Source organism: Pomacea canaliculata, linkage group LG5 (assembly GCF_003073045.1).
Source record: "Pomacea canaliculata isolate SZHN2017 linkage group LG5, ASM307304v1, whole genome shotgun sequence".
In the NCBI taxonomy this organism is placed as follows: Eukaryota; Metazoa; Mollusca; class Gastropoda; order Architaenioglossa; family Ampullariidae; genus Pomacea; species Pomacea canaliculata.
In genome coordinates this window covers 5,923,136-6,198,106 of record NC_037594.1, presented here as the reverse complement: position 1 = coordinate 6,198,106, position 274,971 = coordinate 5,923,136, and the positions used below count along the sequence as shown (strand labels likewise).

The following is a 274,971-nucleotide window of genomic DNA, read 5'->3' as shown; positions in this document are numbered from 1 at the left end:
ACGCTTTTCAAGTGTGGAATACACACGAGCGTCATCTTCAGACAGAATTTTTTAAAATTGCTAAATGTTAACCCATCACAATCCCAAAAACCATGGTTTGTAGCGAAGTCTTTGTTTTTTTATTATATGTGCATGCTAAGTCTTGCCAGTATTACTACATAGACATGTCACAGTATAATGTTCTGGGCAGAATTTTAGTATTTGTTTGCTTTTTGTCTCCATCTAGGAATGTTTTTGGCATTCTGTCTCTTGTTTTATAAAAATAATAGCTAAATAATAATGCACGAAGAGGTTTTAAAAGCAAATTCGTTAAACAAAGTTTGATTTAAATATGTTTCCAACTTTAATGTGTAGAGTGCCACGTCATTCGCTAATTTTAGGCCGAATAGTTTCTGATTCATTCAAGTCACAACAAGGTCTGGATTTACAAATAAAGACTATATAATGTAAGCAGTTTTATGGCTTTGTCCTTTTCTGTTGCGTGGTTTACAAAAAAATTGCATTTTCCAGTGTTTTCAGTTTACAACTTTGCACCACGAAACTGTTGAAATTCTCTTCTGTAGTCAACGAAAATTGAGATTCAGAGCTATAGATAGGTACTGACGTCAAAGTCTCCACAATTTCCGGTTCTAAAATTAGGATTCAAGGCGTTTCTGGATTCCTTTGATTCAAGCAAATCACATTCCATGATACTTTTGATTATTTCTTTATTCGTCTTTCCCAAACCGGTCATTCTTTGACGAATGAAACAACTGATGATTAAAATGCCTATTAGAACGTCGATCAATAACGGGGAAGACAGGACACACACGAGTACTTGACGGGACAGACACGTATGCCGCGGCCCTTGTGGATGATTCTGGAGAATAACATTCATGTGACCTTTCCCAAGCCTAGGTAGACCACTTCCAGTTTGATGTCGGGTGTTGATACGCCGAGCCTTCTTTGACCATAAAGACGGATTGTGGTCACTCAGAGGACAATGGTGCCAGGGATTGAAGGTGTTCCAAAAATGGCAACATGTTCTGGCAAAACTACTGCTTGACCACATAGAGCAAGCTAAGTTTGAAGTAATTTTGTATGCCCCCCTCCCACAATTGATGTTTTAAATATAAAAATTGCTCTTGGAGGAAAAAACCTTCCCCACCCCTGTTGTAGACTGACTTATTAATAATATTGCTTGAAGCTATTCACCGCACACACATACGCACACACATATATATCAATTGCAGTCTACATGTAAAGTTCAACTGTACTAACTTCACACAACATTCGTTGAATCCGATACGACAGTAACTTTAAGGTAGTAATTATATATATACATAAATATTACAACTAGTAAATAACGTTGACATATTTAGAGACCATTTTGATCTCAAATTTCATTTATTTTTTGTTAATGTGGTGGCTGCCTGGCAAAATTCTATCTCTCTTGTCACATGTTTGCCCGCCTACGTTCTCCGTGAAATATATCTTATTTCTTATCTCATTCGGAGAATCTCTCACATAATAGCTGCCTCTGCTCTGGTGTCATGGCTTCTGATAGCGGAAAAGCGTGCCTCCCACGCCGTCCACCAGTGTTGGAAAGATCGTGGACAGGACAGCTCAAAGAAAAATTCGTCTACGACCTTACAGGTTTTTAAAAATGCTGAAAACATGTTGAATTGTTTATATCCCTTGAATAAAGCTGCTTACAAAACTCGAGGTTTTTGGTGTCTGAAAGCAATGGCAAGACGCTCAACAAACTCATCCACAAAGTATTTGTGTTATGAAGGCAGTTGCAAGATCACATGACCAAATAAACAGTCTAGAAAACTGGCGTGTATGTGTTTTCTCACTCTCTCCATCTTTTCTTATCGTGGTTAATCATCTTTACGTGGACAAAAGTACAGGGAAAAGAGCATAAAGCCTCTCCACCCTGCCTCTTTACGATCAGCCCGCAAGAGACAGCAATCAAAATGTCTGATCTTGGAAAATATTTCTTCCTCTCCACATTCGTCCTCATCATTTCGGCACCTAAACTGAGCCGTCAGCGTCGAGGTATGTTTTTTTTTTTATAGTCTGTTTGTTTTTAGATAAATATACACACTGATAAACAGTTTCCAGTATACAACGGTAACTTTAAAAAAAATGATCCTGCTAAAACATCTTGCCTGATAAGATATTTCGATGGAAAGTCGTGAAGAGAATAACATAAACAGACAACAAAGTTATTCATAACCTGCTTATATTTGCAGCCTTAGTGAAGCGAGTTGAGAGAAGACCACGTTCAAACCATGCTGGAGGAAGTGGAGAGCATTTAATTCCACGAAATAGAAGTCATGTCGGTGCCTTCCCCATATTCATTAGCTTGTCACACTGAAACCGCTCAGTAATATCAGATAATTGCGAATTGATGCCAAGAGTCAACCAGCAAGGTCTCCTCATTCCAGTCGTGCGATTGATGTATTTTCTACTCGTTTCTTTCGCAATTAATCAAAGGGTCGTTGTCGGCAGAGAGACACTTGTACGCGCGACTGCCTCCTTCGTGTCTAGGACCTTTAACCTTCGTCAGGTCCGCGAGCATCGAGGGTTTGCTCTGTCAACGTGGGTCCGCTGCTAAGGCAACTGTGTCAGGAAACCCACTCAATAAAACAAGCAAGTCAATCGCTCCTGACCTCCTGGAGCTCGCACCGCCATCAGATTCTGTCCTCTCTCCCATCACTCGTTTTGGCCTGTGCAAAAGCCAGGTCAAGTCTTCTAAAAATGCATGAACACTTCTTCATGTTTGTATTTACTACCTAGCTTCGTATTTTCGTTTCTTTCATTCCTTTCTGATACTGATGCCAAGTCAGTTTGTCTGCAGCCGAACAGTCATCGGGAGGGAACTGCGTGGTCTGCTCTAACCTTGGCCGTTTGATCTCCCCATCCCCACCCGTTATTTTATGTCATTCCGATGGTGGAAGCTAAAGTGCTCTAGAGAGAAGTGGCAGCACGGACGTGTATGCAAGTCCGTGGTGTCTGTGCCGCTGACTTGTGCGGCGCCTCCCCTCCTTCCCAGTCCCCCGATGTTTCCCACAGGCCCTCAGACATGCCCCTCCAGCCACTGCCCCCAGAGCCTGATGTTGTCTACGGGTCTACAGGCCTGTTCGCCGTCACGTGCATCATTTACTCACACTGCAGCAAAAGCTGAGCCGTGAAGTAGACTTCTTATCCTGTCCGCTGGTGAAGTACCATCTATGTCTCCGCCAATTTTTAACCACCCACATCTGTTCCCTCCACACACACGCACAGGTTCATTCATGCACGCGCGCGTCAAAACACACAGACAACAGACAGCAATATTCCATCGCGATATTTCATCCAGTCTTCATCAATCCCCAGCTATGTTCAAAGTCAAGATCCCCTTAGCACGGGTCGAAGGTCATCTACTGGCGCCCACACATGGAGAGTGAGTCTTGCTGTTCGCCGAAGACTTTGTCCACCCAGCCACCGCCACTACCTGTACCACCACCACCAGTACCACTGCCATCACCGGCACCAACAGCATCAGCACCACCCTCCCGCCCCTCGCGATGCCATCCCGTATCTTGTCTCTGAACACGTGCTCACTCGGTCATAATGCAGGTCACGTGGTATACTAGGCCGCTTATTAAAGGGTCCATCTGAGGAGGAGCAAGGAAACGAGGCAGACAGAAGCAGAGTTGAACTTGAGGCAAGGGGATCGGAGCCGACATCTGGATAAGAGACCCGAGATATTCTTTGCCCAAACTTCGGAGCCTGGGCACAGTTTTGAGGTCTGTAGTTGTTTATTCTTTACCTGTTGATGTGGATGATCTGACCAAACAATTTTCGAAATGCAGATCCTTCCCTGATGATGACAGAATGTCAGCTAGTCACAATTTTGTTTTGGTTGTTTATTTAAACTGTTCTTAATTGGATGGGTATGCAGTACGTTTCTTTCTTTCCATAAAGCAGAAATTTGTTTTTCAGTCTTACTATCAACGGGTTAAGACCGCTGTTCTGTGGTGACGTCGGCCACGGTTTTGTGACGTGTCCGCCAACTACGCCCACGACAATGCACTCGATCACAGTGAGCAAGACATACCTGTGTGCAATTCTCAGTGTAGGTCTTTTTCTACTTGCTGTCTGTGGTAAGTAACACCTTTTAAAGTGTTATTCATTTCTTCTGTTGGAAATCACTTGTCTGAATGACATCCTTTATAAGATTCACAGATAATTAAAAAGATTCAAAGATAATTTTTATTCCAAGAGGTGAGATTTGAGCACATTAAGGGAATATATGCTTCTGCAAACTTTGCCATATCCCTTTCCATTGGACTCTGTGTTTTAGTTTGTCAACAATACAACATAACTTTCATTTTCAAAGACCGTTTTAGACCCCTCTCCCTTCCTCTCACCCATCCACCCATGCGATCTCCCATTTCTCAAATTGACGAACTTAATGTGCAAAATAAGACATTTTTGCGGTCCCCCTCCTACCACTTAAATCCAAAACACTAATTTCTCTCGTGCCATTTGTATTCTCCGTGAACTGACGAGGGAAGAACGCAGAGGATTTATGTTGGTCGCATGAGAAACAGAGACGATCCGTCATTGCGTGGAACTAAATGAATGAAAACGAGCTTGAGCTTGAATGCCACGTGTTTTACGAGGATCGGTGCATGTTGGGAATAACAGGATGAGTTCTACATTAATTCTGCACTTTCAATTTTCCCAGCAGTCTTGGGAGAGGGTATTTTTCATCATCATCCATCCATCAATCATCAATCAATCATCATCAATCATCATCATCATCATCATCATTACAGCTGTTCAAACATGTCAGTTCCATTCACAGTAAAACTTTCATTGCACAGATTTTAGCAAGTCATTTAAACACAAATTTCCTGTCTCCCTTGGGTATGATATTCTATGTGATTTGCACCCGTAAATCTGAAGCAGATCGAAAGTCAGTGTCGTTAGGTGAACACAGCTTGTCGCAGGAGAGTGAGGGAGACACTGCTATTGCATAAATAACATTTTGCATCAGCACACACATCGCATAAATACGAGAACGAGACAGGAATAAGTAAACACAGTTGTCAGCGACTTTGTTTATTATGTCGTGGAGGATGCTCGCGCGCGCGCACACACACACCCGATCTCTCTCACAATGAAATAACGGGAAGAGTGATCATGGGTAAATAGAGTTCTTTTATCTAAACTCAACAGATGGACGATGAAGCCAGCAAACTATGGCTATCCTATTGTTTGAATGACTGTCATGGCCGGAATGGTAGGATGTTGGTCGTGTTGTATTGATGATGTGCGTAGCTAAATGACTGCTTCCACAACCTCTACAACAGGCACCTTGCAAATTCGATGATGATGATTGTTATTTAGCATTCTTCCTTCTACTACTATGATGGTGACTGGAATCTGAAAATCTTTATGTTTTGTTCAAGTGTTTCATAGAAGTGTCTAGCATTAATTGTTTCCTTATTGGCTTCTTAATTTATTTTTTCTCAAAAATTACTAGTAGCCTATTCATTTCCAAAGAACTGACACAGGGTTTTCGATTGCATGAGCGTTCATTTACAAATTGACTAATTATGTCACTTTTCTTCTGTAAACAAAGCACCTTGAAAGAAAACACTCGTGCTCTCTGTTTCCTGATCGCATGAGATCAAATTACGATGAATGCTTTGATCAGACATCGGAACTTTTGTAGCCTGTAATTAGCTGTAATTAACTTCCAGCTTTACTGCCTGTTTCCTGGAGTGAGTGCGAGAGAGGCAAAGTGAATCAGCTAATTCGTTGAGCACTATCATCAGTGATTAACGACAATCATCTCATATTCCAGCAGTCTGATCGTTCACTGATCACAGCTCACTACGCAGTGATGAAGTGAAGAAGTACATATAGTGTTACCACTACTCTCAGCTACTACTACTACTAATAATTACTAATACTACTACTAATAATATAATTTTATACGCACATGCCTTCCATAACGGATGGAGGTAATGGCATTTACAGAAAAAAACTCTTTGCACATTAATTACAATTCATACAATTAATTTTCATATTTTCCTAACAAATCTCTTATTTCTATCTCATATCTTTTATTTTTTTAAATTAACAGAACTACTTCGTCTTCGTATTCTACAAAATGAGCAAGTAGCTGTAACTGATGGTGACCAGGTCTCATTTTGCTTTGTTTCCTTACCGCCAAACCCCCACGAAACACTATCATCAGATAAAACTTGCAAACAGCCATCAATTTAAAATAAAGTAAATCGGTCATTCATACTGTTTGAATAAATGTAAATAGTCAATGTGGATTAGGTATGTACAAAGTTAAAGGCAGTACAGAACCTTCGGTCGCTGGGGAGGAAGATGTTAAGAGGCCGCACCAGCTTTTTGTAAGGACGGTGACCATCTCTCCCTCCGTGCCTTGTCATACCCAACCCTGTAATTAGTAAGGTATCATACTTTTCTTTATTTCATTACATAATGAGTTAGCCACATAATTCAGTTACTGTTACAGCTGTAGTTCCCAAATGTATATTAGAATGAAGGGATTTTAGCAGTGCTGCATGATAAAGATACATATAGTACAAAAATAAAAGTTGATGGAATAATCATCTATACAAAGATAACTTTGATATTTTACTTTGAGATACGCAGTTCAAGGTCTTTCTGCAGCATGCATTGGCCATGACAGCAGGCTTCTTCCTTCTTCCTCCAACCTTCCAGAGGTAGTAAGAAAATTCGAGGGAAAGTGAAAAAACAAACAACAAAAAAGAGCAAGCCAAGGTTGACATCAAAATCATCCCGAAGGGGACATAAAAACACCCGGAAAACACTTCTGGTTTAATTTTCTTAACGCATGTCAGCTAACCAATTTCTTTGGTCTTTCTCACTCACTCAGTCACTCACTCACTCACTCACTCAGTCACTCTCCGTAACCGCATGTACTTATGGCAATTTTTGTCTTCCAAAGACTAAAAATTCTCGCGCATGTCAAAAAAAAAATAACTTCTTGCTAATTTTGTTTCCTTTTTTTTTCTGTTTTCCTTTTAACATAAAACAACAACAAGCAGAACAAAGAGAGAGAGAGAGAAAAATAGTTTCAGCCACAGACAATATAAACTGTCAACATCTTTACAAACGTAGCCCTGTAACTTCTTACCAAAACTTGTAGGAACGAAAGAAGTACTGGAATGTCCCAGGCAAGATTCTATCTTAGAAAGACTCTAGAGTATCGAAGGCTGCCTACACACACAAGTTGCAGTCTACCAGTGTGTATGTGTGACTAAGAGAGACAGACACTGAGACACGCAGACGGTAGACTGAAGGCGGAACCGCGACGGATAAAGGGAAGAAAGAACGGGAGACACCTGATGCTAAAGACAAAGGATCATCTTAAGCGATGGTTATTAAAATATAAATTATTTTGTCAACGTCGTCATCGTTGCAAGTGGTTTAATTTAATTTTTGTTTTCAAGTACTTCTTGACAAACTGATCCCTAAAGAGACTTACTGTCACCTCGCAGACAGTCCAGGAGGACTTTGTGAAATGTTCTGGCAATCGAGGAGAGGGGTGTGTTTCCATGGAAATCCTACCAGAAACAGAGGCATGCCTTCTGAGAGGGGAAGACGGCAAAAAGTAACTAACTCACATTCGCTGGGGACATGCTTTTTCTTTTAGCAGCAACAACAAAACGATTGCCTTTTTTCGGTTGTCAAGGTCGTGATGTATTAATGGATGAAGAACTTGGACAGAACTACATGAAACATAGTCCCTCAGCAGAATTCAACTTCCACCTAGGTTCAAAGTCGTACAGTAAACACAGAAAGAGATTAAATCCGCCACATCTTGATGTTCACGGGTATATTAATCATACATAGCAGTTGGTTACAACTATACCGTGAGCACCGTTGCCTTGACAACGAAAGCATTTCCATGTTTGAGGATGTGAGAGAATATTAAAATGTCTTGAAGCACTGTCGTCGCATTTGTTACTTTAAATATAGGTGGTGGGCAAACTAGTGTGCTTGAAATGCAGGATGAAACTGTCAAGAACTGTGGATAATTATGCATTTATTCGTGAGAGATACTCAATGTTCCTAAGAACAAACTGACAACGCCTCCTTGAATCAGCATAAATGTTTTTGTGTCCCTGGTGTCTTTCGACACCAACAAGCTTTCAAACGACAATGAAAAAAGGAGAAAAAAAAGTTAAGGTTGAGAAAAGACACTGCTGCAGACATGCCATGAATGGGTCATCCCCTCGTTCTTTTAATATTTTAAATATTATTTTGTAAAGAAGGAATATGGTTTTGTCATAACATATAAAAAAATTGGTTGCGTGTGGTGGAAAACAGAATAATGAGAATGGCACCTCTGTGCTTCTTTAATGCGTGTTCAGGAAGACTGTAAGCAGTTTCTTATCTTCTGTTTCACGGACTACTTGTCTGTTTTGTTTTGCTGTCCCGTTTACACTGACTCGCATTCTGTTTTTGTTGTTGCTATTATCAATATCATTAATCATATCATGACGATGATGTTGTTATAAAAAAGAGAAATATAAAGACTTATCTGATTTCGCAAGCAGACCAATTAAGAGTTTTTTTGGGGTATTTTTTAGTGAGAATGGTATCAGCAGCATACCTCACAGGAGTGTTTCTCTTGTAAATGAAATGCTTGTGTGGTGGAAGGTTTTGACATAAATGTTTAGTGTAAGTCAATCGTCTGTTCGCCATCTGACGCCATTAGCTTCAAGGTTTGCGCATGAAGTTCATGGTTCATGTACAGTTCATGGTTTATGCAACTGTAATTATTAGTTGGGTTCACATGCAGGATGTGGCCGCATCAAGCTGTATCCCGGTGTAATGTAGTTCCGTCCACTGACTGGCATATATCCTTTGATAGACAAAAAGAAAGATCATGTTTCTGTGTGTGTGTGTGTGTGTTTGAGATTTGTGCGTGATACATATCGGATCACAAACATAATTTAAATAAATTTAAGTGAATCGATTTTTAAAAGCTAATCAGGATAATTGTCTAGATACGCATGGCAAATCTTTATCTGAAACATGTTTTACTGATGGTAAAACTCCTGTGTATGTGTGTAAAGTGACTGAACGCTCACTGTTTCTGTTCCACCAGCACAACAGTCGCAAGCAGACGACAGTCTAACGGCGCTCCAAGCGACAGGACCTGTCTGTAGGGATGTCTGGGGAAGACTACCCTCTCGACGACCGAGAGTTGCTTCAGCAGATCTTCAGGACACCCATCAAGCGGCAGTGGTGTCGGACGGGAATGGCTTACAACCCCGTGCTTGGCACCTGCATTCCTTCTCTTGCGGTACATTTCTGTGTGTGTGTGTGTGTGTGTGTGTTTGCGTGTGTGTGTGTGTGTGTGTGCGCGCGTGTGTACATCTACACTTACATCAGCTTTAAAAAAGGAGTTCAGAGAAGGTCTGTGAAGCTGGTTTCCAGACAGCGTACACGGGGACTGAACCCTGCCCCCCGGGACCTGCTGTCATATTTAATGTAGGAGCGCATTCAGTAACACGATGTTGATAAAACTGAATTATTGGGCCGGTCAGGTTCGTGGCCACATTTTCGCTGATATGTACATAAGTGGCAGCGGCCAACATCCGAACGAGGAATCATTCCATTTTCAGGGAAATTCTTCCCTTCATGTCGATCTGTCTGACTTGTTATTCTCTTTTTTTTCTTCTCGTTTTTGTCCCTTTTTTGGAGGAGGAGGGGTCGGCTTTTGATTCCTGTTCTCTTCTTGTATTCCCCCCTAGCCCTTGTCTAACTGCTGCTCTTCCTCCCACTTCCCTGTCCTCTCTTTACTTGAGGCTACATCAGTTATGTAGCTGCTGGCTACTGAAGGTAATTACAGGCCTGAAACCACGATGTCGCCTCTGCAGACAGATTTCTGGAATGTAATTCTCCGAGCTGTCAAAGTTCTTGAGATTTAATCTTTTGTAGGTATTGTGTGTTCAATGTGGCTACTGGTAAGACCATGTTTTTTCCACGCAGATGATTTACGACTTGCAAAAAAAAAAAAACCCGAAGTAATAAGGATTTCTTAATCTTCCAGCTTTTCTCACTTCCAATCGGCTTCCTTTCCCCAAAAAACCGTGTTTCCGATCATGTCGGGATCACCACTCACTCAAATTGGAATATCATCCTACCATCGTAATAACCCAGGGGCAAGATCCAAGAGTATTTTTTTATTATTATTTAGAATACCCTGACTGGCTTGGAGTGCAGAGGTCATAGCAGGTGACTGATGAGGCTGCGCGCTAGTGACATCACGCGGCTCCATCCTATGGAATGTTCTAGTGGGGTAGCCTCGGTCCTTGTTGATCAAAATATTATACATAGGAAAAAAAAACACACAAAAAACACCAAAAAAACAAAAAAAAAAACCTTTAATATAAACTTTTTGAGCTTGAATTTTTTTAAGGGGTCTCTCTTTCGTTCCCTCTATCTGAAATAAAAGTATTTTTGGCAGTTTTGGTATGTATGTAGATATGTGTGTTAGAAAAAGCAGCGTCACTACATGTTATCTAACTCCTGTGGTGTCCTCAGTTACCTTCTAGGAGTCACACTAGGGACAGGGAAGTGGTCTGTTTTCTCGGCCGCGTGCTCGAAATAGCATGAGTCCAGACGATGGAAGAAAGATCGATCTCCAATTGAATGTCAAAACAAGTTCATTTGTCACGCCTCACTACCTTGCGCGCGCACACACTCTGTATGTGTGTGTGTGGACCTTTTTTTTTTTTTTTTTTTTTTTTTTGACTTTTGTTTGCTCAACACCTCAGTGTTAATCAAACGCTTATTCCTTCCTCTGCTCAATTATCAGTTCAGCGGTGAACACTGTCTACGATCACCAAGCAAACTCCACACTCAGAATTATTTCAAGATACAGTTACACAGCCGAGGTTCAGGAATTATAAATAAATTAGAAACAACAAAACTGAGAAATAAAAAAGGAGTAGCTTTCAGTCCGATTAATCAGTATTGATAGCAGGTTAAAAGTTAAATGATCTAAAAAGTTCTTCCGCAGCTGAAAAAAGCATTTCGACACCATGTCGACCTCAAGGGGAAAAGAAAGATAACTCTTCGTCAGCTGACAAGATTGCTTCTCTCCCTTTTAGAGGCTGCGACTAGCGAAGCATATTTGTGTGAAGAAGCAATTTTTTTTCTCCCCAGTATTGCAAAAAAAAAATAAATAAATAAATAAAAAAATAAAACACATTTTCCGTGGTCACGTGCAAACCGTCCTCGTTATCGTACATGTTCCACGTCCTTTGCTTCAAGAACAGTTGTCGATGAAAGGTGACGATAAGTTCAGCAATTAACGAGACAAAGAATGTGATTGGCAATTTGTTCTGAAATAAATTATTTTTCTCTTTTGTGCAGACAATACGCGGGAGAGACCGCGACTTCAGGGTTTGAATCTGCCGGACACCGACAGGGAGTGAAGTACAGGACAGGCGCCATCGGTTCATCAATAACTATTCAGCGAAATCTTTATTCGCATAAAAATGAATAAATTGTTTTATCTTACATTTCTGAGTTTTCTTTTTTTAAAGTGAGTGTACCGTTGACTTAGTAGACGACGATGACGACGACGACAACAACAACAACAATAACGACAACAACAACAACAAAAATGTGGGGTTGGAGAAGGAGACTGGAAGGTGGTGGAGGGAGAATCATAGGATAAAGACAAAGCATATCAAAGTGTATTGGTTAGGATTTTCTAATGGCAGGTCATTTGTGTATATGTGTGAGTGTATGCATTCACATTCATACATCCATAAATATACATGTGTACACAGACATGCGCGTATTTATGTACGCACGCACGCACGCACGCACGCAAACTCGCTCACGAGCTTCTCCAGCCACGTGACTGAAGGAATCCACGGGGCAACGGCGTCGTATCCCATGTCCTCACTGTCGCTGTCCTCCACTGCTGTAGTCCACAAGCTTCATCTGTACCAAACACTAACCCCTTTCTCCACTTCCTTTCGTCAACCATGCCCGTCCCACCCACATTATATATATTCACACACACACCAGGTTCTAAAAGATTTAAGATTCAAGATACTTTATTAATTTCACCATCTAAGGGATATTGAGATCTTCAAAATATAAATACTCACATATTCACACATTCTTATCTATCTTTATATACATTGTCTGCCACTCACATGCAGTGATAACGGAGTTAAACCACGTTTATTCATCTGTCTGTCCTCCTACTCTCTTTCTCGCTATTTCTCTTAAATCAAGCATCTAGTACCAGTGGGTTGTATATAGAGGGATTTATACATTTACCAGGGTGAATTTTTGTTTTGTTGTTTATTTGACAACCCTGTAGTATAAGCCGATGGCCATGGGATAAAGCTTTTGTTCAAAAAGTCACTCTCTTTCACAAACTCACTTTCTCTCTCGCTCTCTCTTGTAACTAAGGGTGTACCACGCCGGCCACAGACCACAACATATCGAACTGCTTTGCTTTGTGGACTTAACTGCAAACATGAATGAGAAATCAAGCTTCGAATGTCATCAAGACTAGAAGACAACACAGCAGGCGAGCGTGCCTTTTCTATTTTACATAGTGGAGCATAATAAAAGCAAAAGTCAGCAAAGTTTGCATTTCGAAAAGCAAAGAAATAAAACCCTCAAATGTAAATAATTTTCTAAAGCTTAGACTGTGGTTATTACTCGTCAATACAGCTCAGGGTCAGGTTCAGCCGCTGTATTGATGAACGGACAAAGTTTAAAATAAAGCCTCATACATTTTTCATTCTTTCTTTTTTCCATTGAAGACGGAGAACAGGTTCTGAAAAAGTTTCACTCTGCGTGTGTATTCAAGGAGTTTGGCTTAATGCCAGGCTATCTACAGAAAATATTGAATAAAATTGATTCGATCATATTTTATATTTCACCACACTCTCACACTTTTTGCCTTTTCTCGTCGGTGTAGGACACAGCTTCACGTTCATTGGTCTTCATGGTGATTAAATGTTAAACCGAGCACCAGATTATTACTATAGATGAGTTTAGTCCACCTGCATACATTATACATAGTATTTTGTAAGTAACAGGATATAATCAATACTTTAGCAGTATATTTGTGAGTTGTACGCCAAATAAAATCAGTCTTCTTTGAAGAAATTAAAATTTTAGAGAAATGTTCATCATCTGACCAAGACTTTGCAGATCTTGCCAGAATGCAATACTGGCTTTCAATGAGACACAACATTTTGAACACTTAAAAATCTTTGTTAGAAATAAAAACTTGTTAGTAGGAAATATTCTATAAATATAATATTCTTTGAAACTAATGTAACTGATGTTTAAAAAGCACTCAGTAAGGACAAGTTTCCATGTTATGCTTTGAAAGTAAGTATTCTACTAAGCAACTACTGCTAACAGAAGATCCACCCATTGCAGACTGAACAGATTTTTCCACCTGACAAAGTATCCCACATATCTTTTTCTCTCTTGATGATTGTGATCTTGTAGTTTGAAAGTGCTTAATTGGTATGATTACTGCTTTAAACTGTAGAAATAATAGTGTTAGGGTCCTGAACTAATGTCACTGAAGTATATGTTTATTCTTGTAAATCCCTGTTTTGAGCAGCTTTAAACTTAATTTCATGTTTGACTCGTGTTGGTCTTTAAAAAGCTCTTTTTGCACTGCTGTATGACATATCGGGGTAGAGTTTGGGTGGGTTGACCTGCTTCCGTCAGCCTGTATAGACGGCAACCTTTGACCCGAGAAAATCACCTCGGAGTCAGTGGCGTCCCTGTGGAGACCGCGAGCCCTTATCAGCAGCTGAAGATGATGTGCACTGGTGGGCTGATGACGAGGGGAGGGGACTCATCGTCGGACGCCGGTAGGGGAACAAGCAAGGGGATTGGGGCAGGGGGAATGGTGGAATGTCCTGCAGTTGATGATGATGATGATGATGCCCTTAACTTTGTATTTTAAATTTAAGTTGTCGAGGGATGGGAGAGGGAGGGTCAACCGCGGTATCCGGTTCCTGTGACCCTGAGCACGTGCGCGTTACGTGGAATGAAGAGAATACTTTGTCTATGATCGATGTGCTGCCGGGACGAGCAGTGACCGAATCTCGTGCGGTGCGCCATGCTGTCCCCGTGGAGACCAGAGTTCGATGGGAGAGACAGTCGCCGCGATTGGTTGAAAGACTCACACAGGCCCATCGCGTGCACATGCACATTAGCTCCCCCTGCAGCTCTCCCACCACTGCCTGCTGTTACTTAGTCTTGTAGCATCACTTAACTCAATCATGGTAGTACTCCAAAGTAGCAACCGAGAGACCAGACATTAGACTTTTAGTGAATTCGGCCAACTGCAAACACTCCGGGGAACATTGACAAGAAGGTTGGGGGAGAGGGGAGGGCAGGCGTACTTTGGGTGGCAGCCAGCCTGGAATTGTATTCTGAAGTCACATCCTCTGGGCGCCACGCCATTATCGTTCTTGATGTAGGTCACATGCTGCATGCACGTGAGTGCGTTCGAGATGGGGGATGAAATGGAGATCATCGATCACTGCAACGATTAACTAGGAATAGTAGAATGCACTGACATGTTCTATTTTTGTTGAATAAAGGTATCGCATGTTGACAAGTATGCAAACACAAACAGAGAGCAATACACACACAAGAATTCAATCCACACACACAATCTCTCTGCAAGACAATGCACAACAAGCCGATAGGAAATATTTTAAGGAAATGTCAGAAGAGAGAATAAATTTTTAGCTGAGATTTTAAACTGACGAACATAGACAATCAGAACAGCAAAACTAAAGGAAGGGTGCAGAAAGATGTGAGGTTAGTTTGTTCCTCCTACTTAAGAGAAGTCTCAATAAGGCAAATAATAAAAAACAAGAAGTAATTCACAGAACACATTAAGATCCAGAACAAAGCAGATCAGCAAACAAGTGGACAGAGATATCAACAGCAATAAACACAAGAAAAAAAAAACTTCACTCGAAGCATGCCGGGACAGCCCAGCATAAACATAGACTGGCAGAGTGGGAGAGGAATTATGGACGGAGTTAGTGCGTGGATCCCTCTGTAAAGACAGAGCAGAATAGTACACACGAACTCGCCAAGCGGTCATGCACATTCCAAGGCCGACTGAGATGTGAGCACGTGGCGGTCAGATAGTGATCTCACCACAATGAATGGAATTAGAGTTGCATTGACAAACGAGAAAGTTCTTGGAACAATTGAAGAAATGCATTCAGCGAGTTCAGTCGATGGTGCTTGCACACTGAGTCACTGAGCCACAGCTCACAACAACGGCTCAGAAGAACGGACCACGAACTTGTATAACTGGACTGCTGGCAGACGATTTTTTTTTCAGTTGACTACTAAAACGAGGCAGCTGTGTACAAAGCTTCCGGTTTAGTCACATTCATTGTTTAGGCTCTCTGAGACTAACAGCGGAGAACTTCGCAAGAGGCTAAGCGTTGGTCTCGGCAGACAGACAGCAGTCCACCTACACGTCCGCGATAGGACCTTGTCTGTCTGTATTTATTCTTGCATACATTTATGCTGTAGTTCCATTGCTGGTGTGTAAAGCAGAACTAATGAAGTTCAAGCGTTTAAAGGGTTAATTATTGACCTCGTTCTCAAGTGCAGGTACTAGGAGGGGGAAGAGTGCAGCAGGGAAGGGTAGCGACCAGCCGTAGAGAGCACGTGACATCAACGTGAAAATAACTTTGTGCGATTGAATAATTGATCGGAGGAGTGTCGTTTGGTGTGAGTGAGAGAGGAAAATAGTCCTGCAAGAGTGTAGTCTACGTTGGTTGCATGTTTGTGTTCTTTTGTCGAGCTGGTATGTTTTTTTAATAGAACAACTACTTCTATCTGTGCCTGTAAAGTTTATTGAAGGAGACTAATATTGCTAAAGGAAACAGTTTATACTCATAAGAGGAGTTTTTTCAGAGTTTGTTATTTGAGTGTTGTTTAGCAGTACAGGTGCAATGAAAACATATAAAATTGAGCTACAAAGGGTATAGGATGGAATATTGTCCTCACAGAGCTCGTGCACTATCAAGGTGTGGCTAATGACATGCAGTCGACCTCCTTTTCACAGTCGGAAATTTAACTTTAAAGCAAAGTGTACAGAAGGTTAATCAAGCGATTCGTCTCTCAGAATTATCGCATGACAATTTAATGAGACTTGCAGTCCAGGTATGATGTTAAGACATCTGGCAAGTTTGCTTGGTCTTCGCAATTATGACATCTGGCTAATATTTGCCTACTGTACCCATTATGACAGTTGTGTTTCTTGAATTGTGGAAATTAAAAATATCCAAGCATAATGTAATTATAAAAAGAACGTGCCAATGCTTCCCGTGATCCTGTTATTTTATATTTGTTTATTTAGGACACTTTTTTTCCTTCAGGAAAAAAAGAAAAGAAATTGAAGCGGAGACCTTTGTGCATCCACGTGTAGATGTCAGTGACCTCCTAGAGTCATAAAAGCTTCCATCTCGCATTCACACTTTTGTCCAAACAAGGTGGACTATTTCCTCCATTCAGTTTTCCAGCTAACAGCATCTTGTGTTCATTATTTACATCTCCCGACCCAGGTGCGCTCCCTGCGGGACAGTGCCCTTTGACCCGAAGTAGAATGTCGCCGCCGCTGCAGCTCTTATCAGGCGCCATGATGTGTGGCAACAGGCACAGGCATGGTGGTCTGCGATGCTCCACTTATTATTCATGTCTCCTTTCATTTTCTTCACTGTCACCCCCTTTCACCCCATCTCTCTCTCTCTGTAAAGTTAAAGAGAATGGGCAAAACAAGAAAAGTATAGGTTTGTTGCTATTGGGGATGAGGTTGGAGGTATGATTAGGATGTGGTCAGAGTTGTGTGTGTGTGCGCGTGTGCGTGTGTGTGTGTTACACTCCCCAAGCGAGTTTCTGCACACGGCAAAAGTATTTGTCATGGCCGTAGTCAGACACCACCCTACTTCGCGCTTAATTCCTGCGCGTGACACTTCATAATCTACCAGGCAATTTTATCATCTAGGGTATAGAATAGAGTTTATATTAATATCAGAAGACAAACTACAAAACTATCCGGTTTATTGTACACAAAATAACTCTCATGCGCTGGTATCTGATGTGAAGGAAGGCGCGGCCATGGCATCCAATGATGAGGATCAATGGAGAGGTTTTGTTAGGACCTTTCTCCATGTATTATTTAGGAACTTCTGGTTGGAAACTATTGTTGGTTAGTTTACACATTTTTTCATGTTTTGCAGTTCATTGAGTGTGAAAAATGTTGTTAGCTTGTTAGGAGGTTAAACTGACTACACGCAAGTGGTCATCGTTGGCGTGGCACCATAGAGAACACAGGATAGAGCTGCTGTAAAACTTTCTGAAATTTTCCATGGTTTAGTTGACAGGCTTGAATTAAAAAATTGCACCATGACCATAAGTTTGAATTCGGTTGATAACATACCGGTTATAAATAAATGTTCAGGTTCTGCGGTCAAATGACTTCAACCTTTATGCCGAAGCTTGGACAAGAACAACTGTTGGTTTATGGAAATGAATGGTAAAATAGGAGAATTATGTGTTACTCTCTTTCTTCAGTGACCTTATGCATATGACATTTTGTGTGCACAAGACTAACTTTCTTTCTTCCTTCATTCTTTTCAGTTACTTACTTTGCCTTCCTGCGTGTTTGTCACTGAATTCAACCATAAATTTCCTGAGGTCGTGTAGTTGAGACCGAGGTTGGGTGTTTCTGATTCTGAACTCTAATGAAATCCGTGTCTGTCTGTATGTGCCAAGCTGGCTTTGCACCGGAGTCTGGCTATGGGAGATGTATTTTTTTTTTTTCATTCCCTTTCCCTCCCACTCGTCCAGCTATCAAAAGAAAAGTCAACAAGCAGCACAAGTCCCAGAGGAAACGTTTATCTTAAACTCATCCCGAAAGGGACACACTACTCCACGAAATCAATTTTGGTTTTATATTTGTAACAGCAGACATTGCTTTTCCTTATATCTCTCCTTTTTTTGTGCAACTCATTCACTCATGCATGCTGAATAATACCTTTACTCTCCTCAAAACAACGGAAAGGTCGGTTGTTTAGTCAATCACTGTTAAGTGCCAATAAACACAGACAATAACATTGAATCAACTTCTTTATTCATTAAATGAAACTTTACCAGCCAGATTCATTGAAATAAATTATTTTAACAACAAAAATTCGAGCTTGAACTGACATAACAAATGCTTTCAAAATTCAGAAAGGGATTGGTTGGCTGTGTTTACGCCATGCCAGAAAGTGATAGCAGAGAAAAAGAAAGTCAACATCGTGTGTGTCCACCATTGGCTTCAATACATGCAAGGTACCGTTGTCTAATGGATTAAACCAATGTTCTTAGAGTCCTTTGAGGAGTTGTCTGCCTTTCTTGCTGAAGCTGGTACAACTGACTGAGGTCAACTGCTAGGAGTGGGGATGAGTGGCTGTAAGTCGCTGGCCCAGGACATCCCACAGATGCTCAATGGGATTCAGATATTGGCAACAGGCCGGCCAGTCCATGTGGTTGACTTGGTGCTGATGTAGAAAGTCATCAAGCATGTAACCTAAAAAATGATGACATACCGTTGTGAGTTCATCTGTACTCGTCAGGAAAAAATAAATGTTTAGAGAATTATTGTTTCCAATACCTTAAAAAAAAATGGATAAGAATATGGACTTTTTTGCATTAGGTTAATTTTACTAAGCGCTTTTAGGTGTATTTCCATTTTAAAATTCCTAAAAAAATACAGAAAGGTAAAAACAAAACAAAAGAACAGATTAAAAGTAGAAAAAAAAAGAAAAAGAAAAATCCATCTACTCATTAGGTAGGCACAGGCCAGCCCCGTCTCCTGGTATATTTAAATGGTAATGTGGATGTCTCGGAGGACCCAAGACGGCCCCTGGATGGTGATCTCCTGAATGATGTCCGAGCGAGGGATGTGTAGATGTAGATGTTGTCGCTCACTTGGCATTGTCCAACAGTGCCAACAGATGGCCTCAAAGATGTTCCAACAGCTCCCTTGCGCCGTCCTTCAGACCGCTTCATAAATAAAACATGTGAGAATGAAATGCTGAAATCTCATTCCATTGTTAACTGTCAAATTGCTAGAAAGCTAAATTCTCGAATTTTTCCCTTGAGACTTTTGAGAAAATGTCTCTGATTCCGATCAGAGGCAAAGTGTCTGACACGTGTCCCCGTTGTGGACACCCGACAGGCCAAGCAGCAGAATGGCAAGGATTTAAAAAAAACCCGAATTAAACCAAAAAGTTTTTAAAAAACCTCAAACAGATCTCTAACACCAGAAAGGAAGGCAGAGATAAATGTTGTCGTCAAAGGATTTCTGTATTTCCAAAAAAATTAAAGGTATCAGTTTCATTTTTTAAGTGCATAACCGTCAAAAAATATACAATTTTCCATTTCTGCACAGTTTACTTTATATTTAAGATTACCTACTGGATATGTGTATGCATTCTGCAGGAATTAAACTAAAAGATATGGTCCGAAATAATCTTTAAGCAACGGGTTCTAGTTTCCTACCTCCAGCAGTAATTGTAAACTCCTCATTGCTTACTACCCTGACCTCTCCTTGACCCATCACGTGGTGCACACATGTTCTACTTGCTGTAACATTAGCAGTAGGAAGGTACAAGAGTTGTGATGATGCTGTCTGAAAATATTTAAATAGAACACAGCAGCAGAAAAACCTTTCTTTTATGTAGCATGCGATGAATTTCATCCATTTTTAAGAAATTCTCCATAACACCTATTGAAGACAAACTCAGAAAAATCCTATGAATCATTTTTGTTTGAAGAGGTGAAAACCAATAACAAATACAGAAATACAAGTACTTCTACATTTTAAATAGCATTACTTTTAATTGACTATTGCAGTGACACATTCATGGATCAGTTAAGGCAAAAATTACCATATGCAAATGTAGATTAGGAGCATCTGTGCCTTGTATTTATGTATCCAAATGGAGCTCTGTGGAAAGACATAAGATATCACCATTATTTAACCACCAGCGGCAGTTAGACATCCAATGACCTTTGATAATACATGCCAGTATATTATAATTGTGAGAGAAATATTATAAACTTTCAAAATAAATGTGAAAATAAGCTGGAGGTTGGAATGAGTTGGTGTGTACATTCACAAACAAACAAACAAACAAACAAAAAATAAATGCAAAAAAGTTTTTTCACATTCTCTTTTCCGTGCGTGTGTGTGTGAGAGAGAGAGAGAAGAGGCACGACCTAATTGCCTAAATAACAGCTTAGTTGGTCATTTAACAGCTGGTGTCTAGCCTTCTGGTATGGGTTGGAGTATTGTCTAGGCCCCTAGGGCTCTAAGCATTCGAAGCTTAGAAACACCAACAAAAGAGAACGGGCCACTGCCAAAAAAAACCAAAAAACACCAAAACAAAAACAAACAAACAAACAAACTAAATCAAAACAAAACCCACAAAAAACAAAACAAAAAACAAAAACAAACAAACAATAACAACAGTAAGAACAACAAGAAAAACCCCGAAAATTCCGTCAGCAGCCAAGTCCTCTTGCCAACAGCCTGCCGATGAAAAAAAGTACTTTGCTCTTGAGAGCAAATATTCGTCTGCAACACATTGTTCTTCGATGCTATTTTTCTAAGTAGGCCAACACTATTCTGGCATCTTCGTCAAAGCTGTCAGACATTTGTTCTGCAAATGGTTGCTAGGAGAACAACAAAGAAACTCGGTGAGACCGAAGTCCCGCGAGCGTCTGGAACACCTCAAGCTAGGTGTTGAGAAGAAAACAACTGACATACATGTCATCACATCGGTGATAAACTTCATTTCAGAACAGTCACGTGTGCGAGCTAATTGAATAGAAACTTTGAACAAATCTGTTAGTCCTTGAAAGATGGAACAGAAATATTTATAGGTTGAAAACAAAAACTCTCTGGAGATATTGTTGAGGCTTTTTCTTTATTTTTCCGTCTTTTCTCTATTATTTCTATATTTCTTACTATGTGTCTTTGGTTTATTACAATACTAGTCACAGGTTTTTTAAAATAAAAACACACACAAAAACAGTAATATAAAAAAACATATTCACAATCCGGAGACAACTCCACATTTTTATGATTCTGATCCAGTAAGCAATTCTGTTATCACCACCAAGTTGTAGGTTCTTTCAAATTACCTTTATTACACAAAAGTGGAGTTATCCTGTGTGTTATCTGAGCCTTATTCAGTGACTGTAACATGAAGCAAGCCATGACATGCGCAAAGGGTCTTTAACCTTTGCCCTTTGTTATCTCGACAGGCCGGTGGGTCGAGGAGGACATGAGCGCTTTGCTGTGCTTATCGTTGATTACAGTTGCAGTGGAGGCAAGTCTCAGAAAGATGTCTCCAGTTATTTAAATTACAGCGAGAACAGTTTTGTCTCAGAGGTTAACAACTGGGGCACAGCTCGGTGCACTTGCGCTCGACAAAAGCAACGAGGGGAGCTCAATACAGACTCTGGCAGACAGGAGCTCATAAGGCTACTTGCAACAGGTAGGTAACTATTCAGTATGTAACAATAAGTTCATCTTGTTCTTTCATGAGTCGACCAATGCAAGCGCACGTATCAGTATGCATAACTCTAAAGATAAGAAATGAGCAGTGTGCATGGTAATGTATGTAATGGCCCCCGGTAATGGAGTGGTAAGAAGAAGGTCCTGGTTCAGATCTCGTCTCGGGACGTTCTCTGTATGTCTGTATTTCTCAGGGCTGGACAGGTATTCCAGTTTCCTTTTCCCTCAGTACGGAATCAACTCTAGATGGAAGCACTTTCCTGCCAAAAGCAACCAATCAACAGCATGGTTTGCGGCACTCGGTAGTGCAGTGGTTAAAGTCTTTACTTGTCACCACTGCAGACAGAAGAAAAACTGGAATTTATCCGGGTACTGCAGTTTGATTATTCCCGCGCAGAGAGGACACAAGAAAAAGTACACCCCTCAGTTAAGCTCTTAAAACTTCATCATTATCATACTCTGTGAAGAGTTGACTGAACAGTTGCTATTATCAAAAAAACAAAAACAAAAACCACGCTGCACGTAAAGAATACTTTGTGTGTCCCAGTGTAAACAAAGATGTTTATCTTATTGTGCAGCTGACAATAATATCTGAGTTCTGAATTTCAAGCACATCTTTGTGCCAGGCCCGTGTCCTTACTCCTTACAAATTATTTTTGCTTTTGTGTCCATGGCGATAAGACACGCACAGACTGACCATGAACATGCGCGCGCACACACACATACACACACGTGCGCACGCAAGCACGCGCGCATCTAATTCGACTTCCGGTGTCAGCCCCTCGGTGAATGTCAGAGCATTAATTGTTTCTGTTCTGTCGCTCGCTTCTCTAAAGCCAGTAGAGCTTTCTCGATGAGAAAGCAGGACATTTTCCACATGGTGATATAAGCTAGCAGCCAGTCAGACAGCCAACCAGAGAACTTTATTCGTCCAAAAATGCTTTCTGGGTCGACGGCTGTCACGATGAGTAACAGAGCAGCTACAGCTACGTGCTACGTGCCAGGTGCGGGACGTAGTTATGCTCTGGAAGTATTTATTTATATTTCATTCCTCTCAGATTCTGAGATTATTTTACTCGTGTCTTGCCTCCCTAATGGCTGTAAGAACATATTTTTAGAAAGACGTAGCTTTCAAGTTTGAACCTCACAATGTTTCCAGGCGCCAGCTTCATTACGTCACACCAGCTGCCGCATGTAACACGTCACGCCACTCCATACATCACGTCTTGCAGCTGTAACATCCCACAGTCCCTCGCGACACCAGCTGCAGTGAGTGCGTCAGCATCATGTGTGACGTGGCGTCTGACGCTGGCGTCACGCCCACCACGGACCTGCGGTTGCGGCGGAGTCTGGGCCTGCTGTCCGCCGTCAGCTACGTCACCGGCATCATCGGGGCCGGCATCTTCCTCAGCCCTCAGACAGTTCTGCTCAACGTGGGCCGCTCGGTGGGCGTCGCCCTGTGCGTGTGGGCCTTCTGCGCTGTCCTGACCTTCTGCGGCGCCCTCACCTTCGCCGAGTTTGGTAGGAGCAGAAAAAACCACGTGTCGATTCCAAAATGTTTGTCACAAGTTTAACCAGTTAATAACGACTGGAATTGCAAAGTTGTAAAGGTGGTATATGCACGCTGATTGATTGATTGATTGATTGGCTGTTATCTTGAAACTCCAACAACTTATTTCTTTTACTCCTGTGAAAATTAAAATTAAATAACTATAACGGGGAGGCTCCCACGGTATCGGAATTAGCCCCCGAGATACCCACTGTCCAAAATATCTGGACACCGCTCGACCTCTCGCATCTGGAGAACGTACATCAGGTAGAGAATAGAAGGAAGGAAGAGAGAACAACAACAAAAAAAAAAGAGTAACTGGGCAAACCCTTAAATGGATAGAAGTACACCCCATGATATGACAAAGAAGCTCATGCAAGTTTCGAAAGTTAAATACAGGTTTGGCGCTATTTCAACGAGTGTCCTTTGCGAAGTTTGACAAAAGTTTTTAAAAAAATGTTCACAAGTTTCGACAGATTTAGGTTAGAAAGTGTTTGAATATGTCTGATAAGTTCGAAGCGCTCGAAATGTGGAGCTGGATGTTGCCGTGGGCCCATTCAGCAGACGTGTAACGGATTTATTGAAGAAGGTGAAAAACGAAGAAAAAGAATGTTGGGCTTCGCCATTTTCTTGCTAATTCATCGTTCATTTTTTGAGGCGATTTCTCTCCGGCAAGTCTATGTGGAACTTTCTTTGAGCTTCTTTTAAAGTTTCGGAAATAAGACTTGTTCTTGAGTTTCTCATTTTTTTCTGAGGAAACGACTTACTCTCGCTTCATAATTACAGCCCCAGGAGTAGACAGTCGCATGCAAAACCGGCGACAAAGAGTCACAGGAGGAATATTGTCATCAACACATTCATTTCTACCCAGTAATCTTGAACAAGCGGGGTTTAGGGATGGGGTGAGGAGGGGTGGGAGTGGGGTGGGTCTGTCACAAGCGAGCTAACCAGATGACTAGTTGGTCCACTCTTCCCCTCTGCTGTCCTTTTCACCCTTTTCTCACTCACTCATGTGCTTCCACTATCCTAGGTACCCGCATTCCAAGTCAGGATCAACATACACGTACATCAAAGAGGCATGGGGGAAGGCGATAGCCTTTGTGTACCTGTGGTCACACCTGATTACTGGTCCGACCCATGGGCACAGCGCTGGGTGCCATGACAGCAGCGGAATATATTCTGCGCCCGGTGTTCCAGGACTGCCCCGAGATGGCCCCCAGACCAGCCAAGGTCCTCATCGCTCTGTGTATCATTTGTGAGTGTGATAGTAGCCTCTGTTGTTTCTGTTCTTTGAGCAAAATCTTGTTTACACTCACCAGGTAGTCAGGGGCTGCTGGACGAGGACAACTCGTGTGGTGGGTGTGACTACCCATCGTCTCGCATCGCTGGTGTGGGTTAATGTGATCTCAATATTGTTTCAGTACTTCTCGTGTTGGCTAACTGCTATGACACGAGGCTGGGGAGCGCCCTTCAAGTTGCTTCCACCGTGTGCAAGCTTAGTGCGCTCGCTGTCATCATCATCGTCGGCATCGGCTTCATCGCAAGGGGAGGTAATTATCAGACACCATAACAAGAAACTGTTGTTGCTTTGTTTAGTTTTTGTTTGTTTTAGCTTGAAAATAGGAAAACATTAAAATCTTTCTCTGGGAGTGTGATTCATCACAGTTTCTGATACCTTTTTTGGTTCACAATGAACTTCATACACGATTCCATACGTTGCCCTATCATCACCCCATCCCAAGATTCAAAATCCATTAGTGGCTCAGGGTTCGAACGACCAACAAAACCGTTTAAAGATGGTTAGAAAACTCCTCTTCCCACCCACACCTCTCCCGATCAGCAAACTCCAATAAGCACTGCCCTCGACTCACTGTCGGCCCTCAAAGATTATAGATGTTGAAAAATAATTTATCGAGGGGGAAAAGATGCCAAAATTGTGGCGGAATAAGAAAAAATGGCTTTTAGCCAAAATATTTACAACTCCTGCCGATGATATTGAATCAGTAAGGGAAAGGTGGATGAAAACTATCTCAGTTGTTGAGAGAATACTGTAGAAGCCTGTTTTATATTTCAGTTGTATGTTTGTCATTTTTGGAAAATGACGCGGAAAATGAAAAAGTGGAGAACAGTTCAGCTTATGGTCCTGATTTTTCAGACACTGAAAATCTGCAAAATCCATTTTCTTTTGAGGAGGAGCCCAGGCTGGACAGAGTCATCTTTGCTGTGTATGCCTGCACATATGCCTATGTCGGATGGTAAGTCCCACCTCCCACATGTTGATTACTTGATTACTTGCACTCCCATGCCACAGTGAGCCCACAATGCATGTTCACTTGTTTACAACACATCCATATCCCCCACCTACCCACCACCGACTTTTGTCAGCGTGTACTAAACCACATCTGTTCTATGAGCATTACTGCCACCAACAATCCACAGAATGCTGGTCCCTCTTCTAATCATTTTTTTATACATTTCTTCGTCTATTGACTAGTCCCCCTGTTCCTCTTTGTATATTCGCTAAAATCTCAATCTCTTCTCTTTGTCCTCTGATTCTTCTTTTCGTCGTCTATGTTTGTCTTTGATTACTTGTCTGTATGCTTGTTTATCCTTCCGTCCATGGTGTCCAAACTGTCTATGTCTCGCTCTTGTCTCAAGCGCTAAGAGCTCGCTCCTTTTGAGTGTAATTATGCAAAATATAAATCACACCTTGTTTTTTTTTTTTATTATTATTATATTAATTGTTAGACAGCAATCACCTTTTTAAAGTCTTGAAGAAAAACTGTTTCTGTATTATTTTATAAGCTGTGATTGTCATTGCGAATGATTGTTGCCCACCTATTGTGTGTTCTGATCTTTGTCCAGGGACAGCCTGTGCATGGCCGTGGAGGAAATCAAGAACCCCAACAGGTAATGGCTTCAATTGAGCTCTTCCTGTCTTAGTCTAATGTCAATCACACTGGTTATGTCAGGGTCACAAACTGTCAGCACAGTCTTGTGTGAGAAAGTAGCAGTCATGTGACCATAGTACAGGATGATCCTCATAAGCAGTGCATGGTGTCTAATGTCAATGACAAATAAAAGAATGCAGGAAAGATAAATATTAAATAAAAACTAGAGGTGGAATAGGAATTACATTTCTTTGTAAATAAATATTTTTTCTTAGCGCTACATGCACAATGTAAGCAGTTTTATACAACCAATGACGTAGCGTTGCCTTGGTGAAGTAATGAGGCTAAAATATTTAGTGATAAATAACAACTCCGATAGGTCAAAAGTTCTTGGGCCTAGTGTGGGAGGAATTCCCCATAAGCCATACGGAGCTTAACAGATCTTCGCCGGACACACGCTACAACAGATATCGAGGGAATATATAAAAGATTAATTCCTCGAAACGATTTGTGCTCAGGAAATCTCTTTAAAAAGTAAATCGGAGAGCTGGTCACTGTTGTTGTTGTTGCTGTTGTTATTATTATTATTTATTATTATTATTCAGGAACATTCCACTGGCCATCCTGCTGGGCATCCTGGTGGTCATGGTGTGCTACCTGTTGGCTAACCTGGCCTACGTGACCGTCCTGACAACCGGCCAGATCGTATCCAGTGTGGCTGTTGCCGTTGTGAGTTTATTTTTTTTTTTTTTTAAAGATTAAGAGCCTTTGTGGAAATTCTAAAAAGGATTAGACTCTTTGTCTGGGTAGGTAAGAGCTCGGGGAAACGCAGAACATATGACGGGGAACTTTCATAAACTAGTCGGGTAGTCAGTGCGTGTCGATGACCTTTTCAACTCTTACATGAGAACACATTTAAAAATAGCTTTGTGCAGATGGCGCGTGCATGCAAAGAAAATGGCAAAGAGAATCAACACAATGTCGACATTCTTGATGAGGATGGAAAAATAGTTCTTGTGGTGGTGGTGTGGTGCTGCAGCTTTGTATAGTTTTGCGTGAAATGCGATTATTGTTAATTGTCCTCTCATTCTTTGTATTTGGAATATACAAGTTGACGCATTTCAAACAATAACCAGATAATATCTCTTTGTGCAGGGGTTCTGTAAAATGTCCATACCGTCTCTGGTGTGGTTCATCGTGCCCTGTATTGGGATCTCTGCCACCGGGGTCGTCAATGTTATGATATTTTCCTCGAGCAGGTAAGGCTTTCGACCTATGATGTTTGTTAATTACTCGAATACAAAACATTACATTCTAACGATGATGAGGAGGAAGAGGAGGAGGAAGGTGTATATTATTCTTTTATTGAAACTTTTATTCACGAAAATCGTTAGTCGATGCACTGTTTAAAATAGCAAAACCAAACCCTGGAAGCTTTTGTGATTGGGTATTCAATATAAGGTAATGTAAGTGTCGTTTCAAATATGTATCATGTCATGTAAATGTATTTCAGAATAAACTTTGTGGGAGGCCGGGACAATCTCTTTCCAGAAGTACTGAGTATGGTCAGCGTATCTCGCCGGACCCCACTAGTGTCTTACCTCGTCCTCGTAAGTCTCTCTTTGTTTCTCTCTTTCTTTGCTCTCTCACTCCGCTTTTCTCTCGCTCACTTACTTCCATACCTTCTCGCACTACATAATAATCCAAGTACACTATCTGAAGCAACACAATCTCTCTGGTACAATTTATTTGCTGCACTCCTCCTCTCTGACCACTCTTATTCCGGGGAGCTGTTAAGGACAAGACTAGTGTGATGCAAGAGCACTTTAAAAAAAAGGGGAGGGAATAAAATATCCATCATCTCTAGTGAAGAGAAAATTAATAAAACAAGAAAGAAAAACAATTTTTCAGCAGGCTATAGACAGTGCACCGTGGGACACCATCAGTTCCCTTCTCCATAACAACACAAGTCACTGTTTCCTGTCACTGCTTCCCCTCTCCTATGCTTCCACCTATTGTTCTGTTCTTGTCAGGTGTTCGCACACACTCTAGCATTCCGGCAGGCAATAATTCAAGATTCTTATTCATTATTTTTCTATGTTCTTATTGCTTCTCAAGAATGATGGCTGCTGGAGTAACATAAAGTTTAAGACACCTATTGAGCGCCAGTGTACCACTCTCACAGCCATGGCTACCGCGTGCATTGATTTGCTTCATTGTGTTGGGATGTGGAGTGTTGTTGTTGTTGTAAAGGACATAAGTTCTTCACCACTTACCCCTTTGTTACTGATAAAACCCTTTGTTAACGCTTCTTGGTATAAATATTTTTTCAGGGACTGCTGGCTGGAGTGGTTGTTCTTGTAGGGGATATATCCTCTGTACTCGGCGCTTACTCCCTCATCCGGGCCTCGGGGGAAACAGTGGCTATTCTCGGCATCTTCCGCCTCCGCAAAAAGTTCCCTGCTACAGCTACAACTTACGTGGTAGGTGACTAGCGCTCAGCCCCACGTCCTGTTCATAGTCACTTCGAGGTCTGAGGGGATCGGGTCTGGGGTTGACAGGTGAGGAAGGAGAGGGGAAATAAATATGTTTTTTATTTAGTTCATGTTTCAAGCTCCTGGTTACCCACGGTTTGTTGTTTGGAAATATGACAATAGTTTTACTAGGATATGTTGTCACCATTATTGGTCATCGTCATTTGTCACTCAGACGATGGTCTGTAGATAGTCGTCGTCGTCGTCGTCGTCCGTTTTGAAAATGTTCAGTTATTCGGAGGAGGGTTGGGGTTGTATTGCAGGTTCCGACCATAGCGCCAGTGACGTACCTGATCCTGCACTTGACGCTATTGGCTGTCTCCCTAACACGTGACCTGCCACGCTATGCAGTGGCGCTGCCGCTGTGCCTGCTGGGTCTACCCGTGTACTACATGTCTTCCACCCCTATCTTCAGGGTTGGCCCTCTGAAGGCTTTTAACGGTGAGCTTGTTAGCATCAGATGTCTGTCGGTGTGTTGCTCCACATCATCCTTATTATCCTGTCCTTACGAGTGTGACCTTTTGACCCATACAGCAATTTTTCTTTCTTTCTCTTTCTTTCTCTCTTTCTTTCTCTGTCTCGAAAGGCCTGGACATATAAGACTGATACTATGACTTCATCATCAGAACAAGTGCTTTATAAAAGTTCTAGAAAAGCCTAACTTAGTGTCTTGCGTGCATTGTCATGTTTGTGAAAACATTCCTGGGTGAGAAGAACCTAAACGATAATTTTTACAGTCATGATAATAATATCATTTCTTTTCCATACTTCATTACAATAAATTACAATAAATGTCATTTCTTCTGTACAGATGTTGCCGTGAAACTGAGCAGACGACTGTTGCTGTGTGACTTTGCCTCCAAAAATTACGAAAATTAGATGAAATTATTCTGCTCCGTGTTACAGCTAGTGCTTGAAGTGAGACCACGTGCCTTGTTAACTGAGTGTTTTTATAACGAACTAAATACAAAAATAAATAGAAAAACTAGTCCAAGACTATTTTTCAACACATCTTGAGCGTGAACTTGTCGTTAAAAGACAGAAAGATTGGGAATCTCTCTGCTACCTAGCTGTCTGTCATCTTTTGTCTGCCTGCTGTCTGTTGCTATTGTCTGACAGGCGGTGGCTGTTTCTCCTCAACTCTCTTTATGTGCTAAACAAATATTTTTTTTTTACTTCATTGTTTCATACTGCTGATGTGTTAAGATTGCCGTCTGGTTCCTCTATCCTTTGCTCCTTGTGCTTGTTTGTGTGTGCATGTGTTCCGTGTGCATTCCGTGTGTTTTATTTATTTATTTCTTCTTTTCTTACTATCTTCCTGCGCGTTTTTCTCACAAAGTATTCTGTTCACTTAGTCCAGCACCGGTTCAGCTAAATTAAATTTTCATCGGAAACACTTTTCGCCTTTGGGCAATCAGCCGAGATGAAAAGATGCCGAGTGTGACAAGCCTGCCGAGCTTGAAGTCTGCAGCTAGCATCCATTGTGTTCACATACACATTGCTGGGTGTGCCTAACCGCACAGGTGGATCAATGGGTGGCTTTGTCCCGGTCACACTGATACCAATGTTGTCAGGACACGCCGTGGTCTTCACTTCGTCGTCACGGCCCATTGCCCACTGGCGAAACATCAGCAACAATGAAAACAGGATGCTGGTCTGAAACTGTATTTTGCTGATGTGTGAAAAGCTTTATTAATTGTCCCCAGCGACCTGCTGTGTGTTCATGTGCTTTGTGTTGTGTGGTGGCTTGCATGGTGTGTGGGTTTGTGGGTATAAACTGTACATGTGTAGCAGTGGCTGTATCTGTCTGTCAAAAGCTTAACTACAAAATCTGGTGTGTAGTCCTGAATTTTCCCAAAGAGTTTTAAAACTTTGAATTATCCCTACTTTTGCTCTTGTTGTCAGGTCTTTGAAAGTAGACGAAAGATGAGCACTAAAACTCGCACTAAAACAATAAATCAAGGTATTTATAGGAGTTGACTACATGTTATCATTGTATCTCCATTTTTCCTTGCCCGCTACCTACCCACCCTTTCTAAACACAATTATGTCAAACCTTTTAAAGGTTAACTGTAAGGTCTAGTGCTTTGAACTTTTAATGAGCACATTTAATTGGTTTTGTCGATCATTAGAATGTCAGACAACAGAACGATATTGTCGGCAAACAATAATTAAGATAACAATTTCTAGGAGATGAACCTGAATGCCAGGTGGTGTGTAGTTATGAAATGTGTTGAATAGGAAGGTAGTGCAGACCCATTGAGACACTTGAAACAGGCGTTGACTTTGAGTAGAAAATGTTTAGAAACTAGTAGCCAATGGCAACGAGAGCAGTTAATCAGTCATTCAATCAGTTTAACTATTTGTGGACCGGTTCAGCAGGCTCCACTCAGAACACACCAACCGCTGACAAGTCTTCAGATTTGTTCGTGTCGAGCACAAAAGCCATGAAAGAGAAGAAATTGTTTGACATGCCATTCAATCCGAAATGTAGCTTGGCCAGTCTCCCATGTTGTTATAACGACGATCAAGCCATTGATGACAGGGACAACAACATGTGCAGCACTCAAGTTCCAGTTCTGGTGCTTGTGAGAAACATTATTTAGTGGCGTGGGTGGTGGGCAGGTCATTAACTGTCAGAATCACTCTTCCTTCCTTCTCTCTCTCTCCCTTGTCACTTGATCTTTTTTCGAATCCTTAATCCTCAAATGCACTTTACTCTCCCTGCTTGCACATCGAAGCTCCCCAACAGACTTCAAGAAACGGTCAAAACAATAACTAACGATACTCTTCATAAGATGAAAGGGGAGATTTTATGGACATCATCGCATTTCCGCCAATGCATACCAACAAGCAAGGGAAACTACTTCAGCCTCATCGAGCTGCCACCTCGAAGGCAGCGCGTGCAAGGTAAAACACATTATCATCAAAGGGATATAAATTAATATTGAGTAATGGCTTTTCCTTGTAGGGTTGTAGGGAATGAGGGCCCTGTGTGAGTCCAGCTTCGCGTTAACTGCTTTGAAGATCATTTTAGTGTTTTTCGTTGTCATCCAGAGCGGTTCAAGTCCACCATCGACAAGACTAAAAACAAGATTATATCCAGGCACAAACATAGGCAGAGACCATAATCTACACACACCTAGCCCCGCATACAGGTGGCGGGGTGGAGAAGAAAGTTCGAATTATCTCCCAGTCCCATGCTGATGAGTCATTGGATGTTGTTGTCCTCGTCCTGCCTGCCATCAGGCGCGGACCATCGAGCCAGGATCCTGTCCTAGACGATGTTCCTACATCTCCTGGCGGGCTGCTGTCCACACTTGGCTCTTACTCTGGCCACTAAAGTCCGTCTGCCTTACAGAAGTGCTTCTCTAAAAGCCTCTACAATTAATTATTCAAGTGGTCTTTGGTGGTCGACAATTTTAGTCTAGACTTTAATTGTGTTAAATTTCCTTGTCTTCACTTAACTTACCCCACGGCAATCAGGGATTTTATGCAAGACACCAACAAAGAATTGAGAGACACCACCAACAGACTGACAGAGCAAGTGCAAGGTTAGGGTCCAGGTAGAATCCAGTGAAGTTGACAGTGAAATGGTGGCGCGGGACATTGTTGTCCACATAATACAGGTTCGACCAGATTTACATGGCGATGTGTGGCATTGGATGTATTAACTTCCACTAATGTCTGTGTAGCAACAGTTAGAACAGAGTTCTTCTACAGGGATTCGAAACAGTGAAGACAGTAACGCACCCAGGTCCACCCTGCTACCATCCGTTACCGGAAGTGCGCAAAATTGAGCAGTTGGACCATTTGAACACCACCGGTATTCTTCCTAGCTGGTGTATCCAGGGATCCAATCCTGTGACCTCAGCATCAGTCTTTCTAACCGATAATTATCGTTAATATTCTTTGCATTTGTTGAAATATTTCCTTGTCAGAGACCGTGTCCAGGGAGCTTTGCTTATCTAGTATATTTGCTAGTAACTCAAGTATATAAATGTAAAATGTTGTCTTTCTGTGTAAAGCACTTCAGATTAGAGAGAGCTCATAATTACAATGTTAGTGATTTCTCCGTTGATAACAATATTTATTTTGGCACTTTCAATGCACGTTGTAAATTTAATTCAGTTGTGGTATCATGCCATTTCTTTCTGTACCATAGTGTTTTTAATCACTAATTGATTCCCCACCTCCCCAACCCAATATCAGTTATGGGCACGAGCTGCCCTAATAAAGCAATCCTCTCTGTCATTGTCACACACCAGCTCCGACAAGAAAAATAATCTTTAATAAAAAAGGAAACATAAATACCTGGGGATCGGTGGAGTGCTGGATTCGTTCTCAGACTATAATGTCAACTGAACAAACCGTTGATTGGTATGAGGCGGAAAAGCTTACTATTGATTACCACGACCTGAATACCAACCTGCGCCATGTATCCAGACACAAATAAAACACTATGAAGTCAGCAAACAGAATGCGATACAGTCAACAAACTGAAAGCTATGAGGTAAACAAACAGAAAGCCATAAAATTATTAATCGGAAAGCCATGAAAAACATTCCGATAACCCTGTACTCAATGACCAGAAACTACATAAAATTATACAACTTGAATAACTATGGCAACGACGATGATTTTTTAAAATCTGTTCTAAAACGAGAGGCAGGTCATGAACTTGTGACAGGGCTGTTGACTTCCCTACACGTTTGAACTCCACTCACCCAGTAATTTACTGACTTCGGCAAACAATTAGGAAGCAGTTTCATGTTCTGGACGATTATTAACTAAATGACCACAGAAAGGCCTGGGGCCAGCTGCACAACACATTTCTTATTTTAAACACAGGCCTTATATCTTTCTAGATAGCAAGTTCAGAACACAATTTTAAGCATCTAAACTAAAATTATTTTAAGTAAGATAAGACTGCAGAAGCCAGATTTGGCTCCCATAGAAATTTTTTTCCGATTTAACGCATCTAATGTGAAATGGGAGTGATTTCTGAAAGCTGTTTCTAAATTTACATTTTTGGAACAGTTTTAAGTTTTTTTAGAAGGATGTGGAATTGGCCCCAGAGATGTTTATGGGCATTTCAGTGCCAAACAGACAATAAAATACAATGTTTTAGTATAAATAAACTGGAAACATGCTTGTTCCTTACAAAGCATGTTCTGGACGCACTACAGAGATAAAGAACAGTGAGACGTGTTCACTCCTGACACTTAGCAGCTCACAAATAAATTGACAAAAATATCAAACTACTTACTAAGGTAAAGGAAGCAGGCCAGGAAGATAAGTGTGACAGACAGACAGACAGACAGACAGACGAAAAAAAAAAAACAACAGAAAGTAGAAAGGGTTCAAGAGTTGTCACTTATAACAGAATTACAGGTATTCAAGTACAAAGGTGTCTTCATGGATGCCTAGGATGTTGTCATGTTTTAAACTGCCTGAAGCGAGGAGTTCCAGACGACTAAACAGTAAGAGAATGAGAAAGAGAAGGAATAAAGAACAGCATGTTGAGCGAACTGGAGAGGCAAGAGTAGTGTGATCGATGCTCCGCATGCAGTAGAGGAATATCACTAATAGCCGCGTGTTGTCAGGGAGCTGGTGGACTCGCTAACAGGAGAGTGTATATAGGAGAGTGTCAGGAGACTTACTCACAGACCGCCTTTCCTCTTGCCTGCATCTTTGTTTTCTTCCCTTTTCTTGTGTAGACATCGACATCCGGTCTGGGCTTCGGGATTTTGGACGAAGGTGAGAACAGTCATACAGAGACCAGGTATGTCATCTCCAAGATGATGATTGTGTGTGAGAGAGAGAGAGAACTATACTGTATCACTATAATTAAAATCCTTGCACTTGCACCTGAAATACCACCAGGCGCCTTAAGATGTAAGATGGGACAGGAACTGCCCGGCCTGCAGCTTGAAAATTGAAAATTTTTATTCTCTTTTTACTTTATTGTTTTTCTGCCCCCCAGCAGGAAGCCCCAAAGTGTGTCAAGAAAAATGTTCTTACAACTAATGGTGCCCCTACTGGCATGCATTTCTGGCTGTGGGCTTGTCCTCGGCGCCATCACCCAGGGTACACTTTATCAGGTGAGACGACTGCTTCTCTCAAACATTTTTAAGATGTGGACATCTTTCCTCTGTCACACACAACACCTTCTCTGACTGACATACTGCTGTCTCGTCTTCCTCGTCCTCTGGGGGCCGTTGTCACTGAGGACGAGTCGCAGCTCGGGACAACAGGAGGCAACTCGAGGGCAAAGGTCTTCGCAGTTTTAAAGGAGCGATTTCATGATTTATAGCTTTGCTTGCATTCCACCATGAGTCTCTTGAAGATAAGAAAAAGAAAGCCAAGATGTATTTTTTCATTGTTTCCTTGCGTGTTGTTGAGCAGGTATGGGTGACCAACCCCACTGCCGCAGCTGCCTCTCCTGTACCTGTCAGCGTCTGTAGCATCACCTACTGCGCCAGTTCCTGCATGCAGCTGGGTTCCACCTGCTCGACTTTCGCCTACAAGGCCTCCACTTCGACGACTGCCCCCTGCGACCGACCTGGACTCTGTCAGCTGCGCAGCACCAACGTCACCAGTGCTCCAGATACTTCCTACATCATCTACAAGAAAATGTGATGGCAGCATCGTCTTCTGTGCTTCGTGCAGTTAAGCTTATTCACAAGGGGTTATTGCCGACAACTTTTGGTTCCAGCACTCCAAGCGGACTGACTGAGCGCAAGGTCGAAAATTTCACCATACACAAGAGAATTCAAGTCCACTTTTCGTGCAAACATGTTTCAAGTGAATAAATTTGGTTCAAGATACTAACTCGTTCCCGAAATCTGATCCAAAAACCTCCTTTCGTGGGATACAAGCCTTTGAAAATCGACATACACAGAAAAATAGGTGGATCGTGCCATTTTTTTTTTTTTTTTGGACGGCGGGTACGTTTCCTTAAAAAAAAAGTTGGCGACGATGACCCCCCTACACTACACTCGACACCGTCCTCCTAGTAAGAAACTTTTTGCACGTACATGAACGTTTCATGTGACTAACTGTTCGCATTTCACTTTGACACAGAAGCTAACTTGCACTGAACATTTACGCGCTGTTAAATTACCTGCCCCCGCCCTTTCAGCCTGATATACATGATCTGGGCCAATTCCTTTTTGAGCAATTCAACCTTCACAGTTTTTGTTTTATAATCTGCGAAAAATGCTCAACTTTGGCGCTAAAAGCCATTTATTGAGTGTAGTCGTCGTTTCTTGCTTTTTGTGGCATGGAGACTGTGGAATGCATGTCTATCGATGGTCAGAAGCTATCAGCCCAGAAATAACGAATATTAACATCAAAGATATACTGAAAGCCACTCTTCTGCAGCAGTGGTGGTATTCGGTAAAACTGGCTCTGTTCTGCCTGCCCAAGAAACGCCTTTTCAACAGTTGCCTAGCTGCTGAGTGGGAAAACAGGTTCTGTGCCCAGATCACTAACATCATTTCCATCATTAAATCCACAGAACATGCGATTATACAGTAGGTTTTTATAGTTAAGTAGAAACCTACAAGTCTATAAATCCTACAAACACTTTTTACTAATTTCAGCATGCCTGAAAAAAGATATACACAATGCTAGTATTTCTCTCTTGCAAGATGCTTGCATTTCTATATTTTTATCAGAACACTTCGAGAAGAAATTGTAGCATTACTAGTTCTCTTTATAAATGAAAGCATGGAAATGTGGTTATTTTGGAAGAGAATTTAATCTCCTCCTAACCCTAATGTAACCTTAACTGACCTGTGAGATATGATCTGGCTCATTTCCTTTGAGAAATTTTTCTTAATAAATTGTTATATTGCATTGATTTTTTTTTTCATTCATGCATCACTGCATTTTTTTTTGTTTGATTATTTCTTGAATATGAGTCCACTTTCCCTCGTGTATTTTCAGTATTTTACCTCCAAGAAAAACGTCAATGTTTTGGAAATACCTACTCTTTTTTGCAAGCAGGTCCCCAAGGCTGCACACACGAACACATCTACCCTCCCCACTCACACAAAGGCCTCCCCAACACACACCCTTCCTCTTAAAACTGTTAATATCAAGTCTTTCCAATCACTCCTTAATTTCAGTCAAGAACCTGTCTTTAAATCCAGCAAACATTTCTTCTCTTGTTTATGTACAATGAACAGTCTGTTGACAAAGTACACATTCAAACATTGCCTCAGGCTAATACTTAAAACTCGTTAGTGGTTTTGTCATAATGAAAATAAAGCAAACACAAAAGCCAATTCTTGGCATTAGCTGATTTGTGATGATGGAAGCTTGTAAGTCTGTAAAAATAATATCCTTTCCAAATCTCTAGTTTTCATACACCTCCGGGACAAATTAAATATTTTCAAACAACTATTTCACTTATGCTAAAGTGATTCACTCATTTGCCCCAGTGGAGAATAGAATCTTCAGAAAATTACATTAAAATTAAAACCTATGATAGTTTGTCCATTTTTTAACAGGTCTCTGCGGCAGAAGCAGCCTGCACACACTTAGCCATGGTAGGAGAGGCACGGCTGATTGCATCAGTCATGTAGAAATCCTTTAAAAATCTTTGGGGTGGAATCAATGGCCTTGGTGTTGATGTTCCTTTGATGAACTGAAATTAAACAAACAAATTCTTAATACTTAAAGAAATAAAAACCTTCATTTGATTATCAGCAGGAACAGTCAAAGGTATATTCAATTTCAAATCAACATTTGTTCTCATCACAAAGAATTTTTCATTACTGCTTTATATTTAATATGTTACCTACAGGTTTGGAAGAAAATATGCAACCATTTATCATAAATTCTATTCGTATGACAGTCTCAAGACATTTAAAAAGTTTCAATCTGTTTAAACTATGATAAAGGCATGATTACAGAGCACAGATTATACCACAAGTCAGGTGTGTTCATGGAACTGATATAATTGTGGGATCCCGAGACAAAAATACAGCAATGGTCAGGAAAAAAAAAGAAAAAAGGAAAGAAACAAACAAAAAAAAAACAAGAAAAGAAAAAGAAAAAGAAAAAAAAAAAGAAACTACCTACATCAGTGGTTCTCACCTTGCCAATTTCAACTGACTGCTGGAAAAAATTTGCTTCTTCCACTTGTCCGCAGCGAACCAGTGTTGGAGAAATGTCCGCCTTCGCTGTCGGATCTCTTGCAGATTATCGTATGGCAAAGTAATACCTGCAATCTGTTGATTAACAAAACCCATCATTTTACCAATTCATAAATTTATGTCTCATGTTACAAACAGGCAGGTTCGAGGTCATTCACACTTGATCAAACCATATTTAAACCCTGGATAGTTCAATCTTGATGTGTTATGCCCATCCACCAATAAAGGTTATATCAGAGAAAAGCAACTGGACTATTGTATTCAATGCATAAAAGAAGGAAAAAAAGAAATCCATCATGCACGAGACAAGAACCAAACTAAGGAAATCTTCACTATATTAGATGTGATAATGAGATCGTGAGATAGCCCAAAAAATACATCAACATGAATACATGATTAATTAAACTTTATCAAATACATGAACAAATCTATCAACAATATAATAAATAAGAGATGAAAGAGTTCAAAGCATTCATGTAATCTCTTCCCTCTCCTGTTTACCTCTGATAAAGCACGGATGATCTTCCAATCATTGCGGGCCATGCCAGGTGGGGTAACAGCTTGCCGGGTCAGCTGAGCACGACCCTCTGTGTTGACATAAGTGGCATCCTTTTCTGTGTATGCTGATCCTGGTAGAATGACATCTGCCATCAAGGCACCTTGGTCACCGTGGTGACCTGCAGAACAAAAGTCAACAGTCTGAAAATTGTATTAACAAAAATGAGCTTATTCCATCGACCACAAGACCTTGACAGTCACAATGACACCCAAATAGTCCCGAGTTTCAAACATTTAAACAAAAATCCTATAAACAAAAATAAATACAACAGGAAAAAAAAAATAATTGAAGTTCAACAAGCAGAAACAAACTGCTCTATCTCAATCCCTTAATAAAGCAGTACTTTCAAAGAAAATTAGACACCATTTCCAAGAAACAATTTTTTGGCAACAAGATTACACAAAATGATCACTACAATGTCTAATCCTGTAGGCAGTACATTCTAATGAATTAACATAACACATGCTGATGTAAGAACAGCTTTAAGGTATGAAAAAGTCTTAAAAATGTTGGAAAACAGCACCAGTCAACTCGAGGTTTGCTCTCATATTGTCATCATCATTAACAATAATGGTACAAGAAGAAAAATTTTAAATCATTCTCTTACTATTCTCCTGTTATAGCTTCCTTCAAAAAAAATAAAGGTTTGTGTACTTAAATAATGTTCTTCCCTTCTTTTGGTTTTATAGTTTTGGAGGAGGTTATTAAATATGGCATTAATGCATATTGCTGAATTTGAACACTATATAGGATTGGTCAGTAAAGGCTACTCTTCATTATATATTTAATCAAATAATGCAATCTTTATGCCAATTTTTGGATCATTATTGGATAGTTTATTGCTTACTGCTTTAGTGCAAATGAGCTAACTCAAAACTCCCATATAAAAAGAATTTACAAAATACAGCTTTAAAATTGTGAGCCATAGTCTCGTTATACATGTTGCACAAACCTGTTTTACTGACCTTAGAAAGGGTTTAATACCAGAGAGCATCTCAAAAATGTAACTGAAGAAAAGCATGAAAAATCAGTACACGGCACACATAGGCAAGCTGTTGCTCACTTTATTAAAACTATGTGCTTTAAAGAACATACCTTGGTAGATGACAAAAGTATCAGGTCTAAGGTCATCACGTTTGACACGGCCTTCATCAGCACCGAGCAGGTACAACACTTGAGGTTTGTTCTTTAAGATACGACTCACACCTGCCTTATACCCAAGATCCAAGGCTGCGACCTGACTAGCAACCTGGAAAGAAGTGAATAACACACCCCTTAACGAAACTCTTTGAACTGAAAATACTGCTAAGCAATTATGAAAAAAATCTCAACAGAATTTTACATGAAAGTTACAACATAAGATAGAGAATTCAAAGTAGCTTATTCAGAAAGAAACATTTTCAGAGAAGGAAAGAAAATAAGATGGGGGGGGGGGAAATAAAAAGATAAGTATATATATAAACCTTGCACAAACAGGTCTTGGATAATCTGTGACAAATCTCTTACCCTGTGCAGAACATTCAGCACTTTCCAGCTCTTCTCTACTCTAGTAGTAGCCTGCAGTCTGTTTGCCAGCGAGACGGCAGCTTTGAGGAGTGCACTGCCATCTTCCTTTTGAAGAGCACTGCTGCCCACTACTATCATTGGTTTCTTTGCCGATCCAATAACCTTTTAGGATATTACAGAGATAGATAACACACCAGATAACCCAATACTCAGCATCTTGATACAAGAAGAATGAAAATATATAATGGATGATGAAATGCATTTTGAAACAATGTAGCTACAGCTCCAGGCCGCAAATAGGACAGAAGTGTAATATCTGCTTCAGAGTAACAGTTTGACTACACATTCAGACTGTAGGCAACAATCCTGGAAAACTGATGACCAAGTTGATAAAGCATCTTATATTAGATGCCTCAAGTCTTCCTGGATGGCATTCCTACTATATTTTAAACAGTAAGACCAAATGTAATGAAATAAACACAAGCAAACAATCACATGACAAGTAAACATCTAATGTCACCACACTAAAACTCACCTCACTAAATGGGTGACATCCACTTAATAATTCCTCTAGAACTTGTGCTGTGTCGCCCAAATGCTGCACAAATGTCCACGACAGTGCGGTCAATATCCCACAGCATATGGGCATTCACAATCATAAAGTGAGCAAGAACACATCCATGTGCACATGTATATATGCATACATGGTAGCATGTACTTACTGTCTCTTACACGCACACACACACAAAATATTTACTGGAAAAAGGACTAACTTTAATAACCTGTCAAAAACCTTAAGTTTCTAATTTGTTTTAAAAACATTTGAGATGCTCGCAAGGAATCACTGGAAAAGATGCTGCAGTACCACTAGAGCGAAATAAAGAAAGGGTTTACAATTTTATTCACATCACAGGTACATCAGAATTTTTGACTGTTTTTCTCTTTTTGAAGATCTGAGATTAAATTTAGAGAATGAATGTGAAGGTAATTTCTAGAGTCCACCAATCAAAACAGAATCAACAGAGTCAATGACTGCATCTACTGCTATAACAACAACAGCAGATGCATAAACTTACACTGTATGTGTAGGTAAGGTCAACAGGACTTCCAACCAGTCCGACTTTTAATTCATTGTGGATCCAACTGTGGTCCATTTGAAAAAAAAAGTTTACATCCAGTTAATTAAACTTTATATTTACACATAACTAAAGAAAAGTATTGTACAAATTTACAGAAGAACTAATTGCCCATTCTAGTATTCAACAGTTCACGTTTGACTAACATTTCTCATGTATTTAACACTTCTCAAGGGGTAATAATACTCATCCTGAAAACAAAAAATATCTAGCACACTAATCTTATGGAAACGATACCATAAGATCTTACGCAAATACTTGCAAAACAATACAGAAGGAGGTACCTACAACATTCAAGCTTAACGAACTCTTGCTGATTGAAAAAATGATGGATGATGATGATTAATGTTGATGATGATGGCAATGTATATTCAAGCTATCTTGAAAAATGCTCGTCTGCAGATAACAGCTGACAATACCTCTTACGAATTCTGGCATTTAAAACTGGGGCTTCATAGCGTGGGTTGGTTCCTACAAGTAGCAAAACATCAGCCTCTTCAACTCCCTGAATTGTTGAATTCATCAAGTAGTTGACGCGTAGGTCGGTCCTAGAAACAATCAAATTCAAGATCCTGTCATATCTGTATGTGCTAATAAATGCTTAAAATAAAAAAAAATAACATGAAATTTTTTTTGCTGTAAACGGACATTTGTACAAAATGTCTTTTTCAAGAAATTGTTGCACATACATTTTTTTAAATCAACTGAGTTGTGTGCATAATTTTAATTTAAAAAAAAATCTGATTGTCATATACCAACATCTCTTCCGAACAAACAAGCCTTGACAAAAAAAAAAAAAAAACCATCTTACCCAGTACCATCCATAGGGAAGACTTCTTCAGTGCACAGATTTTCAGAGCCTAGACGGTTCATTAAGTCCTTCAGAGCAGTCAGTGCCTCTGCATCTACTAGTCCACCAGCAACTGCTGCAATCTGGTCTCCATCGATGCCTTTCAGCTGTGAAGAGTCAATATTTCTTTCAACAGACTCAAAAGTACCATCAAGCTATGGCAGCTTTATACAATTTCATAAAGTTTTATTCTTGACTGTAAGATGTTTGCACATATACATGTATTCTTGTCATGCCAGTATTCAAATATTGCCTAAAATGGAAGATTTTTTAATGCTCAATAATATGATCTGCTTTTCCGATGATTGTCTATCACTTTTGCCTGAAAACCTTCCAGATTCTCTTTCTTTACCTTGTTGTTGATGGTGAAGAAGGCATTCTCCCAGTCTGTAGCAACAAGTTCTCCTTTCTCATTCTTCACAAATGGTGTGGTAATGCGCTGGCGTTTAAGACCATCATATGCAAAGCGTGTTTTGTCAGAGATCCATTCTTCATTTATTGCCTAGAAACAAAAACTGGAAGGACTAACCTCCATCTCCCTCTAGTCCCTGAATTCATCTCAACATACTGTGATTTGACTTGTATGATTCTTTTACCTTTATAGATTTTTTTTTAATATTTAAAAAAAGAATGCCATCATTATGTATATAAATGTGATGAAAATGCAGTGATTTGACATAAAACATTATGTAGTTTCACACAGATTTCAACAAGATGCTGGCCCTATTTAACCTTGTAGTTGTAACATGCTTAGTAAGAATCTTGCATCTAAAAAGTATATCATCGTTAATTATATAAGTTTATGATGAAAAGCATATTTTCAAAGTATTCTCTGTAATATAATAAAAGCATTTAGATGAAAGGATGGGCACCCTCTTTTTCCAGAGGCAGATACACATACCCACTCACCAGCATATTGACACCCATCTCCACAGTCTACAGTCAATTACCTCGTTCATCCTAGGCAGTATCCTCATGACTTCGTTAGTGCGCATGCTGACTACAATGTTGCTCCCCAAAGCATCCATCACGTCCACGCTCTCTATTTTACTACAACATTCAAATGAAGTGATGCATCACATACAAATCTCACCATCCCCATACTAAAACTTCAATTATAATTACTGCAATTACAGTGTGCTGCTATGTTAACTGGTCAAGAAGAAATTCAAAGATTTGGTTGAAAAAAATTAGCATCAACTGTATGCTGGAGAAAAATTTAATCCATGTTGTTAAACAGGTTTTGTGAGATTTACTCACCGTGTCTCCCATGGCCGAGCAGAGAAAGCATAGGGCTTTGATGTCAGTGCCCCTACAGGGCAAAGATCAATGATGTTGCCTGACAACTCTGACTTGAACATTTTCTCCACATATGTTCCCACTTGCATCTCATTACCTCGCCCTGTTGTTCCAAGATCATCAACACCAGCAACTTCACTTGCAAATCTATTCCAATATAAAAAGAAAAAAGTAAGCTTTTTTTTTTAATAGTCACCAGTTCATGAAGCCCATCAAATCAGTTCCCATTTTTTAATGCTGTGCACTCTGTCACTACCCAAAACATCTTATATTTGTCAATATTTTTATGTTATTAGGATAAAAATGTCTCTGTACCCTATGTGCTCAGCCATTGTGCTCTCTGCCAACTGTTATCCTTTCTAATGCACAGATCCCTTTATTTCTACTATTGAATGAAATGTTATATTTTTATGCTCAACTTATTTCCTCCACCTTTTCTAGTTTCAGTCAGTGTCATCTGACACGTTTACAAGATGTGACCAGCCCAACGTCTTCCATTCACACAATATGTCAAAGACCACAAGCAGTCAAAGGTTTCTCATGCACAAAACAAATTACGCACCTGATACAGCGAGTACAATGGATGCAACGAGTCATTATTGTCTTTATGAGGGGACCAACATTTTTGTCCTCTACTGCCCTGAAATGTTCATGTAAGCAATTTACAAACTATTCAGTGACTGAACATTTTCAAAATAGATTTCTTTTCAGTTATAGTGCAAGAAAACTATGTGCATTTTTCTTGCAGTTACAAAGGCGAGTTAATTTGCAACCATAATACGCAAAAAGCAGTGGTAACCAGCAAGGTGCCTTTCAATAATTCTGTGAATAAAGAAACTAACACACTGCATAAAACAAAGTGCAACAAAGGGGAATGGGAACTTTCTGCAGCTTAAGAGGATGTTATTTCTCCTACTTCTCCTATTTTCTTTTTTTTTTTTATTTCTCCAGAACTTCACTAAATTTCATGGGAAGCCAAACATGCAGCCTAATGCCTTACCTCTTGCCACTGAAATCCATATCTGTAAAACGGCTTCTGTCGCTGCCAAATGCCATTGACTGATCCTGGAAGAAAAATCACAAGACATTTTAATAATAATAAGCAGATTTATACAGCATATTTCTCACACTATAGAGCACACTCAAATCCATACTACTTAGAGAACAATCCTGTTCATTCATGCAGTAGTTCTTAAACCCACTGTTTACAATTTTCACTTGCCTTTATACCACATTATTTCCATTCACCCAAGCATTTCTAACTACTGATTGCTATTGTCACATACCTGAAGGTCACACTCTCCTCCCTGGTCACAGATAGGACAATCTAAGGGATGATTCATCAGTAGAAATTCCATCACACCCTCTCTGAAAGTTATCAGAATGCATGTTTGTTACATAGGCCATAATAAGACTGCTCCAACTCCCCCTCAAAAAAAAAAAACCCCAAAACCTAGAGCGTAATGTAAGAATCACCCAAAGTCCTTCAAAGTAATTTCAATCAACCTGTACATGTACAATAAAATGCAGTTTGCATCACTGTAATACCCTCCTCAGTTCCTGCCTGCTGTCCGGGAACCCTCTTTATGGATCATTTTTAAACAATCTTTTTTTGCATTTCTGCAGTTGTTTTAGAACTGTTCCTCCTCTCCCACCGATATCTGTATTATGCTCCAAGATCAATCTTCAGTTACCGAAGAAAGATTCCATTCAAGCCCATCTTCCTAATGTTCATTTTCATGCCTCTTAGCTCGATAACCTTACCACTTAGAAAATGCCTCTTTAAAGTTTTCTGTCACTTCCCAGAACATTCACACTTCCTTCTCCCATTTAGCAAACTATGTCGCCACAAGACTTGGATCTTTTCCTACCTGGCTTTTTTTGTCATTGGTGAGTCTGTCTTCACCCTCATTCCTTTCATCACAGGCATTAGCACAGGATGCAATTGGCTGTAAAAAAATTTATGTCATTAATTTATACTGTCATTGAACCTTTTACAAATCTTCTGCAGCCTTTTTAACATGTTCATATTACTAAAGAAAAATACAACACAGCATTCTGCAATCAACATATCAAATACATACAGTCCTGTTTAAGCAAATCACCTTGGTGATTATCATCACCAACTTTTAGATAAAGCCAACATAAAATAATGAATGCTATGAAAAAATAGTTGGCTTTTCATAATGTCATCAATGCAGCTTTGCCATATAGTAGTGACCTTGATCTACAAATGAGATAATTAACTATTATGATGGTAAACAATTCTGAGTACCACATGAGTAATACCAATAATAAAGTGAACTTATATAGTGCCATATCCCTGCCCTATGGCCAGGTTCATGGCGTTTTAACAAAGAACACATGATAAGTAACAGAATGACAGACAGACATTCTGTTCTATTGATGGTACAGATAGTACAATCACTTACCAAATGGAATAAAATCAATCAATAATCAAGAAGGTGGCTACAATCATCAGGAGATTGCTGGTATCGATATGATTGCATCTCATCAAAGAGAATATGGATTAAAATGTTAAAACATATGGCTGTTTAGCGATGATGCACCATAACGAGGAGAGACAAAAAAAAACTGTCATGGCGTGTTAGTTCAAAAAGACTGAGCAAAGAAAGTGAAATTAGAAGATGAAAAACAAAAGTCCACAGCCAAATAAACAGTCCAACACAATGCCAAGGATGCCATCAAAACGTGTACAATGGTACTGGATGCACAAGTTGTTGGTGTGAATGTTACAAATCACAGACTGCAAAGGAAGTGGAAGGACATGGAGACTGTTAGACAGCAAAAAAGTCGATCTTATCTATCCATTGAAAAGCATAAAAAGCCACAGGCAATCCACCACACAAAGGGACTTAAAGGAGGATGTTCACTCCATTTGGAGGATACAATACAACTTTATTGATTCCCAGGGGCAATTCAAAATAGCGCTTGTACTAGCAATCTTTATACATATACATGATATAAAAAAGATAATATAAATGTACATGTTGAAATAGTGTCTCTTTCACACACACTTTCTCTCTCCCACACACACCCACATTTCCAACAACAGCAGATACAGTTGGTGACCTCGAGCAGAAGCCTAATACAAAATCATGGCCAGTAGAGTTTATCAAGTGAATGGCACGTGGAATGAATGAGTTGCGATGACGATTGGTTCTGCATACAGGCATCACATACCTACAGCAAGACCGCAAGAGTGAAAACTCATATGCCAACACATGATCTGAAATAGAGAGGATGCACAATGCCTTCCTGAGCATTTGCTGATGACAAAAGGCTGCCAAATCCCTCTGCCTGGTTCCAATGATCTTGAACAGATATTAACAAGGGAGACAAGGTTGTTCTGTTCCCTAGGGAGATGTTGTGGAACCAAGAGATGAAAGAAAAAGTGATTAGACTTTCAATGACTTGACTGATAGAACCGAGTGAGGATGATAGAGCTGACAGAGAAATATCTGAGTTTCCATAGGAGGTACAGGCATTGTTGACTCCTTCTGGAGGATCATGTCAGTGTTGATGATAAAACTAAAACAATCGTCAACACATTGAAAAACAGAGCTGCTCTTAGGTGAGGGAATATCGCTCTTCACATTCATTCTAGTGGTTAACTGGAACATTCAACCAGTCTTTAAGAAATGCCAGTCATTCCTGTTCTTAAATTATGTCACCAATCAGCAAACAGCATATTTAAAAAAAAAGAAGGTATTTTAGATGAACTTGCCTTAGGAGACTTTTCCACCTCCACAAGACACATTCGACAGTTGCCCGCAACTGCAAGTCGTTCATGGTAACAAAAGCGTGGGATCTCAACACCTGCTGCAGCACATGCCTGACAAAACATTCAAATCAGTTTAACCTGTGTGACAATAACTCTAGATGGAGTCTGCTGCTTCAAATATCTCACATTATGCAACTCCATTGACTGTTCCTTCTCTCTTCAAATATATCTTTGCATTCTTTAATACTCTTGTTATTCTGAAATTTTGTGTGTGTGAGTATATTTACTTGTATTTTAATGACCATCCCTGTTACATCCCTATATGATAGCGGTCCGGTGGCGCAACGGTTAGCGCTGTCACCAATACTGTGGAAGGTTGGCTGCCTGAGTTCATTTCTCGTCTCGGGCATTGGCATCTGTTTACAGGCTTGCCGTAATATAGCCTTAGTTGCTACACGGAGCTATATGATGTAAAGCACATCAAGCTTATCTGTGTGGGGAAATGTACTGTATAAATCCCAAACCCATTACTACTATTAAAACATTTCAAATACATGCAGAAAGTGTTTAAAAAGTTACAAAAAATATTAAAATAATCTTTGCATAAATACTGGGATGTTGTGTTCACTATTTTTAACAGTACAATTGCAAAGATTATTAGAAAAAAAACAAACAATTTTAATCCACTGCAGGGGTGGGGAACCTTTTATAACATTATTTGCAGGCCATGAAAAATTATCAAGTCCCAAGTGTAGTTGCCTTGACAAGGCCAGACCAAATGATTTCACAAGCCTTATATGGCTAGATGTTTCCTAACCTGATCCACAGGAATAGTCAAAAGAAAATTTTTTTAACAACTTTAACACAACCCTGAAACCAAAACTATATATTTAACCAAACTTCTTTCATGAACATTTCCTATAAGTGGGGGCAAATGAGTAAATGAGTAGTTAATGGACTGGTTTCAGAACTTGGAGGCATGCTGGATTTGATACCCATGTAGCACAGTAAACTTCCCCTAGACATGCAAATGGGACTCTGCAAAAGGTTGGAAAAAGTACAATAACGAGGGATAGGAGATGGGCACTGTCCTTACACAATTGTAGCTCTGAAGAAAAGGGTAATCTCACCTCACTCCTCATTGAATGTTTACGAAACTATCTTTCTGTTAGCACTAGCATAATAATAAGTTGATGAAGTCTACCTGTAAAACAGTTGTTCCTGGCTCCACAAAGACTTGCTTGTCATTGACATATACTTCTACCAGCTGTGGAGCAGGCTGAGCTGCTGTTGATTTCTTATTCGTTAGACATGCTGTTGGAACATACCCAGTCATAATGAGTTCACAATAATTCTTCACAGTCATTGTAATATCTTTTATCTTAAGTGAGACTTGAAACTGCCAAAAAGATGCTAACACATCAATTTGTATCGTGAGCTATATTCAATATGTACCTTTCTTTTTCATTAATCCTTGTACGTCCGACAGAAAAATCAAATGCAAATACAAATGCACCACACAACGCTTTTTGCTTACTTGGTGCCAGTCGCAGACTTCCCGTAGTTGTCAACGCCTGCCTCAAAGGCCACAGCCGCAGCATGACTGAAGCTACCTGATAAAACAAGACTCCTAGCCTTAACTTTATATGTTATGAACAATATGAACGACGCTACTGTGATGATCTTGTATAGCAGTGACAAATGTGCTACTGGTTGAGTATGACATGTAAGTAAACCACTAATTTCGTAATCTTATCCACTCAATGTATATCGCAATGATTATAATAACACTTATATTTGAATAAAGTACAAGATAAAGTATTTATTCATTTACATGCACTTCACACATTGAATTTCTTGACTTACTAACGTAACCAAATACTCCGACCTTTCCGAAAACCTTGCAGACAGTCAACTTCCGGTCTCGGCTGTATCATGGTACTCAGTGATAAAAAATAAAACGAACTTTAATAACAAAATATAACACTTTTAAAGTTGTTAAATAGTTGATACAATAATAATTTGTCGTTAAATGAAAGTAATATTTTTTATAATTTCGTCGATGTTTAATTATATATTTTTTTAAACTGATTTTAGTCTCAACACTAAAAAATTATCTTTACCTATTTATTAACATGTTTATTGTTGAGTAAATTTTTTTTTTAATAATTTTTAATTTTACCCGGTGTACCCTTCTTTCCGGTTGTGTGGCGGTGTTGGACCACGTTTTGTGCTGTCGCAGCTTAACACCTTTTAACAAACACCATGGGATTTGGAGATCTAAAAAGTGAAAGCGGTCTTGCAGCTCTGAACGAGTTTCTCGCTGATAAAAGCTACATTGAGGGGTTAGTGCTTTATCATCTTTTAGTATTTTCCTGCTTGTGTTCATTCTACTAGTACGAGTAATGGCCAAGTGTTAACTATAGTAATTGTGTGAGATCGGTTGTATAAAGCAGTAAGCCTCGTATTGTTGAGTGAATAATTTATCACTTATGCTGTTGCTGATTAAGTTACTTTAAACAAGTGTAAATGTAACATTTTAATGCTCTTTGTTTATATTTGAAAAAAATTTGATAATGGAAAAGTGAATGATAATAGTTCACGATTTATCTGACAACCTTACCTTTTATTTGTTGAAAGGTACACCGCATCCCAGGCCGACAATGTGGTGTTTAGTGCTCTCAGTGGAGCACCGGCAGCCAAATTTCCTCATGCACTTCGCTGGTACAAGCACATTCAGGCTCAAAATAGGAACGCGTACGTCACTTGATTGAAACTTATCATTGTTTGAATGGTAGTTCAAGCAGTTCACTACTTATTTAGTTCATTAGTTGTAAGAGGAGGTAATTAATTCTCTTCACTGTGGATATTTATACTTTTATCATTTATTATTTTAGACATCACTGCATTAGCAAAAATTTCCAATATATCAAAAATTATTGAAAGACATCAAATGCACAATATGGACGTCAAGTGAACTAAAGTGGTTGAAAGATCAACTGTTTATATGAGTTTTACAACTGTTTGCAGATTGCCTGGTGTTAAAAAGCCTTTGAATCAGTATGGAGGAGGAGATGCAGGAGCAGCTGATGAGGATGATGATGGAGATGTTGATGATTTGTTTGGCTCTGATAATGAAGAAGATGTAGAAGCAATTCGTCAACAAAGGCTCAAGGAGTATGCTGCCAAAAAATCCGCCAGTATGTTGTGCTATATTATGTTTAAGTGTGTGTCATCTGTGTACAGTTGTTAGCAAGTAACTTTTTATACACATGCTCACATTCTGGCCTAGAATTATTTTGTACAGGTGGTTGTTAGATGTAAGAGATTACTAAGTCATGGTTGAATACACAATTCTGTAGATTGAAATAAGGAATTAATTTTAAAGTCTTTAATAATGATGAAGGTAATATCCTAATGTTTGTTGAATGGGACAAATAACCATGAGCACTCATAGTATCAAGTTTACATCAGATATTACATCATGCCTAAAGCATCAGTGATGTGTGTTTTTCAGAGCCAGCTGTGATCGCTAAAAGCACCATCATCCTGGAAGTAAAGCCTTGGGATGATGAAACTGACATGAAGGAGATGGAGAAGAATGTGCGCAGTGTAGCTACAGATGGGCTTGTGTGGGGAGCTTGTAAGTAGACAAACCTTTCAGATTTCTTTGCCATTGTGCAAATGTGTTTCCTTTTATGTAACTGAAATTGAGGTTTGGATGAATTTGACAGGAGTTGCCTGCTTTTTTATGATTTTTAAACCAAACATTTCAAAGGCTTCGGGGCTTCTGCTTACGCAAAAAAATTGCGTACAGTACGCATTAAAAGTTCGGAGGACCCCTTCAATTTTCGTCAATGGGGTCCCCTTCAAATTTTGGCGAAGAACAGGGACCCCTTAAAAATCTGAATAAGGGGTCCCTGGGACCCCAAAGAATTTAGCCTTAGCAGAAGCCCTGGGCTTATTAAAGGCACAGAATTGTGTACAGTGTGGGATTTTTCAGTGTATTTACTCTTTTTCAGCAAAACTGGTTCCAGTCGGCTATGGTATCAACAAGCTGCAAATAAACTGTGTTGTAGAAGATGATAAGGTATGAGGTTTTCCTGTCATTTTGCCAGTTGCACAAATTAGACTTGGCAATTTTTCCCTTTGATTTGGTAGTAAGCTTGGAGAAGGCATCATGTTTATTGTTTGGCAGAATAGCTGTCATTGACAGCCTGTTGTCTAGCCAGTGATGACCTTCTAACAGCAGCATGGGGATATCTGAGGACTTTGCTTGATAACCGCATAGCTCTTCGTTCCACCCCATACATAATTTTCCATAGATTTAAAATAAAAGATTTTTCTGCACTGTTCTTTATCCCACTCTAGACATAATAAAGGCTGCTCTAATAGTTTAAAGCATTCACTCATCAAAATGTATGCATTTTTATATTTATTGTGGTAGATATTATATGATTCTAGATCAGACTTCAGACTGTCTGCAAAGTATTTTGTAATCTTGTGGTGGATTATTATTAAATTACTGCAGTTATTTGTTGCTTTAACATTATGCTTATATCACTTGTCTGTAGACACCTTTATGCTTTTGTATGTTAAAAGATACTCCTCCCCCCCCTGCCCCTTTAAATGGCAGCAGTAGGGTGGCACAAACTGCTTCTTCTATTGCTCAGCCACTTTTTTCAAAAAAGAACATGCTTCATTAAATTGTGAAAATTAAGAAGGATTCGAAGTATAGTTTGTCCAGTCCAAACAACATTTTTGGCTTCCTTGCTGTACCATGTTTTTATATACAATCATGTTTGGATGGCTATTATTGCATGGCTAACTGACTATCAATGTCGTTAGCCGACAATTGCCACTCCAACAGCATAAAGGGGAATTCTGGGAGACATGTTGGATGACTGCATGGCTCTTCGTTCCCCCCCATACACATTATTTGATGTTTAAAAAAAATTTTTTTTTTTTTTTACACTGTTCTTTATTCCACCCTAGACATGAATGATAAAGGTTGCTGTGATAGGACATTCGCTATTGTAGGATCCAGGATCAGATTTCAGACTGTTTGCAACATATTTGGAATCTCTGGGAAGATTCGTAGGGGGGGGAAATGCAGCTGGGATAATATAAGGCTTTGAGTAAAAGGAAAAAGATGAACATGTATCATAGTTGTCAAAGTTCATCTCCAAGGATTGGTGGAATGTTACTAAAGTGCTGCAGTTATTTGCTTTAATGTTGGGCTTATATTTCAGGTCTGTAGACACCTTTATGCTTTGTGTTGAAAAAAAACTTTTTTTTCTCCTCTTTGTGGACGGATTAGGGTGGCAAAACTGCTTCTAAGCAGATAAATATTGCTGTGCCATGTTTTGTTTATGGTCGTGTTTGGATGGCTATTATTGCATGGCTAGCTAACTGTCAGTGTTAGCTAAACAATTGCCACTCCAACAGCATAAAAGGGAATTCTGTGAGGCATGTTGGATGACTGCATGTCTCTTCGTTCCACCCTGTACATAATTTTTGCCAGATGAGAAAAATACCAAAGATATTTTAAATTATTAACACTCATGAAATAGGTCTGATATTTAGAATCTGTTAAAATCTAACAGCATTTGGATGACTCGCCAAAGAGTGGAAATACAATTCTTACCGAAACTAGGAAATTTTATGCTTGACTTTATCTTTGAAACATACTTTTTTTCCATTTGCCTGTATAAGCAAAACACAAATAATTTGTGGATATCGCTTCTCAAGGCTGCCCAAGTAAACTATCTTTAAGAGACAAAAAGGCAACTAGAGGAAGTCTTTAAACTGTGCTACATTGCCCTTTCTTTCACCGAGAACATGTTCACATCTTCCACTACACAGTTCTCATCATCATAAATACTTTTGGTTTTGCTTTGTATTGATGTTCGTTCTCTTGATAATAGTGTCCTTCTTGTGCTTCAGGTGGGCACAGATTTCTTAGAAGAGGAGATCACAAAGTTTGAAGATTTGGTGCAGTCTGTGGACATTGTGGCTTTCAACAAAATATAAGAACTATTTGTAAATAACTGGCATATTCCAAGTAAAGGATTAAATAAATTTATTTCAACTGGACTTCATTCTGTTGTTTTTTTGTTTTTGTTTTGTATCTATTGATTTATGTGTTTTACAGGGGAGTAGAGATGTTTAAAAAAAGCTAACATGCATAAGAAATGTTTAATCATTACAAATGTTTCATAGTGTATGGCTAGGAATGTAAGCCTTTCCAAAAGGAACAATACAAAATGTAATTAACTGGTCAACTTTGTGAATTGGTGTGATCAATGATAACATTAATTTTGTCATACTAAGTCTTTGGTGATTATACTCAGAGTATTTCCATGGAATTCTAGCTGTCGGTGGATCAGTTTGTTGGGGAACTGCAATGTATTTTGGGAAGACAATATATCCTAGTGGTTTGTAAGCTTGACTGCTTTGACTTGTGCTGATGACAACTGATTTGGTTGGCATAATTTCTGTAGGTAGGCTTCCAGGAGTGAGAAACTTTCCCTGCTTGACTTGTATGGAAATAAAGCATTTGTACTTTTATAACATTAAATAAAATCCTCCGTAATAAATTTGAATTTGGCAAACAATGCTGACACTAACATTTAAATAGACTGGACTAAAAGAAATGCAGTATAGACCAAACTTTGAGTTTTATCATCGTCTGCCCGTTCTTTTGCTGCTAGCACTGTCGTCACTGACCGTGAACAAGTATCTCAAGACGCATTAAATGTACCTACAGAGCATTACTTCGCCATCTTACTGAACATAAAACTCGATAACTTACCACTTTGGAAGCAAATGTTTGAAGTGACACGAACATACTGCCACCCTGTGAGGATTGAGGGAGTCCACTGCTTGCTTTCACCCATGCTGCTCTATATTTAACTATTTTTCAAGTTTTGGAAGGCGATGAAAAGAAAGACTTCCAATCTGGGTCTCACAACCAAGCATTGCACAATTTCACTACCGGGTATCTTAATTTTAATGAATATTGGAAGCTCTGGCTAAAAGCCTGTAAAATCCACGACGTAGTAAAGTCCAAATAGCATGCACACTAGCACATGGGCTGGTTAGAGATTTGGTCGGTCCTGCTACATAGGCATGTACAGCAGTACCTGATGACTTCTGGTGTTGGTAGAGCAGTAAATAATTGTCTTGCTTCTACTTTATCTAAATGAAGCAAAAGTACACGACTTCGATGCTTCGTCGCATTCTTTCCCATCTTTTGAAAAAAAAACCCCTAGCAAAATCTCTCATTTCAATGCCTAGGAATTCCTTTTAGAAATCTAAATAATAATGAACAGCTACATCACAAAACTGCTTTTTCTAGTATTAATAATACTGTGAGAAAGTAGATGAACATAAATTTTAAAACGGTTGCTCTGAAGACTCTTTTACCAACAAAAAGTTGCGACCATTAATTAAATGAAGCCTACTACCACCATTTGCATATCAGATGCATCTGTGTAGCATGACCATCAAGAAAGTACTTTGATATGATGCACACTATCAGACCTGTCACTCCCTTACCTGCCGCTGAGCCCTGTGAGATAACTGCGAGGACTAAATCGAGCTTCATCAGGTCGCACATATGTTTCGGTGGTTACCCTGGTAAAAACTATACTCTTATCAAACATCACAGAAGATTTCAATACAGCCACAACATGCTGCAACTCCCATAATGCTCAATTTGTACCTGACAAGAAAGCGATCTCTGGAGTTCAGGAGATAAGGGTATGTTCAAAGGACACACTGTACGAACACTGTATTAAAAAGGTCGCATGTTAGAGCGAAGAATATTTTTGTGTAGTCCAAAGATGAGGCGTTGAGTACAAGTCACTGACTGTCCCATTCACTCAATTTAAATTGTACAAACGTGAGCTGACCATTGGGGCTGAGTGATGTGAGTGGTTGGATGTTCTGGAGATAACAAAGTTGGTCGCAACTTGCCGATTTTTTTTTTTTTTAACAACTGTATTTGCAGCTTAATTCGTGCTTCGGTTGTCAATTAGTCGTATTTATTCGTGGCAGTTTACAACGATTGACAAAGGCTTTGAGATTCCACTATTATTATGCTTTCTGTAGGTAATTAAAATTAATTACTATGCATTGCGCCCAGAACCATTAAGATTCAATGTAAACGCTCACTTTAGTGAATTAAAAATATGTCAGCTGCTTTAGTTTATCATCAAAAGGAAAAGGAATTAAGTTATTTATGAGTGTATCATCAGGGAACACACATACAAGGCACAAAGAGGAGAGACACGTTCCTAAATATGAAATAAATATTGTCATACTACATGCCAGCAGAAGAAACGCGGGTGTACGGGAAAATTCGGTGAGATTCTTGGCGTACTACTCACTCCACCTCCCACACACACTTCCTCTCTCTGTATTTCTAACCCCACACACATGCTTTAAAAAATGGTTAATTTTGTAATAAAAACCGATATAAGAAGTACGTCAATAGCTACGCTAACTACACATTTATTTATTTTCGAGCTGTTATCCTGTGACTTTTAATGACGGTCTATGTTTCATAATGCCTGAAAGGCAACCTACTTTATATCTTTGTTAGTCCCTAATCTTCTGTTACAAATTGATGATTTTTAACACTTCTTGTTCCCAACCCATAAAGTTAAGTTCTATGTATCTATGTCCTTCCATCCTCTTAACACACCACGCTTGTCCCAGTCTGGCAGCATGCATTTACACTTTTTTCAGTGTCCACGACGTCCACGAGTCCGGAGGGACGAGCAGCCGGAAGTCATGGGCAGCGACAGTCGGTGGCGCTGTGTCCTGGTGGTGTGGACACTTCTAGGATCCATTGAAGCTGGCTGGATAAGTGGAGTCTGTAACAATGAAACGGCTTCACCGAATCGTAAGTCATTCTTCCCTTTCCTGTCTTAGTAGCTAGCGCCCTCTGACCTTCCGGAAGTGTGCAGTTCGCATGCGCACAATAGTTCAGGACGTTGGTCCACTGCTCTAATCTTTCACAATGTACATCTGGGTTTTGAAGAAGGCTGATGAAAAGCTTGGTCTTTGTGCAGAGCCACGGCATCCAGACCTACCTGCGCAGTTTGAAGCGTTTGTGCAGTGCAACATGGTGGACATGAACCTGACGTACCTGGTGCACGAGTATTTTGATTATCCTCCAACATGGGGCGCCTGACACAGATGGGCAACGGCGCTAAAGGTGACCTCTACTACGACTACGGCAACAACGAGCTGCTCAACTTTGACAGAATAAATGGTAAAAGACCTTTGCTCTCCGCCTAGCCTGTTAATATCGTCTTGGATGTCCTTCCGTTGTCGTTATATTCCGCATAACTTTGACCTGTTCATGTGTCAATAATAACAAAAATAACATATTTGTACAAAATTAAGATTTTGATTGGACACAACTCACTTCGTGTACCCAAATCTCCAGGTGGTTGCGTGGTAACGAACATCACCACCGACGACAACAGATTTCTTTTCGGGGTAAAGTCGAAGGGCAGCGAGAATCACATCTTCTCCGCGGCGGGTGCGCTGCACTTTGAGCAGGGTACGGAGAGGTACCTGGGTACCGACGTGGTACGCGGAATCCGGGTGGAGAAGTGGCACTCGTGCCAGTACATGCCCGTCCTGGACGCAACGGTGAACGTCACGTGGTACTTTTCGGGTGTGTAGACGACCACAAAGAGATCACATCCACACGAAATACATTATCTCTGGACGACAATTTAGTGAATAGCTGAGGTGGAAGGGTGTTGGAAGTTCATTTAAATTTCAATTAAAACAACAAAAACATATTAACGAAGATCTTTTAATGTAGCGTTTTCCTAATCGTGGGTGCACTTTCACCCGACTAAATGATAAATCAAATAAGTTTTACCTCGAAGTGTGATGTGTTTGACAAGATGTTAGCTACAATTAAAATGGTTTCTTCTCCAGACAAGTCCGCATGGGACACAGACATCGGCAAAAGGTCAGTGCCCGTCCGTGCCGTGGTGGTGGGGAAGATCAACGATGGCAACAATGTTCGCAGTTTCAACCACATCTACGATTTCTTCCACTTCAGGGCCGCCATCAATCCGATGGACTTACAAGTGAGATGGCATTTCACAATGTAGTGAAGTAAGAACTATAAAATGTAAGAACTCGAGAAGTCACTGATGTAGCTAGCTATAGATGTAATGAAGACATGCAACTTTGAAGTGTGGAAGAGGATATTTTAAAAAATACATGTTTTCATTCTATTAATAGTTTTGTTTTATTTAGTATATTCTGTACATTTAAATAGGTGTGGCATTGTGGTATATAATAAAACCAGAGAGAGAATGCTAGATATTCGCTTTGTAGAGAGGAATTCATGATCTGCCATCTGGGTGACGTATGGTGAAAGCCTCGCACTTCGCTTTGTCGTCCTCGCTGATACACCTGCTTAACACCTGTCACCCCTTTACTGTTGCCATGGCAGCTGGAGAGTGGCGACTACTGTCAGAACCGAATAAAGCAAGTTCCGTTCCCCAAACTGCCTGATGTGTTCTCCATCACCGGGGAGATGATAAATTTTTCCGAGGAGGCGACCCTGACGATCGAGGTGAGTTGTCTCGTTATGTGTGACGTCACTATGTGTGTGAGTGTCGTGACTGACGTCAGCAGTTTGTTAGGGGATCGATCGTGCGCGAGAAGCGTGTGACAGTGCAAGAGTATTGCGTGATGTCACTCAGTCCCGACCGAAGCTGTGTGACGCCACTCAGTCTATGCAGACGATGGGGACTCAATGTGACGTCATTCCACTGCGACTGTTGGTAAACAAACCACGAAAGACGTTATTCCGTCTATGCTGATGATGTAGGAGTCACGTGGGACGTCATTCTGTTCTGATGACGGTGTGACGTTACTGGTGACAGTACACAGTGACATTACTAGTGCTCGAGGACTGTGTGACATTGTCCATGTCGAGCTGATTTTCGTGTCTGACTGGTGTAGGAACACTATGACCAGAAAAATAAGCTGAACGTTTACCGGTACCTGCCACCCGACAAAGCGGGAACACTGGAGAGCGTTAATGACGTCACCGAAATCCACGACTTCAACTCGGGTCAGTTCTCGTTAAACTTTTTTTTTTTCGGTTGATTGATTGATTGATTGATTGATTTCATTGTCGACCAGTTGTCAGTGTAAAGAGCTACAGATTTATTACTTAATTTCGACACGACCTTAGTGGAAAGTTGTTTTAACAGCCCGACACACAGGTGGACACACAGACTGGCAGACATGGAATGGTGGTTGAATTCTTAGTTGCTTTATTTCTCGTGGACGATCCCAGTTTCTTTTCATCTGACATTGTTCCACAAGGTATTGCCTACATCATCAACACCGCCACTGGAGTGTGTCAGATGCGGAACATGACTCAGGGGCTTGTCCAGTTCCCCTCCATCCCTGGGGAAAGTGATTCTGTGAGGCAGCAGACGTACACCAGGTTCTTCCTCCTCAATGGCACTACCTCATACTCGTATGGAGGCGTGGTCAGTGAGGTTTTATTTCCTATTCCATAGCATCATTCTCAGAAAGATTTTGTCTAACTTACTTGACATGCCTTATTTATTCCGGATGACGACTGCACCCTCTGACATTGTCATGGACGCTGGTGTGCAGCCATCAGACCAACATTTAAATAAAGATTTGTGGTGCGGCTCGTGCACTACTATAGTCATGTGCTGCTGGTAGTTTCGTGGTCTGGTATACCTGTCTGCTTGCAGAAAACCCACCGAGGGATCAGGTGTGATACCTGGATCGGAGGGACAGTCGACCCAAACGATGGCAGCGTCGTCAGAGATGAATGGTGCTTTGCCACTGTACGATGCCAGTTTCTTGCAATAATCACACTTTGCTGTTGAGTAAATAAGGTTTTCTTGAACCGTAACGGCTATGCAAACATGTGTCTCACCTAAGTTGCTAAAAATCTAAAATATCTCAAAAATCCAAAATCAAAAGTAAAAGAAACCAACAGAAGTGAGTGAGTGAGTGTGTGAATGAGAAAGACATGAATGCAGTAAGTAGGTATGAGCGAGCAAATGTACCCAGGGTCATAAAAATCACACCAGCCACTAGGTTATTTGTATGAACACAGACTGACTACCAAAACTGGGAATTGTCTGGAGCAGGACAGGGCAGCTCGTATCAAATCCCCATCCTGTACAGGCGGTGGGATGACCAAGTAAGTTCATCATATTCTCTAGAGTCTAGACCAAAACGACCGTCCTGTTTGTACAACTTTTTGTATTTCAATGACTGTCGAACCACAATCCTTTCATCTTTCTTTCGGCCATACCCGATGCCTGACATATTTATATCAATGTTAGTCATTTGGTCCCATAGTGTAGAAAGTGAGGACAGATACACCTTCAAGGCTTACCTTGGCTGGAACAGTTGCCAGGAGCAGGTGAGACAAACAAGATAACTTATGTTTTTATAAAGATACTATTGATACATTTTACTGGTTTCTTTTTCTTACTTTATAGTTGTGGTTAGAGTGTTTGCCGAAGGATGCTGAGGTTTTATTTACAGCACAGAAGGAGCCATGGCGCTACTGTTTGGTTTCTGTATTAGTCTGTAGGTAAGATTACTCACACCACTCACCAGTCTCCTACATTTGTCTCACACCAGGACGACGACCAGCCCACGTACCTGTACAATGGCTTCTCCTTTGACCTGGACCGGCCACTCACATCCAAACTTGATGTCGGCGCTTGTTTCCATGGAGCTCAGAGAATAAACGTACGTTTCGCTGTTGATGGTGAGTTGCCCGCAAGGAGATTATTAGCATTGGGTCTTTACAGGTGGAGCCAGATATGTATGTGTCTATTGTGTGTGACAACAGAGACTGATGTGCGATTTCTCCGTGCAGGTGGGTACAAGTCAGCCGTGACCTACAACATTGAAAACTTCAAAGCGGCCCTCCGGAGTGCCGTCTCCCTCTTCCTGGGTGTGTCCCAGTTACAAGTTGCGGACATCGAGGTACTTAAGCACCTCCAGAAAATACCACACCAATGTCGTCATACCCATCATTAAAAAAAAAACCCTGTAAACTTTCAGAAAGAATATCTTTAAAGCTCATGCATAACGTTTCTTAATTTTGTTTGTGCTTGACATGGTTATGTACAGGTGTACACTGGTGATCCAAGCATCACGGTGACCTTTGACTTGCTGGACGCGCCTCCCACAGCTCAGGACAACAACTCACCAACAGTGTTCAACTCCCTGAACAACGCTCTCTCCTTGCTCACTTCTCCCTCCACGACCACCTACTTTGAGATTTCTGTCCTCAATGGTCAGACAGTGACCGTGAGTTATGTGTATTTGCAAATAAACCTCTGGTCGCATTTTTGTTTTATTTCATCATGATGGAAACTGTGTTGTTTTTTTTTTGATACTCTTATTGTTCTTTCGAAATTGTTTTCTCGTAAATCGAATGGGTTTTTTTTTACATTACATTACAACAATATCTCCTTAAACGAAAGGGCTTATTTCTCACATATAACTCACGATATCTCATAGTGAAATTAATCCAATCATTGAAAAACTTGCGTGTGAAGTTTTTTGAAATCTATATATCCTCCTTGTCTCTCAATTTCTTTCCCTCTTATTCTGTCCCCACCTACTTTCTCTCTTTCTCTCTTCTCTCTCTCTCTGGCAATCTGACTTTCTAACCGGAGTTCAGCAGGCACTACTTTGTCAATTAGTTTTAGAGACACTTGCACAGAGATGATGTTCTCTGTCCAGACAGTTCCACTACTCAACAACTCCGGACGCATTTTCTTTTCGAATGGAACCTGCCTAGGCTGTGATTTGCTGTACTCACCTACATTTGCTGCTACTAGCTCTGGATATTCTGCAGGTGGATATTATTCTTCGTTTTTAATTTGCTGTCAGCAGTATGGGTTACGAACCGAAAGATTTGTCATCTCTGTGTATCGTCAAATAGCTTCGGGGATTTTTTCTTGAAAATATTTGTGCTTCTGGTGAGAACACAACGCTGATCGACTAAAACCATACATTTCAGTTCAGACAGTTGGCTACTAAAGTTCATTTCTGGCACACTTGGGGTCAAAGTTTAAAGCCATCGGTACCCAAGAGTTTTATTTACCCTCCACTCAATACCGGTCTGTGTTAAAGCTATGGACCGGACTCGTGAAGTGGATAATTAGCCAAAAGAGAATCTGAAAGTCATTTTCTAGTTTTTATTGTTCGTTTCCGTCTCTTGATCATTGCAGTCCACTCTACTACACAACATTGGAGTAATGATGCAGCTAGTTATCACAATAAGCATTGTATTGTCTCCAACATGGTGAACATGCCAATAAAGGCTTTGCATGTGATGTCATCGTTGTTGTACTTGTTTCCAGAGTGACACACCAATTGTTTTCTTCTGTGACAGGAGCACTGGGCGGCCTGGCGGTTGCCATGATCATCCTGGGAGGAGCTTTCGGTGTAGTTGGGGGATACTTCATGTTTGGTCGACAAGGTCCACAAAGTGGCATCGTCACACTTCGAGACATGAAACCAGGATCTTAACTCATCCCTTGTGTGTAATCGCCAAGTTCCATCACTCACACCCTTGTGAAATGATGCTGATCACCGGGCATAGAGGCCAGTCACCATTGTGACGTCACGTTTGTACACAGATGCACCTACTGTACATAGTAGTCCCATCTCTCCGTCTGGTGGAGGCTTCCCAGGGTAGACGTACTCACCTGTGCTTCTGGTTCGTTGGTCTCTTTCTGTGCATGTTGATTCGTGCAGGTGCATATCGCGAGAACGGGTATATTTGCCCACATGAATTGCGATGTACCAATTTTGGAAGCTACTTATCTTTATCTTTACCACAGAACAGCATCACTTAGTAATTTCCGGCTTAAAAAAAAGGTTTGAAAATCTTGGGCTCTAACAGCCTGAATAGCTTTCTGGTGCCGGTGTTTATGTAGATGATAGTGTTGAGATTAGGTGATTAGGATAGGATACACATTGTGTTATGTAAAGTTTATTCTATAAATAAATCCATTTGAAAGTTGTACACATCTTTGCTTGCAAGACAGAAGGAATGTTTGAGGTGGTGCATTTGTCCTTGTCTAGATGACTGAACATTGTATCTTGAGTGAATGAAGCTTGTGAACTCATCAAACCGGGTACACATGGATTGAAACTTTCACTGAAAAAAACCTACCACCCTCATTCGTGTCGATATGAGATGTATGTGTAGCTGAAGCAATATCGGATGAAAAGGCTTTGTGTGACCATCGAGAAACTGTTCATGACATGACTGATACACACTACTCCAGTTGTCACCAGCCCTTACAGTCCCCACCCCCTCGCCACCCGCCACCCGCCACCCGCCCTGTGAGATAATTGCCAGGACTGAATCAAGGTTTGCCAGGTCACATACACGAGGTGGTTGCTGTTCGTTTGATGCTGATATAGAGCATCACATGAAGATTTCAACACAGCCACGACATACTGTAACTCCTTGTATACTCACCTTGTACCTGGCGTTCAAGAGCTGACAACAAGCGATCTTTGGAGTTTAAGTACAAGATAAAGGTGAGTCTTTTCGATTGAAAGATCCAAGCACCTCCCTTCTCCCCCACCCCAATACACTTTCCTCACAGTTGAGAGACAGGGAAAGGAACTCATGCCCTGTTAGCTGATGTCCAGTATCACACGAAGAGTTCATCAAAGCGCAAATAGTCTTGTTGACCTCCTACAAGGTGTGTAAAGCTGACAAGAAAGTGATCCTGGAGTTTTAGTGTGAGATAATGGTGAGTGTTTTCTCTTAAATCATTCAACACCCGTACTGTATACACAGATATGATATTGAAAGGAGGCAAATATTATAGGAAAATAAGTTTTCCTGCAAATATACACTCATTTGTTTGGATATTCCAAAGGCACAACATCGGGTGCAGGGCACTGGGTGTCCCATTCTGTTAATTTAAATTGTATGAATGTGAACTGGCCAGTAGAATCAAGTGATGTAGGTTGGTGGGTGTGTTTTGGAGGCAAGTTGATCGCGAAAGATGTCCTGAGTTTGTACATGTTTCAGCTGCTCAGTTGTCATTTTTATTGGTGACAGTATATAATGACAGAATAGTTGTGAGATTGTCCTACTATCATGCTTTTCCGAGAATAATGAGTGTGTTGTGCATTTAGCTCAGTGGGGATGAATGGGGACACTCGTTTTAATAAATTAAAAAACAAATGCTCAATGCTTTAGGTTTCGAACATTTTTTTTTTATTTTCATGACAAAAGAATTTAGATGTTAGGCTATCATTGTTATATCTGTAATGTGGCAGACAAGATGGTATAAATAGGAAAACACACACACACTGGTATGCGGACATACCAAACACAAACACACATGCCAACAAGAGGGATTCTTGGAGTAACTAAGCCTGTTCTCACTCCTCTACATCACAATTATATCTTTAATATTCATGTAGCTCATGTCTAATGATTATACCACTTTAATCAGCGGCCTCTCTAGATATTTTTTCATGTACAACACTTGATATCAAAGATATGTCTTGTGAAACATTAACACCACAGTACTTATGTTCCAGTCCTTTACTCGTGAGTTGTGAGTCGTGACTGAGTCCGACTGTGAAGGTTAGTCACCTGATTATGTATCTAACTTATTTCTGCCTTCATCCTGGCTGACATGCAACACGGTTTATCTGTTTATAGATTGATTTGCTATCATTTAGCAGCGAAGTTTTTCCACCTTGTATATGGCCGCATACTTGACCTCCTTAATAAATCACCTCTAGACTGCAGTTTAGTGAAATTAGTTTTCCTCTGTCTCTTCCTGTCTGTCTGTCTCTCTGGCTGTCTTTCGTGTGTCTGTCTGGTTCTTTCTGATTATTCTGCTTGTAAGGCAACATATTGTGTTTATGCCATAATTTGCTGTTACATGCTTATGGCGTTGTATGTAGACTATTTCTACACTTCTTTTTACATTTACATGTCACTGAAACAATAATATTTTGTTCTATATTTCTATCTTCCCATCTTTCTCTTAAACACACCACGCTTGTCCCAGTCTGGCAGCAAGCATTTACACTGTGTTCAGTGTCCACGAGTCCGGAGGGACGAGCAGCCGGAAGTCATGGGCAGCGACAGTCGGTGGCGCTGTGTCCTGGTGTTGTGGACACTTCTAGGATCCACTGAAGCTGGCTGGATAAGTGGAGTCTGTAACAATGAAACGGCTTCACCGAATCGTAAGTCATTCTTCCCTTTCCTGTCTTAGTAGCTGGCACCCTCTGTCCCAGGTCTCAGCTTTGACCTCCGGAAGTGTGCACTTCGCATGCGCACAATATTTGAGGACGTTGGTACACTGCTCTAACCTTTCACAATGTACATCTGAGTTTTGAAGAAGGCTGATGAATGGTTTGGTCTTTGTGCAGAGCCACCGCATCCAGACCTACCTGCGCAGTTTGAAGCGTTTGTGCAGTGCAACATGGTGGACCTGAACCTGACGTACCTGGTGCACGAGTATTTTGATTATCCCTCCAACATGGGGCGCCTGACACAGATGGGCAACGGTGCTAAAGGTGACCTCTACTACGACTACGGCAACAACGAGCTGCTCAACTTTGACAGAATAAATGGTAAGAGACCTTTCCTCTCCGCCTAGCCTGTTAATATCGTCTTAGATGTCCTTCCTTTGCTGTTATCTTCCTCACTGTTACAATATGTTTTTCTAGTTTCTTGCTTGAAGAATTGTCAAAGGCAAAAAGCACAGTTTTCAATATTGTGTCTTGTATCTACTCGCACTTATGACTAGAAAACTCTTCCAGTTCCCCCAGCAGCTGCCTTGAAGGAATGGGTATCTTTTAAAAGGAGTTAATGACTGCTGAAAGGGAGGGTTAGGCTTCGTATTGGCATGCCTTGACTTAGGATAACTTATTTTCATTGTCCATACAGCATCTGCCATAGAGACTTTACCACTTTAACTCTTTAAATAATAAAAGTAGCATCTAACATGTTAGCACTTTGAGTCCGGGCATTGACCTTTAATTCTGATACCCAGGTAAGCAATAATTTGAAGAGTTAAAGTCTAACAACAATGTCTAATAATATCTTTGTGCAACATTTAGATCTTAATTTCACATTTCGTTTACTTCAACTCCAGGCGGCTGCATGGTAACGAACATCACCAGCGACGACAACAGATTTCTTTTCGGGGTGAAGACGAAAGGCAGCGAGAATCACATCTTCTCCGCGGCGGGTGCGCTGCACTTTGAGCAGGGTACGGAGAGGTACCTGGGTACCGACGTGGTACGCGGAATCCGGGTGGAGAAGTGGCACTCTTGCCAGTACATGCCTGTCCTGGACGCAACGGTGAACGTCACGTGGTACTTTTCGGGTGTGTAGACGATTACAAAGACTTACCTCCACAAAATACATTGTCTTTGAACGACAAGGCTACAAATTGCTGACAGTGGGTGATAATGGAAGTTCACAAAGTTAACTGAGCACATGGATCTTACAAAAGTATTTTCGTTATGTAATATTTCAATTTAAACAAAAAATATTGACAAAGATCTTACAACTAATATTGTTTTCCTGATTCTGTTTTTCACTCGATTGTTCGATACATTAGCTACATAACTTGAAGTGTGATGTCTTTGACAAGGTGTTTGCTGCGATTAAAATGGTTTCTTCTCCAGACAAGTCCGCATGGGACACGGCCATCGGCAAAAGGTCAGTGCCCGTCCGTGCCGTGGTGGTGGGGAAGATCAACGATGGCAACAATGTTCGCAGTTTTAACCACATCTACGATTTCTTCCACTTCAGGGACGCCATCAATCCGATGGACTTACAAGTGAGATGGCATTTCACAATGTAGTGAAGTAAGAAGTAAAATGTAAGAACTCGAGAAGTCACTGATGTTATACATGTAAAATCTTGTTTTCATCCTATGAATAGTTGTCTCCAATGTTTTGTGTATTTAAATATAGGTGTTTTCTTCGTAATGTATATGAATTATTTCTTCACTGATACTACTGGACATCTGTCATTTTTTATGCCCGTTGCCATGGTAGCTGCAGAGTGGCGACTACTGTCAGAACCGAGTAAAGCAAGTTCCATTCCCCAAGCTGCCTAAAGTGTTCTCCATCACCGGCGAGAAGATAACATTTTCCGACGAGTCAGTGAAGACGGTTGAGGTGGGTTGTGTGGTGGTGGGTGACGGGACTGTGTATCGTGTCTAATGGGGTTCTAACACTGTGACTTCTTTTCTTGGTGACTGTGGTCTAGCAGAGCGTGACATTTTTTCGTCTCGAATGAACGAGCAGTGAAGCTGCTGGAGGTGTGACATGATTCCATGAATACCGTTATTCCGACTTTTCTGATGATGAAGATATCACGTGTCACGTAATTTTGTTCTGGCTGACGGCGTAGGAGGACAGTGTGACGTGACTCGTGTATTACTGGTGCTTGAGGATTGTGGAAAATCGTCCATGTCTAACTGATTTATGATCACCATGTTATTATTCGTGTCTTACTGTTGTAGGAGCACTATGACCAGGACAATAAGTTGAACGTTTACCGTTATCAGTCCCCCGACAACGCGGGCACACTACAGGGCGTCTTGGATGTCACCGAAATCAACGACTTCAACTCGGGTCAGTTCTCGCCAAACAGTTCTTCGACTGATTGTTTGATTGATTGTTTGAGTGATTGATTATCTTTTAGTTGTTAGTGCGACACATTTATTACTTAATTTTGATACCCTCTTAACAGCCCGACAGACAGACCGATGCCACAGGTAGATATAGAATGGAAGTTGAATTCTTGATTGCTTGAGCTGCCGTGGACGATTCAGTTTTGTTTTCACATCACATTGTTCCATAAGGTATTGCCTACATCATCAACACCGCCACTGGAGTGTGTCAGATGAAGAACATCACCGATGGGAGTTTCAAGTTTTCCTACGTGTCTGGGTCCAGTGGTTCCGTGAGGCAGCAGACGCCCACCGAGTTCTTCCTCCTCAACGGCACTATTTCATACTCATATGGAGGCGTGGTCAGTGGTCTTCCTCACATGCCATATAATTATTATCCTCGGAATGATCTTGACGGATTTGTCTGACATGCCTACAACATGCGTCTATCACTCGCGAGTGACCCTCTGACACTCTCGTGTTCATTCTGTTTCCTGATGTCTACTTGCAGAAGACCCACCGAGGCATCAATTGTGACACCTGGATCGGAGGGAGCGTCAATCCAGACAATGGACACATCATCAGACAGGAATGGTGCTTTGCCACTGTACGTTGCCAGGTTTTTTGTAATAATTTGTGCAGCAACCTGTAAACTCCTGTCATATTACAGACTTTTCTTGAATGGATTGTACAGCGCCGTGAGTCTGGAGGAGGCAGGTAAAGGTGACAAGGGTGTAGGGGAGTACCCTTGACGGAGGTCCACTGTCACGTGATAGAAAGCTTCTATTTGGTCATTTAGCTCATGTACGGATTTTCGAGGACTCGAACATGACTCTCTTCGATGCTGAAATTTGACATCAAATGCCACAACCCCTTGTGCCAGACTCTGCCAAATGATGAAGTTGGAGTATGTGCGCGTGCATGGGTGGGTAGATGGGTGATGTGTGTGTGGTGAAATGTGAGCAAGCAATCTGTTGTCTCTCAAGGCACATTAACCACAAAGTCTGTTTGTATGAACACAGACTGACTACCAAAACTGGGAGTTGCCATCATTAGGACTGGACACCTCATATCAAATTCCCATCCTCTTCACACAGTGGGAGGAACAAGTAAGTTCATTATATTCTCTATACCAAACCGACTGCCCCATCTACACACCTTTTGTTTCAATGAAATATTGAACCAGTCATTTATTTTTGTTTTCGCCGTGAACAAAGAATGTGACTAAACCGGAAGCTTTGTACACAACTGCCTCGTTTTGGTAAACTGGAAAAAAATCGTCTGCTAGTTATACAAGTTCGTGATAGAGCTAGTATTCGGTCCCCTTAAGGTAGCATTATGCACACCACTCACACGCTCCTACATTTGTCTCACACTAGGACGACTCTCAGCCCACCTCACAGTTCAATGGCTTCTCCTTTGACCTGGACCGGCCACTCATATCCAAACTTGATGTCAGCGCTTGTTTCCATGGAGCTCAGAGAATAAACGTACGTTTCAATGTTGATGGTGAGTTGCAAGCAACTATATATTTTTCTCTCTTTGAATTAAGTAAATATAAACTCATCTAAGCTGCCCAAAATATCAGTGGTAAACAGAGGTGTTTTCAAAATAGTTAATCATCTGTTAGACTTGTGTATCAAGCTTCATACTTTCCATTCCACAAACTGAATTGTCAAATTTGAAATATCATGGCAGAGTCACTTTTCTGACGTTCAAACAACTTAAAAAGTGTTTTAAAAGAAAACAAATTACTGAAATGATTATGCAGGCCTGTTATCACAACCACAGACGCCTACACCCACCATGGATACACCAACCAGGAGGACCAAATGGCCCTATACAACAAAACTTGAAAAGGCATTAACTTTTGTCAAATACTTGATGATTCTGTGTACATTTCATAAAACTCATACATAGTCTAATTACTGCAGCTTTATTTTAACCTTCCCTCTCGGTGTCTGGGCCCCTAAGGGTCTATTTGTGCCTGTGTGTGGATGTCGACCTATGCAGTTTGTTTGCAGGGGGGTACAAGTCAGCCGTGACCTACAACATTGAAAACTTCAAAGCGGCCCTCCGGAGTGCGGTCTCCCTCTTCCTGGGTGTGTCCCAGCTACAAATTGCCGACATCGAGGTACTCCAGTATCTACAAACAATGCTTGACACAAATCTCTGTAGGCTCAATAACAACAAATTCAGCTAATTGATAAACTGTCAGTAAGAGTTTTTATAATGTAGTCCTTGCACACACACTTTAATTATCTTTGATGTTTCAAAAAAATCCCTACTTAAACTAAGTCGTTATGTACAGGTGTACACTGGTGGCCAAAACATCACGGTGACCTTTGACTTGCTGGACACGCCTCCCACAGCTCAGGACATCAACTCACCAACAGTGTTCAACTCCCTGAACAATGCTCTCTCCTTGCTCACCTCTCCCTCCACGGCAAACAACTTTGAGATTTCTGTCGTCAATGGTGTGACAGTGACCGTAAGTTGTTTGTATTATGGGAAATGAAGCTTTGACCATATTTTTATTTCTTGGTGATGGAATCTGATACTGTATCTCATACTCTTATTTTGCATTTTGAAAAGGATGAATACTTGGTCAGAATAGAGGAACTAATATCTCATAATGAAAGAAACAATCATTCTGGATGATAAAAGTATGATTGATGAAATTTTTAAAGGTTCAATGTGTGCCGTTGCCCTATTCAGATTTGTTTCAACTTCTGTAGCATAAGTAACTATGTTTGTGATTATTATGTCTACATCTACAACTATGTGTTTACTCATTATTTGTAATTGACTGTCATTTGTCTAAATGTCCCTCCCTCTTTGCCCTCCTGTTTCCCTTTCTAGAAATTTCTTCGATTTCTTTTTTCCCCACATGCATTAATTAGACTTAATTAATATTTCGTCTAATTTTTGGAGATGACTGCTTTAATAAAAATTAGTTTTATGTCCCCAGTCCATGAGACCACTCAACAACACGGGCCGCTTATTTTTTTCAAATGGAACCTGCCTGGGCTGCGACTTGTTAAATGCACCCATTACCGGCTCTGCGATTAGCAGCTCACAGAGCTCTGGATATTCTGGAGGTGGATGATCTGTTTATCCTTAGTTTATTGTATTAAGTTCAGAAGTAATTAGCATAGATCATGAAGCAGAAAGCTGTTAATTTGTGTGTGGCAAACAGCTACAGGATTTTCATGCTGGATGGTATTGTCTGCTTCTAGCATGGAGATCATGCTGAATTCAAGCTATACATTTTATGTTCACTTGTTTTTATGTAACTGTATTGAGGTCACCAGACTAACAATCAAATCATTTTGTTTTGTGACAGGAGCACTAGGTGGACTAGCGTTTGCCATGGTCGTGGTGGGAGGAGCTTTTGGTACAGTTGGAGGGTATTTCTTGTTTGGCCGACGAGGCCCACAGAGCGGAATAGTCACTTTTCAAGAAATGATGAAACAATGATCTTATCTCTTGTACTTGTCAAGTTCCATTACCTCACCCTTTTGAAATGCTCATGATGTACTACAGAATAAGTAAATTAAGTTCTCTAAGTGGAAGGTACAACAGTTTGTTCTTAATTAAAATTAAATGTGTTTGAATGCAAAGTATCATGTAAAATTCATTTGATCGCAAGAATTCATTGACATTTGTAAAGCTATAGGGATCTCTGTAAAATAATATTTTCTCTGTTTCCCACATTATTATAAATACGCATAAGGGAATTAGCATCATGTTCTTAGAGTAAAGCTGTAAATAATGCATGTTTTATTTCTACTTTTACTAAATAAGATATCTCAAGCAGTGCTCTACACTTCTGGTCCATCACCTCACCTCCTCCCTTGTTTGTTCAGCAGTGAAAAGGTCTATTCATCAATGTTAAAACAAAATATCTTGGCAGAATCAACCAAAGATAGCATAAAAGTGTGCGCAGAAAGATTCACAGATAAACTGCTAAGAACAAAAATTATTTATTCCTTTACACTGAAGGCTGTTTATGTTGATTGAAGTGGCTGCTAGGTTTACCAAGTAAAACATAAGAAAGCTTTTTAACCTAGTAAGCTTTTTTGCTTGTGGTCACTATGCCTCATGCAAATTTGAACTAGAAACATGTGTAAAACTATCTGATTGACTAGAAATTTTGCATGCTCATGTTTCTTAATTAAGAGAAAAATAATAGAACTGAACAGGCTAAAATTAACCTTAAGATTTTTGTTTAAATATACTGTTATTATGAAATATTGTACAAGAAACTGTGTAAGACTCAGTGCTGCACACCCTTTAATACAATAGTACACATGATGATCTTCAACAACACACTAAAAACCACCGACGGTAAATAAGCATTACCACTGTTGCATTATTATGGGATTGCACAGCAACCAGTCTTAGTTTAAACTATGTGTCCCTACCTTTACACTGTTAAGTTACAGAATATTTCATCACTGTTTCAGTTTCTTATACAGGTGTCTTATAACAGATCACAATAAAAACAGATTCCTTAACATTCACAAGTACTTGTATTCCATCTCTGAAATGAATGCTTCTGATGAGACAGCTAAATCAGATCTTTAAAATGAATCTTTAAACATCGCATCAGTTCTAAATGATTAAAATCTTCAGTTAAAAGCTTTGTTTGGGGTTAAAAGAGGGTGGCATGGGAGATGAAGCAGCTAACAGATTTCTGTCCTCTGTTGGATGAAAAAGGGCCGGGGTATAGACGTTTTGTATCATTAGCTTATCACAGCTGTAGAGTTAGAAGAGCAATGCCTTCTCCACACACTCCCACATGGACAATGTTCCTGCAATGCATAATGACAAAAGTCTGTACTTGCTTTTCTATTTAAGCACAGACATATCATTTTCATAAACACAGCAACAACTTATTTTTATTAGGTTGATTTTTAAGGTGAAATCTACGAATGTACCAAACTACTCAATGAAGTATTTTGAGACTGAAAATCTTGTTAATTAAAATACCAACATATGAAAAATGTTATAATATAATAATGTAATAATAATTATAATATAAAAAAGCACTCAAGATGAGCATTATGTGTAGAAAATATTTTCAAATTACTGGTTTAGTTCATTATAAGCTAATAGTCGCAAGTTCTGAAGCAGTCTAACATCATGCCACAAAACATTATCTCCAAGACGATGAGAATCCTGGATTCTGAGTTCAGAATGGCTCTGATATACACAGTTTCTAAATGGATCTAGCACCTATTCCATGTAATTGCTGCAGTATGTCAGCATCAATACTAAGCTTCTTGCATCACAAAAAAAAATTCCTTATATCAATGCATATGCACAATTTATTCCATGCACATATTCCATCACATATGACTGACATGAGTGTCACAAACTTCAAGCATTAAAAGAACTGTTTTGTAAGACACATCCTTAGTTCTGACTCAGCTTAAGTACAACCACAAAGTGCACAAGAAAATTTCTCACCCGTGCTGCCACACATCAATGTTGGACAGGTCAGCAATATCAACAAACTGACTGTCTTTCATGGCAATCTGAAACACCATGTCCATATGAATAAAGACAAATGTCACAGAATCTGCACTAAATGTGCGCTGCAATGATTGCTTGATTACTATGATTTTGTTTCAAAAAAGGTTTCCATAAGGATTATGAAGCAACAGACTGAGAGAAGATATAACACTTTTGGTAGTAAAACTTCTTTCTGTGAATGACATGACTGTATGAAGATATCACCCTCTAGTTACCGTAATTCCAGCTGTCCACTTCTGATTGATCAGTGATGAACAAAGAGAACACAAAATCCACCAACTCACATTCCACCACCATTCCATCCTGCCTGGCTAGTGAGTACACCTCTCTAGTTATCTTGCTGAAACTAAGAAAGGGACCTACAAAGGGGAGGCAGGAGGAAACTAGTTGTCATGGTACTTAATTAAGTACTCAAAGAAAGGAATTTACTATCGAAAATGGTGTTTCTTCTTTGCATTCTACCATTTTGCATGATCATATGGAGAATAAATAACAGATGGAGGGAATGGTTGCATACACACAAGTAACAAAAACAAAATAAGATGTACCTCAATTCCAGCCAGGCTGAAGAATAGGACATGCTGAGACATAAGCGAGTCCAGAGAATAAGAACAAACTGCAAGGACTCTCACACAGAACTTGGTGAATGTAGAGTTGGACTGCCAACCTACAGCCTGAATGTCTTTAAGGGCTACATTTCTATGAAAGGCTATGCTAGTAGCTACAGCTTAAAACCTTACATGCTCAACCAGAGAATCTGCATATAAAAGTAGGTCAGTGTATGCTGTCCTCATGACAATTTTTATCCAGCAGAAATTGTCTGTGCTGTAATGTCAGCCTTGCATTCCTGCAAGCTTATGAAGATATGAACAGATATGATCGATGCCTTCTGCGACAGGCCAAACTAATAAGGTAAATGTGTAAAACGCCGAGCGTGTCTTAGACATGGAAGGCACTGGCACATCAAAATAGTCCAAGTGTAGGGATTGGAGTGTGTATAATGTGATGGGTAGCAGCTGAGTGTGTATGTTGTGGAAGCACTGATCGCAAAGGAACAAGAAGGCACTTCATCAACTGGTTAACGTTTGAAGCACCAGGTCCCTCATCGAGCTTTAGCGATTCATTGGTCATCCCTGACCAATTAAGAATGGAACAGAGGAAGCCAGAGGGTGATTTTTCCATTTGGTCACATTATCAGTAGAATACAAAGAAGAAACAGTTTTTTATTTACCTTTAAAATATTTTCCTTTTCAGTCAAATGCCAGAGACTGACACGCTGGTCTAAAGAAGCTGTTAACACAAGTCTCTCTGACAAAATCCAGACACCTGGGTAAGAAAATGGTGACAAAACAATCAGAATATTATGGACAGATGACAACATAACAACAAATTAGAAACTGTATGTGTAATGCGTTGAATTTTGTCATTACATTTGGGTGCAATTATATGGGCAATGACATAGTTCAAGTGTCACAAGGGCAAAAGGTGAGTTAAGCAGCTTTGCAAGAAAAGTAATGTTTGGAGAAATCAGTTTTTTGGTGAGAGGAAATGTTGACAAAAATAGGCTTGATTGTATGCACTTACAGATACATATGCTGTTACACAAATAGTTACACAACCTGTGATCTGACCAGCATGGGCATCACTCCTAGCAACTGTAGATTCCACCTGGAACAGCTGGTGTTCCATGTCAGAAGTGCAGGGTGTCTCAAATCTCAGATAATGGACCGTCAGTGAATTGTCATCTCCTCCACTTGCAAGGAGAACTTGTCGCTCTGAGCAGCATCATTTACATTTCAATTATGTGGCCAGCAGAAGTGTCATTGAAGAGATGGGAAAGAAGGAGACAAAGTCAGTGATATAATGACATGGGAAAGAAAACATTTTAATCAAGCAGCATCAAAATTGCTGGGTTACATGTAACTTTATAGCATCCCTAAACTTTACCTCCAAAAGATTTCATGTGAAGACTGTTGATTCCAGACTGGTGACTTTTGACTTCTTTATTTGGGATCCATTCACAAGCAGAATTTACTAGGAGGAACCCTTGAAGTGAGGTTTGCTGACTTTCAGTCAAGTCTTGAGCCTTGGTCTTGCTCAAATCATTTGCATTCTCTTCAGTTACCAACCCACCACTAGACAACTCTTCTTCATTCTCCTCCTCTTCAGCATCCTCAGAATCATATTTGGCTGTGTCTGTACTATCAGCAAAGTTACGATAGAAGAAAGTCTGATTATTTATATTACTTCCCTCAGAAATGTTGCTCCTTAACTTTCTTTGATCAGAGTCTGTCTGACAGCCAGTCTCTTTGTCCGTGGCTGTCTGAATTTTGTGATTGCTGCAACCATGACCTGCATAACTTTCTCTGTTCTTGCTTTCTTGGCAAGTATGGCTGTCTTCATCATCACTGCTATCTTCAGAGATAGTTTCTGGCTCCTGGAAGAAATGTTGCAGGAGCCAGACACACACCGGCTGCAGGTCCCATAATGCTATCTTTCCATCTGTGGCAGCGGACAGTAAAACAGGTCTGCTGTAGTTATCATCAGGAAGTAAATGCATGTAAACTTTGAGAAGACAGCCACTGTGGTATGAGGACTGACAGAGAAGAAAGAAAAGACAACTCTTTTCTTCAAACAGGAACAACCTGCAAAATACATATTGACAGTCAGATGTTAGTAAAACATGCATACTTCTGTATTTGCACACATTCACATGCAGGTGCACAACCCCTTGGCCTTCATCATCATCATCTGTCACATGATCCAAGATTTTTACTAATCCCATTGACTTTTTCTCGGATGTGGCTGTATTTTCCACATCCCCCTTCCCCAAGTAAGATTACTTAATACCAGATAATAAGTAAAACTGACCTAAGAACACCATCAGAGCCTGCAGCAGCCAGCAGGTATGTGCCAGCAGGTAATCTGGAGTCCACACTCTGTGTTGCTATTGCAGCTAGGTCCATGATGCGCGTTTCTGGGTCTAGCTTCAAGTAACGAGTCTTCCATGGCTTTGCAGATCGTTTGTGCCGTGCTTCTCCGAGGAAACAACTTCCAAGATGTTTGTAACTTGATTGCACAGAGCTCTGTACTGCAGAACTTCCAGCATGCAGTATTGGAGGAATTATTGGTTTTTGATCTTGAGTTAGTTGTGCTGAAGATCTGAACAATTTACAGTCCTGTGCACCGCTCAGTTCTCCTTGCTTTAAGTATGCCCTTGTGTTGGGTTCAAGAAGAACTCTCCAAGCTTGAATCTGAGCACGCCCACCACCAGAAAACACAATCTTTGTCTGTGAATGAAGCCATTCTTTAGTATTTTCTTGATTTGCTGTACAGCTCCTATCTTCTCCCAGGGCACTTGACAATTTGTCATAAGCCTCATTCAGTGATAAAGTCCCAGTGTCTTGTGATATAGCCAAGATATCTCCACTACACTGTTCAGTCCAAGAAGTACAACCTTGATGATTTCCTTGACTCATGCATTGTTTCTGTCCATGTTTCTTAGTTGTTTTGTAGATATAAGGTACTGGATACATAGTCTCATCCACAACAGCTAAAGCTCGAACACTTGATAGATGACTATGAATGGTGTGCTGTGGCAACCAGTGCAAGCTTCCATTTTCAGCTGTTCAAAGGCTAAGAAAACTTTTTGTTACTTAAATCACTCATATTTGATGAACTTATAGTGAAATTGATTATTGTACTGGACAGCAGTGAAAATCTTTTTATGTAGCAATCTTCACAGTAGATAAAAGGGCTTATGACCTTGACCAAAAAATCCTCTGCTGAAAGTATATTTTAATAAGGAGGCAGTCAATAGATGGTGATAATCTTGGTAAACAGTAGGCAAAAGGCAGTTAAATAAACAAGTATAACATAAAACCATGAGTCAAAAAGTAAAACTAAGACTGTAACACTACCTGTCATATTCAGCGCCTTTTGTTCACGAACACGGTAACAAAGAAGTTTTGTTTGTTCACTGCTGTAGCACTAATGGCTGCATTTTTAAAAATTTCAACCAAACCCCTAGAAAATTATTTCTTATCATTCCGACCAAAGGCGACCAAAGGATACCCCAAAGTGTTCCAATGCTGACTGTTGTATCTTCACTTGCCATACATACCACATGAACTGGTCTACCTAAGAAAACAAAAAAATTAACAATGAAAAAATCCTATTTTTATTTGTTACAAATATGAGAGGAAAAGGAAGGAAACAGGGAAAAAACAGAATTAATTTTAAAAATCCAGTAATATTGATAATGCTGGTAATAGTATAATGAAGCTAGATGTTTACTGATAAATAATGTAACATTTATGATAATAATAGCCAAAACGATGATGCAAAGCTGTGACCCTTCCAGCAGGCATTACAAATGACTGGATCATTTGGACAACTTTTAGGTATGGCAATATACCATGCAGTTTGTGCAAAAGTACAGTGTTCAAGCAACACACTGATAAGAGATAACAATAACTAATTAAAATAAAAGGGAATTTTTTCAAATGCAACATTTCTAAGAAGAATTTGTCTTTATCTTTTTTTTGCAGTAAATCTAAGGATAAAATAACAAAGTAAGAAAGAGTTGTTTGCAGATATTTAAGACTAAAAGAAGTTACAGTAAAAGTATAAGGGCCTAACCTGGAAAGCATTCACGTGTATACAAGTGCTTCATGGCCCACACTTTTTGTCCATGCAGGGAAGGCTACAACAAGAAAAATAAAAAACCTACACCAGGAAATTTCAGATTGCAGCTGTAGATACAAAACTACTCAATATCCTCAAAATTGTAATCAGCATTAGATGAGATATAATGTGAACAGCTCGTAAAAGTATATGGACATTTAAAATAATTCTGCTACAATAAAATGCATCATACCTTGATGATGACCTGTCATAACAGTGTTACTGTAATGATGAAACAGCAATATACCTTGATGATCACCTGTCTGTTTTTCTGATTAGAGGTAACCAGGGTAACCTGCTGTGCTTTGAGGAAAAGGAAATGGCAGATGCAACCTTGATACACACAGTCCCATGCACGATGACCACCACCACATTCTACTTCTAACAGTTGCTCTCCCTTGGTTACACTCCACACTATGAACTTGGACTGATGATCAAACAAAATAAGTTACTATTCTCCTTTATTTTAAAAATATGAACCTCTTTGAAAACTTTACAAAAAATTGCATTTTACTGAAAGGTTTCATTAAAAGATTTTCTTTCAATAAAACTTCTAAATCTTGTTTAAAAAATGTAGCAGTTAAATCTTTAACAATACTTTTTTAAATATTCAAGACCAACCATATGCCACTTATACAAAAATACCCTCTTGTTCCTACCTAAAGTTGACAGGATTTTACCCTAATAGTTCAATTGTCTTAGCTAGTCTGTTGACATTTTATGTTTCAAGCTTAACCATGAGTTTCAAGTTTTCACTCTGTATGCTGAAACTCACTGAGTAAAATCCCATGACTTGAAATTCGTTTTCCTGAAAGACCAGTCTGTCAATCCAGTCAAACCCCTTGAATACCTGTCAAAAACATCACAACTACTAAAACAGTCTTTAGAAGCATAGAGAAATGTGTCTTTATATCTTTTCTCATATTTTCTAGCAACCTCAGTAGAATCTCTGACAAAGCAAGTTTCTGCATATTATTCTACATGCTTATCATTGTTATTACTGCTACTATGGTACTGCTTACTGATTATAACAACTGTGCAAGATCATTTAAAAATGTGTTCTATCACATTTGCAACTTGTAAATCGAAACACATCCAAGCATGACACCTTGGTGTGAAACTAATTATCATTCTGTGTACTCTTATGCTAAATTCAATAATAGAAGGACTCAGTAACTTTTACAACAAACTATATAGACAGACATGGAAATTTGTTTTGGTAGTGCAGATGTACATGAATTATACCTTATAGATCAGATTTAAAAGTCTGTCATAACTCACACAATTTTTTAATGTCTCATGAATGAATAAGCCAACAAAATTAAACTATTACCCTAGAGGTATTGAGTAGCTCAAGGTCACCCTTCTTTATGGTCCATTGTCTGTATTGCCCATCTCTGCCTGCAGTAAAGATGGTGCTGTCATGGTAACAGATGCATGTGACCCCAGCACTGCCATGAATTTTTTTGAAGATTTGTGTAGGCCTGCACATGTGTGTCTCCTGGAATAATGCCAAAAATATCACATATAGTGCAAGCAGATGTTTATAAAATCACACTGGTTATACACTTTCTGTGCACTAATAATGAGAAATAATATCAGCAACATTTTGCATTTTCTGCTAATAATTCATTACACATAACAAAAATATATTGATATCCACTACAAACCAAAATAAAAATATAACTTATTAAACTAGTTTGCAAATTATAAAAACAACTGTTTTAACAAGCAACAATAAATTTTGAGAACTCACATCTGCTGATAATGAGAGACCATACTTGTATATGGAGCCACATCTATCACCACAGACCAGCAAAGAAGACAAAAGGCAGCCTGCAGTAACCCAGCGATGCTGGCTCTCTGGTAGCTCTAGCTGTGTCATTGGCTCCAGACTGATAGCCTTGTTTTCTTCCACATCAAGATCAACTCTTGTCATAACCTAAAATTTAGCAATTAGCCGGAATGTTTTTAATGGAATGCCAATGACACAATATAGGCTTGTACCTCCAATAAACGATGGGAATCTTAAACTATATTTTTTTAACTACTGAAGCAAGAATATATTTGATCACACATTTACACAAACACTAAAAGATGTCCAAAATACTCATCAGGCATATACATGACAATGCACATATTCACTTATTTGTGAAACTATTTGTATAAACCAAGATGGAGGTGATGATGATCATGATGATAATAATAATATAAAACCTGTAATTTATAGAATGCAGAATCATGCCCATATAAGAGTGTGCAATCAGCGCTTGAACACGCAGAACATGGACAGTACATGAGGGAATGGAAATATGGGCAACAATGAGAACCAAGTCCTAAAGACAGTGAAGGCATAGAGACAGTAGGAAGGTCAGGGTAACAACAAGCAGTTAGGTAAAAAAGTAATCTACAGAGGGATATTGGCAGACTATCAAGAGATCTAAAAGAAGAGAAAGAATGGGTTAGTAACATCAAGTGGATTGTTTTAGGAGAAATACTTGAGATAGGAAATTAAAAAAAGAAGAAAGCTTTAATACTAGATCTGCCATTTAATGTAAATCTACAATTTCAAGATTTTAAACATTAGAAATAACTTACACAGTGACCATGGAGTCCTGTTGTGACAAAATGACGCTCATCCACCCAAGTCAAACCACAAACCTTTCCCTTATGTGGCTGGATCATGCCTTGGAGCAAAATGCTCAGACCTGCAGCTACATGGTAAAAAACATCCAACCTATATAAGTCTTTTCAAAATTTTCACAAAGTTCTGTTGGATAGATTGAGTTACTTGGACATAATGAAAAAGATCCGTTATGAAAATTCATTTTTCAAGTACCATCATTGATACCAAGCAACATTCTAAAACTGACAAATTTCAAATGTCTGCAGTAATGAATTTTTATAGATTTTGTACAAAAAGATGCCTTTTACCCCTGCAGTCACCTATTCTGAAACTATTTGTAATCTATTGTGATTCCACTACCTTAATACATCACTGTGTGACAGAAATTTAAAACTCAAATTATCTGTCTTAGGATGTTTGATGGGAGATGTATCATACCACGTTGTCTTAATTTCCATCACTCCATGGTAATTTCAGACATGGTTTAGGTTGCCTTTTTTGGAATCTGTGTAATACAGTTTTATGTGCTCTTGCATGAAAACAATAAAACTCCGAGTGTTGCAAAGAAACAAACTTGCCTTCATGTCTTTTGAAAACTGCGACAAGACCAGTTACATTACCAATGGCAAGGAAAGTTCTAGATGGAGAAAAAGCTAAAGTGACATATGATGAGAAATCTGTATCATGCCAAAGCTTTTTCCAGGAACCATCACTAATATTGTGAGCCAGCAATATCCTGAAATTGATAAAAATTCAGTTCAGAAGATTGCAGTGATGACTGTGTCAAAGATGGTGTATCAAAAGAACCATTCTCTGAATTAGAACCCCTTTTCCTGCAGACTTCTGACAAGTAAAAATCAGTTTCATGCCACTACTTCTAACACAAGGCACATCAAAGGCATTTTTATCAGATCAATACTTATTCAGATTTCTATAGTCAGAAAATACAAGTAAAGGATGTCTATCAAATGATTGGCCTAAGTACTAACAAGAATTCTTGCAGGATAAAAATAAAGATACAGCTTATCATCATAGTCTGTCTCTGTAGCTTATGTAGGTAGTCTAATAAATAAAGCAGAGCGTGGGTGTGTATGAGTATTGTTGTGTTGCTGTTTGAGTATGGATCATTTCAGATTACTTACATGCCATTTTCTCCATACCCCACCAGATCTGGCAGAAATATTTGCACCAATTTGGGGAATGTATTAGCTTATGTTTTATATTTTTAGATTTGTTTGGAATGCCAGAGGGTGGCCAATATCAATATCAAGAAATTCTCAAGAGAATTCAAACTTAGACTGGCACAGTAAAATAGTAGTAGCTATTGATATTCATTTTAAATCATTCCATTAGTCACCTTCGAAAAACGTTTCATAGCACACAAGAGGACTCTCTCAATGATGTTGTTATCAACACAGACTCCACATCTAAGATCCACACAAAAGAATGTATATCTATGCATATAGAGGAGTGTGTATAATACAAAAAATATATCCTACCCTTGATTTGTAGCAAGCACCACAGTGTCAAAGTTCCATAATGTCAGTGTCCTAATAAAGTCCTCTGATATCTGTAGAAGTATTAAAAGATTAGTCACCACAGTAAAATCAAAGTCTATCACCCAAGTCTAAGAGGATCACTTAAATGATACTTTAGCAGTCTATGACCATCCACCTAGTTTCCATGACATTAACTTCACTCTGCACACAATGATAGTACTTCATTGATATTTGTGGAAATTTAAGAATAATAATATTATTTTTAGGGCAGTTTTCCCCAACCTTGTATTGGAAAGCAGAATCCATACTTGGGCACATATCTCCAAATGGAAAAGGGGTTTCACCCAGTTCAAACAGCTCTAATATGGTGATGCCACTACTACGTGCTGTTGATGCTGGATTGACCATAATATTTATCTTCCAAAATGAGATACAGAACAGTGCTCACCTTGATATCATCAGGGATAGGAAGCACGACATGCGAAAGTTCAACAGCAGCTGCATCTTTCAGGTGCCACTGGCGTAAACTTGCATCTCCTCCACCTGTTACCTGCAATACAAAGAACAAAACAGCACTGTAAATCTTCTGATGTTTCCATTTTATTGTTGCTGTTGTATGCAAGCCGTAATTTAGAGCAAAAAGTTAAGAAACCATTTTAGTTTGCTCATTCTCTCAAACAGCTCTCTTTCATTATTTTAGAAAACAAAAAACTAAGCATCATGCATTATGTTAGCAATATCTATCCATTTTCTTCAATTTTTCTCACTCACATATCGTTATGCAACTTGCAGCCTTTCTTAGACAGCGACAGAACAAAAGAAATCTGACTTACCACAAACGATTCATCTTCACTAGCTGCTACACTCCATATACTGCGACCCTTCATTTAAGAAAATTCTAGAGATATTTAATATTAAAACTTGTCTTCTTTTTGTCATAAGTAAAAGGAGCATATCACACAAATTTTAAAGTAAAGATTTGTAAAATCATCTGTATGTTCTATTGTATTTCTGACATTCAAATGAGTGAATAGCAACAACAAAAACTACTGAACCATTATTTCTTTCTTGAAAGTAAAATTAATTTTAAAAGTATGTTCTTGAAAAGATGTGTGAAAATTGTACATGATCAAGCAATATCTACAGCTAGTTTAATGAATATACACATTTCTTTTTAAGAAGTCAAGTGGCACACACTCTATTTTTTGTAAAATAGCGATCTTTCCTACCATTGAGCACATGAAAAGAGAAATTACAATACATGTAACTGTTCTCACCTTGTGACCTCTGAACTGTTGCATGATTTCCCCACGATAGTTCCAAACTAAACAACATGCATCCTGCACATTTATGAACATTTAAGCTCTTAGTAGATGTTTATCTGTTTACCTCTATATTATTTAAAATCATGCGTGCTATAAAGAGAGATTGAAGTTTATAATCACTGTTGCAGTCATGAAAAAGTAAGGATGATCTCATAGCCTAGAGGCTGTAAGGGTAATGAACATAAGTGGTTCACAGCATCTAGGATATGGCATGCAAAAAATGAGCTCAAGCTCTCTCTGCTGTCTTTACCTTCCTTGATAAATCAGTTACCATTTTCATAGGGCAGGTTATGGGTGGACTAGAGTATTTTCAGTCACAAAGCAAGCCTAAGTAGACTTAGAACCATCGCCTTTTAACTCCTCAGTCAAATGCACAAACCACTAGGTTATAGTGCTCCATTTTGCAAACTATGTACTTAACCAATGCAAGTTTTAAATTACATTTCTGTCTTAGAACTGTTATTTCTAAAGAAAGAATAGAAACACGACATAATATTTACATATTTAACACAAACCCATCATTTAGTATTTAGTAACTCGTTATAAATCTTTATTTAGTAAATATTTATTATGTCATCCTTAGTTGTTAATGAATTGTAAATTTTCCTTCTCTTAGACAATTCAGCTTCATTTGACACAGCTGATCATACTGTTTTGCTTGAGATTGTATCTGGTATTTGCTCCACAGACTGAGTACTGCTTTTCATGCCGGGACAGTTTTTTGTTCATCATGCTTTCCAATGGTGTACATGACTAGTATCAGTTGTGCAAATTTATTATTATTATTATTCTCTTTGGTAATTTAGTATTCTGTTTGTATTACTGCAGATTACAATTAATCTCTTTATAATGTAAAAGAAACCAGAAGTAAAAGGGTGGATTAAAAAGTGTTTAACAAAAGTGAATAATAAAAATGTTCATGAAGATATCAAAATGACGGTCAGAAGGTATATTTTCATCATTTCATTTTAAAAAGATGCTCACCTCACCAACACTGATAATTTTTTCTGAGAGAAGAACAGCATCCCAGACACGTGCAGAGTGTCCATATAAGGTCAGCAATGGTTCTATGTGGACATAATTCCAGTCCAAAGAAGACAATGGAATGCATTCAGTATTCGAAGATGCAGAATGTATTTGCCACACACGAATGCTGCGGTCATCAGATACTGAGCACAGTCTCTGTAGCTTTGGTTGGTAGTTAATAGAAAAGATCACACCCTGTCAACCAAAAAAAAAAAAAAAATTAAACCAAACTGGCAAACAGCACTGGCAGGATTTAGTCACAGCATGGTAATATAACTGAATACACCTTGATTAGAGAATTTCTTTGCAATAACTGGAAGAAAACACCCGTTATGCTTTCTTTCACTCTATAGTGTGTGTTGTTTGTTTGTTTTTAACCCCGTGCCAGCAACTAAGGCTATATCACGGCAACTCTATAGTGTGTGCCTATCAGGGGTCCCATATTGCCTGCGATGTCAACATCTTTTTGGAGATCATAAAAAATAATAATGATTTACATAGCGCCTTTCCAAAGATTTACATAAATTATAGACTAAACCATGACCCCATATTCACATAAACAGGCGCACACTTCTACATAAAAAGAGTTACTTCCCTGCTATCTTATTCTAAAGGACAATAAGAACATGACAAAATACATTCCTGCATAATCACACATCTCACCTCATGTCCAGTAAGGCGACACAGTACCTGCCGAGACTGATGACGATCATCAGGTTCTACAAAAAAGCCATCAGACATTGACTGATTATGCCTATCACCAACTGACCACAGTACCACATTGTTGAAGACTGTACCTACAGCCAGGAGCAGCTCACTCCAGTTACTACCAATGAACCGAGCACAGTATCTTCATTGACAGAAGTTAAGACATCAATCAAAAACTTTTTCAGCATCACAAAGCTCACATGCTTCTAAATACTACTGGATGCAAGCTATTTACAAGTTTACAGTACAATTTCAACACTGGATTGATCCAATTCCATAAGAAAATGAAAGATTATGAAAAAACTGGACATGTGCTCCGCCAGCAGACAGCAGACCTCTCCAGAGTCGCCCTACGATGGACTCCAGACGGCCGAAGAAAACGAGGCCGCCCAAAGGAAACTTGGAGAAGAACAGTGGAAAGGGAGATGAAAGGAAAGGGCTGGACATGGGGTCACCTAGAGCGGGTTTCAGCCAATCGACATCGGTGGCGGACTCTGGTTGAGGCCTTATTCATGAAGCGGAATAGATGGATGAAAAAATTATGGCTGGCAGAGTGCAACCTTTTCTTTTAAAAAAATATCAAATCCTGAGCCAACAGGTGATACTAAGAAACTACATCAGTTTTCATAGTAAACCAGAAAAAAAATTAAGAAGACAGAAAGACAAACTCCTGAGTGGGAGTTATAAGTTTCAGTTAATAGTCCCAGGTGACAATCTAAGAAAATGTGCTGACATCAATCTGAAGTCATTAGGATTTTCAACAAGTGAGTGTTGGCTAATGTATGAAATCTCACATACAGGACAAACTTTCATTTAAGGAATACTCACTCCATTCACTAAATGAATGACCAAATATTGCTTATGAAAAATCAGTCCATCTTTATATTTTTAAAGGATACAGTAAGCAGTTTTCTGTACATGTGACTCTTTGTAAAATTTTGCTATTCCTCCAGTCCCAGTGCAGCACAATGTTATGTGCCAGAGCAAAACCTATAGTCCACCAGTCTTGCTTCTGCAATAGTCAAAATAGTCATTTTATAAAAATGTCTGATTTTACAAAGATCCACAGGAAAGTGTACTAACAGAATGGTGTGAATAAAAAGCGTAAACTAATATGTGATTATTATATAGTAAATATGAATTAATATGAATTAAGGAATTCTTCGGTGAATAATGTTCCAATAAATACACCACAGACATCAACTCTATCTCCCCACACACACACACAAAAAATATTAATCCTTGCAACTGTTGATGCTACCAATGAACCTGCATATTCAATTTCAAAATAATCATTTAAAATAAACAAAGCAGCATTCCCAACAAAATAGCTATTCTTGCCCTTTGTCTTCCCCTTATTGTGCATGCCTTCACATGTAATCATTCTCTCATCTCCATTATACTATAATTTATAGGGTAAAATACCGCTATTAGCTTTTTTTCAATAAATCATGCCTGTTGTACAATTTCTTCACTTCTGAAAACTAGAGTCTGAACAAAGAATTTACCTGAAGCCAAACTGCATCCCATAGCCAGTCTTCAAAATCTCCTTCAGATGAGCATCTAAATTGTAAATTTATAGCTGTTACAAAACAAATATAGTTACCCTGCTACTGTTAGGTGAAAAGAAGTTACTGCCATAACTGTGTTAAAACTGATGTAAAAAATGGTAACGTATGTCATATTAATATACTAATTTTTGAACTGTAGAATAGTTGAAGAAGCACATTTATTTTATACATACAACCTGCTGAGATCAACTCTTTCTCTCCACATACACATTATGAATCCTTCCAAAAGGTTTGAGCAAGTAACCCTCCTGCCTGTGCATGCATTTCTTTAACTTTCGATCACTGGCTTATTGTCTTCATGTAGAATTTGGAGGCTTATGGAATGATCAGCCACCATGGTAAAAGTGTCAAATTGTAAATCTTCTTGTCAATCATTTTAAAAACTTCTAATGACCATAAGGAGAACAATGCACTGTGTTTAAGTACATCTGTCGTAAGCGACATTTATAAGTATGATACACACCAGGCCTTATTTAAATTCAACTTGATATACCACAAGTAATGTGCTTCAGAAACACTGCATGCTTCCAGAGCATGAAGTACTTTTAAAAAAAAATTATATTTCTATTCTAGGTCTGCATATATTATACTGTATGTTTGAAAAAAGGGGGAAATGTATCATACTCATCAACCATGCATTCTGAAGACTTGGATTTTATGGCCAAAACTCTGCTCTGTTTGCCACCAAACAGACACAGATGCGTTGCACCCGCAATGAAAGGTCCTAAAACAAAATACACAGCCAACAGCTCTAAAAGAGTAGAGTTTTAAGAACAATGGATTTGTCTTTATAGACATTATATGGACATGAATTATTTGTCATTCTCACTGTAAACTGTTCTATGAAGAATTGCTATCATATCTTCTCTTGTCTTTCACGACATCTTTCCTTCCCCTCTGCCTCTCAAAATGCCCTCTAATACTCTCACTATCTCTCACATGCACACGCAGGCTCTCCTCTTTTAACCTCATAACCTTCATCCATCTTCACCGTGATACTACCCTAGCCCTAACCCTCACCCAGCTAGGTCCTTGATTCCCCATAGAGATGTACATAAATGTGCGCACACACACACACACATACACATCCTCTCTCACTACAACCTTGTCAGAAATATATTATTCAACCAAAATATTGGTATTAATGAAACTTAAATGCTTCAGCCAATAACACTGATTGGGTGGTGGGGGAGTAAAAGAATACATTTGTATTTTCTTCACTTTGTATTAAAAATAACTGAGGAATATAATTTTGACTTTTAAATTGCCTCATTATTGTTTGTTTGGGAATTGTACAGATTGCATTAGCTACCAAGACTCATGCTATTGTCAAAGTGATCTGCTTTACCTGGTCGAATACCATGGATGTTTGAGTGTGACAGGCCCTGAAAAGATAATTCTAAAAGGCCATTTTCCAAACTGTAAACTTGAATTAATTGTCCACATCCTGCAAAGAAATCACAACCTGGTCCTCATTATCCAAAAAGTGAACAGATATTTAGATTATTAAATTTTCTTTCTCAGAAATTACTAGATGTAAATCTTCTATACATACTTTAGAAAAAAAAAAACACCCAAACACAAACTTCGTTTTCCCTTAATACTTTAAAGATGCCAAATCCCTAACCAGTTCTGTTGTCATATGATGGTATCAGTTATATTGATATTATAGACATAGACATAGTTACATGACATTTTTTTAAAAATCACTCTTACCTGCCAGTAGTTTATCTCCACATATACTTAGTGCTGTAACCGGGCCAAGTGTACCACTTTGTTTTACTATTAGACCCATTGAGCTGTGGAGTACTAAAATTGTTTTTAAAAATTAAAATCTGAAGTGCTATATGTTTGCAGTCTGGATTAAGAACCTATAGATGGTGTGCTTTTCAAACAAAAACAAAAAAAAAAAAAATGCATGAAGTGCAAGAACTTTTCAATCTAATTAAATGATGCTGTGGATTGCACTACATGTTTCAGAATGTCATAGACAAACACGATCTCTCACACACACGTCCACTTCGTGTGACACACATGCTGATGTACGTTATGTTTAACTGCAACACGCTCTGCAGTGTGTACAGAATCAAGCACTGCCCACTCTGTAACATTTCAGAATCAACAATCGCTGAGTTCATAGTGACTGCTCAGGTATGCGTGCGTAAAAAAAGGCACCTGCAGTCTTCGTTTGAAAGTCTACTCCTTAGACGTATTATTATTATTGACATGTGTCTCGATGTTAACTCTTTTAACGAAAGGATAAAATTGTACAACAATAAATTAGTGGGCCACCGATCTTCAGAACATGTAAATGACGTACAAAGCTCAGCAGTCTCACTTAAACTAAGAGTGTAAAAGAAAAAAAAATGTGTTAATCACATCACTGTTATATTTTTCTTTTAAATATTAACCCTGTATTAGTGCAGTTGCATGCAATTAGTAAGAGCTCTCCTATGATGGAGGTTCGTTTTGCTGTCAATGTAAACTGCATACATAAATTGAGACTAATCTCAGAATATCTGAAATTGGGAACTGTTTTTTGGAAGTCGCAGTTTGGGAGAAACTCAGGTCTGATTTTTTTTTTAAATTAGAAAGGTATTTCGCAGATGTTGGGATATATACATCAAGCCATTGTTATTTATGAAGTAGCACCTTGATACATGATGATTGATGGTTCATTCTTCCGTATTACTTACGTAGACTTACAACTTAAAACGCTATTCTGAAAGGGTGAATGTCAATTGCTGCATGCAGTAAACATATTCATTTATATTTTACAGGGTACTAGAACAGTTTATCGGAACATGTTGATGCGAACATAGCGAGATTACTGATTAGATAGTACTAGTAGCCCAGTAGATTTATTGAATGTTAGTTGTATCAGGTATCACACAACACATTATTATTGGTTTTTAACAGGTATAGACTCGAGTAATTTTGAAATTGTACTGTTTCAGAATCAGAGAAGCTCCAATTGCGAATGATGCCAGATACACGATTAACGCAGGTCTGCATTTAAAGAAAAACGATGGATACAAACACTGCTGCAAAATTCATATCTTCTCTCACCAAATCTTTGCAGTCTTTGATCCATGGCTGCCTTGACTTTGAAAGTGACATTGAACTTGGTGGATATATCTACCTTCGAGTGGATAATGCTCAAAAAGTTGATTATGTGCTTAATGAAAAGATGCAAAAGAATGCTGTCAATTCACTAACATTTTTCAGCAACAGTTTTCATGCAGTTCCTTTAGGGTTAGCTCCAGAAACTAAATCTTATTCAGACACAACATCTGGACTTAAGGATCAGACTCAATCACCTAGTCATGATAACTTTCTTGGTCTGCACAAACAAAAAGACTTAGGAGTACCCAGGCAATCACAGAGCACATCTAGTGCCAAAATAAAACATTTCAAGACGAGCGAAATACATGATAATCATATGAATACAGATAACAATATTCAGTTATCAGGGAATTCAAAGTTAACAGACGTTTCTTCCAAAAGAGATGGAAGACAAGATTTAGTTGGCAATACTCAAGCAAACACACACACATCTTCATCAACTGAAGCACAGCCACAGCCTTTAGCTGATTTCCAGACAGCATTCCATTCTTCTGGAAATGTTGCTATGAAAATGAACCAAAATCAGGACTGCAAATCAAAGCAAAGCAGAGTATCATTACATCAACAGCATGATCAAAAGACAGGACTGTTGCCAGAATCAGGAGAAATGGAGGTGGTGTACATAAAAGCTGAAGAAGAAGATGAAGTGTTCAGCATCCCTCTGCATCCACCAGGGTCTGAAGCAGCAGCAGGTTGGTGTGTGTAATTGTACTTTCTACAAGAGTATGTTTTTGTATATGTGTTTGTGAGAGAAAGAAATCTGTTGTTCATGAAGTTAATACCGCCTTATTGCAAAATAATAATAATAGTTTGCATCAGTGAACATCAGATATGCACACCAAAGATCAAAAATGACAATGATTATCCAGAGGAGACTGCATTGATGTTTATGTGTCTTTTTCATAAGTGATGTCTACTGAAGTCTTTAATAAGTCTGAAGTCTTTAATAAAAGTTACCTTTATGATATTAAATGTAACTGCATTAACATTTTAGATTTCTTCACATTGCTACAATGCAACAAACCAATTTACTCTTGTAGCAACTGCACTCTTAGTAGTATGAAAAATACTAAAACATTCTTCAGCATCATATTGCAACCAATTAAACAATTGAAGAGGGCTACATATGCTAAAACAATTTAAAACTTGTTATTAAGCTGATATGTTTGTTTTCAGCCATTTGAATGCATATTTGTAGTGGTTAAATACATCCAAAATGTATACTTGGTGGATGATTTTTTTTTAGGATGTTCTTTATTTTTGTTTTTGTAGTGACATTGTCAGCTTGAATTGTCAAGCTGGTAAAGCTTAAATGATATGTTGATACTTTATTTGGAAACGAAGGAATGAAAATTGACATTAACCTTTTGACCCCACCCCTCCCAAAGTCGAAGTATTTGCTTTTATAAATTTTATTTCCCATAGTCACTGTTTCATTCCTTCTTTTCCAGATAACCTTACTGTGAGAGGCAAGCCTCCTTGGCTATCCATGGGATTCAGGCAACCTTACTTCTTTCCTTACACGCGCCTTGCCCGCTCTCAGAGCTGGGACAGAGGAATGGCCCAACATCCTTTAAGACCTCCTCACTCATCAGAAGAAAGCTCTCTTACATGTAAAATCTGTGGAAAAAGCTATCGGTCACGACAGGGTCTCATCTTTCATGAGCGTGTCAAACATCAAAATGTGTATAATGTACACTGTCCTGTGTGTGGCAAGGGGTTCCAGCAGACAACTCACATGTATGGTCACATGGCCACTCACACTAACGTAAAAAACTTTCAGTGTCCCACTTGCGGAACAAAATATGCACATAAAACATCACTGCAGCAACATCTTCGCTCTAGTCATGCTTGTCAGCTCATGGCTACATCACATCAAGACAAAGACCTACCAGGCCAGTCTCAGACTGCAGAATGCCTCATCAGTTCAAACAACCAAACACAAACTGCTCCCCAAGCTCTTTGTAAACCTCAGAGTCATGGACAGGCACAAAATGTGCCAGGAAACAGTGACTCTTTGATTGGAAACAAGGGAGCAGACAAGGGTCCTTCTGAAACTGTAAGTGCTAGTGACATACAGGTGCAACAAGAGGACAAAGAGGGTGAAGGGGAAACTTCAGTGTCTTCTCTGTGTGCAGACAGTTCTGAGTGAAGCAGTCATGTCTAAGCATTCATCAGCTCTGAAGTAAGGAAATGTAGCAGTGCACCAGCAGCATTTCTGTGCATTGATTGTTATTATCATTTCTGTTAATATTGGCTGTATATTGATTGAAGACATACTATGAATATCAAATTTAACTTTCATGTAATTTTCTTACAGATTCACAAAGTAAAGACAGCAGTCTCCCATTACTCGGCTCAAGCCAGCTACCATCATCAGTTCAACTGTCAGATCTCTTGCATCAACTGCCTCTTCCCAGTGGTTCACAGCAGAACAATAACAACCAGCTTGGCTGGGTGGGAAATTCGTTTCCACAACTAAACCTCCCGGAAACATTTCAGCTTCCACAGTCTTTGACAGCAAGTGAAACCTTTCAGCAGGGTCAGGTCACTCAAAGAGGAATCAAACCTCTTGTCCCAGCCTCTGTCCTTAACAAATATAGTAGGATATCTTGCCAGTTGTGTGGCTATGTGTCATTTACTGCAAAAGCCCATGCACGCCATACCACCATGAAACATTCTAAACGTGGAAGCTTTGTTTGTAATCAGTGTGGTAAAAGCTTTCACACCAACCTAGGCTTGACACAACATATGCAGAGCCATGGTGGACGTCGGTTTGAATGTGAAATTTGTGGAAAACGATTCCTTTACAAACATCATCTTCCTCGACATCAGCAGGCAGTTCATGGCAAAGTGACTTACTCTAGCCCTTCACTGCAGTATATTGCACAATGCTGATGATTTTTTCCTTTCTACCATTTCCACACACTGCGCAAACTAGCTGACACCATTGCAAATCAGGCACGACTGGAACCCTCAGGGGAAGAGGAGAGTTGGGAGACCAAAGCAGACTTGGAAAAGAACATTAGAGAGTGAGCCAAAGGACATCAGAACCACATGTGCCCAACTGAATGGGGCTGCCCAAAACCGGGTCCGCTGGCGAGGTGTTGTTGTGGCCCTACGCTCCTCGAGGAGTAACAAGGACTAAACTAACTAAACTAACCATTGCTTTAGGAAGTTGGTCATTCTTGTCCATACCGTTAGCTTAATGTGGTGTCAGCCAGTTAGGACATCTGTTATATTTTAGATTGATGTCTTTTCAATGACAGTTTTAAAAAGTCAGAGTCTGTGTAAAACTGTTTATGTACTATTGTGTTTACCAGCCATCCCACCATCACCATAACACACCATGTTCTTCATTTAAAATATACCTTGGAGGGTTTTTTTCTGTCTTAAATCAGGCAGAGTCTATGCAAAGTGTTACTCAAAACAATAAAACTGTAGTCTTTGTTCTATCTTACAAATAGTTTCAAACCACCTGATACCACAAGAGCAGTGTTCATTGTTAGCTGCATTTCAACGTCCCTCTTAAACTTTAAACTGCATTAAAATGCTTGATTTTCAGTCACATGTTAAGGGTGTTGCATTTTTCAATTTTCTGCCCATTTAAGACAAATCTCAATGCTATTTCATGGTGGGGTTAATGCATGATTATCATCTGTTGTCTAACTGCTACAGCCATAGTAAAATATACTGATCTCTCAGTCTCTGAAAGATGGATGACCCTTGTAACCCTACTCTCTAGTGTACCAAATAAAGGTGCATATTTATATGGAAGAAGTCCTTTGTAACATTTTTCCTTTTTGCCATGGCTATTTCTAGGCAAATACTGTACTCATCACTGTATGCCCTTTTCCTATCGTCGTTATTGCAAAACTCAAAAGTTGAAAGAAATGTTTAAGTACAAATAATGTCAGAAATAATTGTTTAGGACATGTTCCATTATGCTGCTTTCATCTGTTTTCACTCATGCTCTTTGTGGTGATTCCTCTGTTAATCTACTGAAAATTTTCTGAACAGAAATCCCAGTTGTAACTGCTGATGTGCAAATGATTCATGCATGGGGTTGTGTGAATGGGCTGTTAGTAAGATAATGGTCAGTAGTCATTAGTGCATAGTTTGTGTCATGTAGGATAAATATCCATGCTTTGTAAATAGGTGATTGTGCATGCTTACACATGTGTGTGTGTACGCCCATATGCAGTCATGCACCTTGTAATATCATTTTGGTCAATTATGGACCGCATATATATGACAAAGGCCCCATAAGATTTTAATTGAGCTGAAAATTCCTATTGCCTTGAAACATCATAGACTTTGTAATGTCAAAAAGCACAAGACATTACTTACATATTTGTGGAGATGCTGGTGTAAACAAGATCACTATGCTGCCAGTCATGTAAAAGTATAGCTCAGACATAATGAATGATGATGATGATGCTGAACTACTGTTTTTGTAAGTATGCTATGATGTACTATGTTAAAAATACCTAACATTTCTCAGAACATATTTTCGATGTTTAGTGATGCATGAGTATATACATATAGATACATGGTGTTTACATAGCACATACTTGCACATGTGTAGGTTCATGCATATGCCTTATGATGCAAACATGCATGCTGCCTCAGGATCATAAATGTTTGTGATTGCATGCTTGCACTCACAGATACAGTAGAGAGATTGGGTGTGTGTGTACACACACACGTGTGATCCAGACATGCTCAGGCTTATATAAATATGTTTTTGTGTTCACACATATGTACAATTGTGTTTCTGTAAGAATGTGTATTCAGTGGGTATAAATATACATGTATCTGTAACACTACACTTTCAGAACTTGTACCTGATCACATTAGTACTTTAAAATTTTTTTTTTTTTTAGATGCCAAAGATATTAATTTTATTTTCATATAGAAACAAATGACAGATGTGAACAATATCTACTGAACAGCTCTGTACTATTATATCTGTCCAACGGCCAGGTGCTGCTGGTAGGTCTATGGAATGTTTGCATGAACACTATTAGGATAGATTTCCATGAAAGGGCACGTGAAAGCCTTAATGCATTCTCACAGAAAGATATGAAATAATAATAATGTAAACTTATAATTCACAACATCACAACCAAGATAGATCACTCTCTCACGTGCATTTTATTTTTACTGTTTTATCTATAAGCTAGCAACACCATGTTTTGTTAAATTTTTTCTCAGAAGTTAAAGCAATGGCCTTTTTCTCGAACCTGGATTGGGATTAGGCTGGAAAGAGCCTGCTTTTATTCCACACCCAGACAATGACATGGACACGTCATACTTTGACCGTAAGCTCTGATGGCGTTAGGAGTCACAAGGAGATTGCAAAGTCAATTTTTTTAGCATCAAGAGAAACCTTAAGAATTATGAACAATTGAACACACTTTAGAGATGTGGCATGACAGCGAACTGACGCTTCTTGTTTTCCTTTGCTCGCACTGGATCAAAAGTAATTGTCTTTAACTTGAAGGTCTTTGGTTGAAAAAGTTTTTTATGTGCTCATGTAATTCGAAGTTGAGCTGCCTCCTGTCTGGCTCTGTCAATTTGGATGCCACGTAGGCAAAATACTGGTACAACGATTCAGAAGCAAACATTCCGGCATCTGTCACCCTTGCCTCTCTGGAAACTCGATAAGAATTTAAATTTACTTCGTCTGTCCCATTTCGGGAATCCTCCAGAGTATTCGAATCTTCAGTGCTTGTTGAGACACTTTTATTCTGGGTATTTGGTCGACTTTTCTTCTCCTTGGTTTCTGAAGTGGACGTTGATGCCCTCTTCTGAGTCTCTTTGCTTTCCATGCCTTAAAAAACTGCAGCGATGTTGAATTTTGCGAGAAGAAATAGTGTCAACGACTGTTTTTAGGTGTTTGATGATCTAGTACTTTAAAATTTAGTTAATATTTAAATTATGATTGACATTATTTCAACATCTAAAAACACATAGCATCTTATCAATTTTGGCCATAGGATGTAGATAAAAGCCTAGACATTGATCTAGTTTGTAAAAATATGTCCAAACATACTATAATACATTGAATTAAAAATTAAAAATAGTATTTATAGGCAAGACACCATGGTAAGTAACAGTGTAGTTGCTGCTGGCAGCAGAAGACAACCATGCATACATTTTGCTCATGAAAAGAACTATGGAAGAAAATCCCTCAATGAACAATTTCCATTAATGTTGCATAGTTGAATTGTAATTTCTAGAATTACTATCATTTGCTACTGTCCTTCCAAAAATAAATCATTAAATGTTGCATAAGTCAGTTCTGTATACATCAGTCTAATTATACACTTTTGGAAAATACTTGAAGCTGTGACCTTTTTTCAGTATGTGCTGTTATTTATTGTAATCACCATCCATTTTCATTTTTGTTGTGCTATGTTGGATCAGGACTTAAAAAGCAGATATTCCTGTCCATTTTTTGTATGAACAACACCAATAGCTGTGCTCCCTTTTCGTGACCAGAAACATTGTATCAATCACAGATAAGCACTGCAGTGCCACTGTGGAACTGACTACTAGCAGATGATGTTCCATTTGCTTAAGTTGTTTTTCATTTTTTACCTGTTTTTAGTGATCCACACAACTGTATCTATGCATTTGAAGTGTGTGTACATGTGCATGCATGTCTTCCATAATAACTTTTTAAAAGCTAAAACACTTACAAATAAAAAAAAATAATGAAAAGATTGTGCTCCATTAGCCTCAAAATCCCTCCAAAAGTTCAGCAGTAAGTGTTAACACTTTCCCACTTAAGAATCAAGTTCCACATGGTGCTGTTTCTTTCTATCTGCTAGTAATATGCTTAATGGTGTGTTAATATGTTATACAGTTAGGAGAGGCATTTAACCATTAGAGCATGGTGAGCCACAATTGTGGCTTTGCGAGGTAATCATGGGGAAGGCAGATTTTCATTACTTTTTATTGCAAAGTTTAAGCTTTCTCCTTTCCAAAAATGTATAGTTTTCTTGGTCTAATTTTTACCTGAGAGCAGCAATAATAAAAACAAACTTCACTCACAGTCTTCAGTTATTAGCCAGTCTTTGTAATACTTATACTTTTATGTCTTGCTCAGAGGGTTAAGTAGATAATAAGTAATGTGATGTGCTACAGACATAAAGATATTTTGTTGTAGTATTTAATTTATGTTGTTGAGTGATATGTCTAAAAAATAAAGCCTGTGGAATAAAGGAATAAATAATAATAAGGGATTTATATAGCCCATGATCATGCTTATGAAGGACCATGCGCTCAGTGCTTGAGTTGAGAGAATAAAGTGATGAAGTGAAGCATAAGCCAAAAATGAAAGCAGCAGAGTATTACCTGCAATCAATTTAATTTCTTCAACTGACATGCTTCAAATTGCAAAACAGTTAAGGGAGAAATAAATCTATCGTGCACAAGCATTTGGATAGCAGAAAACTTAATCTCAGGAATCGTTTAAAACAGGTTCTTATCATTTAAAAGCTATGTTCCATTAAAATTTATCTTACTCAATCGGCAGTTACGCTTGTTTTGAAACCCATTTAAAAGAATTGCCATTACTGTGTGTGTGTGTGTGTGTGCACTATCTTTAAAAGACCAAAATTCTATGGACAAAGTAGGCTTTTTTTCTTTTTTTTTTTTTTTTTTTTAGAGTCAAGGCTACATTAAGATAAACACTTCAGGTTGTGTTAATTTGAATTTTGAGTGATGTACCTATTTCATGACAAATGTTGTGGTTTTGTATAAATGTGTTTTACATGTTTTACATGTATTTGGCTTCAAAGTAATTTTGTCACTGATCTTGCAGTTTTCTTTCATTTCCCCACTGAAAACTTTTTTTTTTCACTTCAATTTCTGTACTTTTTGACATTATGTACCTCGGAACAAAAAAAGCATGGTGCATAGAGATAATTTGGTGGTGAAATGGGCTACATCAGAAAGATCTTTACTTTGTTTTACATAACTTTGTTAGCCCTTTAATCATGTCATTGAGCACCATTTCCTTGTGCATGTGTGTGGGGGTTAAGATGGAGAAAGAGCTTTCTCAAACAAATCTTTATGTCATCTCTAACTTAGCATCAAATATTGAATTTTTCTTTGACAGTGTTTTACACTTTGGAAACTTAACAGTTTCAAAGGCAGGTTAAACATGTATAAAATAAATGTGTACAATAATCTTTATTATTGATTTATTAGTTTGGCTGCAACAATTCATGTTGTAAAAATAAAACTCTTGACAACCCGGTTTTGGTTTTTTTTTTTTTTGGCAGTTGCCCCTTGACCGAGTTGATAACACCCTTGTCAATCTTTTCTAATATTTTGGGTGTGTAGTTCCAACAAGAAAACTTAATTTAACCTCATGCATACAATGCAAAAGTAGGGTGTGTGGTGTGTGAAACAAAAGCTGGCCACATAGCATGCATTTAATAGATCCAAGAGGTACTTTTGTCCTCCACTGTCGTTTTATGTTCTATTCTTTAATGGATATAGGGAGACATTTTAAGATTGTACAAAGCACGTTTGGAATATGCTAATGTAATTTGCTCTCTCTTACGAAGAAGATAAATCATTACTAGTGGTGTTCAGTGATGTGCTACAAAATTGATGGGAAAATGTTGGGAAATGACACACCCCATAGGGAAAGAGGATCAAGGGAGTGGGGAGGACTTTATATAGTATTAAAAATATTCGATGGCATGTAGAGACTGTGCTGAGGAGAATAAATTCATATCAATGTGTTTAAAGTATTTCATGACTCACCACAAACTAACGTTACTAGAAATTCAGAAGGAAAAGTCTTTATTAAAAATTGTAACACTAAAACATTTTATATTTCAGAGTTGCAATTGGAACTCATTCTCAGCTAACATTAAATATGCATCGCATTTAAAAAGTTTAAGAACTCTATAGAAGACATTAAAAAATTCATAGATCTGTTTAATAGCTTTGATGAAAAATATAGCATGAGGCCTAGACAAAAGCCAGTCCCTACTGCTACTCTCCCAGACACGAAAATCGGTGACACGTGATCAGTTCAGCCAATGCTATGGTTCTGCATATTCACATGCATACATGTATGTTTTTGTATATTCGACTTTTGGACATTTCGATAGAGCTGAACAGGCGTTATAACAAGTTTAGAATAGTTTAATTAGAAGGGTAACCTAGACTTGCAATTAAGCCGTATTGTTTATTGGTTTGCATGATAAACATATTCAAAGACCTTGGCGTGATGTCCTTGACCTCTACAGCAGTTGCTTTCTTGGGAGCATTCTGGGATACTTTGACAATAAACTGTGTTAGCGTGCGAGCTTTGTGCTGCATTTTTGCATTATTCTAAATATCGTTTGGTACGTAGTCGACATATTCGTGCATCGGCGTAAATTCAAGGGTAAGAGCAAATTAAAGTTATCGATTTCGTTTGATCTTAAGTTCAGTGACCTAGCATGTTTTAAAAACCAGGCATGCGTTTGATGGCAGCCATTTTGAAACGATATGTGTAAAAAGATTGAGATTTAAGATTATGAGATGCATATTTATTTCTGATGCAGATATCGCCGGAAAGAGTCTGAATTGATGTCATCTATTTGTAACATCATGATATCAATATTTATCAGAAATATCTAACAGTGGCATTAAAACCCACCAAAAGTCGACTTACTCTCTGGCTTCGGCTATTTTAGGGTCAAAAAGATGCTTCGCTGCCTTGGGGGGGTAGGGGAGGGAATAAAAGGCTTGCGAATGTATTTAATTTTGAATTCCGAGATCGTAATTTTGCGAGTAGGGAAAAGTAAACGAACGTAAACTATTGCCAGTGCATAGTGATGTATCATTGTTTATTCTGTAGCGTGCTGCATTCGGCTGTCAAGCACTTCTTTTAATGTTAAAAAGCTAAAACTATTATTCAAACGAACAGAAAAGCAGCCATGGCTGACAAATCGAACACAAAACATTAAATGCCCCGAATGTCTTTCCGAGACGCTAAACGCGTGCTAACTAGCTAATCACAACATATTTAAATATTTCCACACTTTCCGCAAACTGTATTGGCAAAGCAAAACAAAATCGCTTTGCAGGTTACCAAGTGCAACATTTTATACTATAAATATTAAACAGCATTTCTCACTACAATAACAGCCCATGTTAAGTTTATAAAGTCCACTTTCATGGCCGAAAAAAATATGAAAAAAAATTGAGGCACTGTGCCAGAAAGCAAAACAGACTGAACATACTTTTCACTGATACTATAGAGTTATGCCCACAACACTCCATTATTATTTTTTTTTTTCAAAACAAAAACAGTTACCTATTGCTGTACACATGGGTTTATTGTATTGTTATATTGATGCTTCTGAAATGGTAATCCGGCACTGCACATCATAAATATTGTATGTTGCTTAAATATTTGATTTTTTTTTTTTCAGTACATGCGCACATCTGAAATGGATGTAGACTCTTCTTCCAAATTTATTGCTTCTTTGACAAAGTTTCTCCAGTCGCTGTGCAATGGTTACGTAGACTTTGAGAATGGAGTGGAACTAGTTGGTCATATCTATTTAAGTGTGGACACTGGCAAGAAAATAGACTATATACTTCATGAAAAAGTCTGTAAAAATGATGAAAATTCGGTGACGTTTATCAGCAACAGTTTCCATGCTCAGCCGTTTGATAAGACTAAGTCACAGACCAAACAGCAAGTGGATACATTTAAAGGGAAAACACGATCAGATAAAGTACGAGATGTAGATAAGGAAGAGACAGTTGGAAGGAAAGATGATGATGAGGATGTTGTTATTGTTAATGCTACAAAAGGTGCATTAGAGAACAGTGATGGTGCTAGCATGGGCACCAGGGGTCGCAAGCGACCTGCATCACCCTCTTCTGAGCAACAGTTTCAAAGACCATTTAGAAGAAATGCAGAGGGTTCACTCTCTTCACCATCATCTTCAGCACAGCAAAGTGGGCAAAGTGGCAGTGGTGTTTTAGGATCTAATGGTTTACGTAGAAAAGCTCAGCCAAGTGCTACAATAACTAGTCAAGAAGATCAAACAGACAGCTTTAGCTCATCGGACTTAAAATTAGAGCATATGACAACAGATGAACTGTTGTCATTGGCTTCTCAAGTGAGTGACTCTTCCTGTTCAGCCAGCATTATACCTCCAGCCACAGGATCAGGCAGCAGAAGTACAGGTGGAGAGCCATCTAATCAACAAGTCTGGGTAAAACAGGAAGCACCTGATGATGATGATAGCTGTTTGGCAAGTGGAAGCGGGGACTCTGCGCATGGTATGCATACAGCTCTATAATTTTGGCTGATCATTGATGTAGATTGCAGTTAGGTTGCAAAAGAAAAATATAGTTGACATTCCGGTAGACACTTGTGCTCGGCAAACATGACTCAATTTTTGTTTCTTTTTAAAGAAGGATGTTTTATGTACATTTGTGAAAGATTGTAAAAAGTTTCTATTCAAAGTGCCATGTGAATGATAATAGTTTTATAGCCTGCTTATACAGTTTAGTAAACGTCATAATGCTAACTTGTGTTGGGACTCGTTAGGAACAGCATATAATGCCTAATGCAGATTGGTTGGTGTCAGCAGTCTGTCACCACACTCCTACCCCTTCTTCCTATTTTTAATATGTTAAGGTTTGTGCTATCTTTGCAGGTCAGAGTTGGCCGCTTGGCAGGGATCCTCAGAATGACACAAATAGTGGATCTGGTGGTCTCTATCCTGTTATGCTACATCAGAACACAGCTGCTTTCCCAGGGCCTGGTGGTCCATTTCCAGCTGGCTTTCCACCTCTGTCGGGTGGTCCATCATCATCACAACACCCAGCATTTACACAGCAGTCATCCTCACAAGCTGCTGCAAACTTGTTTGCCAGTCCTGTTCCTGGCACATCACAAGGTGGAGGTGCTGTTGATTCGGCAGGTTGGTGACTTTGCTTTTTTGTTTGATAATCTTGTTCTTTCCTGTTTTATTTTGTGCTCCAGTAAAGTGTCTCAGGGAACTAACATTGCTGTAGGAATTCCTGACAAAAGGTGCTTATGACTGACATCCTTAATATCTTTTAAAAAACAAACTTCCAGGATTTAAAAAAATTGGCCATCAGGCACCACTGCATATTATGGTGGTTTCAGTTTTTTTTTGTTTTGTTTTTTTTAATGTTTCATTTTTGCTTTTCAAGTTCAACGGTTCCCCAACCACCACTGTGGACAAGAACATTACAACACTATATGGTCACCTACAATATAACTTTATTTTTTTAACAAAATGTAAATGAACCCTGAAAACACATCATTGACATCATTTCATTTTTATCTGTTAATAAAAATTATGTACATAGGCATCTTTCATAGAATTATTGTTTGTTTAGCTCTCTGTGTCTAGTGGTTAGCCTCTGCTAAGCCATTCATGGCACACATACTCATTCCAGGCTAACATTTTGGGCTATATAGATTTTTTTAAAATTAAGCTATCATCATTCTCTGCTTTTTTTAGATAGTGATACTATGACACTTTGCTTTACCCATAATGTAGAGGGTCATTAGAGTTTAGCAGCAGCTGAAGATGCTTTGTTCTGTGTTCTTTTTGATTGTAGTATATACTTGGTTGTTTTGATAATGCAGAATTTTGTTATGTTTTTTTATGATCTCAGTGTGTTACTTTTTGTAAAGCACTGTGAGCCATGAAGGAACGACATTCTATAAGTAATCTTCGTTACTAGTGGTGACTGCATCCACGCCGACCAAATATTTTCGCCCTCATCAGAGGGCAGAATGGGCATCTGATTTATTGTAGAAAATTTTTTTTGTAATGTCTTATAAAGGATATATGTTAAGACATTATCATAGCTGGTGGTAAATGCCCACCAAGAAAAGTTCCTTGAGACATTTTACATTCTTTCTTTTCACTTGTTTTATATTTTGAAGTGCATTACTTTATACTTCAGGCAGTGGCAATGCATCAGGGATGTTAGATAAAAGAACAGCAGCTCATGTGAGTGTTAAATCCTTGAGAACAGTACGTGTAGGTGGCATTATCAGTGCTTATTTAATAATCGGTCACTTTATCTGAACAGGAATACCTCTTATAGCTTAAGTGTAAATTAGTCTTTGCTTAATTTGTGCTATAAGAGTAACTCATTGGGAACATTAAAGCATTTTAGCATTTCTGTTGGTCTTCATCATGGTTTTTTTAGGGTGCTTGGTTCTTACTCTTTTGGTAATTATTTTGATGCATTAGTTATAAAAGACAAGGATCTATAATAGGCAGTAGAAGACTAGTTATTTAGTTCTCTGCTAAGTCATCAACCTTTTTTTATTTTTATGCTTGCATACCTTTATCTTATATCCAGCAGATGTGACCTAGAGATGTAATTTTTAGTTTAAATTTGTGTGCAAAATGTTTTTATCAGAGTGTGATGGCGCTTCCATAAATGAATGGTAGGTTAAGAATATGTGGAAAATAATCTGGAAAATGCCTTCACTCAAAAAGGATGATTCCTTTTTTTAAAATTGACTTTAGATAATGTCCTGAGGCACTTTGCAACTGTGATGCACTTATCAGCCCAGATATTGTAGAACTCTATGACATCCTGCAAGTGAAGATTCTGATGAAACTGTACATATACACTGATGTTTTCTGACTATTTTTAAGACTTCAGTTGGGAAAGACTGCAATAAATAAATCTCAGACTGGTGAAAATAACTAGACAGGGAAGCAGAAGACATTTGAGTAAAACATTTCATCAACTTTCAGCCTCTTGTCACCAGAAGCACTAAATCTGAATACAGAAAAGAACAAAACTGGGTCTTCTGCTCAGCCTGGACCTCTAAAAATTGTTTATAATTGAAATCTCTTGAAAACATTGGAAACAATTTATGCAGAAATTCATCAGACAACAAAAAAAGTAGTCCAGGCATTTCTGTCAGTGAGCATGTTTCTGGTTGCTTTGATCTACTTAAGAAGGAAATAAAAACTATGGGTCAGAAGTAAAAAAAAAAAAAGGTTTCTGAAATTATGCCAGAAAAATGCTTTATCCAAATAATCATAAATTATTCCTAAAGATCAGCTGTAGCATTTAAAAGCTCAGATCTCTGAATATCCCCAAGAGGTAATTATTTTTGTCCTTTTTAATCATACATTTAAATGCATATTTTACTATGTAGTTGGATTCACCATATCCCCTTTGTAGCAGTGTGTGAGTACTGCGGAAGTGGAGTGCAAGTATGGTATGGGTGTATGGGTTATGTACGTGTTATGGTGGGGTTTTTTTTTCCCAGTATGTAGACACTTATTTAATAGGGGTAAACATTCAAATGATAAACATACTGATATCTGTAACATGCGGAAAATCCACCAACTGGACTAAATAGCTTTAAATTTTGGCTAGTTCGTGGGTATTATTCTTCCAAAGCTACCTTGTCTTCAAGTGGTGGGGTAGTGTGAAACTGTACCAAGACTTTTATATGCATTGTGTCGGACCCTGAGATGGAGGTGTAATATGGGAGGAGAGGAAGAACCTTCAGTGTTAAAGTGATTCAAAATCTGTCACTCTGTTAAACACTGGCTTAAGGACTGAACATGTGGCCTAAGCAGGAAGGAATGGTTCAGTCACAGGGAGGGAGGCTGAGGGTTCTTGTCAGGCCAGATGGAAGCATTCTTATGTTGGATTCCTGTCACATTTTGGAACCTTTATGAAATACTTGATGAGAAAATGAACTTGTATATTTCTGTTTCAGAATGAAGAAATTAAAGGGGGGTGGGGGTAACTACACTTTGTAAGGTTTTAGAAAGGTAACCAAAAGAAATTCTAAGAAATAAAGACAAGTCACCCTTCTGATGTCAGGTGTTGGTAGTGCCAACTATAAAATGATTTCAAATAAGACCTGTGTACCACTATATGCGCTGGCAAATTTTGCAGTACTCAGATGTAAATTAGTTTCTGAAGTAAATTACCTATTTCCTATGCAGTTGATTCCCTTCACTATTTTACTATTGTTGAAATGTGTGTACTCTGAATAAAAAAAACTGATAGAATATTTGACTGATGATCATTTTATTCCTATTGTGTGAATGTTCACAGATGTTGTTTACAAGCATGATCTCCTTTCCATTGGTTTGAACCAGTTTTGCTAAAGGACCATTTAACACAGCATTCGGGTTTTTATTGTTTAATTAGCAAACATAAGTAGACTGATAATTAGGGTTATACTGTTAATATAGAACCTGGAATTGTGCAGTCACAAGGTTGAATTCGAGACTGGTCTTGTCTATCACAAAGGTACTTTTTAAAAATAAGTATATGTACTGTTTTAATTTGGGAACATATATGTGCACAAAAGATTTTTGGATCATAATCTCAAGTACAAAATTTAGTCATAAATCTATTAAACCTAAGTATCTACTTTTTTTAATCTTATTGTGCGTCCAGATATACTTTATAGTTTTTGCTTATTGGAAAACTTTGTGTTCTGTTAATTTTTATCTTGAGCCTGTGGTCTCACATTAAATTTGAAAAGGTCTGCCATGTTTGAACCTTCATTTTATATTTATATTATATTTCCATATTTTCTTTTATTAAAATTCTTGTAAACTTATAAATTTCTTGTTAATTTTTGCGCATGACTGAGGAAGTCCATGGCCTTGAGATTTTAGGGTATTGCACATGTTGAGCCTTAAGTAAATATGGTAAAACTGGTTTTTGTTAATGTTGAAGTGTTATTAATGTGCTGAGGAGTTTACCAACATAGTTCCCAAGAACATAATTTTTTAAACGACAAAAGTTATAATGGAGATATATGCAGTAAAAAAATTTTTAGCAACATAAACTTTAAAATACTCATTTTGGGAAAATAATTTTCAGGGGTTATAATGGTAAAATAATAATTAGCGATGGATGTCTACCAATCTGATTAATTATAAAATATAGCAGTTAGCTACATTCCTTGACAACCCCATTGTGACATCTGTAAATGTATTTTCGGTCTTCACAGTTTGCAGAATGGAAGTCACAGTAGGAAAGTGTGTAGATGGAAAGATCTTAATGATAATAGCGCTCAGGCATAAGCGCTTTCATTCTTTAGGCATTTAGTTTTAAACATTAGCATGATGTTTATCAGTCAGAATGCCATCAACATGGGCACGTTACCGTGAGCAGCTCAAGAATCACCCTGAGAAGTATGAGGTAATGCTGCAAAAGGCAAGGGAAAGGAGTAAACGTAACAGGGATGCCAGGAAGAGAAAGTGGGAATCTGCACCTAAGACACATGCATTACTTCAAGAGATTAAAATCTTCAAGGAGAAGCAAAGGTAGTTTTATTTATATTTATAGGATTTTTGCGTGTGTACGAGTCTAGGTTGATTTGAAAGTCAGCCCTGAATAATAATCATAAAATAAATAAATTATAAATAAAATATTTTCTGTAAAACAAATCTAAAACGGGAATTATTCTCTCTCTCACCTACCACTACCACCAAAATACTTTTAAAATGTGCAGTGCGGCATATGAAAAATATATATTAGTAGTTTTTCAGCATTGAAACACAGTGTAAGCTCCCACCATGTCTTGGTCTTGTAGCTGGCCCAGAATATTGATTTTCAATAAAACTGACCATCTTAATGTACATTTCAGGATACGTTGTCAATACTACAAGAAAAAAAAACACCAAAGATTACAAGAAATGCCAAGAACAGCAGTATAGAAATCTGACAGTAAATACTGCTTATAAAGTGCTTAGGCTTTTGTTCTAACTTTTCAGATGTTAAATTGTTTAAAGGGTGTAATTTTGTGTAAATGGACTGTTTATTAGTCTGAAGTATTTTTATTTTATTTTTATAGTTTTTTTTTTTAATTGTCATGCTGGTTCAGAGTGAGATAGACACTAATAAAGGCTTTGTGAAATCCTATTGAAAACATGATGAAAGAAAAGAATTTTATGGAAGAAAAGGGATTGATTTTTTGTTTTGTTTTTGTGTAAGCTACGCGAAGAAAGTGCCATAGGCTGATGAAATTGCTGTCAGTTTCCAATTGCTTACACTGTCATTTAAAAATAAAAATTAAAAGATAACACATTTTGATTATTTTCTTATTAGATAGTATGTAAATGCTGTGTTAAAAAGTGAAATAAAACAGATCAAAGATTATAACTTGCAAAATAGTATGAATTTTGCTGGTCATGAAAATTGTGTAGTGTATGGTAGTTAATAGCTTTTTAGTGTTTATAGTATTTTTTTCTTCATGGTTCATTGTAGAGTGTTAACCAAAAAACCCGAAAGCTGTGTCTGATTGTGATCCTGTAGATTTACTTTGAATGTAGACAAAATGAGGGTAATCCTACTAGTTAATGTTTGCCAGCATCCACTGAAACATTAGCAAAGTTTTTGTCAAATTTTTATTCAGAATACACACAAATTTTGCTACAATAACTTATTGCCCCAGATACTTGTTGGCTGATGAGACCTTTGCTTCATTGTTGGACAAAACAACAAGGCAACTTGTGGAAGGTGACATAAATATTCCTCAGACAGAAGTTTGATTTTCAGTGTAAACTCTTAATCCTGCATTTTTGCACTATTAATGTAGTCTTTGTGCGTTAGTAAAATAGAAACAGCATGCCAAGACTTTTCCATGGTGAAAATAGCTTGGAAATAGAATACAGAATGTTGCAAAGAAGCATACTGGCATCATTATTTAAACTTCAAGTTAAAGAGGAGTGACTGCTGAAAAGCTACATAAAATAATGACGCACAAACTAGACATCTTCGAAGACAAGTGTTTGAGGGTAGTCGTGTGGGTATCCTGGCTAAACATCTTTATAATACAGAAGGGTGTATAAAAGCTTTTGGAACCAACAAATTACAGAAGTTTGTGAGAAACAATAGTTTCTGTGGCAGAGCTATATCTAGGAGCACCATTTGACAAACTGCAAAGGGAGATGTGTCAGCTTTAAAACTCCTGATGTAAAAATGTTTTGCAATACTAACTACTCTGCAAAAGCTTCTGTTCCAAAGATTTTATAACAAATAAGAGTTTCGTGGTGCAGAGTTAATATTAACCACTGGGTTGATAGAACAGAATGTCACGTAGTCAGTTTGTCCCTTCCAGTTTTTATCTGAAGCAACTTGCGTACTATTGTAACATATTAATCTTTTGACATTCTGTATGTGTTATTTGATTCTTCACCTTCACGTGAGCTGCTGTTCTTAATTACTTCAAGTATGCTTGGTTAGATGATCTTTTTTTAATCCGGTGTAACAAAACACCCCCACCTCTTTTTTTTTTCAACTACAGAATTTAAATGGAATAACTTGCTTAGCATGACTGGTGCCTATATTGCATTTGGGGTTGTAAATCCCATTTCAGCAGAAATCAGAGAAATTTACTTCAAAAATGAAATTGAAGCGTGTTCTTTTACCATAATGCATGAGAGAAAAGTGGGTGTTTTGTTCTACCAGAATTTTCTCAGTGAGAATCTGAATTATTCAGAGACCAATTTCTGAGGCTACAACAGGTAAGTGGGTATTTAAAAACAAAGGGAAGCTAACACTTCACTTACAAATTTCATATATATATACACATAAAAAGTACAGAGGAAGAAGATGGCTTTTGCGAGACAGGATGATAATGTATTTTGAAAATCAGCTGTGTGGCATGTTACAATAGTTTCAAAAATTATGGCCAGGGACCTGCATTTTCATGCATGCACGCATTTGTTTTCATACCACCCACCTATTCACCAGTATATGCATTAAGACCAGGTCTTTATTTGTAACACTAATCCACAAATTTTATTTAGATCCATAGATCTTAGAGGCATAAGAATGATGGTAGAGGTTTTCATAATAAATCCATGTATTGATGAAAGTGAATGAGACAAGTCTGAAGGTATTTTTTAATTTGGTTAGCTTTATACAAGTGCATGGTAGAAAACAGTTACTTTCTTCAAAAATGATTTAGGAGATCAGATTTTAGGAACTACGTCACATAGGATATTTTTCAATGGCTGTATTTATTTTTGCCCAGTTATTGGAGACAAAGATTTCTTTGACATAATATTCCTTGAAAGAAAAGCGCCACAACGGGCTTTGTGGCCACATAACAGAGATACTGGAGATCTTGTGAAATTATAGCCATTTTGTTGTAATACCACATCTTCGTGCCAGAAGGAATCATCAGCCTCATGGCAAAAATGTGGTTTAGTACTTTTATCTACAAACTTGTGTGTAGGGCATGAGAGTTGATATGACTCTTTATGGTCTGTTCTTCACTTAATGCAGTAGGGTTATTTAGATGGGTCTTTTAAAATATGTGGTATGTACATAATATTGAATTTGGCAAATACTGACAAAACTTTACCACTCAAATGTAAGTTGACATCGAGCAGGTCGAATGCTCCTGGTTCTTGCATCTTGTGGTGTCCTGATTCTGTATAGTAGACGCCAGTGCCGATGGTTTCTGCCAGCTTTTGCAGGTGCATTATCCCATTTGCATTATTTTGATCACTCCTTTATTGCTTGTGATGCCATAGTGCATAACATAGCTCTGTGTGTCGGTAATATGTAGTGTAAGCCTTGTTAAAAGCAAGTTCACATTTTCATCAAGTTCTAGAGTATGCACTGATTTTACATAAGTCATACACAGTTGCTTTATGAAAGTTTATTTTGAAGGGAAAGGGATCTAACATAACATATAGTATAGCATTAAAACTGGTTCGCAACTGTATCTGAGAAATAATACTTTGAGAAAAGTATGCAAAACAGCACACTGCAATTTTCCTACAATGTACTTGTGGGTCCAACAGATTCCTGCACATATGCTTTACCATCTTCACCTGGGTTTCAATTTTTTTTTTTTTTTTTTTTTACTTTTCCACTTTTTCTCCACCAATTTGTTTTTCTATAAATTTGTTCACATTTGCTCAGAGAACCTTGTGGGTTTCCAAAAAGAATTGCAACTCTAGTTTTTGGTCATTTTGAGGGCACACTTCTATCTTTTCTTTTTACAACACTGTCCATGTATTTTCCGTCTAGGTTGCTCTGTTCTACAGAAAAGCTCCTGGGCATCCCTAGGATTAACTTAGCCTTTTGGTGGCTGTATGTTGCACCAGCTTCCCTGTCAGCTGAGACATGCGTCATTGTCAGCATTTAAGTCGTGGCTGAAGACACACTTGTGTTGTGCTTTTGACTGAGAGTATGTTTGGGTAATGAAAATCTTGTTATTCTGTTTTTCTTATCATAGTGTGTGCTTTTGTTTTTAAAAGCTTTGTGGGTGATCAGGGAATGGTGCTCTATAAGTAATCCTTATTATTATTATTCATACAGAAAGCTTGTAACTTAAAAAATTTACATTTGGATCAAAAGCTTGACCTTATAGGGCCATTATGTGTTTAGATGGATTTTGAACGACAATAACATATCCATTATTTGACCTTAAAAGTTGTCAATCTCAGTTTGTCTGCTGCATTCTCACCTTCTCTGTTGTGTAAATATGCTTAGGTGTGTGATTATAAGCCATTATTTAGTACTTTGATTTTGAATATGAAGTGTTTTTGCACTTATAGTGATAGCAAGATTTTCTTGCACGGTATAATTAGGTTAACTGGTCAGATGGATTACTTTGGGCATGGTTTGCCTGTTGTTGTTTTATTAACAGACATTGTTTATGACCCCTTTAATTTGTTATGAGAGGAGTAACTAATTTTAGAGTCCTTTTTGAAGATTGCAATAGAGGACTTGGCTTTTGCAGGTGGATTGCAAAGGTTGGACCCACCCGAACACCTTCATGTCTGTACGCGTATCCCTGCAACAAAGAACAAGTTACGGCCAACACGTATTTGCTTAGTTTGCAGCATTCGTGGGCCTGACAAAAACTTGGTTCGAAAATATGTAAAACGAAAAGAAACAAGGTACGAATGTGTGCCTTGTGGAAGGGCAATGTGCCCCAACCCATGTTTTTATATATACCATAACAAAGGAATTAGTTTAAGAAAATAAAGCTATTTTTGTTTTTTGTTGTTTTTTTTTTGGGGGGGGGGGTGTTTTCTTGTGGGAAAGGTAGTGGTAAATGAGTGACATATTACTTTGTTTTATTGTGGTGACGGTCTTGAAGAAAATTGCTGTCCAGTACTATGACAAAAGTGTAATCTAAAAGGATACTTAAAGGGATGTGCTTAAAAACTCTTTATACTTTTTTATTATTGGATTCTGTCATTTCACAACTTACAGTTATCTGATTGGACCTTGTGGCCCCTGAGTCGAGTATCTTAAAAGTCTTGAAGACGGCACTCTTGGTTTTTATAACTAGAGGCTGACAACTTTCACAATAAGTAAAAAAACTGAAAGTAAAAGCGAATCTTCAGTGTCTGCAGCTATTTACAAGAGCATCTTTAGAATTGGTGTATAGGTCTTTGATATTACATCTTGCTTCTCTGCAGTCTTGTGGTCAGAGAGTATGAGTGGGTGTGACAGGTTCAGATCTTGCATGATCATTAGTGGCTGTGCACATCAGTTGTTGGAAGCATGATGATGTGGTGAGAGTGAGTTCACCAACTTGATTTCCTTCTATACTTCGATAGACAAACCTGGTCCTTCGGTCTCACAGGCAGCCTCTTGTGCTTTTTTCTATCATAAGGGTAATGAACTTTGGATCAAAGACAACCTTCATTTTTCATCTGTAGGAACCCATGTGATTGATGTACACAAAATTTTTTTTTGGAATGAGAACTGCAAAAAAAAAACAACCCTACAGTATGGGCTTGATAATAATCAGGTAACTTTTTTTTATCATAGTTTGTCATGAAAAAAGGATTTTAAAGTATTTTTTGGAAAAGCAGACATAGTGACCAAACACTTGGCATAAGATCTGTGCCACATCATGTTTCACAGTTGGAAAGTACAGTGGAACCTCGGTTAACGAACTTAATCCATTCTGGAAAGCTGTTCGTTATCCGAAATGTTCGTTATCCGAAACAATTTTTTCCATAAGAAATAAAGGAAATAGATTTAATTGGTTCCCAGCCCCTGTTGACTCGCTAATATTTGAAAGTTAGAGGCTATATAGGTAGGTTTTAATGAGAACAGTTATAATGCAATATAAATGGAATTAAATAAACATAAAAACATTAATGAAAGCATTTAAACATCAGAAAACTTGCCGTTTTGATGGCGTGGTTGGAAGCAGGTGTGGGGAGGAAGGGGTGGAATTACTGCTTTGATTCCCCCTCCATGAGCACACGTGACATTATAAAATCGGGGATAACTTCATTTTTCTGTTGCTTTGAGGTTAAAGGAAAAAACTTGTCCAGTGTCTGTTGCTTCTGCCTTTTTGTATAACTCTTCGGTAATACAACATCACATATCCGACAGACGCATGCCACCTTCATACTTTGAAATCATTTTCTTTTTCAATTCAATTGTTGGCCGCTTCCTTGTCATTACCTCACTACTATTGCTCTTAATCTTCTTTGGAGCCATTACTGGGGATTATCTTATTAAAATAAAGCACAAAAATCACTAAATAAGAAAGATGCACATAGATAAGGAACGACAGATCGTAACTGTGTCTTGAGCGCGTATGATGACATGCTGGTCGGTCATGTGTGATTCACGTGGCTGTTCGTTATTCGAAATTTTGTTCGCTTATCCGAGACAAATTTTTGACGAAATTTTTTGTTCGTTATCCGAAAAATTCGCTATCCGAGGCGTTCGCTAACCGATGTTCCACTGTAGTAAGGAATTGTCTTGACTGCTGGCATATATCTGATGTAAAAGCTTGTTTTAATTCTTGTTCAAGTCAATTAAATGTGGCTGTTTCAAAGCTTGTGAAGTGAACAAAATAATTCTTTAATTTTGAGACTTGGAAACTAAATCCAGTCACTAGATAATATATTTATACTCTGGTAGCCTTAATTAGAGACTTGATATCATTGGATTCATATTACCTGGACAACTTGTGGAACTATATGTATGTTCTTGGTTGGCATGGATTCATCAAGAACTCATTGAAATTTTCAAGCATGCCTGTTTGTCACTTTTCCAGTCAGTCTGCAGAAAATTCATCTTCGTTCCTTTAAATCGCTGATGCACTGTTCTTAGTAATGAATAGGGGCTAATGACTTTCACAGAATAACAGCTTTCTTCCAGCTGTTGGGCTTTCAGTTGCTAAGGCTTTGAATACTGTTGCCATTTTACTTGGGGTTCTTTTTAAGATGATTGGATTGAGCTAGCTGAAAAACATATGCAGACTCACAAATAGTTATCTTGAGACTAGTGAGAAATGCACTTTTTTCCTGCATGAAAGGTGACTTCCTAGGAGAAGACTGGTTTTGAGATGGGTGTTCTGAGTGATGGCATATTTGCCCTCATCATCAATATTTGGACTAATAAATGCAAAATAGTAAGCCCAGTATTAAAGTGGAGAGTAGTTGACAATGCTGTTTGTGAAAAAGGAGATTGGTGCAGATGTACACGTTCCTGTTGCTGTAACAGTCTCAACTCACAGTCCTATGTAATTGTGGTTTGATGTGCAGTTTCTCATTGCTGTTCATAATCAAAGCACTCGCACGGTGGGAATATATGTGATTCATCTTTATCACACAGAACTTGCAGAACACTTTCAAATAGAAATCTTATCAGGTTTAAAAGCTGGATCTTTTGTTTCCTCTGGCAGGGAAGCCTCAAAGCAACCAGAAGGGTCAGTTGTTACCCAAAAAGCGGAAGAGAACGCGAGCAACATACAGTAATGCTTTCAGAATGAAGGCGCTGGCCCTATCCATGCAAAGAGGAAACAGGGCTGCAGCCAGTGAACTTGGAATCAATGAATCTGTGATACGACACTGGAAGCAACAGGATCGAATTCTGGGGCTTTGGACAAAACGATAAAAGTTTCTTAATTGTGCTTGTAGTGCTTCTGTGGACAGGAAAATTCTGATGCCTGTTTGTTATGCCATGTGTTAATATGATCAGTAAACTGATCGTTGCTTGTATTCAACAAACACCTCTGAAGTTTAAGACTGGTGTTATAGTGGGGTATGGTAAACAGCAGAGTGATTTAATTATTATAATTGTATTGACCACTTCTCCATTCACAAGGTGACCTAAGAAAGCAATGTTGTGAATATATGTTAAATTTCAACTGGTACCATTGCTTGTTGAAAATCTTACAGAGACCACTATAGTTTGAGGCTTGGGTATTTAAACCATGTTGAAAAATGTTGATGAGAGACCAGTCTATAGACAAATCTAAAATCAGCTTTTGACTGGTCTTTTAGAACGCTTGATGCAAACACATCTGTTTATGCTTGGCTGGCGCCATTTCAGTGTTTGGGTGGGAGTAGAAAATGTATGCAGAAAATATGGCAACCATGTTCTTTAAGGAGTCATGGTAGAATTTTCAGAACTTTTGCAAGTGTAGTTTCTTGTCTTCAAGGCATGGACGTTCAAATTTCTTATTTTATTATGTCAGAGGCTGTCTTCAATTTTTTCTTGCATTGTGGATTCTTTGATTCAATTGTGGTTTATGACGGCATCCATGGACTTGTGCAAAACAAGTTAAAGACAATGGAAAAAGTAAAGTATCCATAAGTTTATAAAACCAGACAGCTGTTTTCAATCCTTGAGACTTATATTTAATGTGAGTGTTTTCAGACTTTATCCTGGCACACCACTTTGTAGAAAACGAAGACAATTATTCAAATATATACAGATTAATAATTTGATGTTGCTTACATCATTGTTAGTAGCCAATTTTTCTTTTAGAATAACTTTACTCGTGTTCGGTGGCACTTTTCAAACGTTCTTGTGGGTGATAGATCTTCAGCTATAACAATGCTTAATGAATTCTCAAAACCCATGCACATGACAACCTTTACACACTCTTCTGATTTCCTTTTTCTGTTGCATACCTGCCATGTTATGTTATGCTATTGTTAACTATCTGGCAATACTGTCTTGCTAACCATCTTGTAACGACTCCATCTTACACTGTTTCTCGTATCTACATCTCTTCAATTTTTTATTTTCTACTCTTGTACCTCATCTTTATGTTGTTATGTAGCTCGCTGTCCACTGGCTGTTATCTTTCTTTTGTTATTATTGGTCTGCACAGAGAGTGCGATCCATCTTGGTTGTGATGCTGTGCATTATTATTGTTGTTAGCTTTTTGTGGGCAGTGATCACAGTGGCTTGGTAAAGCACTTTCAAGTAAATATGTATATTCTTTTGTGGGCAAAGAGAGGTGTGTTTGAGAGAGAGAAAGGGGGAGCACATATCATGAGTGAGATTACTGACAGAGGGCTTTTTCCAAAAATTCCCCTAATTATGACCGAAGTTACTGCCAGAGTAATGCTGATTTTTAGCTGTTTGTGACAGGTTTTACTGATCAAGTCATGTGCCTTTGAAAAGTCTCTCTATCAATATCATCTGGTGCAGACAAAATCCTTCTCTTAGTTTGTGTCTGTCTTCAAATCTGTTATTTGTGCAGTTATCCCAGATTTCACTTTTGTATCGAAAAGTATTTTAAAAACCTGAAACAATAATTTAAATCGATATAAAAGGAGGACAAAAATCTTTTGATAAAGTGATGGGAGTGAGAACTGTTTCAGAATTTGTTTCTGCAACAAAGTGCTATGTGGTAAAGGTAATACTGTTACATTTTTGGTCTGGATTAAAAAGATTATGTTCCTGGTAGGTAAACATTATTCAGGGTGTGTCAGTGAGGCAGCTAATTATGTAATTTTTATGGAGTTGCTTGCAGTTCAACATTTGAGTAATGCAATGAGAAAACCACGCTAAACAGTTTGCATACATTAGAAATAGCAGGAATATTGTAGGAGGTATTGAAATCCCAGGAGGAAGGTGATTTGTCAGGTTGAAAAACAGTAGATAACCATGAGCAATATCAAAGTACAGTCCTATACTCTTTTGTAGAAATTATATCATTTTCTTTACTGGTTCTTTTGAAGAAGGGCTTTGATAAGCATCCTTCCTCCAGAGTAGCAGTTTCTTCATTTTCATTGTAGCATTTAAAAGTGAGTTCCCAGGTAGGCATACTTTACCATGCTTTTATTAAAGAGTAAAACAAATGATCTAATTTTGGCAGTGCTATTGTACTGGTAAAGTGCTGTTGGTGTACCTCTGTTTTATGTGTGTGTGTTTTTTTTGCAAGGTTTTGCAAAATTGTACTATGTGTGCTGAGGTGTTTATGATGATATTATTGCTATGTGTGAGAGGATCAGGGTGCAAATGGGAAAAGCATTCATTTACTGCACTATGAAACATGAATAGAATTTTTATATTTTGTTCAAAGCATAGTAGTCTGAAAATATTAAGCATTGGAAAAGGAACGAGTTGTAAAAAGTAAAGTTGCCTTTCTTTTCATTTGGGGTTTTCTTAACATTTCTTCTGCAGCTGGAAAATAGAAATCTTGGTCTTAGTATCTAATTGATATTGATGAAAACTTTTTTCAAGTTATTTCAAAGATATTTTTATATCAAAACAGGTTTTTATTAATTGTGGTGGCTTATACTAACACACACATGCTCTTAAACATCCAATGGTCACAGAATATAAAAGTAAAAAGCAAAACGCATAAGAATCCACAAATCTTGTATTGTCCCTTTAAATATAGAGACATGGCATGTTCACATGAGTAGTCATATGAGAAGCCATAGGGAACCTGTAGTTCATGGATCCACTGTCAGTTGCTGTTGCAGTTTGTGTTTTCCTGAAGAAGGAGACGAGGTAACTGCCTTTCTTATTATGTTAGTTGTGCAACTGCACTTGACCTGTAGTATTGTTGGTTGATCCTAAAGTACTATTCAGCAGTTTTATTGACAATTTAGACACCTGCCATTACTTGCTATTCTTCAAATTCTCTTCACAGTGTAGCAGTTTGATATTTTACCATCTCCAATAATTTTTTTGGTCTTTGTCAGGCTGGCAAGACCAAGGTTCCTCCCTTAATGAATGTGGCTCACAGCATGAAGCAGGTGAACGGGTGATGTCAAAGATGGCTCATCTGACAGCAGATTCACCAGTTTACCATTCACCAAACCTGACTAAACCTGCACACAAATTGCCCTCATCCCCATATGGCCGGCAGAGGCCAATTAAAAAACGTGACCCATGGATAATCTTGGAAGCTGCCAGTCGAGTGAAAGCCAGAGAACTTACTTTGCGAAAGGCATCAGAACTGTATAACATACCACGCAGCACAATTTCAGACTATGTCACAGGAAAAATAAAGAAGATGGCCTTTTGTGCATTGTAGTGTGACTTCTAGGGTTTTTTTCAAAATGGAAATAGTGTTAAGAGCATTGTCGAGGTTTTCAAAATTCTGAACTATTACCTTTCTTCTCTTATTTGTTTTAGCCCTTTTTGTGTATTTTGTGTATGGTAATTAACTGTTTTTTTGCTGATTATCTACTACTTTCTTCACTTTACCCTCTCTCACCTAAAGAGGTTACATAATTTTGCATAAATAATAAACGTCTTTATCTTCCCCCACCCACCCCATAAGTGGCAGGTGAATGAATGTATTTCTTCCCTCTTTCAGCCACTGTCTTCTTTAGAAACATGCACGTAAGGATGAGGATGGCGGCCCCATTTGACTCATTCAAGGGTTTCAACTACTCAAGTATGTCTTCGCGTTTCTCCAGTGTTCTGGGAATGGAAGAGTTGAGGAAACTGAGACACAGGGAGGCACAGAGACGCTACATGGCACGCAAAAAGATTGCGGCCAAAAAGCTGCAACTGGCCAGGCAGTTGTATGAAAGGCAGGGACAGTCATAGCTGAACCTTGGTCATTGCCAAGTGTTGGATATATTCCTGGTGAAAGCCTTCACTTGTGAAGTTCAGGGCACTCTTTATTTGTATGGAGAAGTCTTTGTCATGTTACATGCTGTTCAGACTTGAATTCACACGCATTTCATACCTTCGTGCTCTGCTTAAGTTCATGTTTATATTACAGAGACACATACTGATGAGTATGCAGCCATCTTTTATAACTGAGATTATACACTTAGTAGGAATGCATGCACCCAGTTACATGTTTTGAAGTTAGGATCAGATGTGAAGATTTTATGGCAGAAAGATGTGCTACCCATGTGTTGATGTATTAAATGCAAAGGATTAAGTGTTATAGGTTTAGCTGTTGAAGTATAAATATAACAGAAGTCCATAGATTTCTAACCCAGGTTCTTTTGGAGACTTCCATATCTTTACAGATCTGAGGCATTGTCTGTTATAGGATGAGTGTAGGTCTGAGCGTGTACTTTGAGAGTGAAATGTTTTCTTACGCTTGAGTGTGGAACATTTTTTGATAAAGTACAAGTTTAGCATTTACAAAAAAATTACTGTTACTTTTAAAAGTCTCAAAATAAACTCAAAGGATGCAAACTACGGAAGACTGCTGTTAGAAATTGCTTTGGTGTGTTGATGTGACGTTGAATGTTTAGAATGAGTGCATGGTTGGTTGCCCATGCAGTTTGTGTGTTTGCTTCTTATGTGCATAAAGAGTCTGTGATGTGCTTATTAACTCTAATGCACGTTAAACGGATAGTCATCCCATAAAATACTGTTGCAACCAAAGGATGTGTGGGTGGGTGGATTTTTTTTCTCTCTTTTTCACATAGGAATAATAGAGCAAGCTTATTCAGAAGAAGAGCTTATTAGCATGAATCAGTTGATTCCCCCAGAACTGGATTCTATCCTGTTGACAACTTAACACCTTGTATAATTAAGGTTTATTTTTGTGAGCTGAGAGTAGCTTTATCATTGTTTCAGTTATCAATCACGCTTTAGAATTTTGCATTTAAAATTTTTACTAGTAGCTTAGGAAAAGACTATATCAGAGTAAATCCCTTATAAACTTAATGCTTATTTATTTTATTAAGTGTTTATTGTGCATTGATCAATAGTTTCTCCCTGCATTATAACCTTTTTGGTCAGAGATACTCCCAGCATGTATTGTTATCGGTCATTTTGCTTGACCTTTAGTTTAGTATTAAAGCACTCTATCCACAGTTACTTTTTTAAGTTCCTGCTAAATCACTTTAAAGCGTGTCTTTCTTAGTTATTATGTTGGTTTTAAAATTCATATAAAATTGGCACAAAGGAATATTGATATTTGCACCATCTACACATTAAGGATTTTAAAAATTTTCTGATCATCATTAATTTTGAAAGATTTCAGTTGACAATATCCATCACCAAATCCATGCTCTTATCCATTGCTCTTCTAGTGAACAGTAGTCAAGGTTGTTGGGCTGAAACATTTATATTGTTTACCATTTGGACATGTGAATGTGGCTTATTGATTCCTGTCTTGTTAACTTTTAAATATAGTGAACACCTCCCCTCATGCTTTCATATTTCATTTTCACAACTCAAGAATACCTAATCGCATATGGACTTTCACTTCATATTCTATTCATGTTTCTCATGGTCACAGTTGCTGAGAACAAATGCTACAGAATTTCAAAGACATATGTGAACATATACATGCACTAAGTAGTGTAGAGGTAGGTAGCTTCATGCACATAAAGCATCCTACAAAATCAATCGCTGTACTTCTCTGAAACCTTTTCTTTAGTTGCAATCGAGAAACAGATGGGTATTTCAGTGGCAGATGTCTCTGGTATGTTTGTTCCTTAGGGTTCAGGGGCAGAGAAGCCTTGCAACGCAGGCTCACACTTTCTGAGACTGAGAGGAGAAATGAATACCAGCGGCGCTACAGGGAACGCCTGAAGCAGAATCCAGAACTTTGGCGATGGTACATCAAGAGACAAGTTGAATATAACCGAAGGCACTTGAACAAGAAGAAAGAGGATTCTGTTGGACGATCTCGATATCTTCAGTAAAAATGAAAATAAAAATTGGGTCAGTGTGAACGACCTAGATGACACTGCAAAGTGTGCTTTATTTATCAAAAGCTGTAAGAGTTTCCCAGAGTTTTCATGTCCTAGGTGGAGGAGCTTCCAGTTCATTACATTTTTGAGGCAGAGAGAAAGAAACCAAAGAGGACTTGAACAGTTTTGTTTTCCTGTTTTATTTCAGTAATCAACACCCAGTCATTATGGCATTGGAGACCTCACTTAAGAGATACTTCTGGCCAACCAAGAAGAGAAGCAGCACAGAGCGGGGCCGTCGATATTTAGCACGAATAAAAAGTGACCCAAACCTTTATGCAAAGTACTGTGCGCGGAAAAGAAGAGATGCACGTCGCCGTCGCGAAAAGAAGAAGATGGACCAGGAACCACCAGCAAACAACTCCCAGTACTGTTCACCACCACATGAAGACTTTGCTTGGACAGGAAAAAAGACTTTTTGAGTTTGGGACATACAAAAACTGCTCTTCCATCAGGGGATAGAAGATGTTTCTTTGAAGTGAAGGAGTTAGCTAGTAAATTTTTTTATATACATTTTGCCGTACTCACTAGTCTGTACAGTTCCTAATGGCTACCATGTTAAGAATTACTGTAACCAGTGATAAAAGGATGAGTTAATTATTTAAGTATTTTCTGATACACGGCTTGCTATTGTGGACCCATTCCTTTTATATCTTGCCAATCAAATAATTTAAACATAAATAACCTGATAAGACTAAAAAATAAAGTATTATTATGTCATGCGATCCTTTCCTGTTGTCACAAAATTTAAATAAAATAAAAAATTGTATCTTGAAGGTCAAGATGAATGATTTTGAAGGTTGACACAGTAGGAAGATCTTTTAAATGTCAGCTATTGTTACAAGGGGGTTTTTGCTTGAAGAATGAGCAAATAGGAAGGTTGAGAATTGTTCTCACCTTCATAGTTTGATCTCATTCCATGTTTCTTTCATTTCAGTACGTGCTTCCTACTTCCAAGCATGTTGGTATGAAAGACGCTCTTCAAACAGTCCCCATTCCTTGTCAGAAAGAGAGAAGACACGCGAGCGAAATCGTCAGTATTATAAACGTATACGAGGAAATCCTGTGCTGTATGAAATGTATTTGGCTCGAAAAAGAAGGAATCAGCGAAAATGTGATGAAAAAAGAGGCTAGGTTTGACATGAATTATACGGTGACAAAAATGCATGTGACCCATAGCCTCATGCTTTTGGAAACTAATCGTGCAAACAGATCCCTTATGAAAACTTGAGTCTTTTGGCTTGTAAGAGCAGAGAACCAAATGTTCATGAAGGGATAAGATATTTTGTGTTTCCATATGTGTGTGTGAAGGAGAGAAACTTCAGAGGTCTGATCTAAACCGATTTTATTTTTGTAGCAGTCAATGAAAAGCATTGAGTAGCCATGTTCTGCCATTTACCATGCAGATAATGTTGTTGAACTACAGACATATTTTGGCAGTTGAACATTTTGCAGTGTGGCCAGTGTACTGCTTTGTGTGTTTATGTAACTGTTGGTAGAGCATTAAATTAAGCATGAAGTACCTGCAGAGTTGTGAAATGGGTTTTATGGCTCTCCCTGCTCACCCTTATTCCTGCAAGAAGTATTATAAAATCTAGAAAAAATGTAAAACAACATTTGGAAGTATGACTTATTTAAAATGACATTTACTCTGAAGTTTACACATTTTTCATTGTTAGCAGAACTTAAATGTTTTAGAAAGGATTCTTCACATTGCCTTAACAGATTGTTATACTGTTAAAAGAAACATTATAGAGTGATGATATGCCTTCACACCTTCATGTTTCCTCCAAAACTTGGTTAACATGATCTTGTGTGAACCAGTCTTTTTGTATAGATGTTAATACTGTTGTGTATCTAAATGGCTATGTTACAACAGTTAAAAGATATTAAGAAAGATATTAAGATCATAAGAAATAGGTGATTAAGTCATTCTTTGATATGGGGTTTTTTGTACACCCCTTGAAATCAAAAGCAATGTTTGCTTTCATGTAAACGGTTTGCAAGACATTTTTTTTTATAAGGGTGGATATACCTTTGTTTAAATGTCACTTGACAGTAAAAATATTATATCTGTTTTCTGTGCTCTTGTGGATTCTTTTTTTGTGAGTTGGTATAGTTACTGGAGCTTGAATAATTGTTTGCGCAAGGGATTTCAAAGCTTCTGTTGAAAAACACCGAATGTGGTGTTTTATGTGTTTGCTAGTAATCGCGTTCTCGTTGACCCATTCAGTAGTGGGTTTCTCATCAGTTTTCTCTTTAAGAGGTATTGAGCCATGTGATACCATCGCTCATTTCAAAATAATGGAACGATAAAACGTTTAGGTGTTTTGTCAAAGACGTGCATGCACCAGCACAAATGAGAGGAGCAAAAATGATTTCATTCCGTATTTCTTTCATTTCAGTATTTGCTTCACAATCATTTTGGCATGAAAAGCACCCATCGAGGCTTATGCACTCAATGTTGGACGAGGAGAAAAGAATGCAACAGAATCGCCAGTATCAAAAACGTTACATTGAACGAGTTCGAGGGGATCCTGTGCTTTATGAACGGTACTTGGCCAGGAGAAGGAGAAATGACCAGAGATACCGAGAAAGGAGGAAAGAATATATGAACTAAATTCCGCATTTTGGAGAGTGACAAGCGGGGATAAGAGAGATGATAAGGCTTCTCTTGCCTGCTGATGTAGACAGCTGCAATGATGCACAATTCTCGCCCTTTAGAGCTTGTGCAACCCAGCTTGAAATATGCTGCTGTGGCTTTGGAACAACACTAGTTCAAAGGTTAACCTCGATATACTCAAGAGTTCACGATCAGACAGGTGGATAGCAGAGGCTTTTTATAAGTGTTGTAATGTGAAATGAGTCCACAGAGAAGTGCTTTTTGGTTGGTGCTTGGTCAGATCGGGAGTTGGAGTGATTGTGGGGTTGAGTGGCGTCCTTGAAGGGATGTGATTAAATAAAATACTGAAAGTGTTTGACGCAGACATTTCAGAGAGCAGTTGATGCTAAAGTAGTTAAATTCATCACATGTTAAAAAAAATTAATATAAGGATGCTTTTAATGCAGTAAGTTATTGAGGCATGCAGCATGCTACCTCTGCCTGTAATACAGTTCATTTGATCTGGTCTCTGTATCTGCTGGGTCTGGTCACTGTGAACATGCACATTTTGGATTGGCTGTGACTTGCAACGATTAAAAGGCCATAATATAGTCTGACTTCTGACACTTGCTTTCCTCAATAGGTAGGTAGGCTTTTTTTGGAATAATACTCAGCTGTTCAGTTCCTAAACCACATAGTTTGTATGGGAGAAGGTTATTTTCTCTCCAACGCCCAGAGGAGGTGAAATATATTTGCCCTTGTTTCTTTTATTTCAGTCTTTGCTTCCCAATCATTTCGGTATGAAAGACGCCCGTCAAATGTTGCACCTTCATTGTCACAAAGGGAGAAGAGCTGGCAGCGACAGCGTCGATATGTTGAGCGAGTTCGAGGCGATCCAGTGCTGTATGAGATGTATTTGGCAAGAAAGCGGAGAAACAATCGCAAATACCAGTTAAAGAAAAAGGGAATGTTTTGACCCATCTGCTAAACGTTAGGGTTTGTAACGGCTCTTATAGGTTTGTAGACTTGGGGATATGGAAACCAAGGCCTTAAAACTGTCTATTTTTTCAACGAATAGGTCTTTATAAATTGGGCTCAGGACCTTATTTTTTTTAAAAAAAAATGCTTATTAGTGATTTTGCATGATTAGTTCCAGTTTCAAAACACATCAAAAATAGCCCTGTCCAAATCAAAGACACTATCGGTTTTTAAAAGCCATGCTTCCACCGGTCCCGCATAAAAGAATGGGCTTGACTCGTGGGGAGGAATGAGAGGCCAGATCTTAGCAAGACCACTAAGGTAACCATTACTTCCTTCTCTCACCCCACCTAACCCCGAATAAATCATTTTGCCTTCTGCCACAAACATGCTGGGAGTTCGTCATGAGAAAAATTCTCAACAGACGGATGTGGAAGGGACAATAAAGTAATGAATGATATTTGAAGGTTTTTGTTTTTTTTTTTTTTAATCAGTGATAAATATAAGTTCCAGATAACCTGTAGCTGGTCAGCAATTATAAGAAAAACGTCCTATAAAAGGTTTCAGCTTCTTAGGAATGTGGTTAGACCTGTGTGAACCTTGTTAGAGGAAATGTTCTTGTGAACAAGTGAATGTCTTTCCCTGTCGGGGAATGATCATTTGCAAAGCAGTCCGTGTGCTGTAATGTATCTTTTGCATGAAGAATGCAAAGAAAGGAACAGTTAAGATGTATTTTGTGGTGTGTGATGAACGTTCGAGTGTATTTGAACCAAAAAGAGGCATAGTAATGCCATAGTAATAGTAACTTCTCAGTTAATAATTAAAAAAAACCCTTATTATTTCGAAAATACGACAGACCATTTCTTTTACCAGTTGCGAAATACTGCGGCCCCAAAACTTTGTGGGAATTTTTACCAACGTCGAAAAGAGACAAGTTGAATTACAGCATTAGTGTAAACAACCTAGTATTTCAGTGTTCTGATGTTACTTAGTACAGTCTAGTAGAGGGACAGTTTGTGCACTTATTTTACAGGTCTTAAAACACAGATTGCGTGCTGTGGTCTTGTCCATCATATTTCTCTCTTTCTCTTCTCTCTCACACACACAAACACCCTTAATTTTGGAACAATGAAATAACCAAAAATAAACCTTAAAATTAGGACTGATATTAAATGTTTGTTTCTAGGAGACCCATTCTGTGAGAGCTAGCTTGTTTCAGCCTGAACAACGCGTCTTGGTGTAGCTGCTACATGGTAGAGTTTTCTGTTCTCGTAGCTATAATACCACAGGGCAGAATAATACAGATGTGGGGTTTATTTTCTGTTTTGCAATTTCTTGCTCAGTTCCATGAAACGTGACTTTAAAATGTGACTGGCAAAGCGGAAATAATAAAAAAAAGAAAACAGACTAGAAAAGGACACCATTTCTTTTGTCTTTTCAGTGTCTTCGTGGGGGCTGCCCATCTCCCGGTCAAACCCTAACACGTCTCTGCTCTCGAAGTCCGAAAATGCGCAAAGACTTCGTCGCTACAGACAGTTGTTGAAGCAGAATCCAGAACTTTACGAACTGTACTTGGAGAAGCAACGGCAGCATAACAGAAAGTACCGAGCAAAAACCAGACAAAAAAAGTTCTCGGCGAGAAGCCACTTCTTCACGTACTGACGACGTTAGGCAACTAGTCGAGTCCCGCACATACCTCCTTGTTACACTGTAGTGACAGAGGCTAGTCGTTCTTGTCCATCGCCTTTCCCTTTGTTACAGAACCTCATGTTAGCAGTCGTTCTTTTTATTCAGAAGATGACAGGAGAACAGGGAATTCAAAAACGTTTCTTTTCTGTCTCTATTTCAGTTACAATGTCGATGCCCCCGTGCTATGGCAACCCTTACGCGGCCAGACCTAGTCCCGCCCGAGCGGTGAGTACGGAGCGGTGTCGGCGCTACAGGGAGCGCCTTAGACACAATCCGTACCAGTACTTCGCGTTCCTTCAGAGACAGAGGCTGGCCTGCAAGAGATACAGAGAAAAGAAAAAGCAGCTGAAGGACAGAGCTGATCAGGCATGAACAAAGTTTACACTGAGATGGTCTGTTTGGGAACGAGTTGGAAACGTTTTGTGAAGGCAAAGAAGCACAAGGTTGGGTAGTGGTTAGGGGAGAGGGAAGTAAGCGGAGAACGCCAGAGGCCTGTATGCGAATATCGTTCACGTTGTGAAGAAATCACAGCAGAAGTTGGTGGTAGAGTTTGAAGTGAGCTTGCCAAGGATATCAGTGTGTAGTTGTTGAGCATACAGTACAGCAGACATCTATAGCTTAGTTGCGTCTTTACCCGTGTTGGATGAATCATTTCCGTCATTCAGACGCGCGTGCATGTAAGGGTTGTAAATCACAGTATGCTGCGGGTAGGCTGATTTTGTCTAGTGAGAGGAGTCATAGATACATGAAAAGAAAAGGGATGGGGTTATTTATTATTGTTTTAAATAGTATCTGTTTCATTTCATTCTATGATAGTAGCTTGACGATACTCGGTTTATTTTACTACCTAGTCAAGGCCTGGACTACTAATACATCCATCTAACCTCGTGTATGGGGTTGCTCTCGTGATTGACACGGGTTAAGTTGGGGATACCTAACCTGGCACAACGGGAGCACGTGAAGCTGTCGGTTTCTAAAGCTTGGATACAAGACAGCGCAGGGGAGCGGGAAAAAATAGGAGCTTGCATGGGAGTGAGAGTTATTAAGTCTACAGTTTACTACTTAGTGTTATATTTCTTGATAAGATGATCTTAGGAGAACTACAACGCGTTGTTGTTAAACGTTATTTTTATCAGCATCATTCGCCAAACTTCCTCCGCTTCGGTTGGCATGTTTCAGAAGTGTTAGCCCAGCACTAACACGCCATCTTGTTTCGCTGACGTGTTCGTGCAGCCCTTGTATGCGCAGTCACAGGTGACAATGAAAAGTTCGTTCGTCGTGCGTGAAGTTTGTCAAGCTAAACAGCTCATCACATTCAGTAGGAAAGCGGGACGTGCAAACCTATCATGTCGTTAACGAATTCCTCTGGATTGTGTGAGAATCTTTCGCTTTTGGTGGGGAAGGTCATCGGGTCGTATGACATGGCATCTGTGAATGAATGAGGCGAAAACTGCGAGGTATTGATAGCTGTATGGTCAGTAACTTTGGTAAAATATTAGTTGTGTGAGTACAAATTACTTTTGTGATATTTGTTTAGCCTCGGATCGATGCACGAACCATTCGGAAACTTCCGTTCAGGGAAGTAAACGCATCCTTCTTGTTTTCTTTCCAGCAATGGCGGCAGCACCATTCTTATGGCACCAGCGGAGAGGCATTGTGGGCAGAAGTAGAACGCCCATGTCGAGAAACGCGGAAAGTTGTCGTCGATACAGAGAGCGCCTTAGACTTGACCCAGAAAAATGGAGATTAGCCAAACTGAAAGATCGCTTGCGAAAAAGCAGATGCAGGGCTAAAGGGCTCAGTGGCTACTCTCAGGCCCAGACCTCCTTTAAGTGACTCAGAGACTGGAGGAGGGTGAGGGGTTGGGGAGAAAAAGGTGCCTATGAGGATGACGGAAATTTAGAGGGATTGTTACAGGAAGAATGGTGTAGTTGTGCGCATTTTGTGGAAACAAATGCTGAATTGAAAAAAAAAACTGCATTATTCTTGATTCGATAACCTGTTTGAATACGTACACGAAGTTAGCTAAAAGAGAGCAGCGACGTTTTACCTTTTATTTTTTAACTCCTTTCATGCAGATTAAACTTGAAGCAGGTCTCTCGCTTGTTTATTCAAAGTTCCTGAAGCCTGTTCTTGCGTGCACTTGAAACGTCCTTGTCTGTCGACAACATCAAGAGACACTACTTAACTTTCTTTGCTTTTTAGTTATTCTTCTTTCTCTCTCTCACATAGTGTAAGTCGGATTACCCGCTAAAGACAAGAGAACAAGGAAACTGTGATATCGCAAGAAAGTGTTAAAAAGAAGGGGTATTAAACTTACAGCAAGTAGGTGCCTGTTGATCAAGAGAGAAATAAACGAGAACTAGTCTTTTTTTTTTTTTCTTTCTTTAAGGAATCGAAATGTGTTGGTTGGCGTTGAGTAACAAATCGGTAAACTGCCATGTACCAGATGCCCACGACGACTTTATTGTCGAAAATGTTTTGTTTAGCGACTCGATCGGGGTTGTGGGGGAGAGACAAAAGTTGAGAGCATTCTGGTGACGTGCACAGTTCGCTGCTAACGCGCTAAGCTTGTAAACTATGAGTTTAGCGACTGCTGGATGATATCCAGGTAGCTAGAACTGTGCATCTGGCCACTGTGACCCCTCAACTTTGTGGCCTCGCGATACAAAAACTCTTTGATGTAGTGGATGGGAGAGGAACGATGCTTTATAGGTCCGTTTGGTGTTGGGGGCCTCTGGCAATGTGATGTGTCTTATATCATTCCTTGGTATCGAGAAGCCTAAAGTGATGCATAGTAATCAACACCATTCATCTTGGCATGGTTGTTTAAGGCTGCCAGGAGGGTGTGTGAACCAGATTCACCACATTTTTGTGCCCGGTGCTCTACATATTTGACTAGAATCAATGGCCTCTCTCACGCACACAGAAAGAGAGCGAAGTGCGTTGGATGCTGACCACCGGCAGAGGTGTGTGTGTGTGTCAGACAGCGTGTGGTTGTGTTTCCAATGTTTCAATTCAGGGTGGCGCTACGTTGGAATTTATACACTGGGATCTCGGTATCGGAATGTACCCCATTCCAAAACATTGCTTTGATAATGATATCCGTACTTATTTTTATCTCGTTTTTTAATTATTATTATTTCATAACTGAATCCTTCATATCCGCTTTCTATAAATAAAGTGTAATCTTGCGTACTTGTCACAATAGGTCAGTAATATAAGGTCAATGGCAACCTTTTAGTCAGGTAGATACTGCGATTTTAGGGAATATAGATGTACTAGTGCATCCCTTTTATTTCAGTATTCGATTTTTTAACATAGTTCATATTTTTGGATCCTCATTTCTCACAGCAGGGATCTAGTGGTTCCATTAGTGGAGTAGGATATGAAAAAGAAACCCTCGATTTCATCAAGCGGAAATATATTAATATGTATAAACTGAGATTCGACTGTAATCGTTTTCGTTTGCTAATATTTAGAGTTGAATTTCTTTTTAATGTCGCTACTGGCTCAGATTACAAGAGCATAAATACATTTTGTAAATAGAAAATTATTTGATGTTAACTTTGACAGGTGCAGCACGGTCAGTTTTGTTTCTTCTTTACTTTTCTTTCCACCTTCATCTCATGATCTTTCGCAGCATTTTCTCCATCCCCAACGTTATTATGTTATCAGAAACATGAGAGGTGTTAATAAACTTATCAGAAACCTCGTGGATCTTATATTTTATTTTAAAACGAGCAATAGATTGCGCGAGTTTGATTGTGAGATGTGATAAAACATATCGTAATAACTTGTAGTTTGTATCGAGTCTTTTATTAGGCTTTATACATGACCAACACTTAAGCAGTCTCTCTCTCTCTCACACACACGCACACTCGCGGCTTATTTTTTATTTTATTTTTATTATTATTATTTTTTTTTACATTTTAACTTTTCCACAAATATAAAATTTCCGAATGAGCATGGAAATCAGTCTCCACGAATTTACACTTAAGTGAAATCTAGAAAACACGATTTAGTTTGGATAGAGACAGATATTTCTATCGGCTTACACTGAAACTCGGATCCCCTTGTTTCATTTCAGTGTCAATGATGGGAGCACTGATTAACCCCATGGCATTCGGTAGGCTGGCATCTGCCGGCGGGGGAAGGCCTTTTCTTTACCCGGAGGCAGGCAAAAGGCCTCTGACCAAGTCAGAGGCTAACCGTCGGTACTACCAGCGCCTGAAACAGAACCCAGAAAAGTACCGGCAGTTCCGACAGCGAATCGAGCAGAGAAGAGAGAAACTGAGGGCTGTGCAGATGCAGGAGGCTAAAACTCCGCCTTAATTACTACGGGACTGTTTGTTCTTTCAGTGTCTTCGTCATAGAGGAAAAACTGCCTGTGGATGGGTGCGAGCAGGTTTGGAGAGAGGAACGAAACATGAGGCAGCCATTTTCCATCGTCTATGTTTGGAGGTGGTTAGGTCATGACATGTTCATACTCTGTGAGGGTTCATTGTTCTCGCGTCTTAATGAATCTTGTTCATAGGCGTTTCCGTGTCTCTCACTCACAGACTTGTGGAACTAGTTATAAGTCGCATTGCGGGCACTACAGTAGGAGTGTTTGTCACAGGTGATTGCTTAGTAAGCCCGTGTTATTGCAGGGAGCAAGTGAACTTTGTCTTTTCTATATTCAGTTCCAGACGTGTCATCCAATGTTTCGAAAGACGACAAAACACTCGGCGCATTGTATCTTCCTGTCGTTTTTCTAGTCTCTTTCTCATTTCTTGTGCAACATGCATGTGTCGCCCAACCTCCTTCAGATCTTTGTGACACGAAACATACTGTTGGGCAGTTGTTTGCTGGAGAGACGCAAGCTGATAATGACATTTTTATTTTTATTATTTGAAAATAATCGCCTTGCTGCGTTTTGTTTATAACAGGGCTGGGAATTTTGTTTGTATCGTTTACTTTCGAAGGTGTGCTGTAAAAGTTGTTTGAAGTACAGCTTAGTAAGTACCAGTCGGAGCAGTTAAGTTCTCAGACAACAAGAATTCACTAATAAAGAAAATTGATTAAGATATCGATAAATGTTTTATCGTCTTAACTTGAACTTGAACAGAAAAAATTGTGAAAACTACAGAGAAGCCACACTAATACATGAATTTATGTCCGCGAGCACCGACATCTTACAGTAATACCTTTCATAGAAAACACGATACGAAACGGTTTTTTTTTTTTTTTTTTTATCGATTCAATGTATGGTTTGGAGCCACCTGAGTACACTTGAAATACAACATTCTTCTTCACGTTTATGGATTATCATAGTTTTTCTAACCTCGAGTGTGTTGGTGTTTTTTTCCTCTGAATTTTCTAGAAATTTGATATGCAAAACAACCGGTCGAGAACAAAGTTACATGAATATATGGCTATGTATTTCTGTGCGTTTGTGTGCGCGCGCGTGCATGGGTTGGTTGACGCTATGCTAATAGCTGTTGGTGCTATTTACATTTCTCTCACTTGTAACCTTCTCTAAAATAGCGTGGGTGGGTCAGTGGGTGAGTAGAGTGTGACCTGGTGTTTTAAGATACCGTGTAAGGCTGAAGTACACGTATAGTTAGACCACATTTTGCAACCAGTGCCTCGCTCATGCATGCCCTCAGCTGCAACACGTGCTTTGCATCGCCGCAGGAAACGAGGGATCGGTAGCCCGCAGCCAGTCGTCGACGTTGGGGCCCAAGCTGGTGTCCACCATCAGAGACCATAAGCTGCTGCAGATCAGCGGGCGCAAGCGGTCCTGCCGCCAGTGCATTAGACTGGGTCACAAGACACGCACCGGACTGTACGTGCAGACCTCCTGCTTCTGCTCCGTCTGCCACGTGGCGCTGTGCCACTCCAAGTGCTTCTTTGATTACCACAAAGAGATCGGCGAGGTGGAGTGGCAGTAAAGGGGACCGTCGGCATCTGCCTGTGAGGGATGGCACGAGCTCCCGGGGACACAGAAACTTGCCGTGCCCTTGCACAACAGCTGATCACTGTTGCCACCGAGTATTGCAGGCTCACCTGTGGAGCAAGGTGGTCGAGGACATGTATGTGGCGGTAGACCCTTTTCTCGAAGACAGAACTGGAATCTTAGGACTTCAGCTCTCGGAAGAGTGTGGAGGAACTTTTTCTTGCCAAACATAACCTGGTGAACATGTAATGGGGCCTTTAAGAAATGTTTTGTGCTGTGACTGCAGTCACTAATACACCAAGGCGAACTTCGGTCTTGGGACAGTCTAAATTTAGACTCTAAATGATCTAGTCCAGCCGTCATGTGCGCTAGTGTTTTCGTCTTTATATATAAGCTTTATTAAATAGATGCAGTATGCAGAAATGGAAACATGAATAGTTTTTAAAGGTTGGAGGGCAAGATACGCTGGCCTACTCTAATGTTTCACTGAAAAGTTAACCAAAGCCGCGACATAACTGTAGACTGAGTTAACGTGGGAAAATTGATAGAAGACCCTGTACCTGCTATAAGTGACCATCGTGTTTATTTTGCGAGCAGTTAAATAAGGATAAAAAGTTTTCGGTCTGTGCTATGTAATTAGAGTTTATTTAAAACTTTGTATGTCGTATGTTCTTTCAAAGAAAAAATTCAATTTTGTATTTCTCTGTTCTTTTTTGTTTTTGTTTTTGTTTTTTTTTTCTTGTTCTTCTCCCTATATCATTCCTAAAGAGAAATGGAAGAGATGGAGAGAATTTACATCTCTGATCGAAACAAGTGTGTTCTCTTTTCCCAACATTCATCACCTCCGTCCCTTTTCCTTTCTCCCTCCCTCTTACACGTCCCCCCACCCTGCTTTCACATGCATATAGAACTAGTGTGACGCTTGAACTTTAAAGACAGACCTTGTTAAGTTTAATGTATGATTTTCTATTAAGGATAGTGGCAATTTCTTTATTATCACTGTAGAAATTTCGATATGGTGCTCGACATATTTCTTCACCTCATAAGGCAAAGACGTATATACCGCTCAGTCTGCTCTCACACATTCCCTTATATTACCGACTCGAGCATCAGCCCCTTGAACGACTATTCAGGAGTGTAACAGACCTGACTACGAAAGCGTTTTGTGATCTTACAGAGCATACACTATTATCAGCAGTCCTGTAGACATTGTAGACATGATTTTTATCAGCAGACGCCGTGTCACAATCAAAACCTAGCAAGAGACAGCTTTGCTTCTGTGTGCATTGTTTATGTAAGGAGTAATTGTAAGAAAGAGAAGACTTGATAGAAAGAGTGAAACAGCATTTTAGATACGCCATCCTTTGTCTATTTCAGCTGCTATGATGGCACCCGGTGTCCGACTGCCAGCGTTCTATGATAGCCGCGCCCGCGAGACATTTGATAAGGAGTTAACTAAAGGGAGGCAATATCGAGAACACCTCAAGCGAAACAATCCCGAGCAATACATTCTGCTCAAACAGAGGCAGCGGGAAGCCACGAGGAGATATCGCGAGAGAAGACGGGAAGTCCTGGCGAGGTTGCGAGGGTACTCCCCGAGAACTCGCCAGCCGAACGATGAGAACAGGGAGGATTACTCCCCGGAGGAGTTGCCGTTCTTTGCAGGAGCAAGAGTGGCGGGCCTTCACCAGGGTGCCAGGAAGAGTTCAGATTTGGACATGTTTCACGTGGACGGCGAGCGCGCCAGCGGTGTACTGTGCAAGGTGGTCAGCGACACACCGGATTGTGAGAAATCGGGCTGAGTTGGACTGTTGTTCCAACGGACTGTGAAGACAGTTGTGTGTTGTCACCGCCCATTAGCCTCTCGCACTCATTTATATCTTACAACCTTCTCCCCCGCCCCTAACAGGAAATAACGCTAAACTTGACATCTCTTTTGGTCGCTCTCTGTATGTATATCTACATAGCAAAGGTTATTTATTTATATACGCACACCGTCTGCTGCTGATGCGTTAACTGTCAGAAAGGACTAAATTTTTTGTCTAAGAAAAACTTTTCGTTGCTTTGTATGTTTTTTTCTCTTTTAAATTCGTAATTGAGGTCTGGCATGCAACCTGAAGAAGTAATCACTGTAGACATTGTCCATATTCTATGGATGCCAAGATGTGGTGGTTTATTTTCGGTTCTTGACAGTGGCAACATTGTGTATAAAATAAGACATGTTTCATTGAGGGTATAAGAAAATCTGAATAATGATCCTACGTCACTGTGTCGTATGTGTCTAGCTACAACTTGCTGATGTTACCATTTTGTAATAAACGGAGTGTGAAAACTCGCTGGTCTCCACTCGTTGGACGTTTTAGTGATCGTGTATCTGTGAGGTCATTCTCCGCGTGCGAACACGAGAGCCTCAGTAGCAGAGTGTACAGCGTCCTTTGTCTGTTTTCCTTTTTCAGCCGGAATGTTGGAGCAGGCGTACGCAAGTTCCAGTCTCTTGAGCGATAGCATGCGCTTAAGCCCCAACCTGCTGGCCCGGGAACAAAGACGGCTATACAGGGAACGGAGGAAGATGCAGGACCCAGAGCTGTTCAGGCTGAAGCATCGCGATGCGATGAGAAGGTACCGCGCCAAGAAGAGGCTGCAGACGAGGCTAACCAAGCAACCATAGACAGGGTGCGAAACACCGTACCCGAGACGCAGAGCAGACAGGTGGCTTTGCTAGGTGCTGATGTCGTCGTCAGAGGACGGTGGCGCACCCAGTGGATATGTGTTCAAACAGGATCTGTAGCATAGCTCGGAAACAAAACGAATAAAAAATTCAGTGACGACGTTTGGAAGTCCTTCGGAAGAGGGAGAAGTGCCAATCTGTTAAGAAAACTTGGGCTGCTTGATTTTCACCATTTCCTGTCCCTGTGTCGATGTGGTTGACAGGAATGCTCTGAAGTTTCGTGCACTCAGACATACCCTCTAGCCCAAAAGGAATCGAATAGCTTTGCAACGACAAGGACTTGATTAGCTCACACCTTGGTATCAGGAGGAGGAGGAGTTGTTCCTTAGCCTTAAAAAGCCAGTGAATGCTCCCTGGAAGTAAAGCCCTCTCCTTCATGTTCTGTCTTCCCACTCGAGCACTGGTCTGAGAGAGTCTACGTTTTTTTTTTTTCTGACTTTCCACTCTTGAATGTTACGGTCCTTGTAGTGTCTGCTGCATATGGTAGCCACTGTGTATTCATTTAGCCATCACGTATTACAATATCTTTTACAAACTTTCATTTCACTGATTGAATGGTTGCGGGCAGAATGGAGGAATCTCGCATAAATCTGTGCTGGTAGTAACATTTATTTTCCCTTTTGTTTTGTGTGGGGTTTTTTTGTTTGTTTGTTTGTTTGTTTGTTTGCTATGTTTTGTTCTGTAGTAGTCTGTGAACAAGTCGGTAACACTGTTTGATTTTGTAGAATGGACTTAATTCCACTTAACAAATGTTAGCGAATGCAGTTAAGCCTTTTGTTTATTTTAGCTCATGCACAATTCTCGGTGGAGTTAACAGGACAAGCCTCTTAAAAGCCAAGACCAAGAGCTAAATAATCACTGCGAATTCTGCAGTGACGACTTCGTCATGGGCACATAAACATTTATTCAAACGTCTGTCAGTGACACGAAGTTAGGAGATTAACTTGTCACGTTTGAACTCTGACATTGTCTTGAACAAAGAAAAAAAAATTGTAAAGGCGCCCTCGTCACACAGGGACCACATGAACTCTCGCCTGACAGTCACGCTGGGACCCATCCTTTATGTTGCAGCCGCCAGACTGAATCTCTTCCTCCTGCGCGGGCCCATGTACCCGCTGCTTAAGCCGTCGTGGTTACCTGCCCGCCAGAGCCCGTCCGCAGCGACGCACAGCAAGGCGGAGCAGATGCGGCGCTACCGGGAGCGCATTCGCTTGACCAACCCCGAGCTGTACTTGCATCACAAGCTCAAGCAGCGCGAGGCCATGCGCAAGCTGCGGGCGCGGAAGAAGATGGAGAACGCCCGTCTGCTGGAGAGCCTGCTGCCCGCCTGGGAGCCGCCGGCCACGGCATCGGATGTAACAGTCACGTCTGGGAGTCCAGGTGCGAAAGACGAACCTGTAGGTAGGGTCACTCGGGAGCCGTCGCCACGACAGGCGGACGACGACCAGCCAGCCATGAAGGATTTCGTCGCTGGCAGTAGTGCTAGCTGGAGCGAACGGAGTACACCTTGAGAAGCCGTTTTGTGAATAAGGCTACATATCGTACAGCTTCTAAGGTATCTTTTTGTACACATCCAGGTACCATGCACCTGATGGAGAATATTTCAGCGAGGCTTGTCCGAGTGGCTTTGATGTGGATCAAACAGTCACTTCATGGAAGTCAATACTGATTATTATACTTGGCTGTAAAATCAGAGCGTCACCATCAGTGGCACCTACTATAGCTTTGGTCCTACCCAGCAGGCAATGCAGCGGAAGAAACTTTTTTTTATATTATTTGGAGAAATTGATTGTGAGGCCTTCGTGCGGTATGTCACAAATAATGTGACTAGTATACTGCGCTAATATTGTTTTCACTTATTTCTTTTTATATGTGCTTGCTCTTGTAAGGATTCAAATATATGATTTGTTTATTTTTATTATTGTAGTGAATACTGAACATCTGCCGAGTTATAGTAAGGTTTACTTTAAAAAGTTATTCGTGGAACAAAAAGATTGCAACAGAATTACATTTGTCAAATAAGACAACAATTCTATGGAAATTTCTGTAGAAAATTGTCAGAGATGAATCATTTTAGAACTGTTAATTAAAGTTCTTTTAGTGTTAACTGTTTGAATTTATAAAATATGTGTTACTGGATGTGAGTGTGCATTGATGTAGTTGGTAAAAATAATACTGTACAGACATTAAGATATGTGCATATCCAGAGACGATAGAGAGATATGGACAGCAGCCTACACGCGCTGGCAGGTCTCTCGTCTGCTGTGGAAGTTTTTAGTGTTGCTGCCGCTTTCTTTCTTGTGCAGTGTGGAAGCATAAAAATCTTTGACATCGAAGAAATTAACAAATAAAGGTTCAAATTAACCTCTACATGCAGTCAAAGTGTAGTCTCGTAATATTGTATGTGTAATAGAGAAGTGCCTTATCAGTAATCTAAGCTGAAGATTCGAAGTGTATACGACAACCTGTAGTCATTTCACTAGCATCGTTTCTTAGTTCAGATAAAGCTTTCTTAAAATGTCTTCTTGCTTTGCATCTCGTCATTTAGAGAAAATTATACGCGATTCGATCTTGTACAGATTATTTTATAAGCAAGGCATTTCTAACCAATTTTAAGACCGGAAAAAATTCATTAAATAATTGAATAAATCCCACAACTTATACTCATTTTACAGGGAAATACTTTTATCTGTGTCGACCTTTGTGCCTCTAAAAAGCTCGTATTTTGCCTCTGGCAAAAGGTCAAAATTACAACTGTAGCTGTAAAACCCGCTGTGTCAAGGAAAACCGGAAAAGGCGAGTGCACAAAGTAATCCTGCACATGCGCGTCGCAAGTTATGTATTCCTGCGCACGAGTCCTCTCTATCGTCTCTAGCATATCCTCCTTGATTTTGTTATTTCAAAGGAAACGAAAACTGTTATGTATGGCTAGGGCAGTGCAAAGAACGTCAGGTGGCGGGGAATGTCGGAGTAATCAGTGTTTGGATATTCTGTCATCGTCAGTCCTGGCTTGAAAATAAACTGTGTTTTTCATAGTTATAAACAGTTTTGTTCTTCGCATTGCTGGCTTCAGTTTACCACAGTCTCAAGCGAACAGGCGCAATAAAGGGGTTGCTGGCGATTACACTTTCCAGACAAAAAACAAACCAACCCGCAAACACACACAGTATTTAGAAACATGCGTGGTGGAGGAGGAGGTTGTATCACAAGGACCAAATTACTCCAGAGTTACTTTGTTGTTTTTGTGTTTTTATGGTTTTGTTTTTGTTCTTTTTTTGTTTTTTTGTTTTTTTTGTTTTTGGTGGGGAGGGGCAACTGAAATGTGGCACACGGCCTGCCATCGATATATCTTCAGCCAGGCACATACAATCTCACTTTTACTTTCAGCCAGGTACATAACAGGCAATCTTACTACTTAGCCAAGGACATACAGGCAGTCTCACTGTTGTCTTCAGTCACACATCTCCCTCCATCTCTTTCTGTCTCTCCTCTGCCTTCATTTCTGTGTGAAAGTCAATCAGAAGGAAAGAATAATTAAGCGGTGCAAGGAAAACACCTGTAACGGACAACCATACACTGACTAGAAAAGGAATGAGCTGTTGTTATGTGGGCCTATCACATACAGTCATAGATCATCGTAGATTGGTGCATTCTTGTTTCAATCCATTCCAGTCGATGTTGTGTGTATTCCTCAGATGTCTTTCCGAAGTCGGAATTTAACAATCAAGTGCAGACACCACCTGCAACTGTTTCGTCTTACCGCCTTCAGGTAAATATGCATCCAGCGTTACTTGCCATACTTTCTGAGCCGATGAAGGGTCCTCATATTAGTGACTGTCTGCCAGAATGCAAATCCTTTGATGCTTAGCACCGAGAGGTAGTTGTATGACATCAACTGGAGATCGGGTAAATTTCCTACACAGAAGTAGTAATGTTCCCATTTAAAACTCTCGGGGCACTAAGACAAACCTCGTCGCTTATTTGCATATCGAGTCACGAGACGCAGCTGTAGACGAGGAGGGCGAAGGTTTAGCGATGAGTGGTGACTGACACGTTGTAATCAAACAGCACTGCGTCCTTCTCTTCCACGTCCTTCGCTCTTTCTCTCGCACACGTGTAAATATATAAATAAAGGAAGCAGTGTGCTTCGCTGTAGTAAAACTGTAGCTTGTCACGTGTGAGAATGCTGGGGTATTGATGCCGTATGCAATCTCTGAACATTCAATACAACTTTGATAATCCAGAAGGGCAATTACAGGGCATTGCTTACATGCAAACGTTTTGCTGCGATCGTGCAGTGTAAACTTTGACGAGAGGATGCTGTCAGGGTTTATGTGAGTTGTGTTCAGTGCATGCGTGCACACCACCATGCAAGTGTGAATGTAAGAGAGGCGGAGGTTTGTGGGTTTTTGTGTTTTATGCCTTACCGTGATCAGAATTTTGATATTTCCGCCTACATTCTCTTGTGTACGATCATGTTTAACAAACTCAATATTCGTGCATTCTTTGATGTCTTTTTACCCTAGGAGGGGCGGGGTGTGGGTAATTGGAAGCTTGGGGTTTGAATCATAGAGGATCGGGAAACAGAAATATGGTATCAGCATCAGCGCTGATTTATACGATAAAAAAAAAAACCAAAAGGAGACTAACAAAACTAACTACGCAGGAGCTAAAATGATTTTGAGTGATACTTTTTTGTTAGCTCAACTGTACTGATTACAAAGAAAATTGTTTACTGTACGTCGCGTGACTCGAGATGCAGTAAGAAGGGTTTCCGTGATTATGAATATTATATGGTGACAGAAACAACTAGTCTTGACTGCTTTTGTTTGCTGAACATAGGCTGTAGACTTCTCCGTTGTATACTTCCATGGACTGTTTGTTTTCCAACAGCAATCGACAGCAGCAGCATCACAGTCGGGCACTGTACGTGCAAACACTCAAAGCGATCCTCTTCCCCTCAGAGAACAGGTTAACGCCCACGCTCAGTCCCAACGACCTGCTGCTGTTTCCGGCAGAGATTTGAACTCTTGGGGAAGCGCGGCCTGCGCTGACGACCCTCTTCCGGTCCGCAGTTACCGCTGCGCCACCTGCAGGATCGCCTTCGCCAGCAAGTACGACCTCTTTCGCCATGGCAAAAATTGCCGCAACCGCCGGCCCGTGGTGTGCCGCGAGTGCGACGAGGCTTTCTCCAGCATCAGCAGCCTCAAGGACCACGTGCAGGCGAAGCACAGCGGCCAGGTGTACGCCTGCCTGTGTGGAAGGGTCTTCAACTGGCGCCCTTCTTACTACCGCCACCGGAGGACATGCAGCAAACACCTGTCGTGAGAGCCGGCATGTGCATGTGGCACGCGTGGCGAAAAGACTTCACACACGCGCGAGTGCTTTCTCGCCTGTCTAGGCTAGATTGGCCAACCGGGAGATAGCGGTTCCAGATAGGGACTCGGGGTATGTGGGGTGCTGATCCGCACGACAGAGTGGCACATTAGCAGGACAGGAGATGCTTTGCTGAAGCCGGATTCTCGAGAGTCCTGTGTGTGTTTTCGTGCAGTTTAATTCATTTGCATTAATCAGTCATTTCATTCCGTTGGCTACAACCGAACCGTTTTATTTTTAGTTTTTCTGTTTCTTTTTTCTAACATTAATCTCACAGGAATCGTGATATATTCTGTCGTGTGTGTGTGTGTGCGCGCGCGCGCGTGTGTTCATTTGTGTGTGATGCACGCGCGCCTTGTGGCCTAGAAACCTTTATTGTAAGTTTGAGTTTTTAGGTGTGTGGGGGATGGGTTGCTTTATATGTTTGTGTGTGTGTGTTGTGGGAGAGGGGTTGGTTCATGTCTTAAAATGATTTCGGCGCGGGAGGCGTCGGCTTGAAACCTATTTTGCGGTTTTTAAAAATAAAATTCATTTTTAAAAAAAACTGCTGGCTGCTTGTTATATGAAGGGAGATAAAAGGCAGCGAAACGCAGGCTTGAGCTCCGCCTTCCATGTGATGTGCCCCACACACCGCCACTAAATTATGGAGCCATTACATCCACCTTAGTGGTTTTACGAAACAAGTTCAAATTGTTGTGAGAAAGGGCTTTCTTTTTTGAGGGGTGCCGGTGGGTACTGCGTAGATAGAATGAAAAGAAGCCTGTAAGGACGTTCTTTTTGCCATATTATTGGGGAAGAGTTGGTAACTACTGTCAATAGTCGGAAACTAGAGAAGCTGTATGAAATAAAAACAATAGGAATATTACTGGGCAGAGTAAGAGCCATGTGGATAGCATGGAATTACATTTCTGTGTCATAGTAGAACCTAGAAATATGAGCTATAATAAGTAAATAGATGCTGGTACATGTGCTGATCTTTGTCGGGTCAGCTAAAAAGTGTAAAATATCAAGTAAAATGTTTCTACCAAGAGATTCTTAACCATGTTGTGTCTGGTGGGTTGTCTTGTTGACTTGTTAGCATGAGTCTGCAGCCGCTCCCCTCTCAGTATCGCTCTGGTACAAAGTATTTTGGGGAGCCGAGTGTCAGCTATGTGTATTTGCAACTATCTTCCACGTTAACCACGCCAAGCATAACAATAGCTGTCAGCTTGCTGATAGACATGATGAAAGCCAGTATTGACATAAATGTCTGTATTCAGACTGCCATTTTGGCAGTCCTCCAGTCAGTACACTTTTGAGGCTTTATACCTCGCCATCTGGCTGTTTCACGGAGGACCAATCCTAGTTTTGTTGTTCTTTCAGTTTCCCCTTTGGACTGCTCTGCCACAGCAGCCATTGCGCCGCTAGTGACGATGAGGATGACAGCAGAGGCGAGGCGGCTTTGTCAGGCGTGGGGCAGAAGCGCATCCTCAGGCAACGTTCCTCCGGGCTGCGGCTGAACACGGTGGACAACCGGCGGGTGCTGCAGTGCCCCGAGTGTCACTACGTCACCAAGAAGCGCTATCACATGAACCGGCATATGCGGATGCACACCTCAGAGTTCTTCCAGTGCCAGCTGTGCAGTCGCAAATATAGCGAGCAGTGTAAACTGGCAGCGCATTACCGAACCCACCACCCCTGAGCCGCACCAACTTCGACTGGGGGAGTAAAACAGCTAAAAAGAACATGACATGGGGAGGGTTGGTTATGTATTTAAGGCTTGTGTTAAAGGATCACAAAAGATCTTTCATTGCACCATCTCTTTTCAAGACAACAATGACCCTTCGATGCTAGTACTGTATTTCAGGAAGAGGAGGCAGACAAACTAAGAAAGAAGCAGGTAACATCCATAGTAGCCTGGCCTCTCATTGGGTGTTTCCAGAAAAGTGGGGTAGTGTCTAGAAAAAGTGAGTTGATAGCGATATCATTAGGTATCCCGACGGCCAGTCAGAGCAATGGGAGTGATGAGGATGATGATGTATGCTTTGTTCACTATAACATTTCCACTTTCGACAAAACGAATTTCTCCCTACACCTTACATGACTAACGCATGATTTGCCTCCATCCCCCATCCATTTTCTGTGGCATGATTATGGAGGTCATTGAATCATTTTCGATCTCCCCCATTATAGTTTTGACAGCTTCCCATAAATACTTTGCATTTCTTCATATCCTTTTCGGTCTTTGTCGTTTTATCTACTTGCAGTTCTATAATTCGCCCACTGTGGTCTCCATACATGCTGATGTAAGCCTTAAAATAAAGATGCTGTTGGAAATCACTTCAGTGTTTCTGTGAGCTAAGAAAAGAATAAACTATTTGTGCAAGATGTTTATGACAGTGGGAAACGCCTTTTTGCTGTGTTTTAAATTTATTTTAAATCGTAAGGCTGGACGAGTGGAGTAGGTGCAGGGAAGCCAGGTAACAGTGAGCAGATTCATTGCGATATCTTTTGTGTACTTCCTAGTGCACAGACGGGCAGGTGGTCTCCTGAACAGCTGTAAACACACTGGAGCTGATTTTGTAACACTGAATCCAAGCCCCATATGCTTTTTCTCTCTCTACACACACACAAACAAACATACACCAGGAGTCAGTTTATGAGACCACATTCCGCCGGGTAATTATTGAAAATTGTAATTAAAAATGCATAGTAGTTTGAACAGTTCAAATTTCTCGTCTTTCATCTGTATCTGTATTTGTCACAACATGTAAAGAACACATTAACAGGAAGTGAGTTCAGAAGTCCCAGCTGCGAATTAATAAAAACAGTTGTGTAAGTTTATGCGAAACAACATTTCATTGGTTTTAGTTTTGTACTGTGTTTGGGTGTTTCATTCCGCCTCTTGACTATGCCGCCAGTCAGGTCTGGCTATCGCTCGGGTATATATATATATCTCGGGCACCTGAATATCAGTTTTGTACGTTGCAAAATTTAATTTTCAGCTTCAGAACTTTTCTTTTTAACAGGGAAATCGGCGGTTAACTATTCCTCCCTCTCCCAAAGCATTTCCTGTAGCCGTTACTGGTTCTGAATGTGAGACTAAACCTGTTTGATATATGTACACACATTTCATGTCCATGTCTATATTTTACTGCCAGTTGAGCAGGTCGCCAATAAGTACACCGTTGAGGCTTTATACCTCGCCATCTGGCTGTGTCACGGAGGACCAATCCTCGTTTTGTTGTTCTTTCAGTTTCCGCTTTGGTGTGCTCTGCCACAGCAGCCATTGCCGCCGCTAGTGACGATGAGGGTGACAGCAGAGGCGAGGCGGCTTTGTCAGGCGTGGGGTGGAATCGCATCCCCAGGCAACGCTCCTCCGAGCTGCGGATGAACACGGTGGACAACCGGCGGGTGCTGCAGTGCCCCGAGTGTTACTACGTCACCAAGAAGCGCTATCACATGACCCGGCATATGCGGGTGCACACCTCAGAGTTCTTCCAGTGCCAACTGTGCAAATGCAGATTTTACGAGCAGTGCAGGTTGACTGCTCATTATCGATCCCATCATCGTGAAGATGCTCTATAAAGGATGCTACAACTCCTTTCATAGAAAAAAAAACCCAAGTCTGTTTAAAGCCTTCCACATTTTTAGTTTGTGTTGTAACGTTGAGCTGTGATCGCTAATGATACTTTGTTTATCCCCGAGCACATCAGTACTTTTTTGGGATATAAGATACTGCTTTCGGCAGTCATTTTGCCATGCGAGAATGACATAGTATCATCACTTTACTGATTCTTTGCATTCTGCGTTTATCTCATGTTCACCCGAGTTTCTCTCGTTCTCTCTCTTGGCGTTCTCTGTTGCCAACTTGTATTAATTTACAGAATGTACTCATTGCCACATTACGGTGACGGACGACGTGGTGCCCAGTGTCATCTCCTGCTGTATAATTTAATGAAACTCTTAGGTTATTTGTTACTTTCCAGTCTTTGGTGGTGTCCGTATAGGTCATCTGATATTCTAAGTCCTTTGATCCGCAGACACTGAAACAGGACAGTCAGCTTTGAAAAACAGAAACCAGTACGCTTGCAACCCATTTTCCAGTATATCAGATTATAACAATAAGATCAATTTACAACAAATGATAATATTAATTACAACAATATTAATTCCAGTTATTGATCCACTGCATTTTCCCACTTTGCTGCAGACTGTGCACTTTTCGAAAAAGCTAAAAATGACAATTCTTTTACTCTCTGAACTCAGCTGTGCACTTGACAATCACACCCAGTATGCGCAGACAGTAAAAAGCAGACAAATGACATGAATGGAGGAGATAACCTGATCAAGCTAATCTCATGCAGGCCAATGGAGTTATGTGAGATCAGCTTGTGTCGTTTACCCTCACTCGTTCAAAATTGCAGGCTTACTACGGAATGGTGGGGGAAGTGGGCAATTTTGAGGGCTTTTGGTCACGTGTACTCCATAAGTCAGTTGTTTTTCGTGTACTTATCTGCAGGCTCCAAGATTTATCTCCCATGTTCCTCTTCTGAGATGAAGAGCACTTTCAGTCTGCCAGTGAACGTTCTACGTTCTCAAAGCCACTTTAGGGCAAAAGGATAAAGTACAGTAATCCCTCGTTTATCGCGGGAGATGCGTTCCAGAACCATCCGCGATAACCGAAAATCTGCGAAAAAGAAACAATATATTTATTTATGTATTTATGCACTATATTAAGGCTTTATAAACCCTCCCCCCATACTTTTACGCTACATAAACCTTTCCCATTTCTTAATAACCATTCCCACATTGATCTGCGAGTGTATTGTAGATTTGCAGTAAATAAAAGAACAAACACATAATATGTACTGTGCGGCGATTAATACAATACCTGTAATACAACGGAAAATAAAAAAGTACACAACGCGCCACTGTACTGAGCCAGTCTGGGGCTGGGATACAACGCACTCTCTGGTTGGTCGCTTCTCTAGCAACCAGCCAATCGTGTGTTGTTTACAATAGTGAGAAGGCGCGTATCGTTTCAGGCAAGCGATGCTGGTCCTCGTCTCAGAGTAAATACATGCAGTATTTACTGTAATTCATATTAATTTTATTATTTATAATATGTCTTTATTGTTAGAATTAACATTAAGTAATATATGTTTATACCCTTTGGGCTTTTTTCATCTAAAAATTTATAAAATATATTTTTCCTCTGATCGAATTTCGCAGAAGCGTAGATCCTTGTATACACGTCCATGGTAGATCCGCGAATCATTGTTCACATTAATTATAAAAAAACCCGCGAAAGGTGAGGTGCGAAGTGGCGAGGGATTACTGTATCTTGATATCGAAACTAGCTCTTTCTTGCTTAGTCTCACTGTTTAAACCGGACTTTGCATAATGATTCGTCTGATTTATTTTAATGTCTTTTGTTTTAAATGTGGAGATTTGTGAGTAAACTTTTTATTGTTTGTATGCACACTGATGCCAACAAAGTGTGGTGTGTTGTATTTGGAACTTAATAAAACGGTTTGGCAATGTCTTAAATTGGTTTCATAGTTTTTAATTAGTACGATTTACAGGGGGAAAAAAAATCAGTAAAAAGGGGAAAAACTCTTGTAGGTTCCGACGGTGTTTCGTATTCTGTATGAACTGTTCTTACATACATTTATGGGTGTTCCAAAAACTGTTGCTGAGTTATTGTCGAAATAAATTATTTGAGTACAAATTTGAGACAACTGAAACTGTGATGTAGTTGAAAGTCTTGTTTCCACGTAACTTGAGAGAACTCAGATTTGTAAAAAAATAAATAAATACAGAATGTTGTCCTCATTCAGGTTTTGTTTGGGCATGTTCTCATGATCTAATTGTAATAGTTGTATTCGTTTTTAGACAATGCTTTATATCGGTTGCCTTCTGATCGTACTTGAATAAAACTGCTGTTTTGGTTGGATTACCATGAAGAAGATTTGCTCAACTGCAGTCAGTGACTAAACATTATTACGTACACTTGAGACTAAATCCACCACCACTCCCATCATCATCATTGCGCCTGGTTCTAGCTAGGGGCCACTACCCGTGCACAACACACAGACACGCACGCACAGACACGCCACTCGCAAGGGAGTCAGTCTGTTAAATCTTTTAGGAAGATGTGCTTTATAGCAAATTCTGAGTATCTTTGTATTAGTAGATGCACAGGCAGGGTATTCCAACCTGTGGGTTCAAATGCCACCCTAAAAGTCAAAAAATGTGTCGCGCTAAAGCGTCAAAAAAAAAAAAAGAATGCCTGCAAAAATTGGAAGAATAAGGAACGTTAAGCAGAAGTCATCTTACCCACCTGTCAGTGTTTCATCTGTCTTTGTGTCCCAGAATCCACCATGCCTTTGGAGCTTGCCGTCCAAGCAGTCATGATGCAAGGCGTGAGTTTCAGGAAGGCAGCGAAGCTGTTTGGCGTGGGTATCTCGCAGCTCTTCAGCTCAGTGAGCAAGCGGCGCGGCAAAGTCAGTGCTCCGCGAACAGGTCTGCTGCGGAAAGATGATGAGCAGCTGCTGGTGCGCCGCGGCCTCGAGGTGGCGCACTTGGGCGTGAAGGCCACGCGGGTGGCAGTGACGACGCTGGCGGCCAAGCTGGCTGAGAAGAACCGCCAGCCTTTTAAGAACTACATGCCGTGCTACGTGTGGTGGCACAAGTTCAGGCGCACTCATGCCGCTCTGGATGAGGCCCTGGCGAGGGCGTCCACCTCGGCTGCTGAGGACGATAAGTTTGAGCCAGACAGGACGTAGGAGCAATAGGTTTGATCCAGATAGGACGTAGGAGCTATAGGTTTGAGCCAGACAGGACATAGGAGCGATAGGCGTGAGTCAGACAGGACGTAAGAGCGATAGGTGTGAGTCAGACAGGACGTAGGAGCAATAGGTTTGAGTCAGAAAGGATGTAAAGTCCTGTACCTCACGAGAAGGGACAAGAACAATAAACGGATGGGAAGGACTTCTTGTAATTTTGTGTATTAAAATAAATTTTCAGTGCTTCAACATATAAGTATGCAATCTAGAATCTAACCGCGAGAGTAGTACATGTCTAATCTTAAATTCGAAAGTTCAGCAGTCCATTTTCCTTCTTTGGTCATTCAAGGATGTTAGCTGAGGTGGTGTCACGTGCTTCTGAGACAGCTTGCGCATGTAATGAGGTCCTCCCTACTCTTCTCCGTCTCATTATTCTTGCCGCTGTGTTGGAAATTCAGAGTGTGACCCAAAACTAAAGCGGATTTTCAATTTAAACAAAATAAAAGTCGTTTTGAAATCTTTTCTGCGTATCTGTGGTTTGTATCGCAATGAAAAATGATAAACAACTGGGAAAAGCTACATCAGTTATATATCATTAATTCAGAGACGCCTGGGCGCACATACACACACACACTCGCATTCAGTAATGTGTAAAGAAGCATTTTTGTTATTATTACCTGCTTTTCTTTCATTTTATATCTCTATATTTTTATCTCTTTCTTTCAGTCTTTCTCTTCGCGTTTTATGTGTTATTGATTATTCGCAAACACACGATTCGCTAATATGCTAAGTAGTATTTTATTCTTGCTATTGCACAACACGCTTCCTATTTTCATTTACTTTGTATCTCTCTCATTTCTCTATATCTCTTGGTGCCTTTTCCGTAATATTATTTGAACACACACTAGAACGCTGAATGATGTGTTAATCGACAATTTCTTTGGTTAAACAGGATGTTTACCTTTCTCTCTCTCGCCTTTTCCTATTATGTCGCACACACGCGAAGAAAGTACAGGTTCTCGACTTAGTCACAGATGCTAGATAGCTCATAGCCTCGATTTTTCTTAAAAGAATACCCTTGCGAAACATTCAGACACATTGTCATTATTTTGTTGTTCTCGTCACTGTTTTAGATGACACAAACCGAGCAGACACACTGAGTGGCATGCCTGTAGCGCACGTGCTGTTGACGAGGGCAAGTAACCACATCGAAGCTGAGCCATCAGAAGGGTGTATCACCACCTTCACGGTCTCGTCCGTCAAAAGCGAGCCGCTGGAGATGAGTCCGGAAGCCGGTGAGGATCAGCATCAGCCAGAGGAGACACCCGAGATCACCAAGCGCAGCAAGATGGGGCGAACTACGCCACGGCGGGAGGCGGTGCAGTACAACTTTGATCTCAGCCATCCTCCACGCCGCAAGAGGCGGGGCTCACGACCCAAGAAAGAGTACCTGTCGGAGAGCGACGAGGCATCTCTGGTAAAATTTGTGCGCAAGAAGATGAAGGTGAGCATCGGCTGCACGCGGCAGGAGCTCTTCGACATGGCGGTGAAACTGGCGGAAAGGCGGGGCACGCCCTTCCCGGACGGCCGCCCCACGGTGTACTGGCTGCACTCGTTCCGCAAGAAGAATCCTGGCATCGCTCTGCGTCACAGCAAAGAGACCAAATGGTATTCGGACCGCACGGCCCGCTCCACCGAACCCTTTCTGACTCGCTTCACCAAGCTGCTGACCGCCACGGGACTTGCGCAGCCAGCCGGCCAAGGTGTGGACCATGGACGACCGTGGCCTGCAGCTCAGCGTCGGCGCGCAGAAGATCACCACCATCGTCTGCGGCAGCGCTGACGGCGCCATCCTACCACCTTTCGTCATCTTTCCTTTGCTGTCCGACTCGGACAGCGCTCTCAGTAACTACGACACCGAGCGCGCCCCCGAGGGCACGCAAATCTCCATGTCGGACAGCAGTTGGACCGGGAATGACATCATCCGCGCCTGGTTCGAGACCAGCTTCCTGCCCAAGATCGGGCCCGAGCGCCCGCAGATCCTCATTTACGGCGGCTACGAGGACGGCTCCCATTCGGCCATCCCGCAGCTGGCGCAGGAGCACGGGCTGCACAGCGTGGCCCTGCCGGCTCAGACCTCCAACTGGACACAGCCCCTGGTCCGGTCCGTCTTCCGGACCTTCACCAGCGCACTATTTGCAGAGTGCGACCGCCTGACCGCCACCCGCGGCCAGGAGCTGACCAACGGCGAGTTCTTCCGGGTGTTCTCAGCCGCGTGGCGCCAGATGACCCCGGCAGACCTCCGAAAGGGTTTCTCGGACTGCGGTATCGAGTTGCCATTCTTTAGCTGCACTTGAGGACACGTTAGACTTTTTTTTTTTAAAGTAAGGGCTTACATTTTAATATTCCTAGTTTGCGAAGAATATAGTTGTGCAAACATTGAATGCAAATATATATTGTTAAAATAGTCTGCTATACCAAACGCCAGAGCATATCCTTCAGAAATGACCCCTACTGAAGGCAGAGAAAGTTGTGACATGGCCAGCAGGCCGTCCACCCATAAGAAAAGTATGGAGACAAAAGTGACATGTAGGACAATGGTCTTCTGCCCAGAAGGCTGGGCTGAAAATATAGCTTAACGAAGAAAAAGAAGAATAAATTCTGTTTCACGGGACTTCAAAGTGCTTGCTTAAGACAGTGTTGTAAGGACTATTATGATCCATCAGATAACTTGACACTGAATTTGTTAACAACAAAGGTTGTCCATAAATATATCATTATACAGTAGAACGTAGTAGCACAAGTTTCGGGGTCTGCCTCTCTGGATGTGATTGAGACTTCGATCAGTGGGGAAGTCACTAAAGCCTTTCACTGTTTGTCACAGACACTCGCACTCACTCAGTCGCCTGGACATTTTTAGCGTTCTTTTCTTCAGTTGTAAACTACTTCTTTGCATTTAATTGTATTAAATAGATATGGTAAAGTATTTATTACAATTATAGATAATTGTTGAAGAAAACCTTATTCTTAATACACATCCCAGAAATTACTAATTATTCAACAACTCTAATTATCAAATATTCTAATAGAAAGTTTCTTTTTCTCAGCTTGATTGTTAACTAAAAAATATTAGAGTTTATAGTTTTACACTTTTTTACCGCTCACGCTTGATAATATTCTTTTACAAAACTGTTAATGATAGTCACTTAGGCCTAATGTTACACTAATTTTAAGTATGTATGTATGTGTGTGTATTCCACTAATTATCAAAAAAAAAAAAAAAATAAAATCACTGAAGCCTTCACCAGGGGAACAGTCGTTAAAGAAACGAGTACGTTGAGCGACCACAAGTTTCCGGGGGCAAATACTCCAGGATGAACAAACTGCACCTATGACAGTTACAAAGAAAACATTAATTGTACATATCTATATACAAATCCAACAGAAAATTCAAATCTTACAAAAAATCCAAAAGTACAAAAAAGAAATGTAATTTCCACACCCTGAAAGACGCAGACTCCACTTTCCAACACGCAGTGGTCTCTGCACCTGTCGCGTGTCCCTGTGAAGTGAAACGCTGGCCGGCGATAGTTAATTAAATTGTTTCCCAGAATATATATATATGTATGTAAACTATTTCTCATTCAGCTGGTGCGGCTTGGCCACCCGCGCTGTGCTAACTAGTTAACCTTATGTGACACTCTCAGGACTAACATTTAAACAGCGAAATCTATAATACTGGTTATTCATCATTAAAGAAATACTTAATACTTCTCATATACAGTTATTAACTATTGCTGCATGTGATACAGTGATTGATGACAGAAAGGGAACTTGTACGTTTGACTTTTCACTTTTTTTTTAAAGAAAGGTGGAGGGTTTTATTGTTTAAACAGAAGCTTGATTTAGCTGCTATCTTGTTTTTATTTTTCCGATGTGCGTTTTTGCAATGCTTCTTCTGTTTATGCCTATACCTTTTATGCATCAGGTATCAGGTTTGTTCGACAATTGTGATTTAATAAACTACTTTGAACTGTTTCATCGTTTCTTGTGAGTTTTGGCCGCTTTTTCCCCAGGTACTTAATAAGTAAATACCTTTTGGCAATTGGTTGTTTGTGAGGGTTGTTGTTATTTTAACGTTCGGGACTTCTGACCATGCGAAGAATCGAGAACGAAGCTCAGTCTTCTTAACCCCGCAAGCATATTCGTTTCTTTGCCCTCGTGCACACGCCTCCAGCTTTGCTACCCTGTGTTGTACTGTCCTGTGTCCTCTCATCCCTGCAGATTGCCATGGCAACCTTTGGGCAAGTTCATTGATTTCTGTTCCAGTTGGAGCCCCGCTGTTGCAATGGGTTGTCGGGTCTCGACGTGCAGTAAAACTTGATGGACAAGATGAAGGTAGAAGAACCGTGCATAAGTCCTTTGCCAGGGATTCGCAGGAGCGGTTTGATGGCTGGAGAAACACCTGGTGAACAATTCCACAAAGAGTGATAGCAAGACAATATGACTCAAGTGGCTTGACAGTCGTTTGCTGTACACTATGACCACCTGACTAGAGTCACACGAACGTCCGTTTCTCACATACATTGGGACCTAGGGAGCCTTGACCGGGACCCTGGGCCCGCTGCTTGACGTGCTGCTTGGAGGATCAGCGCTGAGCAGGCTGATAAACTGATATAAAATTGCATGAAACTGAACTGTTTAAGTTATGTGCTGGGCATAAACCACCTAGCTTACGAGAAACGTTTGTTCACATGGGTTCTGAAGACATGATTTTGACAGGGGTGGTCGGAGCAAATTCAATTCCTTACACACACACAGACGAGTAATGGCGGTCCTAGCACGCAATGGCAATACCAAGACGGCGAGGATCGTGCTTTCTGGGTTCATTACTCAGACGGTTCCGACACGTGTAAGTTCTCTCTAAATGTGGGACCTGTTTACAAGGTTGTACCTGCATTAATCAGCAAGTCAACCTACACACATATACACATCCTTCCCACCCACCACTCACCCTGTTAATCAGGAACACTTTGAACAGTCTTCACTCTGTCAGTCGTCGTTGACAAAATATGTCTCTCGTAGCTTGACATGCAGTTTTCTGGCATGGATTGAATCAATTCCCTAAAGTCCAGTCATCGCCAACCTCTGTCAGAACATATGTTCGCTTAACATGGTATTCAAGGAGACTCAAGTTCTTTCTCTTGACCGCAATTCTCAACTTGACCTTTTGTTTGAAGCGCTCTGCAGGACTCACAGTAAAAGTTGACAGGGAACCTTGTTGTTACAGCAAACCATCTTCATTGTTATTGTGGAAGAAAACATCTCGGTAGTGAATGAATAGGAATGAATTATTATCCAGAGCACCATCTGTCAAGAGCGGAGAACGGGAAATGATAATTGAATTATTGGCCCACGAGGATTCATCTATAGTACAGTACTCATGCCAACGCTACAGAATATTACTTACCCGAAGGACACAAAAGTAGCATAACAATGTAACAGTGCTTACATCAATTATATATTTAGTCAATGGTTATTAATAATAAAAAAAGGGAGAGCAACAGAAAATAAAAGAATCTGTAGAATGCCGCACAAATAACACATATGTGTTTAAAAAAGTTGTTTATCTGTACATTGACATCTATTCTTCTCGCTCCCTTTTTTTTTTTAATTAGAAAACCGCTATAAAGTTTTTTAACTGCATTATTTGGAAAAAAATGTTTTCACTATTTTTCAGCTGACACCCCGATCGATACAAGGCAACAAAGAAATCTCCTCCGATGGGATTACCTGCAGGTCAGAGCTGTGAGCGTGCAGCAGGTGTGCGCCCATTGTGTTCCATACTCTATTATTGCGTGTGACCTCCGTGTGACATCAACCACCGCTGTTTGGTGTGTGACAGGTGTGGCAGGCATGTTATTAGCTGCTGGCAGTAGCTTGTTTCCATCAGTTCATGCAGGCTTGTTTCATTTCTTTTGTCGTACCTGTGTGCATGCGTGTGTATGAGAGAGAGAGTTGCAATGCAGACGCAGATTTAAAAGGTAAAAGTTCCATTGTCTGGTAGCTGAACCGGCTAAAAGACAAAAAGTCTGAACACACTCTTCAAAAAGTTTCCCTTCTCAAGACAGAGAGAGATGCAACGGGCCAACAAACACTCCGAAGAAAGTGTTGTGGGAACGAAAGAAACTTGGAGGACACTGCATGATATAGCCTGAGATTTAGCCTAGTGAACGACAATAAAAAGTGGAATGACAGTGATGATTTCATTACAGAGCAGCCTCTCTTGAGACATTTTGTGGCAATGAATGAATGATCAACTTTATAGCCCTAATGAGCAATTATAAACATGGGAAATAATCCAGTTATAATGTATATTCATAAAAGTTCTAGTTACAAGGAGAAAAAAAATTCAATGGAATGGTTTTGACCCCGACGTGATTCGAACACGCAACCTTCTGATCTGGAGTCAGACGCGCTACCGTTGCGCCACGAGGTCCGATAAGAATCGGGGAAGAATAAGTAACTAAACTGGCAATGACTGTATTTCATTAAAGAAAATGAGATTAAAGTCGCTGAGAAATTATAAACATGGGCAATGATCCCAGTTATATATACATACACATAAGTTCCAATTAGAAGGATTAAAAAATTACAAATAATAATGTGATGACCCCGACGTGATTCGAACACGCAACCTTCTGATCTGGAGTCAGACGCGCTACCGTTGCGCCACGAGGTCCTATAGATGTCTCAGAAGAATAAGTAACTAAACTGGCAATGACTGTATTTCATTTGTGAGATTAAGCTAGCAAGTGGCTTCAGTACATCTAAATCCATTTCCTCGCCCCCAGCAGTCTTTGACTACGATCAAAAGAAAGCAAACCTCAGTGAACACCAGCTGACCAAATTGAAGTGACACAAGTGGTCAGCCAGAAGAGCACCAAGCTTTGACACCTCATTCAACCCCTAAAAAGCCATCCAAAATCTTTTCAGTTAATATTCAGAGCTGGTTCGATGCATAATAAGACTTTTTTGCCGTCCTAAGACAAGAAGGTATATTGGGTTTATTGTATATTATATTATTTGTCAAATTGACATACTTTACGCATTTTGTAAATCTGGCCCTTTCACCACCGACGCCTGAATAGTACATACAAGCGTGACGTCATCATGCAAAAGTAGTTCCGGATACGATTGCAGTTTCGTGCAATGGCTTTATCTCACTATTATTTCTACTCTGTGACCACCGGGTAAAGCTAGAGTCCAACACTTTCTTTTCTCAATGTACGGAATAAGAGAGGGCAAAAATCTTGTGACCATATGTTGTTGTTCTGGTGACAGGAATAGCAAAGAGACGGTCGTCAGGCGAAGAGCGGAGTTGTCTAGCTGGGCAGAGAGGGAAGAGAAATTCAAATAAATATGGCAGGAACCAGCAAGAAAAATTAAAACATTAGACGGACAGTTTGCACTGAATAGATGGGTAGCCAGTCCAGATAACCGATAGGAGGAGTGACAAAGTCCCATTTCCTAGCTCTAAGCACCAGACGTGCAGCAGAGTTCTGATCTTTCTGGAGTTTGTGAAGAAGGTATTCAGGGTAGCCGGAAAGCAAGGAGTTGCAATAATCAAAGCGATAAAGAACAAACACACAGACAAGAGTGTTGGTAGCGCGCGTAGAAAGAATGTGACTGATGGCGCTGATCTTACGGAGCTCATAATAGACAAACAGCTGTAACTTGTTTATGAATAGTCATGTCTGCAGTGACAATGAATCCCAGGTTCCTGACCATGGGGTAAAAAACAAAGCGTGCTTTTATCACAAAATTATAGAATCGTCCCATGAGCTCCTTTATTGTTAAAAAGTCAATTTACAGATTGTTTCAATCCCTGACTTACAGACCTTTTGGAGCCATTCGTTGTTTCATTGTTATACTGATCCGTTACATGTACAGACGCTACAGGTGACGTGTCTTGGTGTGACAAATGGATGCATCACTTTACCGCTTAATACAACACCACACACACGTACAACCAGGAAGGGGAAGGAATTTGTGTTTTACGCTGTTAGCACCTATAGTTCAAATCCTAAACCTGACTAACTTCAGCGAACTGTCATGTAATGGCTACAGCTAAAAATATATCGAGATCAAGAAAACAAACAAAAATCAAGTAAAAAAAAAGCGGAAAAGAAAACTGAATTAAGCTCACCTACCCCTTCTCTCAATAATTGAACCGAGAACTCCATATAACAACCCCCGCTCTTACTATACTACAACAAGGACACCAATGCTTTACCTAAAGCGACACTAAGTCTACTTGGTTTTTTTTCCCCCTCCGTCTTTGTTTGCTTTTTGGTGGGCTGAAGTTTTCTTGCTTTATTTGTAGTGGTAAAAACAATTTCGCCCACCGGACCGCGCCATGCACATACAGATGGGCGAGAACATCTTGTATTCGATCTGTCGATCTTGTTTACGGCTGCCACTTACTCGACAAATAACAAGCACGCACACACAAGCAGAAGCTACTACACCCCTCACTATTTGTGCACCTTGATAATTAAGATGCCATTAAATTTTGTTTTCGATGCTCTTTCGTCGTGAGCGTGATTATGGGCTGTATATTATATTCTGCGTTCATTATTTGTACACTTACAAGGTCACTAAAAAGTCGTTACATTACTGTCACTACACCAGATATCAATTTTAGATATAAACACTGTTTTCCCAGTGAATAACTTTCATAATAATATCCATATTTTGTGTTTCTCTGATGCTAATATACAATTTTCTGATTTTCATTATCGTTAGATGACAAGCAGCACACGGCTGCATGATCGCGCGTGCGAATGACTTTTAGGCGAAGAGTGTTGCGAGAGTCTCTAACAAAATAATTGTTTCATTAGTGAAGACAGTACGAAATAACGGTGATGGTATACTAGAAAAATTGGTTCTTTTTCATTAATTATTACAGTTAGTTACTTGCTTTTGATACTAACTGATGTTACTTTATTTCTTTTAAAAATCTAGTTTGGTACCTAGTACTGTGGTTGGCCTTATTTGTTAAATTAGAGCTGCGCGCGCAGGCTATCCGGGAGCGTCTGATTCCGCCATATTGAAATTTTTGTCCCTTTGTGTTTGTGCGATCGAAGGTAAGATGACTTTTAGCATTTCAGGTCATGTTATTAACGTGTATCACCTTGTGCAAGACACAGTAGAAAACTCAGCTTCGTTTTATGTGTTATAGCAGCTGTTAAAACTTTGCAGTAAGTAATTAAAATAAGTCGTCTGCAACAACAAACTTATTTCACTAGTAGTACTTGCCAAAATCCACCAGGCCACAGACATTTTTAATTAGTAGTAGCAGAAGTGTTTTTATTTTTAAAAGATATGTCGGCTGCTAGTAGTAGTGTAGAAAAACAGTTTAGAAGTCGATGAAGGTTCTGGGAAATGAAGAAAAGACGCACTGTGTTATATTGGTAGTCTTTGGAAACAACGCTTTGTTTAGCCATCGTGAAAATGTCTCATTTTGTGGAGAATACAACTGACTCTTTGGGTTTTTTCATCAGTTGGAGGTAACACCAGAAAGTGAAATCAGCGACGTGCTGGTCGCGAAGATTTTTGGAGTTTTAATGGCAATGAGGAGTAAATACCAACTGTCAAGTTTCCACAATTTTCCGAGTTTGATGCGAACGTAATCGGTTAATTTCACATCATCCCATGGAAGAGCATCAGTTCATAAAAGCATAGATGTTACGATTACCAGTAATAGTGAATACGAGATTAAGTAGTAGTCTGTTCATAAATTGATTATAGCAATGGTAAATTATTATTATGGTAAAAGACGCAATAAAATTCATTTTGAAGAGCATTTGACTTAACATTTGCATACCTTTATTTTTGAAGGTGTGGTTCCTAGCATTTAAAACTTTTTTTTTTTCAAAAGTTGATTCAGATTTTCCCAATCGTTGACAGTGACATGTATTGGCTAACACATATGGGTTTTTTAGTAGTATTTATCAGTTATCAGGTATTTACATGTTGACGATACACCTTTTTTTGTAAGGCCATTGCGGTCATACACCTATTGCAGATTGAATTTGAAAACTATAACCAGTACCTGCATGTGAATTTTTTTTTAAATTTCAGATGCAGCCTTGTTGAGCAATAATGGATCAAGAATCTTCATCAAAGTTTATTGGTTCCTTGACCAAGTTTTTACAGTCTCTTTGCAATGGCTATGTTGACTTTGAAGATGGTGTTGAACTTATTGGGCACATTTATCTGAGTGTTGATACAGGAAAAAAGATTGATTATATTTTGAATGAAAAAGTGTGTAAAAGTGATAATTCAGTGACTTTCATTAGCAATAGCTTTCATGCTCAGCCAGCTGATAAGGTAAAAACTGCATTAGGTAAGAAGTCTGAAGACAAATCGGATGGAGGTATTAGGAAAGATGACGATATTTTATCTGAGTCAGCTGATTCCTTGCCACGCACTTCAAACGTTGGCCCCAACCCTGGAAGAAGTGTCAGTTCGTTGAGACCAGGTATTACATCGCAAAATCGAGGTTTAAAACGTCCAGGTTCACCACTGATTTCGAGAAAAGCATCCAGCCCACCCCAGCGTCGACCTCTGACTCCTCCTTCACAGAGACGCTCACATTTACAACCTGCTAAAGTTTCCCTTGGAAGTCCAGCATCATCTAAGAATATTCCATCCTCACCATCATCATCAAGCCAAGATAATATTCCATCCCCGTCATCAAAGTTAAAAACTCGCAATGATAACATAACTTCTATCCAGACAGTCCAGATTCCAACAGATGGTGGAGATGCAGACAAAGACAGTCAGGTCCAGCCAACCCTTTTACCTGTTGTCCAAGTACCTGACCTTTCCAGCTTTCTTGGGTCTGCATCTAGTGAAGGACAAGATGTTTCTCAGGAGCATGGGCTGGCCACATCTGATGATACAAAGCCTGACACAGATATAACATTCATTAAAGAAGAATTTATCCCAGGTGCCTCAAGCTGCGCTCAGGCAGGCACCGGTGGCCAACCATCAGGTTTGAATCTTATGGTATTTATTAAATAGATTTTAAAATGCATCTTTCTAGGAAGACTGGAATATGTGCCAAATTTCTTCAATTCTAGATAGCATTGCTAGTAATTCTATTCTGCATTGACCTATTTATAATTCAGATCATGTAAACAGAACTAAATCTACACCAAATATTAATACAGAAGTAGGACAGATTATAGCCCTCGTGCATGTGGAATTTACATTTAGAAAAGTTTCAGTTTGTATAGTGTTTACCTGCCTAGATTAAGTATGCTGTACCTACAACAGCGTGTGGTGCCAACTTGTTAGTTGCTGCTGAATTGCTCTTAATGATTTCTGATGAATTTAGGTAGTAGAGATTCTGCACTTCATAATTTGAAAAGCTGGACTGTCGGGATGGTGTTTCATGACTTTCCAAATAGTTCATATGAATTTTATTTTATATTGAATGAAACATTGGCCAGTATCCTGCATTATACATTTTCCCCCCTTGGATTGCCTGGGCATATTAAAACATCTAGATGTTGATCAGAATTAATACCATCTCTTTTACAGTGCTGCACAGTATTTGTAGTATATAAAATTAGGGGGGGGCTGCCTTTTCATAATTTAAAGTGAGTTGATCCCCCATGTAGCCAGGAAGATGGTAATTGGTATTAATTGACTTGGGCGGAATTCACTAACATCAGAAAAACTAAAGATTTGGGGCATTGGTGAGCTAAAGCAGGTTATTTAATATTTTGATGGAAAAAAAAATTGACATTTGTGCTGGCATATCCTTAGGTCGTTCTATGGAGGAGCAGTTACAAGACTCAGAAAGTCCATCTGGTCTGTATCCTGTTATGCTGCATCAAAACACTGCAGCATTTTCAAATACTGGTAGTGGTTTTCCAACTGGCTTCCCACAACTTGGCAATGCAACAGCTACATCATCTCGTGCTGGCTATAACCAGTCAGTTCCAAGTACTTCAGCTTCACAAGCTTCTGCTGACATGTTCTCCAATTCTGTTCCGGGTACATCCAGTCAAGACAGCAGCAGTGGCGATCCTGCAGGTGGGTGTCTTTAAAAAGTTTTATCTTGGCACTTTGACAAATCCATGTGCTTACAGAAAAGTTAGTGATAAATTGCATGAAAAATGAAGATATTTTGGTTTGTCTGCTAAACATTGGAAGATGTAAAAATAAAATGTATATTTGGTTATTGCTTCCAGTCTGCAGATATCTAAAATTTTTAGTCTGCCATTTTATTGTTGCTGCCTTATGGTGGCACTATAGTTTAATATTAAAAAAGCAATTTCTACTAACAAAAAAAATAATAAAATGATAGGTTATAAAATAACTGTTCGGAACTCCTTCATCGTTAAAGTTTTGGCATCGTATCTGCAGGTAACGTGTAAGATGTTTTATAAAACTGCAAATAATGCAAACTCTAGCATTCATAGATGCGATATATTGTTTTAATTGTTAAAATATGTACAGCAAAACATTTCTGAAGTAATAAAGCGTAGTGTGCACTTCATCACAAATTTAGTGAGCTCTCTTTTCTTGCCAGTATGGAAGCAAAGGTTAGTTTAGTTTATTCCTTCTTGTTCCTTTGAGGAGCATAGGGCCACAACAACACTGCCAGCGTACCCGTTTTTGGGCAGCCCCCTTGTGGAAGCAAAAGTACTCGAATAAAAGAATGATGAGTAAAGTTCTGGGTGCGCTATAGGCTGCTGAATTTTACCATGCCATAGCCCGTTCTCAATGGTGCATATTTTGAAACTTATGAACCATTCCTTTAATCTTGCACAGTTACTTTCCCTTCTAAGTTCTAAAGGCAAAATGCAGCTGGAAATTGTGGGGTATATACTATTGCAGCATTATCCTTTAACCTATTTGAGATTGGTTTTGAATAAAAAAGGAATTTCTAAAAATTTACAGAAGCTAATTTAAATTTTGATCAAGATCTTCAATATCTTTCTCGTCGGACCACAAGATATTTTTTACAGTAAGGCATTTTGATGGCCGAACTAATGAAATCACATTTGTTCCTTTTCTTAATAAATCTAAGAACATCGTCTCGGCATTTTGTACATGATCACTACAAAATCTAATTTTACTACACCCTTGCATCGTTGGTTCTTTTTGCTGAGCAGCATTGTTAAATGAGTGGCATGCATTTTGTGTAGTACTTTACTTCATTATGCCCTTGACATGAAGGAAAAAGACTGGGGAAAGGATAATTGTGACAGCAAAGCAAGAATTGAGATCAAATGACAGGATTAGTTGGGGCTGAGATTGCATTGAGACAAACCAGATTAAGAATAGCCCCATGCTGTTGACCTAAAAACACAGTTGTTAGGCAGAACCCTCATAAGGATGTTTTCCAAGTTGACATATTCAATACTGATAAAATCAACACGATTGAACATTTAGAACGGTAGTACTGGCACGAAGTGCAGTGTGCCTCAATACTTATACCTATTAACCTAGAATAAAGACAACCATTGCGACACGCTGCTTTAAAGAGTTATTTGTTAACTATTGAATTCATGTGATTTATAAGAATTATAGTTTTTGTTTTCTTGTACTTGATTTAAACAAAGGATTGTGACTGTATGAAAAGGAGAGCTGGTCATAAAAATCAGGCAATAATTGAAAAAAATTATTTATACAAACATAAAATGCCAGACAATTAAATATTTTATTCTAATATACATAATACATTAATCTTAAAATATAACAATTGTCGTTTTTGGTTGTTGGAATAAAGTACACGTCAGATTAAGAAATCAGCAGCCATCTCAAACATGGCTCTTGATCAACTGCCTTGTTTCAAATACACACAAATGCCTGATTAGTTGTGTAAGGGAAATAATTCTTACAAGAACTTCCTAAAATTACCAACAGTTTCTTCCCTTATTTACACACAGTACAGTTTTGTGACAAATTATGATGTGCAAAGCAGCTGAAAAGACGTTTGCATCTGAGGATGCGAATTGCTAGGAAAGGTTTAAGGCTAAACACAGGAAATGATTTTAATGGCTTAAAATTGTCCCAGCTGGGACATGCTGGGATAAAAAAAAATTAAAGTTTAAGATTTTGTTTCTTTAAAAAAAAAACATAGGAAAAAGGATTTGGAAAAAAATCTGTCGTACATGGATTTGTCTTGGTGCTATTCTTGCATATATCAGCATTTTCAAAACCTGTGACTTGTTGCTATTGAGCAATGCTTTCTCTGCTGACTTAAAAGGTGAGAAAGAGTGTTTAGTTGTATAATTGATCAGTATATTATCAGCATTCCAAGTGCTAGAAATCAAGTAATGTAAATTCTTCTTCTCAATCTTAAAGTTAATGTCTTGACAGAACGCACCAAGATTTATGATTGCTAACTATTGTTGAGCTAAAATAGCTAAGCTGTAAACTACGGATCATAGTATTTTGATTTTTGTGACCAAGATCTTTTGAAAGGGACAGGATGATTAGAAAGTTGCAGTAATAAATGCTGATAAATGTAAGTTTTTCTTTTATGAATACAGGCTTTTTTCAAAATTTTACCATCAGTGTCAAATGTTTGCAAAATGCCTGTTTTCAGAATTTGTAGTTGTATGAGATGTTCTTTGCTGTTTCATTTGTGTTTTAATACAAGTATTCAATGATTTTAAAAAAAGTTTGGGTGCTTTGCTTGATTGATATGCAAACAGCAGGGTTCATCAGCATGAGGAAATCACTCTGCATCCACTCATCTGAGTTTTAACATTCTTTTTCAAAATTATAACTTCAAAATTTACAGCATACTCAGACGAGCTAGGAAGTTCTTGAATTTTGGCTGTTGTATTTTTCTGTCATTTATTCTAACAGCTGAATTTTTTTGTAAATGATATCTTTAGAATGCAGAGTGATTCCTCATTTTACTTTCAACATTAGCATTCACCGCAATTTCCAAATGTTGTTGGAGAGGGCCTGGGCTGACAGGTAATAGCCTGGAAAGTTCGTTTACAAATTAAAGAAAAAAAATGCTTAAAGAATGCTTAATCTTGTCACATTAACAGAAATCAGAGAAGCAGTTCTGCATTTTAAAAAATTGTTTTAAGGGGGTGGTTGATAATTTTGAGGGCAAGAAAAGAACTTTCAAGGTTGTTCCTGGTAAGATGAATAGGAGTTGATAAAGCATGCAGGGTTGAACGTTGATCTCCTTTTACCACCACCCACCAACTCCATTAAAAGGTACATTCCATTAAAGGCTGTATCCTTTTTCTTTTTAGGCATGTTTGATAATCAACTTTCATCCCTGTGAAGTGCCAGGTCATTTTGCTTTTTGAACAATACTTATTAGGGAAAGGGGAAACTACAGATGTAATATGTTCTTAGTTTAATAGTTAGGGATCAAAAATAGAGTACTTCCACCCCATGTCCTTTACTTTTCTCAAAGAAAAATATTAGTTCTGTAGCACACAGGGTCAACATTATTGTAAGACTGGTGCACATAGATCCCATTATGCCCAGACCCTTAGTTTCTCAACAACAGACACATGCACCACACAAGGTCTTGAAAGGAGAGGTTGTTTGATAGTGTGAGAAGGAAGAGCACTTGCAGCTGAGTTTCAAAGAATGACATCCAGAGGTCTCTACAAAAAGGTTTGTGTGTGGATGGTATGACTTCAGACACCTGCATAATAGGCAGAGTGCCTGCCTGGAATTGCAAAATCTCAATGTTGGCTGGATTTTGCTTCCGTTGAGCACGTTTGTTGTTTGCTCTTTTTTTCACTGAATAATTTATAAAGGAATGTTTAAACAGTGCAACAGGCTTGCTTTCTTCCCCCTCTCCCTCCTTTTCAAAGCATAAACGTCAAACTGGAAAACATCATTTGGATTATAGACTACAGTTCTTGCTTTGTGGTAGTGGTGGTGGTGGTGATTGAAAGGAAATAGTTCTCACAGTGCTCTCTTGTGGCTCACTTGCTGATTTCTTTCCTGAGATGGCTGATAAAATATCTTCAGAGGATTATATAAGTTATGTGACAGTGACAATATCTTCAATATATGACTTAACAGCTGATGCATTTTTATGGCTTTGCATAGCTGTATCAAGATTTGCATGCTAGAACATTCTGGTACCGAAAATGATTAGCTACATAATATTATAGTTTGGTTGCTAAATGGGCTGAGGAGGGAAAAAGGGAACATTAAATAGCTTTGGCATAATGTTTATTAATGTAACGAAGAGGTTGTTGGATATACTTCTTTAATTGATGAGCTTGACTGGCAGTTTCTAATGTTCTCAAAACACAACACTTTCCTTCTATGGCATAAAAAGATCTGTTGTAATTTGTATTATACATTATGTGGGTAGCCCAGGATGCTGTTTTGGAATGATATATATATATGGTCCCTTTGCATAAATGTAAGGAGTAGAGCTGCGTCAGTTATAGCCATTCAAGCCTATCTCTTTTTAAAAATAATTCACATTTTTTTATTGTAATGTTAGAAGCATGGAAAATGTTTTTCCCTCTGGCATTTCACTCTTGAAACATGCACTTCTTTGAATCCTATTTTTAATGTGCCATTAAAAAATAACCATGAGAGTTGATAACCATTAGATTTCCTTCCAGCATTAATCATGTGATGTACAAGGCTCACTATTTTATCACTGACTCATGCAGATGTTGGAATTGCATAATTAGTAAGTTTTGTCATGATTTATGCAGCAGATCATGAGACAAGTTGGGTATGGTTCAAAATAGTGCATAGATCAACCTTTGGACCTGAATATATGTGTCACAGTGTAGTTGGACAGCTGATTTTGTGACACCAGTTTCACATTAAGCTTTAAACTGACAAATGCAATTTTACTGATCAGTTAAATAAATCTTGCACCGTTCATTTGCCATAATATTTAATATGCGGACATGTTTATTCCACAGTTGTTGGTCTTCATCGTTTATTGGATGCTAAATTTAAAGCTCTGGAAACCATACCTATGCCTTACGCTTGCAAATAAAGTTAAAGTACTTTGAAAAACAACACATTGAATTTAACTGTAAACATGAGGAGATGGCTATGTAGCACCATTATTCTATAGAACTATTCAACCATAATACCAAGTGTACTGGTAGAACTTGGCTAAACAATTTTGTACCAATAGAGTAAGTTCACACTTGTTGTTTTCCTGGCGAAAGGCAGGCTGTGCTTGCATTTGGAAAACAAGGACAAGCTATCATTGCTGCAGTAGACAATGATGTGGACAAAATTCAGTTTGACATTGCAAATGTGTGCAAAGATAGAATGGCATTCAATGAGATCTTGGTATTTTCTGTTGTTAAGACATGACCTCTTATAAATGTCTTGGACACTCTCCAGGTTGTAGGCATGTTTCTGTTGTCAGCATGATTGTATTATAAAAACATTTACTTGAATAAATATTCTATACATGCAAGAATTTTTTTTTTGAAATGAGAATTCCCTTGCCCAGCTGTGAAATGCGTTTTCCTTGACTTCAAGTTACACACTTGCAGCAAATGCCTAACATGAGTGTGCTTTTTAGGATTTTTTTGGTCTTTGATTGATGGGTTTATCTAGAAAAAGTGAATATTTAGGCATGGCTGGGTGATAAAGGGGTCCTCTTTAAGACCAACAGTAAATTGGAGAATATAATTTTTTTTTATTGTACTGAATCTGGTGTTCTTTTGTAATTTTGATGGTATTCTTTTGGTACAGTATGTGCTGGAATGTACTAGCAGTTTATGGGAGATTATTCTGTGGAGAACAGTTCTGCCGCTATTGGCTTTAAACATGTTTCTGGTGGAGATTTGAAGGTATGCATGCTGACCTAAGAGTAAATCTACCCTTGCATTCTGTGTTCTTGAATTTAATGGGAGCACCTTTGCATCAAGTATAGCACTCTTTTTTTCTCTTCTGCAGTTTACAGAGAGAGTGTTCGCTATGGACAGGGGCATATACCATGGTTCACTAAGAAGGACACTGTTGTTGGCGACATGTATGAATGCAATTTTTGTGGGAAACAATACGCATGCAGACATACTTGCATGGGTCATGTCAATAAGCATCACCTTGGACGTCAGCCTTACATGTGTAGTTCTTGCCAAAGACCTTTTCATTACTACAGCAGTATGGTGCGGCATAAAAAAGTTTGTGCTTTGTCTCAGAAGCAATAAGTGTTTTCTTTCAGCTGTGACAGCATCTGAAACTGCTTTTCATAAATCGGATTGTGAGTGCGAAAACAGTAGACAAAGGAACAGTTTAAAAATTAAACTCCACACTTTGAAGAGCTCTTACATCGGTCTTGGATACAGGACATTTTAAATTTGGTAGTTCCATCCAACTTAAATATGTTGAATATTTTTTTTTTCAACATGCCCACATTTTGTTTGTTGGTTTCTGGCATTCGTTGATATTAAATAATAAAACATTATTTTGATTACAAGTGGCAGAAAAAAAGTTGAAACTTGCATGAGGTGAATAAACAGCTTTGGAATATCATGTTTGCCTGTTGGATCCCATTGAATATTGGCAACGTTAGGAGGAGAGCTTGCAGTCATCATATAAGCTGTTCAGTCTGTCAGATGAAGTTTAGTATGTTTCTGCCTAGCCAACAAGACCCTAAATCTGAAAATCTTGGTGAGGTCATCAAAGTTCTTGTCATAAATAGATGTGTTTCAACTTTCTGTCTACAGTTGGTGGCTATCAACGATTAAACTCTCCTGAGAGTTATGGAAATGAGCTGCTTTCAGTCTTCATACATCAGGACACTGACGTTGGTTCTTCACTTTTGGTGCGAAAGAGATTTGTTTGTGGAGTGTGTGGGAAATCTTTTCAGTTTCGCAATGATTATGTTGGTCACATGAACTCAAAACATTTAAACCGTCGTCCATACAAATGCAGTTTCTGTAATACATCCTTCCCTTACTCACAGAGTCTCCGGCGTCATTTACTAACCCTTCATAATGTAAAGAAGTAGCCAATTGGTATACATGTATGCTGAACTTTTTGGGGGTTATTAAAAGGAAGAGCCACATTGAATCAGCATAGCATGGGCATAATATTTGTCAGCTTAAAATCCAAGAAATAATGCCTGGCTACTGACGAAACATATCTTCCACTGTTCTCTTTAGAAACTATACCTGCCTTCAAAAAGACATTTCCATGCTTTATACTCTTTGCTATAAAGAGATCTGTATGCTGTACATAAAGGGAATCAGTGAATATTCCCTTGATCATGTGCATTATTTAAGAATATAATCTTACTGTAAATTTTGGTGGGCCATTAGAAGTGTGCTGTTCTAGACATACAATGGTTGTTTATGTTCAAGAGTGTAAAAAAATGTTAAGAAGTTGACTTAAGAAAAAGGAAAGAAAACACTTTTGTGATGATCTTCGTTGTTTATATGCAGGTAGAAAAGAAATGGCTGAATTGTGACATGTCCTGCCCACACAATATAATAGAACATGTTTAAAAAGTGGGTACCACAAAAAATTTATTGTCCACAAAAGAAAAGGTAATCCAGATGTCTGCGTTCTTAGCCTAAAATTATTAGTTTTAACTGATTACTGATAAAACTGCAGGTTCATGCCAGAGGTAAGACCTTGCATGCGTATCCTTGAAATAATAAACGAAAGAGTCTGTTTCTATGGTATTCTTGCATATTGGGGTGGAAATGCTTGTTTTCCACTTTAGTAGTACTAAAACAACATGTAATAGTTTATAAATAGTATGAAGAGTTTCCTTTTAAAAAAATACTAAAAGAATTGTTACATTCAGATGTGTAGACTTGTCTCACATTGGGCAGAATGTTTTGTTACAAAAACTAAGGAAATGGATTTTTTTTTTCAGTTAAAGCTTAATGTTGGTTATGAATTTAATATTTGAAAATCATGTCCTGGTTTTGGGATCTTTATCAAGATTTCTTCTCAAGTATGTTGGTTGCTGTCCACAAACCCTATAAGATAAAAGTGTATAGAAAACAATCATGGTTTCCCCAATGTTGGTCAGAAATAAACTGATTTCTGGAATTCAAAAGTTGTCTTTCACCTTAGTTTAGGGTATGCATTTTTGTATATTAAAGACAACATGCAGATGCCACTAAGCAAGCGGTATAGGTTTAGAACATAAAACCATGTTAAACAGCTGAAGCATAAAAAAATGTGGTTTAAAAATAACAGTTTATGAACTTCAGATAAACACTTCTTCTTCACGTTACCTCTTACCTCCCAAAACTTGGGCAAACACTATTTACTGGGTTTTTTTTTCAGTGTCTTGGCTGAATCCATGTTGCTGATATTTTCTTTTTAAAGTAACCCTCTAAACAAGTTGCAAAACAAGTATTTTGCTTCAGTAGTCTCAATTTAAACATTTCAAATTTCAGTGGTTTTGTGCTGTCATGTCACCAAGTAAACTTTAAAAAGTTTCTTTTAAGTAGTCTGGTTTTGAAATGTTTGCACTTGTAGAATGCAAGTGGGTTTTGGATATTGCTTCTCAACCTGGCTTGTTTGTGAATTCATGGCACATCTTTCCACAACACTTCATTTTGCTGTGTTGCCAGTCCCTCTTCATTGTACATACTGGCCAGCGTGGAGCAACCTTTATTCCTCTACACAGTTTTAATTATAGCTGTGTTTCTTCCTTTCCAGACAATGGTGTTGCTGATCAATGTTGACTTTTCATGTGCAGTTTGTGGTGTCAGGCATCTCATGGGCTTGGATGGACTGGAAGGATTGGTTTCAGTGCCAGTGTTTTCTGGAGAGGATGTTAACGATGGACTAGACTGTGCAAAGAAGTATTTTTCTTGTACATACTGCAGAAAGAACTACTGGAATAAAGCAGATTGTTTAGGTCATATCAATAGTCAACACCTTAAGAGAAAACCTTATATCTGTAAAGTGTGTTCAGTACCGTTCAGCTATAAACAGTCCCTCAAACGACACGAACAAAGCTGTTTGGCCAAGAAATACACATAATGTATTATACATTTTTACATGCAGTCATCATAGTTTTTTTAATTTATTTAAAGTACATCACTGTAATACCTGCTGTAGTAGAAACATTTCTGTAACATACCACACCTTGGAAATACTTTTGAAGGTGTTTAGTGGATCATTCTCATTGCAGCTATGCCATCTCTTGGGAAGGATGCTCATAATGGAGGCACCTCCAGACATACTGCATCCAAATTTCAGTGCCCCTACTGTGGGCGCTGCTTCAACCATCACCATTTGTATGATGGTCACTTAAATCACCACCATCTGAAAATCAAGCCCCACAAGTGCAAGCATTGCCCCAAAGCCTTTGCTCATGTGTCTTGCTTGTATAGACATCAGGCTGTTTGTGAAGGAAGGCGTTTCTTTCAATGTCCTCTTTGTGACTACAGCTGCAATAGGAAATATCTCCTAAAAGAACATATTCTTACAAGGCATAAACAGAACATTTAGATGTCTGCATTATTGGTTTGGTATGGTTTGTACATGAGGGATTTTTATTTTTCTGCCTGAGCAAATGTTAAAAGAAATTATGTAAATGAGGTATCTTTTGAACTGGGAAATATTAAATCATTGATATTGGAAAGTTCTGTTAAATTGTGACAAATGTGCAAAAATTTACACTGAATACAATTTGTAATGTTATTGAAATAATGATCTGAAATGGCGTTATTAGAAGGAACATTTAAAATTGAGTTCATTCATCTGCAGGAGCAGTGCCTGCCAAAGTTAAATTATGTGAACTGCCACAGCCTCTGACTTAAAATGTTTTATGATTTTCTGTGACATTAAAATTCTAGAAATTGAAATATGCACGCTTTATTTTGTGAAAGAAAATTTTGAAAAGTGTGGTGAGAGTATGAAGCGTGGTTCAGTTGCATGCATAACACTTTCAGGTTGTTTGAACTAAATTTTTAAGCTGTTTCAGTAGCTTCACATTCACATTGTTGATAGACTGCCACTTAAGACTTTTTTTTTTTTAATGCTAATGGGAACGAGTTGCTAGCATTTTAGCAAAGCAGTTGGCAGGACAACTCAAAGATTATTCTGTTGTCTTGGAGTGCTGCTGTTTTGTATCTCAACAAAGATATTTATTCAGTGGGTGGTGGTCAGATTGGTTAATGAATTTTAACTGTTTGCCTGCCATTTCCAATTTGGATAAACTGAGGTGTGTAAATAGGAACCATACAATTGTGTTTATTATTAAAAGATAATAAGTGGATCTTATGCCAATCAAAAGCAACTCAAATTTAGCATACCATTTTGTGTGTCTTGTCGCGTTTTTACATTTATACAAAGTTTGACAGCCTAAACATTTTCAATGTATTTGGCAGTCCAGTGGCTTGATGGATATAGTGAGGATTGGCTGCCTTAGATTCAGATATCATCTTCGACATGCTATTTATTTCTCTGCATGTGGCATCTGTTTACAGGGCTGGCTGCTTTGCAGTGATATAGTCTTGCTGGTTCCATGTAAAACACCTATTGCCTCTCCTCCCTGGCAGTAGTAGCTTTGGTGATTTAGTAGTTGACCAGAGGCTTTTGGGTTTGTGTTAAATATTGCTTAAGTTCAGTCATAGTAGTTTCAGACAATCTTAAGGTGAATGAGATGTGTGAAGCAGATCACACATGATTATGCGATAGGGAAATTAATTTTATGGAAGGGTGGTAAGGAGGCTGTTACCATACGTGGTGTAGTTTGATATTTTGATAAAATTATTTTTCAGGTGTGGAGATCTTTGGGATGGCAGATAAGAATATTTCTAAGGACGGCACTAGATTTTGTATAGATAGATGGACTATGCAGAGATGGTGCAAAAATGCATGAAGGTTTTTTTTCTGCATTGTTGAGGAGAAAGCAGTATAGCCACTTTCAGTATCTTATGTGGTGATCTCAGACTAGCAAATAAACTCCAGGTTCCATTCATGATATTTCCACTGTTTAGCAATGATGGCCCTTCCATGGTATATGCAGAAACTTTGCACATGCATTTTCTGGCATCTGTTTCATTTATGTTTATATGAGAATTTGGCAAGTGATGCTTTTTGCTCACACGACATAAAACATGGAAATTATTTTAGCCAGGACCTCTTATTTGATCTAAACCATTTGGGTTTCATAAGTGTTTGTGGAGTTGTGTAATTTTTTTTTTTAATCAGAGTATGGACATGGTACTCAAGGCAGACAGCACACTTTTGTTTTCTGCCCTTGGACAGACGAGTTGCCAGTAATATGTTACTCTAATAAAGAATTGGAAAGGAAATATGTGTGCATGGGGATCGTCTGAATTGTGCAGTACTATCTCTAGTGCAGTGGTTCTCAAAGTATTTCGGACCGCGGACCACTTTACTTAAGTAGAAACTATGGCGGACCACCAAGGCCTAAAAATCAGTCTGTACTATGAATTTCAAATTTCAATTGCCGTATTTGTTTCATTACAATTCAAAACTAAATGTCCTTTTGTGACAGTAGCATAGTAATAAGTTGACATAAAACTACATCGCTCTTTGTAATTAAAATGTTAATGCGAGGAATGCATCACTTTAAACATCACTTTGCTGACATATGACGACTGCAGCCGCGGACCACCTGACCTATGCCTATGGACCACTAGTGGTCCGCGGACCACACTTTGAGAACCACTGTCCTAGTGAATACAAGTGCAAGGTGTCTTGAATCAAAGTTTATGCTGCCCATTTAGAGTAGAGATTTTGGAGCAGTTTAGAGTCTGATGGCATGCTATGGACGCATCATCATGTGATGAGCCAGGAGTGAATCACTTCTGTTATATGGTTTAAATCTTTATGGCACTATATTCTCATTCGTTTTAGAAATAATGCTACATTCAGCTACTTAGTCCATGATGATGGTGAAGAAGTCTTAGTGATTATTCCAACTTAAAAAAAAAAATGACTGCATGATGTTGGTCATTTCTTCTGAATGCATAAATCTGGCTGTTCAGGTTTTTATCCAACTGCTGCTTGTTTTGCAGCCATTGATGTGGCCACATAATTAAACGAGCTTTCCACAGAAGACTTGTATACACCTGTCATGGTTTACTTCTGTATTGGAAAAAGTTCTTATTTGAGATTACTCTTCAAAAGAAACCTAAATACTTTGCGTTATGTTTTAATCAGCTGAAAATATTCACCCACCATTTTAAATAAATGTTATAGATCATAAATTTTTCTCTCTCTCCAGTGACACAGGCACCATATCATCAAATGAATCCCTTGGATCCAGCATCAGCCACTGTGCATGATACATCATTGTTTGCTGTAAGCTCATATGACAGGGCAGTAGACATGCAGGAACAGCAAGGATATACATGTTCTTATTGTGGAAAGGAGTTTCTTATTAAACACCAGTTCATAGGTCATATGAATATGCATATGAACTTGAGACCATTCACATGTAAACTATGCCTCAAAAGTTTTGCATATGGAACCAGCCTGTCTCGTCACAAAAGGCTTTGTCATAAAGTGGTCGGACAAAATGAGTATATTCCATAAGGTCATAAAATTTAGCCATGCATTCAGTGTATGCTTCCATTTCTGTGATAATTAGTGATCACCACTGTTAATTGTCTTAAATGTTGAGCTGGAAATAACAGTATCACATTACAGCATTCTAACATGGTGCTCACACAGATACCATTATGTTTAGCATGCATTTGATATTTTATTTAAACCCATGTAGTTTATGTCTGTGTAAACGATTTCTTGTGCCTTCTGTCCCTTTTTTAAAAAAAATTTGCAGAGCAGATGACAAATCCAAAAGCTAGAAAAGTGCAGATAAAAATGTTTCATAAGGGCATGCTTAAAGTGAAATGAGATATATATATATATTTTTTTGGTAAACGTTTTCGTAGTATAGTCTAAATGCTTTAGATCACACTGTATGCACAGGACACAAATCAAGTTTGCAGAATGTTTGATATGTAGACTGGAATATTTTGAAAAAAATTAACCCACCTGAAACAGTTTTAATTAAGCAAATAACCCAAGAAATGGCATAGTTGATAAAATCCTCTCTGTATTCAGGTCATTAGCCTTTTGAGCACAGAGTGCAAACCAGATAAGCTTCCGTCATATCTTGCCCTCTTACTCTCTTAGAATCCAGCCTTAAACTTGTTAAATGTGGTTTCTGGATTGCTTCTTTTGTAATTGTGGTTCATATTTTTGTGATGGAAAAAAATGGCGGAACAGTCACAAAGAGGATTAAAATAATAAAGCTAAAACAAAGATTTATCAAAAATTAAAACTTATTGGTTGTGGCAGCTTTTATAAAGTGGACTATTTTGTTGAAAATGGGCTTGGGTTTCTGGAAAATTGTCTTGGAAAGTTTTCCTGCAATGATTTTCAGGCATGAAAGTATATTTTTGTTGGTGATTAGAGGACTTCTTTTCTATAACTTTAGCATTAGAAACAGGGTATTCATACACTTGTCTTACACAGTAAACAAAGAGCACCTTTGTTGCAAATTCAATTACATTTTCACACAATTTGTGGGCTTGGCTTTGTTCACCACCATGTTGTTTGTTTAGACAAATAGTGGTAAATATTAACTTAATTGTACTGTGGAAATTATCAGCGTGGTTTCTCAAAGCTTTGGCCCCTTCAACATAATAGTTGCTTAAAGGAAAATCTCAATCTGTGCTCTTTTGCATTATATCTACAGCTGAGTTCTCTGACCGAGACCAAGTCATCCAGCATGTGGACTCCATCTCCGAAAGTTCTCTTGCAGTTCAGCAGTTACCAATCTCTTGTATTGGATATCTGTATGATGAAAATACTTTGACTCAGAGAAAGAAGTATTATTGTAAAGTTTGTAGTAAGAAGTTTTGGAACTCGGGTTCATGTTTAGGTCATATAAACAGTCAGCATCTTTTTATTAAGCCCTATGTTTGCAAGATGTGCAGTCTGAGATTTTCTTATAAACAGAGCCTGACAAGGCACCTTCATGACTGTAGAAAAAAGAATTTTGTTTGTGGAACTTAAGTAGGCCAGGTGATGTTGCAGTTTTTGTTTCCTTTCATTGTATTGTTGTTGATGGCCATGATGTTGACAGCAAAACTAAGTGAATTAAACTTTTATTATTTAAAGCCCAGAGCCCTTCTTTGAAAATTTGTATGCTGCTAGATTTCCGTTGATGTTTTTGTTTGCTACAGTTAGTACTTGTTGCTCACCACCAGCACAACCTCCTGCCCCATTCAGGCAGCCATGTATTTTAAAAAAAAGCACTTCATAATGGCCAGGTCTTGAACTGACTGGGTCTTATTTTATCTACAGAAAGGTGTTCATACCAGCTTAACTTGTGCGATGTGGATCCAGCCACTGAAGTTACCGGTGCATTTTATGTAAACCACCCTGAAGGATCAGCAATCACTCCATATAATTGCAACGAAAATGAAGGGATGAAGAAAGTATCATGCATGTTTTGCCACAGAAAGTTCTGGAATAAAACTGACTGTCAAGGGCACATGAATAGCAGGCACTTGAATATTAAACCATTTTCATGTGGAAAGTGTTCCATGAAGTTTTCTTACAAACAGAACTGGAGAAAACATGAAATTTGCTGTGGATCTGACAGTTCTAGTACCACCTTTGTGACACATTCCAGCTGATCTTATCTTACATCTGTAAACAAGGAAATTCACTACCTGCATTATTACCTGTCTGCTGTGCCAGACAAGAAAAGATCTGCACATTTTCAATTTGCTTTCAAGCTTTGTGGCTTGTTTTAGTTTACATTTGAGAAATTGAATGGCTTAAACTTTACTCAAAAGTTTGAATAGGCTTGTTAAAACGATTTGCATATCAAAAAGAAACACCCAAACTTAACCCAAAGAATATATCATTTATGGTTCATAATAAATTATACATTCGTGACAGATTTCAGACATAATGAAAAACAGTGGCCACAAGAGTTCTGTGTTAATAACATTCGAACAGATCTGTGGTGTTGCTTTGTTAATCTGAGAACAGTCCTACGCGTGATGTATTGAAATGGAGAATGTTCTATGTTATTGCAGTAATGCAACTGAGTGTTTGTGGCTCCGAGGGACTGGATTACTTTATTCATCATCCAGATCAAAGGAGAGTCAGCAAGAGAGTGAACACAACTTGTGATGATGGGAAACCCAAGAATTTCTTTTGCAAATACTGTGGCAAAGCATTCTCCTGTTCCCGTGATTGTGTTGGTCATATTAATGCGCATCATCTGTTACTGAAACCATTCAAATGCCCTAAGTGCCATAGAGGATTTTCATATAAAACAAGTTTGAGCAAGCACAAACCCTTGTGCTATCAATAAATCTTCGCCCTATGTACTGTTTGTAATAAACCATTTGGACGATTTCAAGAACAAATTGTATGAAAGAGCATTTAATTACATGTTAACTGGTGAGAACAGTCAAAAAGCTTTTGATATCTTGTTTCAGAACGCATATTTTCTTTTGACAAAATGATTTTTTCGAAGCTTTTAGGTTAAAATCTTTATTGCCCATCCCTTACCAGTTTTCTTCTCACCTAACATTCATTTATTAAACTAGGAATAGGAGGAAAAGAGAATATATGAAACTATCAGTGCAGGTAGTTCAAGAAGTGTCCCATTTCTGTTTCCTTTATTAGTTGGTCATGTCCATGTAAAAAAAAAATGTATACATATATACACACTTACACCAGATACTTAATACAATACGCAAACATTATGTGGGTTGATCAGACAGGTTGGCTGGGAAAGGGGCAGTAGGAAAACTTGTGAAAATTGTCTCGGATTTTGGACTACTATCCCTCCCTCCATACCTATGCTGAACAAAAAATGTGCTATTGGGGCAGAGAAATAGGACATGTTGTTCTGTTAATTTTTACTTGAAAACATAGATTATAAATGTATATACAAATACACCAATGCACATTTAAATCTGAAAAACATATGATCCAGACAATCCCCATACATAATGCACAAATACCAGCCACAGAAGGCCTTTTTTCCTGATGATTCAAGAGCAGCATATCATCTTTATGGTCTTGACTGAGAGCAATGTGGATCCCTACACTATAGCATGTTGACATACATTGAATTGGAAGTCAAAAATTTACTCTGCGTTTATTATGCATGAATGTTGTAATTTTTCACATGTTGAGTTGATACATTCAGAGTAGTTTGTTTCTTGTATGGTTGCTTGAAAACGAGCTATATCAGATTGGCACAGTGTGTGCATTGGTGTGTATACAGTCACTACTGCTGCCTAATGTAAATTCTTTGAGTAGATAATGACTTTTGTGAGCAATCCTCCCATTGAAAAATAAAATCTAGTACCCTATACTAGGTTTGTAACACATGTAGAAGCTTTAAGTTCTGATTAACCATGACAGTGAAAGAGTGGTATGATAAGGGAGTAGGAAGATGGGATGGTTTGAAGGGTAAGAACAGAGAAAAGAATAGCACACTATTAGGTACTTAATTTCTGTTGATGTGCCAACAGGACTATGTCAGCAATGGGAAACCATCCAGAGTATCTGCCAGTCACATTGTCAGAGTATTGCACAAGTGCCACAGTCATCTAAAAAGCAGTTGGAGTACCTGACTTCAAGGAATAACAGACAAGATGTTGGTGCAGTTGGATGGAACTGCTGTCAAGTTGGGGCTTATGTTAGCTTTGTTGAAAAGAGGAAACGATGTCAAATCTGTACACGGAAAAGAGACAGGAAAACGTCCATCAGATGCTCCTTGTGCTTTCGACCAGTGTGTCATGAACACATATCGCATGACCGTGTGTGCTTTAGATGTTCAGCTGTAAAAAGGGAATCTCCTATGGATGCTAGCAAGTGATCAGAACTTTCCGAAGAAATGCATGTTTTGATATTGAAAGCTGGTATGAAACCAGTTGGGCGAAACTGTCAGTGGAAGTTTTTTTTTTTTGTTGTTGTTGTCTGAATCTTTCCAAAAGTGAAAGTAGTTTTGTCAGGACTTAGTATATAGTTAAATGTGATCCTGTGTGCTACATATATTGAAAAAAGCATAATGAGCTTGGTAGAACTGCATTGGGGAACGGAGAGAAAGAATGTTTCCACCGTATGTCCAGTGGACTTACAATAAACAGTAATGATCAGATGAATTTTGTCTTAAAGTTTTTTGAAATTTGGTGAACTGTTATGTAAGAATCTAAGGAAGAAGAAACCCCTAATTCTGGTCATTCATGCATGACCTGAAGAAGTAGGGATAAAGCCTGGAATAAATTCCAGTTTTAAATTGGAATTACACATTTATGAGGATGAGGTCTATTTACTCGTGGGTCATGATGTACAAGCATTAATATAAACAAAAGTAGTTATAATAAAATAAAGTAATGACAGGAAAACCAGTCAGAAATAGGTTTTTGTTTTTAGACGTACCTGAGTACAGTTTTCCCCCATGTGGAGAAAGGTTAAAAGATCGTAAACTTGCAAGTCAACCATGGGATATAAACAAAAAAAATTGTTGACAGGATTTTGAACATCATCTGTGAGAATCAGTATTATTCAGGCCAGAACTTTGCAATATCTTTTCCAGTGCTTCCCTTAAGACCTTATTAATGACATTTTTACTGTCCTTCCAGTTAACCCTTTGCTGCTTGTGCAAAAGATGCTGGCCCCATATGGAAGTATCTCTGAGAACTTGTCATCTGATGAAGCAGGCAAGGAAACCTCATGGACAAGGCGAAAGAAAAATTTCTCATGCAGTTTCTGTGGCAAAGCATTTACTGTGAGCAGAGACTGTATTGGGCATGTCAATGCAGTTCATTTAAATCTCAAGCCGTATGTCTGTGAAAAATGCAGCTCTTCTTTTGCCAATTCAAAGACTTTACATGGGCATAAGAAATTGTGTTCAGGTACAAATAACAAATACAACTAGTGCTGGCTCATTCATGTACACAGAGTGGAGTGAGTTGGACAGTCTGGATGTGCTTCCTGATCAAGAGAAAACCATGGTTGTCATCAGTCAAAGCTTTTGGAAGGCTGTGTGAAAATACTCCCAACAGTGAAAATGTGCTGAAAAACAATGGACATGGTTATTGTGCAAGTAGAACTTTTACAGTTGGAAATTAATAAGCAAGATTCAAGCCTTAGTGGTTTGCAGATCTTGTGAACAATAACAATTTGTTTATATTCTTTCAGTGTTCCCACTCCTGTACTCTGAGGAGCTACTGCTTTCAAGCACACGGTGTTCCGGGGCAACAGAATATTTGAATCATCCTAATATGACTCTTACTTCTTGGAAGAGAAGAAGCAAGAAGTTTGCTTGCCGTTTCTGTGGAAAGGCTTTTGTTCTTAAACAGGATCATGATGGACATATAAATGCACTGCATTTGAAAGCAAAACCTTATGTTTGCCCTGTGTGTCAGCTTGGTTTTGCTAATAAGCGATACCTTCTTTCACATCGCAAATCTTGCAGGCAAGATGGGTTAGGTAGTTGAATCATAAGCACACCTTCCTTTAACTCTAGTGGTTGTCAAGAAAGATTTTTGAATGGTTCTTGCTTGAACTTGCAGTCTCATCTACCATAGCTGTAATCATTGACCAAAAAGAAACCAACATTATGGATGGTTTTTGCTGGAATGTGCATTCCAGTGTTTGCTTTAAGTGATGTAGAATTGGGCAATCCTTGTGTTAAATTGTGGAATGGAAATGGGGCGCAGAACTGGAAGATAAGTCATTCATTTTTAGTGATAGAAGTTGTGTTTCCATTGTTTAGGTTCATTGAAATATTATGAGGTGTCAGGAATCTTTGTTACTGTGTGGACTTCAAAGTTTTCTTTGTACGGCTTGGCAGGTCATAAAAAGGATTACTAACGCATTTCTTTGCATACATTTAGGAAAGTAGGTGCATTGAGAGACAGCTGCAGTAATATTTTGCCAAACTCCCATGAAATAGTGTTAAGCTGGCCATGTAATCTGTTTGAAAAGCAAAACAACTTCAGTCTTTCAACTAGGTAAAAGTGAGCAGTGGACAGTTTGTTTATTGGTCCCTTCACACTGTGCATTTAGGTGCTTCTCCCAACAAACAAACAAAAAAAGTATAATCCATTGTGTATCTGTTAAGCTTGAAAAATCGGATATGGACTGGGGTGAAGACTTTAGTGAAGAGTGCAGGAATAGCCATGGTGTTTATAATTACCTATGGTTCTTATTTACAGCATTTTTTATGGCTCATCTGCATCGTGCCTCCATCCTGTCCGCTGATCAAGGGGAGCCAGCAACCAGTACAAAGACTAAGGAAGCTACACGTTATGCAGTTAATGTTTTTCAAGAATACCTCCAAAGTAGGGGTAAACCTACTGACTTTGAAACCTTGCCAGTTGGGGAACTAAACCTGTGTCTGGCGGATTTCTATTTAAATGTTCGAAGCAGGAATGGAGAGTTGTATTCCAAGAACTCTTTGGTAGCCATCCGCCAGGGGATAAGGCGGTATCTTCAGGACAAGGCTTTACATGCTGATATTGATTTTTCTGGTGATCCAAGGTTTACTGAAGCCAGTTTAGCTTTCAAGGCTGCAGTACAGTTGTGGGTATCCACAAAGGAGGCTCAACAGGCACAGCAAAATACTTCTGAAGAGCAGAAACAAGTTTCTGGATTTCCCATACATTTTTAAAAACATTTTTTCTGTCCGTAAAATTAATTATTGAGTCACTTAAAGATTGGGTCTGCTGCATCTTCATCCTTAACCATGATTCAGATTGGTGCACATATAGCAAATATTGAGAGGCTGCTTAATTTGGATTTGAATGTGCTTTGTTATTCCAAATTTATGAGATGAGCTTTGACAATGGGAGGAAGAACGGTTTACTATTTTATTTAAAGAAATAGTTATTAGGAGACTCGAGGTCATTCCCAGTGATAAGCAATAACCATACAGGGCTGATCAATGTTTTCTGGGTTCTACTGAAGTAAATATTTAGATTTTGACTTTTTGTTTGAGAAGATATTCCTTTTGGTAATATTGTCTGACTACTACTTTTTAAGTTGAGCAGGACATGAAGGAAATATCTTCATTTGTTCTTAGATAAGATTTCCATTTGGTAATATTTTCTTCTACTTCTTCAAGTAGAGCAGAACATTTCATCCAAAACAATTTAGTTGTAAACTGTACTTCACTGCAGGTTTAAGTTGTTACTGTTGATAAGTTTGCTTGTGAATTAGGACATTTTGTACATGAATTTCAAATTATTTTTGGAAAAAATGAACAAAACAATGGGAAATTTGCTGAATGAAAGTGGCAGACGCACCCAGGACATTTTAATAGACTTGTAACATACCCCCCCCTTTTTTTTTTTACTTGCATTTGAAATTAGTGGGGGCAGTGGGAGGCTGAGGTTTGTTTTCTTGGAATGGCAGTTTCCTTGAAATAGCAAAATGAAGTGAAATAACTGTTTCTAAAGAAAATAAAATACCGCATTTGGCATCTGTTCTGATAATTTTGGACTAAGCATTGGCTGAGCTTGGTTTCATTCAAAATTTGAACCATCCCTTTGTTTTGTTCACAGTGTTCGGCAGTGGAAAGCCGTCATATCTGTTTCCTCAAGGAAGCTGGAGAGAAAAGAACAGGTTACCTTTGTCATATTCAGATTTAAGTCCACACAGTCTTTTTGGGGCAGCATCCTCTGCTGATTCCAGTTCTGTTAAACATGTCAGTAATAGACAGCTGGACTTGAAATGCACAAGTGGTTTTGAAAGCATCTTCATTAACAAACAAAGACCACCAAAGATATTTGAATGTCCTCGCTGTGGACAAAAGTTTGGTCATCCAAGGAGCATTCATAGACACCTAAAGGCATGCGAGGGAAAGTTTGACTTCAAGTGTGGTGATTGTGACAGATGCTTTCATAGGCTAGACTCACTTAAACATCATGCCCTCACCAAGCATAGGATAAACTTGGGATAGCCCCATTGGTTGGATTGGTTGGATTTTTGTATAAGATTCAGTTTTTTAAAGAGATTTTGTAGAATGAGTAAGTAACCGATTTCGACGAATGACTGAATAACAGTTTACTGCAACATTAGTTAGCACATTATTCCATACACTACGCTTTGTTATCACTGTCGCTTTCATAGGAGCAGATCCCTGTCACGTGTTCAAGGATGCGATCTTTATCCTTGATCATCGTAGCGACAGTCGAACGACTAAGGCTAATTAGATTGCCTTATGATATCCACTTTCACCTCCATGGTGATGGCCTTCCTTTTCTATGATGCACTGACCTCGTAAGTCGGAATGAGCGTCGTAACCACGAAACGACGTAACTCGAGACCGTCGTAACCCGAGGACTACCTGTATATCTTTGGAAGGGAGAGGAATGTTTATTGGATGTGTACAATCCCCACACCTCTAATTTGTTGTGTTGAAATTGGTTTAGTGGCTTGCTTTAAATTGATTCATGGGCCACAAAAATATACTATCACTGGTAAAGTGAAATAATGGTATTTTTTTTGTATCAGAATTGATACATAAACCAAATAATGATGATGCACCACTTAGTATTGATGGCTGCTTCACATAGATTTTCTTCATGAAAATCATTTAATGACAAATATCACAGTTTATGAAGTCGAGCAGTGAAAATAGTCTGTATGTGCAGGTGTATGATTTAACGTTGATGTTTTGAAAAAAAATGATAGTTGCAGTAGTTGCTTCCAATGAATGTGAAAAGTGCATTTTCCTTTATAATAAGAAGGGAAAAATTTAAGTTGGTTACATCAGCCAGTTGTGAAAATAAAGATATACGAGAGTTTGATCACGTGTCATGAGTGTATGTTTTGTTGTTTTTTTTTGTATGTTTTTCTTGTTCTAAGTATTTTAATAATAGATTTAATAGATATACCTCATGTTTATTAGGGACGCATAGGCGATTAAGTACTTCAAAAAAGTCATTAACACCCTGCTGTCCTGCTCATCTTCCACCACTGTTAATTGCTATAAAAACGAAGTTTGTTCAAAAGCAAAAGACTCAGAAATTTCGTGGACGCTGTAGTATCAAGATATAACATCCCTGGCTGTCATCAGAAGCTGTCGTCTGGTTTGTAGTCTGTAATGAAAGCAAACATACAAGACCGGAGAAGGTACAAAATAAATGAACCTTCTGCTGGTTTCAACGTTTCCTAAGATTTGGTGGCGATGTTTATGGTTTTGTTTGAACGATCGTTTCATTCTTCATACACTAACAAATGGGCATCAGGCTAGAAAGATTGACCTTTTCTAAGATAAATGGGATTGCCCAAGAAGACTTTTCTGTTCATGAAACCTTAATTGCTACCTGCATACTAAAGGAAGTAAGATGAAAAGAGAGGGAGATACTAAGTTTGCAATACGTAGGTATAAAACAAAAAACATTTGAGGAGCGTAGTTCGTCAGGATGGAAGGGTAGGCGCCTGCCTTTTCGAGTGAGAACAAGGTGTGTGCATACGGTAGTGCTAGGGATGGTGGTGGTGGTGGACTCCGGGTTTAAACGGCTAACTGAACGAGCCTGTTGACCTGTAAAGTCAGTCCTACAGTATGTGCACATGTCGAGAAACAGTCCTGGTATGACGCATATTGCCGTATTTTAAACCCATCCTCTCTCCCCAGAGCATGATGACTCTTTTTGTGTTTGTGTGTGTAAGCGTGCATTTGAGGAGGGACGTGTGTATTTTTGTGCAGATGCGATATGTGGAATAAAGCGGCTGGGTGACTCGAGGCTAAACTGGAGAAGGGAGCCGCTCATGGCAGATACAAATGACATCTTTGCTGTGGTACGGAAAAGAAACGAGCAATATTCCTCTACCTCCGCGTCGTTTGACACGTCCGTGAAAGAGTCGTCTTTCACCGGAGGCTCCTCAGAGCTCGTGCTGCGAGCGGCTGGTTCGAAAGCTAACGAGAATCACTTGTTTCACTGCGACGTTTGTGGTGCTGGATTCACCCAGAGTGGCAACATGCGTAGGCACCGGACGATCCACGACGGGACGTCGCAGGGACTGGCTTGCCCCGTGTGCGGGGTGAAGCTGTCCCGCCAGGACAGTCTCATGCGCCACATGCGCAAGAACCACAATATGAACTTCGCAGATTAAAATACAAACACGTAAAAATGCATGTCTAGTCAACTTTCTTCTCTCCTGTCCTTAACTCCCCCCCGTCCTTCTTCCACCCGTCCCTCGTAGGCTAAAAGGTTGGCCTCTAGTGGAAGCACTGTGTCTGCTTTAATTGTGATAGAAACTTTTTTTTTTCTCTGTTGTCAGGCTGCCATGTCAACTGGCCCCGTGTTCATGTCGGTCCCCAGACTGTGGTCGATTCGCGTAGTAAACGTAAACTGTGCGGCGCGAATCTATACGCGGCACAGGAAAATGAGGAAAGAGCCTCGACGATAGGACTTGCAGACCCCCCGCTGCAGTCGGTCACGGCGCCAGATGTAGAAATAAAAGCAGAACCCACGCCAAGAGGCGACTGCTGCAGCGTTCCGAGTGTTGGTGTGCCGTCTGTGTCGGGTTGTACGGGGAACTACGCCAGCTGCAGGTGCGGTTGTCAGTGTGCTGCTGACGGCGGAAGTGGACAGGGCGCCGCGGATGGCATGCCGCAGATGCAGGTTGATATCGACGAACTGCTGCAGCAGGAGCAGAGCTGCACATGCACCCATTGCGGAAAGTCCTTTCACAATGCCTCAAACCTGCGGAGGCACAAACGCATGCACTTCAACGACTACTCGCACAGGTGCGACGTTTGCGGTCGACTGTTCTATAGGAGCGATGTCTTGAAGCTGCATCTGAAAAATGTGCACAAAGTGTGAAAGTATATCGACCACCTGCTTTATTTTGTTGTTTTTTGTAGTTGCTTAGTAGCTACCTAGTTTTATGGTGTCTTTTGGCCAACTTCTAGGCGGTGGGGTGCGGGAGGTACTGTCGCCATGATGTAGACGTTTGTCACACAACCAGTTCTCTTAATTTTACAGTTGCATCTTCACGAGCATGTGCGTTCTCTAAATAGAAACATTTATTAGAAAGACTATTCCTTTTATCATCTTTCATGAGGTCAGCAGATGAGCAATCAACCCTATAACATACGACAATACCATCGATCTGTTACTGACTTGTTAATTTAAGAACGACGATGTTATCAACAGTTAAAACAATCGTGCATTGTGAAAGTGATTATATGTTTGCATTGTTTTTACTGGTATGATGAATGGAAAATGTTCTAAAGAGAGAGAGAGGTGTGTGTGTGAGGTGTACGTGTTGGCATCTTAGAGCTGCAAGATTGCATTATTGGCTGGAAGGACCTGGGAGACCTGTCAGTGCATTCGTGCAATCTAAGGGAAAAGACCTAGGGACAAGCTTTTTATTTTGTTACTTCTTTCTATTCAGATTCAGATTAAAAGCAGTTGTTGGCACATGTTTTTGTTCTCCGGTGCCCACACGCATACGACATTGTATGAACAAAATGTTTTGAGTAATAAAGCTGCTTGTTAAAAATGTATTTTGAAATAAATGCTAATAGGGTGTTTAAATTTTGGTTATTTACACGTTCTTGATCAGCCTTTATACAGGAGTGTATTAAGTTTAGACTTCAAAATTTATGCAGCACTAGATGTAAGCTGTTTTTTTCCTCGCAAGTGTATGAAGCATTCTGTTCTTGAGTATTGTTATGTATGCACGAATTTATTGTGCAAAAACGAATAGTCTGACTTGTCGTCGAACGTTGCATCGACTGCTTCTCGAGAACGTGTTTAATACATGCGTGATGATGTGTTCTGATGTGCTTGTGCATTACCAGCATTGAAAGTAACGTAGGAAAGCCTATCGCCATCAGTATCATTCCTTCGGTGTAAAGTTATCAGATCGGTTTACAAGTTTTCAACCAGTTTGTCGCCTGACAAGTAAAATGGATATTTCCTTTTGGTTCGTATAAAATGAAAAAATCGCGAGCGTACTTTCTCGTGCAGAATGGGCGCCACGTGTTGCGGGTTAGTTATGGGTGACATTGTGCTGGTAGAGGGTCACCTCAAGTCTTTCCACTGGAAGAGTTCTCCGAAGACCTGCTCCGCTCCAGATGATTTGTCTCTGTGGTTACTGAGTTTCTTCGTGGTTGGACAGTTCTCAGGCTGCTGCTTATCTGCTCGTCCGCATAGAATTTGGCCTTTGCACATGCAGCACTAGATCGGCCCCCTTTACTGTTGCCTGTAATTAGACAAATATTTCGATGTACCTGATTCTTCTGAACACGCAGATACATAACGCTCAAATTCCGTATCACAGTAGTCGATAAGTCTCGACATAATAGAGACAGGAGATCGATACATAGGAAAGTTTCTGAACTAGAGGAATGTTTCTAAAAGTGGTCAGAATATCGTTGAGTAAAGATGGAAAAATCACCTGCTTTGATGGCTGATGAAACATTGAGACCTGTTCCTCTGTTCTTATGCGCAGGTGTTGGGTGTAGTGTTTATGGACTGTCCAGCGTAGAAATTCCGGCCTCTCATGCATTCTTGGGAACAGACGGCAAGCATCTTGGGCGGCCACATGCGTTTTCGAGGAAACTGGTCGACCAGAACATAGAGCGTGAGTCCCAAAACGCCATTAAGACGCTGTCTCGGGCCGAGAGTAACCCGACCGTTCTCTCCTCCGTGTATAGCGATACGGGTGTGTCAGACTTGTCTGCCTTTGAAACCAGTGGTCAGACAATGGCCGGGGCCTTGCTTTCCTCTTGCGCCGAGGCCAGCAGCTCGCAGCTGGAGGCCAGATGGCCGACACGGGCGCACTGTGGAAACTGGAAAGTGTTGAGCACTGCTGATAGAAACCTAGTCTGTGACGTCTGCTGCATGGTCTTCAGCGACATCAGCGTGTGTAGACGTCACAGGCGCATGCACCTCGACTACTCGCAGTTCAGCCACGAGTGTCATCTCTGTTCCAGGAAATTCTACCGTAAAGACGCACTGTCCAGTCATCTTCGTAATGGGCATAAACTCGGCAAACAGGTGGGGAAATGAAGCGGGTGTTAAAGTGTCGTCTAAGAGCCTGAGAACTAAGACAGTTGGAGCTGTGGCTGTCGTTAAGAGTTGGTTTCCTTGAGTTCTTAAACGAGAGCAGTGACTTCAGTTAGAGTAGAACACGGGTTGACCGTCTTTTTCTGGCTAGAGATCGTGGACCACTATGCATTCAGTTGCGTTAAAAAAGGACATACGAGATATGTGTGTGTGTGTTTGATTCTCCCCAACCTTCTACTTTGCACGCCTTAATAGTCTGTGTTAAAACTGCAGTCCCTACCTTTCTTCCACAACAACACACACACACTCAGTTCTTTAAACGCACGTACTACATTACTTGACACCCGGCGTCACATTTCGTGAAGGTCCTTGTGCACTTCTGCATCCGTATGTCCATCACAGCGAGAGAATTATCCTGTGGGTTGTGATTATTGTGATGTGATTTAGAGCCCATAATGTCAGTGGTCAGTGACTGAGCTACATATTTCTCTCGTAGGTCAGGACAGCAAAACTGCTTTGTGTTCCGGCGGAGGGTGGCAGAGCGAGGAAGGGGGAGCCAAGCGGAGTGCCTTCTCGTGCGCTTACTGTCAAGCGACGTTTACTTCCCTTGACGATCTCGCGCAACACAAGCTGGCTCGCCACTTGACTCTGCGCGATCTCCCCGCACCTTCCAGTAGACACGGACGCTTAAAATCCGAGAAGGAAAGAAGAAGCCTAGGTGCTGCTTCTCTCGGAGAAGCAGGGTATGGGACCGCGTTCCACGACGATGCATCTGTGTTGGGAGTGAAAGACGGGTTTCTTTTGCAAGAAATGCCGAAGGAGCCTGTGGTATGGCAAAGATGACCCCATGCGTTTGCCCGGTGTGCAACAAATTCTTCAGGTACACCTACAACCTGCGGCGACATCTCAATACACATTCAACGTATTTCGCTTATCGCTGCTGTGTCTGTGGAAAAGGATTTCACAGGAGTGACTTTATGCAAAGACATGTGCGCACTGTGCATAAAAATCTGATAGACATTAAACCGCAGATCTGAGGAAACTGTTCCTGTGCGAAATTCTTGCTTTTGTGATCTTGTAGTTGGTGAAAGATTAATTGAAGGAAGTTCAAGAAAATTGAACAATTTCCCAGTATTTAAGGTTGTGAAAATGGCGCGGTTGTACAAATAAAAATAACGGGCTTGTTATCTTAGGTTTAGCTTCAACTAGAGATGTATGAAGCACGTCTTTGTATTGTATTGAAAATCAGTCTAGCATTGTGTCTGTACGTAGGTTTCTTTGTTTTGCGTTAAGATGCAGCCTTTGGCAATCACATATCATGCTTGGCATCTTCTCCCATGTTTATTTTGACAGCATCATTCCACGCAAGCACGCACGCATACACGTAGGCGGTCACGTGCGATCAGTGCGTGCTAGATTCAGATGTGGTCAGCAGGAACATTTCGTAATAGTCTTGTTTTTGTTCTGCAGCCAGTGTGAAGATGGTTCCAGCAGAAAGCGGGACGACAGGAGGGCAAATTTACCACGGAGTCGATGGAAGGTTTTATGCGTCCGACTCCTGTGAAGCCCCGTCGCCTCAGCCCCATCTGAATCTCAGTGCTCTGTGTACAGACGCGATAGACGCGAACAAAGGGAGATGGAAGTGCAACCAATGCGGGGAAACATTTTCGCAGCTGAAAAACTTCAGGCGACACTACCGCCAGTTTCACGAGTTCTTTCTCATGCCGTGCTCGCAGTGCGGCAGAACTTTCTCCCGTTCGGATAAGCTTCGCAATCACTTGAAGAAGATCCACGGAATAGGCTTCCTTTCCTCAGAAGGTGTAGAAACGGGACAGTGTCACGTGGCACTGGATCCGGTTGGTTGGGGAATTATGTCCTTGAGTTGCGTTGTATGGTTCTTATTTCGCCTCGAGTAGAAGACATGCAAATCTGTACTTAGTGTGGAAGATCTCTCAAAAATGGCTTCTACCATCAGGTCTCCGCTGTCATTACAAAGACGAATGAGTCTGACTGTTGGATAGAAAACCGTGTTCGTTTGTGGCCAGCGAAATGCATAATATTGTGTTGTAGGCGATTTCTCTCTCTCTCTTCTTTCTGCAAGAATGAATGAAGTGACACGCTGTATCTATAAAGCGAACAAAAAAATTTCTACAGCAGATAAAGGAAATCACTGAAACCGACCTTTCTTTCTTTCCAGAACTTTTTTCATTACGTGATAAAAATCATTTTGTCATCTTAAGTCAGCACTTGCGCAAACGTTTGTAATAACATCTTCCATGAACATTCTCGCAGTGAATTCAAATCCCATCCATGCCTAGAGATCCGAAAAGTCTCATGTTATTCGATCCAGTACTGATAGAAGTTTGCAGAGAAAGGTTAAAGGCTGAAAGGACTTTAAGATAAACAACCATGTCTCAAGGATTCATATAAAATACGTCTTCATCTGCAAAATTTGCTTTGCCCAGACGAGTTGGTGCCGTCCAAAAGTTTTTGGAGTTGGCAGAAAAACAAATCTCTAATTTCTAATCAGGTCATATCTTAGCGCTGATGTAAATCGAGGAACGTGCACATCCACACACAACCCCACACCCCAACCACCTTTCACGTGAGATCGGCATCGCGGTTTCACGGCATCGCGCAAGTCTTGTATAGACTTACTTACTCTATGGTAATGAACTTTTGACTGATGTATAACGGCATCTCACTTCATGTAATAATTCATGTAAAGTATATGTATTTTGCTGTAAGAGTTACCTTCCCGATCAACAAGCTTTGATATAGACGGTATTTTATTAAGGGGTTGTGAGATACAATCAAATTATGACACAAGATAACTACGGACTTCACTGAGCTTAATGTTCACCTGGGTACTTCCATTATGCAAAGAATCCTGACCAAGCAGAAACATTAGTTTGGCGATTAGTGTGTGGTAGCCATTGCCTGTTCCTATGTAAATTTTAAAATACGCTAGTCGAGGACGGTTCAGTCCTATCGTATTTCAGAGTATTACAATTTTCAAAAATTTTTCCGACATTTCACTGATATTGCGTTTGTGGTGCATTAATCTAACACGATGGAAATCATCATCCACGCGAAGATTGAAACTTCACCATGCTGTGGTTCGCCCGACGTTTGTTGTTGTGGATTAGATGCAAACGGCGGTGAATCTGTTGTTACTACACGTAAGTGTGTCTAGCCCATAGGGTCTCGTGAATGGTCTGGTGTGGATCCTTTCTCACTTTTTGATTGGATTTTTAAGTTCAGCTATGCCACTCGCACCTGGTTAGTAGTTGGAGTCGGTACACGTGGCTAATCGTCTTGGTTCTTGGTGTGCAGCTACTACGGGGCTGAAGCTCTCAAGAGAGACAACCCCAGTCGCCGAGGCGGGATGCACGAGACGAAGCGAACGACTGTATCAGACGAAGGGCTCGGACAGCCAGTCTGAGTGTGTGTTCGCTACACGGGGACTTCCGCACGCACGGGTGCGGGACGAGGTGGCCGTGCGCGAGATTGCTGGAGGAAGAAGAGGAAGACATTACGACGCAGCAGGGGGACAGCTCGCTGCAGCCATGCTGGCAGCGGCGCATTGCTCCGAGTGCGGCATACGCTTCAAGCACATGCACAGCCTGCGGCGCCACTTCAGGGTATGTCACAAGGCCTGCGTCTTTCCTTGCGACTTCTGTCAGTCCTCCTTCAACCGCCGCGACAACCTTCTCAAGCACCTGCGGGATAAGCACGGCGTCGAAAGAACGTCACGGTTTCGTTTCTCGGATGCCTGAGCACACGTGAGTGTGAGCCAGAGGCAGGATGAAGGGAAGAAGAGAGGTATCCCGCCCCCAAGACGCTAGGGTACTAAACATAAGTTACAATTCCTGTTCGCACCAGACTTTAACGATCGTGTTCACACAGTAACTGCGGTTGTGAACCAGATGTGCTGCTTGTATTCAGAAGTGACTGGACCAGTTACAATCGTGCCACGAGCTGTGTGTTTGTGTGTGTGCGCGCGCGCGCCAGCAAGTATAATTTGTTACAAAATGGCCAGACTTACGAAGCGACTTTACAAAAGCAGGTTGTTAGAGTTCTTAAGGAGGCTGTTCTTGGCATTTTATGAAGTTCGCAAAAGTAGAAGGAGAGGGGCACTTAAAAAGAATTTTAAAAGAACTTTCAAGTTTAATTTTACACAGTTGGATTGTAGTGATGGAGGCAAGACACAAACAGGTTGTTTAGCGGAGTGTGGTAGCCTTGTTTAGTACATCGGATGTCTTAACCTTGGTGTTGACTTATGACTTATGTGACTGATGTCATAAAAGAGCACAGTTTGTCACATCTTTTAGCTATAAAATGTTTTACAGTATTAACGCGGACAGCACATCTCTCTTACCTGCCGTCAGTGTTACGTCCCCCCCTTCCCTTTTCTCCTACACCCTACCCACTCCCCACTGCCCCGCGTACCTTCGTGGTCTTTATTGGGTTAACGATGTCAGCCCAGGTTTTCATTAGTCGATTACAACCATGTGATGAAACAGGTCTTGCTTCTCTGTGCAGCTGCAATACATAGAAGAGAAAGGAAAGCACGACAGACCAACTACTCGGACCTTTCCGGCTCAATTACGCAAACTGTTCCTTCAGAGAGAACTGCTGCCTTACCGCGCCTTCGAGCTCGACGTCCGACGAATGCGACTGAAGGCTATATGGGCCACCCGGATGGGGGCCCCAAGAAGTTCCGTTGACGGAAAAAGAGCAGCACCCGTCCCAGATCCCAGGCTAGCGTGGTGCCCCCAGTGCAGCAAGAAGTTCAAGCACGCTTACAACTTGAAGCGGCACCTGCGAGTGTGCCACCAAGTGTGCCTCTACCCGTGCGACTACTGCAATGCGTCCTTCAACCGCAGCGACAATCTCCTGAAGCACGTGCGAGAGAAGCATAGGGTGGATCGCTCTTCACACACGCGCATTTCTGATCCCTAGATATGCCCGCACACGCTCGATTTTTGCTGCTTTATTGTGTTGAAACTGTTTTGGGCTGTCTACTCAGGCTGAGTGGAGAGCAACAAGAACGGTCTTTGCTGACAAGGACTAACCGGGCCAATATTGTTGCCACGAAATACAAAGACTACTCGACCAGATATTGTTGGGGGGGAGGGGATGTTAAGTTTTGTTTTGAGCGGATCTGTTTATTATTTTGATCCCGCAGCGTTACGTTTTGAATTTCGGTTCATTGCTATTAGGGGGAGGTACGAAAATAAAATCAACGAGTGTGTTCACTTTGTACATTACTCGTAGCACCACATTTAAAGCAGATGCGGTAGTCGTCGTCAAGCATAGTTAGGCACAGCCTTTAGCCCCTCCATCCTCCCCATCCGTACGTGAAAGCCTTCCTATTCTTGTAGGGTGTTTTGGGTGGACACTGACCTTTTTATCGTACTTGGGTGTGGCGATAGATCATTTCCAACCTACAAAGTCTTCACCAAGGGCTTCGCCGTACAAAGACTTCGCTGGCAGGGTAATAAAGCTTTTGGCTGTGCCCGCGAGGTGTTTGAACAGTAAAAGCTTTGGGGAAGCTTTGGGCGATGAAAAGATTTACAAGGATGTGTTTAGTCTCACGATCGTGATTCTTCTGCAGTTGACCTGCTGGCGGAGGCTGGCATCCACGGCGAAAGCCTGCAGAGACTCAAGATTGAAAGGAACGCTAGCAGTGACGGACAGGGGCAGGGCTATGCTCACGCGGGAGATAATCACGAGAGGCTTGCGAGGGAGAAGGCAGCGGAAATGAGAGGCAGCATCTCGAACGATGCCGACGACAGTCTGGCAGGGGAGACGGCTGAGGGCAGGGGGAGGAGCGGCAACGACGACAGACAGTGCACGCAGTGCGGGATGGTCTTCTGCTCCGCTGGCAACTTGCGGCGACACGTGAAAGCTCGACATCAGGCCTTTATTTTCCCCTGCGACTTCTGTGGCGCAGCGTTCAACCGAAGCGACAACCTGCGGAAGCACAACCGCGAAAAGCATGGACTAGGGGCGAAGTCATGGACTTGTTTCCGATGTCTGCAGGCTTTTCCGTCGAGGGTACTGCTAACGAATCACATCTCGAACTGTGGTAGCTGAGGTCTTGAATTACTCGGTTCCCCTCCCCTCCCCCCTACCCTGCTTTTTACGGCGTTTGCTACACGGTTTGTGTACAGGAATTATTTACCAGTGATTGGTTGACAGTATGTTCACGTAGACATCTTGCTAATGCTCTCAACACGCAGCGTGCCTGTTAGAGGTTTTAAGTTCTCTCCTTCGTTCACCTTGTTTGTTGTATCCCTTTCAGTCACGTGAGCTGAAATATTGATTTGATGTTAAAGTTCTTTTTCCATTCCTAACCAAGGCAGGAAAAATTCAATATTTTTTTGATTACTTGTGAGGTGCATTTTGATTGAAAGTGTCTTCTTGATTTCAGTGGTCTGAGTGTGTTAGTTTGCTGAGAAATGTACAACGTTAGTGTGTGTCTGAACAGTTTCTTTCTGTCGTTATCAGCTGACTCTGAGACTGATGAGTCTGAAAATAACAAATCACAAATGATGTATAACAGATGACTTTAATAAAAGCGCCTGCTGTTTCATTGACGTTTTACCAGTTTTCCTTTGTTTGTTTGTTGTTGCTGCACTAAAAACAGTCCTAAGCCCATAAGCGAGCAGACATTTTTCTTGCATCTTTAACACTGTTCTTTTCTGATCATTCCTGTACTTCTAGTTGACTTTCTCCTCCGCCTCTCCTTCATTATCCTTTTTCATTCTTTCCCCATATAAGCAATTAAATTAGCGCCGTGTACATTTTGCTTTATTTTAACGGGTTTCAACAACTTTTTTTTGAAAAAGGGTGGACACTTCGGTCAAATGTTCTTCACACATGTAAGCTACAACTATTCAACTGTACACTGCGCGTGCTGGAGCATGGGTTTTCTTTAAACATTGTATTCGAGGTCTTTTTAAAATGAAGGCACCATGAAGTAGGTCTTGTTAAATTAAGAGCCTCAAGAGTAATGCATACTGGCAGTTCTCGTCAGTTGCTCGCGCTTGCCTAGAAAATGTCAAATGCTTAAGGAACGCTTCTTAGTAACGTTTGTGTTGACGCGAAAAGTTTGGTATCTCGAAAGGGGGGCGCCTAAATAGTAAAGAAGTACAGTTGTGGGTTGTTTCTGAGAATGTTCTGAACCGTAGGAGGGATGGTATTCAAGAAAGTATTGCACTGAACACACATTTTTAGAATTTTTAAATAGACATTTTTCGCCGTGGAATAATTGTGGAAAAAATTACTAATCCAAAATACCAAAGGGGCGGGAGAATAGGCCAAACATGGAAACAAACGGTGACACCTTCTCCAACATTTGCCTCTGCTGTTTTGTTTCCAGTCTTTGGTGGAAGAGGGAGCTTTCGTCCTGTCTCCGGCTACAAGGCGGCTCCCCATCCCCTGGGCCTGGCCACAGAGGGGGTAGGCCTTGCTAAGAAGCAGACTTGCACCCCCGCGAATAGTTTGGCGCGTGTGCGTCACCGCTCAGCTCAGGAGGGCGAGCAGGAAGGATCGGTGGACAGTCACTTCCAGGCGGTCTTGCAGGAGGTCGGGTTGCAGGAGATGCTGCCATACGTGTTCAGCGACCTGGTGCAGACCTCGCCCGCGGCGGCGGGCAAGTGCCGGTCCTTTGACTTGCTGGACAACGTGGGCCCCTCCTCGCCTCCCCATCAAGCCCTCATGTGCAAGGTGTGCGGCGCGTTCAGCAGAACGTCTTTCGAGCTGCACAGCCACGAGTGGAACGCCCATGGACGGGCTGTAGACATTGGGTGCCGGGACTGCGACGCCAGGCTCGCCACGTTTGAGAAGTACGTGCAGCACTACCACCTGCTGCACGCACTGCCCGCAGCGCCCTCCTTGCAGCGAGCGGAGACCCTCGACCCGCCGCGCTTGTCCAGCAACAGCTGCCGCAAGTGCGGGGCCAGCTTCTCACGGTCATGGTGCCTAAAGCGCCATATGTGGAAGTGCGAGGGAACCTTCCATCTGGCCTGTCAGGTGTGCGGGCAGGTATTCTGGCGCAAAGACACCTTCAGGAGTCACCTTTTAACCCACACGACTGCCAACCCTACCAGCACCCCGGGGGGCGGTGTCGAACAGACGAAAACTTAAAGCGGTGCTGTAGGTGCATTCCACAGGATATTTTATAGCAAGGTCAGCGACCTTTCTGACTGTTCATCAACACACTCGGGTTTCTTCACATGTTTAGCAGATTACTTTTCACGTTGCACAACCGGCCCTAGCTATGTGTTTGTTCTTTTCATCCCGATCATTTGTTCCAAAAAGGTTAACCCCTCTGCTGTCAATATTCGCTACTGCCATAAACTCCCTGCTCTTTTATTGTTGTTGCGAAGTTTTGTTTGTTGGTTTTTTTTTTTTAAAAGAGCATAGTATAGTTAGGTAGGTGGTTGTTGCTGCATGTCTTTCTGTTGTCCACGCTTTTGTTTCCTAATGTGTCACGTTAGTTAGAACTCGACCTGAGCCCGGGCAAATTTGTGTCTACTTGCAGCACTGAGCCGCTTCCCTGTTTGTCGTCCTGCCCCGTCCAACAAGCCCGGCGAATCTGCAGTCTGGCAGTATCACAGCCAGTTCCGAGACCCCCCAAACCAAGCGCCCTTCGCCATTCCGTCGTCCGAGGTGGTGTCTGGTGGCGGGGCCCATCTTGCGCCCAGGCACTCTCCCGGAGTCGCACCCTTGTTCGAGTTCGTATGCCGGAAGTGCAATGCCGGCTACGTCAAACCCGGCCACTTCCGGCGCCACGAGGCAAACTGCGACGGGACGAACCGTCTGATGTGTCAGATTTGCAGGCGGGGCTTTAGTCAGACGTGCGCCCTGAAGGAACATATGCGAGGTTTCCACGGCATGGGGGACCAGATCGTCTGCAAGTACTGCGGGAAGAAGTTTAAGTACAAGACAGCCGTCTACATCCACAGGTGCCCAGAGAAGGAGCGGTTCCTAACAGCGAAAGAGTGAGAAGCCGTGAGCGGAGCACCAGGACTTGCCTCTCCCATCCACCCCACATACTTAGTGCTGAGTAGTTCTTGTTCCAGACTGGATACTGCTACGAGTTGTCCATATGACCAGGGATGAGATTCCTAAAGCTTTTACACGTTTTGCTTCGTTCGCTTTCTTACACTATGATGTACATTATTGAATGTAATTATATATTATATTGAGAGTAACCTGGAGTCCCTTGGTTTTATTAGCAGAGATGAGGTGTCAACAGCGCAGACATTAGACATCTTGTAAAAACATTTAGAGTCCGTTTTCGAAATCCATGACTGTAATGCGTCGAACGCATTGTTCTTTAGTCATATTGCTGCTGCTCATTTAGATAGAACAAAGTATGTATGTTTCTGTGTGAAATGTACTTTGAATTGCATGAAAAATAAAGCTTTTGTACACAGAATTTTTTTAAAGTATCTGAGTTTACGGTTTCGGTTTGCTTGGTGATATTTAAGAAAGAGATAAAACAAATATTCCATAGAAGTTTTAGTGGAACTTTTCTGCTAGTTACTTTCTTATCAATGTACACGGTAATATTTTTGCTCGTTACATCTCTCTCTTCACTCACTCTTTCTGGCTCTTTCTTGAAGTTTGTGTGCGTAGGGACTTACCTCCACTGTAAGAATATAACCCCAAAGTAATACGTGCGTAATATTGCTTTTTTGGTGGGAACTCGGCAGTTGTTTATGACACCAATTGTTTGCACACCAAACATACTTTATGTTGGAGAACACAACCTGTTTTGTTTCCAACAAGTTTCAGAATCAGTACGCAGGAACGAATTTCACAAAATGTGTAAGTCGATTGCACTGTTTGGAAAGCTTGCAGTGATCTTAGGTCATCCTGAATCCAGAGTGTGGCGCTCACAATGTATTTCATTTCGGTGTTCGGAATGTGCATATTGAAATCCTTCTATCTCATCGATTATTACTTGCTTATGTGCAGAAATTATGAAAGCATCGTTATAGTTCTTTTTGTGCACTTTGTTGTGATAGCTACTTGGACAACTCACACTTAAAGCTTGTTCGTATCGGGTCAGCCTGATTTACTTTGAGGAACTTATATCCGTCTTCAGACTACTGTTTGCTTGTCCTTCCTTCCTTCCCAACGCCGCCCTTTGGCATCAGGGCGAGTTCTCCTGGAGGGAAAGACTGCTTTGTACACGTAAAGACATTGAAATGAACTTTTATATGAAGAAAGGGACAGTGTATTTCGATTTTTGAGCACTCTAAATTCTCTTCATTTCTACTTCAGAAAAAACACTTCTGTAGATAATATTAATGGAAGTGGTTAAAGTACAGCGTTATTTCATCTTGGAATTTATCTCTGGAATATCTACTGTCGATACATATTAAGTAGACATATTATTAAATTGTAAATAAAGAAAATACGCTTTTTTCGGAAAGACAGATGGACCGCTCCTTAGCTGCTTACAAGAGTGGATTAAAATACCTAACTGGCGTTTCTTTGCAGACTGCTTTTACTGTGTGTGTGTATACATATAATGCATCCCCGCTGGTGGGAACCGCGCATGGACTGTACACTGACCCTGTGTGTGAAACTTAATATGTTCAGCATGCCTTCACTAGGTATGGAGGGGCGGATGATCAGCGTCCTTTGCAGATGAATTATTTGAATGATGGCGATGAAAGGTGTTGGCAGGGCCGCGTCACACGTCTGTCGTGTCATCTTCTGTCTGCAGACTTGACTATGTCGGGCATGCGGGGCGGCCGGTCGTCCCTCCAGCGAACCTTCCAGCTGCTGCAGTGTGATGGCGCTGTGCGGGTGGCCAGGGCGTGCGCGTACCCGCTGATGTGCCCCTCGTGCCGGCGCACGTTCCGCCACGTGCAGAGCCTCAACCGTCACAAGTGGAAGTGCTTGGGGCTGCGCAAGATACAGTGCGACCTGTGCGGCCGCATCACCTACCGCCTGGACTACCATAAGGCCCACATGTTGAGGGTGCACGGACTAGTGGACTGTCAAGTGAACGAGGACGACTCGTCTAACGTGACCTAGTGCCCGTTACAGTTCTGAAGGAAGAAGTGTGGGTTTGGGTAGTCTTGCTCATGAATCCATCTCGTTTGTAACCGTCAGTCTGATATTCCGAAAATGGGAAACGTTCTGGCATTAAAAGAAGCACTTTTTTCTTCCTCCTCATCCTCTTGTCCCTTCCAATCTTAATCGTCGGATACTCGCACATCTAGAGATGTTACATGGACGTTGCAGTCGTGACAAGGTTCATTCAGTTTTGAGCTTTATTTTTTTAAAGTTATCATAGCTTTGGCTTCTTCTTTGATAGGGTTTGTGGAGTTTAGTACGGCTCATTTCTTCCTACGTAGCCTTAGCTTCTTCATTGTTCTACTACTTTCTTTTTTTTTTATGTTGGTGTGCAACATTACCTCCCACGAGAGAAATAATCCGTTTCATATTTTCAAATTAACATTAACATAAGATTTCGTGTCAGAAGAATCTTTAATTACAAGCTTTTGATTCCAGCGCCTTGTTTAGACGAGATATCGCGTTTTATTCGAAATTACTACTCGGTGGGAATTATTTGTTATTATTTTCTTTTTATACAGAACTATCTTGATTTTATTTTAGCCGTTGATGACGTCATTCTTCTAGACTTGGGCTTGTTCGCTTTCCTCTGTGTGAGAGAGAGAGAGACACAGCGCTGTGCGAAAATAATGTGAGAGGAGAATGTTGTTTCCTAGTGGATTTAATTAAGGAGGAGAAACGTGTGGTTTCCATTGCATATTTCGTCGTGTTGCTGTTCAAAGTATCTGCCTTTCATTTCTTTCTTCTAATCTTTTCTCCCTTAGCTCCCTCCCACTCCCCGTCCCCTAGAGAATCATTAAACAAAACTTTTTTTCAAAGATGAAAGAAAAAGAAATTTATGTCAGCGTATTTTTGTCTATTCAATTTTAATTAAACAGAATTCAGAGGGAATAAGTATTACAGCGTTATAGAAGTGCGAGAGGTCTTATGGTATGCTTTAATGTGGACATCATCTTGCACGTGTCCACCTGCCCTATAAAGAGACCCCAGTGAGCCAGCAACTTAGTATGGTATCTGTCCACAGAGGTACCTGGACCTGACATCAAAACCGAGCCACCCATAATCTCGGACTGGTCTTTGCTGCAGACACCCGCCTCCGCCGCCAGTCGAGTGTTGCCACGGCTGGACGCGCTGGCAAGGGCGGCCCCTCAAAGCGGGCCTGGGCGCCGCCTGTACCCGTGTCCCACGTGCGGGCGGGTGTTTCAGTACCCTCAGAGCCGCAATCGGCACCGGTGGAAGTGCATGGGCCTGCGGATGCTGGGCTGCACGGTGTGCAGCTATGCCTCGCATCGCGTGGACTCGCTGAAGCACCACATGAGGACAGTGCACAGCATAGAGGGCGCTGCGCTGGAAAATTACCAAGAGCGATATCTCGAGGCGCCGTCAGAGACAGACGATCAGTTGTAGTCGCGCGTGGGGGAGGGAGCGAGCGCCAGAAAAAAGGTAGAAACGGATTGGGGATGGACAGAGACGTGACGGTTTTTCTTGATCGTTTTGAATAGCAGCATTGTGTGTCCTTGATAATGCAAGAACCGACACCAGCAAGAACCACACACACACACAAAGGAAAATTAGAACCAGAGATACATATTGTACAAACGTCTCCGCACGCACTGCTGATAAATAGTTTGGGGTGAAGGGTGGCGGAATGAGTGAAACGACTTGTGAATCCACTGCCTCTGAAATAAATAAAATTCACCGACTTTCTAGTGTCGAGCATACTGGCTAGGATTAATACAACTGCTAAATTCTGTAAGCGTGTTCAGATTTAACTTTACAGCTAAGCATGTGACCTGTTTCAGAGTACGTAAACACAAGCTCTTGTTGGGTGCTGTGGTTTATTGGGGTATGATATAGCAAGCATCAGTGGTGGGTTCGTCTTACCGTTTCCGCACCTTGTAGCGCCTGAAGCAGCTGCTCAGCTGGCATACACTTGGTATGGTATCTGTCCACAGAATACATCTTTGTCCCGCCAGCCAACTATCTTCCCTTAGCATCAGACCTGCTGAGCTGGGGTCCAGGTGACAGTCCAGACAGGAGAGGTGGACGTCGCGCATACCCGTGTGCCATGTGTGGCCAGGTGTTCCAGCACCCGCAGAGCCGCAGTCGGCACATGTGGAAATGCCAGGGGTTGCGTCCAAGGACCTGCTCGGAATGCACTTACGCGTCCTACCGGTTGGACAAACTGAAGCAGCATATGAAGGCCAAACACGGGTGGGCAGGTGCTTCTTCCAAACACCACCGCTAGCATGGCAAGCATACTGTAGGACAGGTTGCTGGGAGAAATATGAGCTGAAAAAATATGTCGGAGGATGCATTACAGATGTGCACGATCTGAGTTTTTTCGTAATGCATTGGGTGTGATGAAGAAGGGATGGTGCTTTGCTCTTTGTTCTGGTGCCGCTAATAAACGAAATCCCAATTTTTTTTAATTTTTGGTAATGTCATTGCATGTGAATTCATTTCATCTGCAAATAAAAAGTTTGAATGTTCCTCAGGTTGGCTTATTACACCGATGCTTGATGTGTCTTGTGGTGTGAATCTCTTTGGTGTGTAAATAGACTGATGCAGAGAGGAAGAGCATACTCCACATATCCTGCCTCCGCCACGGATCCAAGACAGAGTTCTGACGCCCCTGCATAGATGCTCCATGTAGATGGGTGGTACACTGAGAAGTACGTGGCAGCACACGATTTGTCTTGAAACTGTTCTCTGTCGGGTTTGACTCATTATTAGGAATCGTCCACCAATATATAACCTTCAGTATCTCTCTCTCTGTGTTAAGACCGTCGGGCGAGTTTTGTTGAATAAATTCGACACTGCAGTGTTTTTAGAATCTAGATGCACCAACTAGTGTTAGTGATAGGAGTGGAGAGAAGGCACTTTAGGTACAATACTTAAAATTTCTTTTAGTCCATAAGTTGAAGTCTTCAAATTTAAGATCGATGCCAAGTTTAAAAAAAAACTTTGTTGTCTTCTCTATTAAGCGCGCACGAGCATGCATACTCGCAGAGACTGGAAGAGGTCTTGAGATGCTTGAGCCGTCAACGTCTGGTGTCTGTCCACAGAGCTGAAGTGGCTGAGTTCCCGACAGCGCAGACAGACCTCTCGTAGGCCCTCTGGACCCTCAGCAAACGGGCCGCCCTCGTGCCCAGTGGCCCGTGTCTTGGGCCGCCCTGCCTTTCGGGGGACGTGCGCGGTGGCGGGACGCCGGGTGTACCCGTGCTCCACGTGCGGGCGCGTCTTCCAACACAGGCAGAGCCACAATCGGCACACGTGGAAATGCCAGGGGCTCCGGACAGTCACGTGCTCTGTCTGCAGTTACACGTCGCATCGCGTGGACTTGGTGAAGGAACACATGAGCGCCATTCACAACATGGCGGGACCTCTGCAGGATACTTCGAAACCCCATTTTTTCATTAATAGAAGAAAGGTCGAGGTGGTGGGAGATGTGGGTGGGTGGGTGAGCAGTCAGCGTCTTTTGTCGTCAAGCTCCCGTTTTCAAAGGCCACCACATATTTCATGCTAACAGATAAAACAATTATCGTGGCGAAACCTCAAAGACAGCTTAATCCATATTATGTGTTATTTCTAAAAGAGCCGCCTTACATATTTATGAATTGTCGAGTGTGTTGCTGTGGAGAATGTTGACATTTACCTTAATATGTTAGCAAAGAAAATGAAAATGTCTTCCCATGTCGTGCATATGTGCCTTCATCCTTGCTCGGTGTTGTCGCAAACCGGCTGCAGCTGCTCTCTTTCTCAAACTTTGTAAAAACAGTAGGCTCGATCCAGTGACGACGAAGACATTCCACGAGTGTTTCAATTTTCTGTGTCTAGGAAGCTAGGGACGAGCTTCATGACCCTCTTGTCTGTTTTGTTCTCCAGAGGCCTGTCAGTATCTGTTCGGCCCCATCTTGGAGCTAGAGCAGGGTCAGGCCGAGCTGGTCGCTGTGCAGCAGGTGTCCCAGGGTGCTCCGTCAGGCCACTATTGCCGCTACTGCATGTATTTCCAGCCGGACATCGTTGCGCTGGAGCAGCACATGTTGCGGTGCAAGGCCGCGCAGCGCAGGCACGCAGACGGCGGCTCCGACGACCGTCCCACGGAGGAGGATGGTCCCCTGACAACAGCCGATACGGGTGGAAAGGATACCCGAGACAACAAGCCCTTCAGATGCACCAGGTGCGGTCGGTCGTACCCTCTGGCCCAGTCGCTGCAGCGCCACCGCTGGAAGTGCGACCAGTCGCGCCCTATGCCGTGCCCGCTGTGCGGCGCCATCTTCTTCCGCGCCGACAACCTCAGCGGCCACATGCGCTCCGTGCACAGGAAGGACAGCAGGAGTCCACTGGAGAGCACCAAGGGGCCGGTGGCCTGAAAGTAGACGGGTGGTGATGGGAGGAGCTGCTTCTAAGACATCGCTCCTCAACGCCTAGAACATAGCATTGTCGAAAATGGAAAAATCAGTGGTAGATGTACTTTACTGGGCCCGTGTGTAGGTCAGAGGTCTTTGTTGGGTTTACACACCTGCGCTGATTATGCATGTCACAGCACGGGTGGATTAACAACTCACTCAGCCAGACTAGCGCGCGTTCTTTCAGCAAACAAAACGATTGGAGGCTGCCCACATCATGTTCATTTCTTTGTCGAGTGGCTCAGGACTTCACAGACTACAGGACTAATACCCATTAATAACAACTCACGAAACTAAATAATATTTGTGTCTGTGAAGATTATTTAATAAAGTACATCTAAATTGTCATAACCATAACACTTGTAAGGTTGCGGGACGGGGGATGGTGGAGGGACAGGAAGGAAACGAGTGAAAGAAAAATATTATTTCGGGTTTTCTTGTAATGAAAATGTGTTTATTTTACAGGGTGTATTGGTGTTCAGTCGCATTGAAGTTTGGTGGGAGGTAATAAACAGTAACTCATACCAGCATTGCGGCGAATTTTTTTTTTTTTATGTAGAAAATTATTAAGAGTGCCTCAAGACGGCAGATTGGATTCTTTTGGTTAAAAAATTTTACTAAATGGAACATATTCACTAACTCCTTTCCCCTCCCAGTCATGCAACCCTTCTCTTCCGCGTTCTTCATTTATTCCAGTGTTTCATTCACCAGTTTTTTTTTTCCTCTTCCTTTTCACCTTATTTCTCACCTACCTCTCTTGCATACCAGTATGAGTGTGTGCAGATAAACATGGATTATTCTCAACAGTTGCATATCATTGTTCCAACGAGTATGTCACACACATACGTGACAACCTACTCGGTCGTTTAGAGAAAGATGTGTAGACTGTCTCAGACGGTGAGTTTTGCAACGGAAGCGTCTCCACCGTTGATGCTGAACGCGCTCTTTCTCTCCTCCGCAGTGGCAGTGCGAAAACAGTCTCAGCTGACCGACCCTCCGCTGCTGCCCCTCCTACCCTCAGCGGCGACTACCTGGGTCACCATATGCACCTTTAGTCAGCAATCTCTTTTAGTTGGCCAAGGTGCAAGTAGGAGGTTAGAACTCGTTGACACACAACATATATATATTCCAAGGCCTTCCTTCCCTGCGTTGGAAGCATCCCTGATACCAACCCATTCTAGGATTCCTTTACTTGCGGCCAGTGTAGGCGATGGCAGAGGGACCGGACTAGGAGACGGGCAAATTAGAAATATGTGGCCAGATTAGGCGATGACTTGGCAGCGATGGAGATGCTTTATAGCTCAAGCACCAATTTAACCCTGATTTTCCTGCTATTCTATTCCTAAGGATGTAAACTTAAAAGCAAGACTGGCTCTCAGACTTTGTCTTGCTGTTGGCTTCCAGTTTTTCAGACGGACTGGAAGCGGAGCGAGGAGTACGAGGTCACTCTCGTTCCCAATTCGCGCGGCAATTTCGACCTCCATCTCGACGGCTATCAGCTGCGGAGGGAGAAGACGCTGACCTCGCAGCGAACCGCCTGGAAGTGCAAGCGGTACTACTCTGGTTGCCGCTTCCGTTGTGTCCTCGACCAGCAGAACCGCGTGTTCAAAGTGAGTACAGCATGGTCAGTGTATCATTGGCACTGTCCAGCCAGGGTTTAAGTTTCTCTTTGACCATGATGCCGGCGTTAACGTCTTGTTCCTCGATCTTTTTTTAAATTGTTCTCTTTCGCCGAAATCGTTTGAAGACTTCACATGACTGCCCAAGTAAAAGATGATCGGATTGCGATGCACTGTTAATTGGGATTTATCGACAGCTTCACTCTTGGAACCGAGGTTTCTGGTGATGTGTTTCTGTCTGTAGGTGTCCCACACACACAACCACCCTGTGGATGTCGGCGCCAAGCTGGTGGAAGCGTTCACTCGGCGCTTGACATCGGCGGTAGTACGAGAGACTCAGCGACCCATCAAGAGAACTCTATGATGAGGCCCTCCTCCAGGCCAGCGCAGATCCTGCCTGGTGTCCTCTGACAATACCATCATTCCAGAACGTGTTTAACATCTTCAGAAACTTCGAAATTCTTCGAAAACTTGTCTTATGTGAATATTCAAGGACTTGAATCGAAAAAATGATGCAGAACAAAAGGAATTTTTCAGCCCTTGCAATGAAGTGCAGATGGCTTATATCAGGGAAATAAACGATCGTTTATGGCAAATCCGTGTGTGTATGATGCAGATGTAAATTTGTTGTTTAAATAATTAGTAGTTTTATGGTCAGTCGAAAAACAAAACACAGGAAAATACCGACTTGCAAGTTTCCTAATAAATACCATACACCAATAATTAATGGTTTCGAATGGTTGTAAGGAGGTTTTTTTTTTTTTAGACAACGTATTCCCTCTTCCCTGTCTCTCTTACTCCCACCCCACCCACCACTACCACCACCTTTTACTCACGCTCTTACGAATGGGATGCTGTTTGTAAACGATGTATGTACATATTGATTATTACGAGTTTTCAGAGCTGATGATGTATGTCTTCTCCTTTGAGACTGGACAAATGGGAACTTAGCATTGGAACATAATCCATTATGTACATACATGTCTGTCAAGTGGACAGTGTGCAAAAAGCATTCAGGACCATGCATTTCAAACCTTAAGCTTATGCTTTGGAACATGACAATGCTTGAACTGTTCAATATCGCTGTGGTTGTTGTTTGTGCTTCTAGGGACGCTGGTGGGGTTCCACTCCCCTTTCCCTATTCCTCCAACGCCTGGCAGACAGCAGCCGTACCGCAACTGTAAGGTGTGCTTCGTCAGGGCACGGCAGGTGGGCGTCTCACCCAAAGAACTACGCAACACAAGAAAGCAGACTCGCTTCTGGTGTCCCGAGTGTCAGGTCCCCTTGTGTCTCTTCCCGTGTTTCCAGGAGTTTCACGCGGACAAGAGCTGCTGTTCCTAGCAGGCTGTCGCCATCTCTTTCTCCCCACCCTTGCCAAGGTCCTTGCCACCTGCTTTTCTCCTGCATCGCCCACACCACCCCCACACTTCATTAAAACAGTTGTAAATCTTCATCATGGTTCGAGATGTAGAAAAAGTTTCCAGTGGTCCCGGTTAGGAGTGTTTTTAGAATGTGCAGTGGTCTGCCAGACCACTTAGCTTCGCTTCTGAGAGAATATTGACTCGTTTCTGCATGAACCAGATAAACATGCTAGTCTTGAGACCAACAACAGACAGTTTCCAACATCAAACAACAGCAAATCAGCTCACTTTAGACATGTACATCAACAGAGAAATGAGGATGGTTATGCAAGGTTTATGGTCATTCGCTGACGACTGGAAATGATTTTGTGTTCTTTCTTCTTTTTTTTTACTTGAAAGAGACTGGCAAAGTAAAAACGATGTCCTGTGTGCGTGTTCAGAATTTAAACATTAATAAATAACTAATTTTATTTTGTTTAAACTCAATTTACTTAAAAGAAACAAGTAGGTTATGACTCTGGGATTCTTTCAAAACCTTAGATTACCGGGATTAAAACTTAAAAATGACAGCAATCTGAAACTGAAGCCATTTTTGTGGAGTGTACTTAATATCCTGCAATGTGTGTTCTTTATATCTTCTGAAGTAATACTAAGTCAAGTGTGGAGAGTGTATGAAAGATGTTCGCGACGACCATCTTCTCTTCTACTGTGTGTGACATTTCTGTGTTCCGACCACTTTAAACAAGCAGAATTCGCTACTAAGTGTGTCGCTTGTTTCAACATCTTTTATTTATAAGAGGTTAAGTAAAGAAACTGGTTTATTTTTGTGATTCTGTTTTTTATGGTATATGTCGCTAGCGTGCGTTACAGTCTGGGTGCCCCGAGACTTAATATGTAGATAACTATTTTAGTCGCTGCGGTCATCAGTGTCATCATCAGACATGCATGGTTTATTTTACCGTCTCAGTCGACATATTTTGCAGTGGTACATATTTTATGACGAATATGCTTGGTTCCTGAAATGTTGAGGACTCACTTTACGATCATCCGTACTAAAGGACAATGCCATTTTCACTGACCGCCATTGCTGATGAAATCGTACAATGGAAGGAGACATTTGATAATTAATTTTGTAAAACGGCCTTTACCATCCCTTCCTTCTTTTCTCCAACAACTGCTGCTTTGAAGCAGCGTTTTGTATGCTTGTAGATAAGTTAACTTTCATTGAAAACAGCAAAGTCACATCTGTGCCAAGGTGTGACAAAATAAATGAACGTCCACTTTCACTTTAACATATATTTATGTTACCGTTTACATACGAATGTACAATGCCGACCTCTGTTCGCTTCCAGTGTGGATGGCACAGTCGAAGGTGAAAAGTGAGTGCCAGCACAGCGTAACCTTTGTAACCAATTCTCGAGGCAATGTGGACCTCTTCCTCGACGGCTACCGGCTGAACAAAGAAAAGTTTCTCTCTGCTCATAGAACATCCTGGAAGTGCAGACGCTATAGGGCCGGCTGTCGTTTCCGCTGTGTTCTGGACGAACACAACAGAGTGTGCAAAGTAAGTACGGGATGGGGTGGAGGGCGGGCTGGGAGGATGGCATCTTCCAGAAACTCTTTGTGCTTTGCTTCTCCACCCAATACCCACCCAACGTTTGTTTAGTAGATAATTGATTCTGTGTGAGCACGTTTTTGGAAACCGTCCTTTTTAGAATTTAAAAGTCTTGTCAAGTTTTGTAGGATATTTTTGGAAAGATTTTTCTAAATATTATGTTTGATATATTGACTTTTAAAGAGTTTTTCTTACAACTGGCAGTTTTTAGTACGCAGGTAATGCCCTAAAATTGTGTGAAACAAACTCTTGACACCCAGAACGGAGAGTAGCTAGACCCTTTTGTGTTGTAGGTGTCGTATACACACAACCACCCTATGGACTGGCGTCCGTTCCCTACGCAGAGGGCCTCAGTGCAGTTGCATGAAGATGAGCTAAGGTAGATGTCAGAAGGCCTGCTGATCTTCCCAGAGGTAAACCACAGGGATAAAGGTAGTCAGTTACTGGGGTGTTGCCGTGGTAGATATCTTATTAGAAAAGGAATCCCAACGGCATTTTGACCTGTTTGGTCCTTCACATGTCAACGGGGAAGAAATGATGGTGGATTTGGAGGTTTGACAGAACCCTGAAACCTGGTGGTAACCCAGTAGGCAAATGCGGTATTCAGAAATGAGAGAATGCATCTCGGAAACACTCGTTTTGAGTAAGCAGTTTTGGCTGTAACAGCATAGACACACGCACACGTACACAGTTCCAGAACCTGTGCACACATCAGGTTTGGTTGTTTTTTTAAATGTAAGTTGGTAGAAAGACTTTCGTTAAGGGCATTAATTCATTATCCATGTATCGGTTATTCACAAGCCTTTATGGAGTCTAGCAGTGTACGCTAAGGGATGCTACGTTAATTGGAAATTGACAGCTTGATTATTATTACTATATGTTGGTATCTTATCTAGATATTATTGATCTTGTGTGTGGTATTCTGTAGGCACTCGTGAACTGCATTCGATGTTGATGTAGCACCTGTCGAGCAGAAGAAACGTTATTTTTATTTGTGTTTAATTGTTGGAGAGACAGGATGGGTTATTTCAGTTCTCAGATGAGTCTGTTTTAATGAGGTTTGTTTTGTTCCTGTGTATGTGTACCAATCCCTCCCCACCCACACAAACACACACACACGCAGACTTCTTTGTTTATTCCATATGTGCTTGGCGAGTTCAGTCATTTTGGTTAACAAGGAGAAAAGTTGTGTAAGAATTCTTTCAAGATAGTAGAAGCTATTGAAAAGAATTTTGTGACAGAATTCCTCACTTGACTACGGTTGACTTTGATCACAGAAGGTGGAAACAAAAGCTTGTCTCATTGTATAAGGAACCGACAAAATAGTTTTTGTTCTTTTGGAAGTTTTTTGGTTCAGTTCCAATTGAGTGACATTATTTTCCTTTGAAAGGCATTAGCCCAAGCTGTTGGACACTTGAAAAAAAAAGGCAAGTGTAAGTCCGCTGTGGTTGTTTGTGCTTCTAGGGCCGCTGATGGGTGCTCATTCCCCGTTCCTCCTCCCTCCAACAGAGGCCAAGCTGCGCCCGTACCGCAACTGCAGAGTCTGCTTCTTCAAGGCGCGACAAGATGGCGTCTCGTCCCGAGAACTCAAGAACAGGCGAAAGCAGACTCGCTTCTGGTGTCCCGACTGCCAGACCCCCTTGTGCCTGTCTCCGTGTTTCGATGAGTTTCACGGCGATAAGGGCTTTCATACGAGTGTCTCGACGAGGACGCCGATGTCTCCTTTATGACATTCTCGGGCTGTCGTAACAGTTGTGTCTGTACGGAAGTCTGAACATCCCAGAAATGGGGAGGTTAGAAGGGTAAAGGTCACGACAGCTCAACGGAGCGATGTGATGGTGTCGGGGCTTGTGGAAGGAAATTTGACTTTTCGAGGGAGTATGAAAAGAATTGGTCAGCAGTTCGGATGGTGAGAAAGTCAGGTGATGAGTGGGCTTTAAAAGACGTGTAGAACGGATTCGCGCGCGCTATTATTATTTATATGTGTGTATGAGACACAGACAGAGAAAAGAGAGAATTTTGATGTGTTTTGAACTTTTTAAGTGTTTTGTGAGTTGCTAGTTTATCTAGTTCTGTGAATAACGGTAACTGGAAATTAGTAGCAAGTTCTCATGTGAACTTTGTCGAAGTAAGAATATATTTATGTCGCTTTTTGCATCTCGGGATTTTATCGGCTCTTTTTTTCTGCATGAGTGACCAGCCTGATGCTTACAGTATAAACATCCGTGAAATATCTCGTACTTATCTCTGCCTGCTGCACTTTTTGCCAAACGGTCGATACAACTTTGGACATCCTTTACCAATCTTGTCTGCTTGGTTGTTTTTCAGATTTTATTTTCGTAATTTTATTTTTATTTGTGGTTATTATACCCTTTAAGGGAGCGTTGAAGGTGTCGTGGAAACATATTATGGCGAAATTTCACGTATACGACGGTCGGAAGCTACAACTTAACCACTAAGAAATTATTAATTTTTCTTCTATTCTTCTCGTTTATTCCTTCCTTCTTATCATCTATATCCACTACGTTGATCACGCTTTCATATTTAGGCACAACTTCCAAATGGTTTATTTCGTGTCTTAGGTGTCACTTCGCTGTGGTGTATAATAAGTCCTGGTCTGGGTATAGTGTAGTATGGAAGACAATATGAAACTGAATATAAGTTTAAAATCGAACGGTTAAACTTAAAGCCCCTGGTACTTTAATAGAAATACTTGTCAGTCTGAGAACTACAGAGCCCGGATAGTAAAAAAATTAAGGGAAAAATTCACCACAAACGTCGCATGCGCTTGACGGGGCGGACTCTGGATGGTCTGTTGGCAGGACATTCATGTTAAATGTTTGCTGGCTAAAACTTCATCAGCCCCTTGTCCAGTTGTATGAGGACAGAGCGGCCTTCCTCCCCTCCCCGACATTGTAATCGTAATGTTTGCTGACTCCTGTGCTGCTGACGGCTGGCGAGAATCTCACTGTCTGCTCCTGTCTTCTTCTTTCAGACCTCCAGCGTCGCAGCAGCCGTCACCTCGGGGGTAGCTGGCCAGGAGAAGGGCCAGGGAATGACCCCGCAGGGCGGCCAGAGGTCGAGCCGCCCAGCCAGGTGCCAGACAGACGTTTGCGTGCACGAGCTGCGGCAAGCTCTTCCTCCACCAATGCAACCTCTTCCGCCACCGGAAGAAGTGTGTCGGTGACTACCACCTCACCTGTCACTTGTGTAGCATGAGGTTCTATCGGCGGGACGTGTACAAAGACCACCTCACGTCCAAAGCATAAGATTCGAGATCCCTACAACCGCAGCTCGTACAGGCGGAACTGAAGCTGATTTATGGGGGAGGGGAGGAAGGGAAAATATTTTACCAGAGACTGATTTCGTGTGATGATGTTTTTCTTGATGTATGGCAGCGAAAACATTGACATTTTCTTTTTCTCTTTCTCTCTCTCACACATACAATTTTTGTCTGAAGAGAAACCCACAGAAGAAATCGGTGTGTTGAATACTTGTTCTGCTTTACCGAACGCTTGGCATTCTACATCTCATCCTGTCACCTAGTGTTTGATGTACATATTTACTCTGGATGTCGTCGCGTGCCTTGTCCTTGTACAAGACTCGTTAATGTTAGCCGCCATCCATGAAGCTCTCGGCCTCACCTCAGTTGTTGTTTTTTTCTGTTTTCGCTTTCTTCATCAACAAACAATCCTGCAGCAGGTAGTTTTTTCCTAATAATCGAGATGAGCTGTCGGATAAATTTGCACAATCTCCAACATTCCCTCGTTCCTGTCGGGAACTTGTTCACTGTCCACAGTGTGTGTGCCCGTGGCAGATGGCGTTTGACAGGCACAACTGGAAAAGTGCTGTCACGTGACATGGCACATTTCTCGTATCGCTTCGTTCTGTTCTAAGTTGGGTTTTTGTTTGTTGTTGTTGTTGTTGTTGTTGTTTTTGTTGTTGTTGTTTAGTTACTTTTAATCATAAATCTGCTGCTTATCATGATTTTAGGAAGTAGTTTTGTTGTAGTTGTTGTTGTTTTGGCGTTTACAGTTTATAGTATATTGCTTCATTGTCACCAAAATCGTTCATTTCAGTTTTTTTCCTCATACAAAAGTTGGGATTATTTAGATTTTTTAAAAATTCATTGCGATTACAGACTGGCATTACGAGTTGACTGTTCATTTCCTTAAATAAATACAATGCTGTTTTGGGGTATTTTTTTCTCTCGTGGTTTTGTATGAACGACTGGTTTCTGACTGACTAGTACCTGTAAGTCTGTCGCAGCGTCACTCACGGGGTAGAATATGCGACAGAACATGTTGCTATGCAGCGCCTGGTGGAGGTAGCCCACTGCTATTATTGGTGAAACAAAGATAGGAAGCGGATAGTCAAGCGACGAGAGGACGGCTAGCCAAGGCTGGGGACGCGCACCAGGTTCCATCAGGGAGGAGATTTGAGAGATGAACAGCATGGCTGCTCCATAACCTTTACCCTGAGCTAACATTTGGGAGAAGGTGGAAGTAGTCAGCTGGTTATCTTGCTGTAAAAACATTCTATTTCTGGGTGAAAGATGCTTTGTTTCGCTCTCTGACTGAAAGTGAATGGCCCGCTTCTCTTGCCATATTGGTTTTAAAACAAAGAGTTACTGTTTGAAATAATGAAGATTAAATTATTTATATATATTTTCGATTGGGGAAATATTTAAGGGCCCTGCATGAGCCGACTTCCTCTGTAAAGGGTGTAAATGAAATAGTGATATATAACTGGCATTTGGCACTGTATAATTTGTTTCTCTGTTAGGAACGGAGGGGTTGTCGCCTGTTGGAAGGCATAGATTATCGCCCTTAACTGTGTACTAGATGGAATGCGTGGAAGTATGTTTTAAGAAAAACTTGCGTGAGTGAGAGAAAGGTCCACTGAACCCCTGTTGGGGAATCATCTTAATACAATACGCACGCGAGTTGTATAGTCAAAAAAGAAGTATCGGTCACTGATAATGAACAGCTGTTAAAGAGAGATTATGCTTCCTTTTGTTTTTTTTTTTTCTTCTTTTAAAGGCCATAGATCGAGGGAGGGTGGGAGACGAGCGCTATGTACTAAACCAACCCACGTGACAGCTGACTAACGCGGCAGCTTAGCAAACCCTTGTTTTCTTGTCTGCAGTCTCATGCTTCGATAGAGTGTGGAGCAGTGAGAAGTCTACAGTCCAGACCAGGGAGCCCTTGGCAGCTACAGTAGAAATGCGTCCATCCCGAGTAGACCCGTTCGGAACGAATGGACCGCTGGCAACCAGCCGCCAGGTGGCGAGACCGACACGCAGCTGTATCGCAGGCGACGGCCAGGAGCGGGCAACCAGTGTCGCAGCTGCGGCAAGACGTACCGCCACTCGCAAAACATGCTGCGGCACCGGCGCCAGTGCGAGGGCACCTTCCACCTGCAGTGCCAGGTGTGCGGCGAGAAGTTCGCTCGTCGGGACCGCTACTCGCACCACCTGCTGCACGTGCACATCAGAACCGACGACAGCAGCTGCGCCGGAATGACCACCGCGGTCTGGCACGATGCCCACAGTGCGGACTGACCTGTCTACGACAACAAAAAAGCAACTAAAGATGGAAAGAGTTTCTCCTGTCTGGATATGCGAGAATTTGAGGAGGATTCTCTAAATGTGACGAAGAAAGAAAGACAAAAACTTCGCTTGTACTCCAAGGAGCGAAGATGTCAACATGCGTGGACGATGTGCTGAAATGTCCAGAGCAAGACTGCAGGACCAATACTTATTGTAGCAGGTCATTGACACTCAGGGGAATGTCCGCGTTGCACTAACATTTTGCTCACTTGGCAGTTGGGAGACTTTGTTCCGTTCATTTCTCAAACTGCTTTTCCAACGTGTGAGAATCTTAGACACCTGGTTTGCACGCGCAGAGATTAAAAAATATTTTATATATTATGTATGTTAAAAAATATCCTGTAGACATTCTCTAAAAACCACTATATTTGACTTTCAATGCAGCTTGTCGTTCATATGTAGCATCAACCCCAGCATTATTTTTGTCACTTGATGTTACCAAGTTTCCAGAGTCAAAGTCCAAAAATCTCGCTGGCCGTTGTCCAGTCTGAACGAAAGGTGGTTGTGGCTGGACTTGTTTCTGCTACCATAGTTTGCTTTGGTCTTGGGAATACAGCACTTTCACTGACTCTGCTCCTCACAGTCATTGAAGCAAAATAGTTTAAGCAAAAGTATGTGTCCAGTGTGGCCAAGTACAACAGCTGTGGAAAACCAGGTGTATAGTTTCGGACATTTTAAGCTTGGGTGGTACTGCGGTAACTTCAGCAGTCAGATTTTCTGCAGTCTGTACGTTCGCGAAGAAAGTGCCTATACAAGCCGAACATTTTGCATTATTGCTTCATCTTAAGTGTTTTAGAAACCAAAAAAAGTCTTGCATTTAAAATAAATTTTTTAAGAGTTTTTTATCCTCTCTTCCATACACACACACACACTTTAAACTCTATGTAGTTTTGAGCAGTGCACAGTAGGCCCACAAACACTACGCACAGAAATAGGTAATGTCCTGTTAGTCCTCCAACTCAAGCCCGCGGGAGCCGCTTACTCATAAATGTTTTGTTTTGTTCAGACCTGCCCCGGCGCTCGGTAGTTGAGGGAGGACGGTGGTCGACAGACCAGCACGGTTGCCGGCAGGCCGCGGACAAGTTCGCATGTCGGGTGTGCAGCAAGCTCTTCGTGCACCGCCCCAGCATGGTGCGGCACCGCCGCAAGTGTCAGGGCTTCTTTTACTTGCGGTGCCAGCCGTGCGGCAAGCTGTTCTACCGCAGGGACTCCTATCTGGACCACGTGACTCGACGTCACCGGGAGGGACTGGGCCAAAGTGCTCTTCCTGGATGCAATCCTCCGTCGTAGCCGATCCGATGTGTACGGCATACCTACAAGTCCTCCCCAACCCACAACTTGTTTTTTAACAGGACCGAGGAAAGCCACATTGTTGTAGGGAGCCTTGTAGAACGATATCCTTGTTAAAAGTGATTTTTTTAAATATCACGAACGTTACTCAACATAAAATATTGTTTCATTCGTTTTCAAGAGCCAAGATGGCGATGCTGTTTTCATTTTGTTCCTTGTAATAAAAGGAGAGAATTGTTTTTCTTTTAAAATATTTGGATTATAGAAGATTAAATAAAGCTTTATTTTTGTCTTTTATATTTCCTTGTGTCTGTGTACCACACGTTCCGTCTCTTGCTTGCACGAATCTTATTTCTGTACAAGGCTGTTTGTGCTTTGGCGACAGGTTTGGTTTGTTTGGGTTTTTTTTTTAAGGTACTTACATTGTTGTCGGTTAGTCACCCTCTCGCCTTGCTTTTTTAATGACAACTCTTCCCACTTTCCTCTTTGTCATATCTGAAACACACTCAGTGTCCAGCATACATATCTTGTCTCTTTTACTTCTCCTCCCGTCGCCGTCCCTCTGTCAGCCTCTGTAGCTGACTTCAAGTAGCAGTCTGGATGGAGAACGAGTGTTGTTTGGAAATCGTGTTTGTATCAACTACTGTATTTTATCAACACCACCTGCCATGTGTTTCGTCACACATACCAGGCAGGACTTTGCTTGGGCATGGTCAGCTTGTGTCAATGAGGGAGATTTTATCAAATTATTCTGGTGGTTTAATTTTTTCCCAATTGATAATAAATGTAAAAAATAAACGACCAATCTCACCTCGTACTTGGTTTCTTACTGGGACACACCTTGTTTGTTATGGCGATGATTCAGAGTTTACAAGTTTATCTCCTGGCACAAAATATGTAAAGGCCTACCTGAATACTTAATTATTTTCATATAAGTGGAATTTGTTCATTAAAATTTGTTCGTCCCTAAATGTGAGCAATTTTTAAACAATATTCGCGAAATTAAGCGTTGGATCATTGTAGTTCTCACCTGGGTCAGGAATTTCCTGTGAAATGGCAACACCTGATATCATATCCTCAAAGCTCTCGCATTGTCTGTGGCCTCCCGTGAGAAGAATGAATTTAGGTGAAGCATTTAAAAATCACAACACATTTGGTTAAGGAACTAAGAGCAGCTGTAAGCTCTGTTGTCTTGTTAGTTTAGTTTTATGTTTGACTCTGGTTAGCCCCCGACCAACCCACCACACACACACACAAAATAAATAAATAAACAAAGCTAAGGCGACGTAAGAGTACGGGGGTAAAGGGGGAGTGTGGGAATAGAAAAAGCGGAGGCAGCTGAAAACGCTTGTTTTCTTTTTCCGCAGTCGTGTACAAGACAGACTCCGCGACTCCGTGGACCAGTCCGATGTCAGGATTGCTGGAGGGGTCGTGGAAATCGCCTTCAGCGACCGACCCTTTGGGGCAGTGGTTCGCACCCGAGAGTGCACCCGCTGACCCCCTGCAGCTCAGCCCCATGTCGTATCGGAGACCACGTCGGTGCAGCGCGGGCAACCAGTGTCGCAACTGCGGCAAGACCTACCGACAGTCGCAGCACATGCTGCGGCACCGCCGCCAGTGCGAGGGCACCTTCCAGCTGCAGTGCGGCACATGCGGCAAAGGGTTTTCCCGCCGCGACCTCTACAACCAACATCTACGTATCCATCGTCGATGACTAAGGCACACGGATGACGTGGATAGGAAGAAAGAAGTGATCGGGTCAGGAAGTATTCCAGTCGTGGACTTCAAAGTATTTCTGAGGGTTTCGCCTCGGTAGAGACTCGTAGAGATGTATGCCAGTGGAATGACTATACACATGGTCTGAGCAGGTCTGAAGTAACCAAGTTACACCATGTAGTTGAAATATGTATTCATTCGCACTATACAGTGGCACAGTTCATGTGTGTGACACTTAATCTTCCGCTGTAAATAACACTAACTTGTCATGGCGCACTTACACCAACCTCGACAGCAAGGTGATAATGAACATCGCTTTTTTTCTCTACAGACCCTTACCTGTCCGTCCGTGGAAGATGCGGCAGTAGTAGGTCAAGGCTGTTTGTGCTTTGGCGACAGGTTGGGTTTTGGGGTTTGTTTTTTAAAGTGTTTACGTTGTCGTCGGTCAGTCATCCTCTCGCCTTGCTTTTTTAATGACAACACATTCCTCTTTGTCATGTCTGAAACACACTCAGTGTCCAGCATACATATCTTGTCTCTTTTACTTCTCCTCCCGTCGCCGTCCCTCTGTCAGCCTCTGTAGCTGACTTCAAGTAGCAGTCTGGATGGAGAACGAGTGTTGTTTGGAAATCGTGTTTGTATCAACTACTGTATTTTATCAACACCACCTGCCATGTGCTTCGTCACACATACCAGGCAGGACTTTGCTTGGGCATGGTCAGCTTGTGTCAATGAGGGAGATTTTATCAAATTATTCTGGTGTTTTAATTTTCCCCCAATTGATATTAAACTTAAAAAATAAACGACCAATCTCACCTCGTACTTGGTTTCTTACTGGGGACACACCTTGTTTGTTATGGCGATGATTCAGAGTTTACAAGTTTATCTCCGTGGCACAAAATATGTAAAGGCCTACCTGAATACTTAATTATTTTCATATAAGTGGAGTTTAGTTTGTTCATTAAAATTTGTTCATCCCTAAATGTGAGCAAAATTTTTTAAATACATGTATGTTCTATTCGCGAAATTAAGCGTTGGATCATGGTAGTTCTCACCTGGGTCAGGAATTTCCTGTGAAATGGCAACACCTGAATATCATATCCTCAAAGCTCTCGCATTGTCTGTGGCCTCCAGTGAGAAGAATGAATTTAGGTGAAGCATTTAAAAAACACAGCACATTTTGTTAAGGAACTAAGAGCAGCTGTATGCTCTGTTCTCTTGTTAGTTTAGCTTTTTGTTTGACTCAGGTTAGCCCCTGACCAACCCACCACACACACACACAAATAAATAAACAAAGCTAAGTCGACGTAAGAGTACGGGGGTAAAGGTGGAGTGTGGGAATAGAAAAGCGGAGGCAGCTGAAAACGCTTGTTTTCTTTTTCCGCAGTCGTGTACAAGACAGACTCCGCGACTCCGTGGACCAGTCCGATGTCAGGATTGCTGGAGGGGTCGTGGAAATCGCCTTCAGCGACCGACCCTTTGGGGCAGTGGTTCGCACCCGAGAGTGCAGCCGCTGACCCCCTGCAGCTCAGCCCCATGTCGTTATCGGAGACCACGTCGGTGCGGCGCCGGCAACCAGTGTCGCAACTGCGGCAAGACCTACCGACAGTCGCAGCACATGCTGCGGCACCGCCGCCAGTGCGAGGGCACCTTCCAGCTGCAGTGCGGCACATGCGGCAAGAGGTTTTCCCGCCGCGACCGCTACAACCAACATCTTCGTATTCATCGTCGATGACTAAGGCACACAGAAGACGTGGATAGGAAGAAAGAAGTGATCGGGTCAGGAAGTATTCCAGTCTTGGACTTCAAAGTATTTCTGAGGGTTTCGCCTCGGTAGAGAGTCGTAGAGATGTATGCCAGCGAAATGACTTTACACATGGTCTGAGCAGGCCTGAAGTAACCAAGTTACACCATGTAGTTTATGTTTTGGAAGTAGTGGTAGGCAAGTTTGTCATTTAACAGAATAAACATAATGCTATTGCTCGTCGGTTGCACACACATTTACATATAATCTTTTATACGTTTTCAGATGCACATTTTAGTATATATGAACATTGCTGAAAGTACTAAGAACTTTTGTGTTTTGTTAATGGATGTCCTCCCCACCAGCTAACCGCTACAGGTGATTGTTCTTTCTTCCTTTCTTCAAGAGGGACATAGTAGTACCTTGGTGTTCTGTAACAAGTTGTAACTCCTGTGACGATGCTCTGAACGTGTCAGCAAGGATTGGGATCAGTTCGTGTTGCTTCCTCTGGATTCTTGCCTTCAGGTTTAGCTTCACCTCGAACTGGACTGCTGAATGAACAATTTTTCCAGTTAACTGCTAAAACGAGGCATTAGACGACATAACTTCCGGTTTAGTCACATTCTTTGTTACGGCTCGCCAAGACCAACAGCGGATCACTTGGAAAGAGGCTAAACATTGGTCTTGGCAGACAGACAGAAACCCACCTATACACATCCTTGCTTCACATCCTTTCGCCTTCTCTTTCCCAACGTTGTTACATTTCCGGCGGAATAATCTTCGTGTATATTGAAAAAAGCAATTCATAGTGGTTGAAATATGTATTCATTCCCACCACACAGTGGCACAGACTGTCGAACTCTAAGCTTAAGACCAGCCAAAGGACACAGTTCATGTGTGTGACACTTAATCTTCCGCTGTAAATAACACTAGCTTGTCATGGCGCACTTGCTCCACCCTCGACAGCAAGGTGATAATGAACATCGCTTTTTTTTCTACAGACCCTTACCTGTCCGTCCTTGGAAGATGCGGCAGTAGGAGGTCAAGGGCCACGGCCAGCCACCAATTTTGCCAGCGGGTGGTGGATAGTAGTGGACATTGGTCCATGGACCCTGGCCTGGGCGGGGAGCAGACAGTTTTGAGGATTCCGGAGCAAGCGCCTGGCGGTTGCAGGAGAGGCAGTGGTGTCCAGACAGACCGCCGGCACCCAGTGTCGCAACTGCGGCAAGACGTACCGACAGTCGTACAACATGCTGCGGCACCGGCGCCAGTGCGAGGGCCTGCTGCACCTGCAGTGCGACCTGTGTGGTAAGAGGTTCTCTCGCCGCGACCGCTACAAGGAGCATCTGTTCGCACACAGCTCGACCCGCAGGCTGGACAGGTCGACCACGAGAAGCCACACTCGCAACACCAGCTAGAGAGCAGCGTTCACTTCCAAGACTAGAAGATGGCGAAAATAAGTGCTTTACTGCGATCGGTGAAGACGAGAACAAAATTTAAGCAAAGGGTGTGATAGAGTTTTGTGATGTGACTTTGAAAAATGAATCTCTGCTTAAGATACACAACTTTGCTCAACCACAATGGCTGATTCCCTTATTTTTGTGCTGAAAACGAAAACAATCGGTTTTTTTTTTTTTTTTTTTTTTTTTTTTTGTTTGTTTGTTTGTTTGTTTGTTTGCGGCACAACGGTTTTTCTACCTATGTCATGATCTCTAAACACTGTTGGAATGAATAGTTTTTAATTAGTTTTCGTTTTTATTAATCAAGGAAGGCATCCATTTAGGTAATTTTTTTAAAATCATGTAGATCGTGAATTTTAAAAACGTGGATTACAGTACCAAGAGAATATAGATTAATTTTACTTTCACACAGCTTATCTAAAGTGTGGTTATTCATACAAAGTTTAATGTTTGGAAAGCACTGTTTTTAAATTTTTTTATCGATCTATTAAGATTTGTTATTACATTAATAAAAAAAATCGTATAGAAACATCATGTGATTGATTATCGCAGTATGGCGTGAGCTCCGCCGCAATTTTGTTTTAAAATGTGTAAAAAATATACACACACACAGAATTTATGCTAAAACCAAATTATATCTTTCGTCTAGAACCAAACCCCGACTTATGGTATATCCACCACTGCAGACGAGGAAACTACACACGATCCGGATTTTTGATGACATGCTTACAAATAATAATGCAATACTCCCTTGCAATAATTCTTGCAGTAGTCCGTAGAAGTTCAACTCGTGCACCGAACTGTATCGGTGGTTAATCAAACGTGTCGTCTCCAACATGTGGTTGGCTTGTAAACACGAGATAGAAACATTCTTTTTAATGTAACAATTTTTCATATTTAACCTGAATTGTTTTTCATTTTAAACCACGGTTTGTATATCTGAAATAATAATAAAAAATGCACACTCGCACTTCAGGCTTTGCTTTACAGCTATCGTTGAATTGTTTACAGATGAAAGTTGTAGTGTTGTGTATGATGTACGTGTGTGGTGGTGGTGGTGTAGTGCATGACCTGCTTGCTGTGAACAGTGAACATTAGAAGCTGTACTTTTAACCTGTGATTCGACAGTGTTTACAAGTGAACGAGGCTGGGCCAGTTCCGTTGGTAAACAACTTTCCAACTTTGTTTGTCCCAATCGAATCGATTGACAATAACTGTGATCGAACTTGTTTTCAGGATAATGTCCCTCCTAGTCTTGTTGGTTTTCTTGGGAGGAATTTTGTGCTGATTCCAACTTGTGGTGACCTCGGATAAAAAGCCTATCTTTGGCCATCTCTTCCTCGTCTTCAATCGCTGGTCTTCAAATATTTTCTGGTCCCCGGTGCTTGGCTTGTAAAAAGATGACGTGGGGGAGGGGATAAACTCAATTATCATCTATACTGAGCTACGTTTCATTTTCTCGACAATCGAATGTAGCAGAAATCTTGTTTAACTCTTTGGTAGTATTAGCTCGACTGTAGTTTATCTCCTTTTACAACACCTATTCCTCGTTTGCCCCAACCGCTTCTCTTCCCTTCCCACCAATCCCCTCAATGATCCCCGATCAGTTTGTGTCTGGGGAAAGATTAGTGATATTATCACTAGAAATGTGACACCGTGGTTAGTCCTGGCTCCAAATTAATGGTAGGAAACTAATGGCCTGTTAAGAGTTACCTGAACAGAATCTCTCTCTCTCCCTCCCATAAGCCGTAGGGATAATTGTTTCTCTTTGTACCTGCACCGCAAACATTCTTCTGTTGTTGTCCACAGTCCCTTTCGCGTCTGTCGGGTCAAGGTGTAGTCACGCGGCACGAGCGACACAGCCACCGGAAGTGAGGGGTTTCGGGCACTGGTCACGTGACCGGGACACGTCGAGGAGCCGGCGCGGCGCGGGCAACCAGTGTCGCAACTGCGGCAAGACGTACCGCCAGTCGCACAACATGCTGCGGCACCGGCGCCAGTGCGAGGGCACCTTCCACCTGCAGTGTGCGGCGTGCGGCAAGCGGTTCTTTCGCCGCGACAGCTACATGGATCACCTCCATGTTCACGCCGCTCCACATGGAAGAACCGGGGGCTACTAAACGTGGGCCGCACCTGGAGGTAGTAACCTCTTACAAAAATAATTCCATTAGCTAAATCTCACCCAGTCACAGGACGCACAAACATTTTCTCTCTCAACACACAATTTTTTTACTCTTTTATCTTCACCATGTGGGTGCGTATGTGTGTCCGTTCGCTGAACACTCAGTCATTGTGAATGTGTCTGTACTAGCGTAGTCAAATGCTGTGTTCATGTTTTGTTTTGTTTGTTTCTGTTTTCCCGGGTTGTCCTCCTGTATCTGTCTGTCACCAAGCTGTTCTGACGACGGCGTTGAGCGCAACACACCGACTATGCGTTTTGTGCACGCACCACAACAGTTTTCTAAGTCACCCTCGTTCGTTCTAGTTGTTTACAGAGTTCTGTGACAGTGTGTGGAGCCCTGATATTCGTTCCAAATATACTGGTGGTGGTTGAGTGTGTGGCGGAGATTCTACTTTTGCTAAAAGCTTCTTTTACGGCAAATATCTTCCAAAGATTTTATTTTCCGTGTGTTGTAATTTAATGACCATACATGCATTAACGAGGTCTGTCTGTCTGTCGTCTCTGTTCTTCACTTAAAATTCTTATACTTTTGAACGACAATAAACCTGATGTTAAGGTTAGTTCGTCTCTACCTATTGTAAGGGTGTGTTCGAAACTCATCCCTTTGCTGCAACTCTGACATCAGAAGTAGAATGTAGGTTCTCAACAAAATTTATTTAAAATGGTGATTTGTGGGATGGCCCCCGCGCCTCCTCTCTCGTCCTACCTCTCCGCCTCTCTACACCTGCCCACCCATCAGACTGGTTCTTATCCTTCGTCTGTTCGCTCAATGGCACTGCTGCACACCTAAACAAAGTCTTCAAACAGACACAAGTGAAACAAAAGCTGTAGCAGCATCATTTGTGTATAAAACTACCTGGGAAAGATTTCGGTGTGGGGGAGGTTTACTAACCCTGAAGTTGAATCCGAAAGGAAGTGGAAACAGGAACAGAGGGGCTAGAATGAACAGATGGTAAAAACAGTTCAGTTTGTAGGCTTTGCAAGAAAACTAAACCGTTAATGTTCCGCGGACTACAAAAGAAAAATGTTGAAAAAGAATCTGCACAGCAGGTCAGCCGTTCAGGTGTTTTAATAAATAGTTTGGTTTTTTTTTTTTCGTGAGGATTCGGATAGTTTGCGTTCTACATTGACCACGGACAATTCACGATAGAGAAAAAAATGTGATAAAATGCTAAAAATGTTTTAGAAAAACAAACAAGTTAATGACACGCATTTCATCTCTTCTTACCAGGGAGGCATGTGATAAACCTTCACCTTCCGGGCTTGTCACCTCCGTCCTTCGGGGTCATACACCATCAAAAGCAGGGTCGCTGCCAAGAGCCACCCGTGTCGCACGTGCCAGAAGGTGTTTCGACACGCGAGCTCGTTGAGTCGTCATAAGAGGCAGTGCGAGGGCAAGGAACTGTCCTTCTGGTGTGACCAGTGCGGTCAGGGCTTTGACAGGATCAGTGAACTCAATTTTCATGTGGCAACGCATGTATCACCAGATGCCCCCGGCAACGCTTGACCAGTCACCTCAGCTTCTCTTATTTTGTGTTGCAGGTGTTCTGTCACTGAAATGTTTGTGTTCAGTTTTTAACCGATCGTGAAAGAAAGGAAAACGTGTGATTCGAGGTGTCCAGAAAACGATTGGAGTTGGAAATCTACTTGATAAGTTTGACGAGCAACACCATCTGTAACTGTACCTCAGATTTTCTGTCCAAATTTACTTTTTGTTTAGTTCTAATCTTATTTTTGAAAATTTCTTTTTAATTCCATCGTTTTTTTAAATTGATGCAATAATTAAACCACCTGGCACACGACTGTTCGTTTTTGGGTCTGTATAGTTCTACAGGAGTGTAAGCATGCTTTCAGATGAGTGGACTGAGCTCGGTACATACAGGAACATGCATGAAGGCACACAACAAACATAGAATAGTATATGAGATGAAAGATATGTAGGAGGAAGAGTACACAAGAGTGGGCTCACCATAGAGATACTGTTGTTTCCGACATCGACCCCGGTAACGAAGTCCTCACACGATCCCGAGAAGATCTCATCACGTTGAAGGGACTGAAGAATTCAAATAAATGTGTGTAGTGTTAGCAATAAAACAACACCACAACATTAAAAAGGTGAAAATGTCCTCAGCGTTAAAATGTGAAAAAAGCATCCCCCTCTTGGAATTAACTGAGTACATGACACCAGAAGCAAAAGGAAACAGTAGTTCATTGTAGTATCTCAAATTTTAATCCTAACAAAACATGGCTTATCTTTGGTATGGCTACCAGAATGTAAGAATTGTCCTGGGCTTACAAGAGGCGTGCACTAAGAATGTTGATGAATGTCAGGAAACAGGGTTGACGCTCCTGATTGTGTATGTGTACGTGTGTGTGTAGCTGTGAATACGAACTGACAGCTGGTGAACATAAACATCGTGCGAGTTCACTAGACTTCACCACGCGCATTGTTAGAACATTCCTGAATATACTTCAGAGATGATACGTGGGTGCTGTGTGTGTGTGAGAGAGAGAGCGTGGGAATCCGTTTGGATTGATTGTATTCATTGTCTACCCAGTTACTTGGGATATACGTCGACTCCGTGACTGGCTTGGCCCCGGTTGGAAAGAAAGTTCTGTGAGTGGATTTACCTTTTTATTCTTTCCAAGGGAATCAAAGCTCTGACTAGTCCAGAAGACCCGATCGACTTTCCACCTTTTGAATATAATAAGTGGGAGTGTGTTTCTGGTCGTCGATGATATTCCTCAGTGGATACTAAGTGGTGGTGTTTTGTGTTCGGGTAAAAGTAAATCCACTCTTATCTTTAGTGGATTCTGTATGACTTGTTAATATGTCAACCTGAAGAACACTGCCGGACTTCATAAAACGTTTAAGTGCGGCAGTTTCCCTTGTTATTAAGAACAGTAGATGGGTCTAGTTCCATCCATAAACTTTGAGGTTGAACTGTGTGTAGTAGTAAAACATCAGATTTGAAACTTTCGTACAATGTCTCAGTGTCCTTATTGGAGCAAATAACCATTATCAATGGGTGGGTTGTGAACTTGTGGTATAAATGTGGGAATGGATATAAATGTGTAGAAGTCTGTTGGTCTCATGGGGCACTGTCATTGAAGGTGTACCAAAGAAGTCTTCCAAAGACTCTTTAGTTCCAAGCTGAGTGAGCATATGGTGCCTGTCTGGAGTGACCAGTCTCCAGTCTCATCTGAAATATGATTATGTTCAATTTTCTCTCCCCAGATTTTATCAGATTCAACAGTTTGTTTGGGTTCACAAAAGCCAAAGGTTTCAAATGAATGAAATTATGTGTATAATTTCTTTTTGGAAGTGAGGAATGTTGAAAATAAAACTACTTTCTGAGAACTTCTGAAACAAGTAGCAAAACTCGAAATGTTAAAAACATGTCGCCAATACGCCAGGGTTTTTCTTTGTCATTGTGTTATAAACAGAGTAAACAAAAAAACTAGCGTTATGCTATGCACCTTTGCACCGGTGTTTTGATGTTTAGAAGCTGAAGCAAAAAAAAAAAAAAATATAGGAAAATAGGTTTAAGACATTAGAATGTTCCACAATTTCTTAGTGAGTCATTCTGCTCCCTTCTATGTTTCCTAAGATTTCATTTCTTTAATGCATAAAAATCATCAACCATTCATCTGAGGTTTTAATTTAGTAGTTCCCAACCCCACCCTCTGTCATATTTCGTGGCATCTTGGATTATTTTGGTTTTGTCAAAGAGGTAATAAAGATCAGCCGTTTTTTTACCCTTTAATGGAATCATTGAAAGCATTTTTTAAAATGATTTTTGCACCACATTTCAGACTTCTTTTTAAAAAATCCACTCCTATCCAAATATTGTGTGTAATTTTTTTCTGTTAAATTTTATTCACTTCAGAATTATGTATTAAATCCTTTTTTTATATAGCACTTGAAAGTCTTCATCTTTTTATGTGCATCAAGACAATATGTTATTTTCTGCTTACTAGGAATCAATCTCTGGCATTTGTCACCTGGAAGTCAATGGGTCTCACATGACCATGTCCAACTGCACTCTCAACTGCTTCCAGCCAGAACAAAGGCTGCTGTGACCCATCTACAGATCCCCACCTCAATACAGGATATAGAAAGTATGCCAGTCTCGACAGGACAAGGACAGACTTGCCCACAGCCTCATTCCAGCGAAGAAACAGTTCAGTCTGCCCACGATTTTGAACCGTCTGCAGTGATCCATGCAGCAGGAAATGCAGGTTTTACTGAACTAGCCAGTACAGCTTATCCCTGCAGAAACTGTGGTAAGATGTTGAATCATGCAGGCAGCGTAACCAGACACCAGCGGAAATGTGAAGGAGTATTCCACCTGAAATGTGAAGTGTGTGGCCAAGGATTCTACAGGCGAGATCGTCTCAATGGTCACAGGAGACGAGAACATGGGTTGGCACCTTTAGCACGGGGCTTTTCCTCTTCTTCTGAGGCAGACGGCCATGACAGCAATAGACCATGTTGTGTAACAGAAGACATTTTATAGCCTTATCTGTCCTTTTAGCATGGCCAAGATGAGAGCTGAACCCAGGACAGCCAACTGTCTCTGTATTTCAAGCACTAACTGTTGTGCCACCAGACTTCCCTTATTTACTGGAAATTAAGCACTTGCCAAACTCAGAAAGAGATGATAAAGCTGTGTGACCATCACTAGCATTTTCCTGACATTGTCTTTTCTATTTTTAAGCCAGATTTGTTGCTGAGTAAAAGTCACAGCCTATAAAGGCCACCCATGGTAGGTTGACAATCCAGTGTTGTCCATAATCTATGCATTGTGTATGTGTGTGCAGGTGGTTGGCTGTAAGAGTGTGCAGGCATTGATGAATTGATGATGTTATGAGAAGGTGAGACTTGACACTTCACCAAATAGCTGACACAGGTTCACTCTCATTTGTTTTTGTGTTCTTGTTATCAATTCAAACTTATGAGCAGATGTCAAACCCAGTGTAAGTGTTCAACACAAACTGAATACTGTTGTAGTGTGTTGGCTATATGAAAAGTTAATCCATCATTGACCCTTTTAATGTACTGAAAATACCTGAACTTCGCAAAATATGTGTTGGGTGATGCTAGGAAACCTGAGAATAAACAATGGTTGTTTTCCATAGTGTCTTGACTATTTTTTTTTTTTCACTGCTCGCATATGCAAACCTGCATCAGTGTATTTCCCTCTGGTGCACGTGCCAGTAGATGGGAGGGGGAGCGTTGCGCTGGGATGTGGGAACCCTCCGAAATACTCATGTCTAGCGAGCTACGGAGCCTCGGAACGAGCTACACGGTGAGTCCCTGTCATCGTTCCCAGTGGCTAGAGAATAATAGCAATAGCAATGTGGACCGGGTGACCAGTCATATGTGAAAAAAGGTGTAGCCGGACTGACGACGTCTCTCGCTAAGGCCAACACCGCCAAGTCAATCCGTTTCTCTTAGGTGTTCCAAGGAAGAGGACGGAAGTTCCTAAGGAGAATTTTCCACTTAAATTCTAGCTCTCGTTCGTCGGGTGAGTTGTGTAATCTCTACCTCGCGTTGTGGTTTTTTTTCTTCTTCTGAAGTTTACATAGAAGATGGAGTCTCAGTGACGCGAGCCGCTTTCCAGCGGGACCAAAGCACCTTGCGGCAGAATGGTACTTCTCACTTGCTCAGAACCAAAGTTTTACTGCTTTTCCAAGCAGGACCAGCCGCCTCTCGGTAAACAGGTGCAAGCAGTGACTTTTGCCTGTTATTTATACTGGACAGTTTGGGTGCTACATCACCCGCTGTTGTCGTCCGTCTCGCGCTGCGCCGCTCGTGCGACCAAGTGATGGGTTGAAAGGGGATGCGGGGTGGAGGGAACAATCAGTCAGTGGTACACGCTGCCCAAAACAAGCACTCCCGCTACAGAAGGTAAGTTTTGGGCATTATTCAATAAAATAACATTTCTTTTAACCTTTGCATAACCCAAACGGTATAGGAAGCCTCTTAATTGCATGGACTATTAATTTATAACATTTAACTTTGTTGATCTTTTTGTTTTCGCCACAATAATGGATTTCATAATGTTTATCAATGTTTCGTAATATAAGTGCATGTCGACTCCCAGACTTTTATCACAAATGATACAAGTACATATATGAATCACTTGATTATCAGTATCACCGATGAAGCGTGGTGGACCGAAGCAGTCTCTCTGTTGTAGTCATTCCTACCAATCAATGGCGACGCCCTTGGTCACGTGCCCTGAAAGCGAGCCACGTGACATATTAGCATGCGCGTCTACTGCACAGCAGCTAGTAATGGCGTATGCTTCTTGTGAATCCTAGCGTGATAGACGTTCTCTTCGAGGAGTGCAATTTACTCATTTCTTATTGAGGAAAGGTAGGTGCTCAAGCCATTTTATGTAATAAATGCATTCATTATGCTGTTGTTACATAAATGTCATTGACATAAATATGCATGTTTCTGCTTGATGATGGAAGATGGCTTGAAATAGCTTTTTTTTTTCTTTTTTTAATCTTCTATTTGTAGTAAAATATTTTCAGATCATATTTAAATATGTGCATCAAATGTATGATTGTGGGTGCCCTTAAGATTTAGGTTTTATTAAGACAAGTTTTTTGTAAGTGAAGGCGTAGCACTGAGCGACCGGTCATAAGCTGCGCTCGTTGGTCTATTTTTGATTATCCGCCATATTTGGCATATCCCCTAGAGCAGGCTGCGTGCGCATCATATTCGGCGTAGGCTGCACCGCCATGTTGAAATCTTTTGTCTTTGTGCAGAATAAGACGCAAAATGATAAGACGTTGATTTACTTGCGTTGCATTGTTTGTGAAAAGAAACCCTTTGTAAGTGCAGAAGTAGAGTACATATTATTTATGTCTCTTTTGTGCGATTACGTTTATCAGTTGAGAATTGCGTTTAGTTCGCAGTGCAACTGGAGCCATTTTATAGTTTTATTCTCGGTACTGTCGATTGTACTCCCGTGACTTATATGTGATGGAAGCAAGTACATTTACATAATTAAATGGAACAAGCTTGAATAGTGAAGTGCTAGGTTCATTGTAACCATGTCTGTTGTTTTATTTATTTTTGTCGGGGGCAGAGAACAGTATTAATATTGGGGGGGGGGGGGGTCTGTGATCATTTATGCGTTCACTGATTAAAGGAAAATTTTGGTGGGAAAATGATATTGAAGTTAGGTACCCAAAATACCTTTTCCCCCGAGATGAAATGCAGGTTTTTTTTTAGAATTTTTTTCAGAATTTACTTAGTTGCACAGGGAAATTCCTGTACCATCAAAACAAGCAAATTTGTGAGCTTGTATGAACTTTTAACCGCAACATATTGTCTGTAATAGTATGTATAGTTAACAGCTATGAGAATTCTTTGCAGCAAAGTTAACATTAAAGTACAGATAATCTAACCATGAATTTTGCAGTCATTAAATCGGAATATTTTCCTAACAGATGCAGTTTTGCTGAAGAATGGATACAGAATCATCATCAAAGTTCATTGGTTCCCTATCCAAGTTTCTGCAGTCTCTGTGCAATGGTTATGTTAATTTTGAAGATGGTGTTGAGCTGATAGGTCATATCTATCTTAGTGTTGATACTGGAAAAAAGATTGATTACATTCTGAATGAAAAAGTATGTAAAAGTGACAATTCTGTAACATTTATAAGCAACAGTTTTCATGCACAGCCTTTAGACAAACTGAAGACACTATCAAGCAAAAAGAATGCTGAAGATAAAGCTCCTGATGGTGCGGGCAGGAAAGAAGAAGAAGCTTTATTATTACAGTCAGGAGATGGACCAACCCGCAACACACAAATAAACACATTAGGCAGAAACCATGGGTCTCTTTCGTCTGGTCAAGCTACACAGAACCGGTCATCAGTAAAACGTCCAGGTTCACCGCTGACCTCAAGAAAGGCACCAACTCCTCCACAGCGACGTCCGTCAACACCTCCATCTCAGAGGCGGTCACAGCTGCAATCTGCTTCTGCTAAAGGTTCTTTGGGAAGTCCAGCATCATTAAAAAATGTGCCATCATCGCCTTCATCATCAAGTCTTGATAATGCTCCTTCACCTTCGTCTAGGTTAAAAACTAATCATCCTTCTACAGAAACAGTTAGTGGAGATGCAGACAGTGATATTTTAGTACCACCAAACATACTAGCTGTTGCACAAGTCCCTGATCTTTCAAGCTTTTTGGGTGCAACAGGAAATGAGGGACAAGATGCAACAGCTCATGAGCAAGGACTGGCCACATCTGATGATGAAACTAAACCTGACACAGACATTACATTTATTAAAGAAGAGTTCATTCCTAGCGCTTCAAGCTGTGCTCAGGCAGGCAGCAGTGGCCAATCCTCAGGTAGAACTTAATTTCCATTTAGATGTTTACTGTTTCTGGTAAAGTTAATATATGCCAACTTGAGTATTGAACCTTGCTATGATTAAATTACCTACATGGTGATCTCTAAGTTTATTTGTACTAACAAGGTAAAAAAGGGGGTTGGAATACTAAGATTAAGGATAAACATGTTTGGCATATTAATCATATACTTTGGACAGTTGATGACATCAAAGCCTTTTCTAAATACATCATATTAAAATCCTGCTAAGTTTAAGCATTTATGGGCATGCAGCTCTTTAGTGCTAGCTAGTGAACTGCAAAAATGTAGGCCATGTCCACATTTATAGTAAAGTCGTTAAAATGATAGATTTATTTTTAATATTATTTATGGGGCTGTCCCCAAACCCCTTCTCTGTTGGCATGTGCATTCAAAAATTTGTTTGATTTTCATGTAGGTCGATCAATGGAAGAACAGGTGCACGATTCGGGCAGCTCGTCTGGTTTATATCCTGTCATGCTGCATCAAAATACTGCGGCTTTCTCAAGTTCTGGTGGTTTTCCTCCAAGCTTTCCTTCACTTGGCAATGCAACAGCCACATCTACCTCTACGTCTCAAGCATCCACCGATATTTTTGCCAATCCTGTTCCTGGCACTTCAAATCAGGATAGCAGTAGTGGAGACCCATCAGGTTGGTGTCTTTTGGCAAACTTAAAAAAAAAGCACATTCAGACAGGTCCTTTGCAGTGCACTTTTTAAATATTATGCAGAGGTTAAGAAAAAAAAATTGTTGCATTCGAATTTAAACTTGTCAACATTTCTGCTTTCTACAAGAATAATAGATTTAAAGGATTTTTTTTCCCCCTTTTGGTTCAAGCTATTTAAAATTGATCTTAAAATTACTAAACTTAGCTTGGAAAATAAGCATTCATAAACCTAGGAAAGCTAACCATTTTTAATGAGTTAAAAGTGTACACAGTTTTTCCAGATATTCACAATCCAAAAACATTTTCATTGTGCTGGCAATAATTATGTTCATCTGGAATAGTCATTCTTTAATAATTTTACCCTTGAGCAAAACTAAGACAATGAAGGTTTGTTGGAACCTAATTTGTGGAAAAGAAATCTGAAGTAGAAAACATAGCACATAATCAAAGGGGGAAAATCTAAAATATAATTTCATTTATCTGAATCAGTTTTATAAACACAGAGGTGCACATTGATCTGTCTGAATGTATCTTGCAAGTATCAGCATTTTCTTAGCATGGTGCATTTTAAATTATGCAAATTTAAGATACAACTTAAGGTTTAGGTTTTGCCAGATATGCTTTTTTTAATTAGCGGTGGAAAATGTAAGGGCATGTGTTCTTACATATTCATTGCATTAAATATAATTGTAGAAGACTGATCTTGAAAAATTCAATTTTGTTAAAGAAATGTGAACCGTGTGTTGAGAGTAAATTTGGCAGAAAAATAATCTCCAGATTTGTAATTAGTGACAATTTTTTAAAAAGAGTTTTAAAGAATTTATGAATAACATGCTTAATAATCAAAAAAGCAAAAAGGGCAATATAGCTTTTATGGTTTAGGAAGTTTAAGAAAGCTGCACTTTGTAAAATGTCTTTCAAGTCAGATTTACGTAGTAGAAATTTTGTCCAAAGGAGTCAATTTGTTGTAGTTTTACTGTGTTTTCTTAATTTTCTCAGTGCATAGATATTGTATGTACCTGTTCATGTCTGTCAGTTTAGCTTTTATGATCCAAAATTTATGGAAAACAGATGCACCATAAACCAAAGAGACATGTTGATAAATGCAAGAAATTTACTTAAAAGCAGACGCAAAGGTATCTTATTTAAAAAAAATTTTGTCTGCTTTAATGTGACATTTGTTTTTATGATGTTCTTTGCTGTCTAAGAGGAGGTGGAGTGAGAAACTTAAAAAAAAACGCTGCCAAATGGTTGAGATTTTTAGACAGCAAGGTTCATCCTACAGAGAGGTCATTCTGCTGTGTCATTTTATTATAAAATTTGAGAAATTCATGATTTTTCCCTTTATTATAAAGTCATAGTATCAGTTTAAGTGTTGGTGTGGTTTTGTTTTGGATTAAATGAAAGATGAGTAAAAACCAGAAATTAAAACTGACTTACAGAATGATCTCTCTTGCTGTTACTGACATTAGCATTCACCACAATTTCCAAATGTTGTTGGAGAGGGCCTGGGCTGACAGGTAATAGCCTGGAAAGTTCATAATCCTAAACGTTTATCACAATTTTATTTTTTAACAGTGCACTTGGTTCTCATGCTCTTCAGAAATTTTTCTTGTGGGTTTTTAACGCAAAGTTGTACAAGAACTTTCAAGGTTATTCCTGAAAACATTAGAAACTCGATTTAAATTGGCACAGGGTTGAAAGTTGAAAAGTGCTAGCAATGTATATTTCAATTGGTTTGGGTGTTTTGGTTGGGAATTATCTGATAAAGTTCTAAAAGGTTAATTGGAAGCATGGCAAGATATTACAATACCAACTTTCACCCCTGTGATATGCCATGTCATCACTTGTATCGACAGGCTGTTCAGCAGTTTAAAAGTGAGAAAGGGAGGGAAGGTTTGTAGTCTGTTAGGTTTAGTCTAGGCTGCTTCTGCCCCCGTCCTGTCCATTTTGGTTCCCCCAAAAAAGTTAATGGAAACAGATTAAAGAATTAAGTTCTCATATAGGAATAAAACTTAAAACCTGCTTTGGGTAGTGCAGGAAGACCCCATCATGCCCAGACCCTTAGTTTCTCAACAACAGACACATGCACCACACAAGGTCTTGAGAGGAAAGGTTGACGTTTGATAGTGTGAGAAGGAAGAGCACTTGCAGCTGAGTTTCAAAGAGTGGCATCCAACAGTCTCTACAAAAAGGTTTGTGTGTGGAATTTGTGATGAAAATGCTAGAGGAGCCCTTTCCTCTGCTCATCCAGCATTTGAACACCAGATCAAGCATGTCATGGGTTTTCCTTTAGTGACCGCTCTGCTGGACTTCTTTGAAAAAAAAATTAAATTTTGCAGTGTTTAAAAAAAACAACAACTTGCGTTCCCATCTTGCAAGTGTTTAGTGTGCTGTTTGAATAAGACAATGTTTTGGTTAAGCATGTATTTCGTTGGCTTTGTGACGTGGAATAATCTTTTTTGTTCGCGAGTATACCATAACCATTTTGACCTCTGGAAAGGGACGTGTTCAGTGTCAATTCCTAGAACATAGTGATGAGGATGTGTAGCACAATGTCTGAAACATCCACATTGCGGGCAAAATTCCATCATGGGTATTTGGCATTAAATGGATCATTAAATATGCTCTTTAAATAAATGCATTACCATGACCTCGGTTAATGCTATATGTTACCATGTAAGTTGTGATGCAAATGTAGTCATGGTGAATATGTCTTTAAGTTCTTTTTTTTGGTTTACTCTGCTAATGGGCTGTAGTCTGTTGAATGAAAGACTCAGCAGTGAGATGTGGCTATTCCTGGTACCTGAATGGGAAACATGGGTTGTCAGGTTTATTCGTCATGCAATTTTCTGATGTTATTCACAAGGTTATGCCTTACAGCAACCCACAAGATATCCGTTTTTTGTTTATTTTTGGGGGTTGAAAAAACCACTTTAAAGTTGTGATAATGCATACAGTTGTGTTGAAGAGTTCACTGGCACAGGATAACTGGCTAGTCAAGAAGGTTGTCTACTCATGGCAGAGTACTACTTGTTAGATGCAGGTTTTCCAAGATGCAGATTTTCAAAAGCTATCAGTGCAGTACATGAAAGCACAGTCTTTCATAAAGGATTACCATTCTGTAACTCGCATGGAAAGCCCTTTCAGCTCTGGCCCTTGGCTATTGTACTTCAATCTGATTTTTATTATTATTAAATTTTCATGTGCAGTGTTTGGTGTGCGGAATCTCATGGGCCGAAGTGGACCAGAGGACTTGGCTTTGGTTCCAGTGAACTCTCGTTTGGAGGTTGATCTCGATTGTTCAAAAAAGAACTATTCCTGTAAATATTGTGGTAAAAACTACTGGAATAAGACGGATTGTGAGGGTCATATTAATACTCATCACCTGAATCTGAAACCGTATGTCTGTAGGGTCTGTTCAGTTCCATTTTGCTACAAGCAGTCTCTGAAAAGACACGAGTTAACATGTTTAGTAAGAAATATATCACAGTGATTTTACAGAATGGTGATTTTCTTTGAGCATGGAATTAATGACGTTTTTGTGATGTGAGTGCAACATGCTGGCAGTACAGCGTGAAAATTTATGACGGTGCAGTTATTCATTGCTTGAATACACAAAATATATGAGAAATAGTGGTATGAAAAATATTCCAGAAATATTTTTACCTTGCATAACTGGTTGCGATTTTTACTAGTTAAGAAATGATGAGGCAAAGAAGAACCCTAAAGAGGGATGGTAAAAGGGTTTGGTTGGCGGGGACTGCAAGAATTAGTTGAGACATGAAGAGGAAGCATCCACAAGAAGTAAATGGAGCTTTATGATTCATAATTTTTCTTCTTCAAATTTGGATTTTAAAGAATGCTTAGATTTATATGTACCATCAAGAAAGTTTATTGATGAAGTTTTTAATGGAGATTTTAGGCTAGGTAGCAATTTCTCTTGCATAGTTTTGAACTCTTTAGGTTCTTTGCTCAGTCACTGGAGCCTTTTTTTTTCTCCTTATGTTTAGGTGAACTGCAAATCCCTGTGAAAAGAGTTGATCCTTGAACCAGAACCATGTCTTATGCTTTGTAATTTTCTAGATATTTTCTGGTATTGGTTTTAAGAATTTATTTTGTTTCGTGTGTGATTTTTCTGTAAACCTAGACTACTCAACCTGGAATGGTTTTATAATGCACAAAGAATATTTTTAAATTAAAATATTCTAATCTTATCCTTTAGCATCGATTTAGATGTATTAGAACCCTTCAGGTTCATTTTCAAGATCATATTGCTGTGAAGCATGATCTTTACAAATTAAAGCACATCTTTTTCAGATTTCAGATTGTTTAGTACCTGGTTAGAATCCCACTCCATAGATTTCAATAATATGAAAATTTTAACTAAATGTCCTTGCCAACCTGAGCCCTTAGCAGCCACAGTAAAGCTTCACAGTTGTCGTCATACAGTGTGGGTGTACTTTTATATTAAATTACTGCTATCTGCACTTTTTATCATTTTTCATTGTCCTTTCTAACCTCAAAAGGTTGAATAGAAAGGTCATTAATCACTGTGTGGCAGAGAACTGTCATTTTTAGATTCAGTAACAAGACCGTTATATTGGTGCCAAAAGTATAAGGCTTTTTGTGTTTTGTATGTTAGTCATTTTGTTCCAAAAGGTGTGAATATACCTGACACAGTTAGCAAGAGGGATTATGTGATCTTCAGCAAAATTAAGACTAAAAACAAAATTAAAATACCTGGTAATTGGCCTAGTAGTTAATTGTATTTAAAAACATTACCTCATAAGGTTTTGTGTGTGTATACTGCTATGAAATTAAAGTCAAGTACAAAACAGTTCTATTGCAGTGTTTTTTCCTCTAAGCTGAAAAGTTTCTAGTTGTCAAATGACAATACTTCTTGTTGGCATGCTTAAAGGTTTTTTTTTATTTTCACAACTACCTGCAAAAGCAGAGAAGCTCAGATTAAAAAGATGTGACGTTATCCTTTAAATACCTGTTGTAATAAAGCATTTTAAAACCAAATGAAAGTGGGGGGGGGATTATTGTCTTCCTAGTGCTTCTAAGTATATTAAAAATTCCATTCTTGGATTTATTTTCAGCTTATATGTTGAGCATATTAAGCACATTTAGATCTTACAATCCCCTATTCAACATTTTCCGTTTTTACAAAATATATTTCTGCTGATAGTATCAAAATTTTCGTGTGCAGTGTATCGTGTGAGGCATCTCATAGGCCGAAGTGGACCAGATGACTTGGCATTTGTTCCAGTGAATTCTCAGATGGAGATTGATGTTGAATCCAAAAAGAATTATTCGTGTAAATACTGTGGTAAAAACTATTGGAATAAGACAGATTGTGAAGATCACACAAACACGCGTCATCTAAATTTGAAACCATATGTGTGTAAGGTATGTTCAGTGCCATTTGGTTACAAGCGCTCCCTAAAGAGACATGAAGTTGCATGTTTGGCACGGCATCTTTCTCGGTGAACTTTTTAAATAAACCTACCTAATTTTTTGCAAAATATGTTCGCTGTGCAGCTATTAGGAACATTTCCAACATTTAAATGTTACAGTAACATCAAAAATCAAAAAAAGAGTTTTTTCCCGTGGATCATCAAGTGTATATATATATCTAAAATGGTTTTAAAGCAAGGTGTTTTGTCTGTGACTCGTTCAGGACTGGGCATTTACGTAGGTAGTCCATAGAAAATAATTTGCACGTTTTTAAAGTCACTTGACACTATAAGGTCATCACTCTGACACTGTTCTGAACCCTGAGGATTAAACATTACCAGCAGAGCATGCAGAATTCTTTCCGTCAGGCATGTCAAACTGATGCAGCCCCACTCCCCCACTACTCCATGGCTGCACATATGCACATTGTCTTATGTGCAGGGATGAGTGTTTGATATGCCTCATTTACTTGAGTCCAAGAAGACAATTTTAGGCAAGCCAAAAACATTCAGACATATTCCTATCACACTGGTTTTCTTAATTGATAGTACTATTTTTAAAATTCTTCATATCCATTTGTAACCACCACAATGGTGACAATGTTAGGCATGCAGTGTACACAAACTGGTTTGTCTCCCTGGTAGTTGAAAAAAAAAACCAATGGTTTTTATTTCCTTCTAGAGTTAAGTCCACTGTTTTAGCAAGATTCCCGTTAAACATAAACACCACAAACATGCCTTTTAGTAAGGTCAGTAAGGTGCAAGCTTGGAACCTTTTTGTTGTTGTTATATACAGTCTTTCTTTCTAGTCTTGCAAAGTGAGTTACTCATTGTGACTTTGTTAAAATCTACTTTTAACAGTCCAGTGTGCTTCATCTTATAGAACCTTTCTTGAACATGCATTTTACTTGCCTGTTCACCACAAAATTTCAAACTGTCAGGAGTTATCAAAACTTTGTTAAGCTTAGAATATTTGAAGTATATGTGTATTGATAACTATTCATTATATAATTGTCACTGTGCATACTGTTTTTTGTGTGTATTTTTTAGTGCTTTAGTTATGTTCAGTCCACTTCGAGTGTATCTAAGACTTCTCTATCCTGTTCAGTAATCACAGTATAATAAGGGACATGGCTTTCAAAGTAGGTCAAATGCTGTAAAACTGTTGTCTTTAAAAGTACATTTTCTGTTGTTAGTATTTTGATTTTTAAAAATAGTGGCTATGCTACCTGGAAAATAAGCTAGGTTTGTCCTAAAATTCAAGCCTGCGCATGAAAACTTGCTGTGTGGCATCTTGGAGAATCTTGCTCGTGGTTGGTGATGAAAGCATAAGGTTGGCGAGCATGAAGGAGTTCACAATTGAGTGCCTACATACTACTCAAAAGAAATGGCATGAAATAGTTCTTTTTAAAGTTAGTAACATGTTCCAGAGATTCCAAACTTTTTCTCTCAGTTTTGGGCTTCTGTAAGCATTCTCTGATGTAAGAAAAAGGCAAAAGTTTGCGAGTCAGGAGGGAAATATTGCTATGGCTTCTTCGCCACTATTATTTACTTGAACATTTCACAAAAGTATTTTTGCAGTCTTAAAAGGAAAAAAAGTTGAAAGGTATTCTGTTTTGTATTATTGTTTATAAGTCATGCTTGGAAATTGGAACAACCTACTTGATGTATATAAAACCATATCATTGGTAAAAACAAAGTGAATTGGTAAGCAGCAAAATAATGAGAGAAATTATGAATAAGTATTTTGCAGAATGGAAAAGCTGCTTTTATCTACATAATTTAAATAGCTATGTAATTGTAAAAAATTTATAGGGACTACTGATTTGTTTAAAAATTTACTTCGTATTGATCACTCTTGTCAGTGCTATTGCTAATAATAGCTGTGAGACAGTAAAAACCACAGTGACTGTGGTATTCATTACCACTGTAAGAAAACAATGTAAAATCATTAGTGCTTATTAAGTGCTTTACAAATAATAAAAATTACAGAGATTTAATTGTAATTTTTGGGCACATTTTTCAAGAAAAAAATTGGTAATTTGAGATCTTTTTTTCAATAAGGACGGTGATCTGAATAATTAACATTTTATCATCCTGATCCCAAGCCTTTATCAGGCAGATGAATCTGTATAACAGTAAATGACTCCACGTGAAAGTTTCTTTGTGTGACTTGTAAACATTGCGCTGTCCCTTTTACTATTAAAGCATGGTTTATGGCTTTAAATCTAATAGTATTTGCACAGAATCACGTAAACTTTGTGTGCTTATGCGCATGTTTTGCTTTGGTAATTTTATTAACATTGTCCATGCTGGAATGATTGTATGGAAACTGCAGTGCTTTGTTAATACTGTAATAGATCATTTAGCTCATTTGAAATGGACAAAATACAGTTCAGCTGTATCATGAAGGCATTTGCACGTGTGGGTGCAAATTGTGTTGGAAGAGTTTAACCAACTTCTAGTCAAAGTGCTCATGTTCTTGGTTAATGGTAACAATACCCACTAGTCAAGATTTTTCTATCTTGATGCTTTTGCTGTCTTTACATGTAGACAAAGAATCAGACCAGGCAGTACTCCATTTTTAAAATCTTTGTTTTGAATCAAACACCATGTGCAAGATATTATGGAAAAGACTGGTTTTATGGTCATTCTGCAGTAATTCTAAGGTCTCTTAAATCGGCTTAATCTTCATCTCATTGCAGTTCGCTGAAACAATTGTACCATTTCTAGGTTTGTCTGAAATGTGTCGCTAAAAGTAAGCTCAATATTGTTGATAGAATAATAGGATGTTATTTTCCCTATGGAGAAGACCTTTCATAACAGCATTGTCATGAAAGTTATGGTTACATGCCAATTCTTCAGCTTTTCCAAGATAAGGATGGAAAAGTCGTGAATAGTTCACTAATTTGTATAGGGTATTATATAGACTGAGCGGCCCGGTGGCGCAACTGTTAGCGCTGTCACCAATACAGTGAAGGTTGGCTGCCCTGAGTTCATTCTCGTCTCGGGCATGCTGTTCTTTCTCTGCACGTGGCATCTGTTTACAGGGCTGGCTGCCCTCTCCCAAGCCCGGCTGAAAAAGCACCCCCACCCCGTAAAAACAAATCCTTGCTACCAAAACATCGAAAACAGTTCAGACTGTCGTCGATGGCCTATGCCCCAGGAGGGGCGAAGGGCATAAAAAAAAATTATATAGGCTATGTAAGTTCTGTCTGATGCATAGATTTGGTTCAGTTGGTCATTGTACACTGTTCTAGTTTGAATTACCTGTCTTCAGGAAGAATTTGTCAGTGGTCAGTTCTTGGGGATTCATCTGTACATGACCTAGGAAAATCTTGTTGGTGAGCTCTCCTTTTTATAGAAGGCACTTATAGTGCACAAAAGTGAAATTATATGCTACGGATTAGGTTTGTGGTCTGCTGTGTATTTTATGCAGTCTGACTGAAGATGTCATTGGAGGCCTAATTTGTGAAGGCACCCTCCACTGGTTTTTGACTGGCAGAATTTGACATGATGAAGATAAATTGGTCATATCCACTTCTCAGTCTTATAAAAAGATATGTTGTGCTTGCTTGTTCCAAAAGAGTGAATTTGGTAACTGGTGTTTTTATTATATTGTGCTCATTCTCAGTATCATCACATTTTGATGACAAAGCTCATTGGTTGATGCTGGATGTTAAAGTGATTCAACTGCTTTCAGACAGCGGAATAATTTTGTGTGAATTCTTTCTTCCTTTTAGAAAAAAATGCTGGCTTTTGGGTTTGAAAACCTAGGAAACAGTTCATGGTTGTGGTTTCGGTTTCATTTTTATTGTCCCATAAAACAATCATATGTTTTATAAAAAGGGGCACATAATGGTCTGTGCATCATTTCTTTAATCTAGATTTTTCACTACACTTCTTACATCTTCCCATAATTACTAAAAGACAATCATTCATGTTCTCAGAAAGGTTTCTTGATTTTCAAAGAGACAAACATATTTCTCAGTTATTTAGATCAGGATTTTAAACATAACTTGCAAACAGACTGTTCATTTTAAAGGTAGAGCAAGGCAGATCCTTCTGATAGTCGACCTGGAAGAATTGTTTTAAAAGAGAAAAGCACTTCCTGTTTGCCATGCATTTTATTTTGTTTGGTTTTTAAGGTGCTGCTGTTTATTGGTCTTGTACAATGTCCTGTTACAATTTAAAAGCATAATAATAGCTTACTTAGGTTTACATTGTCAGGTATAAAGTTTGGGATACAGGCTAAAAATGGTTTTTTAAAAATCTGCACAATAAAGGAAAGGGGAAAATCTTGTGTGTCATACATTTGAACTCAGCTTCTTTATTTTATAATATAACTTTCTTTAAGAAAAGTTACTCATTCAAGAGTGAAAAAAATAAAGAATAAAACCATCAAAGGCTTCTATTCTTTCTCGTTACAGTTGGAGTGCAGAATTTAGCAAGGCAAGATGTAAGCGAAATGATTTCAGCTTGCTCAGTGATGAAGGGGACGGAGAGAGTCTATCTGTGTCCACTGTGCCAGAAAATTCTCCAACAGCAACATCAGTTCGTTGGGCACATGAACATGCATTTTAATTTATCACCTTTCAAGTGCTCAAAGTGCATGAAATCCTTTCCGTACAGGACTAGTTTAGCTCGTCATGTGAGGACTCATCATCATCTTGTATTATAGACTGCTGGAATAAAATTGCAAGAGCAAAATTGCTGGGAGATTCCAGAAATGGTGTTGATAGGTTCAAGGTAGGCAGGTCATCAAATTGCTGTTAGGAAACCCATTTTAAGTTAGCTGTTGATCAGCCCAGTAATTTTGGCACATAAGTAGCTGAGTTAAACTAGGATTTTCTTTTCTTTCTGCAGCTACCATACACTTAGGGAAGGCTCCTTTACAACCATTTTACAACCATCAACGAATGCGGTACCAGCAAAGCAAGAATGTGGTTTCCCATGGAAATATATTCTGTGGTGGAAGTGGTGTAGCTGGTGCACATCAAAAGGGGTCAAAAGTGTTTGAATGCCCATTCTGTATGCGAACTTTTGTTTCAAAACATCAGTATGTCGGCCACATGAATTCACATTTAGATGTTAAACCTTTTGTTTGCAAATTATGCTGTCGCTCTTTTGCATATGCAACAAATCTATCTAGACATAGGCGCACATGCAAAGGACAAAAGGAGCATTAACTTTGGGAGTATGCTTATATGTTTGTTTTAAATTATCGTGGCTGATTGACTCCATGATTTCTTTATTCAGAAGTTTTTGGTTTCAGTATGTTATGGTCATTTTGTGGTAAACAAAAAGCAGCAGCACATTTTGATGGAGGCTGTTCTGTTACTAAAGAAAGTTTTTAACAGAAGAATTTGCAGTTGTTCATGAGGAATAAAATAACTTTACTATTCTTTAATATGTAAGCGTGGATTGCTTTCTTTAGCTGGTCTGACATTTTGGTTCATCATTTAAGTGACATATCAGTATAAAATTTAGTTTTTCATTGACTTGGAGCCTATATTATGTGCATAGATTTATACACATTTTCTCCTTCCATACAAATGCATCGTGCAAGCAAAAAGTTCAGTTCTTTTTCAGAACTTCAGAGCGAGCATACACACAAATGAGAACATTTTGATCGTCTTCATTGATATCTTAAAAAAACTTCTCGAGAAAAAGATAGCAAAAACTGCTGACCATAGACCAAAAAACAAAATGCTTGTAATGGACAGACAGTAAAAAAGGCCTTAAAAAAAACCCCTACTTTCCAGAAGACATTGCAGCTACAACAATTGAGCACTCTTCTGTACAGGGAAATTCTTGTAAGACAACAAATTTACTGTAGAATATTTTGCTTTACGTTATTGCCAGTTCTGAGTAAAGGCCAGCATGTGCATGTGTGCTCTAAAAGTGAGTGTCATATCCCACTGTGTAATATTCAGTGTGAAAAGTGTACTTCAGATTGTTCAAGGGTGTCCCAATTGTGAGAAAGTCTTTTAAAGTTTAAAAAAAAAAACCCACTATTTTAAAATGTTCTTCTTTATAAAGCAAACCTCTCCAAAATAGGTTTCTTAGTTTGGTGTTTTTGTTTTTTTTTCTGCAGTAATCCTGACACGGAATAATCTTCCAAAGTGGCCAGATGAGGCTGAAGCTGCTGCGTACCAGAATGTGAAGATGCAAAACATTTACTCATGTCACAGTGTGTTTGATAAGATGAACAAATTCCAGTGCAGGTTTTGTGCGAAGCAATTTGTTACAACCAGGGACTGTGAAGGCCACATGAATTCTAGGCACCTCAACACCAAACCATATCTTTGTGACAAGTGTCCGAGAAAATTCTCTCATAAAAGCAGCTTGAATTATCACAAGAGATCGGCACATCCAAAAATGTTGACATAAAATCATCTCTTACATTTGCCACCTGGTGGCATGATAATAAAAATTCCATCTGTTTTTTTGGCACCTTATTGGCAGGAGCTGGATGATGTGGAATAGCTGATGCACAATTGCCTTCTCTACATTTGGAAACAAAATTAAAACCAGTGTTTATTTATAGATGCTCAAGGCAAAAGCAGAAACCAAATTAATAGGCCTCACAAAATGTTAAAAAATAAATCTTGCAGACAGTAAACATTGATTAAAAATGAAAGCTGTTTTCATTAAGGAAAACAGGACTTTGTTGGGATTTTTAAAACCCCCAAAAACATTATATTTCAATTTCCTTACTCGCACAACCCCGCCCTCTCAAGTCTTTAAACATATTTATAATTGTAGTATGAACTTACAAATGTAGTTTTGGTCACCTACAGTCTCGTTTGGCAATTTTCCTGATCATAAAGACTTGATGATGACTGCATGTTGACTTTGGGTGACTTAGGTCCGTCCCATCGGCAGCTATTTGTGGTTTTTTAAAAAAGATAGGACTCTTTCATCAAATATAATTTTTCACAGTTAGATATAGCTCATTTAATTTCTGGGATGTTGGTGGCCTTTTTGGGCTCCACCACCCTTTTTACACCACCTTTTTTCTTTAACATTTAGTTCATTTATTATCCTGATTTGTTTTTAAGATTAATAACTGGAGAATTATCTCGAAACTTTTAAACGCAAAAATCCCTTTTATTGCCATGATATAGCCTTAGTTGCTGGCATGGCATAAAATTCCAAAAAAAACAAATTGACTTTGGTAGGCTACGTTTTTTTTTTTTTGTTTCAAAGCCAGTCTTCATCTAGAAATTTAAAAAGAGAGTTCACTGTTTAGGAGATAGTATAAGGAATACTTTTATATTGTCCTTCCCAAATTATACATTGAAAAGAAAAGGGTAGCTAGTAAAATGCTAACTTATGGCTGGCAATTTTTAAATTTTTTTCTGCAGGCTGTGGCATAGACTTGAACAAGCAGACCTTGTGGCAAGACGAGCAGGGTGGACACATCTTGATAGCTAAGATGACTCATTCAAAGTGGCAAATGCGAGAACGAAAATATCAGTGTGAATACTGTGGCAAAGCATTTGTTGCAGGCAGAGACTATGCAGGTCATGTAAATTCAAAGCATCTTAGAGTGCTTCCTTTCAAATGCAGACTGTGTCTTAAATCATACCCTCATATATCATCATTGAAGAAGCACGAAAAAATATGTCAGACCTAATAAACCATTTTAAACTGCTTGTAGATTGATTGCGTATGGTTGTAAAATTAAGTGGGTATAGTTGCTGATTTTGTGTGCGCATGCAGCAACGTATGTCCATGCATGTGCTAATGTGTGTATATAAAAGTGGGAAATACAGAATTATGTACTGCTCATTACTGTCAGTGTGGTTGTCAACATTGAATGTGACATGATGTTCTTCAAAAACGGATCAGTGACAATAAATATCACAAGTGAAACAAAGGGCTTTAAGTGGTTTTGATATGTCATTGCACATTAAAACCATTTTTTTCACGCCAGTCTTATTTCTCCTGGTCTCTGTTCTGCTGAATTTAGGCATTGTGTTCGTGGAGTTCTTAGCAAACCCAAAGTGCTTCTCACCTCTAATTGGAATCTTTCTGTTCTTCCAGTTGATGCTCTGGTAAGTGACCTGTGGTTTCGGAGGGAAGATGGCCATGGTATGCTCAAGGAAGGAGAATTTGTTCCAGATAGAACAGTCAGAATCGCGTCAGTTTCGCCCAAGAAGGGCTGGAGAGAGCGTCTCAAGAGCTTTGTGTGTGAGACTTGTGGAAAAGGCTTCGTTGTACAAAGAGACTATATTGGTCATGTTAATACTGTCCACATTGGAAGCCGCCCTTATAAATGCACCTATTGTCAGAGAGGATACACATCACGAAAGACCTTGCTAGAACACATAAAAAGACTTCACTGACTACTTTTAAATTGTTTAGTCAACCCTACAGGAGATATTTGAACTTGGGTGTAATTTTTAAAAGGTGAAAGATTGTGTGTGGTAGATAAGTGCTAGACAAACAGACATGAAAAATAATGCTGAGGCTAGTGATCATGAGTATCACAACTTTATTATATTTCAACAGTACACAGACTCTTTGTAAAACAGTTTAAGCAAGGCTTAGTCTTAAATATGGAACATAAAAGATGTTTTCTTGTTTGGTATCATTGGGAACCAGCAAAAGTACTTGCAAACTTGATGCTTTGAAGGCAGAATGAGTTTTTTATTTTATACATCTTTTATGGGTATGCCTGAGAGTGGTGTCTAGAAGGCTAATTTGGTTGGTTTCAGGTGCTAAGGAGGTTTTCCTCTGATATTCTTTAAAACTTTCCATGCTGTTTGTAAATGCCAAATCTATCAGATATATGTTTATCTGTAGCATTATCTCCAATCGGAACTATGGGTTCAGTTATAGTAAGGGCTATGAGAAGTAAGACAAAATACAGCTCAGGTCACCTTGCATCTATTTCCAGTTTGGCCAGTATCCTTTCTTTCTGGATTTGGTATTGTGGTCATGATACATCACTCAGTTCCTGCACCTTCACTTTAGGCTGTTGAATTTTTAAAAACAAGTAAATAATTGTTTTTAAGGACTTTTTCTCTTAAAGTAAAAACTGCATATAAAGTAACTTGCAGCTATCACTTCCATTGCAAGACCTGTCAAGTGTGGGAAATAGTGTAGGTTTGGTCCAAACCAAAGAGATATAATGTAAGTGGCTTTTCTGTACTTAATCCCAACTTGAATATGTTGCCTATCTAATAGGCTTCATTGTATCCTTTCAGCTGGTCACTCCCGGCATATAAAGCAGACAGTGGACTTGATGTTCGGCAGCATGGACCACATTCCAGCTTTCAGGCATACGAATAATAAAAACCATCCTTTACAAGAAACTAGACAAAAACCTTGGAATAAAAGGAGCAAAAGATATGCCTGTGAGTTCTGTGGAAAAGCATTCGTTTTGAAAAGAGATTGCTTGGGACATGTTAACTCAGCTCATCTTGACAAAAAGCCATATACCTGCGAACTGTGTCATCGTTGTTTTGCTGGTATAAAAACGCTGAATAATCACAGGAAGGGTTGTTATCACAAACAGCCATTGTAGAACATTGAGGGTGTAGAGAAATATCACCAGTGTGTGACATGCTAAACCTTGTCTGCATTTTGAAGAAGCAAATACACCATTGCATTCTGCATATAAAAATTTGTGGAAAACCTCTTTAACCCCATAAAATTGTAAAATGTGTTCTGCAATCGTATCCATACACTGGTATGTTTCCTAACAGGGATGTTAAATGTTTATGTGTTGGAAGTGTTTAATGGATGCAAGGCAGCAACTATGCAAATGTTCATCGTTCACCAGACTTGAGGTGTATTAGGGTCTGACACATTGTGGCATTGGCACTGTGTTCATGTAGTCTATAGAATCTGTGAAATACAAGGAGGAAAATAAGTGATTATAACAGATTTTGTGGAAAGCAGCTTTGTCTCCCGTATATTCTGCCTTTTAAAATGTTGTCCAGGGATGTTCTATGTACTAGAAAAGCCTTTGAAGGGTTTTAGTGTTGGCCTTGTGGTTTCCTTTTCTTCCACCCCTCCCCTGTAAGGTGGAAAATTTCAGCTGGCTACTAGAACAGTCTGATCCATTTTTTTTCCAGAAACTATATTGATTCTTGTGAATTAAATCTCTTGATTATCTGCAGGTTCAAGTTACATTGACATTATATAAATCTATCACCTGAAACAAGATATTTTGGCATTCTAACTCATTTAGGTAACATAATTGTGAGTGTGGAAGAAAAAGTTGATCAGTCATATTATGAAAGAGAATGCTGTAAACCACTCAGCTCTGTTTTGTTGATTATTAGCAGTCTAAAAACCATGTTTACAGTAAAAAGTTAAAGAAACATGTTGCACGTGCAATCGAAATTAAATTATACTTTATGACGTCTTTTGTCTAGTTCCTGAAAAAAGACTTTGTAAACCAATATATAAACCAATCTTGTATATTGTGACCCACTATTAGGTACAACTGAAGAAATTTTCATGAACATGTTACACTATAAAAATGTCATTTCTGCAACCTGTTTGCAGAAGATGCGTGTTGAAAAGTATTGAGTACTTTATAAAATAGACTGCTCCATTATGACAGTTTGCCATGTGTTACAGCTTTCTTCTAGAATAACATGAAGTTAAGTAGATTTATTTTTAAAGAGTGCTTGTTAATTGGTTCATCGGTCATTTCGACCTAAACCATATTGTTCCAGTCGTATCTACCACCTGCCTGGTTTGAACCAACTCCTCCCTGACCATATTATTACACATGTACATCATAACAGCACTGAAAGTCATGTGTATGCAGGCCCAGAGAACAAAATCACCTAATGTACGAGTAGCGTCAAATATTGGCCACAGATCCGTGCCTTCAGACAGCAACAAAAAGGGCTGCTTGGCAATACACATTCAGAGAACTCTCCCAGTAGTGCATGATATCGATCTTAAATCATTAGGATTTTTTAAAAGCCTTTGTCATTTTTCTTAAGTTTAAAGGTTTGTATTTAATGTGTCTTAAACCTTGTAAAGCCTTTGTTGTCATTATTCCATAGTTTGCATAAAATGTATATGCACACATTCAATTAACATGAAACAAGTGTCACTGCTAAGGCCTTCAAGGTCAATTCGACTGTGTTGGGACAATATGGTCCTATGCTGGTTGATGTGGTCATGGTAGGGTTGATTTAACTAAGGTTGGAGGTTGATGCAGTGTTCGATTGATATGACTCACACCAACTTTAGCTGTACAATTTTTTTATAGTCAGGTTTATTCAGTAATTGCCATGTTTGTGGCATTAATAAAGCAAAACTGTACAACTCAAGTTCTCAGTATAATTTTGATGTCTAATTCCAAACGGCATGAGGTTTATCTTTTCACTTAATTTTGCTTATTCTTGTGCATGTTCTCACCTACCTAAAATGACAGCATTAATGTGCTCCAAAACAAACAACAAAACCAGTAATGCATACATAGTCTTTGGCCTTCCAATGGCCAGATGAAGTACTTAAGAATTTGGTTAAGATTTTACGTAGATTTGTGCTAAAATGTGACGAGAGGCAAGACTTAAAAGCCTAGAAAGATGTGGTTTTTATTTGTTTATTTCCACATATATTGGTCTTTCAGTATTGTAGTTGGATGTAGTGCAAAATAAGTTAATTCACTGGCCAAAAAGAGAGAAAAAGTTCTGTTAGGCCTTGCCGTGTTTAGCTGAAATGTGCAAGTGCTCATATACATTTGAAAGCCTTACGTAGGTATGTGCTTGCAGTTTCCTGGTGACAAAATGTGTCCACATAGAGAGACAATTTCGCTGCCTGGATTTCTGTCATCATGAACATGTTATTGATGTGGTATATCTGAGTATTGGGTCAGATCCAGTTGGCTGTCTCCCAGATAAAATATTGCTATTATAGAAGGAAAGTTAAGCATCAGGTTAGCTTTCACAGCTTCAGCTGCTTGGCCATGACTGTTGTCTAACATATCTTTTGATGTATTAGAAAACCACCATCTGGGCTTTTTCTTACACTTGTGGCTTTTCTTCTGTTGGCACAACACATGGACATAACATAGGCTCAAGTCTATCCATTTAAATTATGATTGCTACCTTTTAAAATAAGGCTTTTTTAATTTCTGTGTACTTTGAAACAATACATATAAAATCATTGATAAATTACTGGAGAACTGATCTCAGCTTCATAGCCTTCCCTCACTTTACTTGTTTAGATTAGCGTCCAAAAATTAGCTGAAATTTTCTTCCAGATCGAAAAGCACAGTGGTAATACCACAGATATATTGGAGTTTATTAACTGAACAATATTCTTTTTTGTGCACAGGCAGACAAAGGGCCAGAACCTGTGATACTGCATTGGCTGTCTGTAAAAGGGAACTTTATTCATCTGGTGCAGTACATGGAAATAAGTCAAGCTTCGAGTTTAGCCCTTCCACACCCAGGCCATTTTCATCTTCCTTCATGCTGAATCTGTGGCAGAAAAAAATAATGCGTCCTAAATTATATGTTTGCTCAAAATGTAATCAATCATTTGGTTACATGGGCAACCTCTCCAGGCATAGAAAAGCTTGTGAGGGAAAATTTCACTTAAAGTGTTCTTTTTGTGACAAAGTTTTCTACCGTCAGGATGTTTTAAAGATTCATTTAGCCTCTAAGCACTGTCTCCCATCGTCAAGCAGTTAGTATTGAAAATGTGGCCACTGCTTACATGGAAGTATCGGTGATCTGAAAATTCTTGTTTGAATTTTGGCTGTTACTGCTGACGTAATCCACTGTTGATGGACTAAGTATGAAAAAGGTCCATTTCAGGTGTTCTGGTTTGGAAAAATCAAAATGAGGTTGGATTGCACATTGTAAAGTGCTGAAAAATCTTTGTTTATAGATGACACGACCACTTTATTGTGGCATATAATCTTTTGAGGATACAAGTGTTTTGGTATTTAAACAAGGACAGTAGCGCCTATTGTGGAATGTTATTTTGTGTACTATGATTTCACGTAGATGCATTGAGATTAATTGATGGAAAAATAGGGGTCAGGGCAGCCTATCTCTCCCTCAGCTTGTTAGATAAAATGATTTATTTAACATCTTAATTCCTTTGAACAAAATGACATTTAAATTTGATAGCAGGGTCCTGCTTTGTTCACAGCATCCAGGATGATGGATTCAGATTGGGCAAGTTCTTACATCACAGATCTGACTTGTGGCATAAGAGGATCTCATGATGGTTGTTGTAAAGGTGGTGCCACAATAAGTTATGTGCCTGATGAAGGCAGTAGGATGAGAAATCTACGTACTATGGGACAGATTATAGCTACACTAGAGGAAGACATTGATGATGTTCAAAGGGCACCGCACACATGTGTACAGTGTAAAACCTGCCTTTATGTGTTTGCAGAATTAAGCCTTCTACACAGCCATCATAACCATTGTGTTGGCATTAAGAATTCAGCTTGTAATCTCTGTGGCCGCATTTATAGTTCCCGATTTGCTTTGAAGGAACACTTGCTTGGTAAGCATGGCTTTGGCAAGCAGATAGTGTGCCCTCGGTGTGGGAAGGCATTAAGGACAATGTCAAGATTATATGATCATGTATGTCGACAAAAGCATGTAGACAATGATGCTGTTGAAACATTGACACCTGTTTAGTGTGTTGGGACTCTTGCACACTTTTAGTCTGTTACTGATTTAAGAAGCTGAATGTTGAATTTAAGCAGAGTCATTGGAAGAAGTTGCATATGAGGAAAAATATGCATGACTTTGTAGTGTGAATTCTTGTTACTCAAAGCACTAAGGTGAATAGCACTAATGCATTAAAGTTATTTACATTTACCTTTTATTTTTTGAGTCTTCAAATTTGAATGCATGAGGGTGACAAAGGTACTGTTTCCTATTAGTGATTTGATTCAGTGTGTATTAAAGTCACGTTCTTTGCACAGTATCATCCAAGTGGAATATTTTAATCTTCCTAGTCCTAACTTGAATCGGTGGATGCTTTTCATAAGTCTTGTTAAACAAGTTCCATCTTTTCACAGGTGGTGGCACCATGACCTGTGCTTTGGAGCACCTTGGAAGGATTGTGACGATTGGCAAACAGTTTTTGGGAGATAAGGCTGTTCTGCGTGCAGACTTTGAAATCATGAATGCCATTGATCATTGCTCGGTGTCAGCCCAGGAATCGGAACTAGTCAGGGTTGAACATAAGAAATTAGAGGCAGGAATTTCAGATATTGGAACTGCATATGGTGAAGTTTGTGATATTCGGAGGGGCCATCGGTGCCCTGTTTGTTGGAAAACATTTGTTCAGTCCGGTACCATGAATCGACACTTAAAAATCCACTCGGGGGGTTCGTCATTCAGCTGCTCTCTTTGTGGTAAAACGTACAATCGCAAAGATAATCTTAGCCGTCATATGCGATTTTACCATCAGTTAATAGGTGATTCGTTGGGAGAATCGGATCTTTTCCCAGATAGCTGAACTTTGGGAGACATGTTTTCTTCTTTCATGATTGTTAACGGTGCAAATGAGTTTTCGTTTATTAAATTGGATACCCTCTTCCTACAGGTGGAAATGGAAGCATTGTTGGACCAACACTTCAGAAGACACCTGAGAATAAATACATTGGGACTGACGATGAAGTCACGATGCTGGCTCGCTCAGTGGACCTTGTTAATCCATCAGATGGTCTTCTGCTGTTTGATAAAATAAGCAAAGCTTGTAACAAGGCACATTTCTCGCTTTCCCTTCCTTGCAGTTCCAACACTAAAGCCAAAAAAAGTAATGAGTGTCCTTTATGTCAAAGGTCGTTTGTCCAGCATCAGAGTTTAAGAAGGCACATGAGAATACATGGAGGTGGTCCGCAGTTCAGCTGCTGGTGTGGAAGGACCTTTTCTAGAAATGATGTCCTTATACGACACAGGCGAACCCTTCACAAAGAATGTCTCTTCGAGTAACATTTTTAAGCAAAGTTGAAGCTTGACTATGTGAATAAACAGATGACAGCATCTAAAACCAGTTTCATAATACTGTAATGTTTATAAAAATGCAAATATGAAAAATAATCCTCATTTCTGTTAATTTGTGGTTGTGCAACTTTATGATAGTTCACAAATGGAAGTTGTTAATGTGTAGTTTGCCTTCATCCTTTATACAAACAACTGTACAATAATAAAAACCTGAAAATTAGAGACTGACTAGTGAGCTAGCAAGCATCAGGCTAGAAGCAACAACTCGGAAAAGAATAGCATGACCAGCTAGATAATCAACAGTGCTTTTCTTTTTACTGTGTATATATATATACAAGCATATAGTGATACTACATGCTGGCTCATTAAAATTACCCCAGTAGGAATATAGGCCAGTTTTATGTATGCCATCTTGTAGTGACAATGTAAGTAAAGCATGAACCAAAAGTAGAATCTAAAGCACTGACAATTTTAAAATAATCTACAGCTGTACACCAAGATGAGGTAATCCTAAACTAACAGCCATCAAAACACCACATACTAAGATTGCCTCAAAAAAACATTGAAGAACAATTATGGAGAAGCACTCAGAAGCTTAGTTACAATTCTAACACTACCAAGGAGAAATTGTCTCAGCTGCTGTAACTTACAATGTTGTACCTGTTTATTACATGCATGAATTCAACATCTACGCCACTGAATCTGTGCAGATATCTGTTATCACAATAATCACAAGAAATTTTAAAGATGCTAAATCATGTTGGTGTTCACCATTTTGAGCTTGCTTCTGCCACCTCTACAGATTGTGCACTAAGAGCTTTCACTGGGATTTAGAAAACAAGGTCTTGCTTTGATGACTAGTACCCATGGTGTAGCAAAACATGGTTCTGTCTTGGGTTTTCCTTTTCTTCTTTTGTTGTTCAGTAAGTAATTTTCACAATTAGAGTATTTACAGTGAAACAAGTTCATAAAAGGCATTGAAGCAGATAACATGAATCATAAAGACAGCATAAGGTGTCCAAAATGGTTGTTGGGATTTATTAAATAACATTATTTTAAAGCGCTATGGATCACTTTTATCATTGTTTTAAATACTGATGGGAGAAAGGTCTCTCCACTCCTTTCTCATTCTCTTGGGAGATAAAAGTGTAGGAACATAGATATAACTTGTGCAGAATTTACATAAATTTGTATTTTAAACTGGGAGAAGAACAAAGATAAACAGAACAATTCAGGTACATCCCATTTTATCAGGAACATGGTAGAAGTAACATGAATACTCCCTACAAAATCCTCTAAAGTATTGCAGAAGTGATGGTGATATGCGTGATCTTTCTTTTTTTCTGGCAGGTGTCATGATAGACTGTCAAGCTTCATATTTACAGGAAGTCCCACCTGGGCATAGAGAAAAAAATGTGGAAGAGAATGGTTTTGTTCTAAAACAGTGGTTCAGCTCTCAGAAATGTCTTGATACATCAGGGCATGTTCCTTGGGGACAGATTAATGATAAATTGACATGCAGTATTTGTGGACTTCATTTTCACAACTCAGCCAATAAGACACGGCACATGAGAATCCACTACAATGACAGAAAATTCGCATGTATTTGCGGTGCTTCTTTTTATAGATCTGACCATTTAAAAACTCACAGGATGAGGTGTAAAAGGCTGTAATGTGGAGAAAATAGGTCGAGGTCGTATTGCTGCAAGCCATCATCTGATATTTGGTTGGCTTCAATAAATGATTGTTTGAATCTTGTTATTTCTTAAACTAGATTATTTACAGTAAAGATTATCAGCAAGTTTTTATTTTGTTAATGGAGACAAGGTCATCTAGAACGAAATTATTCCAGTTACACATAAAGGACTTTGTGGGTAAAATATATATCTTCCTGAGGAGGCCAGGTTTCTGCTGGCCAGGTTTATCAGGTCAAGCTAAAACTATTCATATGTAATCTTTTGAAAATATGTGACTGAATGATTTGTTTTCAGAAGTATAATAAAAAGTGATTTCGTAACTGTGTGGGTATGTGCACATGAGAACAAAGGTCAAATGTTGAAGTACTGTGTATATGTAAGTATGCGTATGTGTGAACTGCAGTAAATGTATATTTTAAAAATCATTAAATGGGATCTTTGAAAAGAAGTAACAGTGGTGTTATTCTTCACCACTATTATATTACAGCAAAATTGTACTCTTAAACTGCGTGAAGGTATAGAGGGTTTCCACTCCCACCCCCTTTTTTAGGTCATTTCAACATTGTCAACCTCTCTTGAGCAGTCAGGAAAGAAATGTGATTGATTTGGGTACAAACTTTAAAAGAGACCAATCTTGCATGCATACAACCAAGCCAGACCTTATTTAACTCATTACAAAGTTCATAACCGTTGGTGATACCATTCCCACACAAAGTAAATCTTTAGAATTTTCAGAATGGTTCTTGAGATATGCTGACTGGCATATAGATTGGTTAATTAAGTGATGTTTATCTGCTCATATTTTCATATTTATATTATGTTACAAGTTTTTGTTGTTCATAGTGAAAGAACAAATAGTCACCAGATTACCACATGTTACACTTTACAAGTCATCAAGCTACAACAGCTATGAGATGCTGAAGTTTTGAACAGTCACTGATCATATTTAAGAACAGAGCTATGCCACACCATCAGGTCTAGTATATTTTAAATCGCTGGCAAGTGTTAGAGGTGCCAGTCTTATGGATTAAAATCATTGTCAAAAGACGGGAAGAGAAAATGGTAGCAGTATGGACTTGTGAAAGGTACAATACATTATTAATTTTCAACAGAATGATTCATTATACTGAATGATAATGTGTAAATGTATTGAGATGGAGCAGGAGTAAATTGCTTAAGAAGAGGCCAGTTCATTGCTAATAACTGTATTCCCAATCAACATAAAACATATTGTAGGTCTTGAATTGGTCGATACTGACAGGTGAAAAGTGAACAGATATGAAAGCCGATCTGACAACAATAGTTTTCATGAAAAAGCAGAAAAGGGGGCACAAGCAGGAAATGAAGTGTCATGGCATTTTCCATTTTTGGATTCTATATGATGATCAGTTCATCAAGCATACTTTAAAAATCTCTGTAATTTTTTTAAAAAATTTTGGCAACATATTATTTCTTCTTTTTGATTAACATTGTGGGGAACTTCACATCATAGAAGAAAAATTAATTGAAAAATGGGTATAACTTTAATCTTCTGCAACTCTTTGTATATAATAGAAACTAAAAAAAGAGACGTGTGCTGCATGTTAAGTTCAGATGTGTGTTTTGAAAAATGGAGTAGGACACATTACTATAGTAATTCCTGGTAAGTCACAGGGTAGAGAGGCTTTCAAAGAACACATAGTTCATTTAGATGACAGTTCTCATATATATATACTTTTTTTAAACATAATTTTCCACGGCTGGTGTTGGTCAAGAAGCATTTTTGTATGGAAGTCAGGAGACTGGTTTTCTTCCTTAAAGGGTTGGGCAGTTTTGTTTCAAGCCTTGGTTTGAGTATTTCTCATTTGAAAGTGTGCTGACATTGCTGTATTCTCATTTACAGCACAGTACTCAGGCACAGCCAGCCGCACAAGGGTGCTTGGTCTTTTGACAGAAAAAGTGGAGCCTGGGAAGGCAAGTGTCATTGCCAGCCATGCTGAGCTTCCAAAGAGAAGGGCTTCATCTGGTCACAGTGGACTGCCTGACCTTAACTTTGGTTTGCCTCTTCCATTGCCACTCTCTGTGCCATCAGCCTCTCAGCCACTTTCTTTCCTGTCTTCTGCCTTGGTGCCAGGCTTGCCACAACACAAAGGTCAGGTACCTCCAATGATGCTAGATGCCAGCTACATAGGCATTTTTGGAGGCCGCCCAGGAAGAAAATGCCGCAGGTGTGGACAGGAATTTCTCAGTCAAGAGGACTTTGAGGACCATGTGGACTTTTGCCGTAGAAAAATGTTGGCGTGCGACTACTGCGACATGTGCTTCAGGCGCAGGTTTAACTTGAAAGTACATCTACGTTGCCGTCATGGCATTGGGGAACAGTTGGTTTGTCCAGCTTGTGGATTGAATTTTAGGTCCAAGGTCCGTCTTCTCAGGCATGATTGTGCTGCTAGCAAAAAGGAGAGATCTGAAGATGCTTAAAATAAAACCTTTCCTTTCAAACCTGTATAGCTGAGGCCTAGATAGAGGGCTTTTTCCCCAGTTATGAGGAAGTGTGACAGAGTAACTGGCTGCTTTTCTTTTTTTTTTTTTTTTTAGGCATGGCAAAGATAGTGATGAATTGTGAGAATCAAGGCTCCTGAAGTACCAATTCTTTTAGAAATGGGAGGGATATTTGCCTATATAATATACACTGTTTCGCACCATCCCATCTTTGTGCAGCTTTTTCGAGTGGGATAAATCCAAGAACCATCTGTGTTGCTCAGGATCAGCAGCCACAACTAGAAATGGAGAGACCTCTTAAAGATCTGCTTGAAAACAAAGACCTTGGACTTGACTTCACAGGATGGCCCAATACTTTGGAAATGTTGCCAGTAAATACAGCATCATCTGGTTCCAGATCTTCTTCATCTGAAAGAGAGATGAAAGTATCCTCAGCAGTTTTGTCTTCACTGTATTTAAAGGAGAAGCCACCAAAGTTGATGGCAGAGCAGGAAAAAGCAGAAAGTCCGCCTTCAAAGGGTGCTGGCCATGAACTGGAGCAACCACTTGGTAGCTTGCACTGTGAGCGTTGCAACAAAACATTTACACGAACTTCAAGTGTTGTAAGACACCAGGCAACATGCATGGCTGTTTGCCTCATCCCGTGTGAGCACTGTGACCAGACCTTTTCTCGTATAGATAATCTTCGGCAGCATATGCAGCGGAAGCACGGCTTTGGGCCATCTTTAAATTGCTCTTTCTGCGGTATTCGCTTCCGTTCCAAAGTCAGGTTAGACGAGCACTTGATGGTTTGCAAAAAGGCTTAAAAATCCGCAGGGTTCATTGCCATATAATTGTAGCGCCCTTAGATTTTTCTGTTCAGACTGTTCAGGATCTGGATAGAAATACTGCCCTGTGCAGTTCCCTCAGCAAAACAAGAAACTCAGCTGCAAGGTGTCATGGTTTAGCTTTTGTTTTTAAAGATATTTTTTGGAATAGTGTATTATGTAAGAACATAGTTTACTGTGAACATAAAATGTCAGCTTTGTTGAAAAAAGAGAGAGGTTATTCTTTACCACAATGGGGATTTAAGGGCCCATCTTGCAGAACATAGCACAAGGTCTCCCTGTGTACACTGCTAATTCCAGCTACAGCAGGTCTGCTGAGTTTACAAACCAGTTGTCAAACTATTATGTCTTAACTGTGCAAGGTAAAAAGCAGTCACAAACAGAGAATGAGATGACAGTGGTGATGGCACAACATCCGGATGTTGGCAGTTTAGCAGCAGAAAATTTTTGGAGCTCTACTGGCATCACTCTAGGGAAGATTACAAGCCCACAGCAAAAGCTCACATCAAAGGGAGGTTACGTTGTTACATGTGATTATTGTGAAGAATCCTTTGTCAGTTTCTACAATCTGAGAGTGCATATGTGTAGAAAACATGGAATAGGCCAGCAGCTATCTTGTGGTTACTGTGGAGCTCGTTTTCGTTCAAAGAAGACATTAGATAAACACCTTGAATCTTGTAAGATGAGGGTGGGTATAGTATTACCATAAAAATTAAGCATTATTGTTATATAGAAATCTGCTGCTTGGTTGAAATATTGGATTAAAGTTTTTGCAAAAGTAGGCCCCTAATGAATTGTTACAATTTTGCGTTTGCATAGCAGCAGCTCTGGTAAATAGTGCAAACTTACAAAGAATGTGATATTTTTTCCCCATTAAGGAGAACCTATCCAATTTCTTTGCTGATGAGAATCACTGAGCCATCTGGACAAGGTGCTGCTTAATTTTGTTTGGTGACAATAATTGTTAAATGCTTTTTTTTGGCAGCCTTCCAATGTAGGCCTCCTGTTGGTGATGGGGCTCAAAATGAAAACATAAAGGAACATAAGAAGCAACCTGCAGTATCTAGTTCAAGACATGGAAGTTCAGTCTACTTGGAGAGTTCTTCAGACTTATTCCTCAGTTTGCATTCCAGAACAGAGATCACATGTGAAAAATCTGGTAAAGGTTTTGTTACAAAGGTTTCTACTCAAGATAACGAAGACCTATATGATCATGGATGGGTACTGCAGCCAGCAGATGATACAGCATGGTTTAATCAAATAACTAGGAAGCAAATGTTTAGTGATGGTCTACAGGACAACAGTTTGCGCCAGTCTTTGTGTATTCACTGTGGAAAGGTGTTTCGACATGACAGTAACCGGTATAGGCATCAGAAGATGTGTGGGCATGGCTCTTTGATACCATGCCCACACTGTGACCAGGCATTTGCTCGTACAGATAACCTCAAAACACACATTCAGCGTGTGCATGGAGTAGGTGACCAGCTTGTGTGTGCTTGGTGTGGCAAGCGTTTTCGATCCAAGATTAGGTTGGAAGAACATTGCCTTTCTTGCTCAGCATCAAGTTGATAATGTGTCAACCAGTGTCAGTCAAAAACAGTTGTATATTCATAGTGTGAAGATTTGTTTTAAGTTCTAATTTGCCTCTTGTCTGATTGCAGAAGGGTAGTATTGTTGGAAAGAATAGTCAAATGAAAATGCTTTTCATAAAGTATTTGCACCCATAGCTATGTATATATTTTTCCATATGGAGTTTTATTTAGAGACTAGGGTAGAGAACATTAAGAGAACAGAAAAGATATGCTGTGTACGTCTGTAGAAATTGTGCTTTATCCTTTAGGCATAAAATCATTGAGAACTGGCATCTTTCGTTTATCTTGTTGTCATTGTTGATTATTGAAATTTGGTAAAGTTGCAGGTTGGAGTTAACTGTGTGCTTAGTCTGTCTTGCTTTGATCATTTGGTAAAGAATTCTCTAAAAACTTGGGTTCTTCCTTATTTTGTGCGTGCATGTGTATAAAATCTGTAAGTGTTGCTTAAGCATGTATTGTTTACGCTAGTTTTGATGGCAAATAAAACATCAGGCAGTGTTGAAGCTGTGAACAGAATCATAAAGAATAGTCAAGACATTTTCTGTTTAATAGTAGGAAAAACAACATTTTAAAATCTCTGTCTCTGCACTTGCATCCACATTTCATTGTTTATTTGCCTCAACACAACTACTCTCTCGTCTTAATTTTCTAATGTAGGAACATATTGATTATTATTTGTAAGCTGAACTATGATTTCATTGACGCATATTTGTAACACTTCTATGAAAATTTGTGTTCTTGTCCCTAAATAGATTTCGTGCATTAACACTGTAGTGCTTTTGCATTTCTTGGATATTTGAACACATTTATATTTAATTTGAAAATAAATCCAGAATAGCTTATGACAAGGCAAGAAACATTTTCTGTGGGTTTTATGTTGCTTTGTGCAGGATAAAATATATCAGTAGCACACCGATAACAAGTGAGCCCCATTTTTTGCTGAAAAAGCGGTATATGCTTTTATATTTCAGAACACCTTCATCTGAACATGTTGCAGTATGTAAAATGGTTGTACACTAGGCAGGCTAGCATCAGGCGGTGTTAATCACTATATGAACTGATTTAACAAAATATGTGAAACATTCAGTCAGCAAGTCACCGGTCATTTTTGCTTGAGGTGACAAAGTTTACTGGATTACTATGTGCTTGGATTAGAAAAGTTGCTATAGGATTCTTTCCACTGGCACTTTCTAATTTTACTTTTAAAATCAGCTGACATCAGTTTAAAGGATTTGATTTTTTTCTGCTGCTCATTGGATCAATGAAGACAGCTATGCTAGTCACAGAAGTGTCAAAGTATGCACTTTTCTTAGTATGGTTTGGAATGACTGGCAGTAGGAGTCAAAGGAAATTAAGGGCACAGGAGGAAAAACTTGGTTGGGTAAATGCAGTTTATTTGCTGGGTGTATGACCTGGAATGGAAGCTTTGCTGACACATCATCTGCTTCGCCTGCTTCCATCCTCCAAAACATATGCAAGTCCCAAGATAATTTCAAAAACTGAGTTTGATTTAGAAAACATTAAGACTGTATTTAATACTTTTGCATCATTAATTTGCTATCCCATTTTTCTTTTTTGTGATGGTGGTGGTTAAGTTTACTAATTTGTTTTAATAATTAGTGCAGTTCCCTTTCTTAATTAAAAAAGTACAAGTCTAAACTCATGTTCCAGCAATAGCGACATAAATTATCTGTTGGATTGTGAGCACTTTGGCCGATCTGTCATTTCTATAAAGCGCAAAAGTGAATAGGACTTTGTTTTCTTTTCTGCAGTTCTCGCGAGCAACTTGACTTATCTTTCTACTTCATCTTTTGACATGGGCACTGAAGATGGTGGCTTGTTGGTAATCCCAGCGATGAAAAGGGAGACATTAGGTCTTGGTTGTTCACCTGTGGCTCATTCTGAGGTAGGCAGACTCCAGCTTTCTCAGGCGACTGGGGACCAGCAGAATGATTGCAATATACAGCTTTCAGAAGCCCGTGTTGCCAACAATGGCTTGCTGCAGCCTGCTGAAGTTGACCTCGAATGCTGTCGTTCTTCTCGATGGCAGAGGCTTGTGGAGTGCAAAAATTGTGGTAGAAAAATTAAACATGCAAAAAACCTTCGAAGACATGAAGATGTGTGTCGGCAAAACATTACAATCCATCCGTGCGAACTTTGCTCTGCCACATTCACTCGCAGTGATTCCCTGCTTCGGCACCTTCGTGACAAGCACTTTGCTCGAGAGTCTTTGCTGTGTAATAAATGTGGCTTGCGTTTCAGGAGTAGGAAAGAGTTAGAGAGTCATGCACCATGGTGCAATAAATAAAACAAGATTTGAAAAATATCTGCATGGTGTTATGGGAATGTGCAAGATGGTACTGTTTGTGAATCTGGGTGGGAATAACTCAGTAAGATAGATTGACAGCTGATGGTTCTAGTGAAATGATACCATAATGTAACATTGTACATGATTTAAAATAAGTGCTGTCTAATGGACTAAATTCAAAAGAATATAATGGAAAACCATGTTTTCGCTTAAAGGCCTATCAGCCCAGGCATCTGTTTTAAAAGGGTTAACCTAGATTAATATGTGTTGACTTCCTGTTCTGCAGTTGTCACTGATCACTTGCTGGAGAGGAAGACAGGAGAAGCAAGCTGTGCTCCATACTTCCAAAAGTCACCTTTAGGACATTTAGTAGCTGTATCTAGGCGGGAAAGAGAGCTCCTGTTGGAAGTGGATACAGTCTTGACCAGCAGGTTTGATGTGGACTCTCATGAAAATGTCTCCAGTCATTTGATGAAAAAAAATTCTAGGAGCTATTGCAGCACCCTTGGTGTAAACATACAAACAGGCATTGAAAGTATTGCAGCAGACGAAGAGCATTCAGTTGTGAGCACCATGACCAGTCGAGGTCCAGTTGACGTGCCCAGAGTGTGGAAAGATGATAAAACAGGCCAGGAATTTAGGGCGACACTATCAAGTGTGCCACCAAGCTACTATTTATCCTTGTGACTTTTGTGACAGCACATTTAACCGCAGTGATAACTTGCGTACCCATATACGTGACAAACATGGTATAGGAGAGAAACTGGCTTGTCCATTTTGTTCCAAATCTTTTCGTTCAAGGAGTGCTTTGGACAAACATATGCTTGCTTGCAAGGAGTGGAAAGATGGAGTTGAAATGCTATAGTTTTAAGTTTGATGTAAATGAAGTTGGTGAGCAATGGACTAGGGGCTTTTACATAATGTTGGCAGATCATCCAGTGTTCATTTATTATCTGCAAGCCTTTTTTTTGTGTGTGTTCAAACTGGTCTAGTATTTACACATGAAAAAAAATGTAATATATCTGAGAACTCTGAAGAGCCCGAAGATAAGATTTGTGTAGACATGGTTAGCTTTTTCTGAATAGGAACTAGTGATTTAGCCTTAGATAATGTATTCACACACTTAAGAAACCATCATGGCCTGCATCCTGATTTAATAATGACAGATTGGCGTGAAGTCAAAAGCAGGAAGAATCAGCCTAAAAATAACAAAAATTTTTGTTCTTGTAAACATCATGCAGAACCACAAAGGTCAGTTATGCTTAAGACTTTAAGAATGAGTTGTGTAAGTGCTGCTTTAAAAATGCATTTTTAAATATTTTTATTATGAAAGTCAACCGAAGAGCAGCATTTTATAGTTTTGTTATCAGTGATCAGTTGTGAAGGCTTCTATCAGCAGAAAACATTGGCCTTTCCTTACCCTCTATGGCAGTTTCTTTGAATGTAGCATCAGAAGGCATAACAGAAGTATTGATAAAATGCATGTGAGGAAGTGCATATGCGTGGGCATGTACCGATGGACGTGCAGGTTAACCACTCTTCCATATTTTTTGTTACTGAAAGCTATACCTGAAAAAAGATAAATAAGTGAAAGGAACACAACCAAAACTAGATTGTTTTGTAATTGAATAAAAAGTATGAGATAAGTATAGCTTGAAAAACTTATTAAAAACTGTAAGATTATATATAATTTTTTAGCCCAAAGATGCTTGTAAAATAACATGTTTATAGCTTAATTTCAGCTTTGAAATAAAGTCTTATCTTGATTTTTCATGCTTAAATTTAAGTACAAAAATAACAACACATTTTTGTGTATGAAAATCGTTAAGATGTTGACTAGTATATCCAGTCATCAAGTCTGGAAAGGTGTTGCCATTCGACTGTTCAGACTTGCAGCTGTAATCTTGTCACACCACTTTCATTTTAATTATAGATTAAGAGTTGGTAGTTCCCTGCACAGAAGACTTTGTCCAAATTTTAATAGTTGTTTACTGTTGATCCCCATGCCATGATTAAAAGTGCTGATAGGTAGAAACTAAAAATTTAAGTTATGTGGGTTGTAGTCAAATGCAAAAACATTTAATGTACACTCTCACAATCTCTGTTTAGGAAACATAAACGACAAATTTCTTTGGAAATTATCATTAAACATGTGTTTAGCTGTTCTGACCAATTTTCTGAAATAATATTGATCATTTTAAAATTATTGTGCTACTTTTTTATATTGAGCAAGTTTTTGTGGACCTCACAGAAATATGAATAGATTGAAGAGCTGTCTGAAGTACACTTAAAAGTATCTCGACAATGATGGGGGCAGAAACATCATGCAGTATTGTAAACATGTTTGTTATAACTTTAAATGTTTGTTACAAATCAGCACCTGCACACCTTCCCTTTTTCATAAGTTGTTTCAGATCAAGTATAGTTACTAAGCGCAAAAAAGCTAGAAACATCCCATTGTCAGTTGTCTTTCTTCCTTTCATGTATGCATGCCAGAATAAGGACATGGTGACTCACATCTTAAGTGGGTTTTTGTTTGTTTGTATTTTAGTGTACACATTGGGCAAAGGAAGACATTTTCTTATTGTTTTGTGTTGTAAATTCTTTGTTCCTCCACAATGTCTTTTAAGTGGTTGAGATCACATGCACACACACGCGCGCACACAAGTGAGCTTCAGCCAAGCAATTTGTGTCTTATTTCAGCACCAATCCTGCATCCAGCTTTGTCCACCATCACCAGCAAGACTTCTAATTGGCAATATCACACCCGGCATCTGAATCCCCTACTCCTAGGGGTTGGAAGCAGTTCATCACCTGGTCTCTTTCCAAACACAGAATTACCACCATCCGCTTCAGACAGGCTTACATGCAGAAAATGCAATGCTAGGTATATGCATGTTGGACTTCTTCGCAGCCATGAAGTCAAGTGTGATGGCAACAACCGTCTCATGTGCAGTTTGTGCATGCGAGGATTTAGCCAGACGTGTGCGCTTAAAGAGCATATGCGTGGCTTTCATGGTATGGGTGAGAGGGTGATGTGCAACTTCTGTGGAAAGAATTTCAAGTACAAAACCAAAATATATGTCCACAAATGCCCAGAGAAAGAGAAACACCTTGCTGCTCAGAAGTAACAGAGAGGTGATCAGTGTACCTAAGCATTGAAATTCTTGGTTTGTATTGAGGGGAAGAAGTAGATTTCAGGTCAGCAGGATCCTAACCATCACCAAGTCCTAACACAAAACTTTGACTTTTTGTTTTTTTTTGTTTTTGTTTTAGTGGGTGGTGTGGATATTGAACAGAATGGTTTGCTAAGGCAGTTGAATTCAAAGCAATTTAAGGATAAATGTGAAACAACTTTTTTTCACAGTGCAAGTTATTACAAGGGGTGTTAAATGAAGACAATGCTTCCATGCATATGCACATTTTTGCATTTCAGAGATAGCAACTTTAACTTTTTCACTCCTCATGGTTGAAGCAGCTGGTGTCAGTGTGGGTTTATTGGGGATCTTTTTTTCTGTTCAGACCAGTTGCACCTTGCACCTTATGCAGACCTGGAAGGACAGAACACAGATCGCATTGTGGTTCCATCGGGATATTTCTCAGGACTTCACGGGTTCTCAACCCGGAGAAGGAGCCATGGAACCATACTGCCCATAGGCTTGCAGGTTGGACAGGTCTCTGACTGGGCACCAAGCAGACTGCCAAAAAGTGGTAAAGAGGGACACAGCTCAGCAGGGCTGCATGAAATTTCATCAGATTTCTTTTGCATTCAGTGCAAACTGTATTTTGGCTCATCAGAAGACTTGAATACTCACACCTCAAAGTTTCATTCTTCACCAACCAGCATTGCAAAGGCCAGTGTTGGAAGCAGGAAGTCTGATCAAAGACGTGGTTGCATATTTTTGTCAGAGAGGCGAAGAGCTAAAGGTGGAAGTTGGAGCAAAGATTTATCAGGGATAGGCAGTGGGGCATTGGATAGTTCCCAGAAAAAATTTAGATGCTCTGTGTGTGGAGTGCAGTTCAGCCATCACCACTCACTGTTGCGGCACAAGTGGAAGTGTGAAGGCACACGTAACTTTGTGTGTGATAAATGTGGACATGTGACCTACAGATCTGACCACCACAAGCTACACCTTAACACTCAGCATGACATTAACAAAAAGCAGCTTTTCTGACAAACACATTTGTGATAGTGTTTTGCAGATGCATTCATTTTTTTTTATGTTCCTGTTTTGCATAGCTAGCTGCTATTTTTAAACTAAATACATTTTATTATTTGATGCTGATACTAATATTGACTAGGCAGAGGAGGAATAAGTCTGGTTATTTCATTATCAGCAATGATGATTGTGGAAGAATGTGCGTCTAATTTCTTTTCCTTATGCTGCTTTCTATTTCTTGTCTTTTGTATTCAGAATGTGTTATGTGTGGGGAAAGAGACGGAAAGTGTGCTTTATTACCACACTGAATTAGACTTGTCCAGGCTTTCAGATAAAAGCAGCATTTATAAGCAAAATACTCTGCACAGTGCAGATGTCAACTGTAGCTTGTTTCAGCATTTTCTTTGTTCAAGTATCGGACAATATCTGAATCAGTGATAGGTGTTAGGTCTTGGAGTATATCTGATCTGTTGCAACTTGACTTTAAAGAATTAATTTTTAACCTAAAAATAATTGCACTTGCCTTACCAGCTAATGCATGCAGATGTGAACTAAATAGTGATAAAAATATTGGAGCTTTATAGCACAGTATCACACTAGTCAGTGTTTGCAGCACATAGAACAATACTTGATCAGAAAAAAAAAAACCAAGAAATATAGATGGGAAAATTACAAATCAAATGAAAGTTTAAAATCAACATCAGACGACAAAACAAAAGGCAAAAAGAACTGTGTAGTAAACTATGTAGATGTAAAACACTCTATGGGGTGGAATAATTATGAAAAAATATCCATTTGAAGTGCATTGATAGGAGACAGAATCTCTTATTTGATCTTGTAAATATCTAGAAATATTCAGGGGGCATAAACTTACTGATTGGCTTTTTTTCTTTTAGTTCTTGCTTGAAGTTTCATCTGCAAGTGCCTTTCCTTCAGAGATTTAGCTTTCTTCAAGAACTGTGTACAGATGCTTATAGTTTTGTAGGTGGGCAAAATAAGGCCTCAAAATTATTTATTTTTATCAAATGCGTCCATACAAAAGGCAGTCAGGACCTTGCAAAAAGAAAGAAAAGAGTTGTTCCTAGTGTGTTTAAACTGTTAACACTGCATGATTCAGAAACCAACATCAAAGTTATATAAGTTTTCTGGAAGCAGATGATCCTGGGGGAATAACACTTTTTTGTCAAATGCACATACATCATTTCAAGATCTGTGACAAATTATATCAGCGATAAAATTATATGTTGATGGATAGTGTACACAATCTTTTGTTTTGTCTGCTGATGACAAAAATCTTGCCTAATGGTTTCACACGGTCCTAAAAGGTCTGTATTTTCAGAGTGGTCAGACATGTAGGAGCTCTGTTAATATATCATTGATTCGCCTTTAGCATGTTAATTTATACAGTGAGTTTTATGGCATATGGCTAAATTTGTGCACAAAGAAAGTAGCTCATGCCCAACGCCATTTGGGCCTGTTTGGTCATACTCTAGTGTACAAGCGCTAGCAGACAGTATGAAACTCCAGTCCATGGATACATGCACCAACAGTCATCAAACTCCGAATTGTTTTTTTGTCTTCAGCGCATGCATCAGAGATCATCATTGAAAGATGTGAGAATGATTGGCGTGAGGGCTCCTCTCTCAAGCCTTTCCAGTGTGAACGGTGTGGCCAACGCTTCACTTACCCAAGAACTCTTCGCCGTCATTGGTGGAAGTGCTCTGGCACACGAAACTTAGAGTGTGATATCTGTGGATTTGTTACCTATCGGATTGACTCGTACAAGCTCCACATGAGGAAACATGCCGCATAGTTTCAGACTGTATTATTAACTATTTGTGAATGGTAAACAGTGGACTTTTTTGCAGGTGTGTGACCTGTGAATAGATATTTTGGGAAGATTTTAATAGGTTTCGAGTATTTCATTGTGGAGATGCGAGTATTATTTACCCTTTCATTTTTGTTTCATTGTTTGTCTTTTTTGCTTGGAATAATTGAAATATCAAAGTGATTCACACGCTTTTGAAAGGGCCTTCCTTGTCCTTCATTTTCCCTTTGCTTTGAATGGCTTTGCTAAAAAAGATTACTAGCAACATGCCAATAGTGTTACTGTTATTTGCTCGATAGGACATTGGGATATGGATTTTTTCTTTCCATTTTTTTCAAGGATCTGGTTTAAGGAGGATGTGGAAGAGATTACTTACAGATTTGGCAACATAACAGAGTTTGTGTTTAAATTACGAATACACACCATTTTCATTTTACAAACTATTGATGAGCTGTTTTATTATTTCTCTATTACTTATAATCCTATTTGTAACAATCGGTTTCATTTCATTCAAAATATATTAGTTTATACTGTAACATTTTAGATACACACATATAAGTTACATTCATGTACACACAGAAAAAAACAAATGTTTGTAGTAAACTTGAAGTTTGATATTATTTCCAGATGTTTTTTTTTAATTTTTTGTTTGTGTGGTATGTCTGAGAAGAGAAAGTTTTTATGCCCATCCATGTTTCCAACCCATTAAATTCTTTTGCTGCTGGTTTTATTAACAAATAAAAAGTATTCTCGGTTTGACCTTTAGGTTTTTCTTGCGTGGAATTATAACAGTTTAGTGAGAACTAACTTTGTTTCCGTTTCCTCTTCAGCATTTCGCTTTTGTGGAGACATCAGCTTGTTGAGACAAGCAGAAGATATTACCCAACCAAACTTGGTTACCAAGTGGAAAGTATCTCGTGGGCCTGTTCAGTGCAAAGAATGTGGTACGATGTTGTCCTGTGTCACAGCACTGGAGGCTCATTTGGCTCGTGCCCATCGTGACCTGCAGCAAAAGCCAGCTGTGTGTGACCGATGCGGTAAATGCTACACCTACTCATACACATTGAAACGCCATAAATGGAAGTGTCTTGGTTTGCGACATCTAGAGTGCGAGATCTGTGGGCGTGTTAACCACCGGTTGGACTATCATAAGGCACATATGCTCAGGGTGCATGGCCTGACAGTTTTATAGAGGCCACTCATAATTTCATTTCATTCTCTTGCTGCTCTGCTCATAGAACTAAATGGGGCACTACCTGAAGCAGACACTGGTCTCGACAGTGTCTTTGTATTATCATACTATATGGACTGTTTCATTTGTACAGTTACATTTTGGAGCTCCACTGCAGATGGACCATTTCAGTTTCTATTGCTGTGTCAAGTATCAAAGATGGAGTGCATAAGGATTTATTGCTTCCAGAAACTCTTGCAATGTGAACAATATTCAGCACTTCCTTTGTGTCAACAAATAAAAAACTTCCTTTGTGTTTTATCAGCATCATGTAAACTGTGATGGCAGGATTTGGTGTTGACAGTTTATTGGTGTAATTCTGTGAGATAACTGTAATGTAGTATTTTAAATAACTCACAGGCAAAGATTTTCATTAATCTTTTGATTATGGCGTTTAGACCTTTAGGTGTTCTGTTCAAGGACAAAGTTACTTTCCTATGTTGAGCTTACATTGATGGATTAGTTAATATTTCTTAGTAAGTACAGACTTTCACTCCTCGTCATTTTACTTACCAGAGTATGTTACTTAAATTTCATCAAATCCAGAAAGCACTAATACTCACCTAATATATTCACACATGCATTGCATTCTTGTAGTGTTTAAAGATAAATAATTATTGTAAAGTCGTAATATACACTAGTGGAACTGTTTTAAAAACCATTTTGACACATATTTCAAATAAGTGGAGATAAAGCAACTTATTCTAGTTTTACTGTTGATTACAGCATCCAGTAAAATGTCATTTGTTACACACATTTTTTAAAATGACTTGAGTTTACTCTTTGTAGGTCAAAGATATATTGCGATTTGTGTTTTAAGTATTATCTCTTAAGAGGACTAGAAAGAATGGTATAATATCAGGTGACAAAAATCGAAGTGTTACTTGGTTATTGTAGCCATTTCCTTCTCCCATGCCCTCCTCCAACTACTGGGGTCATGGATATATATATATGATAATTTACCAATTCCTGCTTATAAAAGTCTTCACACAACTTTCCTGCCTTTTTCTGTCAATCCAAAAGACATTTTCTGTCATTTGCTTTTCTGCCATCATCTCTTTTGTGCAGACATGATTTCTTCGCTTCGACTCTGCAAGAAGCAGATCTCACCATCCCACACCTGGCCTCACCAACTACCTAACCATCCACAAGTCATTGACTCTGAGAACTTTTATCAACCTAGTGCAGCGGGACCACAGAATTCTTCTTTAGTTTTTCAGGAAAAAGTGGCAGCAAAGGCTAGCCTCTTTTGCTCCACATGCAGGCAGTCCTTTGTGCACGTTCAGAGTCTGAATCGTCACAAGTGGAAGTGCCAAGGCCTGAGGATGCTGGTGTGCCCTCAGTGCAACTACGTCACCCACCGTATGGATTCCTATTGTATCCATATGAGGACAAAGCATGGTGTTGATGATGTCCCTTATTTCAAAAACAAAGCCCAAAAGAAGTTTCCTTAACTTCACTTCAAAGAAAATGTGACCTTTCTTGCTGCTCCAGTTCACAGTGTACCATTGGAGGTGTGGTTTAAGTAGAATAAGAGACAGAAAATAAGTTGCATATATTGTCAAAAATGAATATAGTATTAAACCACCATAAAGTTGCCGTTGAGATACATAAAAATTAAATCCCAATATTTGTAGGAAGTTATTGGACCAGATTGTCTTTTAATCCATTTATTTAGTCATCATTTCACATTTGATCACCTTCACAATGTTTGATACTGGTGGAAGAAGAAGTCACATTGACATATTTGCCAGTTTGTGGGCTTTGCATAGTCATCAGCCTAATAGTGGCACATAAACTGGTATCTGTGGTAATCATAATTTTTGCAAGAAATGCAGAAATTGTGAAAGTTTATCATCATCCATGTCCTAATGTTACCAGTTTTTTCCCCTCCTTTTGGCTACTATGTTTAAGATTTAGGTGGCAAAAGATAGAAACTAGTAATCAAAGTATGGGGCTTAACAGGACTGGGAGATAAAGCAAGTTACACGATCAGATGTATTGACATCCATTGTCAGAAGCAGCAGTTGCAATCTTCATGCAGCATTTTGTCTTTATCTTTTTCATTATCTCTAGTTTAAAAATTATTTTCCTAGCTGCTTCAACCATCATAGTTTCTGATGCATGTCAGTAAAAGGTCAAGATGGCTCCCTAGTAGATGTTTTGTTTACCTATTAGAATTTCGTAGCACACTGTTTGGATTATTTTTAATGGGCTTAAATTCATTTTGCTGTTTATAAAATACCTTTCTGATTTTTGTTAATGCGAAAGTCTTCTGCATTGCATGGCAAATCCAAAAGCATTCTTGTGTCTTTCATATAGCATTCTTTCCCTGTCACTGGACCATTGAGAATATTTCACTGTTTTTCTTAGTAAACCAACTGCAGTTGCCTTCCTTCTCAGACTGAAAATTACTGGTAATGTTGGCCCTATGGCACATAATTATAGATTGCCTTGAGCTCTTTTTTTAAAATCTGATGAAGATGGTGACCTTATGTTTCTCATTCCCCAGTGGTGAGTCAGCATGCATGTAGCCCTTTCCTACAACTTGGGCAGGGCAGTGCAGAACTGATCCCTGTGCAGCAAGTTTCTCTTCAGGCCACAACAGCTCATGGTTCCTACTGCAAGCGCTGTATGTTCTACTGCTCAAGTGTTCAAGTGCTTTTCCAACACATCTCTAAATGCAGGGCAGCCTCAAAGAGTCATTCCAAAGAGGGTGTTGCATCTGCTGTGACTGTTCAGAGTGAAAATTGGGAGGAAACAGAAAGGGGACAACAAAGATTGGGAACTCAAGAAGTGGATAACGCCACAGACCCTTCTAAGCCCTACAAATGTTCCAGATGCGGACGCAGTTACCAGCTGGCCCAGTCACTGCAGCGTCATCGGTGGAAGTGTGACAAGTCACGGCCCATGCATTGTGCCCTCTGCAATGCAGTGTTTTTCCGTGCAGACATAATCAACGCTCATATGATGTCAATGCATGGTGTTGATATTAGAACAGCCCCCAAACGTGTGCAAGATGGCATGCTAAATGGATAATGTGTTTGGCTATCTCTGAGACATTATTAAAACATCATTTACTGTGTACAAGAAGGCATGCTAAATGAATGATGGGCTTTGTTGTCTCTAAAATTTCTTAGGGAGCATTTTTCATCCTGTGAGTGACCATGGCATCATTCACAGATCTCGGTTCAAAGCTGACTTTAATGATGTAGATAGTCATAAAGAACAGCTTTCTTTGTTACCTTGTTTGAGAAACATGGTAGAAGTGTGTGCAATCATCCACTTCATAAAAAGCAATATTTTTAAAAAAAAATCTATTTTCCTAACATAAAGAAGCAGATGACCTATTGATAATTATCTTATGTCAATACATCTCAGGAGCTTTAAAATATTGATTGCAACTCAATTTGTGAATACCAGCATGAAGTTAAACCAGATGGTTGTGTAATGGATGTAGTCCATATGGTTTTTTTAAAAAAAATGTATTTCACACATTTAAAATTTAAAAGAGTTCAGCCAAGATATTGTAGTGTTAATTCTTTAAATAGATTGTAAGCCATTCTGAATTGGACTCTCAAGTGCATTGCACTTACATCATCAACTAACTGGGGGAATTAAGTCCCAGAACGTGAATCTTTATTCTTGACTCCAGTGAATTGTGCCACAAAACATTTATTGTATGGTTGTCTTTCACTGTTGTATGTGTCTTCATAAACAACTGACTGAAAGAAAACCTGTGTGTGCTTTACCCATTGAACACTAGAAACTTGGATGTCTTGGAGTTGTCAGTCTTAAGGTCCATTCTGTCTCATCCCCTTTTAATCCTCAGTGCTCATGCATGGACTATCAGCTATGTCACATTTCTGTTGTCTGTTTCATTTATTAACACATTTCACAGAAAGTGATTCAGTCTTAAGTAGTAACTCGATAATCTGTACTATCAGTTTTAGTGATACTGTCACCAGCTACAAAGAAATGTCTAAAAGAAGGGTATTCTGCCATACTTTTATTTAAAAGTAGAAGCAAAACTATCATAAAGTCTTTATTCATAGCTTAATGTGGCTGTATCAGAGTCACAAGTTGTTGCATTAAATGAGATTTTTTGTCTTTTCCTCCATGCACTCACCAGCACATTAAAAGCAAAGACAGAACTTAATGATTTTTGTTTTGCTGTGACTGGGGAGTTTTATTTCATCCATACGGTTTTCAAGATTGGCTAATAAAAGAGAAATTCGGGGTTCTTATTAAGGAAATATTTATCCCACACAGATAAACATTAATTGATGATTCAGAGAAAAATATTGTTTTTACTTTAGGTACTCCCTATTTAAGAGGTAGTTTTTAAAATCAAGAGCATATGCTATTGATTTTAAAGCTTAGATTGAAAAGAAAGAAAGAAACAAAAATGTAATATTTGGAAGAGTGAATGCACGAGTGGAGGTTTATGAGACTTGCAGAACTCTTGCATTTTACGTATCTCATGCTGTGGCTTTTGTCCAAGAAACTGTTCAAGCAGTGTATTGATGCTATCAAGGAACTGTTACAGTCATTGCTCTCCTGTGCTGCATCCTAATCTCTTGTCACTTGATAAAGACTCGTGCCGCATAGGTGAAAACGCTGCGTGCTGACTGGACACTCTTTTCTTCTCTGCAGTTTCTTTACGGACGAGGACGGTTGCAAATCCATCAACGCTCAACATCAAGATTGAGCCTGATCAGTCCGAGGGGTCCGAGTCTTCCCAAAGCTCGGTGTTCCAGGTCTCAGATGTCGCGTGGGCAGCAAGTACTGCCCTGTCAAGTCTCACGTCCGGCAGTGCCCAGTTGTTACCTGCTTCTGGTGACATTAACCAGTATGTTCCCTCGCAGTCATCTTTCCTTGCACCCGATGCTTGGGCCACACATTCACATATGACAGCAGGATTGACCAACAGATTGAGTTTCTCAGGAGCCCCATCAGACCTTGAACCTTCTCTGGGTTTTTCACTTCCTGTGCCACATAAATCAAATGTTAAGGGTAAATCCAAACCACATAGGTTTAATGAAGAAACTGGTGATGTAGAGCAGGCACCGGAGAAACCTTATAAATGTCCCAAGTGTGGAATGCGGTATGCACAGACCTGCAGCTTGGGCAGGCATCGCAAGAAATGTGAAGGGCGCTCAGGGTTAGCATGTATCTTTTGTGGACGAGTCTTTCACCGGAAAGACAAATATCGAGAACACTTGTTAGCCAGACATCAGTATGTTGACAAAGAGCTAGGACCTCCAGGTTACACTCTGGCACCAAAACAAATGTAAGTCATAAAATCATGCCGTTGGGTTGAGAAGAAGTAGATTTTGCATAGTATTGAGTTCTTACCTTTATATTTATAAGCAGCTGTATGATTTTGCAACAAACTGCTTGGGCATGATGTGTGCAAAGATCTCAGTGTTTCGTTTAGATACTCGGTGTCATAAACTATTTTTATGATTGCCTTTTTGACTAGTTATAATCCTTGGATGATGAGGACTCATTTTCACTGAGGGTTGAAGCTTTTGATTTGTTTAATTGGCATTTCTTCTATGATCAAGTCTTTCCTTACTCTTCTAAAATAAAGTAAGAGTCGAAGATGTTTGCTTCTATTGGTGTTTTTTTTAAAGTGAATGTGAACAATGCATGCACACCCGTCTGTCATAGTACACACACATGCCTTTGAATATAAGTCAGAACATATTTCTGTAAAAGCTGTTTGTTGCTTTATGGCATTACAAGACCAACACAAGTTAAATGTTAAATAATTTGCTTGCATTTTGACTTCATGCTTTCTTGTGCTGACATTTTTAAAGACAGAGGGTCTTTCACGATGAAGTGACTTTATCACCCTCAGATTTTGTTAGACTTGTTTTTCATTTCTTGCATTTCATTTCTCACACTAGCAAGCACAAACTTTCTGTTTCATTCCGACCTAAACATGGGAATGAACACGTGTGCTAGCGCTCATTGGTAGTCTGCTGTTATTTGTGAGCAAAGAAATAGCTTCCAAATGAAGTATAAAAGGGAAATAAAGGTCACTTCAATGTTTTGGTTAGTAGTTGTATATTAGATTCTTACACACTTAAACACTTACTTTACCAAGTATTGTACAAGGATGCAGCTGTGCACATGTTGAGGTACATTACTGCAAACAATACAAAGGCATTTGTACTAGTCCTGGTTCTTAACCTCAGTACACATACTGGTGACTTTGTAGAAATCTCTCAAAACACCAGCATGAAGTTGACTTCTTTCTAACAAAATCGAAAATTAATTCCCCAGGAAAGGAGGGACAGTACATATAAAATCACTACTGGTAGCTAGACCAAAATAAAAGAATGTGATCATGAAGAGAACTCAGTCTAAATGCTATTTTTAATTATCATCTGTTATAGGACAACAGCCAGACATTTTAGCATCCATTCTGTCCATCAGCGTAAAGTGTATGTCCCAAGTTTTACGTGTTCGGATTTTGTTAGGGGAAGAAATGTGTCCTAACAAACCTGTACACCGTTTCAGACTTGCATCAGCCAAGCAAGGCTAAAGAAGACGGTGGTAAAAGGGGATCAGAAGAGTCCGCAGAATCATTTGGACAACCGGTGGAGGTAGCAGACAATAGTCCTGGAAACCAGAGGCCCAGCTTTCCATGCCAGAAGTGTGGCCGCCTATTTCTGTATCGCAGTTCCATGCAGAGACATCGCAAGTGGTGTGAAGGTCTTTTTGATATTTCTTGCCACCTGTGTGGAGTGCGGTTCTACCGAGGAGATCGCTACAACGAGCACCTGGCTACCAAACACCAGGCTATTGACCTTTCCATGATCAAGGCTAAAAGAACATTTCGACAATGACAACCATGATTTAATTACTACCAATGATGTTGGTAAACCAAAATACATTTTAAAACAAAGTGAACCTACTTGTGCACCTATTTAGCCACACTAGCAGAGAAACGTTCAACAACAGAAAGTGGAAGATCAGTTTTATTTACAGTGATTGTTTCTGTATTGTGCAAGCAAAAGAAGGCATGAACTTTTCACACATACGTTTCTTTTCATTTGCTTTTGGATAAAGATTGTTTCCCAACTTGGCGCTAGGGGTGAGGAATTCATATAGAATCCATCATTTTGAAGTTTGCTGTGTGCGGTGACTTGGAGGCATCTTGCTCTTTCTTTTGTAGTTTTACTCCGTTCTATTGGGATATCACAGACACCACAGTTGGTGCATTTTGAATTGTTTTACAGTTCACTACACTATTCACAGTGGCAAGATGTTCATGTGGTAAACTTGGGGTGTGCTGGGTAAGAGGAGTTTTCAATGGCTAGCTCTTGGTAATTCTCGAGCCGTCATTGAAGAGTTTCTTTTTCTCTGTCCACCCAAATAATGTTTACTGTGAGCTTTTCAGGCATGTGTTTTTATGGTCAGTGTCTGTCCTTTTTAAGAGCCCATGAAAGATGAAGTTGGGTTTTTTTCTTCTTTTTTTTTTTTTTTTTTATTGCTTCATTTTACTCTTTCCGATGTCTACCCATGTTTCTTTCCTTTTTTTTTTTTCGGCGGGAACGACAGTTTAGTGATTAGAATACCGGTATGTGAACTCGAAGGCGTCCTCGCTTTTTAATTATAATATGGAGAAATGGGAACAGTCTTATTCACATTAATAATTTATCATTTAATGAATAATTTAATTAATATTAATGCTCAGAAGTAAAGGCTGGGTGGGCATTTTGGAGGCTTTTATTTCTAACCGTTTCGCGTGTCTTGTGGCAAGTGATGTCTTCTAATGATTGAGACTCGGCTTGGACCTTACTTAAGTTGCAAAGGTTGCTGTCAGCTAACGGAAAAAAAGCAAAAGGTTTGGAAAGAATCGGAGAGATTGATATCTCGAGTCCCTGGTGTAAACACAGCAGGCCTGCCATAGCATGCAGTCCAAACTTTTTATTTTAAATATCTTGATCGAGCAATATCCATACATATTCATATCTTTCCACTATTCAGAATAATTCCTTTTGATCCTTTTTTTTTTTTGGAAAAAGTCATTGATATTTTGTTTTATGCTAGGCATGTTCTTAACACTGTTAAAGTGAGGCTTTTTTTAACAAGCGACTTTACGTGCTCTTCATCACAAAAGCATTTCGTTTTGCCCACATGTTGTTTAGTATGTTGTCCTAACTGCTTGAACTATCCGCGCATGGCTACATCCATATATGTTAGGTCAGGAGCATGCAATCCATGTTAAGGGTCAAAGCCTGGGTTCGTCTCCATATTAATCAAAATATTTAGTTTTAGAAAAAAAAACCGTTGCATTGTTTTTTTTTATCTTTTCTCTCGTTTTTTTTTTTTTTTTTTTCGTTCTTTCTGTCTCCTTTACAGACTTGTATACAGACGTAATCGCTAATCTGCGAGAATCATCTTCACACATGTGCACCAATGAAATGCTGCCACGTGGACAACGACATTCTTCAAAGCCATTTGCCAGTGAAGAAACACAAGAGACTAAAGGCTGTCGGTACCAGTGTCGCAGCTGTGGCAAGACCTATGCTCACAGCTTCAGCATGCTGCGGCATCGGCGGCTGTGTGAAGGCAGCTGCCACCTGGAATGTCCAGTGTGTGGAAAACCCTATCACCGACGAGATCTGTACTCGATTCACCTGAACCTCGTTCACAACATTCTAGACACGAGATAATAATTCAACAACTTGAACTTCTGATTCACTGCAGTGCATTTAAAGAGTCAAATGCAAAATCAAGCTGTGTGAACATGGTGCAGAGCAACTGTCAAGTTAGCAAAGTGCTTGGGTGAGAAAAGTGACAAGACAGGAGTTCGGCTTTGGAGACAACAGACTGATGTGGCCATGGCTGTTGCCTGTAGGGAACAAAGGAAGACATGTGTTATATTTATTCTTTTTTTTTGTTTGTTTAAAGAAGCTTCTAAGTTATCATTGGTGGTCGTGAAAAGTTAGTTTCCGGAAAATACACTTGAGCTTAAATGTTGTTGTGGACATTACAGTTTGAGTTATTTTCATAGCGTATGTGCTCGTCTGGAGTAACTGTTCCACTCTTTCGCTGGCCACTGAAATATTACAGAAGAAAAACCGGCTTTTGTTACCTAGATTTCATAATTCTGATTTGTTGATGTGCAGTGTCTGCAGATAAGATTACTGCACAGGCGTGTTTTCATGAGCATTTATTATTCTTGTTTCATCACACGGTTAAACATGTATGCTGAGGCTCTTGAATTATTACAATCACAAATTTATCAGCAGCAATTTTTGTGAATTTTAGCTTTTCCAGACATCTGGCATTGCGTTTAGATATTGAATGTCTCACGGTTCTATAAGTTATCTCTTTAACAGCTGCACGCTTTTATTTGTGTACAATCGTCAAATACATCTAGTTGTGTTTACAGGTTGTTTGCAGCTGTTGGTTGCTGATTGTTGAGTTGACTGTTCATACCCTGTGTTTGCAAGATGAAAGGAATCATCAACAAAACCTTGTTTACGACATTTGTATTTTCCGTTCTGTGTTCTTCTTTCTCTCTTTTCATAATTCCAACGCATGCACTGCGAGACCGGAATAAAAAGATTTTTTAACCAATTATTTGTTCTTTGGTGTCAAAGGAGATTCGAACGAGGTTAATATCGATTGAAAATAGATCATTAAATGCAGTCAAACATTCTTGAAGTGTCTTTCTCTGCGGTAGTCTGGAACCTTGTTTCAACAATTATTGAGAGTATTAAAGGTTTTATGTAATTTTTTTTAAAGAAAATATTGAATACTGTAGCTGACCTACGCCGTTGGGAGAATATTGTAAGCTATCAGGAAACATCTTCTACTGCCAGTCAGCAGAAGTCAAATATTTTTTATGAAGACGCGTGGATGTTCTGTCCTGTTACGGCATTTGTTTTTGTCACATATTTCTCTTTGAAAGAGCAAACTGTGACAGTCGGACTGATGATAAGCGAGAACTGCCTGGTGTGGCCCCTTGTCTAGAGTTGCAGTAGTGGTTGAGTGTGAAACTCTCGTGTGGTATGTGCTGGAACCGTTCTGGTTACCTAGGTGAGTGCTAGAGAAGACTGGACACAAGTCACTTTCTGACAACAGAGTTTACAGTGTGAAAGGTCTGTGAGGTCTCTTTTTCCTTTGTGCTCAGAAAATCTTTTGTCAAACGTTTTGCCCCTGGGCCTGACACGCAAAGTTTCAGCGAAACTGTGGCCTGGCTGCACCAAAGGACAAGTGTCTGCCCCTCCCCAGTCACAGACACCCGCTCTCCCCAGAGCAACACACACACACCACGTCCATAACCGTTCTTTCAACACAACAAAACGATTGTCTGAGGCTGTCCACATGTTATCAAGTTGCTCAGGATTTTACGGAATAGAACACAGATAATTATATTCATACAACAATGTCTCAACACACAGTTCTTTAGGGAAGATGGTGAAAACCATCTACGATAAGTAAAGGTATGGTTAAGCGATAGTCTGTACTCTAAACGATATATGTATATCACTCCCACAGTTTGTAGATTATGTTATCTACTTTCCACACACACGTTCACAGCTCGATTCCTGCTCCATCCGCCCTTTGGTAGCTTTTTAAAAAGTTAAGAAGGAACAAGGAATAAATATTGCTTTATCTCTTATAGGTAAGGAATAGAAAAACTTTGTAGCATTTTAGATTGAACTTAATGATTTGGATGTTTAGTGTCAGTCATCTGAAGTATTGGTATTATTTTGGAGGCCTGACAAATAGTTGAATGCACGTGTAAACATACAAACAACCGCGCCATTTATTCAAAGGACAAGGTCGTGGCAGATGGCTATTCTTTAAGTCTGTGAAATGATGTCAGTAACAGTCGAGGAATGGTGTGCTGTCTAGTGTCCTCTGTAGACGGGTTTGTACTGAAACATTTTTTTTCTTCACAGTTCCTGGAGTCAATCGAGACGCGTTGAGACAGGCAAGTCCCACAGTGCACCGCTTCGGGCGAGGTCCGGGGGTCGGCCACAGAATCCCCTCACAGACCGTTCACAGGTCCTTTGTTGCAGGCCTGGAGAGCCACGGGATGTACCCGGGTTCACAGGTGCTCCAACACCGGCACGTGGCCAACGGAGGACTTAGACCATCCGCGTCCGGACCCGCTGGCTCACCGCGCTGTGCGTCGCTGGACGCGAGCAGCTGCCGCAAGTGCGGCAAGACCTTCGCGTACCGCCAGAACATGATGCGGCACCGCTACAAGTGCGAGGGCACCTTCTACCTGCAGTGCCGCTTCTGCGGCCGCAACTTCAACCGGCGGGACTACTACTCCATACACCTCATGACTAGGCACAACGTGGTCGACCAGAAGTAGCTTTGTGGAACGAAACCCTCAGTGCCTGACACTACTACAGGGGTGCGGTTGAGGCCACAGCGTCTGGTTGTGGAGGAATTTTGAGAGAAATACGGGTGGACCGATTGTGCTGGTGTTTGTTTACTTTAATCATGCTGCCTTCGGCTGGTTGCTGTACAGGATTCAGATTATCTTGCAGATCGAATAACCTTATACCGGCTGTGCCATGGGTTTAGTGTCTGTGGCGACTGGTTATGGTGTGTGACGGTGAGAAGAAAACATTGGAATTTTCCCCCTTGAAAGTGTTGTCATGGTCTGGTTGATATTTGTAAGGGAGGAAGCAGGTCAGTGCTGATCAGACAACGCCTAAAACAGGTGTGACACACATTTTGTGGTGACCGTGAACTCTTGTCGGTTGGGAGAAAGATGTGTACAATGGCTACAGAAGAACTTGAATCACCAGTCCTTATAAACCACCAGTGATAAATATCATTCGGTGTAAAGACGGACTTGTGTTCGCTATTAAACTATGGCAGCGTCGTCGTCCTCGTCGTTCACGAAACTCCAGTTCAGAAAGGATAACTTAACTACTTACAATTTCTTGGGATTATCTGTTCATTGACAAGATTTTTTGGGGTTTTTTTTTTTCCATCACGCCTGTGCCACATAATCTTGCTGCTTTGTGCTGCAGTATCACTGGGTTTATGTGCATGTTTGCTTGTTTTCAAGACTGTCCATCGCGAGGGGGCTTGAAACAAGGTATTGTCAGAGCCCCACTGCACGTAGGAACACGAGGCCTGGCTGTCTACAGAGTCCGTCGGAAGTCCGCACGAAACTTCCACAAATAACTGCACACAGTTCCACGAGAAACTCAAGACAATTAACATTTGAATAGTGGTCAGTGTTTCGTGGACTTCTCGCATATTTACTCATTTCATATAAACATTTCTTGAGAACAGAAATTACCTTCTTGCACCTAAATACCTAACACTATCTCTACCCCTCGTCAGACTTATCAACTTCCTCTGTAATAAAATTTCATTTTCTCGAAATAAAATGTCTTTTATTATTTTAAGTCCTTAAGGAAACTCCAAGATTGGTGAT

The 274,971-nt window shown here is 39.9% G+C and overlaps 12 protein-coding genes, 3 long non-coding RNA genes and 2 other non-coding genes across 56 annotated transcripts; 12 read left to right on the top strand and 5 right to left on the bottom strand.

Annotated features, from left to right (window-relative positions):
- Positions 1 to 3,625: 3,625 nt before the first annotated feature.
- Positions 3,626 to 11,580, top strand: LOC112565376. The gene is made up of 4 exons (XR_003099394.1): positions 3,626 to 3,776; positions 3,973 to 4,133; positions 9,158 to 9,355; positions 11,434 to 11,580. It is a non-coding gene; the product is annotated as an uncharacterized LOC112565376 (long non-coding RNA).
- Positions 11,581 to 18,254: 6,674 nt separating this feature from the next.
- LOC112565196 lies at positions 18,255 to 21,338 on the bottom strand. The gene is made up of 5 exons (XR_003099367.1): positions 21,289 to 21,338; positions 20,031 to 20,089; positions 19,642 to 19,725; positions 18,922 to 19,143; positions 18,255 to 18,667 (listed from the first exon to the last, which is right to left on the bottom strand). It is a non-coding gene; the product is annotated as an uncharacterized LOC112565196 (long non-coding RNA).
- Positions 21,339 to 21,411: 73 nt separating this feature from the next.
- On the top strand, positions 21,412 to 29,649 carry LOC112565195 (large neutral amino acids transporter small subunit 1-like). Its single transcript, XM_025240526.1, has 12 exons — positions 21,412 to 21,644; positions 22,824 to 23,185; positions 24,244 to 24,468; positions 24,635 to 24,763; positions 25,369 to 25,468; positions 26,079 to 26,123; positions 26,710 to 26,833; positions 27,260 to 27,363; positions 27,618 to 27,714; positions 28,438 to 28,587; positions 28,902 to 29,079; positions 29,450 to 29,649. The coding sequence occupies exons 3-12, from the start codon at positions 24,351 to 24,353 to the stop codon at positions 29,515 to 29,517; spliced, it is 1,113 nt and encodes a 370-aa protein (XP_025096311.1). The 5' UTR covers positions 21,412 to 21,644; positions 22,824 to 23,185; positions 24,244 to 24,350; the 3' UTR covers positions 29,518 to 29,649.
- Positions 29,650 to 34,178: 4,529 nt separating this feature from the next.
- On the top strand, positions 34,179 to 36,649 carry LOC112564484. 4 transcript variants are annotated; one of them, XR_003099228.1, is made up of 3 exons: positions 34,179 to 34,398; positions 34,628 to 34,742; positions 35,047 to 36,649. It is a non-coding gene; the product is annotated as an uncharacterized LOC112564484 (long non-coding RNA). The 4 variants fall into 4 exon arrangements; XR_003099227.1 differs by having other exon boundaries at positions 34,625 to 34,742; XR_003099226.1 differs by having other exon boundaries at positions 34,179 to 34,423.
- A 150-nt stretch (positions 36,650 to 36,799) lies between these two features.
- Positions 36,800 to 48,793, bottom strand: LOC112564482 (NADH-ubiquinone oxidoreductase 75 kDa subunit, mitochondrial-like). The gene is given in 22 exon segments (XM_025239325.1): positions 36,800 to 37,294; positions 37,747 to 37,829; positions 37,832 to 37,880; positions 38,307 to 38,482; positions 39,460 to 39,613; positions 39,871 to 40,032; positions 40,406 to 40,468; positions 40,947 to 41,013; positions 41,426 to 41,554; positions 41,818 to 41,963; positions 42,209 to 42,358; positions 42,807 to 42,906; positions 43,117 to 43,302; positions 43,718 to 43,795; positions 44,156 to 44,220; positions 44,442 to 44,523; positions 45,027 to 45,085; positions 45,087 to 45,104; positions 46,904 to 47,011; positions 48,105 to 48,214; positions 48,438 to 48,513; positions 48,735 to 48,793. Coding segments are annotated over 22 exon segments (2,220 nt in total). The 5' UTR covers positions 48,750 to 48,793; the 3' UTR covers positions 36,800 to 37,150.
- A 291-nt stretch (positions 48,794 to 49,084) lies between these two features.
- On the top strand, positions 49,085 to 52,996 carry LOC112564483 (elongation factor 1-beta-like). Its single transcript, XM_025239327.1, has 6 exons — positions 49,085 to 49,245; positions 49,541 to 49,657; positions 49,931 to 50,100; positions 50,418 to 50,543; positions 50,923 to 50,990; positions 52,847 to 52,996. Exons 1-6 carry the CDS (start codon positions 49,166 to 49,168, stop codon positions 52,931 to 52,933), a joined length of 648 nt encoding a protein of 215 aa, XP_025095112.1. The 5' UTR covers positions 49,085 to 49,165; the 3' UTR covers positions 52,934 to 52,996.
- Positions 52,997 to 54,545: 1,549 nt separating this feature from the next.
- LOC112564009 lies at positions 54,546 to 61,991 on the top strand. 2 transcript variants are annotated; one of them, XR_003099143.1, is made up of 15 exons: positions 54,546 to 54,664; positions 55,655 to 55,811; positions 55,981 to 56,183; positions 56,361 to 56,594; positions 56,867 to 57,021; positions 57,393 to 57,515; positions 57,908 to 58,019; positions 58,277 to 58,446; positions 58,681 to 58,776; positions 59,052 to 59,138; positions 59,588 to 59,717; positions 59,829 to 59,938; positions 60,086 to 60,265; positions 60,708 to 60,818; positions 61,359 to 61,494. XR_003099143.1 is itself a non-coding variant. In XM_025238523.1 (15 exons), the coding sequence occupies exons 3-15, from the start codon at positions 56,090 to 56,092 to the stop codon at positions 61,493 to 61,495; spliced, it is 1,743 nt and encodes a 580-aa protein (XP_025094308.1). In that variant the 5' UTR covers positions 54,546 to 54,664; positions 55,655 to 55,811; positions 55,981 to 56,089; the 3' UTR covers positions 61,496 to 61,991. The 2 variants fall into 2 exon arrangements, 1 of the variants encoding a protein (XP_025094308.1); XM_025238523.1 differs by having other exon boundaries at positions 60,704 to 60,818; positions 61,359 to 61,991.
- Positions 61,992 to 62,342: 351 nt separating this feature from the next.
- LOC112564008 lies at positions 62,343 to 71,128 on the top strand. 4 transcript variants are annotated; one of them, XM_025238522.1, is made up of 16 exons: positions 62,343 to 62,518; positions 63,539 to 63,584; positions 64,048 to 64,195; positions 64,382 to 64,585; positions 65,110 to 65,343; positions 65,648 to 65,802; positions 66,023 to 66,145; positions 66,493 to 66,604; positions 66,835 to 67,004; positions 67,154 to 67,249; positions 67,665 to 67,751; positions 68,022 to 68,151; positions 68,667 to 68,776; positions 68,954 to 69,133; positions 69,614 to 69,743; positions 69,989 to 71,128. In XM_025238522.1, exons 3-16 carry the CDS (start codon positions 64,084 to 64,086, stop codon positions 70,120 to 70,122), a joined length of 1,977 nt encoding a protein of 658 aa, XP_025094307.1. In that variant the 5' UTR covers positions 62,343 to 62,518; positions 63,539 to 63,584; positions 64,048 to 64,083; the 3' UTR covers positions 70,123 to 71,128. The 4 variants fall into 4 exon arrangements, with proteins under 4 accessions (XP_025094307.1, XP_025094304.1, XP_025094306.1 ...); XM_025238519.1 differs by having other exon boundaries at positions 64,018 to 64,195; XM_025238521.1 differs by lacking the exon at positions 62,343 to 62,518 and adding an exon at positions 62,572 to 62,736.
- Positions 70,922 to 88,054, bottom strand: LOC112564006 (WD repeat-containing protein 6-like). 4 transcript variants are annotated; one of them, XM_025238515.1, is made up of 26 exons: positions 88,036 to 88,054; positions 87,341 to 87,433; positions 86,973 to 87,071; positions 86,249 to 86,348; positions 85,562 to 85,616; positions 84,953 to 85,065; positions 84,009 to 84,195; positions 83,304 to 83,540; positions 82,272 to 82,334; positions 81,828 to 81,875; positions 81,443 to 81,544; positions 80,995 to 81,065; positions 80,074 to 80,231; positions 79,468 to 79,583; positions 78,626 to 78,811; positions 78,203 to 78,370; positions 77,645 to 77,719; positions 77,117 to 77,296; positions 76,825 to 76,888; positions 76,258 to 76,323; positions 75,055 to 75,808; positions 74,131 to 74,828; positions 73,803 to 73,958; positions 73,415 to 73,509; positions 72,118 to 72,185; positions 70,922 to 71,459 (listed from the first exon to the last, which is right to left on the bottom strand). In XM_025238515.1, exons 2-26 carry the CDS (start codon positions 87,417 to 87,419, stop codon positions 71,399 to 71,401), a joined length of 3,999 nt encoding a protein of 1,332 aa, XP_025094300.1. In that variant the 5' UTR covers positions 87,420 to 87,433; positions 88,036 to 88,054; the 3' UTR covers positions 70,922 to 71,398. The 4 variants fall into 4 exon arrangements, with proteins under 4 accessions (XP_025094300.1, XP_025094301.1, XP_025094299.1 ...); XM_025238516.1 differs by lacking the exon at positions 88,036 to 88,054 and adding an exon at positions 88,004 to 88,022; XM_025238514.1 differs by lacking the exon at positions 88,036 to 88,054 and adding an exon at positions 87,800 to 87,869.
- Positions 87,885 to 97,020, top strand: LOC112564010 (protein glass-like). 3 transcript variants are annotated; one of them, XM_025238525.1, is made up of 4 exons: positions 87,885 to 87,931; positions 88,582 to 89,442; positions 90,202 to 90,935; positions 91,071 to 91,210. In XM_025238525.1, the coding sequence occupies exons 2-3, from the start codon at positions 88,653 to 88,655 to the stop codon at positions 90,900 to 90,902; spliced, it is 1,491 nt and encodes a 496-aa protein (XP_025094310.1). In that variant the 5' UTR covers positions 87,885 to 87,931; positions 88,582 to 88,652; the 3' UTR covers positions 90,903 to 90,935; positions 91,071 to 91,210. The 3 variants fall into 3 exon arrangements, with proteins under 3 accessions (XP_025094310.1, XP_025094309.1, XP_025094311.1); XM_025238524.1 differs by lacking the exon at positions 87,885 to 87,931 and adding an exon at positions 88,070 to 88,192; XM_025238526.1 differs by lacking the exons at positions 87,885 to 87,931; positions 90,202 to 90,935 and adding an exon at positions 88,070 to 88,192 and having other exon boundaries at positions 91,071 to 97,020.
- A 991-nt stretch (positions 97,021 to 98,011) lies between these two features.
- LOC112563532 (zinc finger protein 1-like) lies at positions 98,012 to 146,764 on the top strand. 6 transcript variants are annotated; one of them, XM_025237547.1, is made up of 5 exons: positions 98,012 to 98,168; positions 99,202 to 100,063; positions 100,444 to 100,710; positions 136,323 to 136,396; positions 137,521 to 139,348. In XM_025237547.1, exons 2-5 carry the CDS (start codon positions 99,205 to 99,207, stop codon positions 137,953 to 137,955), a joined length of 1,635 nt encoding a protein of 544 aa, XP_025093332.1. In that variant the 5' UTR covers positions 98,012 to 98,168; positions 99,202 to 99,204; the 3' UTR covers positions 137,956 to 139,348. The 6 variants fall into 6 exon arrangements, with proteins under 6 accessions (XP_025093332.1, XP_025093336.1, XP_025093331.1 ...); XM_025237551.1 differs by lacking the exons at positions 136,323 to 136,396; positions 137,521 to 139,348 and adding exons at positions 124,119 to 124,324; positions 125,571 to 127,673; XM_025237546.1 differs by lacking the exons at positions 136,323 to 136,396; positions 137,521 to 139,348 and adding an exon at positions 145,907 to 146,764.
- A 4,436-nt stretch (positions 146,765 to 151,200) lies between these two features.
- Positions 151,201 to 151,272, bottom strand: Trnaw-cca. Its single transcript has one exon. It is a non-coding gene; the product is annotated as a tRNA-Trp (tRNA).
- Positions 151,273 to 151,443: 171 nt separating this feature from the next.
- Trnaw-cca lies at positions 151,444 to 151,515 on the bottom strand. The gene has a single exon. It is a non-coding gene; the product is annotated as a tRNA-Trp (tRNA).
- A 2,255-nt stretch (positions 151,516 to 153,770) lies between these two features.
- LOC112563529 (zinc finger protein MSN2-like) lies at positions 153,771 to 214,267 on the top strand. Of its 14 annotated transcripts, none has more exons than XM_025237484.1 (5): positions 153,771 to 153,922; positions 154,920 to 155,835; positions 156,615 to 156,884; positions 202,651 to 202,862; positions 211,182 to 214,267. In XM_025237484.1, exons 2-5 carry the CDS (start codon positions 154,941 to 154,943, stop codon positions 211,530 to 211,532), a joined length of 1,728 nt encoding a protein of 575 aa, XP_025093269.1. In that variant the 5' UTR covers positions 153,771 to 153,922; positions 154,920 to 154,940; the 3' UTR covers positions 211,533 to 214,267. The 14 variants fall into 14 exon arrangements, with proteins under 14 accessions (XP_025093269.1, XP_025093276.1, XP_025093277.1 ...); XM_025237491.1 differs by lacking the exon at positions 211,182 to 214,267 and adding an exon at positions 205,909 to 207,113; XM_025237492.1 differs by lacking the exons at positions 202,651 to 202,862; positions 211,182 to 214,267 and adding exons at positions 199,723 to 199,928; positions 200,182 to 200,719.
- LOC112563935 (zinc finger protein 436-like) lies at positions 212,572 to 216,854 on the top strand. The gene is made up of 4 exons (XM_025238409.1): positions 212,572 to 212,589; positions 212,918 to 213,206; positions 214,448 to 214,582; positions 216,544 to 216,854. The coding sequence occupies exons 1-4, from the start codon at positions 212,572 to 212,574 to the stop codon at positions 216,852 to 216,854; spliced, it is 753 nt and encodes a 250-aa protein (XP_025094194.1).
- Positions 216,855 to 223,163: 6,309 nt separating this feature from the next.
- On the top strand, positions 223,164 to 267,182 carry LOC112563527 (fez family zinc finger protein erm-like). Of its 10 annotated transcripts, none has more exons than XM_025237470.1 (8): positions 223,164 to 223,301; positions 224,390 to 225,299; positions 225,737 to 225,970; positions 238,819 to 238,977; positions 239,501 to 239,647; positions 240,667 to 240,816; positions 262,132 to 262,338; positions 265,045 to 267,182. In XM_025237470.1, exons 2-8 carry the CDS (start codon positions 224,408 to 224,410, stop codon positions 265,569 to 265,571), a joined length of 2,316 nt encoding a protein of 771 aa, XP_025093255.1. In that variant the 5' UTR covers positions 223,164 to 223,301; positions 224,390 to 224,407; the 3' UTR covers positions 265,572 to 267,182. The 10 variants fall into 10 exon arrangements, with proteins under 10 accessions (XP_025093255.1, XP_025093253.1, XP_025093257.1 ...); XM_025237468.1 differs by lacking the exons at positions 262,132 to 262,338; positions 265,045 to 267,182 and adding exons at positions 243,767 to 244,012; positions 244,592 to 245,275; XM_025237469.1 differs by lacking the exons at positions 223,164 to 223,301; positions 262,132 to 262,338; positions 265,045 to 267,182 and adding exons at positions 223,615 to 223,768; positions 243,767 to 244,012; positions 244,592 to 245,275.
- On the top strand, positions 256,013 to 261,921 carry LOC112563535 (zinc finger protein 324A-like). The gene is made up of 2 exons (XM_025237560.1): positions 256,013 to 256,564; positions 258,836 to 261,921. The coding sequence occupies exons 1-2, from the start codon at positions 256,549 to 256,551 to the stop codon at positions 259,486 to 259,488; spliced, it is 669 nt and encodes a 222-aa protein (XP_025093345.1). The 5' UTR covers positions 256,013 to 256,548; the 3' UTR covers positions 259,489 to 261,921.
- Positions 267,183 to 274,971: the final 7,789 nt, after the last annotated feature.

What these genes read in the sequence shown, in the direction of transcription:
- LOC112563935 (XM_025238409.1), top strand. An exon ending in GCTGCAGTGCGGCACATGCG is followed by an intron (nt 213,207 to 214,447) that starts GCAAGAGGTTTT and finishes TGGCGGTTGCAG; the next exon opens with GAGAGGCAGTGGTGTCCAGA. An exon ending in CCTGCAGTGCGACCTGTGTG is followed by an intron (nt 214,583 to 216,543) that starts GTAAGAGGTTCT and finishes TGTTGTCCACAG; the next exon opens with TCCCTTTCGCGTCTGTCGGG.
- LOC112563527 (XM_025237468.1), top strand. Translation starts at nt 224,408, where the DNA reads ATGGATACAGAATCATCATCAAAGTTCATTGGTTCCCTATCCAAGTTT. An exon ending in TGCAGGCAGAGACTATGCAG is followed by an intron (nt 238,978 to 239,500) that starts GTCATGTAAATT and finishes CTGTTCTTCCAG; the next exon opens with TTGATGCTCTGGTAAGTGAC. An exon ending in GCGTCTCAAGAGCTTTGTGT is followed by an intron (nt 239,648 to 240,666) that starts GTGAGACTTGTG and finishes GTATCCTTTCAG; the next exon opens with CTGGTCACTCCCGGCATATA.
- LOC112564483 (XM_025239327.1), top strand. Translation starts at nt 49,166, where the DNA reads ATGGGATTTGGAGATCTAAAAAGTGAAAGCGGTCTTGCAGCTCTGAAC. An exon ending in CAGGCTCAAAATAGGAACGC is followed by an intron (nt 49,658 to 49,930) that starts GTACGTCACTTG and finishes AACTGTTTGCAG; the next exon opens with ATTGCCTGGTGTTAAAAAGC. An exon ending in GTGTTGTAGAAGATGATAAG is followed by an intron (nt 50,991 to 52,846) that starts GTATGAGGTTTT and finishes CTTGTGCTTCAG; the next exon opens with GTGGGCACAGATTTCTTAGA.
- LOC112565195 (XM_025240526.1), top strand. Translation starts at nt 24,351, where the DNA reads ATGGGCACAGCGCTGGGTGCCATGACAGCAGCGGAATATATTCTGCGC. An exon ending in CCAGTGTGGCTGTTGCCGTT is followed by an intron (nt 26,834 to 27,259) that starts GTGAGTTTATTT and finishes CTCTTTGTGCAG; the next exon opens with GGGTTCTGTAAAATGTCCAT. An exon ending in CCCTCTGAAGGCTTTTAACG is followed by an intron (nt 29,080 to 29,449) that starts GTGAGCTTGTTA and finishes TCTTCTGTACAG; the next exon opens with ATGTTGCCGTGAAACTGAGC.
- LOC112563529 (XM_025237479.1), top strand. Translation starts at nt 154,941, where the DNA reads ATGGATCAAGAATCTTCATCAAAGTTTATTGGTTCCTTGACCAAGTTT. An exon ending in CACCGGTGGCCAACCATCAG is followed by an intron (nt 155,836 to 156,614) that starts GTTTGAATCTTA and finishes GCATATCCTTAG; the next exon opens with GTCGTTCTATGGAGGAGCAG. An exon ending in GGCATAAACTCGGCAAACAG is followed by an intron (nt 182,789 to 187,342) that starts GTGGGGAAATGA and finishes TTCTCTGTGCAG; the next exon opens with CTGCAATACATAGAAGAGAA.
- LOC112564009 (XM_025238523.1), top strand. Translation starts at nt 56,090, where the DNA reads ATGGGGCGCCTGACACAGATGGGCAACGGCGCTAAAGGTGACCTCTAC. An exon ending in TCAATCCGATGGACTTACAA is followed by an intron (nt 57,022 to 57,392) that starts GTGAGATGGCAT and finishes TTGCCATGGCAG; the next exon opens with CTGGAGAGTGGCGACTACTG. An exon ending in TACAAGTTGCGGACATCGAG is followed by an intron (nt 59,939 to 60,085) that starts GTACTTAAGCAC and finishes GGTTATGTACAG; the next exon opens with GTGTACACTGGTGATCCAAG.
- LOC112564010 (XM_025238525.1), top strand. Translation starts at nt 88,653, where the DNA reads ATGGATACAAACACTGCTGCAAAATTCATATCTTCTCTCACCAAATCT. An exon ending in AGGGTCTGAAGCAGCAGCAG is followed by an intron (nt 89,443 to 90,201) that starts GTTGGTGTGTGT and finishes CTTCTTTTCCAG; the next exon opens with ATAACCTTACTGTGAGAGGC.
- LOC112563532 (XM_025237546.1), top strand. Translation starts at nt 99,205, where the DNA reads ATGCGCACATCTGAAATGGATGTAGACTCTTCTTCCAAATTTATTGCT. An exon ending in AAGCGGGGACTCTGCGCATG is followed by an intron (nt 100,064 to 100,443) that starts GTATGCATACAG and finishes CTATCTTTGCAG; the next exon opens with GTCAGAGTTGGCCGCTTGGC. An exon ending in AGGTGCTGTTGATTCGGCAG is followed by an intron (nt 100,711 to 145,906) that starts GTTGGTGACTTT and finishes TCACTGTTTTAG; the next exon opens with ATGACACAAACCGAGCAGAC.
- LOC112564008 (XM_025238522.1), top strand. Translation starts at nt 64,084, where the DNA reads ATGGGCAGCGACAGTCGGTGGCGCTGTGTCCTGGTGTTGTGGACACTT. An exon ending in TCACACAGTGGGAGGAACAA is followed by an intron (nt 67,752 to 68,021) that starts GTAAGTTCATTA and finishes GTCTCACACTAG; the next exon opens with GACGACTCTCAGCCCACCTC. An exon ending in CGTACGTTTCAATGTTGATG is followed by an intron (nt 68,152 to 68,666) that starts GTGAGTTGCAAG and finishes GTTTGTTTGCAG; the next exon opens with GGGGGTACAAGTCAGCCGTG.
- LOC112564006 (XM_025238515.1), bottom strand. Translation starts at nt 87,419, where the DNA reads ATGGGTCTAATAGTAAAACAAAGTGGTACACTTGGCCCGGTTACAGCA. An exon ending in AAATTATCAGTGTTGGTGAG is followed by an intron (nt 82,335 to 83,303) that starts GTGAGCATCTTT and finishes ATAAATGTGCAG; the next exon opens with GATGCATGTTGTTTAGTTTG. An exon ending in CAGGACTCCATGGTCACTGT is followed by an intron (nt 78,812 to 79,467) that starts GTAAGTTATTTC and finishes GCTAAATTTTAG; the next exon opens with GTTATGACAAGAGTTGATCT.